General features: G+C 46.1%; 5 protein-coding genes and 1 long non-coding RNA gene across 9 annotated transcripts in view; 3 read left to right on the forward strand and 3 right to left on the reverse strand.

Annotated features, from left to right (window-relative positions):
* The first annotated feature begins 39994 nt into the window (after positions 1–39994).
* Positions 39995–72304, forward strand: Dync1li1 (dynein cytoplasmic 1 light intermediate chain 1). Its single transcript, XM_034484192.1, has 13 exons — positions 39995–40293; positions 40471–40544; positions 54418–54534; positions 55190–55420; positions 58438–58607; positions 62433–62526; positions 63356–63491; positions 63856–63967; positions 66159–66218; positions 67704–67748; positions 68393–68513; positions 69745–69897; positions 71412–72304. Exons 1-13 carry the CDS (start codon positions 40148–40150, stop codon positions 71522–71524), a joined length of 1572 nt encoding a protein of 523 aa, XP_034340083.1. The 5' UTR covers positions 39995–40147; the 3' UTR covers positions 71525–72304.
* Positions 72305–82146: 9842 nt separating this feature from the next.
* Cmtm6 (CKLF like MARVEL transmembrane domain containing 6) lies at positions 82147–99588 on the forward strand. Its single transcript, XM_034484235.2, has 4 exons — positions 82147–82347; positions 86877–87053; positions 89200–89298; positions 96764–99588. Exons 1-4 carry the CDS (start codon positions 82210–82212, stop codon positions 96899–96901), a joined length of 552 nt encoding a protein of 183 aa, XP_034340126.1. The 5' UTR covers positions 82147–82209; the 3' UTR covers positions 96902–99588.
* A 7953-nt stretch (positions 99589–107541) lies between these two features.
* On the reverse strand, positions 107542–132760 carry Cmtm7 (CKLF like MARVEL transmembrane domain containing 7). Its single transcript, XM_034484555.2, has 5 exons — positions 132374–132760; positions 114162–114335; positions 112902–113000; positions 109565–109646; positions 107542–108048 (listed from the first exon to the last, which is right to left on the reverse strand). The coding sequence occupies exons 1-5, from the start codon at positions 132509–132511 to the stop codon at positions 108035–108037; spliced, it is 507 nt and encodes a 168-aa protein (XP_034340446.1). The 5' UTR covers positions 132512–132760; the 3' UTR covers positions 107542–108034.
* Positions 132761–140415: 7655 nt separating this feature from the next.
* Cmtm8 (CKLF like MARVEL transmembrane domain containing 8) lies at positions 140416–198278 on the reverse strand. 3 transcript variants are annotated; one of them, XM_076918023.1, is made up of 5 exons: positions 198260–198278; positions 197745–198106; positions 149101–149274; positions 141723–141926; positions 140416–140801 (listed from the first exon to the last, which is right to left on the reverse strand). In XM_076918023.1, the coding sequence occupies exons 2-5, from the start codon at positions 197889–197891 to the stop codon at positions 140718–140720; spliced, it is 609 nt and encodes a 202-aa protein (XP_076774138.1). In that variant the 5' UTR covers positions 197892–198106; positions 198260–198278; the 3' UTR covers positions 140416–140717. The 3 variants fall into 3 exon arrangements, with proteins under 3 accessions (XP_076774138.1, XP_076774137.1, XP_034340186.1); XM_076918022.1 differs by lacking the exon at positions 198260–198278 and having other exon boundaries at positions 197745–198157; XM_034484295.2 differs by lacking the exon at positions 198260–198278 and having other exon boundaries at positions 141723–141839; positions 197745–198146.
* Positions 198279–247900: 49622 nt separating this feature from the next.
* On the reverse strand, positions 247901–282107 carry Gpd1l (glycerol-3-phosphate dehydrogenase 1 like). The gene is made up of 8 exons (XM_034483852.1): positions 281816–282107; positions 269255–269432; positions 266280–266420; positions 263677–263815; positions 260417–260529; positions 252876–253109; positions 251747–251853; positions 247901–250548 (listed from the first exon to the last, which is right to left on the reverse strand). The coding sequence occupies exons 1-8, from the start codon at positions 281860–281862 to the stop codon at positions 250452–250454; spliced, it is 1056 nt and encodes a 351-aa protein (XP_034339743.1). The 5' UTR covers positions 281863–282107; the 3' UTR covers positions 247901–250451.
* A 5689-nt stretch (positions 282108–287796) lies between these two features.
* LOC143435332 (uncharacterized) overlaps positions 287797–288358 on the forward strand; it is a 7706-nt gene continuing 7144 nt past the window's right edge. For both annotated transcript variants that reach the window (XR_013105540.1, XR_013105541.1), the window contains exon 1: positions 287797–288056. This is a non-coding gene — a long non-coding RNA (uncharacterized LOC143435332). The remainder of the gene's footprint in view (positions 288057–288358) is intronic.

Genomic DNA, 288358 nt, shown 5'->3' on the forward strand with positions numbered 1-288358 from the left:
GTGAACCACTGAGCCATCTCTCCAGGGAACTGTGTTCTTGTGGACAGATGGATATGCGGAGGGTGTTTGGAGGACAAAGGGGTTCGGTTTCATTGTGCTAACCCGGGAGAGCTTCCCAAGGCTGTTCGTTCAGTCATGCTGGCATCTGGAGACATTCTCTCTCTCCTGGGATGGGAAAGCACACTTACCACAAGAGCATCTGCAAGGCAGAAGAGAGGAAATCGGAGAGTGGCATTTTTGGGTCTCCTGGTCTGCTCTAGGAAAGAGAACCAGAGAATTCTGTAGAAACACTCAGAGGTCTTGCTCTTTCAGAGAGCCTGAACTCAGCTCTCTGCACCCTTCGTGGGCAGCGCACATGCTCCTGTAACCCCAGCTCCAGGGTTTCTGATGCCCTCTTCTGGCCACCTTGGGTATCTGCATACATGTGTCACGCACACACAGACACAAACAGAGACGCAAAAAATAAAATAAAATAAAATAAAAAATAAATAAATCTTAAACCGGGCGGTGGTGATGCACGCCTTTAATCCCAGCACTTGGGAGGCAGAGGCAGGCGGATTTCTAAGTTCGAGGCCAGCCTGGTCTACAGAGGGAGTTCCAAGACAGCCAGGGCTACACAGAGAAACCCTGTCTCAAAAAATACAAGGGAAAAAAAAGAAAGAAAAAAGGAAGGAAGGAATGAGCTTGTTCAGTATTATCAGCCCTGGTTTCCCCCCACCTGCTTCCTGGCTAATGAGGTGATGTGCTTAATATATGCTTAAGTGAAGCTTTCGTTTATCAAGTTTAGAAGTGGGTTATAGGTTTAAAAGTCAGACAGCTTCAAGGCGGGGGTGAAAAATAAAGCCCTCACCCAATAATGTGTTAGAGAAAATTTAATATAGTTCTAAGTGTGTAAGAAATTGATGTTTTTAGTTGGGGTGCTTTTTGATGCCCTTTCCCCACTGGCAACGTCTGTGGTGCTGGGTAAGCTTGATTCCCTACTTGAGGGAACTTCTAAACCCCATGGACATGTCTGTGAGCGAGTTTCCAGACTGGGTTCATTGAGATGGGAAGACTCACCCTGTCTGTGGACGGCAGCACTCCCTGGGCTGGGGTCCTTGGATAAATAAAAAGGGAAAAGCAAGCTGAGCATCACTGTCCCTCTATTTCTGCTCTCTGAGTGTGGATGCCACGTGACCAGCTGCCTCGTGCTCCTCTGGCCACCAAGCCTTCTTAGTCATGGCGTGTTGTATCTTCAAACTGTGAGCCACAATGAAGTCTTCTTTCCTTAAGCAGCGTTCTTCAGTTTGTTTGCTTATTTCAGCAATAAGAAAAGTGACGAACACACTGGGAGACATTCTTTGTTGTCGCAACGGTGTGGGTGGAATTTCTGTAGGGGTGGTTCTAGCTGGCTTATAAAACGCAGGCCACACCCCTTTGGTTTCCTGGACAACACAAATTATCCAGCCTAAAACATAGGTGGCTTTGAAACTTGAGAACTCCTGGGATAGAAGACCTGGAGAGATGCACTAGTTTAAAAAAAAAAAAAGGAAGCTCTAAGATTAAAACAGCTGCAGACAGTAACTTCCCTTCACAACAGTGACCAGATAGGCTATTCCTTTGTGGAATGCTTGGGGCAGTAGCTTGGCAGGAGCAGAAACAGGCTGGAGAGGAGAAGCAGCTGTCCAGGGTAGAGAGTAGGAAGGAGAAGCATCCTGGGTTATCCTTCGTGCAACTTGCCCAACTCCTACCCCAATCCCCATTGGCTGAACTCCTTAGGCTCATAATTAAGGTCCAGGAAGCCTGGCTTGCGGTAGCCCAATGAAATACGTAATTTGAGCCCAGAAGGGCAAAGCAGGAAATGTGTTTAACAGCAAACAAGCAAATACCCACCATTTTCATCATAGAAGATGAAGGTGAAAATGAATCCAGGGCTGGGCTAGTGAGATAGCTTAGGGAGTAAAGTCACTTGCTGAGCAAGCCTGACAATCCAAATTTGATCTCCAGAACCCATCTAAGGTGAAGGAGTGCCAGCAGCCTGCTCAGGCTGGGGAATGGGCTGAAGTGGAACACAGCGACGGACCAAGGCTAAGGACTAACTGTGGAGAGCTCTTGGTGCCGCTTCAAAGATAGTGGCAAGAATATTTATATTGGGCTAAGACAAGGAAGTAGGCTCAGGCGAGAATTTGACTTTGGTCTAGGACAAGGCTCAAGATGAATATAGCGGAGGAATGTATTCTTTATATCTTGATCGTCTCCGTAAGTCCCAGAATATGGTCCTCATGGGACCTTTCTATATGCCTTGATTCTTAACTACTTTGTTTATGCCTTGGAAATGGCCTTATTCTTTGTGTGTACCTAGAATGATATAAAAACAGACTGGAAAAAATTAAACTGGCTTCAGCACTGGCTGAAGCCATACTGTAATGTTCTCCAATTGTCTTTTTCCTCTTTAATCCTTGCTCCCTTCCTGTTGACTGACCGACCTGGCTTGGTCAACTAATGATTCCTAGCCTTATATTACTATTTGTGCTTTAATAAGCACTGGTTTCTTTTCTCTCTTGCTCAAGGACCTCTCGCTGGCCAGGTGAGTGGCTTGGAATTCGTTAACCCTTTTAAACCAGAAAGAAAAATTGGAATTCATTAACTCTTTGTGAATCAATGCAGCCGTCCAGTGGCCATGGATGAACTGGGTTTACCTGAAAGAGGAGCTGGAAATGAAAAAGAGAGGGGGTGGGGGAGGGCAGGAGAAACACAAAGCCCAGACAAGGTTCTGATCAAGGATCCAAGGTTAATATTCAGCACTGTGTTTATACAGGGGAAGCCCAATGAACCCATCCTTTGTTTCAGCTGGATTAAGTTGCAAAGCAAGGTCCGCAGGCAGCCTCTTCTTCTAAGTTCCTGTGGGAAGTTGCATGTGCAGCCAGGGTGGATAACTCCACCTAAGGCATGTACAACCAAGGCAGGTGACTCCAGCAAGGTGGGTAAGGTCCACTGTGGCAAGTGTTCAAGGTCTGTTCAACCTGCTCAAGGCTGGGAAGGGACAAATCAGAGATAAAAAAGGAAAAGAATTAAAATCTTTTACACTGGCAATATCAACAGTCTGTCTGTCTGTCTGTCTGTCTGTCTGTCACACACACACATACACCACACACTCTGGTTGGGCCTAACCACCTGTCTCATCAACTCCACAAGACTTAATGCATAATTACACATACACACCTATATCTACACATGCATAGACACATTTGGTGGATGGAGCAAAAGCCCCCATGAGGAATTCCCGGTGAGCAATTGCCCACACAGAAAAAAAACTCACTCATTTTGGGTGAAAAAGAAGCTCCAACCTTTATTGCTCAGAAAAAGAGAAATCTTCTACCTTTTTATTGCTGGAAATTTAAAAAAAAAAAAAAAAGCCCCCTTCTTATTGTAGTTCTTGGTTCTTACAGCTTCTCAGAAGAACTGATCACATGGTGTTCTAAGAATGTTTACATTCCAGTTTACAGCAAGTTTAAGACACTAATCCACTAATCCAAGCCATGAATTGATAAGGAGTCACAGCAGAAATGTTTACATGTGCTTCCATTAAGACTAGGACCTAACTACATATTCATTATCTGTTACTGGCTCCATAAGTTCATTAAAAGTTTAAAACAATAGTTCTTATGTACAAGTTAGCATGGGTTTACCAAGAAACAAATTATCTGCCTTGTATTTCATTAGTTTTAAAGTTTTGTATAAATAAACTAGTCAATATTTTATTTTCTATCCTTGCACCTATAATAAATTTTCCATTCCCAGCTTATGACATTCAGTCACCAGTGATCTCATAGCTAATCTAAAAGGAGTGTTTTTTTTTTATCATAAATTTGTTCCAAGCCTACTTTCTTATCCTAGTATGATTAGCCAGTGACACATAAAGGTTCACAGAGCCCTATTTGCAGCTTTTAGAGGGCTGGAAATGACTTGTATAAATTTAGGACTTCTATAAAATCATTATCAGGAACTATGAAATTATCAATTTGTCTACACAGTGTTGCTACATGAGAGTACGGCCTCGTTGATATTCAGAAAATCTGCCCAATAGAGTGAAGTAATGAAGCGGTAGGACTAATCCCTCTACTGTCCCCAGCTGAGCAAGTTCCTCAATACCCACCCAAATGCTCTGAATTCTCGCATGAAGGATACACACATGTAACCTTCTATTTTAATATGCCTTAAACAGTGCAATGGTTGGACCACTCTCAAACTTCCACATAGCTCAAGCCTGATACTCTTGAACTATTACTTACTAAAATTTATATTCCATCTTCGTTACCCAGACCGAATGGGGGAAGGGGCTCCTGGGGCCACTCTTCCCCAACTTTTATGTGGCTGGTTCTCTGCATGTCTTCCACAGCTCTTGAGCCTGCATCTTATTCATTTTTTGGAATGGAGATTCTAAATCCTTCTTCTTCCCTGGGTTCCCTTGCCCAGGAAATCTAAAGTCCTGCCTCTGTATCCTTGCCCAGGCATTGGCTGCTGGCAACTTTATTTACCAATTAGAGCCAACTAAGAGCAGGAACCCAAGGTGTCTTACATGCAGATGTTCGAATTCCCATGTAATTTGGGAACCCAATTAACATAAGCAATAAATCAAAGCTACAACAGAGTAATGGCCAGAATCATTAGACTATGTGACAGTGACAGGAAATGGATCTCATTAGCAAGAAGCAATCCTGGGATGAAATTTCTGAAGGCCCTGCCAATCAGAGCTTACCCATCGCAGCCATGCAAAGAGGTGGGCCATCTCCAGACAACTTGCTTGCACGTTTTTAGCCTTTCTTACATGGCTCCTGACAAAGGAGAGAACAGACTCTATAAAGTTTATTCATTTTCCTTTTATAAACCATCCAGTCTTGTGTCCCTTAACGATGGAGATATATTCTGAGAAATGTCGTTGTTAGGTGATTTGCCATTGTGTGATAGCATTGACTATCCTCACATGACTATCTAGATGGTAGCCACTTCACCTGGGCTAAAGAATATATAGTCTATTGCTCATAGCTACATACCAAGTGAACAGTGACTTACTGAAAATGGCAGGCAGTTATAACACAGTGGTTAGGGTTTGTGGCTCTGAACACGTTTAGATGTAGAAAGGTAGTGTAAGGAGCTGGGGAAATGGCTCAATGGTTAAGAGTACTGACTGCTCTTCCAAAAGACTGGGTTCAATCCCCAGCACCCACATGCAACTCCTGTTCCAGAAGATCCTCTGAGGGAACTGTATGCACACGGTGCACATACATATACACAATCAAAACACCTGTCCACACAAACCTTTAAAGAAAAAGTCACAATAAAAATAGTAGTCTATGTGACTCTCTGTCCTATTATAATCTCAAGGGACTAGTGCCATATCTGTAGTCAGCTGATGACTAGAATGTCATTATGAGGTGTGTGACTATTTAATATTGATCTTAAGCAATGAATAACATCACTTATTTATGTTATAAATGTGGCTAGTCAAAATTACAGCCATCTTCTAATACAACTTTTCGCTTTTCCTGGAGTTAATAGTAGCTACCTTCGGGAGCTAGAAAGGTGAGCCATCATTTAAGAACACTGCTTACTTTTCTTCTAGGAAACCTGAATTCAGTTCCCAGCACCACACTGGTCAACTTACAATTGCCTGTAACTCTAGTTCCAGGGGTATCTACTGCCCTCTTCTGGATGCTTTTATACTTGCAGTCACTTATCCCACACAAATACATACACATATACAAAGTTAAAATAAAACAGCTTCATCTACTTCAATTTTTGTGTATTCACTACTAATTACTCCCAAACTGTTCACCAGATCTATATAACTTATTTCATATTATTTTTTATGGTAGGTTTCTTCAAATGCATTAGAAAGTCTACAGTTTTTTCCCCCCAGTGATCTCCTTCCTGAAACTCTTTCTCCTTTAGCCTCTTTGCTTTGAAAACATCCATAATTTTCCATGTATTTTTCCTTTAGGGAAAGCTTAAGGCTGGAGGTGTAGCTCAGTGGTCAGTTCATATGCTTTTCTAGCATATGAACAGTTTATGGGTTTGATTCTTAGCATAGGGGGAAAAAGAAGTTAATTTAATTCTGTTGGTATCTTTCTATTAATGACATGATTTTTCCCCCAATGAGATACTCGTGCAATAAATGGTCAATCTCTTTCATAAACTGTGTCACACAGTTGGTAGTAGTCCCCCAGTGCTCATAGTCTTGACAGGGAAAATACTGGACTTAATAAATCTATCCCCCAGCTATTATAAGTACTGCCTGTTAATGGACCACAGGTTTTATTTTTGTTTTCAATGTGAATTTGTGTTTTGCTTGCATGTTTGTCTGAGGGTATTGGATCTTCTGGAACTGGAGCCACAGACACTTGGGAGCTGCCATGTAGGTGCTGGGAATAAAACTCCACTCCTCTGAGAGAGCTGCTGGTGCTCTGAACCACTGAGCCATCTCTCTAGCCCTAATGGCCCACAGGCCCACCCTTCTCTGGAGAATTGCTTTTGGTCAGTGAGAGCCATATTACCTAGTAACCCATGGCCGCACCTTCAACATGTCTCCATGGTGCGAATCCCTGCTTCAGTTTGGCCTCCTGGGAGCCCACTCTAAGATAGTTATTACTATGGGACACTTTTGCCTTCTTAGGTCTCATCATTCTCCCTTCATAGGGGCAGCAGCTGCTTTATTGGGACCACTCCATCCATTATGTACTGTTTTCATATGACTGTAAATCCAGGGGCTTATTCTTCAGTTATGGATGCCAAAGGGACCCCTCTCTTCTACTCACCTTTTCTTCTGTGAGAAGTAGTTTCAGGCATAGGATCTCATCTCAGTCATTCTCCTAATCCTACACTAGCTCCAAGGTCTCAAGTAGCACAGGATGGCCTTGAATTTGTTGTGTAGCCCAGGATGGCCTTGAACAAAAACAACAATTTCGTCCTCCTCCCCTTTCTCTTCTTCCTCTTCCTTCTCCTCCTCTTCTTCCTCCTCTTTCTCTCCCTCCTCCCCCTGCTCATCCAAAATGTCACAGGAGTGTTGGGGATCCCACCCAGGCTCTGTATGCTGCCCATATGTGTGGGAGAATTACTGAAACATTAATTTCTGATCTAGTAAGAACATCCTATGTACCTTCAAGGATGTTGTGGTGGTTTGAATAGGTTTGTGACCAAGCCAGCTCAGTCAGTCCACCAGGTCTCAAGGGAGGGAGTGAGGATTGAAAAGAAAAAGACAATTAGATAACACTCTAACATGACTCCAGCCAGTGCTGAAGCTAAAGAGGGTTTATTTTTCTCCAGTCTGCTTTCATACCATTCTAAGTACACGTGAAGAATAAGGTCAGTTCTAGGTCAAGGAACAAACACAATAAACAAAAATAGCCAAGGAACAAGCAGGCAAGAAACAAAGTCCCGTGGTATTCAGGGACTTATTAAGATAATCAAGATCTTAAGTCTACTTCCTTGTCCTAGCTCAAAGTCAAATTCTTGTCTGATCCTACTTCAGTGTCCCGGCCCAATGTCAAATTCTCTCCACAGGTTTGGCCCTCACAGTGCTCAAACTCTTGGCCCATGGGGAGTGGCACTATTGGGGGTGTGGCCTTGTTGGAGGAAGTATGTCACTGTGTAGGTGGGCTTTGAGATTTCCTAAGCTTAAGCACAAACCAGTGTGGAATTTCAGTCTCCTGGCTACCTGCAGAAGACAGAGTCCTTCTGGCTGCCTTCAGATTAAGCTATAGAACTCTCAGCTCCTTCTCCAGCCTTATGTCTATCTGCACACTGTCATGCTTCCTGCCATGATGATAATGGATTGAACCTCTGAAACTGTAAGCCAGCTCTAAAGAAATGTTTGCCTTTTAAAGAATTGGTCATAGTATCTCTTCACACCAGTAGAACCTTAACTAAGACAGATATTTAATCCCAAAGGGCACAGCTCGCTAAGCTGCAGCTTCCTTTGGTTGCCTCCTCTCTAATTCCTTGTCTACCTGGCATGACTTGAAGTTGAAAGAGTCATAAATTATGTGTCTAGTTAAGGTGTCTGTATGTGGAATGGAAACACATGTGGGGTAGGTGACAAAATCTGGCCTTCCAATCATGGTGAGGTAGCGCCTACTTGGACAGCTCTTTGTCCCTGTGAAGAAGACAGAGGCTCTCTGGCCTCTGCGAAGGACTGTGAGGGAACCTGGGTGGCACTCTCAGTCAGTGGTTTTTCTTAGGAAGTCTATGTCTGGCTGAAGCTCAAAATACACACCTCCACCTGAAACACCTTTCAGCTCGGTTTGCTTTATTCTCCTCTCCTCCTCTCCCCTCCCCCTTTCCCTGCCCCTCTTCCTTTTTTGAGACAAAGTCTCAGGTAGCCCAGGCTGTGGTTTTGAGAATGTTATTGAACTCCTGTGCCTCCTTGCTTCTCCCTCTCGAGTGCTGGGACCGCAGGCATGAACCACCACACCTGTGTCTGTGGTGCCGGGATCAAGTGCAAGCATCACTCCGCCAGCAGAGCACAGCCAGCTCTCCTTTCTTCTATGGTCCTACAACAGTCCTGCATATGGACAGTTCAACTGCACAAAGATATCTTCTTGAAGGAAAGCCTTTCTTCTGAGTGAAAGGTTATTTCTCCCAAAACTGTCCAGGGACAAACTGGATCGAAGGGATAGAAAATGAACTCAACAGGAAAAAAAAAAAAAAAAAAAAAAAAAACCAAACCAAAATAGGCACGTGTGATTCCAGAGGATCTAAAAAGCAAGTTTCTGGCCTGCGTTGCCAGGCAACTGTCTCTCTGAGGATACTGTCTGTGGTTTTGATTTTTACAGAATAGTCAGGTGTCTGAATTCCTGACAAAAGATGTCCTAGGATAATGAGGAATTCATCATCTTTGTGACCACAGCAAAGCAGGAAGCACTCTTGCTTCCTAGTGTGCTTCTCTGAAGACGCCCAGAGGTGAAATTGTGTCCAAAAGCAACTCAAGGAGAAAAGAGTGTTTCACCTTACAACTCCTAGGTCACAATCTATCATCTTCCTCTAGGTCACTGGGGAAGTCAGGGCAGGAACTCAAGTCTTGGGGCTGAAGCAGAGGCCACACAGGACTGCTGCCTACTGATTTGCTCAGCCATGGTTTTCTTACACAGCCCAGTCCTACCTGCCTAGGGATGGCACTCCTCCCACCCAGAGTGGCCTGAGCCTTCCTCCATCAACAAAGAAGAGATGCCACGGTACACAGACAGAGGCTGATCCTGTGAAAATGATTTTTCAGGTGAGGGTCGCTCTTCTCAGGCTATATGAAGCTGACAGCTGAAGTTAGCTCTATTGTATTGGTGCATACACGTGCCTCTCACACATGTGCCTCTCACACATGTGCCTCTCACACATGTGCCTCTGTTGGTTTTGTTTCCTGGTTGTTGTTTCTCTCATGATAACTTTGTTTCACATCTTCAGAGCAGCTAGGTTCATCCTCTGTCTGTTCTTCCAAGCAAAGGGGCAACACAGGGAACTTAGTGCTTATGAAACTCTGTGTGTGTGTGAGTGTGTGTGGGTGAGTGTACAGTATGTGTGAGAATAGTGTGTGTTGTGTGTGTATGTGACTGTGAGTGTGCAAGAGAGTGTGTGAAAGAATGTGAGTGTGGGGCATGAGTGTGTGTGTGAGAGAATGTGTATGAGTATGTGGTATATATCTGTGTATGTGGTGTGTGTGAGTGTGAAAGTGTCTGTTCTGCACTGTACCCCAGAAACAACTCTTATAATACTTCTGCCTGCTCAGCCATCTTACTCCTTACATCTAACTTTTTAAAAAAGAATATAAGTACACGGTCTCTGTCCTCAGACACACCAGAAGAGGGCATTGGATCCCATTACAGATGGTTGTGAGCCACCATGTGGTTGCTGGGAATTGAACTCAGGACCTCTGGAAGAGCAGCCGGTGTTCTTAACCACTGAGCCATCTCTCCAGCCCATCTTACTTTTGTTTTAAGATTTATTCTGTCTTTTTAATGATGTATATATGTGTGTGGGGTGGGTATGTGCACATGTGTGCAGGTGCCTGTAGAGGCCAGAGGTGCTGGAGTTATAGGCAGTTGTGAGCTGTCCAGTATGGGAGCCAGATGTGGGTCCTCTGCAAAAGCAGCACACGCTCTTAACTGCTGAGCTGGCTCTCCAGCACTGCCTTACTTAGTATTTATCTTTTAGTTTTTGAAGGAGGACTTTCAGTGAAAGAGGAGCTTCCTATTTTGACTAGACTATGAGCCCCAGGGATCTTTCTGTCTGTGCTTGTCAGTTCTGGAGTGACAGATCCATACCACTGTGCTCAGCTTTTAAGTGGGCTCTGGGGATCCGAACTCAGGTCCTCATGCTTGCAGTTCACCTACTGAGTCATTTCCCCAAACCCAAAATGCTTGACTACTAAAGGAACAATCACTTTTATTCATAACTTGCTAGGCTAGAAATCTATACTGCCCCCAAAGTCCCCCCCACAGTGTGTATATGCCCCACATGTATATAGGTGCCCTCATAGTCCAAAAACTTAGAACTGGAGTTACAGGGAAGTTGTGAGCTATTTGATGCCAATGCTAGGAACCGAACTTGGGTCCTTAGGAGAAGCAGTAAATATATGCTCTTGACCATTCAGATAATTCTCCAGCCCCTGAAAACCCCCATTCAAAAAAACAGCAGCAGGGCCATGCTCGGTGGTGTGCACATGTAGCTTCTGTCACTCGGAAAGATAAACCAGTGGGGCTACTTGATCCCATGAATTTAAGGCCTTCCTGAGCCACAAAATGAGATCCTTGGTCAGAAATAAACCAACCAACAAACCAAAACAACCACAAAGGCAAACCCAGCAGGGGGAAGAAGGAAGGAGACATTCTAAAATTATATTAATTTACTTGTGCATGGGGAAACAGACATGGATGGGTACACATGTGTTGGTCAGGTATGGTGGTCAAATGTGGAAGTCTGTGGTCCCCAGGATCGGGATCATACTGGTTATTAGACTTGGAGGCACTTGACTTTCCCCACAGAGCCATTGAGGGGGGCCTTGCTGGTGTTTATAGAAGCAAAGGAATGAAACCGTGCAGCAGTGAGGAGGAGAACTCTGTGTAGCTTTACTTCATCAACCTGGATCAAGACTCTGTGGAGTCTGCTGCCAGGGCATTTATTGTCAACATATTTAAACCCAGTATAATTTTGGAAAACGTTTCCCTGGCGTAATATAATCGTGGTGCACAAGGAAGCATAATTACATCAAAACTCAATTCAGGGTTCATGTCATTTATCCCAAGAAAATGGGTTCTAGCAATCGACGATGACCTGTACTAGTCTGAGGGCCCTAAGGAAGGGTCTAGCCTAGTCTCAGTCATACAGCTAGCATGGAGGTCATCTGGGTTATTAGTCACCCTTGGTCCTGGTTGTGGAAGCTTGGGGAACCCCTGGCTCTAGGGGTCATTTAGATTCCTAGCTACCTCCAGTCCTGGTTGTAGGAGCTTCATATGGTCTGGCCCAATGGATAACACAGATCAACAGGTTGTTAATTGCTTCCAATTTACAACCCTCTGGAATCCAGTCCTTTGAGAGGACACTCCTGTGCGCTTAACATCCTGTTTTTTTTTTTTTTTTTTTTTTTTTTTCTTCTTCTGGAGATGTGTGGGTGCAAGGGCCTCTGTGCTGTACTCCTAACACGCCATCCTGAAAGGTCACTCAAAAGAAGCCCTTCCAACGCATTGGCTGACAAGCAGCGAGGCAACTGCCTCACACCTGAACAGGACAAGGTAATGCTAAATATTAACACATAAGAAGATTAGCAGATTGAGGGAGGATTCTCACTCACTGGGTTAAAGGCCATTTGCTTACAAATCTCTTGAGTGCCGGGGGAGCCTCTGTCCATGAGGAAGTGGGAGCTACAAGGTAGGAGGCCTAGAGGAATAGCTGCTCTTTCTGTGAGCTCTGAGGGAGGAAGCTGAAGCTGATTTTCTCATCTGCGGGGTCAGAATCAAAGAAAATAAAAAAAATAAATTAATTAATTAAAAAAAAATAGAATCAGATTTCTAATGTAGGACTTGAAGAAAACTTTTTCTTCTCTTCTTGTGTGTGCATGTAGTGTATGTGTATGTGCGAGAGAGAGTCTGTGACTGTGTGCACATTAGGAGTCCAGCAGAGGACATCAGGTGTCCTGCTCTGTGCTCTACTGTACTTTGCTTTATTCCTAGAAACAGGGTACCTGCGGCTTGACTGGCCACCAGAAAGCCTCCACTGACCCTTCTGATTCTGGTCACCCCACAGGACAGGCGTGCACCACCACACTGAGCTTTCTATTTTTATAGCCTTTTAAAAAAATGTATGTGCATGGTTAGTTTGCCTGTGCATATCTGTGCACCACGTGCACTGCTATGCTCATCCAATATGGCCGCCTGAGGCCACGGACCAACTGGGTCCACCTGAAAGGGAGGCTGGAAATGAAGAAAGGGATGGAAGGGCAAGAGAAACATGAAGCCGAGTGTCCAGAGCCCAGTATGTTATCTATTGTGAGCAGGTTGTGATAAGGTTTTAGGGTCCCCATGGGGAGAGGAGCCACAGGTCCTCTCCACTCAGGAATCGTATACAGGATTGACTGTGAGATGGTCAGTTCCCCGAGAGGGGAGAGAGTACACCAGAAACAGAGGTTTGATATATAAATGCTCTTTAATAATGCACAGCAAACAATATATTATCACCAATGCCAAAGCTATTATAACAACGAGGTATTGCCACATTTCCTATACATTGCCTCTATCAATATCAATACAATAAACACAAATAGCAAGTTTCTAATTACCAAAGAAGTAAACATAGCAGTAAGTACATTATTATTCATGAGTTATTCAACCTGAGTCCTTATGACTGTAGTTTTCAGCAGCTCAGGCCCAGAGAGTGTTTGACCACAAAGTTAGAGGCTTCCATCTCTCAGCTGTCTCCTTCATGCTAGGGTACAGAGTGCTCGGTCTCTCGGCTGCAGAGGAGGCCTGAACGGAGGATCATGCTAGCCAGTCATGGCTGCCAGTGTGATGACGTGCTCCGGCCAAGGGCTCCTTTTTTATGCTTGAATTAGGGTTACTTCTGAAGTACACAGCAGATAACCAGATGTGTCTGGTTATCTGTGGGGTTACGACTTCATTACAGCTGGTTATCACATAATGTTTTCAAAACAACTTTTGATTATCAAAACAACTTCTGGTTATCACAGCACTTCAAAACAACTTCACTTCAAACTTGTTTTCTTTCCTATTACAAATATGGAGTTGGTCCTGTTAAGGGACTGCTCCTTACACCGAGACAAAGTTTCTGATCAAGGCTCGAAGTTTCAGCTCTTCTAATTTAAAGAGAAAGCCCACCAAACCCCTTCTTGTTTCAGCCGGAGATGGGTGGGGAAATCTATCCTTTGTCAAAGCCGGAGATGTCTCAAGGCAAACTCAGAGGGCAGTTTATTCTTCTAAGTTCCTGTAGCAGGTTGTATGTGCAGCCAAGGTGGGTAACTCCACCTAGGTCCAATTATTTGGTCTATTGTGGTAAACAAAGTCTTTCAGGCCCGCTCAAGGCTGGGAGTAGGGCACAATCCAACACCAAAAGTGGGTGTCAGATCCCCTGCGCCTAAGTAACAGATGGTTGTGAGCCACCATGTGGGTGCTGGAAATCAAACCTGGATTCTTTGGAAGAATAGTCAGTGCTTTTAACTGCTGCACCATCTCTACAGTCCCCCCTCTGCTGGGCTTTATCTCTGGTGCTTAGATCCAAATGTGGGTCACAAGCATCAGTAACCGACTCTCTTGTCTACTGAGCTGTCTGCCCAGCCCCAGAACTCTTTTTGCTGTTGTTATTGCTGTTTGCTTTGAATGAGTAAACTGGCCTCATGTTTACTATGTGGCTGGGAATGACCTTGAACTTCTGATTTTCTGGTTCCCGCCATCTGTTTCCCAAGTGCTGGGATTATGGGTGTGTACTACCACACCCGGCATGGCCTCTCTCCTACCTGAGACAGAGGGGGTGCTGTTTGTGCGGGCAGGACTTATTCAACCAGCCCTTGCTTTATTCAGGAAAGGTTGGCAGCCAGTTCTTATGTTGTGTCTTCTTTGATGTGTCCCTGTTTCTTTCCTGGTGTGACTTTATTACAGATCCGTCCAAAAATTCAATTCAGCCTGCCTCCTATACATCTTAAATCCATGACTTTTGAGACTTTGGCCAACTGAATTGAACAGATCGATGTCTTTAAAATTCTTGAGCCTTGGGTTTTTTTTTTTGTTTGTTTGTTTGTTTTTTGTTGTTGTTGTTTTGTTTTTTTAAAGATCCAAGGTATGATTATTTATTTGTTATTCCTAAAAGGCTTATTTATTTATTTATTTATTTATTTTGTTTTTCGAGACAGGGTTTCTCTGTGTAGCCATGGCATGGCTGTCCTGAAACGCACTCTATAAACGAGACTGGCCTCGAACTCAGGCTGGCCTACCTCTGCCTCCCAAGTGCTGGGATTAGCAAAAGGCTTATTTTTGACTGGACTCAGCTCTCAGCGAGTTCAGACTACACCTCTTGGCAACCTGTTCCTGTAGAGCCTTGTTTTCTTGAGAGGCCTTGTAGCTCCCGGAACATGCTGATGCATGGAATATATCCCTACCACGAGACAGAAGGTAGACTGCTGGCTTTGAGGAAACATGTGGAGAGGCTGCAAGCTAACAGCTAGCCATAGGCCTCAGCTCATCCTAGCCTCTTGGGAGCTAGTGAGTCTGTTAGTGGATTGTAGTTGCATAAGTAGCTCCAAAGAGACCAGGAAGACCACACAGCTGAATCCAGCTAGTCCAGAAATGAGAAATAACAAAGCACTGCATAGGTGTAGTGCGTGTGCATAGACCCACCCTTCCACCCCGCGCACATGCGCACAGGAGCCAGAAGCCTGCAACAGGTGTAGTCCTCCAACACTCTGGACCTATTATTCCTTTGAGACAAAATCTCTCCCCGAACCCGGGACTCATGTTTTCTTAGCTAGGCTAGAAGCCCACAGGCCCCAGTGATTCTCCTTTCTCTGCCCACCTCAGACAGGGGCCACACAGGATGCTGGGCTTGTTGCCTGGGTACTGGGATCTGAACTCATGTGCTCATAATTGCACAACAAGCCTCCTATGGCTGAGCCTTCTCGTCAGCCTCTACAGCACTGTTGTTTTAGGCTGTGGCCCTCTGCAGTGGCTTGCTGTGCAGGCATGTGTAGGAAACTCGGCCTTCTCCAGTTTGTTTCTGTCTGGGTTGCCACCGCGCCGTGTGGGTAAAGTAGGGTGTAGAAACGTAAGGGGTGCAGAATTTTGAAAATAGAAATTCCTTTAGCTCATTCCCTCTGATCTCCCTAATCCTCTGCCGCAGCCAGCCATCGCTGAGCCCGGCATCTCCAGTGAGGTAGACTGTTGGCGACCTGACCTGACATTCTCTTTCCCCGTCGTTGCACTGCTCTGATTTTAGCAATCTCCCTGACAAAGGCAGGCTATTTCTGAGCCTCTTTTGTAATGAGAAAGTATAATGGGCTTTAAACGGAAGCATTCTGTGAGATTTGCCAGAAAGACTCCCTAAGTGGAGTTGACTTATGAAAGGGTTTCTTTCTTGTCTGTCCTTTCCTCCACTAGAAAGTACATGTATTGATTGGAGCTGTAGTCATTACCTTGCACCATGAGGTAATTAATGGCGAGAAGTATGTACTAAGAATAGCAGGACTGAATGAGAAGACTGAAGGGCTGGATGGTTCAGTGGTTAAGAGCCCTGACTGCTTTCCCAGAGGACCTGCTCCTCTCCCACCTCCCAACACCCACAATGGCTCACAAACACCTGTAATTCCAGTTCCAGAGGATGTGATGGGCTCAGTGGACATTGCATGTATGTGGTACATAGATATAGATCTAAATACAGGCCAAACACCCATACACACAAAATAAAAATAAATAAATCACAACAAGCCTTAAAAAGAGAAAGAAAGAAAAACAGCTCATTGGAATGACCATTTAGCTGTGCATTGTCTAACTCGGACAGCAGATGCCCTCACTGATGTGCCTGTGTGCCTTTAAAAAAAAGATTTATTTACGTATATAAGTGCTCTATTTACACATGTACACCTACATACCAAAAGAGGGTATCGGAACTCACTATAGATGGTTGTGAACCACCCATGTGGTTGGCGAGAATTGAATTCAGGACCAATAGGAAGAATACTCAGTGTTCTTAATCCCTGAGCCATCTCTCCAACCTCTATGTCAGTAAGCTTTAACGTTTACATCAGTTTGTGTTTCCGACTCTGGTTTTTTATAAGGAGGTTGTCCCGCAATTACTCTTCATTTTTCCTTTTTTTGTTTGTTTGTTTGTTTTTTCGAAACAGGGTTTTTCTGTGTAGCCCTGGCTGTCCTGGGACTCACTCTGTAGACCAGGCTGGCCTCGAACTCAGAAATCCACCTGCCTCTGCCTCCCAAGTGCTGGGATTAAAGGCATGCACCATCACCGCCCGGCCCACAGTTACTCTTCAAAGGCCCCATAGTCTTCAGTTGGTGTTAAGGTTGGTTTATAAAATGTAGTGTTGCCAGAGCCAGGTGTTGATGACACAGGCAGCACTCAGAGGGGGAGAGACAGATGAAATCTCTGTGAGTCTGAGGCCAGCCTGGTCTACAGAGAGCTCCAGGACAGCTAAAGCTACACACAGAGCAACTCTGTCTCAAACAAAGGAGCTCACAGGTGAAGTAGAAACTTGAGGGTCTTTGGAAAGTTGGTTGGATGGCGTTTTGCTGGGGCAAACGCATGAAGGAATGGTTCATTAAAGTGGACAAAGGTGTGAAAGGCTCAGGCAGACTCCTGAAGGAATGTTTCACTGAAGCAGACAGACATGGGAGAGAGGATGTTCTGCTAAAGCAAGCACGTGAAAGGACACGTGATGAAGGATTCTTTGCTAACGACACGCATGTATCCGTCTGCCTTACATAGCATAGTTGAGCTGCATTTGTTGAGAAACTTGCCAAAAGGCTTCTGATGGTGAGCTGCAGTTTCTTGTTGCTTCTGTGGACTTGGGCTGATTGGCAGAGTGATGTCAGCTGAGACAGACTTACATACTGAGGCAAGACAAGTCCATGAAGGACATGCAATGTTCGGAGGGATATACACAGGACTCAACTAACAGCGAAAGCGACTGAGCTAGGCTTGCTTATAGAGCTATCTGTGCAACGTTTGTGGGTCTCCCATCTTTACTGATCTTCGAGTCCCTGAGAGAGGCACAGCCGAGAACTTGTCCTGGTGTTCCCTCCGGGTCCCTCCTGCGGACTTGAGCCGAGGCTGAGGTCTGGCTGACTTTGCTAGGTCACTGCTATTGCTATCCTGACTCTACTGAACTGGACTGCTGGTGTATCTGTGAAATGCTTTCGAGTGGACCAAGCTGCCGCTGCCTGTTAACTTGTGAACTGAACTGCCGTTGTTCAGACAACACAGATGGGAGTTGCCCCAAAGAACCTTTCTAAACAGGTCCGCTTCCCCCATATCTTTTCTTTTCTGGTGGGTTGAAGGCTACAAGGGAAGTTAAAACATTTAAAACCATCATTAAAAATAAGGTTTGAAAAATTAAAGTTACATACAGGTACATAGGTGGAGCCACACTGGAGGAAGTAGAGCTCTAAGAGACTGGTCTTGAGATGGATAGCCTCCCACCGGTCCATCTCTGTTCATCTGTCCTTGGAATGTGAACCAGCCATGTGAGGTCCCTTCTGTCACAGACTTGTATGGTTGCCCCAACTCCAGATTCTGAAGTAAGGATTTGATTGGTAGGCGAGGGTGAGTGCGTGTTAATGAGCACTGGAAGTGAAATGGGGAGAAAAGACAGCGAAGGCAGGATTGTGGAGGAACAGACTCCTGCTTTAGGCAGGTGGGGCTGGAAATGACAGAACAAGGAAACAGGAACTTTTTTTTTTTTTTTTTTTTTGAGGCAGAATTTCTCTGTGTAGCCCTGGCTGTCCTGGAACTCACTAGACCAGGCTGGCCTCGAACTCAGAAATCTGCCTGCCTCTGCCTCCCAAGTGCTGGGATTAAAGGCATGCGCCACCACCACCCAGCAGAAACAGGAACATTTTGACCCCAGCTCCCACTGGTCGTGGTTGCTGGGGGCTCTCCTTGCCTGGCCTGGTTTGCCCTCCAGGACGGATACACCTGAACAAGCCTGCAATCAGAGCTGGTCTCGCTTCAGTGGTCTATTGGGAGCCATGTGTGCTCAGGAAACATGAGCACAGCTATGACAAGATCTGCAGAATACACCCCAGACCTGGGAGGTCTAGCCTTCTACAAACAAGGAAGGACTAGGTGCTTTTTTATGGTTTGTCTCTGCTCAGCCCAGGGAGTGGCACTATGAGAAGGCGTGGCCTTGTTGGAGTAGGTGTGTCACTGTGGGTTTGGGCTATAAGACCCTCATCCTAGCTTCCTGGAAGCCAATATTCTGCTAGCAGCCTTCAGATAAAGATGTAGAACTCTCAGCTCCTTCTGCACTATGTCTGCCTGGATGCTGTCATGTTTCTGCCTTGATGATAATGGACTGAACCTGTAAGCCAGCCCCAATTAAATGTACTTTATAAGACTTGCATGGGTCATGGTGTCTGTTCACAGCAGTAAAACTCTAACTAAGACAGTGTTCTTGTCTTATTCATCCTGGCGTAGTGTGTGTGTGTGTGTGTGTGTGTGTGTGTGTGTGTGTGTTGCACATGTATGTGCATGTGTGGAGGCCAGGGGTCAGCCTCAACTATTGTTCCTTAGGGGTCATCAACCTTGTCTTTTAAAGATTTACCTTTATGATTTTAAACTAGGGGTGTGTGTGTGTGTGTGTGTGTGTGTGTGTGATATGTGCATATCAGTGCAAGTGCCTGAAGAGAATGACAGATTCTACAGCTGAAGTGACACAATATGTGAGTCACCTGAACTTACATGGGTGAGTTACATGGGTGCTGAAACCTGAACTCAGTCCACCGTATAAGAGTAGCACTCTTAACTATGGAGCCATCTCTCCAGCCTTGCTGACTGTTTTTTTAGACAGGCCCTCTCACTAGCCCATTCAGCTAGACAGCTAGCCCCAAGGATCTGTGAGATCAAAATTTGAAAGCAGCATTGTAACAATAACAAAAATTCATGGTCAACAAAGACCACCAACAATTTGTTAAATATAGTCATAATAATAAAATATTAAGTCCCTCCAGGGGCAGGGTGACCAAAAATGAAAAGGTATGCAAGGACGTGCCCAGACAAGTCCAAACAAGCCCAAGTGAGTAGTGAGCTATCTGGTGTTTACTTTTCTCTCCCCCTTTCTGAGAAGTCCAAGGTTTCATGGTCAAAAGTAACTAGTCATCCTGCCAGCTCACAAGTAGCCACTTCTGCAAGTTGCTGATGTTTGAAATATCCAATCATATGTAACCACGCCAAATTTTCCCGCTCTCTCCAACCCCTACCCATAAATATCCCAAGTTTCCTGGGTTCTGGGTCGGCTCCTCTATCTCCTGCGTGAGATAGAGGACCCAAGGACCCTCGTCATTAAACCTCCTCTGCAATTGCATCAAGAAGGTCTCTTATGTGTCCCTGGGGGCATGCAGGTCCGGACTTGAGTGAGGGTTCCCTTTCGGGAGTCTTTTAGATCCACCTGTGTCTGCCTCCTAGTGCTGGGGTTACAACATACAGTGCCTGCCACCTCCATATTTTGTCACATGTGTTTGGGGACCTGAACTGAATGAAGTCTTCCTCACTGCAGCCCTGCCCAAGGTGTTACTAAGTCTCTAAGCAGCAGACTGGGATCCTCCTGAACATTGATATTGGCTCCTAGACACTCCTTCAAACCTCATGGTTCGTCCCAACATAGGAAAAGACAGTCTATTTTACCAGGCAAGGTCAGCTGATGAGGAAAGAGTTGGCTTTTGGGCTCCTGAGAACCAGAAGAACACAGCTGGCTGGCTGGCCATCTGGCATGTCCCTTTTCTGTGTTATGATGCCATTGAGTTTCTAAAAACAACCTAGGCCTGGAATCTGAGGGCCTGGCCAAGTCTGGACTAGAGGCTCTGCTCTTAGAGAGGTTTGTTCAGGGTTGACACGGGTGTGCAGGACAAGTAGCGGAGAACTGCCAAAAATGACAAATGACTTAGTGCCTTTGCCATCCTGTTTCTTTATCTGAAAACAAGGAGAGTGTTAAGGGCGCTGTCTAGGGCGTTTGCAAGCTTGGGGGTTCTAGGACTGAATGTTTCTGGCCTGGCCTGTACTTTCCAGTTGAGGAAAGTCATCCTGTGTGACAGACTTTTTCTTTTTTGACATAGGGTCTCATGTAGCCGAGGATGATCTTGAACTCCTGGTCTTCCTGATTCCACCTCCCAAATGCTAGGATTATACACATGTGTTACTATGTCCAGTTTATTTGATGCTGGGAATCAAACCAAGGGCTTTGTGTATGCACACTTCCAACTGAACTACATTCCCAGCCCAGAGGTTCCAGATGTTTGAACTCACTATCTTATATGAGTGTGTGTGTGTGTATACACGTACGTATATACATACATACATATATGGTATATGTATATATTGCATATGTGTGTGGGGTGGATATGCTCTGTGTAATTATGTGTAGAGTTGCAAGAAGTAGATGTTGGGATGTTGCAGCCATGTATTCCTCAATGGCTTTTCCACTTTGTGTTTTGAGATAGAGTCTTTCACTGCACCTAGAGACAGACCGGCTGGCCAGAAAGCCCCTAGAATACTTCTGTCCTTACCTCCCAGTGGTGTGGTGAGAGACACATGTGACTATGCCTGGCTTTTAAGTAGATGATAGTATTGATTGATGTCAGTTTTGGTGCCTCAGTAGAGAGAAAAGCTCACCAAGATGCTAAGCCTTCATTTTCTGAAGGACTAGAGGGTTCACCTTTCTTGAAAAGACTGGTCCCCAGCTAGCTCACGCCAGTTACTTTATTCAAACGTTATACAAAGTTAACTGGGGCTGTGAAAGGTTTCAGCTGCCAAAGTTATCTTGCCCTTGCTGCCTCTGAGAGAAGACAACCCACACAAATCTCAGTCCCTTTTGACCATGGCTAGCCATAATCAAAAGTAAGAACTCCAGATTTGCCAGGAGTGTCTTAGGACCAAGGTTGGTGCAAGCTCTCACATAGCACCAAGTGCAGGTTCTCTAGAGAGACAACATTTCTTCAAGGTTCAAATAGTCTCAAAACAATTTCTCAGCTTCTACTGATTGACCCAAATACAGCAAAGGCTTTGCTGAAACATTTCCCTTAAAGCCAGACACAAAGGCTTTACTATACATCTCACTACATGGTAGAGATTAAACTCAGGGCCTCATGCTTGCCCAGCAAGCACTTTACCCAATGTGCTAGTTTTTGTCAACTTGACACAACTAGAGTTATTGGGGGAGAAAGAACTTAACTGAGAAAATACCTCTATCAGTTTATTCTGTAGGTAAGTTTGGGGGATGTTTTCTTTTAGTGGTTGATGTTGGAGGGCCCAGCCCATTGTGGGCAGTATCACCCATGGACAATGTTCCTGGGTTTTACAAGCCATGGAGAACAAGCCAGTAAACAAGGTACCTCCATGATCTCTGCTTTAATCCTTGCCATGACTTCCCTTCATGATGGACATGTAGCCAAATAAACCTTTTCTTCCCAAGTTGCTTTTAGCCAGTGTTTTATCACAGCCATAGAAATGAATTTGGAACAACCACTGAGACAACCTGTCAGCCTGGATTCACCATCTTTTGACCCTGTAATCCCATAAGTGAACACTTCAGTGTTGAGTGATATACAAAAAAGGCTTTAGCCACAGTCATAGACACTCAAAGAAAAGTAGCCAAATGACTTATGGTACAACCAGGTGCCAGAGTGGAACTGAAATGACAGAAATATTTCAAAGAACTTTTTTCTTTGTGGTGCTAGGGAATCAAACCCAGAGCCTTGTTCATATTAGGCAAACACTTCATCACTGAGTCTCATCCCCTGCCCAGAGAATTTACAGAACCATATAAACTCTATATGATTCATGGAAAATAGGACATAAGGCAGTACATGTAGAATAATCCTAGCTGGTTCCAATAGATGATTATATTACATACGATCTGGAGCCAGGCATGGTAGTATTGTCACCCCAGAACTTGGGAGGTCAAGGTAGGAAGGTCAGGAGTTCAAGGTCATCCATAGCCATATAGAGAGTTCAAGGCTGACTTAGATTACACAGGATCCTGTCTCAAAAAAAAAATGAAAATTAAATTTAAAAAAAGATCTGAAATTTATTTGTATATTTTATTTATGCATTGATAACATATGGCAAAGCAAATTGTATTCTCCATTCTTTACATTTATTTATTTATTTATTTATTTATTTATTTATTTAATGGGTCTTATGATATAGCCCTGGATGGCCTGGAACTTACTATGTAGACCAGGCTGGGCTCAAACTTTCAAGAGTCTCTCTGCTTCTGCCTACTGAGTGTTGGAATTACAGGTGTGAGCTACCACACCTGGCTTTTCATATTTCCTAAGTGTTCTATAGTTACCAAAAAGACATACAGTTTTTTATAGTCAAAAAAACAAGAAAAGTGTTTTTGTCTCTTCAGAGGAAGTGTGAAAACAGTGTCCACTTGGGCTTCTGGTAGAGGCCTCCCGAGGGCACCAGGGGCTGCACTGTCACCTCCCACTCTCTGGGTTTAATTGGCATGGCCAGAGGGAGTCAGCATCACCCCTTCATTGTTTGCTGAGACACTGGAGTCAGAGCTTTTGACTTGCAGATTCTGCCTGCTCAGTTTTCAGGGGAGTTTCCACCCTGCCATCTGTTCAGACTTGCTTCCTCTATAGCGGAAAGGCTGACGTCATTTATTCTTAGCATGGAGTTGGGGAGATGGGAACCACACAAGAGAATGTTGCCATTTATGGTTGTTTGAATAAGAATGATCCTCAGAGGCTCTTAGTTTGGATAGTTGGTCCCCAGCTGGTGGAACTATTTGGGAAGGATGAAAAGACAGGGCCATGTTGAAAGAGGAGGAGGAAGAAGAAGAGGAGGTGTGTCACTGGGAGTAGGCTTTGAAGTTTCAAAGGACCACATTATTCCCAGTTAGCTCTCTCTGCCTCATGGTTGAGTTTCAAGCTGTGAGCTCTCAGCTATGGCTCAAGCACTTGCCTGCCTGCCTACTGATGGACTCTAACTCTCTAAAACTGTAAACACATTCTTTTATGAGAGGCCTTAGTCACAGTATCTTACCAGAGCAATAGAAAAGTAACTAAGGGGCTGGAGAAATGACACAGAGGATCTGAGTTCAATTCCCAGCACCCACATGGTGGCTCATAACCATCTTTAATGACATCTGGTGCCCTCTTCTGGTCTTCAGGCACACATGCATGAGACTGCTATATACAAAATAAAGAAATAAATCTTAAAAAAAAAAAGAAAGAAAGAAAAGTAACTAAGACACCATTACAAGTCACTTTTTCCCCATAGTCCACAGTAATAGCCATTTCTGCTAAAGTCAACTAAACCTTGTAAGGCAACAGTGGATTTCAGAAGATTCTACCTCAGGGGCTGGAGAGACAACTCAGCGGCTACATGGGACCTCCTCTCTGAGCGCCTGCATTTATGGGTAAATGCCTATAATTAAAGATGAAGTAAATATTCAAAAAGATTCAAAAGACTATCATATTTTTATATACACACAATAAATAAGTATAAAAAGGTTTTTTTTTAAGCTATGTATTCCTAAATAAAAGTATATGGTATGGAAGCCACATATGGTGGCACACACCTGTAAATCTCAACATTTGGTCAGTCGAGGCAGGAGGATTAAATGCCATTCTCAGTTATGTATTGAATCTGAGGCAAGCCTAGGTTACACAAAACTATCCCAGAATACCAAACAGGAAGAGGCTGTGAAATGCCTCAGTAAGTAAAGGTTCTTCCCAACAAGCCTGATGAAGTGAGTTTGATTCCTGGAACTGTCCCCCAAAAGTTGTCCTCTGACCACTTTGACATACATTATGTTCTCTCTCTCTCTCTCTCTCTCTCTAGAGAGAGAGAGAGAGAGAAAAGAAAAAAGTTAAAATAAGAGTTTAGCAGTTCAGCTCAGTTGGAGGACACAGGAAGGCTTAGGCTGTTCCCAGCACTTCAGGAAATTGGCAGCCTGGAGCATATTTGCAATCCTAGCACTCACAGGCAGAGGCAGAAGGACCAGAAGTTCAAGGCTACCCTTAGCTACACCGTGAGGGAGGGAAGCCAGTGTAGGATACGTGAAACCCTATCTCAAAAACAAAACAAAACAGATATAGTAGAGTCGGGGCTATTAATTTTATCTTCATAAATAAAGGCCACCAAGCAGGAAGACGCCCTAAGCCCAGCGGTTTAACTCTCTTCACACTTACTATGCTCAGCACCAGTTAAAACCTGCGTAGAAGTGATGAGGGAACCCTTCCTAGTTCTTACAGACAGACAATTGCTCTGGCTACAGGATGGAATAGAAAACCCCCTAGTTTCCCCAGAGGGCTGGGGACCCTCCCCCTCCCCCCCCCCCCCCCCCCCCCCCCCCGCCTTTCCCCACTCCACCCCCCGGCCAGTCTAGCAAGAGCTTTTTATATTTCAGTGCCCTACAAATAACCCCCTGACTCGGGAATGGGTCGGAAGCTGCAGTGGCCGTACGTCCACCTCCGGAGCAGCTCATCGGGAGCCCTGAAGAAAAGGGATTATGCAATGATTTGTTGTTTTGCTTGGGCAAGGCGGGAGATGAGCTTTCAGCGGAGTGACCCAGGGAGGGGCTGAGGATAATACAGAGGAGAGGACGTCAGCGAAGGTGTGCGCTCGAATAAACAATGGATTAACAGCAGGCTACACAGAATCCCTGGTCAGTCAGGCCACGGTGAGACAATAGAAAGTTAAAATGGAAGGATACAGGATGAACAGATTGAGGCATCTCATTACCGCGTGAGGACCACAGTAAATTAAATTGTTGTGCTGGCTGGTTTTTGTTGATTTGTCAACTTGACACAAGCCAGGCTCATCTGGGAAGAGAGCATGTCATTGACAAAACACCTCCATCATAGTGGCCTGTGGGAGAGCCCAGAACACTGGAAGGAGTGCCACCCTGGGCAGGTGGTCCTGGGTGGTATGAGAGAGCAGGTTGAGCAAGCCATAGGAAACAAGCCAGTAAGCAGTGTTCTTCAACGAGCTCAGTTTTAGTTCCTGTCCTGACATCTCTCAATGAAAGCCAAACAAATCCTTCCCTCCATAGGTTGGTTTTGGTCCGTTTTATCACAGCAATAGAAAGCAAACTAGACAATCATATTGTAAGATCAGGTGAGATGGCTAAATGGGTAAAAGATGCTTGCTTGCTGCAAAAGCCTGAGAGTCTTAAATTCAATCCCTGGAACCGGAAGTTTAAGGAACACCAAAGCCAGATGCTGGGCTGTGGGCACCTGTAATCACAGCACTCCTTCGGGGGGATGGGAGGAGGTGAGAAGCTCCTGGAAGCTTACAATCCCCATAGTTATGTATGAAGCAGACAGGATTTTCACCCTAGTTCCACCTATCATTTGCTGGTCTAGTTTCCAGAGATTATCTGAGTCTTTGAGTATTTCCAGAGCTAATTCATGAAGCTTATCTAATACGATATGAAGAATCTGAGAGGCCTATGGTGCCTGGCATACAGTTAATTCCTGAAGTATTCGTTTTCTTTTATTCTAGATTCAAGAAAAGACACTGAACTCTATCTCCAATTTTACCTTGGAGTCCAGTAGCTCAATATGGGTACACAAGCATGAAGGCCAACAAAAGGTTCTCACCTTGGACAGATGCTCAAGGAACCATCTCCTACTGAACTATATCCCTAATCTACTTTGCCGGGTTTTTTTTTGCTCTGGGAGGGGTCATACTGCTTTCCTGTGTTGGCCTTGAAGTCATTCTGTAAACCAGACAGGCCTGGAAACTTGGGTACATCTCTTATGTCTGATCTTACCTTGAATGCAAACTGACCACACAAGGGGGGTTATCAGAGGCTGCCGAAGGAGGCTTTCCTTCAGCGTTTGAAGTGGGGTGTGAGGCCAATGTGGATTAGGTGCAACATTAAGAATACATGGTGTGTATGTATTCTATGTAGGGATGTACGAATCAGACCAGTGTGCATGAAAACACAAAAGATCTTTGGGGGAATTTCCTGTCCTTAAAGTTCAGGAGAGACAGTTTAGACCCACTTCCCAAGCCTGGGCGGCTGCACTTCCTCATGCTTTCTTGCAAGTTCACTCCGGTAATAATGAGGACCCTTCAATTCTGATTGCTAGAGCTGATAGTTAACCTGGCAGACTCTGCAGTGGCCTGGGGGAGGGGCTCTGGGCATGGCTGTGGGGGAGTATCTTGAAGACCAACTGTGGGTGGCATCAATTCCTGGCTGGGATCCTGGATTGTAAACATGGAGAAAGGCGCATCAGCATGCATCTACCCCTCTCTGGGCCTGACTGCAGATGTGGCATGACCAGATGCTTCAAGTTCCCTGTCCTTTTGGCTTTCCCACAGAGATGGACTATGCTCTTAAACCTGAGCCAGAACAAACCGCTTTCCCATAAGCTGCTTTTGTTGGATTTATTTTATTTATTTATTTACCACAGTGATAAGAAAAGAAACTAACAAGTTTTGTGTTTGTGGTTCCCTCCACCATATGAACCATATTCACTGCAAGCTCCAGACCAGACAGGAAGCCAGGCTACACAGTCAGACCTTGTTTCAAATAAATAAATAGATAGATAGATAGATAGATAGATAGATGATAGATAGATAGATAGATAGATAGATAGATAGATAGATAGATAGTTGGGAGCCGACTTTTAGCAGAAAGCGGCTAGAAAGCAGCTATCAGCTTTGCAGCCATCTCAAGCCATATACCCTGACATGAGACTTGGTTTTCAACAGCTTACAACAGCTGGGCACACTCTGATCTTGTTTTGCTGTTTAGTGGCCCCAGCTGCAAGGTGCACGTGGTATCCACACCTGCAAGGCGAACGGTGCACGTGCTATCCACGCTATCCACACCTGTAAGGCACGTGGTATCCATGCACCTACAAGGCACGTGACAAAGTGTATAAATACCCTGGACTTCCCTTCAGAGAGGGAGACAATAAGAGAGAAGGGAGACATGAAGAGAGACAATAAAGGAGACTTGAGACTTGATCACACACCCTGTCTTGTCTCCATTCTTCGAGTCTCTTGCTAGGCCCTGACCTGAGGACCAGAGCAACAGAGCAGTCTGCCACATTTTGGTCTGCAACACAGTAGCTCCAAAGCGTGGGTCAGTGTGGGCCGCAACATAAAATAAAACAATAAACTCAACAGTTGCTGTGTAATCCCAAGGCTTAGGGCACCTACATAGGAAAATCGACAGTAGAGTTTAAGGTCACCCTGTAAAACACACTGAATTTTAGGCCAGCCTGGGCTACATGGTAAGCTCCTGTAACCCAAGCAAAGCAGACCCACAAAGCCTATTTCTTTCTGCTTAGAGTGTTGGCTTGTGGTCCAGCTGTATAGCTATCTATCAGAAAGTGTATTAGAGGTAAAAATTCAATTGCTGTCCTACTATCGGCCCTTTTGAGTCGGAGTTTGGGTTTTAAGAAGGTTCCAAGGGTGTGTGCTAAATAGTTATTGTCAACTTGACACATTTGGGAAGAAGGAACCTCAACAGAGGAATTTCCCACATCCGATTAGCCCGTGGCCATGTCTGTGAGAGATTGTCTTGATTGCTATTTGACGCGGGAGGGCCCCGGTCCACTGTGGGCAGCACCATCCTGTGCGGGTGGCCCTGGGATTCATGAGGCAGTGGAGCGTGAGCTGATGAGTGACCCAGTGCAGTGGAGAATAGTTAATCATCTTTGAGCTCCCAGTGGGTGATTGAGCTTCTAGCCACCTGCCAGAGTTCTGTGGATTAGAGAATGAAAACACACACACACACACACACACACACACACACACACACACACTTTATATTTTAATATACCTAACTAGCACAATGCTGGGCTTTTCCAACCCCCTTGCTGCCACCCCCGCTAGCACACACTCCCCTCCGGTATTCCTGACTTAACACTTTCTAGATCTATATTTTATTTTTGCTGCCCTGTTTCCTTCTGGGCAGCCCTCCCATGAGGCCGATTTCCCTTTGCATCTTTATTGCTGGATGATTTCTCTCCTGCAGCTCTTAAATCAGATCTCTCTGCTTCTGCTTCATGGTGATTCTGTTCCTTCTCTGCTTTTTTTTTTTTTTTTGCTTGGGAATCCTAAAAGTCCCACCTCTTTCACCCTACCCAGACATTGTTGGTTGGCTATTGATTAATCAAAACCAATTAGGGACAGGGACCTTTAGCATCTGGACATCCAGATTCCCATGTGATTTGGGGAGCTGAATCACGACAAAGCATTAGAACCAATCCCCAACAATCCAGTTTATGAGCCAGTAAACACCATGTCTCCATGGTCTCTGCTTCAGTTCCTGCGTTATAGGCTGTGACCGGGAAGTACAACATCCTTTTGTAAATTGCTTCTGGTTACAGTGTTCATCACAGTAATAGAAAAGCAAAGTGAAACAATGTGCCCACTTGAGCCGTCCAAACATTAAGAAACTGCTCTATAAGGCAGCTTTATGAATGTATCTTAAATAAGAATAACCAGGGCTGGGCTATGGCTCAGTTGGTAGAGTGCTTGCCTCACCTGCAGGAGGTCCAGAGTTCAGACCCAGGTCCTATATAAAACAGGCATGGCAGACTGTATCTGTAATCCTGGCATTCTGGAAGTAAAGGGAGGAGGATCTGATGTTCAGTTCTGTCCTCTGCTCCACAGTTTGAGGCCAGCCTGGGCTACATGATTCCATTTTTATCTTGTGTGTATGCACATGTTCATATATGTACACACGTGTGTATGTAGGTACACATGTGTGTACATGAGTGTGAAAGTCAGAGGCTTACATGGGGCACTTTCCTCACTTGTGGTCCACCTGTTTGGACACAGACTCTCTCACTGAATGTATTTTGTACATAAGAGTTCCCAAGAGGGCAACTCTCTCATACCCTTCCCACATGGTAGTTTTGTAAATACAGGGTATAAGAGATTCTAATTCCAGACTTACTTTGCTAAGAGTGAAAGAGTCATAATTAGCTTTAGACTAAACTAAATCAGTACGAATATGACATCACCTACAGCTACAAATGGTAAAAAAGAACAGATTTCATTTTTTTCCCATTATGCCTAACACAGAACCTCTAAAGTAAAAAGACTTAACTAATATCCCCTGTAACCCAAATCAGCAGCCCTCCAGCTACAGAACTCTGAACAGAAATCTCTTCCTTTAGGAAGCAGAAATGGTAGCAGAATATTAGCTCTGGGGATTTAAGAAGCGACGTTAAAATGTCACCACTTAAGTGAGCGGAGCATGTAGCTCGACTGTCAGAGTCCTCACCCCCAGCTCCTCATAAAGCCTGGTATAATGGTTCTCCCTGCAACCCTGTCACTGGTGATGCTGAGGCAGGAAGACTGCTGTAAAATTTGAAGCCGGCTTGTACTATGTAGTGAGCTATAGGCCAGCCAGAGTTACAGAGGGGAGTCCTATCTCAAAAGAGCAAAAGTTGCGTGGGAATGTGATGGTTTCTATGGATTATCAACCTGACAAGACCTAGAACCACCTAGGCTAGCCTCTGCCTGGGCTTGTCTGTGAGGGGTTCCCTAGGTGAGGCTAGCCTCTGCCTGGGCTTGTCTGTGAGGGGTTCCCTAGGTTAGGCTAGCCTCTGGACATGATTATAAAGAATTAGTGGTTTTTTTAATTTTGTTTTTGTTTGTTTGTTTAACAGGGTATCTCTATGTAGTCCTAAAACATGATGTGTAGAGTAGGCTGGCTTTAAACTCAAGAGTTCTTGTCCCAGTCTCCTGAGTGTTGAGATTCAAGGTATATGCCCAGCCAATGAAGAATTCTCTTGATTAAGTTATCCAAGGTGGGAAGGCCCACCCTAAAAGTGGGCAGCTGGGGGGTCTGACTTGCTAAGAAGGAGGAAGGCAGCTGGAGGGCAGTATGTGTTTCTCCCTGCTTCCTGGCCATGGATGCAGTGTGACCAGCTGCCTCAGGCTTCACAAAGGACTGTTCCCTGGAGCTCAGAGCCAAAAGAAATCTTCTCTCAAGTTGTGCTTGTGCCAGGGTATTTCATCAGAGCAGCAGGAAAGGAACTAATACAGTGAATTCCAGTACACTAAAGGGACAGTTCTCTTTCTGCTGTTTCCTGAGGGGGTAGGGAATCTCTCTCTCTCTTCTCTCTCTCTCTTCTCTCTCTCTCTCTCTCTCTCTCTCTCTCTCTCTCTCTCTCTCATCTCTCTCTCTCTCTCCTCTCTCTCTCTCTCTCTCTCTCACACACACACGAGAAGGAGAGAGAGTCTAAGTCTGTGACTTAGAGAGTCTAGTAAGATAAATAGATGATAGACAGATAGATGATAGGTAGATGGTAGTTAGATAGAGTGTGTGTATGTGTGTGTGTGTGTGTGTCTGTATATGTCTGTGACAAAGAGAGTTTAACGAGATAAATAGATCATAGATAGATGATAGGTAGTTAGATAGATAGATTAATTGAGTCTCATGTAGCCCAGGTTGGCCTCTGTCTCTTGGCTCACTTTGCCTCCACCTTCTGAGTGCTGGGATTGTAGGTGTGTAAGATTGTATTTTGACTTTTTCTTCTCTGGCATTTCAGCCCTTCTTTGTACCAAGATTTGAAGCTGAATTGATGGTCCACCTGGCAACAGTCACTGAGGGGTTGAGGAGATGGCTCAGTGGGTGGGTGGGAGTGCTTGCTCTGCAAACAGGAGAACTTAAGTTCAGTTCAAATCCCCAGCAATCACATAAAAAGCTGGGCATGGCTGCATGTGCCTGCAGTCCTATCATTGCTGAGGTACACACAGACAGATCCCAAAAGCTTGCTGGCTAGCCACTCTAACCCAGACAATGATCTTCCAGTTTAGTGAGAGACCCTGTCTCAAAGGAATAATGTGGAGAGCCATGCCTCCTCTGGCCTCTGCATGAGTGCTATTGAGTGCACACAGCTATACACTTAGGTGCACACACCAAGACACCATACACAGGCACACTCATAGTCGAGGAAAGGAAAGATGTTAGATCTGTAATTAGTGAGGGAAGGATCAGGAAAACGAAGCAAGTATCCATCACTGCCCTCGTTCTGAAGAGCCACTTATCATAGGATAAGGGAAACAAGCAGGTTGAGACCGTGGTCTGAGGGGTGCCTGGTGGGTCTTCTCAGGAGGATGTAAGGGAGATTTTCACTCTGGCATTATTGCTTTTTCTCAAACACTGGAGATGTTAGGTGTTGGGGGAAGAGCTGGAGACAGGAAGAGAGGTTCAGTATTGTGTAGGTGATGGGCTGTTTAAATTCTGAGGTCTCTTCCACATCATTTTATTAAGTTGCCTACACAATCAAACCATAAGAGCCCTTTGCTTGCTTCTGGTTTTTTTGTTTGTTTGTTTGTTTTGGCTTTGTGGAACTTTAATACCAACAGTGGCTTGCCAGCATTTGGCACAGTGGGTAAGGCAAGCCTTATCTGGCAGCCTGTAAGAGCTGGTACAGCTTGAGCAGTTCGAGTTTCCAAACCCAGAGGGAGAAATCTCCACAGGGAGAGGAAGTGGCTCTCTGTTCTCCCAATCACGGACCTCCAGAAGGTGCCCTCCCAGTTGGATCAAATCTTGGCAGAGTTCTTGTGTCAAAATGTCCAACCATGTCCTCAGGGAAACTGAGGGGTAGGCAGAAGATGCTGACAAAGACAGAAGAAAGAAAAATAAGCAGAGGAGACAGACAGGTGGGGGAGGAGGTACTGACTCTCCTCTGGCTAGCACTCCATTTTCCTGGGATTTAGCTAACTAGAAACCAAAGAAACCAGAAAGCAGAGCCATCTGGAGTGCATCTGAGGTGGTCCCGTAGATCCTGAACACATCCCAAGTCTACCAGGACACTATTCTGATCAGCCCCAGGAAGCCCAGAGCTCTCCAAAGTAAATCAGTATTTATATAATCCAGAATAGAAAGTGTGAAACACATTCTTCAAGGGTTTATAGTTTTTCTTTCTTTCTTTTTTCTTGGATATTTTATTTACATTTCAAATGCCATCCCCTTTCCCCATTTCCCCTCCCTAGAAAACCCCTATCCCATACCCCCTTCTCCTTTTTGCTTTTATACAATTTTTTTAATGTCAACCAAAAACTTTATAAGTTTGGTAATGCTCACTATCAATCAGAAGTGTAACCTAATACCCAATCTAGATATACCAACTATCTTTGACTGGTGGAGATATGTGAATATCCACCTCTATGTCTGGCCCCCCCTCTCTTTTTCTCTCTCATCACCTAGCTCCTCCTCTCCTTCTCCTCCTCCTCTCCTTACTCCTCCTCTCCTTACTCCTCCCACCTTAGCTCCTCCTACATATCACCCTTCCTGTTTAAATAAAACTTTTCTCTCAAAATACAGTTAGAGCATAACTATACTAATTTATATCAGTAAGGTGCAAGGGGTTTATAGCTTTAAGTTATTATTATTATTTTTTGAGACAGGTCTCACTATGTAGCCCTGCCCACCCTGGAACTTGCTATGTATACTATGTATACAATGTATACTGGCCTGGCCTTGGACTTCCAGCATTGTGTCTGCCTCTGCCTCCCTAATGGAAGAGCTAGAGCAAAGCCTCAAAACAAAGTGATAGAGCATTTTAAAGGGATAGCAGAAGGGCTGGCAAGGTTCAGCAGGGGAAATCTAGGCAGAGACTGGGTGGACAGTGGAGGTCAGCTTCTATATGACCTTAGAGATCATTAGGCTTCTACTCTGATTAAAATTAGGAGTCACAGGGGCAATGAGATGAATGTCAGTACAGTGCTTGCCAAGTGACCTTAATTCCCAGCACCCACAAAAAAAGCCAGACATGGTGGCAGCATACCTGTGTCCCAGTGCTGGTAGGTGGAGACTTACCGACTACTCAGTCTAGCCAACTGGTGAGCTTCAAGTTCACTGAAAGACCCTGTCTCAACCAATAAAGAGCAACTGAGGAAAAGATCAGATATTGGCTTCTGGTCTCCACACATAGGTGTAAGTTTCACTTTTTCAAAACTCTACTTTTAATGATAGTTTGTAAATGTTTTAACCTCCCTTATAGCACACCACCCACCAGAGGTAGTGGAAAAGAAAGGATTCGGGGGAAGTAAACCTATTTAGAAATGGTTCTTTGGAGCAACTCCTGTCTGTGTTGTCTGGAAATCAGCAGTTTAGTTCACAGGTCAGCATCGGCAGCTCGATGCACTCTCAAGCACTTCTCAGACACACCAGCAGTCCAGTTCAGTAGTGTCAGGATAGCAAACACAAATCAGCAGCAGTGCCACTACCCAGCAGAGTCAGCCAGGCCTCGGCCTCCGCTCGAGTCAGCAAGAGGGACCAGGAGGGAACGTCAAGAGAATTCTCAGCTTGCCTCTCTCAGGGAAGTGAAAATCAGAGAAGATTCAAGACCCACAAGCATTGCACAGTTAGCTGTATAAGCAAGCCTAGCTCAGCCTCCGTCACTGTCCATCGAGTCCTATTTATACCTTCCAAACATGAAGTGTCCTCCACAGGTCTTGCCTCAGCAGTGCATCTGTCTCAGCTGACATCTCACTCTGCCAATCAGCCCAAGTCCACAGAAACAGCAAGAAACTGCAGCTCACAACCACAAGTTTTTTGGTGTGTTTCTCTCCATGGAGTCTTGACAAATGAAGCTCAACTACACAGTGTAAGGTGGACCAATATTTGTGTGCTGTTAGCAAAGAATCCTTCATCACATGTCCTTTCACATGCTTAACATCCTTTCAGCAGAACATCCTTTTTTCTGTGTCTGCTTCAGCAAAATGTTCGTTCAGGAGTCTGCCTTAGCTTTTCACACGTGTCCACTTCAGCAAAATGTTCCTTTATGTGTGTGCCCCAGCAAAACACCATCCAACCGACTTTCCAAAAAACCCTTAAGTTTCTACTTCCCATAGTACATACACGTGCACCACACAGGTGTACATGTGCGAACATATCTGCATACATGCACACAAAATCAAAAATAAAGATGAATCGCTGTAGTATTTTGGGCAAAAAAACCTGACAGTCTGTATAATGTCAAAAGGTCATATTATTGTGTTATTTTCAAGCAAGTTCTCCAGACGAGGCTGCCCTTGAACTCCCTATGCCAATGAGGAGGATCCCGAACTTCTAATCATCCTTCATCTAACTCTAGAGTGCTGGAGTTACAGGCGAACAAGACCAGACTGATGCAATGCAGTGGGTCAAACCCAGAGCCTCCTGCGTACTAAGCAAGTGTTTTACCAACTAAGCTACATCCCCATCTGAAGATCATTTTAGATGCCATGTTGAAGGCCTTTTACAGTAATTAATTTGTAGTAATTAAGACAAGAGATTAGAAGTGGTCCATACCAATACCTGAGAGGTAGAGACAGGAAGATCAGGAGTTCAAGGGTAGCCTTGGCTACATAGTATATCATAGATATGAGGCTAGCCTGTGCTACATGAGACCCTGTCTCAAAAACCACTACCAACAAAACACCCCTTCATTCATACTCATACAGACAACTATAACTAAACTCCATGGGTAACAACAACAACAAAAAAAAAAAACAGTAAAGGAGACAGGAGAGTAGGTCGTGACTTGTTGGAAGGGGCATTTCAGCAGGAGAGGGAAAGAATCAAAAAGGGGAAGAGAGGAGAAAGCAACTAAATCTCATGATATACACGTATGAGATCAAATAACTAAATAGATTACGGCTCAGCCAAGGGGCCATCCGTAGACGGGTCATAAGTTGCACTGTGGGTTGTCAAAATGGCTCTGGTGAAAGTGCTTGCTGTATGAACCCATGTAAAGGTAGAAGGAGGGAACCAAAGTTGTTCTCTGATCTCCACATAGGTACAGTGTGCACGCACACACACACAAATAAAAGAAGTTGCACTGTGGGTATACAACAGGATTCCTCACAGTTTCAAGTTTCAGTTTGAGGTTTGAGAGAAATGGAGAAGTTTCAAACGACTTAGGTTTGGGGCCTGAGCAACAAAGGGTTTCTCTGTAATGGAGAAGTGGGTAATGAAGCTTCTGTGGGAGACGGCTAGTTCTGTTTGGGGTATGTTGAGTTTGAAATGCCTAGTAAACGTCTGCACAGAGACGTGAGGTGGGCAGGTGGGTGGATTAGTGTGAGTTGCAGAAGACGCTCTAGGCTGGAGAGAGAAGTCTACAAGTCTGTATCATATGTAGACATCCTTTGGTGTCTGTATGGTGTGAATAGGGATTGGTCCCAGTGACCAAGCCAGCTCAGTCAGTCAACCGGGACTCAAGGGAGGGAGTGAGGATTGAAAAAAAAAAAAAAAAAGGACAATTAGACAAGACTATAACATGACTCCAGTCAGAGTCAGTGCTGAGGCTGAAGCAGGTTTGTTTTTTTTTTCCAGTCTACTTTTATATCATTCTAGGTACGAACAAAGAATATGGTCAGTCCCAAGGCATAAACAAAGTAGTCAAGGAACAAACAAGGCATAAACAAAGGTCCCATGGTTACTGTATTCAGGGTCTTAACAAGACCCATCAAGATACAAAGAACACATTTCCTCAGCTGCATTCTTCTTGAGCCTATTTCCTAGTCCTAGCCCAATGTCAAATTCTTGCCAAATTTCTAGAGCTCTCCACATCCCAGAACCCCATGAACACCACCCATCATCTGATAATGCCAAAGTCCCTCATACAAATGGTGCCCTGTTTGCATATAACCTGATCTGGTCCGTCCGTCCGGGTCAGTCAATAGGGTCTAGCATGAGAGACAGTGGGGATGGAGACAAGACAGAGGGTCTGATCAAGTCCAGTTTATTGAAAGGAAATCCTAGGTATTTATAGGCACATCCAGGGGAACACAGCTGAAGACTCTTTACCACATGCGCCTTGTAGCTGGGGGCACTAAACAGCAAAACAAGATATGTGGGAAAAACAAGATATTTATCAGAGTGTGCTCAGCTGTTGTGGGTTGTTGAAAAACAAGTCTCTTGTCAGGGTATATGGCCTGAGATGGCTGCAAAGCTGATAGCTGCTTTCTGCTAGGAGTCGGCTTGAACAACAACCCATGCATATCCTCGTGCATATCCTCTTATATACTTTTTTCCCTCTCTCTCTTTTAGACAGAGCCTTGCTCCTGCTGTCCGTGGCCTTCCTCTTTGCCTGTCTCAGCCCTCCTGGGGCGAGGATTGCAGACGTGTGCCACTCTATCCAGCCCATGTTCTTTAAATCTCAACTTCTTCAATTGTGGGTTGTAATGTACAAGGTGTTTCATAACTGGATTGGGGTTATGAAAACTTTGGCAACAGTAAAAGGGTTTTGAATAGACAACTGCAGATTAATAAAGAATCAAATGCGAAATGAAACCAAGGCGTTTCTCGCCCGACTCACCTGTGCTGCACTGCAGGACTTCACCCCAGTTGTGGTTCTGAGCACACGTGTGTAATTTGCATGGTGTAGGCTGCTCTACCATGCAAAGGTAATGGATGCGACCTGAAACACCTCAGCTTAAATCCGAGGCTATTTTACATCATAAACAAAATTTTCTGATCTTATAGAAACATAACAGACTCATTACTGAACAAAAGACTTTTAATATAATTTTCCTGCCACTATTCCTCAGCATGTAAATATCAAACTACTTCATCTTTGGATAGTAATGTGTTAAACTGTTTGATTTTTAATAAGTTGATAATTTAAAAGAAAAGTCACTAAATGGCAGCTTAAGATGGCTCAGTGGGTGAGAGCACAAACTGTTCTTGCACAGGATGTGAGTTTGGTTGCCAGCACCCCTATGGCTACTCACAAAAGCCTGTGGCTTCAGTTTCAGGTGAGCTAATTCGGTCTTCTGGCCTCCAAGGTTACCTGCACGCACATGACTCAGATATACTCTAATAAGTGCATGTGCACACACACAGGTGCATGCCTATGCGTGCACACATGCAATCTTTTTTTTTTTTTTTTTAATCATTAAGTAAGGGGCGGGAGAGATGACACATCAGTTAAGAGAACTGGCTGGTCTTTCTTTGGTACCAAGCATGATTTCCAGTACCCACATGCTGGCTTACAAGCATGTAACTCCCCATCCTAGGTGGTCCAACATCTTGTACCACTCATGTGGTGTAGATACATGCATTTAGCAAACATTTAAAAAAATAAAATCTTAAAAAAACAGATGAAGACAGAAAATCACCCTACATAGAAAGCAGCCTGGCACATGGTAGACGTTTATAAGGAATTGTTTTAATCAGGTATCTTAAAAGAAGAATGCTATACATCAATAGTACAAAAAAGTCACAGGAATACAACACCCCCACCTTTTAATTTTCTGTTTGGAAGTGGGGTCACATGTAGCCCAGGCTACCCTTGAATTGACTGTGTATCTGAGGATGACCTTGAACTTCCCATACTCCTGCCTCCACGTCCCAAATGCTGGGATTATAGGCCTATCCCACTACACTTGGTGTATTAGTCATTGGGGATCGAACTCAGGGATTCATGCATCGGGGACAGACAGACACTCTACCAACTGAGCCAAGTCCCCAGCCCCACAGGAATACAACTTTGACCTCAGTTTAAATCTTTAATTAGCTATCTGAAGGTCTGACACTGTTATAAAAGTAAACACTTTTCAGACCAAGCAAACCTGATATGGAAACCACAACTCTGTGTATAAATGAAACTGAGCAAATGCACAGAGGAAAGAAGATGACTGAAGCAATAAACAGAACAGAAAGCGAACCACTGCTCAGAGGGGCCACAGCTCTTGGAGCTTTCCTTTGTAGCTGTAACGAGGGAGGCCATCATGGGAAACCTAGGGTGCATGGGAAATCTCTAGGTCCTTTCCTAATCATAATGACAGGAAGTTATCATGACCACCTTTAGTAGGGGTTGGCCAGACATGGTTGGAAAGGTTAAGGCAATCATTCATAATAATTAAGTAGATAAGGTAGTTTCCCCTGTAACGACCTCTTGAAAGCTCAGTGGCTCAAGGTTGTCAGCATTCACACAGAGTTAGAGCCACCTTTAACTATGTGAGTCTCTCATATCAGTAAAGTGGACTGGAGAGATGGCTCTGTAGGTAAAGGGCTTGCAGCTTGAGGGCCTGAGTGAAGAAGCCTAGAATCCATGTAAAGTCAGACAAGCAGTGTTTCTACATCAAGTGGGAAGCAAAGCAGAAGAATCCTTGGATGCTCCGGGATCAACTAGTGTGGTCTATGCAGTGACAAACCACAAGTGAACCAACCACAAGAGACCCCACCTCAAACAAAGTGGAAGGTGGGGACTGACACCCAACAACGTTTTCTTGAGAATGCACACACATGCATAAACACACAGATACATACACAGACATATTGACACACACACACACATACAAATACATGCATAAACACCCACACATGTATAAACACAATGACACACACATGCATAAACACACAGACACACAGATACACACGGACATATACACAAACACACATGCATAAACACACAAACATACAGACACACAGAGATTAACAGGGCTGCAGATATAGCTCAGCAATTAAGAGCACTTGCTCCTCTTCCAGAGGTCCTAGATTCAATTCCCAGCACCCACATGGCAGCTCTCAAGCCCAGGTCCAGGGAATTGATGCCCCCTTCGGGCCTCCCCTGGCCCCAGGGCATAAGAATGTATGTGGTGCACAGACAAACATCCAAGCAATATACCCATATACATAAAAAAATAAATACATCTTTACAAAAAGATGTAAAAATAAAAGCACTAATTAACATGCGCTGAGCATGTTATAATTTTCTGGGCACACCTATAAATCGTTTATGTGAATCATCCCATTTAATCTTCCTTTTATCCCCACCTTACAGATAGAAACCTGAAATCCAGAGAGGGTAAGTCAAGCGCCTGAACTCAGATTAACAGTGGACAGAACCTAGTAAATGCAGTGACCTGTAGCAAATGCAGCACGTGCTTGTGGATTTTCTTGCTAACATAGCAGCATCCTTCAGGTCACGTGAGCGAGTTATCTTCAAATATGGAAAAAAATGTTCAAAAGCTAGACTATCTTCAGCAAGTGTTCTTACGGGGTATGTGATAGCCTTAAATCCATCGATTCTTTCTGGGAACGGGCCTCAGATATTCCAATATATTTGGCTAATAAAATTCTAGTAGAGAATTATCTGGGGTCTAGCTTAGGTTCTTTGTGCTTGTGCATTAATCAATTAATCATGGTGACGGAGAGATGACTTCTGTAGGGGGTCTTTGCAGATATCACAGGGGACATCTCACACATCAGACCAGGGGCGGGAATAGTGATGTGCACCAGGTAACCTGCCTCAGCACTTAGGACCCGTAGGCAGGAAGATCAGTAAAAAGTCTAGCCTGGGCTACATGAGATTCCCACCAGAAACCAAACCAAACCAAACCAAACCACAAACCCATCAAGAACATTAATTGTACAAGTATTGCCAACATTTATGTCAGGCAGCCGCATAGAATCTGGAAGAACCGGCTCCAGATGTGGGTCCACCTTGAGGTACTCATCGTCCTTTTAGAATGCTAAGGGGAAAAGACCAGAAATCCAGGAACAGGATAGTTAAGGCAGCGGACCCCGCTTGGCTCGACTGGAGGATGGGCAGCACAGGAGATCCACGCGGATACCCACGCTGGTCCCAGGCCACCGCCCCACTGAAGGGTGGGATGCTGCGCCGCTCACCTGACTTGCCCTGCCCGCCAGGCTGCTGCAGCCGGGATGTCGGGTGGTGCGGGCAGCGTTACAGCTTGGAGACACAGTGAAAACCAGCATTACCACAGTGCATGCATGTAACCAGTCCACGCATGCGCGGCCCGGCCTGCCGCGCATGCGCAGCAGCGCCCCGCTCCTCCGACCACCCCACCCCCAGGCCCCGCCCCCGGGCTTGGTCCCCGCCCCCGCAGGCGCGGTCAGCTCCGGAGCCCCGAACGTCCATATCCGGGTTCCCTCCGCTGCTGCCGCCGCCGCCGCCTCCGCTTCGCTCTCCTAGCCCTGTCAGGAGTGGTGTGATTCCCGACCAAGATGGCGGCCGTGGGGCGAGTCGGCTCGTTCGGATCATCTCCACCCGGGCTAGCCTCGACTTACGCCAGCGGACCCCTAGCCAACGAGCTAGCATCGGGCAGCGGCGGCCCCGCGGCGGGCGACGATGAGGACGGGCAGAACCTTTGGTAAGGACCGCACCCCTCTCCGGTCTCCCGCGGGTTATCTCCTCGCCAGGGCGGACGCCTCTGGGATCCGGGAGCCCCGCGGGAGCTGGGAGCCGGGCGGGGCCTCCCGGGAGCTGGGCCCCGCGGTTCTCGTCCTCGGTCGGGCCCGGCCTCAGCCTGCGCCTTGCTCCCCGTTAGGTCCTGCATCCTCAGCGAAGTCTCCACGCGCTCGCGCTCCAAGCTCCCGACCGGGAAGAACGTGCTGCTGCTGGGTAAGTGATCTCCGCTGTGGCCCGGGTGCACGGTCACATCCGTTCGCCCACTGCCTTTGTGCGGACAGTCGGGCCCCGCTGCGCCCCGCCTCCCGGCTTGCGGCTGACAGCTGGGGGGACAAGGGGTCCTCGGTCCTTCCGGCCCGGACCCTCCGGTCTTTTATCCTCCCTGGGATGTGGGGTGGCTCTGTCATCTCCTCTGGGAGAGACAGAATGAACATAACACCCGAGGGAATCCCAGTGGTCTGGGATTCTACCTAGAAAAACGGGGACAGGTTTTTCTGACAGAGATTGGTAGCATGAGGGCTCTCGGTGAGAGCTCCAGCGCAAATGCATCCCATCAATATTTAATAGCTGACTCTTTTGTGTAATTGACAGGAGCCAGAGACTGGGTCGTGATGCGTGTTATTTGAATCAGCGTTCTCCCGTTCTCCCAGTGCTGGGTGCTCGGGTTGCAGTTGCCTTTTTAACTGTCACCTAATAACTCTGAAATTTGTAAAGGGCAGTAGAACAGTGTTCTCATTTAGTTCCTTCAGCCGAATGGCTAGAATAAGGGAGACATGTCTCTCCCTCTTCTCTTGGGTATTTTTTTTATCTACTGGCTGCAAAGTAGGGATAAAGGACCAAGGAACAATAAACAAACCTGGTTTCACATTTTTGCAAGTCTTTTAAGCTCCAGGAGGAATTCCAACCCCCACCTTTTCTTTTTACATGCAGGATATTGTCGTGTATAATAGGATGACAGTAATATTTTAAAACTTGAAAGTGGGTGTTTCAAGACTTCAGACTCTTGATTTTAGCTAAAAGGCTGAGAAGCTGTGTCTGTAGAGTTTTAGTTAAGTGTGTCTAAGAATTGCTACCTGAGATGCCTCACAGGTGACAGTGAATGAATAGGTAGGAAGAAATGACTCATTTTCTATGAAAACCCCCCCCCCCCCATTACTACAAATGCCTGTGCTGTGGTAAGCTGTGGTCAACCTCGTTGAAAAACCAGCATTGTGCCTTGCCTGTCTTTTCCCGTGATTGAAAGCACCACGTGCAGATAGTCAGGACTGAATAAAGGCCCCTGTCAAGTACAAACCATGCGATCTTAAGCAAGTCTACTGGTGTCCGTAAACCTCCGTTCATTCATCTTTCAAATGAGAGTTATGGAAAAACAGTCCTACCTCCTGGACTTGTGGGAGGGTCAGATGGTACACTGTAAAGCCAGGCAGCAGAGACTCCTGTGATGGATGGACTTGCTTGAATGAGAAAGCATCCTGGGAAGTCTTTAACAAGTGAATTAGGACGAGCAGTTGAGTTGCTGCTCTGCCTGCTGCTTGAATTGCCCCGTGCCCAGTAAGCCTGTCTTCCTCCTTAAAAACAAGAAAGAATGACCGCCTAAATAAGTGGTATTGATGGGGCAGAGATAAAACAGGGCCCCAAAGCAACAAAACAAAAACCAGTTCCAGGGAATGTTTGTAATTACTACTGTAGATAGATTACTAATGTAGTCAGATTGTGTATGGTAAAGTGAACTAAGACTGAATGACCCCCTTGAAGTGGATTCTGTTTTAATTACTCTGTTGAATAGATTTCTTTACGAATCTCAACAGTAAAAATTGGCAGTCTTACCTCTGGTGTTTTCTGACTCCTTCTGACATTGGGTCAGTCTATAAGACTTGGTGTACAGAGGCCCCACACTCCTAGGCTAGATTTTCTTTCGATGAACTTATACTTCAGAAAGCTCCATCTGGTGTCATTATATAAGTTTGAAGTCTCATGTTTTTCTTTCATGTACTCTTAGGGTTTTTCTGAGCCCTTTTCAGGTCTGAAAAAGGCTAATCATTCATTTTTTAAAATACTGTTTATGCAAATGCAGTTACTTTCTCAAACTTCCTTTAAAGATTGCTTGGAGGCATTTAATTGTCAGGTATTATAACATTGTTCAGTCTGTGGTGGTAGAAGAAAGAACTACACAGTGAGTAGTACAGTTGTCTTTGTTATGAGTTTTAGAGTATCAAGCTAGGGAGATGCTTGACTCCAGTATATCACTCAGGAATGATGGTGGTGTTTTGGAGTCTATACTCAAAGAAAAGAAAACAAGTCTGAGCCCATTAATAAGACTTTGAATTTCAGAAATAGCCTAGAAAGGATGATACAGGCCTTTGTCTGAATGCCTTACATATCCACCCTGTGTATCCACATATCACAATTTAACACTTACTTTGCTACTTCAACTGTCCTCCAAGTAGGATAAAACACACAGGCTTGTTGGGGGTGGGGATTGTGGGGGTGGTTATACACACACACACACACACACACACACATACACACACACGCACACACACGCAATTGCCCACAGAGGTCAAAGGTGTCAGATTCCCCTGGAGCTGGGTTTACAGGCGGTTGCAAATTGTTTACAACTACCTAATGTGGATGCTGTGAATCAAATTCAGGTCCCTAGGAATAACAGTATGTTAGCAGCGTGTTAACCACTGAGCCATCTCTCACATTTTCATACACATCTCATCGGTGGTTCTATCGTGCCCGGTTTAGAGGATAGATGATAGCACTAATTTAAAGATGAGGTGGTGGCATTTTATATAGTTAAGTAGGTTCTCCGAAGTCATGTTGTTAAGGGTCCTGTGTGGTGTGGCCCTAGTATAGCTTTCCAACTGGATTGAAGTCCCTTCAAGGTCGACAATGCCATATACAAAACTCTTACTAATCAATGCTTATTTTTGATCCAAAATACCAGTAATTATTTAAAGAAAAAAAATCTGGTCTTAATCCAGTACCCAAGAGGCTAAAGCATGAAGAGCACACATTCAGGTGCTGTATAGGGAGACCTCGTCTTTCAAAAGAAGCTGATGCGTTCGTGCTATCCCGTCATTTGGGAGACTCAAGCAGGAGGATGAGGAATGCAAAGCCATTCCCGGTTACATATGAAGACAACAACAACAGCAAACAAGAGCAAGGAAAGATGGTTGAGCAATTAAGAGCACTGGCTGTTCTTGCAGAGGGCCCAGGTTCAGTTCCCAGGACCCACATGGTAGCTCACAACCATCTGTAACTCCAGTTCCAGGGGATCTTCTGGTCTCATCAGGCATACAAGTGGGGCACTTACACATGTGCAGGCTAAACATTCATAAACATAAAGAAAAAAACTCCTAAAAAAAAAAAAAAAAACAGGAAAAGAAGAAAATTCAAGTGCCTGTTGGGCTTTGGGATATGACTACTGAGGGTGTGACTGGCCATGACACTTGTGCCTAAGCAGTCATTTAATCTGCCTAGGCCTGGCTCATAGTGAAGTGCGGGAAAACTGTGACAGTACTCAGTCATTTTACCTACATCTGTATCTTTCTCCTTTCTTAGTGGGGGGTAGGTAATAGGGACTGAATCTGGAGCCTCATGTAGAATAGGCCCACGTTCTTAACACTGAGGTACATCCTGAGGCCCTGAAACTATTTTTTGAGGAACAGGGAGTAAAGATCACCAGGGTTCCATGAGTCTAGGAAACATGTTTTCTGGTGTAATTGTGATGAGATTATGATGCCAGTTAAAATAATACAAAGAACATCTCTCATCTATAGTACTGAGTTGAGGATTAGCATAAAGTTAGACGTTTATTATATATTACTACTAAAGAAACCAATTATAATGTTATGAAGATCAGACAACATGTTGGTATCTTGAAATAGGGTCAGAAAAGTTTTCTGTAGAGTATCAGATACTAGGTAATACACACTTTGTGGGTTGTGTAGTTAGTTATCTTGTAACTCTTAGTTCTGCTCTTTAGTCCCCAGACAGCCACAGGTAATTCATGAATGAATGAAACAGCAGTGTTTGAATAAAACTTTGTTTACAGAAACAGGCAACAGGCTAGCTTTGGTCTGTGACCTGTAATTGCTGGATTCTCCCTTTTTGCAGGCCCTTTGTGGCCATTAGCTTTAACTCTAAGCAAAGATGACAGTTAGTGGAGGTTTCCTTGAGTGGTTTACAGTGTTGGCACAGTAGATGCTCAGTGAGTACGTGTTACATGAATGATGAATTGACTCTCGATAGAGCTGGATAGAGATGTAAGAGTCAAGAGGAGTGGGCACGTTTCCCCCAATGCCACTGTCAAGAACAGAAAGCAGAGCTCCAAGAGTGACAGCTACAGGCTGGTAGAATGAATGAAGTCCAGTGAAAGAGAATGCAGCAGAAGCACTGTGAAAGTTAGAGAGTAGCCTGTGCGGCCACAGACTTCCCAGTAGGAGGTAGAGCAAGCAGATCAGGAATCAGTCATCCTCATTACATAGAGTTAGAGTTCAGCCTGGGCTACATGAGACTTGTCTTTAAAAAGCTTGAAAAACAGAAAGAACAGGAGATGCCAAACAGAAGAGTCCTGAATTAGGAAAAACAAAAGAGTAGATAGCACATGGTGCCTTGTTAGCAAATGGGTGAGCTGGGCAAGCCTATCACTGTGAGGTCAGGACAGTGGCTCAGCAAGTCACCTCTTCATTTCCTCATCAGGTTTTAGAATTATACTGTGTACAGTCATCCACGGAAAACTGGGTTGAGATTCCCTTCCTGCCCTCCAGAAGCTTATAAGGTCCTCCTGGGAGTACACAGCGTAACAGTCAGATGAAGGGTCGGTGTGAAGCCGGCCATGAAAGACTGTTGCTGCAAGTGCAGTGGGTAGACTTTGGTGGGGAGAGAGAGAACACCTGCTGAGGAAGGCGGAGGCACCACAGACAGGGACAGAGTCCACCTAGGCCAGGCAGCTGTGAGGAGACACTCTTCCTGTCTGGACACCACCTCCTGACCTATAAATGGAGACAATTCATACTTCCTGGTATAAAAACAACCAGAAGACATTATGTCTAAAGCCCTTTAAGGCTGGAGGTCACTAACTTAAAATTAGTATATATTTTATGCTAGAGAAAGAAAAAAATATTTAAAAAATGAAGCCAACTGTCAATTGTGTTGTACACATCTTTAATCCCAGCACTTGGGAGGCAGAGGCAGGTGGATCTCTGTAAGTTTGAGGCCAGCCTGGTCTATAGAGTGGGTTCCAGAATAGCCAGAGCAACATAGTAAGACATTGTTTCAAAACAAACGACTACCATAACTCTATTACCTAAAGTATTTCCATGCCTCTTTAAAACTTTTCCATTTGTATTTGCTTTTTATATAAAACACAAAACAAACAGAAGATGTATCCTGGGCTTGGGGTACAACTCAGGAGAGTGTTTGTCTGGGTTCAGCTCTCAGCATTGCAAACTGTGGGTGATGCACACACATGATTTCCAGCACTCAGAGGCTCCAGTAGGGAAGTCAGATAGATGTTCAAGGTCATCTTTGGCTAACATAGATGGGCTCTGTGAGACTTTGTCTCAAAATGAAAGCAAGGGGCTGAAGAGATGGTTCAGTGAGCACTTTATTAAGTATACTGGCTGCTCTTCCATAGGGCCCTAGTTCAATTCCATGTAACCACATTTGTCTTACAACCATTTGCAACTCCAGACCTAGGGGATTCTACACCTTCTCCTGTCATCTGTGAATATTGCACTGACATACATTCAGGCAAAACAGCAATTCATATAAAATAATTAAAATTTAAAAATAAAATAAAAATAAAAATAAGACTTATCATTTATAGCTTTACATCATAAAAAATAAAACTTTTACACTTTATTTATTTATTTATTTATTTATTTTTCCCCTTCCCTTCTCCCTCATGCTCTGGCTCCACTTGCTCCGGCCCAAAAGTTTTTTATTTATTTCATTATATGTAAGTACACTGTAGCTGTCTTCAGACACCCGATAAGAGGGCATCAGATCTCATTACAGATGGTTGTGAGCCACCATGTGGTTGCTGGAATTTGAACTCATGACCTCCAGAAGACCAGTCAGTGCTCTTAACTGCTGAGCCATCTCTCCAGCCCAACTTTTTACACTTTATAGTCAGATTATTTTACTTCGTGTACTATGCTTCATTTCATGTAACAAGGTTTTTATCCATGTCAGGAGATGTGATTTTATATATTTTTTAAAATATTTTTCTTGCTGAGTTCAGTGGCACATGCCTTTAATCCAGCACTCTGGAGAGAGAGGCAGGTGGATTGCTGTGAGTTTGAGGTCAGCCTGGTCTACATAATGAGCTTCAGGCCAGCCAGAGCAGCATAGTGGGGTCTTACTGCAAAAAAAAACCAAACAAACAAAATACCCCAAGTATATATGAATATTTATGATTATATAAATATATATATTTATTTAATATCTGTAATTTATAGAATTATTTATATTCATTGCTCATGTAGTACTTAGATATGTATTACTATATTATGTTATAGAGTGAGGATAACTTGGTTAGATATGCATTACTATATGTATGTTACAGAGTGAGGATAACTTGGTTAGATATGCATTACTGTATGTATGTTATAGAGTGAGGATAACTTGGTTAGATATGCATTACTATATGTATGTTACAGAGTGAGGATAACTTGGTTAGATATGCATTACTGTATGTATGTTATAGAGTGAGGATAACTTGGTTAGATATGTATTACTATATGTATGTTATAGAGTGAGGATAACTTGGTTGAGCTAGTTTTCTTCTTCCACCTTTTTTTTTTAGTTTGAAAATTGACAACTTTTTTGTTATTCTCAATAGGCATTACATCACAGGAGATTTTGTGTTACATATTTGTGATCTGAGCATTCTGTAGCTGGGGGTTAGTTTGAGAGCAGCCTGTGATATAAGAGAGTTCTGCGTGTGATTGGGCTCCAGAGCAAGATGTTCTCACAACAGCCAGAGCAGTGGATACATGCTTAGGATGGTGGGCGCGGTCAGAAATAGATGATGGCACTTTAGGCCGTTTCTACAAGACATTTTCTAACCTGACTAGAAAGAGGTATTTGTTCCAGATACTAGTGATTGATTAAATAAAGTCCTCATGTTGGCGTATGCTGACTTATTTGCATGCAGATACTAGTGATTAAATAAAGTCCTCATGTTGGCGTATGCTGACTTATTTGCATGTCTTTATGACAGCCAAAGGTCTAGCAGAATACTGTGCACAAACATGTAAAGTCAAAACTGATGCTGATAAAGCTGCAACTTAGGAGCCGACACATGGGAAACCCTGCCACCTGTAGGATCCAGAGATCAAACTCACATTGTTGGGCTTGTTTGGCAAGCAGTTTATATCCTGCGTCTTGCCAGCCTAGCTTTTTCTTTTCTAATTGGATAATAGTATATTTGGCTGTATCATAATTATAGTTGGTTACAGGTCGTTATTGTTACGTCTTATTTTCTATGTATCCAGTATTATCTTTGGGATCAATTCCTATGAGTAGAATTGCTAAGTAGCACATACCCTAGCTGTTGATAAAGAGTTCAGTGAGACTTTGCCCTCCAGAACAGAGGAGCGTTGACAGCCATTGGGATCAGCATTTCCTGGCATTAGTGTTTATTGAATCAAACTGATTTTTAATTCCCTTTTAATCAGTCTGTGGGACTTGGAATTATAACTGAGAATAAGTTCTAAAGTTCTCATGTAATGGGGATTGCTAAGTGATGGGGGTTATCCTGTGTTGTGTCAGTTCCTTGTGCTGAGATTTTCCCAGGTGATAAGTCATTTTTGCTGTTTTGCAGACAGGGTCTTTACAGTTTCATGTGGATTCAAGATTGGCTTTGTCTTTTTGCTCTGCAGATAGTCCTGGATGTTTCTGAGCATTTAGTCTGAACAGGCATGTGTGAAGGTTTGCTCAGGGCACTGAGTTCAAGTCCCATTCTAGCCTGCCAAGGAGAGAGATGCCCACTGAGAGATGGGGGCAGATCAAAAGCCCCCATCTCTCTGGATTCTCCACATAATCAATAGAGGATGAAATGGAAGATCTGAGGTTCTTGAGGCTGGGTGTGGTGTTGCACACCAGCACTTGGGATGCAGAGACAGGTGGATCTCTGTGAGTTCAAGGTCAGCCTGGTTACATAGGGAGATCCAGGACAATCAGGACTCTATAGAGAGACCCTGTTTCAAAAACAAAATAAAAAGCCTCTCATGGCTTTTGTCACTAGAACATGCTAGTTTATGTTATACAGGGTCAAGATGACAGGTTGGGGATTTTTTCTCAACAGTTTGTCATGATGGACATCCTGATTGATCGGGGGTGGGGGGGGTGGGGGGGTGGATATGCCAGACAAAGCTCCGCAGAGAAGGTGTGTAGCTCCAAACCTATGCAAGCAGGAGTACAGTGTCTTAGCAAAAGGCAGGATGGGCGTGGGGTACGGGGAGAAGAATGCACAGTACTGTTTAATTTGATCCATTGTAATGAGTGATGGGGGAGCTGATCCAGGCACAAGGTGGTGGTGTGGCTTTGTGTTGAAGAGCACTGGCAGAGTTTAGGTTGCTCTGAGTTTCGGACAGTACTGCTCCCTTTGTATCCTGTGAGCTGATGCACATTAACTATGTGAATCCTCCGACAGTGCCTTGGCGTTCATGGTAGCAGTTCTAGCACCTGCTGTCTGTGACTTCTCACTTTGATGGGCTTCAGGATGCTCTTCTAAAGTGCTGCTGCTGGTCTCACAGAGGAGTTTGATTTCTAACCTGTCACAGATCCAGTGAATGATAATAGGAACAGAATTTCAGTCCACTACTGTGGAAATGGGATCTGGTCTCCATGTGGAAGTTACCTGATGTGTCCAGGTTCATACAGCTGCTGATGTATGTCACAGTTAGAGATCATATCTGAATCTTCACATTCTTTATCTGTAAATTGACATTACAAAGTATATTGCCAGGGTGGTGGTGGTGCACTCTTTTAGTCCCAGCAATCAGGAGGCAAAGGCAGGCAGATCTCTGTGAGTTCAAGGCCAGCCTGGTCTACAGGGTATATTCCAGGACAACCAGGGCTAGTTACACATAGAAACTCTGTCTTGAAAAACAAAAACAACAAAACAAAACAAAAAAAAAGCCATCGAAGTATCCTAATGTGGGCCGGTGAGTCAGCTCAGTAAGGCTCCTGTTGCCTAGGTTGATGACCTGAGTTAGATCCTTGGCATCTACATGGTGGATGGAGAGAACTAAACCCTTCAAATTGTTCTCTGACACCACATATGCACCATTGCAAAGGCCTCCCTCACCCTATACTATGTATACATATACACACACATATAAAACTTTTTATATATTATATATATATATAGATTTATGTGTTATATTGTTTATAGTGTGTGTGTAGGTTTTTAAATAAGATTTATTTCTTTATTTTAAGCATATGGGTACACCATCATTACTCTCTTCAGACACACCAGAAGAGGGCACCAGACCCCATTATAGATGGTTGTGAGCCACCACGTGGTTGCTGGGAATTGAACTCAGGACCTCTGGAAGAGCAGTCGGTGTTCTTAACCAGTGAGCCATCTCTCCAGCCCCCAGGTTTTTCTTGTTACTACATGACCTTGTTGAATTAGAGATCTTCTTTCAGAGACCACCAGCATACACGTGTCCTTATACACGCCTGGTGATTTTGTGGATTTTTATGATCACTTTGGTTTTTAAATTTGAGCTAAGGAATGAGACTTGATAGCAGTGGTTGCTTTAGAGAAAACTAAAGTTCTCTTAAGTGCTTGGTCTTGTGAGTGGCTTATTTGAGCAGAGAATCGAGAGATGACTTGGAATACAGGCTTTACTGTAGTCTGCAACAGTGACCAGCAAGCCTTTGCTCATTCGCTGGTCAGACCTGGGCACTTCCCATGCCCTTGGGCTCTTGAAAATCTCCAAACTTGGCTGGGGCAAAGCAGTTTCCGACTGACATTCAGGTGAATTTGAATGACCAACAAGCTAAGAATGTCTTCTGTTAAAGAGCTGCTGGGGAGGGGCAGTGAGATGGCTCAGTATGTGAAAGTGCCTGCTGCCCTGCTAGCTCAGTGTAGACTGCTTGCCTACTTAGAGTCTATGAGGTCATGTGATTAATTCCCAATGCTAGAAAAAAAAGTGAAAGCATATTCTCTTGGTTTTTGTTTTTTCAAGACATAGTTAATCTGAGTGGCCCAGCCTGTCCTGGAACTCACTCTGTGCACCAGGTTGGCCTCAAACTCAGAGAGATCCACCTGCCTCTGCCTCCCTGAGTGCTGGGATTAAAGGTGTGATCCACCACTGCCCAGCTTCCTACACTTGAACTTAAGAGTCTGGCTTCTGGCTTCTGGCTTCTGCCACATAATCTTTCTGAACTATCTAAACTGCTGGTGGCTCTCCATTGTCATAAGGACAGTTTAAAGTTCTTAGCCTGGGATGCTGGCCTCAAGTTTGTCCCCTAGGTCTACTTCCTTCATAGCCCAAGCTAGCCTCAAACTTGGGATCCTACCTCAGATCGCAGAGTGTTGTTGGGACTGTAGGCTGTGCCACCATGCCAAGTGTTTGTTTGTCCTTGTTAGAAGGACACTTCTTTTGCCTGGGTTTTTGCACTCACTTTCTCTTCCTGAAATGATTAACTCCTGGTGGTTAATTAATCCTGCAAGGCAAAGGCCTGAAGTATTGCCTCTGTTGCAAAGCTGTCTGACTTGGGTATTACTAGACTCCTTTTTCCTTAGGACAGTGACTGTGGCAGGTGGGTTTTGTATTTCTAGTGTACGGTTTATATGCAGGTGCAGCTCTCTTAAGCATTTTCATAGTTCTTCTAACAGGGTGATTAAAATGATTTTTAGTGTGAGAATCTGCTCCAGCCTCCTGGGGTGATGGGTAGAAATTCTCTTCCTTAAAGTTCTCAAGCAGTTACAAAGATATAAGTTAAACGACACAATGCTATATAGAGCTAAGAGAATTCACATTGCAAGACCAATACAGCAAACAGTTTTGCCATATTGGACTGTGCAATGGTTAGCTTTATTTCCAGCTTAGGCATGATGGGTTATCATGGGAATTACTGTTATTATCATAGATATTACTGTTTTTAACCTAATCTGTTGTTTTGATGGCTAGTTTAATAGCATACATACAGATAGTGCAGAGTACTCATTTACTTGCCACATTCCTTTTCCTAATTAGGTGAGATTATACACGCTTGCCGTGCACAGTATACTGTGTGGGACATACGCGCCTTGGGCAATGCTTGTCATGGAGTATGTTGCCAGTCTTGTAATAAGAAGCCTCAGCATGCTCTGGGCAGTGCCCCCCACCCCCACCCCATGCTGCTGCATGTGTTAGGCAGCCCCCTCACAGTCCCCACACTACATGGTGCTTCTTGCAGTGCAGGAGAGCTCTTTGTACCCCTTTCCTTTCTGCCTGAGACTGTGACCTTTGTGCCTCTGCCTCACCGGCTCCCAGATCCTGGGAACCAGCACTTCCCACTCTATCTGTGAGCTCAGCTTCTGGCTCTGTCTAGATGGGGGGGTATTTGTGGTATTCGTCTTTTGTGCCTGGCTTATCTCACTTAACATTGTGTCCTCTGAGTTCAGCCCTGTTTTCACAAATGCCAGAATTTCTTCTATGACTTTGTAGTAATCTGCTGTGTATCTGTTCTATTTTTTTGAGACAGGGTCTCTTGTAGCCTAAGCTCATTTCAGACTCATAAAGTTGATGCTGGCTTCCAACTCATAATCTTCCTGCTTTCCAAGTTGTAAATGCTATGATTATGGATATGCACTACCATGCCTGGTTTTTTAAAAAAGATTTATTTATTTTATGTATGTATTTTATGTATATGAGTACACTGTAGCTGTCTTCAGACACCCCATAAGAGGGCATCAGATCCCGTTACAGATGGTTGTGAGCCACCATGTATGTGCTGAAACTTGAACTCAGGACTCTGCAAGCACAGTTGGTGCTCTTAACTGCTAAGCCATCTCTCTAGCCCTACCATGTCTAGTTTTACTAAATTTTCTTTATCCATTAATCTGATTCTGACTCTTGAGTTGGGTTTCATACCTTGGCATTGTGGTTATATAATGCTGCAATGAACAACAGAGTGCAAATACCTTCTCAACATATGAATTATATGTAATTCATATATATATGAATTACATATAATGTCAAACTTCTGGTGCATATTTATGGTTATTAGTGCTCATAATGAAGTATTAGAAATGATTTGTGAAAATAACTAGTCTTCCACTATGAAATATGGTAGTGAGTCTTGTGAGGTACCTTCTTTTTTGGGACTAGGAGGTTTGAGGTTTTTATAGTATATATAGTAGCCTGGCTTTGAATTAGCCATGTAGCTCAGGTTAGCCTCAAACTCTCAATCCATTGCCTCATTCTACTAAATGCTGGGATTACAGGTGTGCCTCACCACTTCTGGTGTGTGATGGTTAGTTTTTTTCTCAGCTTGATACAAGCTAGAGTCATCTAATAAAGAGGGAACTTTGAAAAAAAAGTCTCTCATGCACTTGGCATGTACCATTCCCACTGGCACGAGGCCTGCAGCTGGTGCACAGAGATATGTGCAGGCAAAGTACTTTTTTTTGTTTGTTTGTTTGTTTCTTTGTTTTGTTTTGATTTTTTTTGAGACAGGGTTTCTCTGTGTAGCCCTGGCTGTCCTGGAACTCACTCGGTAGACCAGGCTGGCCTCGAACTCAGAAATCCGCCTGCCTCTGCCTCCCAAGTGCAGGCAAAGTACTTTTACACACACACACACACCCAAAAATATAATGAAGAAAAATATTGAGACAAGATCTCCTGTAGTTTAGATTGGTTTCAGACTCAATTTGTAGCTGAGGCTAACTTTGAACTCCTGAACCTTCTGCCTCTACTTACTAAGTACAGGATTACAGACATGCTTCTTCATACCAGTTTATGTTGTGCCAGAGGGGAACCCATGGCTTTGTATATGTTAGGCAAGACTGCCAACTAAGTTACATCCCATTTCTTAAACTTTTCTTATCTGCTAGGTTTAAATCACACACTTCCTTGCCATTAAATATTTTTAAGACTATTTCTTACTTTTGTCTGTTCCATATTTCTTCTCTTCTTTTCTTTTGCCCAACTTACTGTCCTATGTCTCACAGTCAGTAATGGTTCTGCTGAGGACCCCAGTTCCCTGTCCCAATAAGTCCAGTAAGCCATGTACTCTCCACAGTGTGGGTGTGACTCAGATCAGGCCAATGGGAGTCGTTCCCAGGTCACAGGAGTGGTCACATTCTCGGAAGTCCCAGCCGAGGACAGATTTTAAGTTAGAGACCAACCTGGGCTACACACTGAGACCTTTTTGAGAAAAGAAGGAATGGAGAGTACTGGAAAATGGCTCAGTGGTTTAGAGAACATCTGCTCTTGCTGAGAATCTGCGTTTGGTTCCCAGTACCCATGTTGGGTGGCTCACAACAATGTGTAATTCCATGTCCAGAAGTCAGATTCTCTGACCTCCACAGACACCTGCACTCATGAGCACCCCGCCCCCCCCCACTCACTCATACACGTAATTTTTAAAGTAAATATTTTTTAAAAACCCAAAAAGAGAATGGTGGCTCTGTTATCATCCTTGCCCTCTGAGATTGCGGTATACTTTGTAAGCTTGCCTGTACTCTGCTCTTTAAACAAACAAAAGTATCTCTATATAGATGAAATTCTTTAGACTGAAGGCTAAGAGGGAGCCCTTTGCTCTTTACAGAGGAATCTCGGCTGCTGTAAATGTGGCACTTCCTGAAGCCATGGCATTCTACTTTGTCAGTCTGTTTCGTGGAAGACAGCATTTATAGCAGGATAGACAAGCTTTAACAAGATAGCAGCAACACTGGGAGAAGGGAGTCTGCTATGGAGTCTGAGTCCTCAGTGGTGCAGCTGCCCAGCAGTCTTCTGTTGGATTACTGCTGTGGCTGACACAGTGAGCTGGCCGTCACATGGTGCCACAAAGTGTCTATGATCCACACTAAAATTAAAACTGACTTTTTAAACATGTATGTATGTAGGTGAAGACGGAGCCGGGAAAACAAGCCTCATAAGAAGAATTCAGGGGATAGAGGAGTACAAGAAGGGACGAGGACTGGAGTATCTGTACTTAAATGTGCACGATGAAGACAGGGACGGTGAGTGTGGCCTCCTCAAGTCAACTTGGAGGGACTCTGCTGTTCCCACCACAGTTGGGTTTTGTCCAGTTTGTCATTGCTCAGCAGGAGTTCTAGGATGTCACTTGGGTCAGTGACCAGTTATGTATAGACATGCTTCTGTTGGTGTGAAGTCTGGTTTCAGATAGTATGGTTTTAAGCATGTTAGTGTATTTATATATGGGATGTTAGCCTTAAGAAACCATCTCAGTTTTGAAGTTCACTTTCCTGTGTGTGGTAATTGTTTTGCCCACTTTCTCTCCTCCCTTCCCTCATTTTCTTATCTGTAATTGTAATTGTCCCCATGGTTGTTCTCACTTGCTCAGCCCTGTTTTCTGCTGTAGGACACTGTCCTTTCTAAGTGTGTAAATTCTTGAGTATGTACAGCTTTGTCTGTTGAAACTATAAACATGATAGTTTCTGTCTTGGCCTTGATTAAGGAGTAGGAAAAAGGGAGGAGGCTCTCATCCTGTAGTTGCCTGTTATATCATGTCAAGCCCCTCTGAACTGTCACACTTGACCCTAAGAGTAGAGCTTCATCACTGCCAACAGATAGCTCTTGTGAATAATTAAATGACTTAATAGTGCTGTTAAAAGAAACTGTGGATTTGTTTTTGTTTTTTGTTTTCTTTTGTAGATCAAACAAGATGTAATGTATGGATCTTAGATGGAGATCTATACCACAAAGGGCTACTCAAGTTCTCACTGGATGCCCTTTCTCTGAGGGACACTCTGGTCATGTTAGTCGTTGATATGTCAAAGCCTTGGACTGCTTTGGATTCCTTACAGAAATGGGCAAGTGTGGTGAGAGAACACGTTGACAAGCTGAAAATCCCCCCTGAAGAGATGAAGGAAATGGAGCAGAAGTGTAAGTGGCTAGAAAATGCTAATGCGGGCTCCCATTGAGATATCTTAGCAGACTATAAAAACCAGGCATGCTAATTCGGGCTTCTATTGAGATATCTTAGCTGACTATAAAAACCAGGCATGCTAATTCGGGCTTCTATTGAGATATCTTAGCTGACTATAAAAGCCATTCCAATTGTTTTCTCTATAAACAAGATTCAGTGAAGGAAATGCAATATGACTACCATTTTGAAATTTGATTTGAATGATATATAGAATTTTAATATTTAATATTAAATCCTTTGGTAAAAGTATGTTTTACTCTTTTCAAATGACTATGTGTCTTTCTTTTGAAAGGTTGTTTTTACTGGTAAAAATGTGAGCCCTCCTTCAGTTTATCACTCCCAGCATTTTTGTGACTGGTAGCTTATCAACTTTGTTAATATGAAATGCGCATGAAAAGATCTTAAGATGTTTTATTATTTACAGAGTTCATTAGAGTGGAGGTGACTTTGCCTATGCAGTCATTTTCCCTCCTCCCCTCAGTCCATGCTGTGCTAGAACCATTGCTCTATGCTCTGGTTCACAATCTTGTGTGTGTTGTATATGAACTGTTATGTTAAATATATGTTTGTTTGTTTGTTTGTTTGTTTGTTTTTGGAACAATGTCTCCCTTTGTACCTTAGGCTGGACTCAATTCTTCTCCCTTTCCCTCCATGAGGAGATTGCAGGCATGCCACCACACTTGACTTTCTTAAAAGATTTTAACCTATAGTTTCCTGTCATTGATGATCACTGTCTGTGGAGTTGTTTCTCTTCCCAACACCTCCAGTCCATGGTTGTATTAGAATCATGTATGTTTCTGCTTTACTCTTGTATGTATTATGTATGAGTTTGTGTGGGTGTGCCCATATAGATAGATAGATCCCATTTATTTATTGATTGATTGATATACTTATTTTATTTATTTATTTTGTTTTTTTGAGACAGAGTTTCTCTGTATAGCCTTGGCTGTCCTGGAACTCGCTCTGTAGATCAGGCTGGCCTCAAACTCATAGAGATTTACCTGTCTCTGCCTCCTGAGTGCTGGGATTAAAGGCATATGCCACCACTACCGCCTGGTGACCCCTTTATTTTTAATTTTGTGTATATGTTGTAAGAAATGTTCACATGTGAGTGCAGGAGCTTACAGAGTCCAAAGAGGACTTTGGATCCCTGGAGCTAAATTTACACTGTAGAGAATCTCTTATAAGCATCTCATATCAATTGAAAAACCTATAGCCAATGACCTGGTGGGACACTGGCAGGAAGAGAAAGGATTCTGGGAAATAGTGAGAGGCAAGAGAGATTTGCCCCGGAAGGAGGAGGAGATGGAAGTAAACCATCAGGTAGCTGAACTCAGGATAGAATAAAGGGGACATTCGCCCAGGCAGATATGACAAGACAGACATGGTACCTGTGTCACATGGCAGAATGTAGATTAAAATAAACAGGTTATTTTAAGTTATGATCTAGTTAGAGAAGAACCTAGCAATATGGCCAAGGTATTTGTAAATACATTTGAGTCTTAATCTTATTTCTGGGGGCATGGGGCTGGGAGGAAGAAAGACCAAACTTCTATATTATACCAGTGTGAGCTGCCCTTGGTGCTGAAAATCAAATTTTGCCAAGAGCTGAGCCATCTTTCCAGCCTATCCACCTTGTATTTTGAGACAGAGTCTCTCACTGAACCCGGAGCTCACTTATTCAGCTGTAGCTGGCCAGTGAGCTGCAGACATCTGGTTGTCTCTGCATCAGTAGTGCTTGGATTACAGTACTTACAACTGGGCCTAGCTTTTATGTGAATGGTGGAGATATGAACTTGGGTTCTTGTGCTTGCCAATAAGTACTTTTCCAAGTTAGCTATCTCCCCAGCCCCTGGTAGAAACTCCTAACCAGAAAGGAATTGTGGACATACCTGATTAGGATCTGTATTCATGCAGAGCATGCTAGTTCACCTACAGTCCCAATACTCAGGAGGCTGAGTGAAGTGGATTCCAGGCCAGCCTGAACTACATAAGGAGAGCCTCTCACAAGAGAAAAAAGTCTGCAGCCGAGTGTGGTGGCTCTTGCCTATAATCTCAGCTCTCTGCAGGCTGAAGCCTGAGGAGTTAAGGACTGTCTGAACTACACCTGTCTCAGTTTATGCTAGGAATACAGGTGTAGTCTTACATGCTCAGTTAGCACTATGTTTTATTTCTTTTATTTTATGTGTATGGGTGTTTTGCATGCATGTCTGTCTGTATACTATGTATATTTAGTGCCCATGGAGACCAGAAGAGAGCATCAGGCTCCCTGGAACTGGAATTACAGATGATTGTTAGACACCATGTGGGTGCTGGGAATTAAACCCAGGTCCTCTGGAAAAGCAGCCATCTGTTTAGCCACAGGACTATGCTTAAGTTATGGATTCTTTTTCTTCTATGTTTAGTTTTATGTAATTCCTTCCTTTAAAGAAGAAGGGCCAAAGCTTCAGTTTGTGTGTGTATGTATTTGTGCATATGCAGTACACACATGTGGAGAGTCTGTCTATACACACTTAACACAATCATATTTTTTTACTTGTGTATGTGGATTCAGGTACAACTAAATGTGGAGGTTAGGAACATTTGCAGGAGTTAGTTCTCTCCTTCCATTTCGTGAGTCTCAGATATCAAACTCAGTCATCAGGCTTGGCATCAGGGACTTTTACCACTGAGCCATCTCCCTGGCTTCCAAAGTCCTATATAACTAACTAACTAACTAACTAACTAACTAACTAACCCTATTCAGAACCCCACTGTGTAGAGCCATCAGTGTGGAAACATCTATAAAATCAGTAATGTGTGCCCTGTCTTTGTATACTTTTCTTTTGTATACATAGCATTTCTAAAGTAATTCTTTGTTTCTTTTCCTATGTAAGATAGTATCTCAGCCCAGAAAAAATAAATTTAAATTGTAGCAGAGGTAAAGAAGGCTCACATAGTGCCATTTCTAAACCAAGTTTCCTTTGACTGGCAGTGATTAGAGACTTCCAAGAGTATGTGGAGCCCGGAGAAGACTTCCCAGCTTCCCCTCAGAGAAGAACCACAGCTGCACAGGAGGACAGAGATGACAGTGTTGTCCTGCCCCTGGGTGCGGACACACTCACACACAACCTGGGCCTACCAGTGCTTGTAGTCTGTACAAAGGTTAGTTTGTTTCCTGACTTTGCAACTTTTTTGGTTTTGGGGTGCTAGTTTTCTTAGATGACTTGTTTTCTTTTGAGACAGAGTCTTATGTGTCCACGGGCTATCATCTGTTTCACTTTCTTCATGCTCTGGTCTCTGGACAATGGAGCCACAAGCATGCACTACCACACTGATACAGTGTTTGGAGTCTGGAACAGTTTCTTTTAAAAAAAAAAAAAATAGTATTTCAAATACATTGTTCATGGTTGAACTTGATCTTCAGAATTTCAGTTAGACCTTACCGTTAGTTCCTTAGAAATCATTATAGATGATAAGATAGCTTATTGATTATTAGTATTTAGTTTATGTGTTTAAAATGTGTATAGTGTTGTGCTTTCCTGTATGTCTGTGCACCATGTGCATGCAGTACTCTCAGAGGCCAAAGGGGAATCAGGTCTCCTGGTACTGGAGTTGTAGGTGATTGTGAGCTGCCAGGTGGGTGCTGAGAACTGAACCTGGATCTTCTGGAAGGGCAGCCAGTGCTCTTACCTGCTGCACGATCTCTACAGCCCACAAAGGCTTAGAATTTTTATAAGTAAAATACCTTTTTGTTCTTTGTTTTTGTTCATTTCTTTTGTTTTGAGACAGGTCTCACTGTCTAACCTTGGCTGACCAGGAAGGAACTCTGCTTCCTCTGTCTCCAGTGCTGGGATTAAACACGTGTGTCACCGCTATGTGCAACTTAAAGTGAAATGCTTTTCAGCATTACCTTTTATTATACTAGTTCTTTTTCTATTTTTATCATTTTTGCTTTTGTTTTTTGAGGCAGGGTTTCTCTGTGTAGTCTCCTTGAATCCCTCTGCCTCCTAAGTGCTGGGATTAAAGGTGTCCACCATCACCACCTCCATCACCACCTCCATCACCACCTCCATCACCACCTCCATCACCACTACCATCACCACCAGCAGCTTATTGTACTTTTTATTTTAAAGCTAGACTTTTTTTTTCTTATTTATTTATTTTATGTACTTGTGAGCTCTATCTGCATATATGCTGCATGCCAGAAGTGAGCATCAGATCCTAGGATGGATGGTTGTGAGGCACCGTGTGGTTGTTTAGAATTAAACTTAGTACCTCTAAAAAAGTAGCTGACGGTGCTTTTAACTGCTGAGCCATCTCTCCAGCCCTTGTACTAATTTCTTAATGTTATAAGAGATAAGTATTTCCAGATGAATGCAACCCTTCCCCACTCCTGCACCCCAGGATGGGGATGAGCCTAGAGCCTTGTATATGTTAGGCAAGCATTTTAGGTAACACTGTGTCCATAGTCTACAGCTGACTTTTTTTTGTTTTGTTTTGTTTTTTGTTTTTTCAAGACAGGGTTTCTCTGTGTAGTCCTGGCTGTCCTGGAACTCACTCTGTAGACCAGGCTGGCCTTGAACTCAGAAATCCACCTGCCTCTGCCTCCCAAGTGCTGGGATTAAAGGCGTGTGCCACCACTGCCCAGCGCTGACTTTTAAACTCCTCATATCACCTGTTATATAACATTGATATGCCGTTATTAAGAACTTGTTATTTGTGTATTTATTAAAAAGTGCTGACAGAATCACTGTTTTCAGCATTCTGTTGGCTTTCTGGACATGGTAGTGCACACCTGAATCCAAGATTTCAGGAATCAGAAGGTCATGAGCTCCAGACCAGCCTGTGTTACATAGCTAGGCCTTATCTCATACTTAGAAAAGAAAGAAAAATTTCTCTAACTTAGTTCTTTTACTGAATATACTTTATAATGGAAAGATACTTCTTTTAAGACATAACTTACCTGCCAAAGCCCATTTTCTTTCCCCTTGGTACTAGGTAATGTGTTTTTAGTCCACTGTGGAATAGTTGAGAAAGTTTCAGAACAGAAACTGCTCTGTTCACTCCCCTGAAACACAGGGCCTTGGATAGGCTACATAGATGTTCTGCCTTGAGCCACATTCCTAGAACTAATATAAATATAACCCTAAAGGCCTAAAATTATTCCTGATCTTTATACTGTGGAAAAGGTGCATGTAACGAGATGAAGGTCCAAAGTATTTTCATCTTTGGGATAAAAATGATAAAAAGAAAAAATCTAAAGACCTGGCTTAAGTTTAAATTTTATAACTTATCATTAACTAAGGAGTGGGGTGGAAATTTTTAAACAAGTGGAAACTTGGTGTCTGCTTTTCTAGTAGTGATTTGGTGGGATGCAGCGTGAGGTCTTTCCTGTAGAATTTCACATATCTGGGGTCTGTGTGCACTTCAACCACTGCTTATCAGCAAGTTTGTCAAGATTTTAAAACCATAACTTGGTATAAAAAAACCCAATTCTGTATTTTAAAGGAAAAGCACTAAGTTTAAGGGGACCTGAGTCTTTAGCAAATGAATCATAGATTAATAAAATTTGATGGTGCATGTAGAAGACAGAGGCAGGCTATGAGTTCAAGGCCAGTCTGGTCTACACAATGAGTTCTAAAACAACCAGGGCTACTCAGAGAAGCCCTGTCCATGGTGTGGGAAGGAGAGTTAACTGAAGTTACTATCTGGACCTAACATGGAAAAAACAGTCTTCCTGAATCCCTGTGTTCAGTCTTAAAAGATGATGGTGGTGGTGGTGACATTTATTTTGCATGTGTGTGAGCTTTTCTATAGTAACTGTGGAAGTCAGAGGACAGTATGTGGGCAGTGGGTCTCTTCTCCACTCTTCAGGACCTGGGATAGAATACAGGATGTCAGGCTTCCTGGCAAGTGCCAGCTACTGAGCCACTTCACCACTGTCGTTCTTTAAGTTGTCACACTGCAGTCCCTTTGAGGACACACACTCTTGGGGCTTTAATACTTTTTGTTTTATTTCCTTTCCCTACATGTTCCCTGTACTTTCTAGCACTTACACACTAAAGCACACCTGGTGGTGTCTTAAGATTTTATGAAATACAGTGCTCCACCAAAGCCCAGCTCAGTTAACCTTTTTTATGGAGTGAGAGGATGCTGGGAATTAAACCCAGGAGCTCACACATACTCTACCACTGAGCTACATCCTCAGTCTCCTATTTAGGTGAAAAGCTCTAGTAAATGGCCATACCTCACCAAACAGTACCAGTCAGTCAGACGTACAGTGAAGTGTCTTTAATCATTTGAGATTTTGCTCAGTGCTTTATAAAATGGGCAAACAGATGTTCATGATTATACAGGAAGACTGTTCTATAATGTGTGTATAACAAATCTATATATGACATTTGACCTCAGACTAACGTTGCATAGAATAATTAACAGTATAAGTGCTTATCTTTTTATATTCTACATCTTCAATTTGGAAGGGTTGCAGTGAAAACTATTTGGATGTCATCGTGTTTGAATACTGCATTGTCCTTAGTGTGTCTCTGCAACAAGGCAGAATTCTCCTGCACATGTGCGGGGCCTTTGACAGCCAGCCTCACATTGTTACGGTGCAGCCAGGTGAAAGGAGAATTCCACCATGTTCTGTAGAGCTGACGTGAGTTAGATAACTTCAGCCATTGTAAGAGAGTAGTGCCTGAATGCCACCTGTGACCACTGGACATAACTCTGCCAGTCTTGATTCCTTCATGTTCTGAAAGTGTCTAGAGCATTGTGGCCAGACTGACTGTGACCCAGAGGCCAGCACTGTCAAGGATGTCTGCTGATATTGCAGGTCCTGCTCGTCTGTTAGCATAATGTCCTGGTGATTTGTGGTGTTCTCCTGTCAACAGTTGAAGTGTTTGGTTGTTTACAGCATACTATTGGACTGCAGTGTTTAAATTAAAGCTGCTGTAATACCATCCGATGATTGCTTTATCTCCGCAGTGTGATGCCATTAGTGTACTGGAGAAAGAGCATGACTACAGAGATGAACACTTCGATTTTATCCAGTCACACATCCGCAAGTTCTGTTTACAGTGTATCCTTTAACAGAGTGCCCTACCAAGCAAAACGGTTAGGATGGACTTAAAGAAAGTCTGTGAACATGATTCCACCTTTCCCTTTCTGCCAGGTCACTCACACGTGGTGACTGAACTGCTCTGTTGGAAACATGGGAGATGGAGATGGGGTTAAATAGGAGAAATCAGATTTATTCAAGGCCAGTTCTGAAGAGATTTTTCTCTCTCAAGTTTTCATCTTGGGAGAAGCGCTCAGAAGCACAAAGGGCTTTTATGGGACACATGAGGCATCCAGTGAGAGAACGAGCAAGAAGCCCCAGACTGAATGGAGGCTGGCTTGCTTTTGTCTGGAGTTTTGGTATATGTGTTTCTTTAAGAGAAAGACTGTGTGGCCACAGTCTAGCCTAGAACCTCCTGCTTCTGCCTGCAAATATTGGTATTGTACCTGTACACTGAGCTCTGGGTAGGATTTTTTCAGAGTGGCTCTGGCTGTTCTGAAACTTGCTCTGTAGACCAGGCTGTCTCCAACTCAGAGATCCATCCGTTTCTGCCTTCCACATCCTGGAATTAAAGGCATGTGCCACCACTGCCCGGCTGAGATTCTTTTTTTGAGATGTACATGTACCACAGACTAGCCTCAAACTTTCATCTACCTGAAGATGACTTTGAACTTGTGATCCTCCTGTTTCTCCTGCCTGAGTGCTGGGCAGGTCAGAACTTCTTGCTAACTATATCATCATATTAGATACCCAGGACATTTCCTCCTAAGCACTGTGCATATGTATATGCATGTTACTCTGAAAATGCGGTTTATGAATTTCATACTGTTTTCCTTAATGAGCTGGTTAGATGGTGCAGCGCTGATTTACACTTCAGTGAAAGAGAACAAGAACATAGACTTAGTTTATAAATACATCGTCCAGAAGCTGTATGGGTTCCCGTACAAGATCCCTGCGGTGGTGGTGGAAAAGGACGCAGTGTTCATGTACGTGTGCTCAAAGTGCAGTTCGTCCTGCACTATTGCTCAGTCTCTGGGTTCACCCTTGAGATGGGACTGGAGGCCTGGGCCATGGGGATAGTTTGTTGCTTGGCTGTTACAGTATATGATGACCAAATATAGAATGTGAACTTGATTTGACACTCTTTCTGGGAGGGGCTGGTAGAATGCTTTCCTAGCATGCATGAAGTCCTGTGTTGGATCCCTGGGGTTGTCACTCAGTGGTAGAACACCCCACTGCATGCACAGAGCCCTAGTGCTGTGCTCCCTCAACTCCCCAAAAATGATCTGTGGGTTAAACGCAAAAGTGATGGTGTAAATGTCTGATAGTTTTATGTGCATTTCTCTCCAGTCCAGCAGGGTGGGATAATGATAAGAAAATAGGAATATTACATGAAAATTTTCAAACTTTGAAAGTAGAAGATAATTTTGAAGACATCATAACCAAACCTCCTGTCCGAAAGGTAAATCTTAAAACGGCCTTGATATCTGGACGTAAGCTGAGAGGAGGGGAGTCTGGGATGTTGAGGGAACAGGGAGAAGACTTCTTTGCATCAGAATGGTTGCTGAGTAGCTCACACATGCACCTGTCCCAGCAAATGCCACTACAGTCGCCTGGTGTTGGGCTTGCACATTTATCTTTGCAGACACTAGCACCGAATCCATTTTGGAAACCACAGCTTGGTATGAGTGAGCATGGAGATCTTGGGCAGTTAGAGTGGATGGAAGCTGTGGACTTCAGAGCCGAGAAAGCATTGCCACAGGAATTTTCTCCTTTCTACCATTGAGCCTTATCGTGGATCTTGACCACAGTCACTGTCACCCGTATTGACTCATAGTATCTAAAACATTCTCATTTTGCTTTAGTTTTGACTAAGGTTTTAGGACTATTAGAAGGTTCTTATGTGTGCATCATGACCGTATTTAGCTGTATATACATAATGTTCAGTAGATGCATACAGATAGAGATTTTCTGAAAGTGACATGAGTATTTACATGTAATCTTCCTCAGAGACTTAGCCCAGCATTTTTGGAAAGAATAATCCTGATATAGTGTATATCATGAACCTTGTTGAATTGAAGTGTTTACACTGCAGTTATCGATCTTTTTTTTTAAAGATTTATTTATTTATTATGTATACAATGCTCTGTCTGCATATATGCCTGCATACCAGAAAAGGGCACCAGCTCTCATTATAGATGGTTATGAGCCACCATGTAGTTACTAGGAATTGAACTCAGGATCTCTGGGAGAGCAGACGGTGCTCTTAACCTCTGAGCCATCTCTCCAGCCCATGGCATCTGTCTTCTGTGTGTTAGTGGTTGTTAGTGGTGAGAAAAGCAAGCTCACAGACAAGTGACTCAGTGTGCTAGTTTGGTTTAGATAGCTATAAAAGAGGAAAGCATACAAAAATGTTCCCCTTTTTATTTGTGTAGGCTTGTGTGTTGGTGTTAGTGTTGGTGTTGGTGTTGGTGTTGGTGTTGGTGTTAGTGTTAGTGTATGTACACAGGAACACAGTTGCCTATAGAGGTCAGGAGAGGGCATTGGATCACTTGGAGCTGGAGTTACAGTGAGTTGTGAGCTATACGACGTAGGTGTTGGAAACCAAACTCAGGTCCTTTGCAAGATTGGTGCACATTCATAACTGCTTAGCCACCTCTCCAGCACCCCATTCTTAGCCAGCAAGATGAAGCTTCACGGTGCCCTTTTCTTCAGTCATTACACTGTTTAGGTACAAAGTGCCAGCTAGGAAGGAGGAGGCTATAGGTACAATAATAAGCTGATCCAGAGCGGGCCTGCTGGTACAGACCTGTAACCCCAGCTCTTTGGAAGCACAGTTGGGAGGATTGTCACATGTTTGAGGTCAGACTGATCTGCATACTGAGTTCAAAGCCAGCCTGGACTGCAGAGTGAGACCCTATCTTACAACAGTAGCATGAGCTCTAATCCATAAGCCACCCATCAAGTGGTAATGAGTTTTCAGCTGTGGAAACAAGCAGGCTGTGGAGGTGAACGTTGGCTGAGGGCAGCTTTTATAGGAGTGGCCACTCTGACAGGAAGGGGAAGGTTCAGAGCCGGGCTATAGCTCAGTGATAAAGCTCGTAGTGCATGAGGTTCTGGATCTCATCCCCCATTCCATACACAAAAAGAAGAGACTTGTGAAGGTGGAGGATCTAAAAGTGTACATGCTCCAGTGAAGGAAGATCTAGAGAAGACAGACGCTGACAGAGCTGAGAGGTGGGCAGGCGCAGGAGGTGAGAGGCCGAGTTAAGACCCTGGGGGCTTTATCTAGGCTGCAGTGAGATGGGCACTGGTTGTGGAATTTGAACAGAGAAGTGATGTAATGTGACTTAACCTTTGAAAGACTCAACACCCCTGTAGGGGAAGTAAACAGATCACCCACTGAGATATTCCTGACTCATTTAGAACACCCCATTACTGGACACCAAATTGAATAGGCATGGCTGAAAGTCCTGTGGCTCTAGAGTTGAGCTGCTCAATAGAGTGATCATGAGTAGCTTTCAGTGTAAAGCTAACAAAATTACACAGCCACCCCAGGGCATCACTTGTGTATGTACTGGTAAAGTTCACGTTATTGCAGTTGTTAGCAAAATGTGTTCAGTGTACTCATGGCGTTCATCTTACTCTTTCAGTTTGTGCATGAGAAGGAGATCATGGCAGAAGATGACCAAGTGTTTCTTATGAAGCTACAGGTATGAAGCTACACTGGAGTAGTCCTAGTGGAGTTCCGATGCAAAGATGCTTTCATTCACCTTCAAGCCATATGTAGATTTATATAACTATCGTATACTTAAATTTTATTATGTATCTGTTTTACGTGTTTGAGGTGGGGGTTAATTATGCATGTGTGCCATAGCTCCTGTATTGTCAGAAGATTTGAGGGTTGGTCCTCCTGGGGATTGAACTCAGGTCATCAGGAGAGATGACAAATGTCTCTCTCTATCCCTTTAACCATCATGCCACATGGCTTTTGCCTTTTAAAACATTAAATCAATGATATTTTAGATTTAGTTTATGTATATGAATGTTTTGCCTGCATATATGTTTGTGTACCATGTGTATGCCCGGTGCCCAAAGAGGTCAGAAGAGAGCTGTAGGGTCTCCTAGAACTGGAGTTTGGATGGTTGTGAGCTCTGTATGAGTGCTGGGAATTGAACACAGATCTGGAAGAGCAAGCAGTGCTTCTAACTGCTGAGCCTTCTCTCCAGTCCCTAATTCATTTATTTTTTGACACAAGGTCTCACTGTATAGCCCTAACTGGCCTGGAACTCATTATGTAGACCAGGCCGGCCTGGAACTCACAGGGATGCACCTGCCTCTTTCTCCTGAGTGCCAGAGTTTACAAGTATGCATCACCATGCTTGGTCCATGGTTACTTTTTTTTGTTTGTTTGTTTGTTTTTTGTTTTTCAAGCCAGGGTTTCTCTGTGTAGCCCTGGCTGTCCTGGAACTCACCATGGTTACTTTTTAAGCTAATGTATACATATATGTAAAAATTAAGCTGTGGTTGGGTGGTGGTGGTGCATACCTTTAATCTCAATACTTGGGAGGCAGAGGCAGATGGATCTCTTCAGTTCAAGGCCAGCCTGGTTTACAGAGTGAGTTTCAGGACAGTCAGGGCTACACAGAGAATAGAATTAATTCAATTTTAATATTAAATTAAGTATTCATTTAAAAATTTTTTAGATTTATTTTTATGTATATGAATGTTTTGCCTGCATATATGTATGTGAACCACGTGTGTGCCTGGTACCCAAGGGGGTCAGAAGAGGGCTATAGGATCTCCTAGAACTGCAGTTTGTATGGTTGTGAGGTACCTACCAAATGGGTGCTGGGAATCAAACCCAGTCGTCTGGAAGAGCAACCAGTGCTCCTAACTGCTGTCTTGAAAACAAAATAAGAGTTAAGCTATGGGCCGGGCAGTGGTGGCGCACGCCTTTAATCCCAGCACTTGGGAGGCAGAGGCAGGCGGATTTCTGAGTTCGAGGCCAGCCTGGTCTACAAAGTGAGTTCCAGGACAGCCAAGGCTAACAGAGAAACTCTGTCTCGAAAAACCAAAAAAAAAACCAAAACAAAACAAAAAAACAAAAAAAACAAGAGTTAAGCTATATACATTTTCTTTAATAAGACAATAATGTAGACTATGAATGTCTAAACTATAATTTTTTTTTCCTCCAGTCTCTTTTAGCAAAGCAACCTCCAACTGCAGCTGGAAGGCCTGTGGTCAGTATTATATAGACTTTGACAAAACTGTTAATGTTCAATACATGCTGTTGCAGTTTTCTCTCTCTCTCTCTCTCTCTCTCTCACACACACACACACACACACACACACGTGCGCGCGCTTCAGTATAAACTTCATGCAATTGGTCTTCTAGAATTGTGAGATGTTTTAGAGAATCTGTACTCCTTTTTAGAACATTGAAATCATGTAAAGCTCTCCTCAGTCTTTACTTTATGCCAGTCCCTGTACAGGCCGAGTGTGTGTGTGTGTGTGTGTGAGCTTTTACAAACCCTCAGGACAGTCTTGCAAAGCAGTGCTGTTACAGAGCAGCTCTGCCTGGAGCTGGGAAGTGGGGGTTTGGGAGGACACGACTTCCTGGGATTGTAGAGCTGGACCAGCTCTGGACCAAGTTTGTGCCCAGAGCTCCACCTCCTTACCCAGTGCAGCACTGCTTCCCTCCAGTGCAGTAATTGGAGTCTGAATGGGATGGGCCTGTGTGTTCTCTAGTGTGAGGGCAGGAAAGGCAGTACTCACCAGTGGGCTGTGGTGTAAAGCCCATTAGAGGAGGTGGGGTGTTAGTGGAGTGTTTGAATGTTATGAGGGTTTTAATTATTAGTATTTTTGCTTTTCTCATTTTTACCTAGGATGCATCACCAAGAGTCCCTGGAGGCTCCCCTCGAACACCAAACAGATCTGTGTCATCCAATGTTGCCAGCGTGTCCCCCATCCCTGCTGGATCCAAAAAAATTGATCCAAACATGAAAGGTAGAGCTCTGTCCCTTGGGGAAAACGGTACAGTGTATTTTATATTGAACACACTTGTCTGCAATCCATTTAAATGTTCTCCTGTACTGCTCCATACTCTGTAAGCTTTGTTCATAGATAGGAGATTGGAGCTCAGAATCAGGCTGTAAACACGAGTGTCTTCTCAGAACATCACAGCTCATGGGGACGCTCTCAGCAGTCTCCTGTGAGAAACCACTGGAGAAAGTCATTTTGATAGTCAGTCTAGGTTAGTAAATGGTTTAGCTGGTAAAGGTACTTGCCATCAAGCTGAGTTCAATCTCTAGAACATGGTAGCAGGAGACAACCAATCCTGTAGGTTGTCCTATAAAACACACACACACACACACATACACACACACACACACAGAATAAATGTAAAAAAAAAAAAATGTATTATGAAGCTGTTTTAAAAGGGAGAGGTGCCCTGGTCTACAGAGTGAGTTCCAGGACAGCCAAGGCTACACAGAGAAACTCTGTCTCGAAAAACCAAGAAGAAAAAGAAAAGGAAGAGGTGTATTAGCATCTATGTAAAATACTTTTGGCCCAGGGCTGACGAGATGGCTCAGTGGTTAAGAACAATGGCTGCTCTTCCACAGAAACCTAGTTCAGTTCCCAGTGTCTACGTGGCAGCTCACAACTGTCTGTAACTCCAGTTCCAGAGGATCTGCCAGCCTCGTAAGCAGAGCACAAGTGCACAGAAACATAAATAAATCTCAAAAAAACAAAAGAGAGCACTGGATGCTCAGCCAACTGTTACTCCACTTCCAGGGGATCTGAGGCCTCTTCTGACCTCTGTAGGCTCCTACACACACACACACACACACACACACACACACACACACACACACACACACACACCCCAACATAAATAAAATAAAAAATACTGTTGGCCCTTTAGGCTGGCAAGATGTTTTATCCAGTAAAGTGCTTGTTGCCGGAGCCCAGCACTGAGTGCAGTCCCACACACGCACAGTGGGAGGAGAGACCCAGCACCATAGTGTCTGCTGACCTCCACACGTGCAGTGTGGCGCCACCTCACTCCCACCCATGTGCTCACACACATCGTTCACATACACAACACTAATAAACAAGAATAGAAAACCATCCTTGTGAGTGCTTTGTGTAGGAGGTGATGAAAGTGTGAGTAGCTTGTAATAACTTATGGGAAAATGGAATTTTTGTTCTAAAGGGCTTTTTGTTTCTTTTGTAGCTGGAGCAACCAGTGAAGGGGTCCTGGCGAATTTCTTCAACAGTCTGTTGAGTAAGAAGACTGGCTCTCCTGGAGGCCCCGGGGTCGGCGGCAGTCCTGGAGGAGGGGCTGCAGGTGCAAGCACCAGTTTGCCACCGTCTGCCAAAAAGTCAGGTAGAGCTGCCAGCAGGGCATATTGTCCACAAGTCACCTCACTGAGTGTGGTGGAGTCACATGTGCCTTTAGAAACTGTCAAAGGATCTGATTTCAGGTCATGCTTAACTTTCCATGCCTTCCAAGTCTCTGGACCACTAACCTGCCCTCTATCTGGGGTTGCCAGACTAGGCATGCATACAGAACTCCAGTCTTAGCAGTATGTCTTGTTTTCTGTGTTTCTGAGGTTCCTTCTTGTACTAACCTGTGTTGGAACTTCTTTTTTTCATGGCTCAATAATACTCCATTATGTGGATAAGCCACATTTGATTTGGCTTTTCATGTGTGGGGGTTTTTTTTGTTTTTGTTTTTCTGTTTGTTTGTTTGATTTTTCTCTGTGTTACCCTGGCTGTCCTAGACCTAGCTCTGTATTCCAGGCTGGCTTTGAACTCATGGGCATGTACCACCACTGCCTATATATATATAAATAAATATATATATTTTTTAATTAGTTGGGGCAATATTTGAGGTTAGAGTTCCTGGGTCATACTCTATATTAAATTTGTGTGAGGAAGTCAGAAGACAATGTTTTGATTTCAGTTTTCTTCTACCTTGTGGGTCCCAGGGATCAAACTCGGGTCATCAGACTTGGTGGCAAGTGCCTTTAGCTGCTGAGCTGTCCCACAGCCCCTATAATTAAAGATTAGAGAATGGCCAGAGTTTCAGGGAGTTGGGCCATGTTGCTCTTCTTCAGGTTAGGAGGGCTCTGGGTCGCCTGTCCTTTCTGTACTCTTCTCATTTGGAGGTAGCTCTCATGTCTCCTTCCAGATCCGCAGGTCTCCTGTTTGCTGTTGGTTGCTCACTGCTTTATGCCCTAAAATAGAAAGAAACAACAAAACCCACATATGAGGCTAAGCAATAGGTACCCTGCACGTCCTCAGTTCAAAACAAGGACCTGGTTTTTGTTTGTTTGTCTTTTCTAAAGGTGTATTTATTTTATGAGTACACTGTAGCTGTCTTCAGACACATCAGAATCTCATTACATATCATTCTGAGCCACCATGTGGTTGCTGGGAATTGAACTCAGGATCTCTGGCAGAGCATTCAGTGCTCTTAACTACTGAGCCATCTCTCCAGCCCCCAAGGACCTGTATTTTTAAGGATGTTTATATAATTTAGTAGGCTACATAAAGTTTTTTATTGTTTTATTGTTTGTTTGTTTGTTTGTTTTTGAGAAAGGGCCTCAAACTTAGGATATAGCCAGGGTTAGCTGTGATGTTAATGGCAGTCTTTCTCTCTCAGCCTCCTGGGTGCTGGGATTATGGGCAGGGTGCTGCATGGCTGTTGTTTTCACTTTTCTTCACCTGTCAAGACAGGGTCCTGATATGTAGCCTGCTTGACCTTGAGCTCAGCAGTCCTCTGCCTGACCCACCACGGGCAGCCTCTGTAGGAAGTATACAGTCAGTGAAAGCATTGGCTAGTGCTTTGGACAGGACTGTCTAATTCTTGTTCTTTCTTCTGGAAATGCACTCTAGGCCAGAAACCTGTGCTCTCAGATGTTCACGCGGAACTAGACAGAATCACACGGAAACCTGCTTCCGTTTCTCCTACAACACCTCCATCTCCCACGGAAGGAGAAGCCTCCTGAAGATACCAAACAAAGCCATCTGTCCATTCTTCTGGGTAATGACAGCCTGCCTCTGCCCTTTCCTTCCAAGTTGGAATTATGATGGGACTGGAAGCTTTTACAGACAAAGTTTATGTCCTTTTTTTTTTCTTTGTGACCGCCCGTTTTTAAAAGAGGAGCTACACAGAAGACAGACAGTTTTACGTTATGTAGAGTAACTGTTTGCATTGGCATTCTGCAAAAGGAAGAAATTTTGATTTTGGAAAAAAAAAAACTCAAACTGTTTAAGACTGCAGTAGAACTAGGTGATCCTGTTCCCTGGGCTGTATAAGCCATGCAGGAGCATTTAGGGAAGGGCAGAAAAATATGTAATTTTGGCAGTTGATTGACTCAGAAGTCTAAACTTGTTTTAGGTAAGACTATTCCAATCATTTTTAAAAATACCATGTTTTTCTGAAGAAGACTGGTCAGTTGTCAGATTTTGCACACCAACCAACAGCTGTGTGGTGACACCTGAGGTGTGCTGAGAAACTCTCACAGTCGTGCACTCCGTGATCCCGTACACCACCATCAAATGGACCAGAACCATTGGCCAAGATGCTCCTTTAATCAAGAAGAAAGCAAGCACACTGCCTGAGGGCGAGAGCTGCCGAGGTTATGAACATGGAAAGAGAGAACCGGCTTTGCAGTTGTCTATACATATATATATGTATATGTATATATATGGCTCTGCCTTAATATACTCCTTTTTTGTTCATGACTTTCAACTGTAATCAGTTAATAAAGTATTTATTCTCTGCATTCAGGGTCAAATAACGTGTTGCCTTTTCTTATATTCCAGTTTGACTTGTCGCAAAGGAGTGGAATTTGTTAGTAATTTGAAATGTTTGACTTGGGACTACTAAGCATTCTTCCTCAGGCAGATACGCAGTGAAATTCACTTACAAGTTTTCTTAATTTGGGAGTTCTTGATCACTCCCTTCTTCCATGGGTATGGAAAATTACAGTTGGCTTTTCCTTTGTTTTGTTGTTTTTTTGAGACAGGATGCCATATATCTCATGCCCACCTTTAATTCACTGTGTAGTTTAATTTTTCCCACCACCCCTTCAGGTTTCTTTAGGTTTTTTTTTGTTTGTTTGTTTGCTTGTTTGTTTTTGAGCTAGTCTCATGTAGCCAAGGCTGGCCTTAAACTCCTGATCCTTCTGCCTCTACTCCCACTACTGGGATTCTGGATGTGGACCATTGGACCTGGTATTCTGTGATACTAAATACTGAACGCAGGGCTTTGTGCCTGTTAAACAAGCACTCTATCCACTGAGCTACCTCCCAGCCAGGACAGTTTCTATATCAGCATTCCTATGAATAAAAATAGAATCTTAAAAAAACAAAACAAAACAAAAAAAAACAACCAAAACTCTACTTTGTGTGTGTTTATGTGTAGGCACACACATGTCTTGGAATATGTGCGTGTTTGGAGGTCAGAGGACAACTTGTACAGTTGGTTCTGTCCTTCTGCCATGCGGGGCCTGGCATGAGACTCGGTTGTCAGGTTGCCCAAGGAGCTATCTTGCCAGCTCTGTAGACTCTCATTTAATGGTATAGCTGGGAACTAAAGTATGACTACCATGTCACATCCAGAAGATACCCTTTCAGAGTCCTACCCAGTGTCTACATTATCTCTGCCCCCTCTTAACGTGATGCTCTCTGAGCTGGAGGAGCAGCTGTTGATATAGATGCCCCATAGAGGGCTAACAGGTACCAGTCACTTACTCTTACAAAGGAACCGTTCCTTACTGCACACAGAAGCTTCTCTGACCAAGGATGAGCCCAACACAGACCTACAGGCATAAGTAAGTAGACACCTGACTAGCAGAACAGTAGATTCCTCACTAGAGCGTGATCCCCTGGCCCTGGGGCTTTTGGCCCTTTACAGAAACAGGCATTGGTGTCCTCTTGTGGAGTAGGGACTCAAATTCAATCTGGAAGTGGTTGGTTACTTCTGGAACAGTCATACTACTGGGACATTAGTTGGTACATCTTACCTAACATTGTTTTAGTCTTGGATGGTTTTTGAACCATATCCCACTATGTAGCCCAGCTTGGCCTAGAATTTGAGCTTGTCCTGCTTAAGCCTCCCAGATACTGGGCTTACACACATACAGCATTCCCGTTTCTACCCCAAATTAGAAGCTATTTTTAAAGTACTGCCCTAGAGTAGTGAATAGGTAAAAACAAATGTGACCAGTTCTGCCTTTTTGATGAACTTAGTTTCCAGTGCCTGTTTTAGTGCCTGTTTAATAAGGTGATTTTTTTTCTATTGAAGTTCACCTTACAAAAAAACAAAACAAAACCAAAAAAACCAAAAAAAAAAAAAAAACCCTGCTAATTTGGCCTATTAGACAGGTCAGGTGGATTTGTCTTATAAATCTGGAATATCCCCCATAGACTCAAGACTTGAATACTTGTTCTCCCTGGTGGTGGTGGTGTGGAACCTTAGAAGGCGGTTCCTGGTTGAAGACAGTAGGTCATGGGACATGTACTTTTGAAGGGCTCATCTTGTCCCCCAGCTCTCTGTCACCTCCTTGTCTACCATGAGTTGAGCCTTTCTACCCCATCATGCATTGCCTGCCATGATATTCTACCTCACCATGAATAAACCCAACAGCAAGGGAGGCAAAGACCGCTCCTGAGCTAAGTAAGCCCTCGTGCTGTGGTGCCAAGGAGATGGCTCTGGGCTAGAGAGCTAAGAGCACACTGGCTGCTCTTCCAGAGGTCCACAGTTTGATTCTCAGCAACCACACAGTGGCTCACAACCATCTGTAATGGGATCTGATGTCCTCTTCTGTCATGCAAACATACATGCAAATAAGCACTCAGGTGCATAAAAGTTAAATCTTAAAAGAGAGAACTACTTCAGAGGAGCATGCTCACTTGGGAAGCTGCATGACTGCTCTGTAGACAAGACACTCGATTGTGAGAATTCTGGGAAGGAAAAGTACCTTATCTCATTATAGGAGTTTTTCCACTTTTTTTTTTTTTTTTTTTTTGAGACCGGGTTTCTCTGTAAAGCCCTGGCTGTCCAGAAACTAACTCTGTAGACCAGGCTGGCCTCCAACTCAGAAATCCACCTGCCTCTGCCTCCCAAGTGCTGGGATTAAAGGTGTGCACTACCACTGCCTGGCTTCTTTTTTTTTTTTTTTTTTTTTTTTTTTTTTTTTTTTTTAAGACAGAATTTCTGTGTAACAGCCCTGGAACTAGCTCTGTAGACAAGACTAGTTTTGAACTCACAAAGATCTGTTTGCCTCTGACTCCCAAATGCTGAGATTAAAAGCACATGCCACCACCGCTCAGCCTGATGTTTCCTACTTTAAAGGCCTCCAAGCCCAAGGACCAGAGTTTAATCCCTGGGATCCATGTAGTGGGGAAAGAAAACAGACATTTAGCGTATCCTCTGATTTCCACACATGCTCTGTAGTAGTGTACCACTGTGTAACATACGTAATTTAAAAAAATCAATAAAAAGATAAAACGCTTAGCTGGACAATGGTGGTGCACGCTTTTAGTCCCAGTACTTGAGAGGCAGAGGCAGGAGTTCAAGGCCAGCCTGGTCTACAGAGTGAGTTCCAGGACAGCCACAGCTACACAGAAAAGACCTGTCCCCAAAACAACAAAAAATGCTTAAGCTGTTTTCAAAGGTATTTTGTCAGTGATGGAAGGTGACATCACAGTCTCTTTTCCTGCTTTATAGAGTGTTTGAGACAGTGTTTCACTCTGTAACTCAGTTTGCTGTCTTAGAACTCACTCTGGCCCAGACTAGCCTAAACTCTCTGTCTTTCCACCTCAGCCTTTCCGGTGTTAGGCCAGCAGGTAGGAAACACCATAGCTGGCTTTTCTGTTGGAAACACTTTGCAAATATTCGAATGTAAAACCTCTATGCAGTAGCATTATCTTCTCACTAGCACTTTACATCTGGACTGTGTGTGGTGGCCCACAGCTGTAATCCGAGCTCTTGGAAACCTGGGCAAGATCTCTGAGTTTGAGGCTAGTCTGATCCACACAGCAAGTCCCAGATTAGCCAGGGATACATAGTAAGATCTTGTTTCAAGCAAAACAAAACAAAACTTTAAAATCTGTTTAGCTTTATGATGCTACTTGACACTTTATAATTTGATGTTAACTGCTGGAAATACATAAATGCACAAGTGAATGATTTGTTTCTGGGTAGGGAAAAACTCTCTGTATTTAGGGGAAAAATGAAAAACATTTTATTTGACCTAAAAGAAAAAAGACATTAAAGCTGGACTTGGTGCATGCATGTCCACTACTGGGAAGACTTAGGCAGAAGTCTGGCCTAGGCAATCTAGTGAGACTCACCTTGAAAGTAAATGGGCTGGAGACATTCAGTTCAGGAAAAATATGTGTAGCATATAGCTTATACTCAGTACTGAGCTGAAGTGTAGGAATCATTGTTAAAATCTAGACCAGAAAGGATTCTGCAATTTTAGCAATAGAGGGTTTAAATTTTTATTGTAAGTATTATTATTCGGGCAGTTATATGAGTGCCACAGCATGTGAAGGGCAGAGGACAGTGTTCAGGATTTGCTTCTCTATGACTGGAAGGATCTGGGAATCAAACTCAAGTAATCAGGTTTGTGTGGCAAATGCCTTTATCCATAGAGACATCTCATTGGCCCTGGAATTTTGCTTTAAAACTAGGTTGTTTCTGGGTTTGGGTATTGATGAGACAAGGTTTCATGTAGCCCAAAACTCTCTTCTCCAACTTGCTGTGAGCAAAGAATGACCTTGAACTCCTGATCCTTCTGCCTCTACCTCCCAAGTGCTGGGTTTACAGATGTGCCACCACTGTCTGCTCATTTTTTTTTTTTTCAGCAGATACAAATACAGAAGAGTGTATGGTACCATTATAGGATTTGAAATACCACAAAATGACTACATATAACCAGCACCATGATAAGAGAACATTTCCACACAGAAGCTTCTAATGTACCTCTCAGCCAGCGTGTGTGCTCTCTTACACCAATGAGCACACATTTCTGTATCTGTCTCTTTCTAGTAGAGAAACACAAGAAAAGTGTCTGAAGAGAGATGGCCCAGTGGTTTTGAGCACTGACTGTTCTTTTTCTTTCTTTCTTTCTTTTTTTCTTTTTGGTTTTTCGAGACAGGGTTTCTCTGTGTAGCCCTGGCTGTCCTGGAACTCACTCTGTAGACCAAGCTGGCCTCAAACTCGGAAGTCCGCCTGCCTCTGCCTCCCAAGTGCTGGGATTAAAGGCGTGCGCCACCACTGCCTGGCTGCACTTACTGTTCTTACAGAGGACCTGAGTTTGGTTCCCAGCACCCTACATTGGGCAGCTAACAACCACCTATAATTCTAGTTCCAGAAACCTGCTGCCCTCTACTGGCCTCTATGGGTACCTGCATGCACATGGTTCACCTGCATGCATATGCATAAATAAAAACTAATCTTAAAAAGAAACACAAGGAAGAATGCCAGGAACTAACTCTACCACCTGTGGAAGAGGGCTGGGCAGGAAGGCAGCAGAAAGAGATATTCTGATTTACACTTTCCCTTTTGGTGCAGCTACTCCCTTCCCCCCCTTTTTGGAGTTGAGGGTATCTTAGGGTTTCCATTGCTGTAAAGAGACACCATGACCAAGGCCATGCTTATAAAAGACAACATTTAATTGGGGCTGGCTTACCGGTTCAGAGGTTCAGTCCATTATCATCATGGCAGGGTGACATGATGCAGGAGGAGTTGAGAGTTCTACATCTTGATCTATCAGCATCCAGAAGACTGCATGTCTCGGGCTGCTAGGAAGAGGGTCTCAAAGGCCACGCCCACAGTGACACACTTCCTCCAACAAGGCCACACCTACTCCAACAAGGCCATACCTCCTAGCAGTGCTGCTCCCCCAGCCAAGCATATTCAAACCACCATAGGAGTGTATGTGGGACAGGGTCTCTCTGTGTAAACCAGGCTGGCCTCATAGTCACAGAAATCCGCTCATCTCTGCCTTCTGACTGCTATGATTAAATTAAGGTTGTCCACCACCTGGTCAGTGTCACTTTGTTTTTTCTGTTCTGAAACAGGGTGTCATGTGGTTCCAGTTGATCACGGTGGACCTGAGGATGACTTTGAAAGCCTCCTGCCTCTACCTCCCAAATACTTGCATTACAGGTGTGTACCATATCTGGCCTAGCTTCTGCTTGGTTATATGAGTGTTTTGCAGTGGGATGTGTATGTATGATGTGTGCAAACATTTCTGTATGGGTAGTTATGCATGTACTATAGCATTCACATAGAGGTCAGAGTTGCTGTAACTCCAGGCATTGGTCTTCACCTGACATAGTGGTTGAGATAGGGCTGTCCTGTTCACTACCTTAGCTGACCCATGAGTTTATGGCTTGCCTATCTCTACCTCCTGTCTTTCAGAAGCAGTAGGTTGGGAATTCAGATATACAGGCCACTTCGTCTTTCTGGCTTTTATGTAGGGCTGGGCATCAGAACTCACCTGGTCAGGTTTATACAAGTACATTATTTATTTTAATGCATATGGGTGTTTAGCCCACACATACATCTGTGCATCACTTCTGTGCCTGGTGTCCTCAGGGGCCAGAGGAGGGCATTCGACCTCCTGGAACTGGAATTACAAGTGGTTGTGAAGCGCCATGTGGGGACTGAGATCAGAACCTGGGAGGAAGAGTCAGTGTTCATAACCATTGAGACCTCTCTGCAGCTCCTAAGAACTAAATGCAATCGGTAGGTAAAAAAAGAAAAGAAAAGAAAAGAAAAGAAAAGAAAAGAAAAGAAAAGAAAAGAAAAGAAAAGAAAAGAAAAGAAAAGAAAAGAAACAAACCCCCACCAAGCATAGTTTTCTGTTAATGGTTATAAAATAGTTCCCAAGCTCCCTCTAATCCAAACTCCACAGTCTGGACCCCACCCTCTTCCATCCCCATGTAACTAAAAGCTTCTCCACTCTAAGTGGTCAAATTGTTTTGCACTAAAGCACTTACAGGAGGCCCCTCAGCATTTTTTTTTCTCTAATGCCCGCTGGACATCGCTCTGCCTAGTGAGGGCCAGGCCTTTGCTCTTTGTCGCCCTCTGCTGGTGGAAATGGAACATACCGATTGGGAGTGTAGTTTGAGCTTTGCTAAATTCCTCTGCCTTCATGGCTGCACCCTTTAGACAGGTTTGCCGGGAGCTGGGGGAGAGGGGGGGGCGGGGGGGGGGGGGGGGGGGGTGGTTTCCTCCTGTATCCATTTTGTGGAAGAAACCTCTGCCATTCCCAACACTGTTTCTTGTGTTCTTGGTTGCTCTTATCTCCCACTCTGATGTTTAAGCTGGGGGCCTCCTCATACATTCAACACAAATACGGTGGTGTTCAGAGGCAGCTTTCCCCACCACCCATTTACGAAGGGGTCCTTTTATCTGCAAGTGTGTGTTCTCCACTGTACAGTCAGTTCAAGGACCCTGTAAACCCACCATGAATTTAAAATAGCAAACTTGTAATTACAATTTATTTATTCTTATCAATGTGTATGGGTGTGGGTGTGCCATGATGACTGTGCATATGGAGGACAGAGGACAACTTTCAGGAGACACTTCTCTACTTCCGCCGTGGGTCCCAAAGATCCAACTCAGGTCTACGAGCTTGTGAGGCAAACACCTTTACTGGCTGAGCTATCTTGCTGGTCTAAATTGTTTTTTATTTTATTTTTTTTGGAGGCAGAGCTTCATGTAGTCTAGACTGTCTTCAAACTCACTTTCTAGGTAGCCAAAGCTAATCTCGAACTTCTGGTCCTCCTGCCTCCACCTCCAAGCTGCTGAGATTAAAGCTGTCTGCCATCACACCAGGTTTTATGCCTGGCTGGGGCTCCATACACATGCATGCCAGGCAAGACTTTGGCAACTGTCGTAGTTAGGGTTTTACCGCTGTGAACAGACACCATGACCAAGGCAACTCTTATAAAGGACAACATTTAACTGGGGTTGGTTTACAGGTTCAGAGGCTCAGTCCATAATCATCAGGGCAGGAACATGGCAGAATCCAGGCAGACATGATGCTGGAGAAGGAGCTGAGAGTTCTACATCTTCATCTGAAGGCTGCTAGCAAAATACTGGCTTCCAGGCAGTTAGGATGAGGGTCTTAAAGTCCACGCTCGCAGCGACACTTCCTCCAACAAGCCACACCTCCTCCAACAAGGCCACACCTCCTCCAACAAGGCCACACCTTCTCCAATACGGCCACACCTCCTTCCACAAGGCCACACCCACTCTAACAGGGCCACACCTTCTGCTAGTGCCATCCCTTGGGCGGAGCATGTACAAACAAACCATCACAGCAACTGACATACATCTCCAGCTCTTAGTATTGTAGGTCAGCATACAAAGCATGGTTTCCATCCTGGCATTTCACACATGTCTCATCGTACTTGGATCTTATTTATGTCCCACCCCTTCAGCTGGTTCCCACTCTTGCCTCTGTTTGCAATTCTTCTTTCCTGTGCTCCATTGCTTCCAGTCTCATCTCCCTGAGCGGCTCCCTTTCATGAGTTCCTTTCTAGTTTCATGATATGCAAACACCTCATGTAAACACACACACACACACACACACACACACACACACACACACTAAACTAGATTAAATTTATCCTGGGATTGGAGAGATGGCTCAGTAGTTAAGAGTACTTGATGCTCTTGCAGAGGACGCAGGTTTGATTGCCACACCTACATGGCAGCTCACAACCACCTGTAACACCAGTTCCAGGGAACCCAATGCCCTCTTCTGACCTCTGTAGGCAGCAGGGATTTACATGGTATACAGCTATACATGTAGGCAAACATAAATTTAAAGTTAAAAATTTTATTTTGACTTTGTATATTTGTGCAGGGGTGTGTGTGTGTGTGTGTGTGTGTGTGAGCTAGAGACACAGAGAGAGCGAGACAGACAGAGAGAAACAAATCAGAGACAGATACACAAAGAGAGTGCATATATGCATATGTCACGAGGGGCCATAAAAGGACACTGGATACCCTGGAACTGGTGGTTGTAAGCCACCCTACGTCGGTGCTGGACCCAAACTCAGATTTTATTAAAGAGCAGAAATTGCTTTTAACCACTGAGCCATCTCTCCAGCCCCATAAATATAATTTTAAAATCTAGGATCTGCATAGGAGAGGCCATATGGCCTTCGTCTTTTGAATTTGCCGTATTTCCCTTAACAGTAATACTCTATTGCAGTCATTTTCCTGCAGGTTTCACGGTTTCACAAAACAACAACAACAAACGAGTAAAATCTCACTAAACGTTCTGCATTTCTTTTGCCGACTCACCAGTTGGTGGGCATGGTCAATATTTCCATGTCATTTATCAGTATCTGATCTGACACTCTGATTAATCTTTTTGTTAATTGTCCTTTGGAATTTTCATTAATCTGCCTCCTGTCCCGCCAGAAAGGATTTTGTGTCTCTGGTTGGCACGGGGCAGTAAACTTAATACCCAGATCTGGTTTTCAGTTGTACTAGAAACATCCAATGATATTGAAAAAATAAGAGCTGGGAAGACAGCTTAGCTGGTAAAGTGCTTGCGGTCATTGGTGACATGAGTTCAATCCCTGGAACCCGTACAAAAAAGACCCAAGTAGTGGTCTGTGCTTGTAACCGCGGAGCTGGCAAGGTGGGACGCCGATTTCTAGGTTTTCACAGCTTTTTTAGCCTCGCCTATCTGGTAAGCTAGTCTCAGTGAGAGACTCTACCCTCAAAACAAGGTAGATGCTGCCTGAGGTTGACTTCTGACCTCCACACTTGCATCCATGTAAGCCTGCAACAATACACGAATGCAAGTCCCCTCCATGAAAAGATGGAAGATAGTGGGACGTGAAAAATAAGTCAAATCTCCGCTGGAGGAGGTTAGGGGTGCGGCTCAACAGGGTGGTGGTGGGGGGCGGTTAGTATACAGAAGGACCTGAGTTTGATCTCTAGCACCTTTTAAAAACAAAACAGGCTGAGGGAGGAGGGGCGCATGCTTGTAATCTCAGCACTTCAGAGATAGAGGCAGGAGGATTGTCACTAGTTCCAGGTACATAGTTCTAGGCTAGTCTGGGCATGTGAAACCTTGGTTTTCTTTCTTTTATTTTTAAATCAGACCGAAATGAAACTAAAAGACACAAGTCAAGTCAGGGCGGAGAGGTGGCTCAGTAGGTAAAGGCGCCGGACACTAAACTTGAAAACGAATTCAATCCTCAGGAAGAAATGAGAATAGTTTTTTTGATCTCAGCACGACGCTACTCCCTAGATAGACAGACAGACAGATAGATAGCTGGATGGATGATAAATAAATAAATAGATTAAATATATAGATAAATAGATTAATAATCAAAGTGTAATTTAAAAAGCCCCAAACCGAAAAAGCTGAAGTCCACCGAAAGCCCGAAACTGTCAAGAGTTAACCAGAGAGCAGGAAAGGCAGAGGGGGCGTGTTGAACTAGGAACGCAGCGAAGCATGGAGGCGTGGCAAGGGGGCGTGGCAAACGGAGGGGAATTCTATCGTTGGGGCGCAGCAGGCGAGGAGGCGTGGCGAGGTGTGAGGAGGGCGGAGTTGACCGGAAGCGTGGGCGGAGTCCCAGGAAGTGACGCCCCCTACAGCTCGGCGAAGACTTTAGCAGGGTGAGCGAGTCTTTGCGGGCGATGGAGAACGGAGCGGTGTACAGTCCCACCACCGAGGCGGCCCCAGGCCCTGGCAGGGGCGCGCGCAGCGGCCTGGCCGCCTACTTCTTCCTGGGCCGGCTCCCTTGGTATCGGCGCATCCTCAAGGGCTTGCAGCTGGTGAGCCAACGGCGGCGGAGGACGAGAGGGCGCCGGGACGGGGCCCGGGACCTGTGGGCTGGGGTGGATGCCTCGAGGCTGCCGCTTGGCCTCCTCGTTCGTTTCCACATCCCAGTTCCTTCCCTTCCTACCAGGGAAGGAGGCGTTGCCATCCGCCTCCTACCCTTGGCCCAGCCTCAGCCACCTAAACCTCCTTCTCTCAGCTAAAATTCTTTCAATTATCGCCCTGAGTGCTTGTGTTTTAGACAACGAAGTGCTTTCTGTTTATCTTTTCTGGCTTTTGCGGTTTTCCGGATGCTGGTCCATTAGGGCAGTTTAACTTGTCGGACAGTTTGTGTATGTGTTTAACTTGCACAGTGAGTTTGAGGCAGAGAAGAGTCGAAAGGGCATCTTTCTGCTTCATGTGTGCGGGTGAGAGAACTAGATTACGGCATGCTTCTCTTTATTTTTTGGCTGTTAGGTGCCTTAAGTTTAGGCGTGAAACTATAGACATCGTTGGTATTTAAATTATAATCTGTTTGATACTCCTGCTGTGTCTCAGGGTCATGATTCAGCTGCCGATGGGTATTAAGGTTTTTCAAGAAGACACTTTTAGGAAAACCAAATTGTCTAGGATGTTTATGGGTTTGTTTAGTTTTTTTGAGACATGCTAAAAGAGGCCCACTGGTTTCCTTGGGAAGATTTAAAGTTCTCAAAGTCAGAGCTTATGTTCTTATGTCTCAAGTCAGAACTTATGTTCTTGGAACTCAGTTGACCTAGTTTCTTTCCTGAAGTAGAAAACCAGCAGTTAGAAAACTGGCGCCGCCTTTTTAGTTGCCAGCTTGGGGAGCTTGGGGATGAGGAGGAAATCGTTTGGAGACAAATGATAAAGTGGCGTGTGCAACAGTAGAGGACCCCCCCACACACACACACATCCTCCTAGGATGTCTGCAGTAGGCACCTTTAGATTCCTAGGCACCTGGGTTCCCCCTGCTTTTACTTGTTTGCAGAACCTGTTCCTTTTACCCAGATGGGTGTGGTTTTGTCCCCACCTCTCCATCTCTCCTTCTTTTCCTTCTCCCTCTCTCCCCTTTCCACTCCTTCTCTCCCACTCTTTTTTCACAGGGTCTCAAGTCGTCCAACTTGACTTCAGACTCTCTAATATGTTGTAGAGGAAGAACTTGAACTTCTGATACTCCTACCTCCACCTCTCAGTGCTGGGATTACAGGTGTGCTCCACCATGCGGTTTATGTGGTGCAGAGAATTGAACCCAGGGCCTTGTGCATGCTAGGCAAGCACTCTACCAACTGAGCTATAGCAACAGCTCCAGATTCTCTTCTTTCTGCGCTTCCCCTGCTCAGTCCTGACTATTTTCTAGAGACCAGCTGTGCTTCTCTGGAGTAAACACATGTTTCTAATGGAACCTTTTAAATAGGGAAGTTTCTGTATGACGGAAACAGTCCCTGTGCTCCAGGGAAATCATCTCTGTTGGTCTTCTGCGTGGATATGCAGAACACAATCTCTTATTTTTAGTTACTTTTATTTTTTTTTTCTAATAAGAAATGCTAACGCCAGAGTAAAAATTCTCATTATTATAGTTCAGCAGGCCTTAGCTCTGTATTTTCAGAATAGGACACAATCAGAAGTTGTGCTGGTATTTTGCAGTTGGACCACAGAGATCAGGTTTGCCTTGAAAAGGTTGTTAGCTGCTCTGTATTTGCTGTCATGGGAAGAGAACAAAGCACTCTGTTTCTGGGAAATTTATTTGTTACAGGGAACTCGTCATATTAAAGCATGCTTTGTTTAAACACGTTTCTCTCCACATACCCCCATCCTCCAGGCTAGCTGTCTTGGAACTTACTCTGTAGACCAGGCTTGCCTGAAACTCAGAGTTCTGCCTGCCTCTGCCTCCCAAGTGCCGGGATTAAAGGCTTGTGCCACCACCATTAGCCCACTTTTTCATTTTTATGGTTGTCTTTTTGTTCCTGTTTTTCTGTTTTTAATACTTACTTATTAACAATAAAAATATACTACAGGGTTAATCAAAAAAGTCCCAAGGAAGTTACAGATGAGGTTGATAAAGTATTCGTCCAGGCCGAGGGATGTAGGCAAGACTTATACGCATGCCGTTCTTTGGCTGATTTAAAGTCTAATAGAATTGCAGAGCTCTGATAAGAAAACGAGGGTGTGGAGACACCAGAATCAGCAGAGGAGGCACAGTGTGTTAACAAGGAGCCTTCAAACGGTGGGGAATGTATTCAGAGTGTTTCTATGTGATTTGCTATTTTGGGACCATGAATCTTAGCAGGTTTTCTAAGATTGCAAAGAGAAAAGAAACCTGTTGTGAAGCAGTAGACTTGGGAGAGTGGTGGGGGTGGGGCTGGGTCACCTCTAGGCTCTTTCTACCCTTAGATCTCCCAGGCTGCTTGGGACTGGCTCTTAACAAGCTAAATGCCAAGGGGCACAGGGTGAACCTGCAAACAGGAGATTCCGATAAAAGCGTAAAACCCGTCTCGTATTGGACCAGTGCTACCGTACCTGTCACATATGACCTGCATCTTGTCAAAGGCTTGTCCTAAAGACCTGTCTCACCGTCTCATACCTTTCCAGAATGGAGCAGTAAATAAGTTGAAACAGTTTTGTAAGAAATGGTAAATTTTATGCAACTAGACTTTTGGTTTATTGTGTCTGTAGATTTACCCGTATGTTTCTATTTCATTTTTTTGTTTGTTTGTTTGTTTTAAATACTTGGTGGTGGAATTTATTCTAGTTTTAATTTTAAGTGGACCAGTCTATGATTTAAGTTTTAACTTAGATTTGTTATATGTGTTTGTATGGATGTGTATGGACGACTCAGCTGCCGAGACTGGATTTTTTTTTTCCTTTGTACAATTATCTGGAGATGGATCAGGGCTGGACACTCTGTACTTGAGCTGCCTCTGGCTGTTGAAGGGCATCTGCTTTGTTTCTGGTTTGGGGCTGTATGAATAAAGTCATCTTGAAGTCCCTGCACTGGCTCTTTCTTAAGTGGGTCTTCATTTCTCTGGAGTACCCGACAGTGCTTAGCTTTGGAAGAAGCTCCTAATTTTTCTAATACTTGTTGACATTTGTAATCAAAGCGTGGGTGAATGTACTGTGCACGAGGAAATACAACTCTTGATTTTCATTTTTCTTTTCTTTCCCAAGCTACTCTGTTGCTTGTTTGTTTTCCAGGGCTGGGAACTGAATCAGAGGCTCCCGAATGCCAGGCATGTATCCTACCCCTGAGTTACATTCCTAGTTCCTAGTGTTGTGTTTTGTAGCCCAGGCTGGCCTGGGCCTCCAGTTTATCCTACTGCCTCAGCGTCCTGGGCACTCTGGTCTGCTGTGTTGATTTTTTTTTTTTTTTTTTGTAGCAGTTGTATGCCTCTCCAGTCCTCACTGGGGTGAGGTGGAATTTCCCTTTGGCCTTTGACTTTGGGCATCAGTCCCTTTGATGGTCCAGGTACTCAGGAGACTCCCTATGCCTTCATGAGCTGCTCTCGTGAACACTCTTTTCCCACTTCCTAAAAAGTTAAACTCCTGAGCGCCAACTCCTCCCTGTACAGAGGTGCTCCCTGCCTGTCTCTGGTCCTCCCAGCAGAGGGTTTCTGCTAGGGTGGTAGAATGTGCTGAGTGCTCTCATCTCGGACTTCCCATCCCGTGACCTCATCCACTGCACCCTTGACTGGTTGCTCACACCTGACGCTGCTTTTCTGGTCTACCGCCTTCTCACCACACCCCCCTTCCTCAAGTACAGAGTTCTCTAACTCTCTGCCAGACTGGAGTTTTCTTGCAGTGTCACCGATATCACTGTCAGCTGTTTCATAGTGCGGTCTAATGCAGGTGCCCCAGTGTTTTTAACCTGAGTGGCGGTAGCACGCTTGCTGCCTTCTTCCGATGGGCACGCTTGCTGTCTTATACCCTTAGGGCTGCTGTTTCTCATTGCTGGCATCTCCCCTTTGCAGGGTGCTCTTGACCTCTTACTTGACCTCTTACTTGGCTGCCCCCCAGTGTCTGTGTGCAGCCACATTTCCCTTGACCTCTAGACTAATCCCACCATGTGCCTCCAACTCTCCCTCTGCCCAACTTTCCTACTGACTCCAGTACAGCAGCTAAGAACAAGTAGCTATGCATAATGGCAGTCAGGTTTCTCCCCTTCTGGAAGTCCTTTCTTCCCGTGGGCTGTTAGAACACTCTCATTTCTGAGTCCCAGCCTTTGACACACAGTAGTTAACTGGGTGTATCCCTTCAAGGCAAGCAGACTCTTAAGTTCTATTTACCAAGTTTTTTCACTAATCTTGTTTGCCCCAGTCTTTACTTTATAAATATTTTAGCAAACAAATAGTGGGTTTAATTTTGTTTTAGAAGGTGGATGTCCCACAGTGTTGGCAAAGACTGGCTGGGAACTCTTGATCCTCCTGCTTCAGCCTCCCAAGTGTCTGTCTGGGTTTATAGGCACAGCCTGCGTATAGGTTTTGGATGTCATGGGTCATCTCACCCACTGAGGTCAAATGGTTTCCATCCGTAGCTGCTGTCTCTCCTGGCCTTCATCTGTGAAGAGGTGGTGTCCGAGTGTGGCTTGTGTGGAGGCCTGTACTTCTTCGAATTTGTGAGCTGTAGCGCCTTTCTCCTGAGCCTCCTCCTGCTGATTGTGTACTGCACACCAGTGCATGACAGAGTTGATACTGGAAAAGTCAAGTCGTCGGTAAGTGGGGAAAACACCGCCCCCTGCTTCTGCCTCCCATGTGCTGGGATTAATGATGTGCACCACCATGCCTGGCGCTTTCATTTAATTATATATAGAGAGTTATATTTAGGTAAATAAAGAATGTCTTTGTTGGGTCATTGTTCCAATGTACCCCAGGCTGGGGGTTGTGGCTCAATTGGACCTTAACACTTACATCAGAGTTAAGGACAGGAATGGCCACTCACCTGTTATCCCAGTGTTCTGGAGACAGAGATAGGACTAGCCAAGTCAGTGAGCTCTGTGTTGCATGAAAGAGCATCTGGGAAGATGCTGACAATTTACTTTCTCTTCATCAGACATGTACACACATGCAAACATACAAACACATAAAGATAAAAGTATATTTTATTTATCTAGGCCTAGTCCTGGAAACTACTAGCCTCTGCACAGTCTTATCTAGGCCTAGAATGTTTTCAGCCTCTAGGACTTGCTGCTGAATAAGCTCAACCTTTCTAGTTCTTTCTGAACTCTATTGGCTGGTTTAACTCAGCTGTTCTGGCTCTGACACCTCACCAAGCTGACTGATTCAGTCTGGCTTCTTCTGGTTTCTGACTGAATTGCTCTGCTTGGCCTCATACTAACTTTGTCAACATGTTCTATTTTTTTTTTTTTTTTTTTTCTGGCTCCTTCTCATTCTCTGGATCATTCTGTCTTCACCTGTGTCTACCTTGTTCTTTCTCTGAGGTAAAACTGATACACACCCCCACCTGCGGCTCTGTCTTGAGTAGCTTCCCTTTCTTTTCTCTTCTCATGAGAGTTGGGCATATCCTATTCTGTCAAGTCTTTCTCTGATTCATCACTTTGTCTGCCTGTCAATTAGACATCACTTTCCAACGTGGGTGATTCCTTCTACAAACTAACTTTACCTTCATTGTTTGGGATTAAAGGTGTGTGCTAATGGTGTGTCTATATTCTAGCCAGAGTAACAATGTTGCTTGATTAAAATCCCTCTGCAATATACTTGTAAACAAACAAACAAAATCCACCCCAAACCTACTGAGTTATAGTTCAGCTGGGAGAACATTTGCTTGGTTTGCACTGAAGCCCTGGACCTTATGAATTGGTGTGGTTTTACATGCCTGTAATTTCAGAAGTCCGGTGCTACAGAGAATTTACTCCACAGAGCTGTCCTCTGGCCTTCACACACAAGCAGTGACACTTGTGACCCCATGCCAACAAGGAGAAACAAACAAGAAGTTGCATAATTAGGAAGTTACATAGCTGGTATCTGAACTGTGGTAGTCTGACTTTACAAGCTATGTTTATTGAACATTGCATCTTCTAAAAAAATTTTATTTTGTATGCTGACAATTTTTGTTTGTCTGCATGTTTTTGTATATTCTCTGTGCATGCCAGGTACCCTTGGTGTCTAGAAGAGGGTGTCAAATCTCCTGAAACTGGAGTTAGAGATGATTGTGAACCACTCTGTGGGTGCTGGGAATTGAACCCTGGTCCTCTGGAAGAGCAGCAAGTGCTCTTAACTGTTGAGACGTCTCTCTGTCTCTCTGTAGCCCTGGTAGTGAATTTTTCTATCTCAAGATGTTTGTTCTGAGTAGGCATGGTAATCCCAGTACCCATAGAGGCATGAATATCAGAAGCTCCTGGCCAGTCTGGGCTATGTAAGAACCTGTGAGCAATAAACACAAACCCACCAAACAGCAGTCATCTCAGGGGCCATGTTTGCCAAGCATTCCTGAGTTCATAGGTTCACTTCCCAGGAGCCGGAAGCACAAAGACAGAGACGAACAAACAAGCAAACAAACAAAACGGATTCAAAAGCAAAAATGGGCTGGATGTGGTGTTGCATGTCTGTAATCCCAGCACTTGGAGGCAGAGGCAGGTGCTTGGGTCTCAGTGAGTTCTAGGCCAGCCTGGTCCACATACTCAGTTCCAGACCAGCCAGGGCTACATGGTGAGACCCTGTCTCAAAAAGAAAAGATTTGTAATATACTATTACATGCAGCCTAAAGTAGATAGTGTTACTTGAATGCAGGCTTATTGAAGAGGTTATTTTAAGTTTGGGTTGCACCAAGAATATGTAAGTCATAAATGTTAAACTGTGTCTGCTGCTCTGACCCTGTTTGCCCTTGTTCCCCGTGTGTAGGATTTTTACATCACCCTGGGAACAGGGTGTGTGTTTCTGCTGGCATCTATTATTTTTGTCTCTACCCACTCTGGGACCTCAGCCGAAATTGCTGCAATTGTAAGTACTTTGCTTTTTTAGCCTTATTTGTGTTTCCTTAGAGAGAGAGAGTTTAGAAAGTTCTTAATAAAGTATATTAATAATTATTACTTATTTGTTTATATTGATGAATGTGTGTTTGTGAGGGGTGCGCACCTGTGTGCTGTGATCTGTGTGGATGAGAAATGCTCTTTCTGCCGGGCGGTGGTGGCGCATGCCTTTAATCCCAGCACTTGGGAGGCAGAGGCAGGTGGATTTCTGAGTTCGAGGCCAGCCTGGTCTACAGAGTGAGTTCCAGGACAGCCCGGGCTACACAGAGAAACCCTGTCTCGAAAAACAAAACAAAACAAGAAGAGAGATGCTGTTTGTGTTGGTCCTGCCTTCCTACCTTATTTGAGGTGGTCTCACTGCCGTGTAGCCTGGCCAGCTACCCATAGCTCCTACCCTCCTTGCTGAGATAGGCTGTCCCTGTGCAGCTCTGGCTGGCCCTGGCACTCACCAGGACAGTGTTGGGGTTAGAGGGATGAGCCATCTTACCTGGCCCACTAGCTTCTTGGAATCTCCTGTTTCTACTTCCCATTTCCTGTAGGTGTTCCAGGGTTACAGATGCTTTTGACACTGTCTGACTTCTTACACAAGTTCCGGGATGTGATCTCAGGTCTTCAGGCTTGCATGCCAAACAAACACTTACCCACTGAGCCATCTCCCCAGCCCGAGAGTAGTTGTTCTTCTACTTTTAAATATAAAGGTAGACAGACCTAGAAGACCAACAAATACTAGTCTTAGGAACCTAGGAGCCTGTCTGGAATTTGGCCTAGTTTTGTTAAAGTTTTCTTTTTGCTGCATATAAACAAGTGGCCAGCTGGCCTTTGTCACCTTTGTCAGTGTCCACATGTCTCTGCCCTTTAGTACTGCTCTGAGTACAGAGAAATTGCAGAGAAAGGGCTTGCAGGGTTAGCCAGCAACTGTGACAGTGTTTGAGTGAGCCTGTCTGTACATAGCTGTAACTTTGGTTACTTAGTGTAGTTTTTGGTTTGTCTCTTTTTCTTATTTTCTTTCTTTTTTTTTCTGCCCCCTCTCCCTCCTTCTGTTCCTTTGCTGCAGTACAGGGCTTGAAGTTAGGACCTCATGCATGCTAGGCAAGTACTCTACGCCTGAGCTATAGCCCTAAGGTTATTTCTTGGATTTCGGGATAGAGTCTTGCTCTGTAGTCTAGGCTAGCCCTGAACTTAATATTTATTGTAAGCTGATCTCAAACTCAGAAGTCTCTTGCCTCAGCGTCCTGGGTGCTGGGACTCCAGACATGTCCTGCAGTCTTGAGTGGTCTTTAACAGGCTGTTCCTGTCCTCAGAACCTGATCGAGGGTTTGTGCTGGCAGGGGTGGCTCTTGAGGAAGTAAGGGCATTTTTCACCTCTACGTGGAATACATGGAATCAATCTTTTTTTTTTTTTTTTTTTGAGACAGGGTTTCTCTCTGTATCCCTGGCTGTCCTGGAACTCACTCTGTAGACCAGGCTGGCCTCAAACTCAGAGATCTGCCTGCCTCTGCCTCCCAAGTGCTGGGATTAAAGATGTGCGCCACCATGCACAAGCAAGCATTCTTTTTTTATTTTTTTATTTTTTTTAAGATTTATTTATTTATGCAATGGGTACTTTGTTTCCATGTATGTCTGCACACCAGAAGATGGCATCAAACAGGTATGAGCTGTCATGTGGGTGCTGAGAATTGAACTCAGAACCTTTGGAAGATCAGTGAGTACTCTTAACCACCGGGTTATCTATCTCTCCAGCCCATCAATCACTCTTAAAGCTAGTTCTGTGACAGTTCCTCTCTGGTAGAGGAGTCTGACTAGTTCTCTCCCTTTTTCTTCTTCACTGCCCTATCCACCCATCCCCGCCCCCTACAGAAAGGAAAACGGGCTTGCCTGTCCCAAACCTTGCAGCAGTGTACGTGGAGTTCCTTTGAGACAACAAAGGGGCAGTTGAGTGAAGAGCCAGCTTTTATTTGAATCCTTTGGGCCAAGTGTTGTTTTTTTGTTTTGTTTTTGTTTTATTTGGTTTTTGAGACAGAGTTTCTCTATGTAGGGCAGAGGACAATGTTGGTGTTTGTTTGTTTTTTAATATTTAAAAAAAAATCTGTGTCTCTGTGTGGTTGTGTGCATGTGTGTGCAGGTGCCCTCAGGCCAGAGGTGTCCAACCCCCTGGGAGCCAGGGGTCCAGAAGGTTGTCAGCCTCATAACATGGGTGCTGAGAACTGAACTTGGGTCCTCTGCAAGAACAGTGTATCCTCTTAACCCCTGAGCCCTCTCTGTAGCCCGCAGCCTTGTTTTTTGAGACAAGGCCTCTCACCAGCCTGGATATTGCCAAGTAGGCTAGACTAGCTGGCCAGCAAGTCCTGGGGATCTGTCTTTCTGTGCCTCTTCAAGACTGAGATTACAAATACGTATCATAACATCTAGCTTTAGAAAACACTTTTTTTTTTTTTCACCATAACACACACGTGGCAGTAAGAAGACGTGGGAGTCATTCATACTTAGACCTAGAGCAGCAAGCACCTTTAACCATCAAGCCATCTTGCTGGCCTCCTTTTTTATGTTTAGTTCATTTGTTTTTCAAGACAAGGTTTCTTTCTCTCTGTAGCTCTGGCTGTCCTAGAACTCGCTCTGTAGACCAGAAGTGGCCTCAAACTCAGAGATTTGCCTGCATCTGTCTCCCAAGTACTGACATTAAAGGCTTGCACCAGTAGTTGCTAGCCCTCTTGTAAAAACGTAGGGTTGAGATTGAATTTGGGTGTTCATGCTTGACAGTTAAGAAAGCCACCGACTGAGCTATCGCCTTAGCTCCAAAACTCCATTTTAATATAGAGCAATACTGTACTGTTTATAAGCTCAAAGATGGAAAGACGGCTCGGCATTTAGAGCCTTTGCTGCTCCCGCAGAAGACCCAGGTTCAGTGCCCACGTGGCAGCTCAAAGTTATCCATAATATTAGTTCCAGGGGATCCAGCTCCTTATAGCACCAGGTACCCAGATAGATATCCATGCAGACAAAACACTCGGACCCTGGAAGAAAAAGAAATAAAATCTTTAAAAAGAAAGCATTGGAAGAGTTGCAGATGGTGCTGTACTGGTCTGATTTATAAGGGGATAGATAGATGGATGCAGTCAGGCCGCAGAACAGACTCCACTGGGGGAAGTGCATACTTTAGGCTGGCTGTGCTGGGATGTCCCAGTGAGCTCCGAGTACAGTGGGTGAGATAAGTCCTGTGTTCTTTAGGGTAGAACAGAGGAAAGAAGAAGCCAGAGACTGCAAGAGGTGGTGACAGTCCTGGAAGTGCAGGCTAGGTGTGACATGTCTTCATTCCTAGCATTTGGAAGATTGAGTTTGAGGCCGGCTACCTGGGAAGCCATCCATCCCTCTCCCCCACTCCTCCTCCCCCTCCCCCCTCTACACACACACACACACACACACACACACACACACACAACGCAAAGTCAAGGAGGAGCCAGGCTGAGGTTGGGAGAGACTTGGTGCTGCTTTCTTCCTGTTTTGGCCTTCACTTCCTCAAGGGGTTTGCTGTGAGGAGGCCAAGTATGAAGCATGGTCTTTTGTCTCTTGACAGAATTCTCCGAATGTTTGGGTCATATGTTAGAATAACACAATGAGGAAGTGATTAAGGAAGAGGAAGTAGGTAGTGGCATCAAGTCCCTGTGTCACCACAGCTGACAAGTGACTGGAGGGTGTTAGTTAGCCAAGCAGTGTTTAAAAATGGAGGTTTGTTCTGATCTGAAGAGCTTCATCTGTCTTCACCTAATGTAGGTACACATCATGCTTCCCACATCTGTGGGTCAGTGAAACCATCTCTCCTAACCATGTATTTAATACCATCTTGTGGGATCTAATTTTCTATCTACTGACCCGAGTTTGATTATTGATACCCCACAGACTCCTGCATACACATTAGGTTTTCTTTTTTTTGGGGGGGGGGGGGGTTCAAGACAGGGTTTCTCTGTGTAGCCCTGGCTGTCCTGGAACTCACTCTGTAGACCAGGCTGGCCTCGAACTCAGAAATCCGCCTGCCTCTGCCTCCCAAGCACTGGGATTAAAGGCGTGCGCCACCACCGCCTGGCCATTATAATGTTATAATGTTATAATAGACAGAGGCTGAGCCATTTCAGGGAGTAATGCTGCCCCCACTATAGGGACTTGGAGACTTGACTTTGAATCTACTGAAGAGACAGGGGACAGGGGATTGCCTTCCACTAATGAGTTGGGGTTGCTTTAATGTGGCTCTGATGGAGGACTGTGGGACTTGTAGGAACTTAGATAAGAAGTAAGACTGTACCTGAAGGCCCGTTTGGTAGGGCTGCAGTAAAGCAGCAGGTCCAAGAGCCAGCTTTCCAGCCTTTTTGTGTAGAAAGATACAGTGTTACAGGACATGACCTTGGGGGGTGGGATAGGAGGTTGAGATGTGGCCCTGGTGTCAGTCCTGCTCTTGTTATGGACAGGGGCTAGAGTTGAGACATTCTGAGAGAATAGGATGCGTTGATGTCTGTGGATAATAGGATGGTAAGGACAGGAACCTTCTTAATGGCTGGACGGATTTCTCATCTTCAGGCAGCCATTAAAAGACACAGGTGGCTTTGATTATCCCTGGCAGTCTGATGACCAGCTATCTATCCTCTAGCTAGCTGGAGATAAGAGGTAGATATTTGGTCCAGGGGTTGGGGGGACTAGTAGGACTGTCTTACTTATACAGTGAGGGATCTAGATGTCCTACCCTGGTGCCCACTTGAAAGGCTTGTCTGGTAAAGCAGAGGGGAATGTGGACCGCTGCAGAAGTATTGTGGTAGACGGACCTTACAGTAGGACTTGGATTGCAAGTCTGAGGCCTCCTGTCAGAATAGCAGTGTTGGAACCAGAGAGAGTCTCCTCAGGTGGACACGGCAGAAGTAAGAGAAGCACCTCGTCAGTGGGGACCTTCAGGCCCAACACAGAGTAAAGAAGGGTGGGTGCAGGTTGTGAGTAGGCCAAAGTTACAAGGATAGAGAGAACACAGCTTCATCCAGGAAAGTACATGAAGTTCCCTTGTACTCAGCTGCAATGTCAAGGAACCATTGTGGTCAATGTGGTTTGTCACCAGGGCTCAGGAGAAGGTGTTTGCAGGAATTCTTTCCTGTGTTACAGAGGCAGGTGGGGCTGTGGGAGGAAAGGCCTCATCTGGTTGATACTTTAAGAGCAGCTTGAGGTCCCCAGGAGGTCAGAGGGCTGTGGAGTGACTTTGAGAGCTGTGCCTCAAGGATGGAGTCTCGGTTTAACAGAGGATGTGTTGTTTTGTGGTCTGTGAACCTGCTTTAACCTGGAAAACTGAACTCAAGAGCTAAGACCCAATAATTCAACAGTAGTTGGGATGAGAAGGGCTAAGAAGTCCCTGAGCTCGGAGGCTAGAGGGCTTAGCAGTGAGGATTTTTAAGTAGACTTTATTCCTCAGGTGCATGGGGACAGATGTTGAGTCAGAGGAAAGCTTTGGTGGAGGGTTGTTAGCAGTGTGCCTTAGGAGATGTGAGGTTGTGAGAGAGTTGGGGAAGGGGGAGCTAGCTAAAGCCAGGAGCATTCCACATGTGAGCATTCCACACGTGAGTCTGAGAGGCTTTAGGGTGCTGAATTCGAGCAGTGCGTCTGTACATGATGCTGGAGACCTGTATACTGCATGTGTGACTTTCAGGTCCCACTTCAGATATGTGGGCGGGGCCACTGGTGTTTGTATGGAGGCAGGAAGGCCCAATCTGGGCACTACTTTGATAAGATATCCATTAATGCATCAGCTCCTTGGATGTGTGTGGGAGCTCTTCTGCCCAGTCAGAAGGGATCAGGACCAGTGTTTGGTCTTGAGTACACTTTGCTGTCTTCAGACACACCAGAAGAGAACATCAGATCCCATGGTTTTGAGCCACCATGTGGTTGCTGGGAATTGAACTCAGGACCTCTGGAAGAGCAGTCAGTGCTCTTAACTGCTGAGCCATCTCTCCAACCCCAGTGTTCAGTCTTTTTAATAGACGCCATTTGGATACTGACCTGCCAGTCTGGGCCAGAGGGTTGTTCTCTTGGAGCCACCCCTTCCTGCTTTCCCATATCCTTGAAGGTTACACACTCTCCTCTCCTCCCCTGCCACACAAGAATCAGAGACAGCTTGACTCTAAGCACGTACTATGGACTGTTGTTCACCCATATGGCATAGAACGTTCCCCTTTAAACCTATAGGGAGGCACCCACACCCTGCCTTGTGGGACTGCAGTCTTGTCAGAGGCCCTACATGCTGGCTTTTTATGGCATTCATAACCCTTGTAATAAGTCCCTCTCGTGTCCCTTTGGACTTTACAGAGACCTCTCCTGTGGACCCCTCTTGGCTGCTTTTCTTTTTCTTTGGGAGTGGGTTAAAAAACAAAGCAACTAGAAAGGAAGAGATGTAGGCGTGGCCTGAAGTCCAGCCTTCATGTCAGTCCTATGATTCCCAAGGCTAATTAATAGGAATCTCTGTTGTCTCTGTAGTGAAGGGTAGGTGCTGACTGAGGTGGAGGCAGCCCACAACAGCTAGGATTAGAGTCTTCCCAGTGATGGTGACCTCTTGGTGGTTCAAGACCCTCTCTTCTGCCACATGGAAAGTGTGTTTGGAGTCAGCTTATCTGTCGTGCTCCAGTTTCAGCTGGGAAGCAGGTGTGTGAGAGCTGCTTTGATATAGACAGGTTCTTTAATAAGCCCAGCAGGGACTAGTCTCCAAATCCCAACTGGAAGTCAGTTGGGAATGGAGGGACTTCCTTTTGTGAGTTTCCAGTGAAGGCGATGCGTGGCCATCCTACAGGGAGTCCATGGCTTGGGTTTGTCAGGCAGGAGAGATGGGAGCCGTGGACTTCTAGTAGCTATGGAGAATGGGGCCGTGGACTTCTAGTAGCTATGGAACTGGGGGGCAGGGGTGCTAGATCTCTCTCCTGCCCGCCATCTCCTGCACCTGACACTGGCGCCAACTCTGCAGCTCTGTGCTCTGTCCCTAGTGCCGCCCAGCAGAAGACCTGGCATCTGTGCTCTGTGGGACGTACAGAGGCAGCTGTTGTTCTAGGAACTTTCCTTTGTCACTTCCTTTCCTCTCTGGATAGCTTTTAAATTCTGGTAAAGAATAGTAAGCGTGGGGCTGGAGGGATGGCTCTTGCTGCTCTTCCAGAGGACCAGAGTTCGGTTCCCAGCTCCCACGTCAGGTGGCTCTATTCCACTTCCAGGGGATCCTGTAGTCTCTTTAGGCCTCCAAAAGAACCCACACACGACATTCCCACAGACAAGCACATACACAGAAGTATAACTAAAGCAGATTTTATATTTCAGTAGTTACAAGGTGGAACTGATCAGCCATCACTCCTGGATGTGAACTCTCAGGCTGAATAGGACACACGTTGTAACTCACACTTCCTCGTATAACTCCTCTGTTTCTTCCTTAGGTGTTTGGCTTCACAGCAAGCTTAATGTTCCTACTGGACTTCGTTGTCATGCTGTGTGAGAAGCTGCGGGAGAACCCACTGAGAAAGCCCGAGAACAACGCCAGGGCCGAAGCCCTCACCGAACCACTGAATGCTTAAAGACGTGGAGCGGGGGCTGTGGACCCAAAGAGAGGCTCCCTCCTTGTGACCTGTGTCATTTGTGCACCTTTTGGAGAGAAGGGAAGGGGCAGGAGAACGGCTTCGCAGCGCTGGGCTGGGTGGCAGCCCCAGCAGTAAGCTGAGAGGGCTTTTAATAACTGTTGGAGCCTGTCTCAAGTGGAGGAGGTTTTGTTGCTTGTTTGTTTTGTTTTCAGAGATGAAGACTGCTGTCTATTTAATTGAATGTCTATCATTTTGCTTCAGGATGCCCCTCACCAGGCTTAGCTTCCAGACCTTGCCTTCTCCGTCCTTTCAGGAACTGGTTAATTTCTGTTCTGTTGCTGGAGATTTAATTTGTGTTTGAGATGCTGGTGTAGGCTTCTTTCCTTAATGTTATGATCCTCTACTGTATCTTGCTCAGCCTTACACTTGTGTGCTAACCTTTTAAAGCAATTATTCTTAATTCCTTCTGAGCCATGCATTGCTTAACAGAAAACCTGTGGGCTGGTGCTGTTTATGTGTATGAAAGAAACAGTATCATCAGCCTTTGGTGGCTTTTACATTGCACTTTGGTTGTTGAGATTAAGTTTAGAAGTAAACGAGGTTTGTTATGGAACACAGGGAAGTAAGGAAACCGATAGTCTATCTAAAGACCAAAGAGAGAAGAGACCGTCCCGCACAGCGGGTGTAATCACACAGATAGGCCTTGACCACTCAGACATGTGAAGGGTTGGTGCTGTGCAGACAAACAGAGTTGATGACATCAGACTGGAGACTGTGGGTCTCCCTCTGGGCAGATGGTTGTTTCTGCTCCAGTGAACACAGCTCTGCATGCTTCTCTTCAGAGGCCTATGCTGGGCGCTCTCTCCAACTGGGATGCCTCCTTTCTGAACTTTCTCCAGAATGGACCCATGCAGTGTACTGTCTGAAGGCCAGCACTCACTCTTATTCTCCATTCTCCTCCCATTGTCAGCCATCCCCAGGCCATCCAGAGTTGTGTCCCTTCTCATCACCAAGAGTCTGAGGCAGGAGTATCAGGTTTGTGTCCCCACAGGCCTCTGCCTGGGTTTCTCTCCAGGGGAGGTGTCCTGAGGAATTGAATCCCAGAAACCCTGCTAGTGAGCACTGCTGGTGGTATAGGGAAGCTGCAGACTTCCTGAGACTTTGGAAGGATTGCTTGTTGCTGGAAGGCTATCTTAGAGCCACTGGGCAGCCTTCTGATTAAGGGGCCCATTCTTCCCTTCTTCCTAGAGTTTGACAGAGACTCAGGAATATCAAGGCCTTCTGTGAGCTGGCGAAGGTTTCCCAGGCCGGGGTCTCTCTCTGAAGTGGTGCGATCATGTTCTAAGGATTCACTGTAAAGTCCCCTCCTTTCCAGGGTCTTGTCTGCCGTTGTGTGTGGAGGATGGTTTCAGTTTCTTGAGTCAGCCGGTTGCAGTTCTTGGAAGTGGATAAATCTGGGCACACAGCTTCTGCTCTGTTCCTTCCTCACTGTGTGATCTGCCGGCCTCACGGTTTACGTGCTGGTGATGTCACCACCGCCACTTTGGAGATCATGAAAGTAATCATGGATGTTGCCTTACTGGGCATGCTATCACAGAGAGGGGACAGTAGGCTCTTGAAACCAAGAATAGAAAAATTCAAAAGTAACCAGTTTATTGTAAACAATTGTAGAGTTTTATATCAAGCTGTGCTGTAGTCACTGTAAATGTCATTTAGACCTATTGAGAATTAACAGCAAATCAGGGCTATGTTAGTGTTACCAACTATTAGTCTGTTGACTGTTACTATAACAAAATACCTGAGACAATCAACTTAAAAAGAGGAAGGGTTGGGGAAAGGGTTAATCTTGGCTTACAGTTTTGGAGGCATCGGCCCTTGGTCAGACCTGTTGTTTTAGACAGCAGAACATCAGGGGAGTTTGTGGTAGAGCTGGAAGCAAGGAAAGAAGGGTGGTGACTTAAGGTCCCGAAGTCTCTTAAGGGCACGCCCTCACTGACCTAAGACCTCATAGGCCCCACCTCTAAAGGTTTCCAACCTCAATGGTGACATCCTGGAGAACTCGTTTCTAACTCGCAGTCCTTTGGGGACATTGCATCTCAGTGGTAGGCACCTCTCTGCCTGTGTTTGGCTTGTTCATGATTGACAGACACACTCTGACCTGCTCCACACATGCTCAGCATCGAGTTGTCCCACAGCTGAGGGCTCTGCCTCGGCTACTTCAGGCTTTTCTTTTAGGAAGATCATTTGGTCACCTGTGTCTGTGGCCACTCTTAGAACTTTCTCTTTGGGGCAACCTGTGACTGACTGGCGTCTGCATTCTGTGGAGGGAGCTGGTATTAAAGACTAGCACCAAGCCCCCTCCAGAAGAACTGGGACCAGAGACCATCAGCACAGAAAGGACAATGTCTTTTTTAGTAGCTGTGGCAGACTTGAGTTGCTGTAATTTATACAAATTGTTTAGAATGGTTTTTAATACATAGAAGGGAAATACACTTACTGCACAAGTCTTTTATAATTACTATACTTAAATTATGCTTTATGTGGGGACCGGGAAATGTATTTTTACATTGCTTATATCTGATCACTTTTGTATTTGTTGATTTAAAGCCTGTGGGTCTTTTTTTTTTTTTATCACTCTTAATATCAACTTTTATAATCTTTTAAAATAAATCCTCTTAATTCCAGCGTTTATGCCTTCACAGTTGTTCATTACATAGATAAGCCCCTCATTTGAGGGGGTTAGCTGTCCCTGTGGCTATACATGTACTATACATGGGCTGTCTTCCGAGAGGTGGAATACGTATTTAAACATCACGTTTGCTGGCTGTGACAGCACATGAGTCTCTGATGCCATCACTTAGGGCTGAAGCAGGAAGGTCACCAGCTTAAAGCCAACCTGGCTTACATAGTAGTGAAAATATTCTTAGAGCCAGCTGTGGTACAGGCAGATCTCTGTACGTTTAAGGTCAACCTGGGCTACATAGTGAGTTCCAGGTCAGCCAAATAAATGAAAACAAAAACACTTTGAGGGAATGACATGGCGTGAGTTGTATAAGAATATTACACGCTGGCAGGGCGGTGGTGGCGCACGCCTTTAATCCCAGCACTTGGGAGGCAGAGGCAGGCGGATTTCTGAGTTCGAGGCCAGCCTGGTCTACAGAGTGAGTTAAAATATATATATATATATATATATATATATATATATATCGCACACTGGATAGCTTTAAATCCCCTCCTTCCCCTTCTTTTCTCTTCCTTTTACCCCTCCCCTCTTCTTTCCCTTCTGTTGAGAGACAGGGTCTTACGTAGCCCAGGCTGCCTTCAAACTCACTCTGTAGATGAGGGTGACATCGAACTCCTGTCCCTTCTGTCTTTGCGTCCCAAATTCTGGGATCATAGCTGTACATCACCTCCACCTAAATAATTGAAAGAATCAAGTTTGGAGCTCTGCCTCACACTGTAGATAGACATCTGTTTGGGACAGCTCGATGGCTGGACAGTGGGAGGTAAAGCCAGGACGTTCTGCTGACGCCAGAACTATTTGTGGAGTTTGTAAAATTCCTGCCTCCAGTCCCTAGCGAATAACAGGATCTTTATAGTCATCAGGAATTCACTGGGGTTTGTACATTCTTCAGGGTTTTTATTTGTTTGTTTGTTTGTTGTTGATAATGAACATTGTATCAATATGCAGCCAGCCTGCAAAGAGCAGAAAACTTAATGCAGCCTCCCAAACAGTAAGGAATTCACTGTAGGTCTGGAAAGGCACCTGGCTGGGCAGCCTGTGGCCTAATCCATGCACTTGTGAGGCTGGGGCAGGGGGATCCCTTCTGCCCACCTTTCTGCTGGGACTTCTGTCGGAAGAGTTGAGACTTTACACTCACAGGATTGCCCAGAGGTGAGAAGGGGTTGTTGATTCTCCAGAGTCTCTAGATGGTCCTTTTCTGTGAGCCTTTAGTGGGTTTGACTCATTTTACAGGTGAGCTCAAGGTTGCACTGACTGATTAATGCACTGTGACTAGATTAACATAATACAGACCCCCACCCCCACACCAGTGTGAAAATACCTGGATTTAAAGTTGTCCTCTACCTAACAAAGTTGGTTTTGCTAACAGAGGAAAGGGATCAACTTGTGACATGATCGACGACATGTAAAATTGGGGATGCACTGGTAAAAACCAGCCCCCTACACCAGGCAGTGGTGGCGCACACCATTGATCCCAGCACTTGGGAGGCAGAGGAAGCCTGGTTTAGATCGAGTTCTAGCTCAGCCAGGGCTACACAGAGAAACTGTCTTGAAGTGCCCCCACAAAAAAGCCCAACCAACCCCCAGTTTATAAGGCACTTATGGTCTGGGTGATGGTCCAGTCAGTGCTTGCAAAGACTTAAGTTTAAATCCCAGAACCTACCTAGAGCTGGGTGTGGTTGCACATGTAGCCATGGGGAAGCAGAGATAGGTGGACCCTGGGGTTTTCTTATCAGCCAGTGTAGCCTGCTTGGTGAGCTTCGAGGCTAGTGAGACCTCAGCTCAAAGAAAAGTAGGTGGCTCCCAAGAAACACTGGTTTCTTCTGATCTACACACCCATGTACATATGCATGTTCACACACGTGTACTGCACACACAAACGTGTGTGTGTGTGTGTGTGTGTGTGTGTGTGTGAACACAGTTGTAGTCCTGGCTGCCCTGAGATGTCTATTTTCTATAAGTAATGTGCACCACAGAAACTTTTTAATAAAGGCAGCTATAAAAGGCAGTAAGGATTCTCATTACCCCAACTTATTTTTAACCTTCATGTATGTCTGTGTATGTGCATGTTACAGTGCCTATTAGAGGTCAGACTTGTGGGAGGCAGGGCTCTCTGTCCACCACGTGGGAGACCCAGGATCCAACTCAGCAAATGCCTCTGCTGAACACAGTCACTAGCCCTTTAAAAATTTTTGTGTGGGGTTGACAAGTGTTTATGGACGCTTTCTGCTCTTCCAGAAGTCCTGAGTTCAATTCCCAGAAACCACATGGTGGGTCACAATCATCTGTAATGGGATCTGATGCCCTCTTCTGGCATGCAAGTGTACATGCAGATAGAGCACTCATACATAAAATAAAATCTTCAAATAATTTTTGTGTGTATATACAGTCCTTGACATTTTTGTGTTTGACTACCTTTTTCTTTCTTTACATCCCTTCTCTCTCTCTCTCTCTCTCTCTCTCTCTCTCTCTCTCTCTCTCTCTCTCTCTCTCTCTCTCTCTCTCTCTCTCTCTCTCTCTCTGCAGGATCTTGTATACCCCAAGCTAGCCTGAAGTGAGCTCACTAAGTATCAGAATTAACTTGAACTTCTGATCCTTCTGCTTCCACCTCCCACTGTTAGAATTATAGACCTGTATCCTACCTCCCACATGGTGGCTCACAACTGTCTGTCACTCCAGTTCCAGGGGATTTGACACCCTAATCTGGCCTCTGCAGGTACCATGCATGTGTGTTTGCACACATGATGCAAGCAAAACACACACATAGAAACAATATTTTAAAAATAAGAAAAAGACAGGAGAAGCCAACATGGTGGTGTACACTTATAATCCCAGATTGAGAGGCCGAGACAGGAGGATCATTATGAGTTCAAGGTCAGCATCCTATGATACGTAGTGAGTTCCAGGGCAGCCTGGGGTACAGAGATACAGAGTGAAACCCTATCTTTTTCTCTTTTTTGAGACAGAGTTTGTCTGTACAGCCCTGGCTGTCCTGGAACTCACTTTGTAGACCAGACTGGTATTGAACTCCTCTGTCTCCCGGGTGTTGGGATTAAAGACCTGTGCCATTATCTCCACTGAGAGCCTATCTTTAATTAAAAATAAAGGATGTGGGAGAGAAGGTGTAGTTTGAGACCAGTAGAGTGACAGGCAAACGAAACCACCACGGCAGCACAGGGAAGTCCCCCACTGACATATGAACTCCCACCATTCATACGCTCTAGGGTAGAACTAATGTAAGACAAGAAACTATGTGGTGATTGGTGGTTCCGGAAGTGATGGTGGGAAGGGAAAGATGGGAGGGGAAGGCATCCATGTGATGGCTAATCTTGGTTGTCTCCTCAGCCACAACTGCAATCAACTAAACCCCAAGTATCTGGACATGCCTGTGTCCTCTGTAAGCCACTCTAATCAATCGTGTGTGTGTGTGTGTGTGTGTGTGTGTGTGTGTGTGTGTGTGAGAGAGAGAGAGAGAGAGACAGAGAGAGAGAGAGAGAGACAGACAGAGAGAGACAGAGAGAGACAGAGACAGAGACAGAAACAGACAGAGAGGGGGGCATATCTCTGGAGAATCCTAATACAAGGTGAAGGCTATTTTCTTGATTCTGCATAGTAAAAAGCTAATTTGAAGGAAGGAGGGGGAGGGATAGGAGAGTGAAAGAAGCCAGGCGTGGACCAGTGGTTATCCTGTGTCCTAAATTGAGGACTATGACTAATCCGCACGTCCTCATAAGAGTGTGCACCTCTACAGGCTGAACCTCAGCCCTTGCTCTGGCGGGGCAGGGGCTGCAGTGCGTCCATTTGGCCGCCAGGGGGCGCGCGCTGCACGAGTAGGCGCAAGTCCTTGGCCTCCATCTAAGGTGGAGTTTCGTTTCTGCATCTGAGAAGCAGAGCGGGGCTGGGAGAGGCTGCTGCAGGCATGACCAGCTGAGGCAGGGGAGGGAGGCTTCCTCCTGGCTGCTAGAGGAAACAGCTGGCAGCCCTGCGGGCCTCAGCAGGACTTCCCCGCTTTACCCCAGAACTGCCAGGACACGCGCGGGGTCACTCTCCAGTGGGCGAGCCGGCCGCGCCTGCTCCCAGACTGGGTTTGTTTGGTTTCAGCTTCGTTTCTAGGTTTCTTTGGCAACGTTTCCAGATTGGGAGATGCTTAGCTAGAAGGCCCAGATTTCCAATTTTCTGGGTCACTGGGGCAGCTGGCAGCAGTGAGCAGCTGGCAGGTGGCAACCCTGGGCCAGCTGCCACCTCCGAAGCGAAGCGCCCAGCAGGCAGGGTCTGTCCCAGCTTAGAGAACCCTGACTAATCTGGACAGCGCTCCTCCTCTGGTGGTACCCAATAGGTTCCTTTTTTTTGGGGGGGGGTGAAAATTTATGTGTAGAGTACTTTTTATTTTTTCAGTTTTTTTTTTTTTTTAAGATACATAGGAAGACAGTAAAATCTTAGGGAACCCACCAACTGTCCCCAACTTCCCAGGAGGCAGCGATGGTTTTCTGAGTGAAAGCCTCTTGGAGTTGGCCTCTCTTGTTGTCCACTTGGTAATCAGTGTAAGCCTAGTGGCATCTCTCATACCGTTTTCTTACAAACTTTTTTAAAAAAATGCTAAACTATTATTATTATTATTTTGGTATTTTGGTCTCTCTGTGTAACAGTCCTGGCTGTCCTGGAACTCACATTTTTGGGATCGTGGTAGCGTACACTTTTAATACCAGCACTCAGGAGGCAGAGGCAGGTGGATCTCAGAGTTCAAGGCTAGCCTGGTCTAAAGAGCTAGTTCCAAAACAGCCAAGGCTACAGAGAAACCCTGTCTGGAAAAAAAACAAAACCAAAACAACAAAAGATACCTTAAAAATGATTTTTACATTTTTAATAATTTTTTTTGAGACATGGTCTCCCTATGTGTAGCTATGCTAGCTTCAAACTTACCATCTTCCTGCCTCAGCCTCCAGAATGCAGGAGTTACACCACACCCGCCTTTGTTTTTGTTTTTGGTAAAGGTTGGTCCATCCTGGCCTGACCTTGGTTGAACTCCTAATCCTCCTGTCTCCACTTCTGCCTTGTTAGGATTTTTTTTTTTTTTTTTTTTTTTTTTTTGGTTTTTCGAGACAGGGTTTCTCTGTGTAGCCCTGGCTGTCCTGGAACTTACTCTGTAGACCAGGCTGTCTTCGAACTCAGAAATCCACCTGCCTCTGCCTCCCAAGTGCTGGGATTAAAGACGTGCTCCACCACCACCCGGCTACCTTGTTAGGATTATGGATGTACCACCATGTCTTCTTCACCAAGGGGATTCTTTTTGCATGCTGAATGAACACTCTACTAAGTGAACTAAATTTATTTTTTAATAGTAAGAAGGAGGAGGAGGAGGAGAAGAAGAAGAAAGGAAGAAGGAAAGAAAGCAAAGAAACAATCTTTTCAATCTAGTTCATTCATGAAAATCTATTATATAAACAGGGAATAGGCACAGATATCCACAACTAACACAACTAGCATTTACTTATTGTAAGGTTGTTTGATAAAAACAGAGGGATCTGTGATTCACACTCATAATCCCAGCATCTGGAACAGGGAGGCAGGAAGATCAGGAGTTCAAGGCCAGCCTGGGATATAGGGACCCAGCCTCTTAATAGAAAAATAGAAAGCGAGAAACCACATAGGTTTTTCCTGGGGAGCTGCCTTGTGCACAGAGGTGGCTGCAGCCGTGTCCTCTTCTGTTCCTGTGCAGACTTCCACAGCCATTCTCACTGTGGTACAGGGAGGCCACGCTGAGGCCGGCAGCCCTCGAAGCCTGTACAGGGCGGGATACCCACAGTGAGGTTTGCACCTTTGCTATTTGCTCTGAGTGGCCGCCCTGTATAACTGGAAGGTGACAACGCTGCACTTCTCTCTCGGTGAGACTTTTCATTTTATGTGTGTGAGTGCTTTCCTGCAGACTGTACATTCCTGCAGTGTCTGCTGAGGTCTGAGGAGGGCATTAGATTCCCCTGAAGAAACTGAGTTACCGAGTTACCGTTGGTTGTATGTGGGGAAAAAAATCTGGGGGGGGGGGGGAAGGGGGGAGAGTCAGGCGGCGGGCTTCCCACCCCGCTGCTGAGGGTCCCACATTCACGCAGCTGTGGGTGGGCGGGCCAGCGGCTACATCGGCAAGGATCCAGGGTTCCAAAAGCTGGAAACCTGGCTTCGAGACCAGGCGACACGTGGAATCCGGTTTTCCAAAGCTTTATTGTTTATGGCATGTTGAGTGGGTATAGATGGTATGCGCTTCCCCCCCGCCCCCCAAAAGCCAGGGGAGCCTGACTTTTATAGGGAGGGGAAAAGGGGAGGGAATAACTTAATTAGCTACGCCCCTGGCCTTTAGATAAGTCATTAATATTTAAATCTCTGGAGGTGGAGACCTCTACCTGTGCTACGTGATTGAAGGTTGCAGGTTAAATGGAGTTACCTCGTCCAAGGCCCAACAGTTGTAAGTCACCATGTGTATTCTGGGAATGGAGCCAAGTCTGCCGAAGCAGTAAATACTCTTAAACACTGATCTGTCTCTCTAGCCCTGGTTAACACATACTTCATACATGGACTGCCTGTGTGCAGCCCTGTTAACACATACTTCATACATGGACTGCGTGTCTGTAGTCCCACAATTCCTCCTTATGTTAACAGGACATGAGTTAGCCATGTCCAAAAGAGGGAGGTGGTGGGTTGAGCACAGGCCAGAAGACCCTTCTCACCTTTGATCAACGCTCATGGGGGAACCTGGTGGACTCTGCTGTCCTGTTCAGGCTCAGGAGAGAGCCAAGCTTGGTGTCAAGCCCCAGCATGGTCAATTTCCTGTCCTTCTGGCTTCCTTCTTGGGTCTTGCAGGCCACACAGCTAATATGTCCAAGGTTGGTGGCTTCCCAAAGGGCCTCAAAGCCAGTTTCCAGAACCTCTCTGAGCCCCACGGAGCTCACACTTATAGCAGAGCTGCTACCCACAGCCTCTCTGTATTTCATTTCCCACTCCAGGACCCAGTCAGGCCCAGGGACTCTGCTGGCTACACTGGAGGATAGAGGTGGCCCAGTTATGGCCTCCTGTTTTAGACCCTGGGGCTGCTGGCCACAGCACAGATGGCCACTACAACATACTTAGCTTACTCTGTCACTATTGACTTCCCCTCGGCTTCCCTACCACGTGCAATGAATGCCTCCCATTGCTTTAAGAGTACTAACTTCCCCACCCCCCAAGTCTCAGGGTTTCTCTATGTAGCCCTGGCTGCCCTAGAACTCATTCTGTAGACCAGACTGGCCCTGACCTCACAGATCTGCTTGCCTCTGCCTCTGAGTGCCGGGATCAAAGGTGTGTACCACCACGTCTGGCTTCACCAGATTCTAAGTATCCTGTCTGGTGCTCACAGAGTCCCAGTGTACTCCTGAAAATTACCCCAGATCCCACTTCCTAACTGGAAGGGAATTGAAGATCCAGGATATAAAAAGTAAAGCTGGATGTGGTGACACACAGCTAGAATCTCAGAACTTGAAAGGTGGAGGTTGGAGGATCAGGAGGTCAGAGGTCACTTTTGCCTACAAAGCAAGTTCAAGGCCAACCCAGACTACATAAGATTCTAGTAAAATGGGAAGGTGTGTGTGACTGGAGATTTTGGCTTAGGTTGGGAGAGTAGTTGCCTAATATGTATGAAGCCCTGGGTTCCATCCCCAGCACCACACAAAACTGGGCGTCCTAGCACACACCTGTACTTGGGAAGTAGAAGCAAGAGGCTGAGGAGTTCAAGGTCATCCTCAGCTACATAGTATAGTTTGAAGCCAGCCTAGGAGGGAGAAAGGGAGATGGGCATTGAGCCACCAGTCCATACTCAAACTGTCATAGCAAGGCCTAGTGTTACAGACAGCTCACTCAATAAGAAAGCCTGTTGCAATTGACATTTTATTAAAAACCATGTACCTCTCTCACACACATACACACACAGTGACAAAGGCAGAGATGGGGGGCAGAAGAGACAGGATGGCCACATAGTGTTTCTTCTGGCTCCTCGCTTAGAACAGAGACTCTTCAAGACCAGACTGGTAGGCCAGATAAACTAGGGTCTGCTGCCTCTGTGGGGACTCTAGGTGGGCTCTGTCCTGAGGGTGTAAAGAAAGGCGTGTCTATGCAGGCAGATCCAGAAGTCTCTCCACTGTGCGCAGCATAGTCCGTGGTACCTGAGTGGTGCTAAAAGCCCAGAAAAGAGCAATGTTCTCTGCAGCAAACTGTGGAAGGCGGCTTGATGCCCAGGAACCCAGTGTCCTGGCAGAGCAGGGAAGGCACAGGCCTTGTCACCTGAACAGTCCATAGCCATTCTCCGGGTCCTGGGGCAAGCCTACATCCTGCAGGTCCTTTGGAGGGGACCAGAGGCTACGGCCTCATCAGGCAGATGCATCTTGAGAGAGAAATGGAGAGTTAGGTTACCTCGCTGGGAATAGAACTCACTCAGAAGCCATGGGCTCCAAATTGTGTGTGTGGTGGGGATTGTCTGTGTGTGCCTGTGTGGTTTTGCTTGACAGGATTGTAAAGTACATACTCTGAATGCCTTGAACTGAGGGTCTGCCCGCTTCAGCCTCCCACAGCTAAGATCGTAAGCATGTGCCATAAACCCCATGCTTTTGCAGGTTTTAAAGAACACAGCATGCTTACTATGGTGGTGCGCACTTGTAGACCTAAAGTTTGAGAAGCCGAGGCAAAAAAAAAAAAAAAACCAAAAACAAAACCAAAACAAAACCTGCCACAAGTTCAAAGCCAGTCTGAGCTATGCAGGTAGACACTGGCCAATCCACACCCATCCCCCAAGAGAACTTAAAGATAAAAATCAAGGATGTGTATCAGGATCAACTTGTGAGGGCATTCATTATAGCAGTATTTAGTAACAAAACATTAAGCAAAACCAAAACCCTAAAACTGGGTAGGATCCCATCCCTGAAAAATAAGATAAAGAGAGAATTCTAATGTCTGACACATGATGAAGTAGAGGGGAGAGAAAGAGGCAGGTGTGGTCCTGTGCTTTGAGGCAGGGTTTCACTTTGTAGCCCTGGGACAAGCCATGTAGACTAGGCTAGCCTCAAACTCACAGAGATCCACCAGCCTCTGCTTCCCATGTGCTAGGATTAAAGGTGTGCGTCACCATACCCTTCCCTGGTTTTCTTTTCTTTCTTAATTTTTAAAAAAAGATTTATTTATTTAATGTATGTTAGTACACTGTCACTCTCTTCAGACACACCAGGAGAGGGCATCAGATCCCTTTATAGATGGTTGTGAGCCACCATGTGGTTGCTGGAAATTGAACTCAGGACCTCTGGAAGAGCAACCAGTTGCTCTTAACTGCTGAGCCGTCTCTCCAGCCCCTACCCCTATCCCCCAGTTTATATAAGCACGTTTTCATGTGTGTGTGCGTGTGCGTGTGAGTGTGTGTGTGTGTGTTTTCCCCCAGAGAGGAAGCACTGGGAAGAGGTCTCCAGGTACAGTTTCTGAGTGCTGGACTTGCTGCCACACAGGTCATCCTCAGGCGCCTGCCGCAAGAAGTCTGTAGCTTCAAATGTACCCTGGGCTTCATGAGACTTTGCTTAAGAATAAAAAGCAAAACATCGAAAACTTGGCCTACATTTTGTAAGAGTTCTGATTTTTATTACTGTCGTAGAAAGCTTATTTCAAGAAATGCTTGTCTAGTCCCAGCACGTGGGAGGTAGAAGGAGAAGGAGCAAACACTGGAAGTCACGCTCGGTCATACAGAGTGTCCCAGGGTATTTCCCTGGGTATTTTGAGATGGGTAGGAGGGCAGGGTCCTTAGGTCCCACCCTTCCTCCTTCTGTACCCTGGTCTCTCATGCCACTCCGGCACCTGCTGCTGAGCCAAGGACAAGCCCTCCACCTCATGGGTCCTGCATTCTGATGATTCAAGCTTACCTGATGACTGGGTTATGCAGGTGATCTTGTAGGACAGCCACAAGCCCGCCAGGCAGAGGAAGCTGGCCAGGAACCCAAAGATCTGCAGCGGGAGAGGAAAGGAAGCTCACAGCCACAGGGCCATGTCTTTGATTTTCTTCTCTGTTCCAGGAAGGAGCCATGTGACCAGGCCACCTAGTCCCCTAGTTTCGAAGGGGATGTTGAGAGAAATCCAGCCTCCGGTGCAATGGTCAGGCCCAGCAGCCAGGTGTCTGGATCTCTGGCATTGTCCTTATCACTACAGGTGACTCTAAGGCCTAGGCTTGAGTTTATATTTACAGCCTAACTGGAGCCAAGCCACCGACTGGGTCTTGATGATCCAGGACCAATAAAATTGTGAAAGTTGGCCGGGGAGTGGTGGCGCACGCCTTTAATCCCAGCACTTGGGAGGCAGAGGCAGGTGGATTTCTGAGTTCGAGGCCAGCCTGGTCTACCGAGTGAGTTCCAGGACAGCCAAGGCTATACAGAGAAACCCTGTCTCAAAAAACCAAAAAATAAAAAATAAAAAAATAAAAAAATAAAAATAAAAATTGGAAACTTCAGAAGATTGATTATAAGGCTAGCATTGCTAGGTCTTATTGGTCTTCTTGTCTCTGTCAGCTTTCTAGCCATGTAAGAGCCAAGAACTGAGGCCTCATTCAGCTTTATGTGTGTGTGTATTTAAATGGTAACATAGTAAAAACTAAGTTGAAGCCATGTTCCTACCCTAACCAGGGTCCATCTAGTGACAGGCTTCTCAAAGATGGTTGAGGGAGAATAATCATGCCTCCGGTGTCTTGGGAGTCATGAGACTAGTGGTCATGTACCCTCCTTGTGACAGAAGTGGTTGAGTAACTACATACCTGCCAGATTTCTAAGCCTTCGGGCAGCTGACTCCGTGAACTTACAACTCCCCAAGGCAAGGATGTACCCTGCCTCACCCTTCCCATTTCACAGCTAAACCAGGACAGGGACAGGAAGCTATCTCCTTTGCTTAAGACCCCAGAGCACAACAGGGCCATGTACAGGGCCTGACCCTGGGCAGTGGACTCCAGGACTCATGCTCTGGTAGATGGTGGCCCAGGTGCCCTCACAAAGGCCTCGGGTCACCATGATACCACTAGTGTTAACACTGGATAGGTGTGACTCAGGAGCAGACAGACTAAGTGTAGATTTCCAGTGAAGTTTGGTATTCTTTTCAGGGCCAGCTACTGGTTTATAGGTTCTCGGCTGTCCCCAGCAACCCACATCCCAAAGCCTTTTCTTTGGTTGTCTTTGTACAGATTGTCTGAGCTACACCATTAGCCGATTAGAACCAGACCTAGCCTCCCATTGTCTGTTCTGCCCAATTAGCCCAGTCCCCAACTGTCTGCGCTGCACAACCGAACAGCTCATCATTACATCCGTGCAGAATGCTAGTCTGGACCACAGTGCCTTGTTTGTTTGCTAATTGTCACATGGGTCCTGTCATGAACAGGGACCTCATTTTCTGTTGTTTTTCTGGCTTCCCTGTGGTGTGATGCATTTTAGCTGCTGGAGCTCAGGATCTTGGGCTGCTGACACAGTTTATGTGCGACCTGATTATGAAACCCAGTGGAAATCTCTTCATGTGTGCCCTGAAACACATTATGTGGTGGGAGGGTGGGGGCAGATATGTGTGTGTGTGTGTGTGTGTGTGTGTGTGTGTGTGTGTATTCCTGGACTCTTCTCCCAGCATGCACCGTTGGCAGGCAGGTGACAACCTGCAGGTGTCAGTCACCTGTGTCCTCAGAGGTCACATGGAGCATAAGGGGCTCTGTGGGTGGTGCATTGGGCCAGCATTGTTTACAGGCTTGGTCATCCCTCTGCAGTGATGCTGGGTCCCCACACTGTAGACCTTCAGAGCAGACAGTCTGAGGGAAATTCCAGGAAACCCAATGAGAGTCTGGAGATTTCTGGTGAGATTTGTAAGTGAAACTCACACAGTCCTTGAAACTAATTTGAAAGTCTTAGGTCAGTGAGTAGAACACTTGCCTAGCATGCACCCCCATGCCCTGGGTTCTATCCCCAGTACCACATAAACCTCATGAGGTGCTGTGTGCCTGAGATCCTAGTACCTGGGGAACTGCAGTCAGAAGAATCTCAAGTTAAAGGTCATCCTTGGCTACTTACTAAGTTGGAGGCTAGCCTGAACCACAAGAGACTGGGCCTTAATACAAACACACACAAAAAAATCTTGCCTGCGTGTCTGTAGCAAATCAGTACTGGACTAACGGCCACTCAGATATAGTTACCAAAATCATAACCAGAGCAGAGAGTCTGTCTGAGGGAAACTCCAGGGGCATAAATCATAAATCACAAGAATCTATGGACCTTTTAAAAATGTTTCAACTCTGTGTCCATACACGTACATGTATACACCTACTTGGAATGTAGGCATGGACACCCATACCCTTGCTAGCTGTACATGGTTGTTGGTGGGATCACTGGGATCATTTTTACCTCTGAAAGGGATAAGGGTGCCCCTTTCTAGGTCTGAATGCTGTTAAAACTAAAGATGGAGTCTGGGATGAAGCTCGGCTGGTGGGTAGAGTACATGCCAACCACGGAATCAGTTCTCAGCACTTCGTAAAACTGGGCATGGATGGAACACACCTGTAATCCCAGAACTGGGGACATTGAGGCTGGAGGAGCAGAAGTGCAGAAGTTCAAGGTTATCCTCAGCTACATAAAGAATTTGAGGTCAGCCTAAGCTACATAAAATTATTTTTTTTTTTTTTTTTTTTTTTTGAATCTGAGCAGGGTGGTGCATTCCTATAACCCAAACACTCAGAAGGAGGCAGAAGGGAGGTGGATACATGAGGACCTCTGTAAGTGTAAGGCCAGCCTGGGCTACATAGTACATTCTAGGCCAGCCTGGGCTACCCAGTAGGACCCCCCCCCCCCAAGAAAAAAAAAAGAGACAAATGATTCATGGCAGATATCACTAATTGATCAGGGCACCTTCCCTCTAGAAGCAAAAGAGACTCCCAAATACTTGTCTGCAGTGAAAAGTCAGCCATGAGTAGAGACTCAGAGTAGGCAAGGGGACTGGGACCCTTTCACCCCGACTTAAGCACAGGTCCAGACTACTATAGCTGTTTGAGGTGATCAACAGCGCTTGAGTCTGCTTTCCTGGACTCTCTAATGTGAGTCCAAATGTCAGGTTCTTTAGAGAGAGAAGCTGGCAGGATTGAGGTAGGCACGAGTTCTGAGAGACTCCCAAATCAACCCCTTCCCTGGCTCCCCTCAGGAAGACAGGACCATCTGAAATCTGAATTGGTCGCTAAAAACATCTTACCGCTCCGGCTATCAGACCACTCAGGTTGTAACTCTTGGAGGCTATCACTATGGAGGCGATGAGGAGAAGCAGCGTGCCGATTACATAGTGCAGAAGTTCCTGGAGGCCGGGGTGAGAAAAGAGAAGGCTTGGATGGAGCAAGCGCTCACTCTGCTGTGACAGACGGAGGCAGCCCTCCCTGGGAACTCTTGGGCCAGAGGAGCTGTGTATGTCCCACAGGCAAGCAGCGTAGAAGGCTGGGCCAGGAGGAGCCACACAGGAGAAACAGGATGCTGGGCAAACAAATGGAAGGAAACAGAGAAAGGCTTCTCGGATGAGCAGAGCTCCTCACTGAGAACTGCCTGGTTCCTGAGATTGGTTTGTAGAGTTTTTCCTCTGGTCCTATGTTTAATCCAGTATAAACTGAAACAGAACAGAACAAACAACTACAGAATACCCTGAAAAGCTAAAAAGCGAGAAACCACCAAGTCTAACACCCTTAGAAAATAAAATAAAAGCACTCAACAGATTAGTCTCTCAATCTGATGAGGGATATCTATAAAAATGTATACCCAGCCTCATATTCAACATGAAAGATACAATGCTTCCCTTCAGTGCTCACAGGAAAAAAAGGCTGTGACACCTGCTCTTGCCACTTTCTATTCAGTGTCTGACCACTCTGTTTGGCTAATTCCGTATAAGGCAAGGCAATCAGATGGAAGGCATGTAGATTAGCCAGGAAGAAGAGAGCCGTCGGTATTTGCAGATGATACAATCTGGTAGATCTCTGTTAGAACTGACGGAGGCCCTTTATGCTCAGATAGAAATCAAAGCCCAAAATTAAGTATATTTGCTAGGTGTGGTAGCACACACACACACGAACTGAGTTCAAGGCCAGCCTGGTTTACATAGTAAGACACTGTCTTTGAAACAGTCTCTGCCAGTGCGTGTCAGTCACCAGGTGTCACCATCCAACTCTCCCAACAGTGTACCCAGGGACGGAAATCATCACCAACCTCACCTGCTCCTCCCTGTAAGCTTTGCCCTCCTACGCCGCACACACAGCAGATAAATGCTGAGAGGAGCCCCGTGTCTCTGGCACTGGGAAGGGAGTTTGAGAATCCCTCAGGAGGCAGGCAGAGATGTCTATCAAGCACTGGAGAGTCAGGGGCGAAGCAGCCAAGACGGCTGGAGACGTGGGATGGGCAGACAGGAAGAAACAAGTGGCCGTGTCCCACCCAGTTCCTGCATTCCGACAGTGGGGCCAGGCCTCGCTCTTACCGACAGGGGCCAGCTGATGCAGGTGAGCACGCGGTAGACCCGGAAGAGGTGGACCAGATAAAACATGAGGATCATTATCAGGTCGCACATGGTGACGACTTCGAAGAAGCTGTGGGCGCCATAGTCGATCGTGAGAGAGCTTCGCACACAGATGAAGGCAATCAGCAGGGTGACCTGGGGCAGATACGGGATGATGGTACATGACGGCTTCAGAGTGCAAAGACAGCGACTCATCCATTGTCCTGACCAGTGAGTGGACACTGAGTTGTCATTGACTGTCGTGTGGCATACATGATCCAGCTGAAGCACTGAAGAACTAACTCTGCCTGGTTAGACAAAAGTCATCCTTTGTTTCATATAGGGAAACTGAGGCACGCAGAGTTACTAATTAGTCCAACTAGTCCATCTTGTAGGCAGTAAGATATTTAAATCAGTGTTCATGCACATGTGCATTTGTGTGTATGTATGTGCGTGTGTGTATGCATTACGTGTGTGTGTGTGTGTGTGTGTACTCATGTGTGAAGGCCAGAGGTTGACATTTCATGTCCTCCAAGACAGGATCTCTCACTGAACTTAAAACTCCCAATTCATTCATGGAGACTGGCTGGCAGTAAGTCCCAGGGTTTACTTTTGGCCAGCTTTTTTACACAGGTTCCAGGGATCCAAACTCAGGCCCCTCTGCTTGCCTGGTAAGCACTTGACTGAAGGAGCCATCTCCTCAGCCCTTGCTCTGCTGCGTGAGCCCTTCTTCAGGAAAAGCGTACTCCAAGAGAATCTAACTTTCTCAGTGTGGACCAACTAACTCCCTAGCCCAGGAATAGGCACTTTTAAGGGGTTTATTATGTGTGGATGTATGTGTGTGCAGGTTATCTGAGGACCCAAGGGCATCGGATCCCTTGGAGCTGGAGTTCCTGGTGATTGTGAGACACCTGACATGAGGCTGACATGAGCCACCCATGACTTAGGTTGTCTGATAGGGTAGTCAGTGCTCGTAACTGCCGAGCACTCTCTCCAGCCCTGGAAGAGGCACTTTAAAAACAGGTCCTGGTCTATGGTGGTGCATGACTTTAATCTTTTAACTCAGGAGGCAGACAGATCTCTACAAGTTCAAGGCCAGCTGGATCTACATAGCAAATTCCAAGCCAGTGACATCCTGTCTCTCAAAAATAAAATAAAATAAAATAAAATAAAATAAAATAAAAGCAATAATTACGCGCGCGCACACACACACACACACACACACACACACACACCATACTTGGCATGTTTTGAAAGTAATGCATGAGTTGTTCTCGGTTTTGTGTTTTAACTCTTCAAAAAAGCTGAACTCTTTCAAAGGACAGTGATGGGTACATGTCAGAAGACACCTGCACCTGCCTTAAAATGTCTCCTGGCCAGAGACGCCACTGGGACGGGCTTAGCTGAACTGCAGCTGATGCCACAGAAAACCTTTGTCCTGAGGGTGACATGGCATCTCTGTGTAGGGGACCATCCGAGAACAGCTTGGGAAATCCCCTCCTCTAAGTCACAGCCCTGGGTGGGTGAGAGTCCTGAGCTACCTACTGTCTGGAGGCCAGGCCTGTACAGCTAAGCTCTGCTGCAGGCAAATGACAGCCACTGGTGACATTCAGGAGCAGCAGGAAGACATGTCAGCCTCCAGCATCCTCTAGACTCTCGTGGATGCGTCCATAGGAGAAGTGGGGTCTGGTACCAAATACTCAACACCTTGCACTTCATAACATTAAATGCGACCTCTCCTTGGGCTAGTGAGATGGTTCAGTGGATAAAGGTGACTGCTGCCAAGCCTGACGACCTGAGTTCAGTCCCTACATGGTAGAAGGAGAGAACCAATTCCCCTGAGGCTGACCTCTGGCCTCCACATGCATGCACACGCATGTATCGCATGTGCACACCACATACATACATAATGGATAAGTAAAGAACCACGGAGGAAGGCTGGTCTTCATGAGTTTGCTCTAATTGCAGTTCACTTCACTTTGCTGCTTTTCCCTTGAGACAAAGGTCTCGTGTAGCCCAGGCTGTCCTGGAACTCACTAAGTAGCCAAGGGTGATCTTGAACTTCTGATCCTCCTGCCTTCACTTCACAGAGCGCTGCAATTACAGGCGTGCACCACCATGCCTGTTTTATGCAGTGCTAGGGACGGAACCCAGGACTTGTTGCATGCTAGCTAAACACTCTGTAGGCTGAGTTCCATCCCCAGCTGCCCCACACTACCATCCTGTGGGATCTAGGATGAGATCTCTGGGATAGTGCAAAGCCATTCCAATTACCCTACTAAAGGCTGCCCAGCTCAGGGGACATCAGCCATCCCTGGCTCAGCAGCTCAGGCTCATGACATGCAGAGCTGTCTCTTGAGAGCCCTGTCCAGCCAGCAGTAAGTACTTACTGGGCGTCATCAGGATTTATAACTATTCGTTACACACCAGAGCTAATTGATACGTTGGTTTTCGGAACTAGCTTAGCTTCAAGGCCAGCCTACCCTTGCTTTTAGGATAGCAACAAGAACACATTTATTGGAGAATTATTCATTGACTATTCATGACATCCCCAGTTCCAATCTTTGTCATCCTTGACATAAGATTACATTGAAGCTAAGCATGGTGGCCTATGCCCTTAATCTCAGCATAGGCAGAGGCAGAAGGATTGCTTCAAGTTCAAGGTCAGTCAATGCTACAGAGTGAGCCAAACCAAACCAAACCAACCAACGAAACAATCAAAAACCATGCAGGAGCTGGGGAGTAGCTTGGTTGGCAAGTGCTTGCTAGTGTTCACAAGACCCTAGGTTCAATCCTCAACACCTCATAAGACCAGGCATGGTGGTACAAGCTTAGTTCCAGCCCTGGGGAGGTGGAGGAGAGATGTCATGGTTACTGAGTTAGAAACCAGCCTGAGACTCCATCTCAAAAACAATCAGCCAATGAGATGCACTTGTGTGCAGGCCTGATGATGGACGTCTCCTCCAGAACCTGTGGAAGATGTGAAAAAAAAGAGAACTGACTGCACATGCTTGTCTTCTGACCTCCCAAACGTGAGCTGTGATCTGCCCATGCACACACATCATACTTTATATATATTACACACACACACACACACACACACACACACACACACACACACACACACACGCACGATAATGATAACATTTCAAAAACCAAGCCGGGCGGTGGTGGCGCAGGCCTTTAATCCCAGCACTTGGGAGGCAGAGGCAGGTGGATTTCTGAGTTCGAGGCCAGCCTGGTCTACAGAGTGAGTTCCAGGACAGCCAGGGCTACACAGAGAAACCCGGTCTCAAAAAAACAAAACAAAATAACAGCAACAACAACAACAAAAACAGCATTTCAAAAACCAAACACCAAAAGGGCCACGCTGGCTTTCATTTTGTCAGGGAGCTTTCTCAGGAAGCTTGGACAAGCTGCACACAGCGCAGTGGCTGGTGCTTTGGCAGATAAATCCTTAGAGCATCTGAGAGGCTAGTCAGTCGCCATAAGCTGCCTGGCATCCAGCCTTGGGCAAGTGCCAGAAGTGTGTGCTGGCTGAGTCCCACAGTGAGGCTGCAGGGATGCCTTGATTAAAAAACCCAAGCAGCCTGGAGCCAAGTCTGTGCTAGCTGAGGAGAGGAAATTGTCCGGGATGAAAAATGACCAAGCAAGTACACGAGAACCATGACAGGCCCGTGGCCCTGGTAACAGATGGAAAGTCACTACTGTCACAAGTGTGATCACCCACCGTGGGGACCAGAGGAGGAGCAGGAAGGGAGCAGGGCTCTGAGGCTGCCTGAAGACAGGTAAGAACACTGGAAGCTGAAGTGGGTGGGGGCCTGGCAAGAGGTTTTAGAGGCTGGAGTTTGATTGCCAGGTCCCACATAGAGAGAATCATTCCTATAACAGCCAGTGTGTGTGTGTTGGAGAGATACAGATGTGGCAAGAGCAGCAACCCCCCCCCACCCCCACCCAAGGCCTTCAGGTGTTTTCAGGGACTCCTGCAAGGTGATGTAGGAAGCCCGTTGGGTACACAAATGCGATTCCATGTGACTGGCCACAACAGCACCTCCCCACCCCCACCCCCTCAGATTCCTCAGAATTTTTACAACAGTTTCAAATTGAGTCCAGATTCTCCCACAGACCAAACACACCAATGAAATCAACTCAGGCCTCCCCACCTCAACCCTGCAGGCAGCCTTGTACATCTGCAGGCTGCTTCCTCTCTGCCTCTAGCTTGTGAAGGCCTGATCAGAAGCAGGAAGCCAGTTAGGTCCCCTTACAGGAAAGCAAGAGAGTTTGGGATCTGAGGATTGTTACAGCACTGTGCCCAGGCACAGTGGAAGGTGGCCCTCCTTGCCCCTTGTCTGGCTTCTCGCTGGTGAGTCCTGTGGAAACAAAGGTCTCTCTTCAGTGAGGTCCCTACCCCCCTTGGCTTCTACTTTATTAAAAATAACCTGGGAAGGCTGACCCTGGCTAGCCACCCATGCCTCCCTTCACCAGCCTGCAGGGTCACTCTAAGGCTGCTTGGTTGTTCTCAAAGCCTCTGGGGGAAAAAAAAAAAACCAAAGAAGGCTTTTCAGTCTCCACAGGCGGCCTTGCCCCTGGCAGGGGAAGCCCTGGGAGGAAGTGGGGTGGTCAATACCTCAATACCGCTTGCACTCATCCACCTAAAACTGCACATCTCAGGTGAACCAGACACAAGCCAGCAGTCCTCAGGGTGACAGTTGCCAGAGAGCCCCATAAAAGGGCCAGTTTCGGTTGTCATGAACCTTGCTACCAGGAAAAATGGCTTCCTTCTAACCCCCCACCCCACCCCCTCTGCCCATACAAGGCAGCACTGAGAACACAGGTTAAAAACTTTTTTTTTTTTTTAAATCAAAGCACATTAGGGGAAAAGGATAATTCTCGGAATGGACTGTTCATATGCAAATATCTCAGAAGGGATGGCTGTAAGCTACGGAAGATGCTGGCCCTCAATAGCATGTGAGCACATCAGACCCTTACCACAGAAGAAATGGGAATGCAGGGCATCTTGGGAATGAACGGCTGGTTTAATAGTTCCAAATGATTTGAACTGACACACCAGAGAAACAGACACAAGGGGCAGGAGGCTGAAGTTCCGGTCAACTGACGCAGAAAAAACAGACGCAGCAAAATTTCAATATCCAGCCATGATAAGAAACAAAGCAAAAAAACCCTCTCCGTAAGCTAGGATCTAAGGGACTACCCTAAGTTGGTAACTGTGGTACAATCCACAGCTACCTGTGAGCTTGGTGGTGAGGAACTGGGGGCGTGAAGGTGCTGAGGGAAAGATGTCCTCTCTCACTGCCCATAACCGATGTGCAGCTTGAAGCCGTAGTAAGGTAAGAAACAGGAAAGAGGGATGAAAGACTGAAAAGGAAACCACACCGTTTTATTATAAACAACACGCTCATGTCGACAGAGAATCCAGCAGAACTCAAAAGGAAGGTTCTGGAATGAATCCATGAGTTAGTTCCTCGATGGTGCAGGTGGCAGAGTTTAACTCACAAGAGCTACCGTATTCCTTCTTATACGTGAGCAACAAAAAAAAATATGAATTTACACACTAAAAGCAAGGACCACTTCTAACAGCAGCAACTGTTTACTGAAAACGCGGCATTGTCGGTAAGTGATTTTCCCCAGAACGGATAAGCCAGTTCAACAGAGCTTGAGTCAAGACCCAGCAATACAGAATTTTGGGAGGGTGGGATGGGGTGGTGGGGGTAGATATTGTCAAACTGAGTCTAAAATTTACATAGGAAGGCAAAGAAGGGATAATCAAAACAGTTTTACAGACGAATATCATCCAGTTTGAAGGCTGACTGCAAAGACAATGGTAACTAAGACATTGTCGATTGGGCTGAAGGAGAGACACATGAGTGTTCACTGAAGAGAGGAGAAGAGAGGAGAGGAGAGGAGAGGAGAGGAGAGGAGAGGAGAGGAGAGGAGAGGAGAGGAGAGGAGAGGAGAGGAGAGGAGAGGACTCCCCTGGACCACAGTTAACTGATGTTTGGTTGGACAGAAGTACAGTGAGAGGCTGAGGAGCCGGCTCAGTCAGAGAAGTGCCTGACTTCCACAAAGACCTGAGATCAGTCCACAGCATCCATGCACACCCGTGATCCCAGTGCGGACGAGGTGGGAGCCCAGCCAGTCAGTCTAGCAGAATTAGTGAGATCCAAGCACACTCAAAAGACCTGACCCCAGAAAATAATACGATGGGCTGCCGGTAATGGTTGCACGCCTTTAACCCCAACACTGGGGGTGGGGGTGGGGGGTGGGCAGAGGCAGACAGATCTCTGTGAGTTTAAGGCTATCCTGGTCTACACAGAGAGTTTGAGGCTAGCCAAGGCTACATAGTTGAGAGCCTGTCTTAAACTAATCAGGTGGAGAGAGATGGGAGACATTTCTATTGACCTCTTCTGTAAGAGATGCTACAATAAAAGAGAAGTAAGTGAGAAAGACTGGGCAGAGAATGTAGGTCAGTCGGCACAAAGCCCCAGGTCCAGGTTCCGTCTTCATTGCCTTATAAACCAAGTGTGACGGTACACACCTCTAATCCAAGAAGCTTCTAGATTGAAGAAGAAAGAAACCTGACTACTCTCATCCAATAATGAGATCACATGTGAGAGCTACATAACCCTGGGGCCCCAGAGCAGAAAGACGTTAGTGGGTTGTGGTGAAGCCTGGATAAGATAAGACTCTCAGGTAACATCACAGTGTTTCTGACTTCCTGTTAGTGACAGGACTATCTGTAACTCGCTCTCAACTGGTTTGAAGAGAAAATAGTTACCCTGGCTAGCTCTGCCTCCCTTCTCTTGTAGACGCAGGCTAGGATAACAGATGTGTGCACCTGGGTCTGGATTTCACATGGGTTCTGAGGATCAGAACTTGTCTCCAGTCAAGTGCTCTTATCCACTGAGTCAGCTCCCAGGCCTATAGCTCATTTTTAAAAAATTTACTTATTTTATGTATGTGAGTACACAGTAGCTGTCTTCGGACACACCAGAAGAGGGCATCAGATCCCATTCCAGATGGTTGTGAGTCACCATGTGGGTGCTGGGGACTGAGCTCAGGACCTCCGGGAACTGCTCTCTGGCGTTTTCTTTCTTCTTGGGTTCTCAGCAGCCATCTCAAGGTACAGCAAAAGCCATAAGGTACTCTTAGATGGCTGAGAAATAACTGCCATTCAGAGGGGCTGAGAGGCTGGCCAGAGCCGCTTGGCAGGCTTATTCCTGGAAACGAGGGAAGTCCGCCCCGAAGGAGAGCATATTAGTGCAAAGGGTTGACACTGTTCATAATCTGGCCGCACTGCAAGTATTTGAGGAGCTGGAGGAGTCTCTCATAGCTTCTATAACAAAAGATCCCCAAGCAGATGTCTAGTCTCTTGTAGTTCTGGAAGCCAGCAATAGGAAATCTGATCCCTAAGCAGAAACAAAGATGGCGGAACCTTGTTCTCTGTGGACTCCAGCCCAAGATTCTTTTCCTCCTTCAGCTCTTGTGGCGCCAGGGCTCCCAGTTATGCTCACACACACACACACACACACACACACACACACACACACACACACTTCCTCTTCTTCTTTTTCCCTTACACTGAGTTTAATTAGGGCTACTTCCCGAATCACGGGCAACTTACCAGGGGCTACATCACTGAGGGAAAAAAATCTCTCTTTTCCCCCTTTAAGAAATCAGATCTGAGGGCTCATTTTCAAAGATGCCTCAGAGCAGCTGAGGTCCTACAAATGAACAGCAAACACCAGGCCCCAGTCTAGCTATTCCTTCCCACCAAACTCAGCTAAATTATCCCACCCCCATCCAAACTAGAAGTTTAGAGTGGAAAATTACAGCTAAGCTCGCCTGCTGAAGTGAGAGAAGCCACTGCGTGTCTCAGAACAGCTGTCACCACTGAGGGCGGCCATCAGGGCACGTGTGCTGTCTTAATTACTTCTCTAATTTTTAAAATTTATTGTATTCATGTGAATGCTTTCTCTGCATGCATGTCTGTGCACCACACGCATACCTGGTGCCTGAGGAGGCGGCGAGCCTCCGTGTGGGTGCTGGGAATTGAACTTGGCTCCTTTGCAAGAACAACAGGAGCTCTTTATCACTGAGCCAATCCTTCAGCCCAGTTACTTTTTTATTGCTGTGAGGGGGACACCAAGATAAAAACAACTTATAAAAGAAAGCGTTTAACTGAGGGTGTGCTTGCAGTTTTGGAGGGTGAGTCTATGACCATCATGGCTGGAAGCATGACAGCAGACAGGCAGGCATGGCGCTGGGGCAGTAGTTGAGACCCTACATGGGGAGACAACCACAAGGCACAGATCGAGCCAAGTGGAATGTTGTGGGCTTCTGAAACCTTAAAGGCCACCCCTAGTGACACGCCTCCTCCAACAAGGCCACACCCCTAATCCTACCCCAACAGCTCTATCAACTGGGGGGCACTGAACCTTCAAATATATGAACTTACAGAGGTTATTCTCATTAAGACTACCACATGTGTCTTGCCCCAGATTTCTTTTCTCTACCCAAAGTGTCACCCAGTGAACAGGAAACCCTGACCAAGAAGCCTTGGAAAACCAGTGTCACCCCTGGGGATGTCGGCACAAGGTGGGGAGGAAGAAGGATGGGATTTTGAGTCCCAGGCCAGCTGTGGCAACACAGTAAGACCTTTCCTCAAAAGCAAAACCAGCACTGCACTACAGACATGTGTGTCTGGCCCAGCTAATTTCCCAACTGAAACAGCGGGAGGTACGGGGACAGTCCCCCACTCTGGCAATCACACACTGTACTCCAGGACACATTGGTCAATGGTTATGTCCTCAGGTTGTCACAAGGAGTTAAAAATGACATAGCGAAGGGGATGGGGAGGGGCTCAGTTGGCTCAGTATGCGCTTGTTGCATAGGCCTGAGGACCAGAGTTTGATCCTCAGCACGCATATAAAGAAGCCAGTACTGGGGCTGGAGAGATGGCTCAAGAGATGGTTAAGAGCACCGACTGCTCTTCTAGAGTCCTGAGTTCAATTCCCAGCAACCACATGGTGGCTCACAACCATCTGTAATGTGACCTGATGCCCTCTTCTGGTGTGTCTGAAGACAGCAATGGTGAATACATAAAATAATAAAAAAAATAAAAATAAAAAAATAAAATAAAATGGGGCTGGAGAGATGGCTCTGTGGTTAATAGCACTGAATGTTCTTCCTGAGGTCCTGAATTCAATTCCCAGTAACCACATGGTGGCTCACAACCATCTGTAATGGAGCTGATGCCCTCTTCTGGTGTGTGTCTGAAGACAGCTACAGTACACTTGTATAAATAATAATAAATAAATAATATTTTAAAAAAATTTTTTTAAAATAAAAATAAAAAGCTTTTGGAAAAAAAAAAAGAAAAGAAGAAGCCAGTACTGGCCACCCATACTTGTCACCCCAGTGCTGGGGAGGTGGGGCAGATTCCTGGGGCTCACTTGGCAGGTGAGCCCCAGGTTCAGACAGAGAAGCTGTTGTAAAAGGTGAACAGTGGCTGGGCAGTGGCAGCACATGCACTCGGGAGGCAGAGGCAGAGGCAGGCAGATCTCTAAGTTCGAGGCCAGCCTGGTGTACAGAGTGAGTTCTAGGACAGCCAGGGCTACACAGAGAAACCCTGTCTCCAATATAAACGAACAAACAACAGTGACTAAGGACATCTGAGGTTTCTTATATACATATGCATACATATGCACCTTGCCAGTACACACACACACACACACAGAGAGAGAGAGAGAGAGAGAGAGAGAGAGAGAGAGAGAGAAAGAGAGATTCAGTTATTGCTATTACTATAACATTGTTGAAACAGGAAAGGCTGTTGAAATAATTTTCTTCCTCATCGATTTTATTTTTCACTCAGTAAATATTGATCCACAACCCTCCTGCTCTTATTTTAAATTGGAGTTGGGACACACACACCCCAAAAAACCCAGTGCAGCTCTTTCAGAGGACAGCAAAATGTAACAAATGTAACATGGGAAGTCATGAGGGCATCTGTACCTGGAGCTTTGGGTCCAGAGGGACACTAGGGAAGACAGCAGACAAGCCAAGATCACAGAGACATGCAGCAGGTGTGTATATGCACAGAGAATCAGATTTCACCAGACCTGTCCAACCTGTGGCCAGTGGGATGCATGTGCCCCAGGTTAGCTATGAACATGGCTTGACACAAACTATTAACTTAAAACATTTAGATGATGGGGTGTGTGTGTGTGCGAGAGAGAGAGAGAGAGAGAGAGAGAGAGAGAGAGAGAGAGAGAGAGACTCAATTGTGCAGTTCTCTGGTGCAGCCCTTCACCTCCGAGACAGGATGGACTTACAAATGATGCCCCATCCCCCTATCCTAGGCCATCCGCCAGTGCCAGGAAGTTCACCCTCACTCAAGATGCACTTACAGAAGACTGTGTCTCCCTGGGGACCCCAAGGATGTGTCTATCCCGATGGGCAGGCCTGGTCACCACACACAAGAGCTGCAGGCTTGACGAGAAAAAGTGCCTTGGTTGGCCCTGGCCAGGTTCACGTGCAGAGGCAGAATTCATAGGCTTTGTTTTTGTTTTTAATGTGGGCAACGTCATAGTTATCTCAGTTTTTGTTTACCCAAAAGAAAGGGGAAAAGGAAACCTAACCAGCCAGGGAGATGGAGAGATGGCTCAGTGGTTAAGAACACTCACTGCTCTTCCAGAGGACTTGTGTTTGGATCCAAGCATCCATAGGACAGCCCACGACAGCCTGTAGCATGTAACTCCAGTTCCAGGGGATCTTAGGTCCTGTGGCGGTGCACATAAACTCACACAGGCACTCACACATACACATACGTAAAAATAAAACAAATCTAAAAAGACTCACACAGCCAGGGCCTCGGTTGGTAAAGCGCCTGCCTGCGAGACAAACAGCACCCACCACTCTCTTATGCTTGTGATCTTGCACTCTGGAGGTGGAGGAAAGGATGGTCAAATGGTCAAGCTTATATTTAGGTACATAGCAAGCCTGAGGCTGAGATACATGAAACCCTGTCTCACAAACAAAAACAAAAACAAAAAAAAAAAAAAACTTAGGTTCTGGACTCCGACTTGGCTCAAATCCAAGTGTCTCAGTCATGGCTTCCAGGCCGTGGATGGATGATGTAGCTCCTCTGCCTCACGACTACTCATCCATAAACCAGGGCATGGGACACAACCTCCTAAGGCACGGAGCATTAGGAAGGAAACAGGAGAAAGCAGCCAGCACCCAGCTCAGTGGCCCTTCAGCTCATCCTTAGTTTAGCGGCCATGTTTCTACAGTGAAGCAGGGAAAGCTTTGTTTGTTTGTTTTTGCTTCTTCATAAGCAGGATGGGGAGTTGCAGCTCCAGGGAGGTGGGAATGAAAGCCCAGAGATCCTGTTACAGGTTCTCAGCATTCCTGCTTCCTGTCTTCCCATCCATCCCCGTGGGAAGAAAGGGCTTCTCCCTTCTCGTGGCTGTCCTTTCAGAGCACCAGAAAGTGCTTACCCGCAGGACTCAGCCTTGCTGACTGCCAGCATGAGCCAGGGGACCTGCTGTCTGATAGAGGCCGGACCTCTGCAGCTACAGATACCCCACAAGGAGTGGTGTGGGGTGAGCAGGCATGTTCTGTCACTTCTGGAAGTCCCTCAGGCTCCCAGCTGGGTCCAGGCTCTCAAGAAGCCAGAATGCCTTCCCTGGCCTGTAAGAGAGAGATGCAGGGAGTGTAGCCAGTGAGGAGCCAGTCTGGTGACAGGGCAAAGCAGAGGCTGGCAGGTCAGAGGGGGAAGCCAGGGCGGAGGTTGGCCAGCAGCACAGGCGGTAGGCAGATGGCAGGGAAGAAACAGATGCATTGCCACTGGGCCAGGCAGGAAATCAGGGCAGGGAGAGACAGAGAGAGGCCTTCTCTAACTGAATCTGAAGAACTACATAGTTCCTCAGGTGCCACTCCCAGCATAGCCAGGAGGGCCTTGGAGGTCTCTGGGACCCACTAGATGGCTTAAAAACAAAACAAAACAAAAAACAAAACCTTTGAGCATATTGGCACCCTAGGGGTCCAACCATTGGCACCATAGGGGACCCCACACCCTTTCTGCTATGCAGCTCTGTAGCCTGGTGCCCCCTCTTCTTGGTTTGCAGGTAGTGTTAGCTCACCTCTGGCCAGTGATTCTCAGCACAGCATCAGCTGGTTCTTCTAGGGGACATAAAGTCTCCTACTTGTGGAGCTCTGCCTTCTAGAACTTTCCATTCATCATTGACATTAATTGAATATAGGAACATTTCAAAGCATGACTGACTAGCCAGTTGCTGCTTCTTTTCCAGAATGCCAGGCACCAAATCCACGATTAAAATTATGATTACTATTCTACTTTGTACCTTGAAATTTTTGGCTAAAAATGGGTAGCCATTAATATGTAGACACTGAAAGTCTCCAGGCTAAAAGTTCAGACCAGGTTTAGATGTGTGTGTGTGCGCACACACACACACACACACACACACACACACACACACACACACACGAGCTCATGAGGATACACACACTCACACAAAATAAATGAAAGAAAATTTAAAAGTTCAGTAAAGTCTAGGCATGGTGGTGTTGCCTTTAATCCCAGTACTCAGGAGACAGGGCCAGGCAGATCTCTGTTGAGTTTGAAGCCAGTCTAGAAAATTGTTCAATGCTACCCAGTTCTGAAGGGCACAAAGTTCTTGGTTTCTCTCTCTGCAGAAGGCAGGCAACATGTATCCAATGAGCCATTGGCACATGTGTTCAACACGGCTTCTCTACGACTTCTCTACGAGGAAGGGCACTCCAAACAGGCCTGGAAGCCAGTGAACTTGAAGGTGAGGCGGGGGAGAGGCTGTAACATGAATCACAATGCTTACATGCCTGGCTGCAAACCACAGTAGAAAAAAAAAAAAACAAACAAAAAAAAAAACAAAACTGCAGCTGGGCCTGCAGGGCATCCTGTCATCTCATCACTCTGGAGGTGTAGGCAGGAGGATCATGAGTTCAAGTTCACCCTCAGCTGTGTAGTGAGTTTGAGGCTGCCTTGAAGGGGGCAGGGGCCAAGAGGTGGTGGAGTTGTTAGAGGACTTGCCTCGCACTCCATCAAGGACTTGATTTAAACTCCCATGGCTCAAGTAAAAATACAGGCATAGTGACAAGCACGTGTAATCCCAACGCCACCAGGGAGGTGGGCCAGTCCTCTAATTTAATCGGCACGCTATAGAGCCCAGTGTGGGATCCTGGATCAGAAACCAAGGTTGGACAGCTAAGGACAGCTTCTAATGACACTGGAATCTGACTTCTGGTCTCCATATACAGGGATGGGAACACACACACACACACACACACACACACACACACACACACACGAACGCACGCGCGCTCCTGCACACATAAACACCCAGGAACAGACATACACAGACAAACACTCCACGAAGATTTAAAAGCCACACAACAAGTTACATTCGGTAAGCCAGAAAGGAGCCAGCACCTAGTTTTGTTATATAAAACACCAAAACTATACACTGTATGTATCTTCTACAAAATCCTAAGAAGCTCCTCTTATTACTAATGTTAAAGGAGAGAGAATGCGAGAGTACTTTCTTCCTTGTGCTTTGGATGGTGTGTACAACGAACAAATCACTCTTATTACGAAGAATAAAACACACACAACAGACAGATGTGAGCTGCCAGATGTGGGTGCTGGGAATCCAACCCGAGACCTCAGGAAGAGCAGCCAGTGCTCTTAACCACCAAACCATCTCTCCAGCCTTGTTATCAATTTTTAAAATTTGCTTTAGCCTTCAGCAGAAAGTAGCTTCCTGTCCTTGGGTCAGGAGTGAGTTGGGGTGTGTGTGTGAAGAACCTCAGCAATGCATTTCTTTGCTGCCTTTTAGTCTCTGTATTTCTGGAGGTGGAAAACGAGGTCACACTTAGATGAGGTCTGAGAAGACTTTTAACTACTATTATGACAAAAGATTTGAGGATTCTACCCTATATTTATTTATTTTGCTTTTTGAGACAGTCTCACTATGTAGCCTTGGCTGGCCAGGAGCTTGCTATATAGACCAGGCTGGTCTTGGAATTTTAAGATCCACAGACTAGAAGCACTAACGTTCAAGGTCTGTAAACCCCAGGCCTCCTTCCCTTTAGGCAGAGCCTGTTTTAGTCCAGACTGGTCTTGGACTCTGTGGCCATGTATGATCTTGAACTTCTGATCCTCCTGCCTCCACTTCCTGGGTACCTAGGATTACAGGTCTGCACACCACTCCTAGTTCAGAGGACCACAAAGCTGTCCTCTGATCCATACACCCAACTGTCCCCTTTCCAGCTCTGGTCCCATGAAGGACACCCAGGTGATACCAGAAGACTGGCCCATCAGCTTACAGTCTGTGAAGCTGGGCAGGCTGTGAGTGTCCCTGAAATACAGCCCTGCTTCTCATACCTGGAGACTGTCCAAAGTGTTCTTTGACTCCCAAAACTGCCTCTGTAAGGTTTTTGTTTTGTTTTTTTTTTCTTTTAATGGCTGAGTCTTAACTCCCATCTCAAGTGTGAACTCCAGCGGCTTTTAGTACGTCTCAACGGTTGTCTAACCATCAACCACAACTTTTAACCGTTTCAGTCACCACCCTGAACCTCGCACCCATCAACAGTTGCTTCCAACTTCCTTCCGCCAGTGCCCCAGCAGCCACTGATTTTCGTCTATGTCTATGAATATGCTTATTTTTAATACTTCATCTGACCAGAGTCATAGAACATAATCTTTTGGTGAGTGGTTTTCCCCCTCCCACCTGGCACAATGTCTCCAAAGCTCACATACACTGCCGTAACTCAGTGTCCTTCCCCATTTTTTTTCTGTATAACTCATCAAATGTAGCACTTTTTGTTTCTGTATTAATTCATGCACCGTTTGGTGGGTTGTCTGTGGTTTCTAGTTTCTGGCTATTGTGAAAAATGAAAATGAATATGTATGTGTACATACATTTTCGCTTCTCCTAGGTTAGCACGAGTACTGGTCGTGTGTTTGTGTGTTTCTGTGTATGTGTGGTGTGTGTGCATGTGTGATGTGTGTATGTGTGTGTGGTGTGTTATGTGTGTGTATTGTGTTATGTGTGGTGTGTGTGTATGTGTGCGAGTGTGTGCATGTGGTGTATGTGTGGTATGTGGTGTGTGTATGTGTGGTGTGTATGTATGGTATATGTATGTGTGTGGGTGTGTTACGTGTGGTATGTGTGTGTGTTATGTGTGGTGTGTGTGAGGTATGTATGTGTGTGGTGTGTATATGTGTGTTGTATGTAGTATGTGTGTGGTATGTGTGTGTATATGTGTGTATGTGTGTGTGGTGTGTGTTATGTGTGGTATGTGTCTGTGTGGTGTATATATATGTGGTATGTGTATGTGTGGTATGTGTATATATGGTATGTGTGTGTGTGTGTGTGTGTGGCACAGCTCCTAAGCTACTGCACACTGTCCCTACAGTGGCTGCATGGTTTCAGGCTCCCAACTTTATCGTCCCAGAGTTCCAGCCTCTTTACTCCTTCTGCCCTCAAGCCACTTGTCATCTGTCTTGTTGATTATCATCAACGTCATGTGTGTGACCTCGCCTCACCACGGTTTTGATTTCTCTGGATTGTTAGCAAATTCAGACTCTGTTCTGTTCACACATCCCCAGAATTATGTGTTCTGGGGATGCAAGGTGCAGATACCTGTGAAAACCAGACTTGGGCTGCTGCCACCGGCTGTGTGGTGTTAGGTGCTCACGTTGTCTTAAGGCAGTTTCCTTACTAGTCAAAGACAGGACTCTCTCCATTCCTTAAAAACAGGCAGTGAAGTGACATAGTCACGGGGTAGAGTATGCAGTTCCCTGTGCACTAATGAGAGCAATACACACTTAAAAAAAAAAAAAAAGAGCCAGGAGAGACAGCACAGGCCTTTAATCCCAGCATTCAGGAAAGCTGAGGCAGGTGGACCTCTGAGTTCAAGGCCAGGCTGGTCTACAGAGGTGTTTCAGAACAGACAGATAGAGAAACCCTGCCTGGATAAAATCAAACAAATAAGCAAAGAGATGCCTCAAAGTCAAGAACAGAGATCAAGTCACTGCCTGCTGAGGAAGATGGGGGATGGAGCAGAGCTGCAGAAGTCACGCCTGCAGAGAAGACACACCAAGCACCAGGACTCACACCAGACTAACAAGCCCAGATAGTGTTCAGTGCCTGCCTCTCTCTCTCTCTCTCTCTCTCTCTCTCTCTCTCTCTCTCTCTCTCTCTCTCTCTCTCTCTCTCTCTCTCTCTCTCTCTCTCTCTCTCCAGGTCCCATGTAGCTCAGGCTGGCCTGGAGTTAAGTAGAGGAGAATGAGGAGAATGACTTTGAACCTGAGTCTCTTGCCTCTACCCTCTGAGTTCTGAGATTAAAGGCAGAACCCACCACCATACCCAGTCTTCTGGGGGTGCTGGCAACCGAGCACAGGGCTCCACGAATTCTGACCCAGCACTCTACCAATGGAGTGGCCTTGGCCGTTTTTTGTTTGTTTGTTTGTTTGTTTGTTTGTTTTTCAAGACAGGGTTTCTCTGTGTAGCCCTGGCTGTCCTGGAACTCACTCTGTAGACCAGGCTGGCCTCGAACTCAGAAATCCACCTGCCTCTGTCTCCCAAGTGCTGGGATTAAAGGCAGCCTTTCTAGTTCTTAAATTAACATGTTGAAAAATCTCTTGGTCAGAACATGCTAAAAACACTTCACAGGAAACCCAGAACCAGAAGTCTGTATGTCACTGAGCCATGAGCAAATTGGGATAGTGGCCCGGAGGGACGCCCACAGCGTCCTGATCCGGATAAGCTGAGGATTCTAGCAGTGAAGACCCCAGTCAGAACTGCGGGACAGAGCAGGAGCCAGCCAGGACCAAGCAGGCAGCCTCACTCCTGGGACTTGGCCATCTAGCTGCAGGGAAGGTAGGAGACTCCCAGACGGGGCTTTAAGAGGAGCATGCAGAGAGGCAGCAGGCACATGAAGTCACTGTTAAAAGCTATGCTCACTGATTTTGGACAAGCTCTAACACTGTCATCCAAAACACACACTATCCCCATTCCTCAAACTCACGGACCAGCATTAATGCTTCTCAACTCCATTAATTCCGTGCACCCAAACCACAGGCCAGCAAAGGCATTTCACTTAAGGATCAAGGTAGAGGCTTCTGATCCAAATCTCTGCGGCAGACCTGACTCCGCCAGGGCTTACAGTCTCTCTGACTCCAACCATCCTTTAAAGATCAAAGACGTGGTCTCTCCGGCTTTTATCTGGCTGATCAAAGCCCTTAGCCTGGGTCCCAAACACCATCCACTCAAACCCAAGACTGCTCAGCACCACGCCTTTTTAGTTCCTTATTAAAACTGCCTGTGTCTCATCTTGGTCCATTTAGGCACCCTTCTCAAGAGAGGCGGGAACTTCTTCCCCCTTTCGAAAGGCAGGGAATGCCAGCCACCTTTCTACACTCTAGGCATCCAAAATAACGGTTATAGAAGGCACAAAGCTCTGGCCCTGTACCAGCCCCTGGGGGCTGCTCCAGCTTAGCTGGCAGGTCCCAGCTTCCGGGTCCGTGACCTTGCACCGGGGTCCCCACGCTTCTGTCCCGGCAGCTTTCCACAAAACCACCACTCCCCTCTCCACCCGTGAGGAGTAGGGAACTCAAACTGTCCAGCCCAGTTTCAAAACACACCAGACAAACAGAAAAGGTATTGTGGACGAGACGTTTTCAAAGAAAAAGAAGTTGAAAAACAAAAACAAGAGGGAAAAGAGATGGGTGGGTAAAGAGCGAACAGGATCAGGCCTCGTAACTTCTGGTCGGGCCAGAAGCTTTTGTGCACTAACAACCAGCCCCTCACGCGGCCTGGGGATGGCAGGGGATAACGGGAGACTCTCCCTCCCCTGCCGGGGTGCGAGACGCGTGGCCTGGAGAAGAGGAAGGAAGACGAGGAGGAACTCGCACCCGGGGTTTCGGTGGGGAAGCGAGCTGGGCCCCGTAGGGCGGCAGCTGGAGAGGCGAGGGGGGCCAGGGATCCTGCTGGCTGTTCCGGGAACTTTCTATGGGACATTGAGGGCATCAAAGGGGTGCGCGGTGCTCCCAGGGTTCAGGCCAGGTGCAGCCCCGTGTACCCGTCCCCAGGCCACTCCACTTCTCTTACCATCTGTGCCACTTTGAGCAGGGCGCCCTGGGTGAGCGGGTACACCGGGTCCAGCAGTCCCTCCGAGGGCTGGCCTGGCCCGGGCGAGCCGCTGCTGCTGCTGCACGTGGTCCGGATGAGCCCCGATCCATGCGACATCGCGCGACCCAGTCCCGGCCGCCTAGGAGGCCCCGGGACCTCTGGCCGGTAAAGCTGGGACGGGACGGGGCGGAGCCTCAGGGGCGGGACCCACGGATCCTTCTTCCCAACTGCGGCGGTTCCCGGAGAGGACTCGGGAGCAGATGCCCCGCAAGCCCCTGCCCTCCAGACACGCGGAAGTTGGACTGGCGTGGGCAGGAAACCGGACGCCTGGGGCCCTGGCCTCTCCCAGGAGCGCGCCGCCCAGGTCACAGCTGGTGACGAGCCTCCAGGGATTTTTTTTTTTTTGGGTGTGTGGGTGCGGCTGCCGCTAGGTACTGACACTAGTAGGGGGAAATGCCCCAGCATACCGCGCTGCGCTGTTAATTTCTGCGTGTGTGTGTGTGTGTGTGTGTGTGCGCAGGAGCACACACCTGTGCTACCATCACCTACAGCAGTAAGGCCCATCACTTCAGGACTTTCCTCCCCCACCCTCCCTCTATTCTGCTTTCTTTCTTATTTGTTTTTTTTTTTTTTTTTTCTTCTCTTTTTTAAACATACTCTCTTTTGCCAGAGTGTTAGCACTTATTTTTAATCCCAGCACTGGGGAGGCAGAAGCAGGAGGATATCTGTGAGTTCAAGGTCAATCTGGTCTATACCTTGAGCTACAGGACAGCCAGGACTACACAGAGCGACCCTGTCTCAAAAACAAGCCAAAAAAAAACCCAAAACAAACAAACAAACAAAAAACCAAGCTAGGCTCTGTGTACCCCTGGCTAGCCTGAAACTCCTGTATAAACCCAGCTAACATCAAACTTGCAGGTATCCTCCTGCCTCTGCTTCTCCGGTGCTGAAATGAAAGGTGTCTACCATACTCAACTGAGGTTTTCCTTCTATATGACTCTAGGCTGTGTCAAGTCGACAGTTAAAGCTAACCAGGACACTGCCCTCAACATCGTGGTACATCTTTTTAATTGTGTGTGTGTGTGTGTGTGTGTGTGTGTGTACAGAGGCCAGTGGAGAATGTCCAGTGTCCTGCTCTGTCACTCTCTGCCTGCCTTACTCTGCAGTGCAGAAAGACTCATCTTTCTCAGGACTGAGAAAATGTCTGGTAAAAAGCAACCTAAGAGAAGAAGGGATTATTTTGGCTCATGGTAGAATGTTTTATTATTTTCTTTTTAAAATTTATTTATTTTATGTATATGAGTACACTGTTGTTGATGTCTTCAGACACACCAGAAGAGGATATCAGATCCCATTACAGATGGTTGTGAGACACCATGTGGTTGCTGGGAATTGAACTCAGGGCCTCTCTGGAAGACCAGTCGGTTCTCTTAACCGATGAGCCATCTCTCCAGCCCCCTGTTTTCTTTTTCTGGTCTGTTATTGGACCTGGGGTGAATAGAAGTTTGTTTGAGGCTCAGTGTCAGAAGCCAAACAACACAGGCTTAGTCCTAATTCATGCTCCCGCCCACACACAGGGTTTCTCTGTGTAGCCCTGGCTGTTCTGAAACTCACTCTGTAAACCAGGCTGGCCTTGAACTCACAGATCTGTCTGCATCTGCCTCCCCAGTGCTGGGATTAAAGGCGTGCATCATCACTGTATAAGAGTTTTTAAAAAATAGACTTTTTGATTATTTAATTAGCTAATTTATTTTATGTGTATGGGTGTTCTGCTCGTATGCCATGTGTGCCATGTGTGTGTCAGGTGCTTGCAGAGGCCAGAAGGACATTATTGTAACCAATGAGTCAAGACCGAGGAAAACTTTTTTTTTTTTTTGATATACAACAAGGTTAAAATGACTGGAGATCAGACTATATATTTTGCTAATGTACTCAGCCAAAGTGGTTACCCCTATAACACCAGAAATCCCACAATCTCCTCTTCTCTCGTGCATTCCAAATACCTACTTTTACATATGTCCCAACTTAATAGCATCATACATATCATATGTATCCAACCTTTCTTGTCCATTACAGCTTCCTGCTTACAGGTAGGTCACTTCTGGTTGTTTTCTTTGTGTACTTGCTGCTTTTGAGACAGGGTCTCACGAAATATCCTTGGCTGTCCTGGAACTTGGTAGGGAGACCATGCTGGCCTTGAACTCACAGAGATCCACTTGCCTCTGCCCCTCGAGTGCTGAGGTTAAAGGTGTGCTGTATGTTGTTTATTTTAAAGCTAGCAGATTCATGGTTGTGCAGGCCAGCTTGGCTGTGAGCAATTTTCTACTCTCAACTTCTAGTTTGGGCAGGAGAGGGTGGGTGGGTAACTAAGCAGAGTTTGGGTTGGAGGTGATAGCCAGACCTGCAGGGGCCTAATTTTAAAAAATATTTATTTTAATTTATTATTATTATTTGGTAGCAGGACCTAAGCTGGCTCCAGGTACCTTTGAAAATGAACGGTTAGATTTCATTTCTAACAGGGCTCATCAAGCAGGTTAGACTGGGCAGCAAGTCTCAGGGATTCTCTTGTCTCTGTCCCCACGGTGCTGGGATTGCAGGCCTTGCTGCCTCACCCAGCTTTCTGTGTGAGTGCAAGGATCAGAACTCAGGTCCTCGGGCTTGTGCAGGAAGCACTTTTATCAGCTGAGCCATCTCTTTAGCATGAGTTCTTTCTAGGTTAGCACTTCCTGAGTGCACATCCGTGTGCATTGTGCCCACACCCACACCCACACCCACACGTGTTTACATCTCAGCATTGTGTTATTTTCTTTGACTTTCCCCACTACATTTCAGCAAAGCCCATTCTCCCACAAAATGCCATTTTTTCCATTAAAATCAAATTAATTGTCTTGGGGACGGGGAGAGACTGACTTCGAACTGGTTTTCACCTGAATGGCTTTTCAGTGCTTCATACAGAGATACATTTCGCATTTAGAATCCTTTTCTGTGCTAATACCCTGAAGGGATTTTTCCTGTGAAGGGAGTAATTTAAAAACCTGAAAATGAATTATTGCAATTGAACATTTCATCTCTCGACTTTCTTACACTTTTCGAATACTAGCCAAATATTTATCATTAGGAGACCGGATTGGAAATAGTAACGTCGAGAGATGAAATGCCCCAAGCATTTTATTGATTTGCCCGGAGTAGGTAAACACATTAAATTAGAAACTTGCCCAGTTCCATCTCAGAGGCCAGGAAAGTCTGAGGTGGACTCAGACGTTCAGCACAGATTGTGGGAGAGATGGTTTTTAGGTAAGTATACAAAGTAACCAGTTTCATTTTGTGTTACTCTTATTTATTTGTGTGTGTGTATGTGTGTGTGTGTGTGTGTGTGTGTGTGCCCCACAGTGAGCTCAGAGGACAATTTATGGGAGTCAGGTCTTTCCTTTCACTATGCGAGTTCTGGGGACCAACCTCAGGTCATCAGGTTTAGTGGCATCTGTACTGGTAGAGCCATCTTGCCAGCCTACCATGGAATCTTTACAAATAACTGCTAGCACACTTTGTTTTGCTTGCTTCCTCCCTTCTTTTCTTTTCTTTTCTTTTCTTTTCTTTTCTTTTCTTTTCTTTTTTTTTTCAAACAGGGCTAACTAGGTAGTTCTGGCTGGTTGGCAGTCACTATATAGACCAAGATGGACTCAAGCACGCCAGCCCATCCTATATCCTGGCATTAAAAGTATACAGCACTATGCTTGGTTTTTTTTTTTTTTTGTTTTTTTTTTTTTTTTGTTGTTGTTGTTGTTTGTTTGTTTGTTTGTTCTGTTTTTTTCAAGACAGGGTTTCTCTGTGTAGCCCTGGCTGTCCTGGAACTCACTCTGTAGACCAGTCTGGCCTTGAACTCAGAAATCTGCCTGTCTCTGCCTCCCAAGTGCTGGGATTAAAGGCCTGTACCACCACTTCCCGGCCGACATGGTTTTTTAAAACAAGAAAAAAAAAAATCAAATCTAATTCAAAAACAAAAAGAACCCCACCCCTAAGTGCAGCTCTCATTTTAAAAAGAATTAGAAATAGTTTATTTTGTGAAAGGGTTCCTATTGTCTCTGGAGGCCCAACACCAAACTCTCAGCACAAAGGAGATTTATTTGCCCCAAAGACAGGAGATAGAGTACAAGGAAGAAAACAAGGGAGAGAGGAAGGGGTATTTGTCCCAGATGCCGGCCTCTGGGTAGAGCCAGACCTTGGTAGTCAGCCTCAGGAGGAAGTAGTCAAATAGGGGAATAGTAGACTAGCTTTAGGAATGTAATCTAACTTTTTTTTTTTTTTTTAAACCCAGGCAGAGGGAATGGGGGAAGGGCAAGACTTGCCAGAACCATGCTTTCCATGCTCAAGCTGGCTAGAGTTCTTTCATTCTGGAGCCAAATTTGAGTGACCATAGATGGCCCTGGAACACAGTTTAGGTTAACCCAAACTCTGTGTTTCCTGTGAAAGCAGCTCTATAGCTTTACAGAAGAGTCATAAGTCAAGGCAAGCTTAAAACGGATCGGAGGCAGCTCTAGCAGGATGGTGGAAGTTTCCACAGGCCTCCCGTGCTGTCAGATGACATTCTTAGCTTTTGGGTCCTGGAAGCCTGTGATCTGCTAAGTTAGAAGATTCCAGAGATTTCCAGTTTATTACTCAAAGGTTGTTAAGTTGCTAACCAGACACAGAGGAATTGCCGTGGGGACGGGGCAGGGGCCGGGACAGGCATTCCAACCCCCCTCCCCCCACTGCAGTCCTAATCTGTCAATCAGCTGTTGCAGACACAAGCTTCATTCCAGGAATTCTTGTTAACACTGGCTGTCTGGACTCATTTTGTTGTCCAAAAGTGCAAATTTGGAGATGATTCACCAGAAAAGTCTCGATATATATATTTTTAAAATGTATTTATTTTATGTATATGAGTACACTGTTGCTATCTTCAGACACAGGAGAAAAGGGCATCCAATCCCATTACAGATGGTTGTGGGCCACCATGTGGTTGCTGGGAATTGAACTCATGAAGAGCAGTCAGTGCTCTCAACCGCTGAGCCCCTCTGAAACACCTCTTTAAGCTACTATTTCTTTGGCCTTTTATGGAGCCTTGACTGCAGTATAAAGGGTTTAACAAAATCCAGTGGGTATACGGAAGGCATCCTTGCTTTGTTGAATGAGAGAGGACAGAGAAATAACGCACAACACTGTTTTAATTAATTTATTTTTGTTTTTGATGACCTGGGAATGAAATACAGTGAGATTACCGAAACTTTCTGTTTTTCTTATTGTTTTGAAATTGGGTCTGGTTTTGTAGCCCTGATAGACCAGAAACTCTTATGTAGACCAAACTTGACTTGAACTCAGAGAACCACCTGCCTCTGCCTCAGGGCTTAAAGCTTGTATCACCAGGGCTGGTGTCCAGGTCACCATTCTATCGCTGTGAGGAGACACCATGACCATGGCAACTCTCCTTAGAGAAAGCATTTAATTAGGGCTGGCTTAGAGTTTCAAAGGGGCAGTCTAGTATCATCAATGGTAGTTACACAGGCAGCCCTGGCATTGGAGAAGGAACTGAGAGTTCTGTGTCTGGAACCCCAGGCAGCAGGAAGAGAACCATTGGGCCTGGCTTGGGCTTTTGAAACCTTAAAGACCATCCCCCAGTGACACACTTTCTTAACAAGGCCACACCTCCTAATCCCTCCCAAGTAGTGCCACTCCTGGAACTAACCATTCAAAGATGTGAGCCTATAGTGGCCATTCTTACTCAGACCAGCAGACCTGGCTTCTTGGGGGTTGGAGGGGGGACAGTCTTGTAGTTGACTAGCTGTCATGGTGGTGAGGAAGGGACTGTGGGAGGTGAATATATTCACCCTTTAGACCAGCATTTCTCAACCTTCCTAATGTTGCCGCAACTCTTTAATACAGTTCCTTCTGTTGTAATGACTCCCAATTATAGAACTATTTCATTGATATTTCATAATTGTAGTTTCGCTACTGTTACGAAATTGTAAGGTAAATATCTGTGTTTTCTGATGTTCTTAGGTGACCCATATGAAGGGGTCATCTGACCTCCAAAGGGATCTCAACCTATAGATTGAGAACGGCTGCTTTAGGCCATGTGGGCAGTGAATGCATTCACCACTGAGACCAGTATAGTAAGCAACACTGATTGGGTATACTGCCAGGAGCAGCAGGCTAGGCAGTAACATGAGAACTCCCCACAGCTTTATTCTATTATTCCAAGTGGCAGGCTGACTGGGGGATGCCATGGAGAACCAGAGAAGCCAGAGAACAAACCCAAGTGCACCAATGAAAGAATCAGCACCTTACAGGGACCAGGAAAGGCCCTAGAAGCCAGTGGGACATCATACTGAAAAAGCACGTCTTCAGCCCTGCACATGACTTCAAGCCCACTAAGGTTTCTGTGGTTTATCTTTTTTTGTTTTTTTAAAAACAGAGTTGGAAGGTTACCCCAAGATATCTGCTGTAGCAGCAGAAACTGTCCCGCCTAAAAACACTTCCTGTTGATGCATCTGCTTGGTTCATCTGAGTTCTCCCTCCATCTGATAAGAGCTTCGGAGGGAGGGGGGATGGGATGGGGGTTTCTGGGTTGGGGGGAAGTGGGGAAAGGGGATAAGATCTGAAATGCAAATAAAATATCCAATAAAAAATAATTAAAAAAAAAAGAGCTGTGGAAGATGTCACTGTTGCAGTCTTGATAATGATTTGAGATGTGGAGATATTTTGGCACACACATCTCTGGGGTCAGCAAGAAGATTGTGTGTGTGTGTGTGTGTGTGTGTGTGTACTCACATGCACTCCAGAGAATAGCCTAAAATACAGTTCCTTATTCTTACAAGTCAGGGTCTGACTGGCCTGGAACTCCACAAGTAGGCGCACTGGTTGACCAGAACCCCCAGGAGTCTGCCATTCTTTGCCTCACTAGTGCTGGGATTATAACACACTACCAGGGCTGGAGAGATGGCTCAGCCGTTAAAGGCTAGGCTCACAACCAAAATATAATAGAACTACCAAGCCTGACTTTTTTTTTCAGGGATGGGTTGATGTAGCCTCAGGCTGACCTTGAACTCCTGTTCAAGGAGTTCCAGCTTCTAGCTGGGGGTCACACCTGTGCACTATCATTCCGGGTGCTGAACTTGGGGCATCTGAAGTACTCATTCTAAGCATTTTTGGTTTTGATGTGGGTTCTGGAAATCAAAACCAGGTCCTCTACTGGTGGGATAACTGAGCTATCTTCTCAGCCCTCAGCTAAATAATTTAAAGGTGCCTGTACCTATTGGTCCTTTTAATGGCTACTTATTTACTTTAATGTGTTCTAGATGGAACTAGCCCCTGCCCTGGCAGTACCTTTTTACAGGAGCCCATTGCTGAGCCCAAGGCCACGCCTCATTTGATGACCCTAGGGTATGAGCTAGCATGTGAGAGTTGCTGGCACTGTGGTTCTCAGATCAGAAGAGATGGGCCTCTCCTGCCACCCTGTCCTGGTGACTAAGGGCAAGTGTTTTCTGACAAATATGGCTGCCTGTGAGCCAGAGAGCTTTTCCTAGTACCCAGGTTCTGGGTGTGCCCCTTATCAGTCACACTCAACATTAGGTGAGGCATTGCCCCATTTAATCTGGTATCTGCAAGGTTAGCTTTGGAGAGCTATCAGCAGGTAAGAGCCACACACTGCTCTTGCAGGGGACCCAAGCTCAAAGCTGTCTAAACATTAGTGATTTGTTGTCCTGTGCGTGAGCGTGTGAGCACACACACACACACACACACACACAATTAAAAATCAAAATAAATCTTTACGATGAAAAGTTAGCTTTGGGCCAGTGAGATGGATCAGTGGGCAAAGACAGGATCCTGAAGCCAAGCTTGAAGCCCTGAATTTTATACCCGGGACCTGTAGGGTAGAAGGCGAGAACTCACTCCTGCAAGTTCTCCCATGACTCAATACGTGCACTGTGGAACACATCTGAAACAAACGTAATTTCAAATGTTAGCTGAACAAACTCCACAGGTTCTTAACACTTAGCAATTTATTTATACATTGCGTAAGAAAATAAAGCCTAGGAAGGAATCAGGAGCCCTCAAGGCTCACGAGAAGCCATAGCACTCCTGAAGTAAATATCCAGCTTAATTGTAACAAGACACTGGGAGCTAATTTAACTAAGACATAAAAACATTAGTTAAATACATACAATTCTGGGGCAATATACATTATAGCTACAATTGGTTTTTTGTTTTGTTTTGTTTTGTTTGTTTTTAAAACACTGGGATTCGTCCTGGTGTGTCTTCTTCTCCATGATCTGAGGAGGGAGAGTCACTGTGCGGTCCTGGATCTCCAGGCTATGAAACTGAAGTATGTGTTTCCAGCATAGCAGATGGTGACCAGGAAGGCAAAGAACTGCGGAGAATGAAGTTCGGGAGAGACAGGGCTTCAGCACATGGCCTGATTAGCAAACGGCTGTTTCCTTCCACTGTGTCTGGTGCTGAAACTGCCCTGGACTCCATCCCGGGTTCCATCTCTAAACCTACATTACTGCTTCAATAGCATTTTTCTTTAAAATTCACCACCACCACCACCATCATCATGTATGTGGTGGTCAGAGAACAACCTGTGGGAATCAGCTCTTTCTTTTTACCAAGTAGGTCCCTAGGATCAAACTCAGGTCATCAGGTGTGGTAGTGAACACCAGTACCTACTGGATCATCCCTCCCTGTTTCCTTTTCAGGTGTGTACTGGCCCCGAGTTTCTGGGACAGGTTTGAGGGCTCCTGAGGGAGTTCACTGAGGGGTCATGATGGAGCTGTGGGCACTTAATCTAGTTCAAGTAACCTTAGACAGGGCTCAGCCTCTGGTGTCAGCCACCAGCTCTTAGACTGGAGGTGAGCCAGCCACTGGGGTACACACCCAGCCGTGTTTTTTTTTTTTTTTTTTTTTGTTTGTTTGTTTGTTTATGAATCTCAAATCTCAATTTGCACATCTCTGTGAGGAGGAGTTGGGCGGGGTTCAGCTGCAGGAAGGGGAGGTTGTCATTGTTAAAGATTCACTCTGCCCTACAAGGGTCCTAACTGTATGCTACACCTTCAGCCATCACTCTCCTCAGCTGGCATAGTCTGGCTCATTCTTGCTGTATGCTACCCCAAGTCTAGCCTATACGTTTTAATGCCTTGTTGGCTATCAACCAGTCGATGGCAGTATTGTTGCTGTTGCAAATGGTCTTTGTATCTTGCAGGTAACATGACCACCTCCCTCCCAGATCCCGAACAGGCCTTGGGAGGAAGTCTCAGGAGGATGTGGGTGGTGTTTGGGAGGACTCGCTCACCGAGGAGGCTGCCCAGCTGTTGAAGTTGTAACCTTCCTTCTCCGGGGAGACAGAAGATGCGTCCACGATGGCAGCTGAGAGGTACAAGACGAAGGCACTGCTGTTAAAGCACAGGCCCTGCGAAGAGGGGCAGACGGTTGAGGGAAGGGGCCTCACAACAGGCGGGAACCGTACCCTGGTGTGTGAAGGGAACCAAGTGGACAGCTAGGGAAGACCAAGAGGAGAGCATGTCACTGCAGCTCCAGCCCAGGATGCCATCTGCCCCGAAAGGCCTCCAGACTGCACACTGTCCCTTTAACCATCCCTCCTCCTCTGCTGGCTCTGGGTCCCCAGATCCTGTGAACCTCAGCATGGTGACCCTGGTACAGGGAGGGAGACTGCAGGAGGGGATGGATGTGCAGTGTCATCTACTCCACCAGAGCTCCATGTCTGACACACATTCTCTGCTATAGACCTTCTCCTGGGCTTCTAATTCCAGGGGAGGCACAGTTAGTGAAAGCTACTTAATGTAGGCATGTATGATGTATGTATGTATGCATGCATGCACACATGCACGTTTTGGAGATAGGCATGTAGTATAGGCTGACCTTGAACTTCTGACCCTCCTACCTTTATCTCCTTAGTGCTGTGGTGCCAGGCATGAGTCACCACCAGCTTTTCATAGCTACTTCTTAAAATGGGAGAGGATAGATAGATAGACAGATAAACGCAGATATGCAGATAACATCAGAGTCCTCTCTGGGAGCTGCTGTTACCTTGGCTTTCCCTAATTTTTTTTCCTCTTTAATAACGGAGATTTGAAAAACCAAATGGGTTAAGTAATTTTCAGCTACTTTTAAACTCTAGGACACCATATTCTGAATATTCTTGGGAGGAGGGAATAGTTAGAGGGAAGCCAACAGCCACTCAAGTAAAAAGAGAGGCACATCCCAGGGGAGGGGCCACCATGCCTGACACCTCAGGAAATCAGAGACAAAGGAACAGAGTGAGGAGCAGGGAGGAAGCAGTCTCCTCTGCCCAGGAAAAAAAAGGTGCACAGAATTTTCCAGACAAAGACTCAGACATCCCGAGATGAGCTGCAACCCCTGTTCCCACCTCAGCCTTCTGTGTACACTGGCCCTGGGCTACAGCAATGAGCCCTCTAAGACTATAGATTTCTCAGGGTTAGCACCAGGGTGCTGGTTACTCTAAATCATGTCAGTTATGGTCAACTGGTCTTCGAATATGAAAAAGCTCAAGAGTTCAGAAAGGAAACCTGGGAAGCATGGTGAAGTTCTTGTACTCAGGACAGGATGCCAGGCACCAGGGAGATACACCCTGCACTCTGGCTCAGTCTATACAATGGGGCATTCTGCCAGGTGAATCATGTGCACAGCCATGGTGTCTACCTTGGACTTGTCTATGTCAATGTGACTGAGAAAGTCCTCAAGATGTAAGACAACGCTGGTGTGAACATCACCTAGACAAGTCTCCGTTGACTTCCTCAGAATCTTCTTCACCTGTCATGTCTGTGGACCTATTACAAGTTTACGGGCAACCACAAGAATCTTTCTTATGATTTGTTAGGTAATGGACGGTATTCCACAAGTCAGTCTGAATCAGTCTTTTAAGAAGGAAACTAAACACAGAGGATCCATGTACAAGAGCCAGGTAGACATTTTGTCAGTGAGTAAAATCTCTTCCTTTTGTCTGGGATTCTTCCCAATAAGGCCAGTGCCATTACCAGGGAGGGCAATAAGGAGTGGCCACTCCATTTCTGCCTTGGACAAGTCAGAAAGGACTTTTTTTGTCTGGGAACTTGAACCCATGTAAGACATGGCTATATGGCATTTTACAGAGATGGGATGGTTCTCAAGTGAGCCACTGAAAGTTTACATTCAACAGAAATAGTTCAATTTGCCAGGCAGTGGTGGCACACACCTTTAATCCCAGCACTTGGGAGGCAGAGGCAGATGGATTTCTGGGTTCGAGGCTAGCCTGGTCTACAGAGTGAGTTCCAGGACAGCCAGGGCTACACAGAGGAAACCCTGTCTTGAAAAACCAACCAACCAACCAACCAACCAACCAAACAAACAAACAAAACAAAAAACCCCTCAATTTTATAAGTTGCAAACAAAGATGCACACTATGTATTTAGTATGTGCGGCTTAATAAATTGCCTTTAGTTATTCAAGCTGGGGGGGGGGAGGGGAGGGGCTGGGTCCCATTTTCCTGGATGGTTCCTGTGACTGTTGGTTTTGTGTCCAGGGACTTAGAGAGGGTCATATACCTTCATCATTTGTCAAATGACATACTTCCCACCTTTAACAAAAAATGATCTAGGGCCAAGCATGGTGGTGCATGCCTTCAATCCCAGCACCTGGGAGGCAGAGGCAGAGAGGCAGGCAGAGAGGCAAAGAGGCAGAGAGGCAGAGAGGCAGAGAGGCAGAGAGGCAGAGAGAGAGAGGTAAAGAGAGAGAGAGGCAGAGTGGCAGAGTGGCAGAGTGGCAGAGTGGCAGAGTGGCAGAGAGGCAGAGAGGCAGAGAGGCAGAGAGGCAGAGAGGCAGAGAGGCAGAGAGAGGCAGAGAGAGAGGCAGAGAGGCAGAGGCAGGTGGATCTGTGAGTTTGAGACTCATCTACACAGTGGGTTCCAGGACAGCTAGGGCTAAACAGTGAGACCTTGTCTCAAACAAAACACACACACACACACACACACACACACACACACACACACACACACACACGTCACCTAAAAACATTAAAAGGAAATAAAATTTATTCAAATGGTAACTAAACAGATTCCAATCTGGACAGAACAACATTAAGAAAAAAGAGGATGTCCTAGCTAGGATGTAGCTCAGTCGGTGGGATGCTTGCCTGGCATGCGTGCAGTCATGGCTTCTATCCCTAGCACTGGATAGCCCAGGTGTCACGGTGCATGCCTGTGATCCCAGCACTCTGGAGGTGAGGGTAGGGAGAAGTTCAAGGTCATAGTTAGAGACCAGCCTAGGCTATGAGACCTGGTCTCAAACAAACAAACAAACAAACTCCAAACAACAAAACAAAGAAACCAGCTTCTCAGAGGTTAAACCAACAAAACGGATGGTTACGGAGGTAAAGCCGGAGAAGCATGGGTCCCACAGCATCATGCTGCCCTGCTGCTGAGAATAAATGCCTGGACCCAGGTGCAGCTCAGAATGGCTAGACCCTCCATCTCCTGTTCTCCACATCTCTCTGTGCTACAGATCTGAGCTTCAGAGAACACAGAATCTTAACAAAGGTGGCCAGCTGCTCTTTGTAGCGAGACGAGGAAGGAAGGAGGCCAGAGTTCCCTCCTGAAATTCCATCCTGCTTCGCTCTGAAAGCACTCTGTATTCTCTGGGATAAAGGTGCACACAGATAAAAGCTTGGCTGGCTTGCCACTCTTTGTTCAGCCTCCAGCCTGTGTGACTGGGGCCCTCAATTTAAGGACTATCTATTTCTGACAGGAGAATGCCCGTTCCGTGTCCTAGCAGGTTGCTATGGGCCAGAACTAGACACCAATTTCCGATGACTCTGTAAGAAGTGACTGAGAACAGCTTCCAATGCTGGGGGGGGGGGGGCAGTTTACTCCCGACTGGGGAGGTCATCACCCTCTCAAGTGACGCAGTCTCTACCAGGTGGAGTGTTTTAGGAAGTCCCATGTCAGGGGCTGGAGAGATGGCTAAGCAGCTAAGAGCTCTTCCAGAGAACCAGGGTTGGGTTCCCAGCTCCCACACGACAGCTCACAACCACTTGTAATTCTAGTCTCAGAGGATTTGATGCCTCTCCTGATGTTTCTGAGCTCCTGCATGCACATGTATAAAATAAGCATATACGAAACAAACAAACAAACAAACAAACAAACAAACAAACAAACAGCTTCTTGTAGCCAAAGACACTAACCAAAGATCAAGTGATACAGTCAGAGTCAGACTTAAGCTCTCTCTCTGTCTCTCTCTGTCTCTCTCTGGCTCTCTCTCTCTCTGTGTGTGTGTGTGTGTGTGTGTGTGTGTGTGTGTGTGTGTGTGTAGGTTAAAGGACAACATTCAGGAGTTTGTTTTTTTTTCTATGTGCAACACAGAGAGTAAACTCAGGCTGCCAGGTTTGGTGGCAAATACCTTTACCTGCTGCTGAGCCGTCTTGTCACCTACTGCAGCTTTTTCCATGGGTGCTAGAGATTGGACACAGGCCCTCGAGCTTGTGTGGGAAGCTCTTTGTCAACTGAACCATCTGGGCCCCAACCTAAGCAAGCTTTTCCTCCTCCTCCTCTTCCTCCCCCTCTTCTTTTACTTTTTACTTTTATTTAATGTGTGAGTGTTTGCCTGAATATAATATGTCCACGTATCATGTATATGCAGTGCCCTGGGAGGCCAGAAGAGGACATCAGAGATCGCCTACACCTGGACTTAGACCTCTTTGAGCTGTCGTCATGTGGGTGTTGTTAGGAATTGAGTGTTGGTCCTCTGCAAAGAGCAGCAAATGCTTTTAACCACTGAGCCCCCAGATTTAAACTTTAAACTGGTCTGATGATACTCGGTTACGCACAGTACTTCCTAGATCAAGAATTTTGAATCACATTATTCATTTTGTGCATGTGCTTGTGTGCGTGAATGGTCAGAGGAGAACTGGGACTTGGCGCTGCCATCCCACCGTGTGGGTTCCAGGGATCAAACCCTGAGCATCAGTCTTTGGAGGCAAGCACCTCTCACTGCTGAGCCATCTAGTCAGCCCTAGTATTCAAGCCTCCCTCTGTAGCCCAGGCCAGCCTGGAACTGGAGGCCATCCTGCCTCAGTCTCCTGGACGTGGGGATCATGGGTAAGAACTGATTCTCTACTTCCTTTATACTTCTGAAGACAAAAAGGCCCCCTAGAGGCCACCTCAGACAAGTCCTATAGATAACAGCAGGTCTGCAGGCAGTAAGCCCCTGAACAGTTCTCCTTGAGACATGTGACCCAGAATAAGTAACTTGAGAGTTCGTTCCTCTGTCACGGAATGAGCTGAAGCAGTCAGAGCCAGTCTGGCTGCCTCCTTCCAGTCTGGGAACACTGTTCACCTCCAGGGTCTTTCTGTTCTCTGTGGGGCTAGAAGGTATCCCTGGGCATAGATGCATCCCAGCTAAGGAGATCAAGAACTCTCCTGGTAGCCGGGCGGTGGTGGCGCACGCCTTTAATCCCAGCACTTGGGAGGCAGAGGTAGGTGGATTTCTGAGTTCGAGGCCAGCCTGTTCTACAGAGTGAGTTCCAGGACAGCCAGGGCTACACAGAGAAACACTGTCTCGAAAAACTAAAAAAAAAAAGAACTCTCCTGGTGTCAAAGGCATGAGCTAGGGGCTGGGTACATCATGTTCTCTTTTATAGTGGGAGCCATATTGGAGCATAAGGCTCACCTAGGGGCAGGTGGCTGGGAAAGGTCTAGTGAGGGAGAAGCAGGCCCCAGCCCTGGTGGCTGCTGAGAGGGAGGAAGGAAGGATGTGGGAGACAGAGCTGGCTAGCCTGCAGGCATTCCCTTCCTCTCCTACAACGTCTCCAGCTTTGGCCAGCAAGGGTTAACAAAGTCTCAGCTACCAGAAGGGACAATTTCTTTCCTTTCCTTTATATGAATTCATTAATTTTTATTTTGACATTAAGTCTCATGTAGCCCAGGCTGGCCTCTAACTCTTTATTTATCTGAGAATCCTTTAGTCTTCACCTCCTGAGGGCTGGGATTACAGGTGCGCACTACAGGAAGTTTATATGGTGTTGGGGATCAGACCCAGGGCTTCATGCACAGCAGGCAAAGACTCTACCCACTAAGCTACACGGCCAGCCCCACCTTGCTCACTTTATTGTCCTCTTCCCTCCTGGGTTGTCACAGCTACTATTATACTAAAGAATCAGTTATTTTGAATCCATCATCCAAATGAGTCTGCCCTTCCCAGTGTCCTTGGGGAATCAGGTCACTGACTCCCAGGGCCACCTGTGTGCTCCTGGATGGGCACAAGCACCTTGCCTGGGATCATTTTCCAGATACAGACCCAGATACAGATGCCTGAAAATGCCAATGGAGAATCTTCACTTTGGGCTATAGGAAAACAATCACAAGTTAAGAGAGGTGTGTGTGTGTGTGCATCAAGCTAGTGTGTGTGTGTTAGTTGGAAACAAACATCGTAAACCAGTATGTCTTTTGAGTTCTGTTTTATACATGTGTATATGTGGTACCACTTTAAAAGAAATTTATTATTATTTTAAGATAACCTTGAACTCACTATTTGGCCAGCTTGGACTCAAATTTGAGATCTTCTTGCCTCAGTTTCCCAAGTTCTGAAATTGCTAGAATTTTAGGCATGTGCCACCCTATCTATGTTTCTGTCTGTATGTCTGTGTGTCTGAAAGGCCTCATATATTGCAGCTGGCCTCCAACTCCATATGTAGCTGAAAGCGATCTTGACTTTCTGATCCTCCTGCCTCTACTTCCCAATGCTGACATTATAGATGTGAACCATCATGCCTCTTTATGTGGTGCTGAGTATTGAACCCAGGGCTCTGTGCATGCCAGGTAAGCACTCTCCCGACTGATATGGCCACTTCCAATTCCCTATACAGATTACACACAGTACAAGGCAGGCTCTTGCCAGAAGACTATGTGATCACCATGGTCTATCCTGTGTATAGCATGCTCTCTGGAGGCAGGACAAAAATCCAACCCCCTTAACTATTCTTTGTTTCCAAGTAGGAAGACACTCTCTTTATTTTATCTGTGTTTCTGTGGTGCTGGAGTTTAAATACAAGACCATGAACATGGCAGGTGGGTGCTCGGCCATGGCTACACTCTGGGACCCATCTACCACACTGTGTGTTTTCTTTTTTTTTTCTTTTTTCTTTTTTTTTTTTGGTTTTTAGAGACAGGGTTTCTCTGTGTAGTCTTGGCTATTCTGGAACTCACTCTGTAGACGAGGCTGGCCTCGAACTCAGAAATCCGCCTGCCTCTGCCTCCCAAGTGCTGGGATTAAAGGCTTGCGCCACCACTGCCCAGCACATGTTTGTTTTAAAAGCCCCTGTCAGGATCCCTTTTCTTTAGTCATGCACACAAAACTGTGATAGAGTTGGGAGGAAGGAATTCAGGAGACACCGGTGCCCTGACATACCTGTTTGCAGGTGGCACTGTGAATTGTGACAGAACTCAGTTTCCCTTGACTGGGTTTGTCTGGGAACCTGTTCGTTCCGAGGTGTGCTGGCTTTACACTCAGGCCAAAGGGGAAGCAGGGACCATATACTGCTGTTGGCTTCTCCAGCACGGGCCTGCCCCACGTGAGCAGAGGTGACCCCCCAAATCCACAAGAAGACACCTCCTGTCCCACTTCATGGCCCTGGGCAGGTGCCGCCCCTGAGGTATCCTTACCACTGTGGTCCAGGGCACCTGGGGAATCCTGGTGTAAGTCATGGTGATGTAGACAATGAGGAAGAAGACGGTGAGGACCCAGTAAAAGACAGCTACAAACATTACCCAGCCAAAAGCAGGGACTCGGAAATACTCAGTGCCAGCGATGAGCGTCCACACCAGCAGTCCCAAGACCTGCAAAGTAGCAGAGGTGGTGCAGAGACAGTGGGGAGGAAAGAAAGAGAGTGGAACACAGAGAAAGTCATTAGTCAAAGTGCCCATTACAACTTGTTGTACGTGTTGCACAAGTGCGCACACCCATGTGCACCCACCCGCAAATGCACGCTCATGTGGACATATCCCCCAATATACATAATAAAAATAAATAAATCTTCCAAACAAGTCCTTCCCTTACATTACATCTCTAAGCTCTGCAGCAGTGGGCATGTGCATCACATCCCAGGAGGCAGCCCCCAGAATCCGTGGGGCTTCGGCTGTGTGGTGCTGTGTCACTCAGGCTAGCCTCCCCCTTCTCTTCTGTACAGGGTGGCTTTCTTTGTGCTAAACAAAGCAGTTTGGCCTACTGGCCTCTCACATCACAGCCTGGATCATTTTAGACAGAGATAGATTAGAAAAGAAAGCAGGGACGGCAGCCAGTCCCTATCTACTGTGATGTTTTAAATGGCCAATTCGGAGAGCACGCTTTTTTGTCACTGAGTGCATTCTGGGAAATTCTGCGGTGAAGTTGCTATGTTACAGAGGTCAATCAGAGCCATCTCAGTTAGCAATGTGTTCCCTGAGCACCTACTCTCAATCGTGCATGGTGCCGGGCATTCAGGTCACAGATAGGAGAGGCACTGCATCATTAAACCTGTCATGTGTTAGACACACTATTCAGGTATGATTCAATATAGTTGACCAACGATGACTGTGACTATGACATAGCTCATGGCCTGAATCAATTATTGATGGTGGTGATGATGATGATGGTGTCGGCGGTGTGTGTTGCACCAGCTATTACTCAGGTTGTCAGATTTGCGAGACAGGTACTTTATTAGTGGAGCCACTACCCCCTGCTCACACGACCCGTCTCATGAAGACGACAGACTTTCCCTTGCCCATTGCCTGTGATTTCATGCTTAGGAGACAGCCTCCTGCATGAAGCCCAAAATAGTCACTTTCACAGAAAATGTCTGACAGCTCCTGCTTCATACCCCACACGTTCTGCTTCAGAAAATATGTACACATGCACACATGCATGCACACATGCATGCCCACACATAGGGTTTTGTTTCTGACATATTTTTCCCCAAACAAATCAGGTTATTAATACATGATGCTGGAGACTGTAAGAGAAAGAAAGGTGCTTTTCCTTCTGGAAACCACATTGATTCTAACCTGCTGCCTCCCCACACCTGCTCAGTGTTCCCCTTCAGACTCAGGGACTCTCTTCCAGTCAGCCATTCATCTCTACTGACTCTCAGGGTCTGTCAGCAGGCACGGTGACTACCTCCATGTATCCACTAGGGGGCACCTTCACACTGCTGATGGATGACCAGGCCAGCAGAACCAGGACAGACCAGAGGACTCTGCATAGGTTGGTGTTAGAATATGTCTAATGACTGACTTTAAGCAGGATTAGGCAGCCCCTGTGACCTGTCACCGTGGACACAGCTGCTTTTGAATTCTCCGAGCTCCTGTAAGGAACCCCGAAAGACTCACTGGCTCACTAAAGCAGATCTGGATGTGGTCTGTTGTCTGCGCCCGATCTCTGGTGAGTGTATCCCCTCGACAAAACATGACCAAATGCTCTGCACAATCTGCAGATTGGCAGTAAGGGCTCTCAGAGTCCTTGGCAGTAAAAGCGGAGGGTCAGGGACCTGTGCCTGTAATTAGCACCATGATGCTCAGGAGAATGAAGTGCTACAGAGAAGTTGGCACACTTTGGTTGCGGCTGTGTGGTGAACGTCGTGGGCTTTGAGTCCCAGGGCTTTGAGTCCTATACAGTCTCTGTTCCAACTATTCATTTTGCTACTGTAGTGTGGCCAGGTTCCACAGGAACTTTATTTACAAACAGGGGCAGGCTAGATTTGGCTGGCAGGCTGCAATTACCCAGGCTCTCCAGTGTGTGGTCCCAGGCCGGGAGGTCCAGCGCCAGCTAAGAACACAGACATGCAGGCTCCATCTAGACCTGTCAGTCAGCAGTGCTGGGAAGAGGCAGGGCAAGGGGGTCACAACCCCCATACTCAGGCAGCTCCAGGGACTGGCCCCTCCCTCATTGCCCCCCCCCCCTTCTTCTTCCCTCCTCCTTTTTTTCCTTTCTCCTTTCCCATAGAGTGTTCCACGTATCAGGGGCTTAAGTGTGTGATCTAACTTAAGACGGTCACTGACTTAAGGCACTGACTCAGAGTTTCTATTGCTACTGAAAAACCATGCTATGAAAAAAAAACCATGACCAGAAAGCAAGTTGAAGAGGAAAGGGTTAATTGGACATATCCATCCACATTGTCATCCATCATGAAAGGAAGTCAGGACAGAAATTAGGACAGGGCAAGAACCTGGAAGCTGATGCAGAGGCCATGGAGGAGGAGTGATGCTTACTGGTTTGCTCCCATGACTTGCTCAGTCTGCTCTCTTAGAGAACCCAGGACCACCAGCCCAGGGATGGAACCACCCATAACGGGCTCAGCCCTCTCATCAATCACTAATTTAAAAAATGCCCTACAGACTTGCTCACAGCCTGATTTTATGGAGGCATGTTCTCGACGGGTTCCCTCCTCTCAGATGACTTTAGTTTGTGTCAAGCTGACATAAAACTAGTGTCCAGCACGGACACTAATGACCCAGCTCTGAGCTCTCGGACCTCGCAAAGAACACGCATCATCACAATGAGTGTTGTCAATCAATGAGGAATGTTCTGCTCCCATCTGCTCACCAAAGGGCAAGGCATCAGACAAAACAGAAAGTCTGCACGAACAAAGGATCCTGTGGTGACAACTCTGCCCTGATTTCCGATGCTCCAAGGCTGGCTCTGAGTGTTAGACTTGGGAGAAGCGTTTTGATGCCAACCTGACTCTTGGTTCTAGCTGATTCAGCATTTTCCCCTCTGTGAGTGGTGTTTTCTTCTCCGACCTTCCCTGAGCCTCTGAATAACGTGTTTTTTTTTTTTTTTCCCCTTAAAAGGGAGGGAGAGAGGGAAGGAGGGAGAGAGGAAACATACATGTCTTTATTATTATTTGTTTGTTTTATGTATATGAGTACACCATTGCTCTCTTCAGACACACCAGAAGAGGGCATCAGACCCCATTGCAGATGGTTGGAGTCACCATGTGGTTGCTGGGAACTGAACTCAGGATCTCTGGAGGAGCAACCAGTGCTCTTAACCGCTGAGCCATCTCTCCAGCCCTGAATAAAGTGTTTTAGCAACAACAACAACAACAACAGAGAAGGTGAGGGAAAAGGAAAGGGTTAAAGGAAGAAAGAGATACAAGCTCATAGAAGGACAGAGAGGGCTGAGGATGTGGCTCAACTGGTAGAGTGCATCTCTAGCCAAGGTGTGAAGTCCAAGGTCCCTCACTCCACATAAAACACATGTGGTGGGCACATCTGTAACTCTAGTTACATTAGGAAGTGGAGGCAGGAGGATAAGAAGCCCTCAGCTTGGGGCTGAAGAAATGGCTCCGTGGTTAAGAGCACGTTTTGAGCTTTCAGAGGACCTGAGTTCAATTCCCGGTGCCCACATTGACAGCAACAGCCTGCCGCTCCAGGGCAATTCGAAACCTCTGGCCTTCAAAGGTACTTGTACTCATAAACATATGAGAGCACATACACCCACATACATACACATATACATATGCCCACACACAGACACACATACTCATATACATATATATCCACACACATAGACATACACACACACATATGTATATATATCTACACACACACACACACACAGACACACACACATATGTATATATATCTACACACACACACAGACACACACACATATATGTATATATATCTACACACACACATAGACACCTAATTTGAAGGAAGAAAGAAACTCAAGTAAAACAACACAGAACAGCCTCTCCCGTCCCGTGGAGAGCCAGTGCTTGCTTCATTAGACCCTGTGGGAGAGGTCATTAATCTGGGTTCTTTGAGACAGGATAGAGGTCTTTTCCCACAATCTTTATGGGCTCTTGGGGAGGCTAACTGGGGAAGCAAGGGGCGGAGGATGACTGGAGTGCCTGACCATCAGTGGTCCCCAAAGCCACCCGGAGCCAGTGGTGTCCAAGTTCAGTGTTTCATGCTCAAGGACATCACCGAAAGCAGGGCAGGGCAGGGCAGGGCAGGGACAGAAGAACATGGATTCATTAAGGAAGAAAAGTAAGAAAGAACTCTTGAGAGCGGGCTGGCCTCCGAGCATAGGTCTGAGATCTTTCTGCCCCAGAGCCTTTCAGTTGTATTCACAGGTCCTCATCTCTAGATCCCACATGAATTTCAAGGTGTTTTTTGTCATTGTTGTTGTTGTTTATTTCTGCAAAATGTGGCATTGAAACTATCTGTGCGAGGGACTGGATTGCACTGAACACACAGACAATTTCCTTCCAAATGATATGTTTTAAAAGACATGAATGATGTAGCTTCTCAATCTAGGCGGAGCTCACCATTTGAAGAAAGCCTTTTCTTCCTCCCTAAAAGATGTTATCACGTTGCTTCTAATTAAAACAAACTTGCAAGACCACAGGGAAGAGAGAGATTCACAAGAGAATACAGAGAATCCGCTTGGGTGTCTAATGGCTTTATGATCTTGTCTCTGAGCAAGCTTTAACCTCCTTCCCAAGATTTCATCTATAGACAGCACATCTGTGTCTATTCATTCTAGCCGCCGAGAGTGAGGGTCAGGAAGGTTAGCAGACACCAAGACAACCAGTGACCTTGCGCCAGGCCAAAGCATACATGCAACACAATACAGCCTTCTTTCCTTGACAGGGTGCGGTGTCGCCTGGGAGATGAGGCGAGGGGAAAACTAAAGCAGCCGCCGCGCAGCCCGTGAAGGGTCAAGGAAGCAGGTTCATGGTGAGACACGCTGATGTTCGTGCAGGGAAGCCACAGATGATTCTGTGGGGAGAAACTGCATTCCAGGCACCCACAGTGAGGAAGTCAGCAACGCCTGGGCTGGCAGTAGGAGATGAGGGGAAGAGAGTGGTTGGGGCCAGCTCTGTGCAGGGATTCTAGGCTTACTTGCTGAGCAGGCAGAGATGGGGCTAGAGGTATTTTTGGAAATGTATCCTGGCTGCAGCATGTCGTAGTCGGCACATCTTTAAAATCGGAAAGTTGGGCATAGTGGTTGATGCACACCTTCTTATCTCAGCGCTTGGGAGTCAGAGAGGCAGGCAGGACTCTGAGTTTAAGGCTAGCCTCGTCCACAAAATGAATTCCAGGCCAGCCAGGACTACACAGTCAGACCTTGCCTCAAAAACAAACTATCAAAATACCAATCAACCCAAAACTAAACAAAAACTGCCCATAAAAATAAAATAACCACAGCAAAACAACACTGCCCCCCCAAACCAAGAACAAACAAACAAACAAAAATCAAAACCCATTTCTTGGCAATGTCTGGGTAGGGAGGAGCATTCATTCATGGAATCAAATAGGCGGGGTCCTTGGAAGGATGAATTCCCATATGACATGGTCTTAGAGGCCAGAGAAGACGCCCTGCCAGCCGGCTTCCACGCTAATCCTGGCTGGCTTGCCTGCCTTTCCGAGATGGTTCCAAGCCAGTCGTTCTGAGCTGGCCATGTCACAGTCTTGTCAGGGAACCCATTCTGATTGGAATCACTGACTGCCTTAGCTACAAGGAGAGGGTCCACATCTGTCTGCTTGGTGGCTGTGCTGGCTCTCTTTACATCAACTTGATACAAGCTGGCGCCATCTCAGGAGGAAACCTCAATTGAGAAACTGACTTCGTACAATCAGGATGTAGGCAAGCCTGTAAGCCATTTTCTTAACTACTGATTGCTCTGAAATTTCCCAGCCTGTGGTGGGTGGGGCTGGTGTTCCCAGAAGCTACAAGAAAGCAGTCTGAGCAAGCCATAAGGAGCAAGCCAGCAAGCAGCACCCCTTCATAACCTCTGCATCAGCTCTTGCCTCCAGGTAACTGCCTGGCTTGAGTTCCTATCTTGGCTTCTCTCGGTGGACTGTGACTCAGGATATGTCAACCACACACACACACACACACACACACACACACACACACACACAATCAAAACAAAAAATCCCTTCCTCATCACAGAGAGTAACTGTAACGAAGACAGTGTCTTAAATGGCCAGCCTGGCATGTCAGTCAGACACTGACTCCTCGGGACTCCCTCAGTGACAAGAAGGAATATGTCTGGGGTGGTGAGTTAGGGAAGAAATTAAGTAAGGTGGGGAAATAATTTGGTACTTCCATAGAGAAAATCAAACCCATATATACATACAGAGTAGGATTCTATCTCCAAAAGAAAAAAAAAAAAAAAGTCAAACTCAGAAATACTATTGGGGAGAAGATAGTTCATAGGGATATAAAAAAATAAACGTTTTTAACGTGGGCAGCCTCTGGCTTCCGGCTCACACCAGTCATGAGACAATGAGCTCACTAGGGGGTCTGTGATGGCTTGGATGAAAAGCTCTGTGACCCAGTGCAGAAACCGCCTTGTTCATTTAGATACCTACAGTGACATTTGCCTTCGTTAAGTGGTTTTTCTTTTCTTTTCTTTCTTTTTTATTTTTAAAAGTCCTCTCCTCTATTCTAGAAACAGATGAGGCGGCTTTTTTTTCTGAAGAACAGAGGACTGTGGTGGATTTCAAAGCCAGCCAATAAAACACATCTATTATTCGGCTACATTTCCAAGGTACTTTTGGGTCTGTTTCTCAATTTAAACCTGCCTGTAATGACCCACCAGGGTGGTCACAGACCAGTGTCCCCTGTGAAAGTTGGGAAGAGACCCTGCTGCCAAATGAGCTAAACACATAGACAGTTGTGCAACCCCCAACACGCTACTTTGGTGTATGGATTATTCTAAGTTTAAAGTACACCCATGAAGAATAGCGGATGCAAGAACGGACGGCTCAAGGCTTCCTTTGTTCTCAAAAATATGGTGGAGAAGATATTTATGGGATTCCCGCCCTGAGTCACAAGGACAGTAACATTTTCATGGCCAGAGGAGGAGCATTGAAGTCTGGAGTCTGCACAAGTAAAACTTGTTAAAAGATTTTCTTCCCAGTTTGGAGAGATGGCTCAGTGGTTAAAAGCACTGGCTGCTCTTCCAGAAGTTCTGAGTTCAATTCCCAGCAACCATCTATAATGTGATCTGGTGTCCTCTTCTGGTGTGTCTGACAGTGTACTCATACATAAAATAAATAAATAAATAAATAAATAAATAAATAAAATCTTTTTAAAAAAGATTTCTTCCATTCTTTAAAGTATTTCCATCCATGATGGGGACTCTCCACCAGGAAGGGAACATTGCTTCTTCTTCTTCTTCTTTTTTTTTTTTTTTTTTTTTTTTTTTTCGAGACAGGGTTTCTCTGTTAGCCTTGGCTGTCCTGGAACTCACTCTGTAGACCAGGCTGGCCTCAAACTCAGAAATCTATCTGCCTCTGCCTCCCAAGTGCTGGGATTAAAGGCGTGTGCCACCACTGCCCCGGCTGGAAACATTGCTTCTTAGCAGAACATGCCTGTGAGTTTGCCTCCTTCCCACACACAAGACTCCAAGGAGTTATTTCCACCAATGGACTCAACCCCCATGTGTATCCACACTCATCATATACATACACGGTGTATACATGCACAACACATGTGCTCTCTGCTGGTTGTGTGTTCTCATTTCCTTCCCACACAGTCTTCTCACTGTGTGGGAAGTCTTCTCTATTCACACAGGCTGGCATGTGACCCTCTTCCAGGTCCTGAGGTTGTTTGAACAGTGCCTCTGGTTTCCCTGGGAACTAGGCTGGTCCAGCTGTTTCAGCAGCGTGAAATCACCCCGACCTGAGTGTTATTTTTAAACCCTGCTTGTTGAGTCATGTCAATAGAAGGGCCTGTCATTAGCCAATACCAGCACTGTTTGCGAAGAGCGAAGCAATCACCCACATGGGAAAAGTCCAGGAAGGGAAAGCCCTTGGCATTGGACCAAGAAGTACACCAGTGCTTTACATGTCAAACAAGGGGTAGAGTGGGGCGGATATTATCTGCCACAGAACAGCTGTCATCCCAAATGAGGGACCGGAAGCAGATCACAGGATCAGGGATGGCCACTACCAGTCCGTGGGGGAACTGGAGAGATGGTATCACGTGAGGCCACAGGGAATGACAATAAAAGCACATGTCAATGACAACAAATGAGTCTTCTTTGAGGCATCATCTACTATGAGGCAAATCAAACCCTACTCCAAAGCACTCTGGGGCTGGAGAGATGGTTCAGCTGTTAAGAGTGCTTGCTCCTCCTACAGAGGGCCTAGGCTTGACTCTCAGCACCTACTGGGTAACAACCATCTGTAATTCTGGCTAAGGGATCTGATGCTCTCCTCTGGCTTCCAGGGGCACTGCACACACGTGGTATACAGACACACATACAGTCAAAAACACACAGGTAAAAAAAAAAATTGAATCCTTTTAATAAATTTCTTTCTGTTAAGTGTGGTGGCGCATACCTTTAATCCCAGCACTCAGGAGGCAGAGGCAGGCAGAGCTATGTGAGTTCAAGGCCAGCCTGGTCTACAGAGTGAGTTCTGGTACAGTCAGGGCTACATAAAGAGACTCCGTGTTTATTTTTCTTCCTCTCTTTCTCCCTCCTTGACTCCCTGTTTCCTTGGGGGTGAGATGCCGTTTTAACTAGGCTGGCCTTGAACTCCTCAGCTGAAGCCATTCTGTTTGAGTGTTCTAAATAACTGGGGACATAGCTGTGCCCCACTGCCAACCGTCCCCTAGCTCAAACCTTACATTTCTCAAATGGCAGCTTTCTGGAGATAAAATCCCATACCACAAATTCATCCATTAAGGAATTAATAGCTCTTAGTGTATTCATGGAGTCGTGTCACAACAATCAGCTGTAGAACACTGTCTTCATTGTACAGGAAGCCTTTAACCCAGGCCGCAGAGGGCTCAGCGGTGAAACACTTGCTGTGTAAATAGCCCAACAACCTGAGCTCAATTCCTGGGATCCCAGGTAAAGATGGAAAGGAGAGAACATATTCCATAAAACCTTCTTCGCTTCATATTCCCACAGTGGTGCTCCAGACACCCCCATCACTTCACACCCCTCCCCGATAAACACAGGATTTTTTTTCTTTAAATAAAGAAAATTTTTGAACAGTTGCTTCTCATGCTCTCTCACCTTCACCATCCTCAGTCCCGGTAACCACTGACCTACTGTCTTTAATAGTCTTTATGATCTCTCTGTGCTGTGTGGTCTGGAGAATGGTCTGTGGTAGACACGTGTTGTGTTTGAATGACTGAACTGATTATGTATACAGCAAGTCAAAATAAAAGAATAAATATTGATAGATGGATGGATGGGCAGAGAGACGGACGGACAGGAAGGGGACATCATCAAATCAGGGGCTTACCAAATATCCATCAGAAATGGACTGACCAAACACCTTTAAGACAGCCAGCTGGGGGCTGGAGAGATGGTTCAGCATTTTTATGTTGGCTCACAACCATCAGTAACTCTGACATCTTTTTCGACCTCTGAGGACCCAAGCACATGTGTGGTGTGCACAGACGTACATTAGATACACACATAGCAAGATAGCAGCCGAGAGATGACATCATTAATTCAGAGGTTCACAATATCCAGCAGAAACTGGCTCAGGGAGTTCCCAATTGAGCCTCCTGTCTGTGGCTGACCTTCCCCTGACTGACCTTCCCAGCTTCTAGTTTACATCCTAGAATCAGGCACTTTTATATCATGGGCTAAACATAGTAACTTCTGTTGGAAGTGGCTTCCCTTTCTCCTGTTCAAGTATATGATGTTTTTACTCTTGGACTGTTTTGCTGTTCTTTCCCTGTTACAGAGTTGGAAGAAGGGAATCTCCAGACCTTGGTGGACACTTTAAAGACAAACATGCTTGAGTCTAAAACAGGGTGGTGGGGCAGCAGCACTTCCCTGGGCCAGCTTTTCAGTAATCTCGAACAACACACAATGACGATGAACCAATATAGTATAATTATAATATTCCATATGAACAGAACCATGCAATGTGTATGACCTTTTGTATTCAGGTCTTTGTCACAAAGGTTTAGCCATGTTGTGGCATGCATTAATATTGATTCATTTGTATGCACACTATGTGCACACAATGTAGAGGCCAGTTGGGGGGGGGGGTCTTCCTTCACCACTCCCCAACTTATTCCTTTGAGTCAGGGTCTCTCTCCGAATCTAACCATTTAGCTTGGTTGGCTGGTGAACAAGCTTCCGGGATCTATCCCCACCTCCACCCATCTCTGGTCTCATAGGGTAGAGGCATTTCTGAGGTTCCCTCTCCTATAAGCCCTACAAGGACTTGGCTCTCAAGGTTAATTTTTACTGGCCATAACCCTCCAGTGCTTTTTATGTTAAGTATCCTGGTGTCCGCTGACAACCAACCAAGAGCTGTTTTGACAGCTCCGACAGGCCCCTTCACAGCAGCACTAGATGGCAAAGCAAGCTGATTCATTGCTGGCTTTTTTTTTTTTTTTCATTAAACCCTCATTAGCCTTTTAAATAGAACATGGAACTGGGAAGCTAGAGATAAAATCGTTAGCTACAAATTCACAGGATGAAGTCACTTGACTTTCAGTTAACAGACTCGGGCTTTAGGGCGAGCAAGATGGTGGAAGTGGGGACTCTTCAAGGTTCAAGAGGGAAAGCACAGTGACTTCCTCTGAGGAAGTGGGAGGAAAGAGGAGAGGGTGTGAGGGGTGAGAGGTTGTCAGGCTTAGCCGCAAGTGTCTTTTCCTGCTGAGCCATCGCACGCCCAGTATGGAGACCCTTTCTAAGAACAAGGAGAGAATCCTCATTTCTTTCTGACTGCTTTGGAGCATGCCTGATTGGCCACCGTCTCTCTCCTGGTTTCTGTTGGTGATCCCGTCACCAGCTACTGTGAACAGCCCTGCCAAATGCCACCATGCATGGCCAAGCCCCCTTGTCTGTATCCAGGTTCTCCTTGGGGGTCAAAAGTGACAAGTATTTATGTTCCTGGTAGATGTGAGGATGTGAGCAATTACCTGACCCGACGAACTCAGTTTGGATCCCCCAAGCTCAAAAGGAGGGAGGTCAAGTCAAGGGTCTTCTGAAGCTCACAGGCCAGCTGGCGTGGTACACCAAGTGGTGAACAAGACAGACCTTGTTATGAATAAAGTGACAGGCTAGGACTGATACTTGAGGTTGTCCCCAGTACCCACAAGTGTCATGGAGTACACACACACACACACACACACACACACACACACACACGACTTATTTTGGTTTACCCGCCACCACATATACCTGCTTTTATTTATTTCTTTTAGACAGATCTCACTATGTAGCCTAGACTCTCACTGAGTTTTCTCTGCTCCTATTTGGGTAGTTAAGGGTCTGATTCCTGCAAGCTTCTGACAACCTTCCAAGTTCTGAGAAAGCTGTCGCCTGTCTTTTTGCAATTTCCCAGACAATCTCAGGTTGTTTCAAGGAAAGTTGAGTTTCTTAAAATAGATCTCATTCTCTAAATGCATTTAAACCCTGAGAGCTCTTTGATGTGTACGTACGGGCTGGCCCCCATGGTCCTTCGTGGAGTATTCCACGTTTGCCTTCCGCTCACTGTCGTGATGCTCACTTGCTAATGATGGCCTTGTGCTTTCCCTCTCCCTTCCTGGTGCTGGGGTTACAGGTGTGCACCTCCACATCCGGTCTGTACAAAGCTGGGTAATCAAATCTAGGACTTCATGCATGCTAAGCAAGCATCCTACCAATGGGGCTACATCCCCAGTCCCATAAAAGCCATTGTGAACTTGCAGGCTGTATTAAAACCATGCAAGTGGCCTTGTCAGCAGACCCTGATGCTCTCCACAGTGAACCCGAGTAGCCGATGGACCAGTCCTGACTTAGCATGTGTACTCTCGGGTCTGGCTCTTCTGACTCATCATAGCATCTGACACCTGGAGGTAGGGTTTTGGGCTTAGTCATTTACATTGTTCTGTGCCTGTTCATTAAACAGGTGGAGCTGCTACTGTTAGCTTATCGACTCGCTCATAGATAAGCCCCACTGTTTACATTTCTTTATCATAATCTTAATTGTTAAGAGAGTAAACAAGGTCTGGCTGGGTATGGTGGTGCTGGCCTGCAACCCTAGTTACTCAGGAGGTTGAAACAGGGGAAATCACAGGTTTGGGGCTTATCTGGGCCACGAAGTAAATTCAAGGCCAGCGTGAGTGAGTTAGTGAGACTCTGTCTCAAATTAGAAAGTAAGACAAAGGGGGCTGGCTGGAGAGATGGCTCGGTGTTTAAGAGCACTGGTCGCTCTTCCAGAGGACCAGGATGAGATTCCTAACATCCTCACTGAGCTTCACAAGCGTCCATTTCAGTCCCTCCTCTGACTTCTGAGAGCATCAGGCATGCATGTGGCGCACAAATAGACATCCACACAAGCAAAACATTTATACAGATTTTTAAAATCGGTATAAACAGGAGACCAGTTGGTCGAGGGCATCAGGCACGCATGGAGCCCTGGGTTCAATTCTCCAGTCCGTCCACAATAATGGAACGTAACCCAAAACTGAAGCACGAAGACCCTTCCTTCAGGATTCACTTTCTGTCAGGATATTTTGTCATGGCCAGACGTTTCATGGGGCAAAGCCACGGGAGTTAGCTGATCACTTTGCTTCAATCCTGTGATATCTACCACGTCTGATTTCTTTTGGGGATCAGAAAGGGCACCACCATTTTCTTTTCTGAGTCTCATGAATCTCAGGCTGGTCTGAATCTCAGTGTTTAGCCAAAGATGGCCTTTAAATTTATATTGTCTTGCCTCCACTTCGAGGGTGTTGGGCTCTGTGCATACTAGACAATCACTCTACCAAACGAGCTATACCCCAGAACCCAAAATATTTTTTTAAAGACTTATTTATTTATATTTTTTATTTTTTTGAGACAGGGTTTCTCTGTGAAGCCCTGGCTGTCCTGGAACTCACTCTGTAGACCAGGCTGGCCTCGAACTCAGAAATCCGCCCGCCTCTGTCTCCCAAGTGCTGGGATTAAAGGCGTGTGCCACCACTGCCCGGCGACTTATGTTTTCCCTGCATGTATGCCTGCATGCCAGAAGAGGGCACAGATCTCCCTCTAAATGGTCGTGAATTCACTTATGGGAATTGAATTCAGGACCTCTGGAAGAACAGCCGGCACTCTTAACCTCTGAGCCATCTCTCCAGTCCCTCCAAATTCATTATTTGAAAGAATGGTTCAGTAGTTAAGAGTGGGTGTTTCAGACAGATAGATACAGTTAATAAACAGATAGATAGCCAAAATAAAAAAAACTGTGCTACACAAAGCTACCCTTTAAAGACAGCTTTGTAGAAATATTTAATACACTTGAAATAAATACATTTGCAGTTATGGGATATCCTCCTCCTCCTCCTCCTCCCCCTCCTCCCCCTCCTCCCCCTTCTCCTCCAGTAGTAATGCGGGATTTAGATGGTCAACATTTATCCTCCTGGGCATGGTAGTTTTTATCCACTAGCCCAAAACCAATGTATTGATTCTTTGCTTTGTGGGGAAGATTAAACATATGAGTCACTTCAGTTTCCATGTGCTAGCCCAACGATTTTCTTTCCCTCAGAAGCTTCCTGGAAGCCTGTTATTTACCAAGTTCCAATGTGTCTCCCCGAGTCAATGGTATGAGCTGCTGACTTGACTCTGTAGAGACTTTATCTAGCGAGCCGCTGAAGTGGAGTCCCCTGGTCTGTACTGTTAGCTGCAGCTTGAAAGCCAACATGTAACCAAGCCAGAAGAATCCTTCCTCCTCATCCCATGTGTGCCACTGGGCAAACAGCAGGCCTGGTAAACAATCCCAAGCAGCCCTTCTGCAATTGTTTCTGGCTACTGACTCCAGACAAGTATTTGCCTTGGGGGCTTTGTATAGAAAGGCAAACCGGCTTCCTTTGTTCATATAGCGAGTGGAACTATCTAGCAACACCGAGTACTCCTCACACATTCCTTGCAAACCTGTAAAGAAGCCACAGTGAGGGTCTACAGAGATCTGACCGGACACATTGTTTCCTTTATGCTTCTTCTCTCCCCAGCCCTCCTCCACCCAGAGAGCAACAGGAAGCCTAGACGATCATCAGTGGATGCTGGGTCCTTGGGGGAAAAGCTATAAAGAAAAGTCACTCATGGGAGCAGCTTGGTAGGCAGAGTGCTGGCCCTCTCAAGAGGACTGAGTTTGATCCCCAGCAACTACACAAGCATTTGGATGTGGTGGGGTTCATTTAAAAAAAAAAAAAAACTGAGGTGGGGTGAATAGCTCCTGGGGAACAACACTTGAGGAAGTTGTCTTCTGGCCTCCACATGTACTAATGTGTGTGTGTGTGCATAGGACTATGGAGTCCTATGTACTAATGTATATGGGTGTGTGTGTGTGCATAGGACTCCATAGTCTTTCACAAGTCCCTGTCACAAGGCTCTGTGACCCAGTTTGCAACACTAGTTTGGGATAATCTGTTATGTGATGCCACCAGAAACACAGTGCAGGACATCCTATAGTTTTGCTAAGATGAATAAGCCTCATCACAGTCTCTCGGAAAATATCTTGAATTATTTCTCTATCTGGTAAAGTCTTTTGCCTGAAGGGATCGAGATGATTCAAGACACAAGGCATAGGAGTTGATTCAGCCTCAGACTTAGAAGGCTGAGAAGAAAAATGTGAAGGGCTGTGGGTACCTGAGTGATGCTAGCTCCTTCAGTGAGCTGAAGGCATTGCAGTCGCTTCACAGAGCACTGACTTCTTCATGTTGTCCACCGACTTCCAAAGCCATGCCTAGGCTACACACACACACACACACACACACACACACACACACACATGCGCGCGCACAAATAGATGTAAACAAATCCATAAAAATTTAAAATAATCTGCATATTCACAGAAAGGGATAGAGAGCATGAAACTGGTAAATGTAAAAGAAGACCAGATGTGGGGGAGCAAGCCGCTGATCCCAGCACTCAGGAAACAGAGGAAGGGAACCAGACCAGGCCAATCAGACCCAATCAGGCAGGTTCCAGGCCAGCCTGGGCTACCTAGGGAGTCTCTGTCTCCAACAAAACAATTACATAAAGGACTTTGTATTGTTGTTTCCATTTTCTCAAGGGTTGCTTAGATTTTCAAAGTTAACATTGGTGACCTGGGAGCTTAGCTCCGGTGGCAGAGGACTTACCTCACAGGTGGCCTGCAAAGCCAAAACACAGCTGACCGAAACTGAAGTTGAGGGAGACCGAACAACTAACTAAATACAGATTTGCTGCTGTGGAAATCTAATTAAACCAGAAGGCTCAGAAATGTATCACCTTGGGGGAACAAAGAGTAAGACCCAAATAAATACCATTTTCTGTCTCAAATCTGAAGCTCAGTCCTTAGCTATATTTGGACACAGGAACAAAACTGAAACTCGTGGCCCTGACCCGACACATGTCAACTCTCTTGTCACACCATGCTGATGCCAAAGTCTGGCTGAACCAAGGATCACATGCTAAGTGAGCCCTATGCACATATTAAAGAGAATTTTACAACTTGTTAGCATACTGCTCTCAAGAGAATACTGAAAAAAATCTCACCAGGAGGGGTCTCCACTCCCCAGGAAGCCATTACTACCAGCCACGCCAAACCAGAGGACAGGAGGGTCTGTGAGTTTGAGGTCAGCCTGGTCTACATAGTGCTGGGATTAAAGCATGAGCTGATATGAGGCCCAGGTTGGCCTCAGTTCTTACTTTTCTTGCCTCAGCTTCCCAAGGGCCTACACTTGGCTAGGACACCTTTCATTTAATTAACAGAGGTTGACTGGAGGGCATGCTTAGATAAGGTCTCCCTAGACAGGGACCAGAGGCTCACTAAAAGAAAAAAAAAAATTTTTTGAGACAGGGTTTCTCTGTGTAGCCCTGACTGTCCTGGAACTATCTCTGTAGACCAGGCTGACCTCAAATTTACAGATCTGCCTGCCTCTGCCTCCTGAGTTCTGGGATTAAAGGCACATGCCACCACTGCCTGGCTTCAAAAAAAAATTTTTTTTTTGAAAACTGAAAATATTTCAGAAAAAAACTTAGATTTTAAAAAAGATTTGTTTACTTTATGTATATGAATACACTGTCACAGGCTTCAGACACACCAGAAGAGGACATCGGATCCCATTACAGATGGTTGTGAGCTACAATGTATGTAGTTGCTGGGAATTGAACTCAGGACCTCTGGAAGATTAGTCAGTGTTCTTAACTGCTGAGCCATCTCTCCATGTGATGTGATTTTTCATGTGTGTTTTGTTTTATAATTTTAAAATATTTATTCTTGCTTTATACATATGGATGTCTGACCTGCACTCATGTCTGTGCACCTCATTCATGTGCCCTGAGGCTGTTACAGACGGTTGTGAGCTGCCACGTGGGTGCTGGGAACTGAACCAGGGTCCTCTGGAAGGACAGCCAGTGCTCTTATCTGTGGAGCCATCTCTCCTGTTCCAGCATCTCTGCTTTAGATCCTTATATACTTATATAACCGTTTCAGTTAGATTACAGAACTTGGGCTGGAATTCTGTGAGCTGTTAGTCACCATGTAACCTGCTGGAGGAGTCAATCCTCCTGCATCACCTCCCAACCTGCTGGAGGAGACAAGCCTCCCTCATCACCTCCGCCCTCAAATTTCTTGTCAGTCAGTGTTATTTGATGTTTTCAAAAATAAAGTCTCACTCTGAGGCTTGGCCCGACCTCTAACTCTACGTAAATGAGGCTGGCTTTGAACTCCTGATCCTCTTGTCTCTCCCTTCCAAGAGCCTGAGTTATAGGTGTGTGCACCATCACACTGAGTCCAGACATTAATTCCCAAGGCATTTTCCAAATCCTTCCCCTACACAAACTGTATCATCTCACATATGATTTTTATTTTTAACTGCCAAGTGCCCCTGAGGTGTAAGGGCTCCCCCCGACCCCTTAACTACCACAAGCTAACAATCAAGTCCTCCAGGAAGATGAGGGCACAGCAGAAGAAACGCTATTTTATTTTTTTTTCTTCAAAGTTTGTGCTATGAGGTCACTGCAGTGATTCCAACAGGCAGGCCAGCCAGAATGCTCACACCAGAGGTGAAAGGGGCTGCTGCCCACTGCACATCCTCTGTGGGAGGCTCTCACTGTGTCTACAAGGTCACAGAAGCTGATTCAATGATGACGACGGCCTGGTCAGAAAGGGTAAGGATGGGGCCTGGGGAGAAGGCTCAGTGGGAAGAGTGGAACTAGGTTCAAATCCCAAGCAACCACATCAAAAGCCAGCTGTGGCTGTGGGCAAGCCTTTAGCTCCAGCACTGAGGCTGGGGAAGAGGACTCAAAGTAATAAAGGGAACAGTGGTATGGTGGTACACTTGTCACCCTGTCTGGCCTCCATAGATGGACACATACTTACACAGGCATGCACACACTCATAAAATAAGGGAAATTGCTTGATTTTACTTTAAAGGTGGGGTTCAGTTTTCTGAGAATCATTTACCTTCATCTATCTTAGGAAGGTTTGTCTTCCTTGATCAGTGTTTTGCTCATAAATCGTCCAGAAAAAGCACAAACACACGAGGCAGGAGCTGTGAGGGAAAACTGTGTTTAGGACCACTTATTAAAATAATTAAGAGTATGGACAATTGGGGAGGAGGGCTCTGGTGCCCTCTACTGGTCAGGCTAAGTATTGTCATCCTCTGACCCACCTGACCTTGCTTTGTTTGCTGTTGTCCTTCTCAACAAAACCTGAGTAACAAGGGCAGGAGGCCCCACCCCGATCCCTCTGGCTCTGGTAAGAATACCAGCATTTACGCAGGCACCAGAGAATGCCAGAGGTCAGCACTCAAACAGCCTTTGAGGCTGGCAGGCAAGTTTTGACCAGAAGCAAAGACTGTCAAGGCACTGGAAAAAAGAAGCCCAAACCTAATACAGGAAATGGGTTCCAGATGATTTTGTCCCAGTGGACAAAGCCACACCCAGCTTTCTGTACTGTGACAACTATCTGAGATCATGGGACTGTGGGGAGGCGAGACATCAGGGCAGATGTACACACATGAAGAAAAACATTCACCTGAAAGCTGGGAGTCAAAACAGAGAGGAAGAGGGGAGCAAGCAGGCTTCCACAATCCACTGGGCCACCAATGACCTAAAGATTTCCTGCATGCCCCACTTCTAAAGGGTTTAACCACCCCCCAACAGAGCTAATCTGAGGACTGTACAGTTATAACATAGTTCTATGGGGGACACTTAAGATCTAAATTACAGGGGCTGGAGAGTTGACTCAGCGGTTAAGAATACTTGTTGCTCTGGCAGAGGAGCTGGGTTCGATTCCCAACACCCACATGGCTGCCCGCAACCATCTATAACTCCAGTCCCAGGAGACACAATGCTCTCTTTTACCTCTGCGGCCACCAGACATACCTGCAAGTAGACACCCACACACAGAAAATTGTCCGATAAGTAAAACTGAAACAAACAAACCCCCAAGATCTAAATTACCACGTCGGTATGCGTGGCTTGTTCTACGCATTGACTACGCATATGCGATGTTCGTGGTCACTACTGACATACCACTAGGCCAGAGACACAGACGGGCTTACTCTTAGAAAGGCTGAGCAGTCAGCATAACTCAGGGAAGTAAAATTGGCCAACATGACAGACTACTGGAGAAGTCTGATGGGAGGAGGGACTTCCTGTCTGTTATTTGAAGCACAGAAGAAGGGTACATGGTCCAGAGAGAACAGGAGACCCACATAAAAACAAAATATATTTTGACATATTATTTTCATATATTAAATAGTTTGTGAATAACATACACACACACACACACACACATATATATATCCTGTGCATAGGCTATAAATGAAAAGGACGGGTGTATAGGCTGTTTTTTTTTTTTTTTTTTTTCCATTATAGGAAGGGCTGAAAATGAAACCAGAAGGGCCACGTGTTCTTCTATTTACATAAAGGATTTCTCAACTGGAAGTGACTTTGCCCCCACTGGAGCCTTTGGCAATGCCTGGACATGTTTCTTACTGTCATGACTCAAGTTGGGGGTGTGTTACTGACATCTGATAGGCGGAGTTCAGGAATACTGTTAGGTGCCCCACAACATACAAGAAAGCCTCATCCGGGGCTTACCCAGCCCAGCACACAGATGACTCAATAAGCCCTCTCATATCATGTATATGACGCAGGGTTGATAGAAGGGGGTAGTTACCAAGAGTCTTTATCATGCTTTGGCCATTTGACAGGTGACACATTAACTAGTCAAGGCCTATTTGAAAACTGAGTTTAATTTGGAAAGACACACACACACACACAGTGGTAATGTGGAAGACAGGTGAGTGTCTCTAGTAGACTTCAGGTTCCTGTGCTGTGACTGTAGAACCTCACCATGTGTTCCTCTCTTGGCTCCTTTTCCTGATCTGGGCACATGTAGGCATGAGCTAGAATCAGGGACAAACTTTGACAGTCTATTTCAGTATTACTCAATCATGATTACTTCATGGGCCTAGTTAAAGTCAAAACAACTCATTTGTATTGTTTTGAGTTAGGCTCTCTCTGGGTAGCCCTGGCTGGCCTGGAACTTGATATGTAGACAAGGCTGGCCTCAGATTCACAGATACTCTCCTGCCTCTGCCTCTGGAGTACTGGGATTAAAGGCGTGTGCCACCACATTTGGTTCAAAACAATTCTTAAAGCAGCCCACAGTATGGCTGAGTTTTGGAACATCCGGAAGAAAGAGTCTAAAAGTAGGGGACCAGGAAGGTGGCTCAGTGGGCAAAGTGCTTGTTCTTATAAGCACAGGGATCTGGGTTGGATCCCTAGCACCCACATAAGAAAGTTGGGTGCAGCCTCAGGTGCCTGCACCTCAGCATCAGGGCGCAGAGACAGGCGGACCCTGGGGATGGAACTCCCTGACCAGCAAGCTGAAACAAAATGGCGACCTCCAAGTTCAATGAAGAGATCCTATCTCAAGAAATAAAGTAGGTCAGCTGCCACACACGAGAAGATATTTAAAAAGCTGAGAAGGATGACAGTGGGAGAAGGAGGGCACAAGGGAAGAATGGGGGTGAAAATGACTAAACTCTACTCACTAAATGTATGAAACTGTCAGACAAAAAAAAAAAAAAAAAAAAAACCGGGGAAAAAAAAAGGCAGAAAAGTAATGGAGAAGATATCCCTGTGTTAACCTCTGACCCTCACAAGTAAATAAATACACACACTCACACACAGACATTCAAACACGCACATACATGCACATACATGCACTCAAACACACAATCACCACACAAACACACACTCACACATTCAAACACACACATACACTCAAACACACACAGTCGCATACATAAACACACACACACACAGTCATTCAAACACACACACATACACTCACTCAGTTGTACACACAAATGCACAATAACAAACATACACTCATTCTCTCTCTCTCTCTCTCTCTCACACACACACACACACACACACACACACACACACACACACACACGGCTATATGGAGATTGCTTGTGACAGAAAAAAAAAGTCTCATCAAAATTTCAAATTAGACACAAAACCATAAGCCAATGAAATTCAAACCAACAGTTTACTTATTTTTATGATGTGAAACCGTTACCTACAACTGGACGACGGTAGTAGTAACAGCCAGGGAGATTCTTTTAGGTTTATCTAAACAATGTCCATGTCATTTGACAACCCCTGGACAATGATTTGGCTTATGTCATTCTCCCACTGCTAACACAGCTGCTGCTAGCCCTTTCTGGTCTGTGGCATGACTGACCTTACCTGTGGGCCTAGCTGGGGACTTAGATAATCAGTCTTTGTTCCAAAGTCATGAGCGTGGCAAAGCACTACAACTCACCACCAAGGTGACTGTAAACACAAACACAGGTGTCTGCTCCAAAATAATGGCAGGCAGTATGCAGGCAAATTCAAACAGCCAGAATTTGCTTACAGCATTAGATTAATACAAGAAGTTTGTTGTTAATAATTCCTGAAAATGAAAGCATGGGCCATAGAGTGGGAAACACCAGCAAGGTTTGCTGTCTCTGAACACTCGCCTTTCAGCACCTCAGCTGGAAGCACTTCACATTTAACCTATCCAAAGCAACCTATCCCACCTACACACACACACACACACACACACACACACACACACACACACACACATACACACACACCATGTATTTGCATACAGAACTGTCAGAACTTGGACTGTATTTTTTTAAATCTGTTTGTCTGTTTCTTTTGTTTTGTGGGGACAGGGTTTCTTTGTGTAGCCCTGGCTGTCCTGGAACTCACTCTGTAGATCAGGCTGACCTTGAAATTACAGAGATCCACTTGCCTCTGCCCCCTGAGTGCTGGGATTAAAGCTGTGTGCCACCACCATCCAGCTGGAGTGTAATTATTTTAAATTGGTTTATTTGACAGAGAATAGACATCTGTTCTTACATAGTTTTAGTGAGTTAGCAGGATAGGGTGTGATATCACTCCTATGGAGGGCCGGAGGGCAACTTGCTAAGATTCGGTCCTGTCCTTCCACCTTGTAGGTTTGGGGATAGAACTCAGATCAACAGACTTGGCAGTGAGCACTGTGACCTCCTGAGCCATTTCCCGGGACTGGAACTGACTTATTTACAGTATTAGCAATCTCCATCTGGGCCCAGCACTTATCATCTGCTCATTTACAATGTTGTATTTTAATGACATTTCAATGGTGTTCCATAAACATCATAGATACTGTAGGTTTCTTTCTTTCTTTCTTTCTTTTTTTTTTTTTTTTGGTTTTTCGAGACAGGGTTTCTCTGGCTGTCCTAGAACTCACTCTGTAGACCAGGCTGGCCTCGAACTCAGAAATCCGCCTGCCTCTGCCTCCCAAGTGCTGGGATTAAAGGCATTTGCCACCACCGATACCGTAGGTTTCTAAATTTATATTTTGAAATAGCTTATCACTTATGTTCAGAATTGGAATTGGCTTATGATTTATTTCTTAAAGTGTGTGTGTGTGCACACATGTGTGTATTTGTGTCAGTGCCCACATGTGGTGGCTTGAATAAGAATGGCCCCCATAGGCTCATATATTTGATGCTTGGTCTGTAGTTGGTGGTACTGCTTCAGAAGGATTGGGAGGCGTGGCCTGATTGGAGGAGGTGTGTCACTGGGGATGAGCTTTGGGGTTTCAAGAGCCCAAAAGTCATTCCCAGTGTCTCCCCTCTCTGCCCCCTGATGTGGTTAGATGTAAGCTCTCAGCTCCTGCTCCAGTGCCACGTCTGCCTGCCTGCCTGCCTGCCACCATGCTCTCCACCGTCATAGCCATAATAGCCACAGACTCTAACTCCCTAGAACTGTGAGCTCCAAGAAATGTTTTCTTCCATAAGGTAGCGTCTCTTCACAGCAATAGAAAAGTAACTAAGATTCCATGGAAGCCACAAGGGCATTGGATCAAGCGTAAGATGCAGGTGGTTGGGACCTGCCAGACAGCCTCCTGACAGTGCTGAGTGCTTAGTCCCTCTACCATATAGCTTACATCTCTTTTCAGGATGGTGTTTGCAATCCTGTGGCTCTCTAAAATCTCCCACTCACTGCTCATCTGGGGGAAACGCTACCAGTTCTCCTTTGCGGCTCTCAAGTAGAAGAAGGAACTCAGTCTCAACCTTGGGGTCCGATGGTACACGCAGTGTTGAGTACACATAGTCTTCAGGAAAATTTTAAGAAGTTAGGACGTTTTAGTTCATCAGTGAGTTCAATTTAAAAAAAAAAAATCAAACTTTAGATTTAGTATTTTTCAGGAGAAAAAAATCAGAACTACTGCCTGGGGTAGGGGGCATCGTTTCTCCACTGCCACGCCAGGTGGTCCATGGGCGATGCCCTGGTTAGAATATGGAGGGTGCAGCTTCTGGCTCACTTGTCACTGCTCCTCAGTCATGTATGCTCCCGGGGTGATCTCGTGAACGATGCTGTAAAAGACATTTTAAGAGATAAGCCAGGACTTCAGCCTTTCTCGTTCTTGACTTCACCTTCAGAGCACCACCGAGTCTCAGAGTCTTGCTTTCTTCATCCTGAAATGAACAGACATCCCAACCCGGGGCTAGTCTGTATTTTAGTATTTGATTCAAATTTGATAAACCACTGGTATCTAAGGTGTCTCAAGAAATGCTGGCTATGTTTGCATTTAGTTCCCCTCATGAATGAATGTCAGGTCCTCCGTTCTGCTGTAAAAGTAAGCTCAGGAGCAAGGACTTGTCACGTGTTTGCAGAGTCCTGGATACAGAGATGGTGGAATGCACACTCAGATGACCTGGGGTTGGACTCCAGTCTAGCTATGTGCCATCTGTCAGGTGATTCAATCTTCTGGAACCTTCGTTTTATGGCTCACAATAAAATACACCAAGAAAATAGTATATAGCACATGAACTAAGATTTTATTATTTCCTATAAAGCTGTAGATAAATCATTCATTCCATGTCCAATGTTAAGCACAAAAATCCCACTTTGGATAGGGGTCACTTGGGAAACCATGTTTCTCGGGTTCTTGGTGGTCACATCTATAATCTTATGAGAAGTCTCCAAGCAAGTAAGGTGTGTGTGTGTGTGTGTGTGTAGGTTCTGATGTGTGCATGTGAGTATGGAGGGCAGGGGTCAATGGCAGGTGTCAACTTAAGTCTATTTCCAACATATATATATATATATATATATATATATATATATATATATGTGATTTTACTACCCTACTTTCTCCAATACACAAATCATCTAAAATACTGCCAAGGTTAGAGCTCCTGGGAGCCCTGCCTCCTCTGGGTTTTTTGAGATTGAGTGCAGAGGTGAAGCCCAGGCTCTGCAAAGTGCTTAGGCACAGACGGGAAGGCCATCTTATGTTTTTGAGACAAGGTCTCTCACTGAATCTGAAGCATTTAGCCCCACTGGCTGTGTAGGAAGCCCTGTGCACCTTCCTTTCCTCTCCGTCCGACTGGTGGGGCCACAGGCATGTGACGCTGTGCTATGCTTGTTTAAGTGAATTCTGGGGAACTGGGCTTGGGTCTCCATGCTTTCACAGAAAGCACTTTACCGACCAAACCATCTCCCCAGCATTCCACGCCTTCTTCACAAACAAGAGCAGGAACTAGTATCTCTCCTGATATCTCTCCTGATGTTTTTAAAAAAATGATTTAAAAAAAAATTTTTTTTAATTATGTGTGTTTATACAGATGCCCGTGGCTCTGGCTGCCGGTGGAACTGCAGTTACTGCTAATTTTGAGTTACCCCACATGAGTGCTGGGAACCAAACCTGGGTCTTCTGCAAGAGCCGTACATGTTCTTACCCAAGTCATCTCTCCAGCCTCATCGTTACCATGGCCTTGATTGCTCCTGTCCATACATAAGGTTGGGGAGTGTGGAAAGCGGTGTGCATTTCAATTTATTTCAACTCTATTCATCTTGTCAATGCTGAGGTGTATTTCTGTATTCTACCAGTTTATTTCCAGGACCTGGATGTTTTGTTTGTTTGTTTGTTTTTTAAGAATTATTTATTTATTTATGTATTCATTTATTTTTTGTTTTTTTGAGACAGGGTTTCTCTGTGTAGCCCTGGCTGTCCTGGAACTCACTCTGTAGACCAGGCTGGCCTCGAACTCAGAAATCTGCCTGCCTCTGCCTCCCAAGTGCTGGGAAGAATTATTTATTTATTTTATGTATGTGAGTACACTATAGCTGTCTCCAGATACACCAGAAGAAAGCATCAGATCCCATTCCAGATGGTTGTGAGCCACCATGTGGGTGCTGGGAACTTAACTCAGGACCTCTGGAAGAGCTATCAGTGCTCTTAAACGCTGAGCCATCTTTCCAGCCCTCACCCCACCATGTTTTAATGTAACCATATGCTGAATTAGTGTCCGTGTACACACATGTACTTGCAGACATGCACGCACACACACACATGTTGGCTAGGTGTCACATACTTTTATATCTAGCTTTATCTTGGTCCTCAAAACAATCCCCTAAGGTACAGGGGTTGGTACTAATGACTTAGGGAATGTGGCATATACCTGCTACCCCACAACAAAGCAGAGGGCATTAGTAATGTGTCCCTGCTGCATAATACTCCACTTCTAGTTGGAAGACAAGCATTTCCAGGGCCCGAGAGTCCTGCTAGGCCTACAGCTCCAGAGCCTGGATTTACCTGGCCTCTGATTTTGACGGGTTTACCTAGGGAACGTTCCATAGTAAGGAGGCTGGGGCTGAGACTATTGTGTTAGGTCTTGTGTTAGTCAGACATTCACGTTGTGAAAACAGAAACAATGTAAGAGATGGAAGGTTTGCAACCTTCCAAAAGTTTCCATCCACCATGATGGAGCAGGTGTGAGGAGCAGGGTTTGTAACACAGGGGCCTGGAAGCCAAGAGGGAGCACAAACTTGTCAGCTCCATCCTGCCCCTTTACTCTGGCTGGGTGCTGCTGTGTGCATTCAAGGTAGACCCTCCCCCTTAGCTAATCCTCTCTGGAAACACCTTCACAAACACTCTCTGTCCACTAGGAGCTTCTCCATCTAATCAAGTTAATCAATATCGCTGTTGCAGAGAAGCTCAACAGAGACCGGCCGTCTCCACCAGAAATAAAGCCTGAGCTACAAAGCTTCGTACAGTAAATCCAGGCATGGAGGTGGGAGTCGGGTGGGGGCAGGGGCAAACCCAGTAGGTAAAGATGCCTGAGTTTGATCCCTGAGATCCTAAATTGTCTCCTGACTCTCCTCCACATGCTTACACACACACACACACACACACACACACACACACACACACACAGAGAGAGAGAGAGAGAGAGAGAGAGAGAGAGAGAGAGAGAGAATAATTATAACTTAAAAATTGGTCTTAAAAGAAAAATCCCAGCCGGGCGGTGGTGGCACACGCCTTTAATCCCAGCACTTGGGAGGCAGAGGCAGGCAGATTTCTGAGTTCAAGGCCAGCCTGGTCTACAGAGTGAGTTCCAGGACAGCCAAGGCTACTCAGAGAAACCCTGTCTCGAAAAACCAAAAAAAAAAGAAAAGAAAAATCCCACAGGGTTTACTTAGCCCTCAGAGGTGGCTTCTTCCCAGCCCATTGAGAAAACCAGTGTGCCAATCCACGTGTAGTAGAACTAACCTGTCTACCAGGGATCCATTGTTCCTCCTTATTCATGTGCTCCAGCCCCAGTGATCTACTGGAACCATGGATCAGCAAGGAACATAACTCACAGATTATGTCAGTCAGAGATTAACAGTAACTATGTTAGTTACTTGTTTCATCTCTGTGGCCAAACGCCTGACAAGACCAACTCCCTGGGAGAAGGTGTTACTGTAGCTGACAGTTTTATGATGGAGTTGAGTCTGTGGCTGAGGTTCTGGCCTGGGTGTGGGAGACAGTATCTTGGCATATCACTGGGTGGACGAGAAGCAGAAAACTAAATGGAAGCAGGCCAGGCTATACCTCAAGCCCACCTCACACCACTGACCTACTTCAGCCAGCCAAGACTCACCTCTGCAAGGGTCTACAACCTCCCAAACCACGGCCCACAACTGACGTGTTAAACACTTGAGTCTACTGAGAAACATTTGACATTCAAATCATTACACTAACCAATAATAAAACCAAACACCTAGAGTGGTAGACTCTAGTAAAAGGCATTCAAATGCCTCTCAGAATGTCCTGCTCACTATGGTTGACTGCTTGTAACTGAAAGAACACAAAAGAAAGCTGAGGACAAAGGGGGACCACAGTGCCTGGCTTCTAAAGTGCTTGTGTGACCAAAAGCGTGGAGAACAAGCTTGTGCCAATTGGTACTGCCTGGAACCACTGGTGGCCCAGATCTGTCTTAGTTGTTAAATGAAATTTTATTCATTTGTTTGTTTTTGACACAGGGTCTCATTGAGTAGCACTGGCTGGCTTCAAACTGGACAAGTAGCTGAAGATGACCTTGGGTTCCTGATTTCCCTGCCTCTGCCTCTCAAATGTTGGGATTAAAGGTATGTGTGCCACCTTGCCTGGCTCATTTTTTTTAACTTTAGAGATTTAAAATGTTTACATGTTAACTTGTCAGAAGTTTTCATAATTAAGTGATTCACATTGTAACAGCTGTTTTCAAGCCACGATGCAGAAGTGAGCCAACAGTTAGTACAGACCACACACCTATAATCTTCTGGTCTCTGTGCATACAAATAATAACAACCCCCCCACACACCCCCAAAAGTAAAAGTGTTGTGTGCTATGCTGGCAGCAGCATCAAATATCTTAGTTTCTGTCACATCTCCTGACTGGATGGTTTTTGCTGAACTTGACAATCTCTTTTTTTTTTTTTTTTTTTTTTTTTTTTTTTTTTTTTGGTTTTTCGAGACAGGGTTTCTCTGTGTAGCCCTGGCTGTCCTGGAACTCACTCTGTAGACCAGGCTGGCCTCGAACTCAGAAATCCGCCTGCCTCTGCCTCCCAAGTGCTGGGATTATAGGCGTGCGCCACCACCGCCCGGCTTGAACTTGACAATCTCATGATGTTTTCCTCACAAACCTAGCTGCATTAGGCTGTATTACATATACCTATGTCATCTAGGTCTCTGTAGCATCATCTGTGAAGTTCTTGACATGATAAAAACGGTGAGATAATGCGTTTCCGAAAACACATCCCTGTTGGGATGTGATGTGTATCTACACACAGCTGTAGTCACGGTAAGTATTAAGAGATTAAAAAAAAAAAAAAAAAAAAAAGTCACCATTCAGCAGTAATGACATGGGACCAGCTCCAGCTCTGCAGCCCATCCTATGTTCAGCCTTACAAAAGCCTCCCTTTTTATTTTACTTTTAGCTGTGTGTATACAAGGGCTGGGGTTTAGTTGTGCATGAGTGCAGGTATCTGAGGAGGTCATAGGTCAGATCTTCTGGAGTCAGAAGCACTTGTGAAACCACCTCTCATGGGTGTTGGGAACTCAACTCAGATCCTCTGCAAGAGCCATCAATACATGTCCTTAACCACTGAGCCATCTCTCCAGTCCCCCAAATTAATTATGGACTTATTAAAAGTTGCAAAAATAGTATATAGAGAGATCTACACCAACCACCGAGCTCCTCCTAACAGCAGTATCTTATTTTTTTTAATTAATTTATTTTATGTATATAAGTACATTGTTGCTATCTTCAGACACACCAAAAGAGGGAATTGGATCCTATCACATATAGTTGTGAGCCACCATGTGGGTGCTGGGAATTGAACTCAGGGCCTCTGAAAGAGCTATCAGTGCTTTTAACCTCTGAGCCATCTCTTCAGTCCCCAGCAATATCTTATATAACTGGTACTTTAGGTCCAAACCAGAGGGCAGATATGGGAACAGTCTTAAGTCATCCCCAGACCTCAGGTATATCTCACCATTCACGCATGTACATATTATTATTATTATTATTATTATTATTATTATTATTATTATTAATTTGCTGTTGTTTAAGACAGGGTTTCACTGTGTATGTCAGGCTGGCTTCAATCTCTCAATCCTCCTGCCTCAGCTGACCAAGTGCTGAGATTACAGCCTGAGTGGCCACACTGACTTGTATATTTACAAAAAGAGAAAAGGAAAAGCTACCTCCATTACTAGCTTTCTTTTTTTTAATTCATTAATATATTTTTATTTATACAATTACACTGTAGCTGTCTTCAGACAGATACTAGAAGAGGGCATCAGACCCCATTGCAGATGGTTGTGAACCACCATGTGGTTGCTGAGAATTGAACTCATGACTTTTGGAAGAGCAGTCAGTGCTCTTAACCACTGAGTCATCTCTCCAGCCCCCATTACTAGCTTTCTTAAGAACAAGGCACAAGACACTGTTGGCTCTTTCTGCTCTAATGGCCCAGACACCAGAGAGCTCCCAAAATAGTGACAGGAAAAAACAAAACTCTCCCTCAGACAATTGACAGGCCTTTTCCTTTTTGGCATAGGGAATTCACTCAACCAAATATTTTTACTTCCAGGCCCTGTAGAATGAAGACAGATAAACACAAAGTTATATACTCTGGGTCTGCGCTTTACAAATGAGGTTTCACAGGAGAGACATAGAAGTCACCCCAAGCTAACTATACTTTCTAGTCATGAACAGATAAGAGTTATATGTGGTGTGTATGCTTGTGGTCCCAACTTCCTAGTGAGGCAAGAAACCTGCGAGATCAAGGGCAGCCTGGGCTACACAGGGAGAGCCTATCTCAAACAAACCAATGCATAGAGATAGCCAAAGGAAAGAGTTAAAATCCAGTGGGGTACTCAGGTCCCCACCTTATTTATCTATCAATCACTACCGTTCAGTCTACCTGATACCTTAATTCTCAAACTGGTGTGTGTGTGTGTGTGTGTGTGTGAGAGAGAGAGAGAGAGAGAGAGTAGGTGATGATCAGGGACAGAGACAAAGAGAAAAACATTTCATCTTTTGCTTTCATTGACCATCCTAGATTTCTTTTTTTAATAATGACTTTATTATGATACTATAATACATGGTCTTTCTTTTTTTGTTGTTAAGAATTATTTATTTTATGTATGTGAATACACTGTTGCTGTCTTCAGACACATCAGAAGAGGGCATCGGATCCCATTCCAGATGGTTGTGAGCCACCATGTGGTTGCTGGGAATTGAACTCAGGACCTTTGAAAGAGCTAACTAGTGCTCTTAACCACTGAGCCATCCCTCCAGCCCCTATCCTAGATTTCTATGTCAACCTCTCACTTCCCTCTCTCTCCTCTGTTATGACAACTCTATTCAGCAACCCAACAATCCTCTCTCTCTCTCTCTCTCTCTCTCTCTCTCTCTCTCTCAGAACAAAACAAAACAAAAAACCAGGGTCTCATGTAGGTAGCCCGGTTGGTCTTGAAATCTCTGTGTACCCAAGAACAATGTCAAAGTCTTGACCCTTTTTCTTTGACCTACTAAATGTTGGGATTACAGGACTCCAATATCATACCTAGCCAGTTTAAAGGGCACACACACACACACAAACGAGCACGTGCACATATGCACACAGAGTTAAGAGGGATGGGTGTTTTTGCCTGCACAATAATAAATTTGTACGCCGGGCAGTAGTGGCGCACGCCTTTAATCCCAGCACTTGGGAGGCAGAGGAGGCAGGCGGATTTCTGAGTTCGAGGCCAGCCTGGTCTACAGAGTGAGTTCCAGGACAGCCAGGGCTACACAGAGAAACCCTGTCTCGAAAAACCAGAAATAAATAAATAAATAAATAAATAAATAAATAAATAAATAAATTTGTGCGCCACTTGTGTGCCTAGTGCCTTGGAAGACCAGAAGAGGGCACTAGATCCTCTGGAACTGGAGTTACAGCTGGTTGTGAAACACTACGTGGGTTCTAGGATGTAACCTGGGTTCTCTGCAACACTCACTCTTAGCAGCTGAACTGTCTCTCCAGCCAACCCCAAGGGAACTATTTTCAAGGGTGGCCACCAGAAGAATTCCAGGGAAAACAGAGCTTGGAGTCAAACTGAACTCAGCGTCCGCCATGATAAGGTTGCAGGAAATCGATGGAGTCCGACTGGTAGATGCAGGAGTAAGGGGTTTCCCCTTGCAAAGGTAAGGGTGGCAGGAGGATGAACCCCTCCCCCCACAGAAACAGCTGAGGTCGCTGAGTCAAGACGGGACTCCACCTGGGTTCATAAGGGCCTGGTTTAGACCCCTCTGCTTCTTCAGGTTGTCACCATGCCACTATAAGGACTTTCCTTTAAGCCTCAGAGTGATCTCTGTGAGACGGGAGGAGGGAGTCTCCAGAAGCAGTTGCCACAGGTCTTTGTGTGTTTCACCTCCTCTCCAGTGAACATAGAGAATTTACCTCACATCAAAGAAAGGATGACCGAGGCGTGGGGAGTCTTCTGCCTCCAGGAGAAGAAACAGCCATGTGACCAAACCAAGTCTGTCAGGATGTCTTCCTTAACTTGGTTACCACGAAGAAAAAAATAAACTCATTTGCCAGGTATGGTGGTATACGCCTTTAATCCCAGCACTGGGGAGGCAGAGACAGGCAGATCTCTGTGAATTTGAGGTCAGTCTGGACTACAGAGTGAGTGTTCCAGGCCAGTCAGGAATATACATGAGATTCTGTCCCAAACAAACAAACAGCCCCATCTCAGAAAAAAACAAACAAACCCTCAAATTCTAACTATACAGGTATTGAGATATTGTGTAGCATCTGCTACCACCACAAAGGTAACTTCCTGAGAGATCTGGCCCTCCATAATAAACTGCCCCCGCCATGGCTAACCCCCTACCATGACGAACCCAGCCTCATGTAATGTGTGTGGTTTATCAGCCTCCTTTTTGATCTTACTTAAGCCAGTGTGGTCAAATTTCCATCATCTTCCACTACCTCACTGTGGAGAGTTAAAAAGAACATTGGCAACAGTTTCAAGTACTGAGCAAATGGTACTGATCACTAGTGTGCTAGGTACAAAGAGCTGTGCCAGGCAGGGTAACTACAGAGGGAAGAGAGGAAAAACCAAGCAGTCTCTGGTGGCACCCAAGAAGCCCTGGGTCAGCTCCCCAGCACCTCTGACCTAGTCGGCACCCACCTGCCCCAGGCCACAGCAATTTGACTGTCAAAAGAGAAAAACAGGTTTCAGCCTGGTCTAGGCCACTTATGGCCTCAGTTTCGACACATGATGCTTGCCCAACTATCTGTTAAAAGTTCAGAGGGCATGTCCTTCCAGTATCCAAAATAATTACTACAGGCTCGGCATTGTGCGTCTGTTCAGTTTTCCGAGGGAAATCTAAATCTCCTGATAGCTTATTTTTACATAGTAGCAAAGAATTCAACTGAAGCAGAGCCATGTGCTTGGGACAAAGGACACGGTATCTGTCTACTCTGGTCACCCTCAAAGGCAGCCACCAGAGTTGTCAGTCCATTTCCTAGAGAACAGAATCAGCAGAATTCTGTTCTCTACCTCCTCTTCCAGTTCTTAAAAAATATTGTTATTATATTATTATTCTGAAGGAATGTTTTTATGTAGCAAAGGATGACCTTGAACCCCGAGGCCCTCTGCCTCTGTGTCGGAGCTGCACCACCCTGCTAGGCTTCTGGCAGCCTAAGGAACCCAGTGCAATTCGCATGCTAGAGAAACCCTCAGCCAACTGCACTGCATCCCAGCACACCCCTGCCTTCTTTTCAAGATTAAACAATTCTCTCTAACCACAGGGATGGAAACCAGCACCATGGAAACGCTAGCTACCTATTCAGTAAGTAAATAAATAAATAACTAATGCCAGCAGGTGAAAAGGTTGCTCACAGTTTCTTAAGGGAGCCGGACTAAGTGAGTTCACCTAGACCAGCGGCTCCTCCAAATGGGAGGAAAAAAGAGAGGATGCAGGAGACTTGACCTCCAGCACCCACTGTGTAGGAATGGTGAGATGGATCAGGTACCAGAAACTGACCTGAGTGGATTGAGAGATGGCTCAGCCGTTTAGAGCATTTTTCCGGCTCTTCTTAGGGAAAGTGCAGTTCCCGGCACCCACATCAGACAGTTTGCAACTGCCTGTAACTTCAGCTCCAAAAATTTGACAGTCTTCTGACCTCCATGGGCACTCAAACACATGTGGCACACACAGATAAATAAAATATAAAGCTTGAAATGTATTGGCTTCTTGTAAACATTAGAACCAGGCAATAGCCATGCGAGGGCAGGAGGTACCTGATAGAAGCTCACTGAAATTAACAAGGCTTTGGGGGTGCTGAGATTTTGAGACAGTGAGGTTCATATCACTTAGGTAACATCACCTAAGTGATATGAATCCCCACAAAGGGCTTCAAAATATCTTTAAGAAGGAAGGGGATGACATGGATTTGTTGAGTAGCTGGCCTCAGGAGGAGATGAGGCAAACAGGAACCAACAGCGTGCCTGGCGTGCCCAGCGTGCCCAGCGTGTCCAGTGGAACTGGGCTCCGAAGCACACACCTGCAATCTCAGCAGTTGGAGGCTGAGGCAGAAAAGTCAGGAGTTCAAAGTCACCATTGGCATCACACTTAGCTCATCACTCAGGGTCAGCTTGGGCTTCCCAAGACCCCCTTTCAAACAAACACCTCAAGACCAAAATGAAACACTAAATAGAAACAGTGGCTGAGTCTTTTCCATAGAAGGATCAATAATCCAAATCGAAGGCTAAATAAATAACCCCCCTGTTTGACATATCGTAGTCAGGCTGCTGTTGTTTACAAAGACAAAGGAAAAGAAAAAGAAAAAAAGAAAAGTGAAGGCGTTAAACCAGAAAGAAATTCTGGTTTACAACTAACCACCAACTTGGCTATCAGCCACCAAACCAGGAAGACAGAAGACACCTTCCACGCTCTAACAACACACTGTCAATCTAGAGTTGTGTGGCCTGAGTAATTATCTCCCAAGAATGAGGAAGAAAAAGATTTTCAGGAAACTGAGACAGCTGAGGGGTCTGAGACAGAGGTAAAAAAACACTGAGCAGAAAGCAGCTCCATGAGTTTGTTCAACTGCTGAGGGCACACAGAGAGGATAATGCTTCCCAGAAGTAAGAAAGGGGATTTAACAGAAATGTGTTAGGTAAGAAAGGTTCTTTCCAGGTTCAACAGAGATAAGGTCTCAGGTGAGATCTCTATCCTTTAGTAACAGGGGCCACTTGTGGGGGGTGGGGTGGGATAAGAGGGGATGAGGGGGGGAGAACGGGGAGGAGGGGGCTCTGATAACCAGTGCAACAGGAAATACTTTACATTTATAGTTTAGAGGGGAAGGGGTTCTGGTCTCAGAGAGGAGGGATCTCTGAGATCCCTTAGCAGATCAGTGAAGTGTAAAGCCATATTCAGCTGGCCATGATGGCACACTAGGGAAGCTGAGGAAGGAGGAGCTGTGAGTTCGAGGCCAACCTGGTTCACATTTTGAGTTGTAGGACAGCCAGGGGCCCACAGTGAGACCCTTGTTTGGTTGTTTGTTGTTAGAAGAAAGGAAGAAAGAGAGAAAGAAAGAAAGAAAGAAAGAAAGAAAGAAAGAAAGAAAGAAGCCTCATTGTTCACTGTTCCTTAAGCTGTTAAATCCTAGAAGTTGTTTTCATAGGCCAGGATTTGAAGCGTGGCCTGTCTGCTTCACAGGGGCAGCCTCCTGTCAGTTACTAGACCCCTATGACTTAGGGTGTCATCCAAGTTACAGTACTGAGGTCTTCATTTTGTTTAGGAGTCAGGTGAGCAGGTCAGCCATAGAGAAGGAACCAGTCATGGCACATTCATAAAATCGAATAAAAAATATGACAGAGCTGTAGACAGCTGCATGCTATCAATAAAATTATTATTATTATTATTATTATTATTATTATTATTATTATTATTACTATTATTATTTGAGACAGAGTCTCACTATGTAGCTTTGGCTGACCTAGAATTTACTATGTAGACTAGGCTAGCCTTGAACTGACAGAGATTCACCTGCCTCTTATCTTGTTTTTTGAGACAGTGTCTCACTGGCCTGGAGACCACAGGGATCCACCTATCTGCCTCCCACACCTATACTCACACCGCTATACCCAACTTTTGACATGGGTACTGGGGATCTGAACTTGGGTCCTCAAACTTGCTCAGTAAGCATTTAACTAAACTCTCTTCTCAGTCCATACCCGTGATCTTGAATTTCAGAACCTGGAAATTAAGATTCTGCCCTTCTCTATCTTGTACCTTACTGACCCAAATTGGTATAGTTATGCTCTAATTGTATTTTAAGAGAAAAGTTTTATTTTAACAGGAAGGGTGGTATGTAGGAGAAGCTAAGGTGGGAGGAGTAAGGAGAGGAAGAGGAAGAGAGGAGGAGCTAGGTGACAAGAGGGAAAGGGGACATGATGGAGGCGGATGTGGATGTTCGCATGTCAAAGATAGTTGGTGTATCTAGGTTGGGTATTGGGTTACACTTCTGATTGTATGGGCATCTTGTTATTGAGCATTACCAAACTTATAAAACCTTTGATTAACATTAAAAAAAAAATAGTATAAAAGCAAAAAGGAGAATCGGGGATGGGATAGGGGTTTTCTAGGGAGGGGAAATGGGGAAAGGGAATGGCATCTGAAATGTAAATAAAATATCCAATAAAGATTTTCACATCTCAAAAAAAAAAGATTCTGCCCTTCATAAGTTAAACGTCTTAGGTATTCAGTCACAGAAGCACACAATCCCAAAACTAAGTTGATATATGGTTGGCTGTCTTAATATTCTTTAAGTTGTACATGGTCTTTTTTTTTAAAAAAAAAAAAAAAAAAAAAAAAAAACCTTTATTTTCCTAGCCATGGTGGAATATTCCTTTAATCTCAGCACTCAGGAGACAGTAGCAGGTAGACCTCTGTGAGTTCCAGGCCAGCAAGGGCTACATACATAGTGAGACTGTCTCAAATTAAATAAATAAATAATAAGAATGACAACCAAGAGAACCAACCAACCAAAGACCAAAACCACGAATCAAAACTTAAAAAAAAAAGATTGTTATTGTTTATGTCTGTGTAGAATTAATGTGTGTGCACACACATGCCTCACTACTTACGGACATCAGGGGACAATTTTGTGGTCACGTCCTTTCTGATATGGTTGTGAGATATCAGATGTGGGTGCTGGGAGTGAGCCCTCTGGAAGAGCACCGGACACTCCTAACTGAAGAACCGTCTCTCCAGACCCTCCATCCACTTTGTAGCGGCTTCTAGGGGTTGAAAGGTCAATAGACTTGGGCAGTGTGCTTGCCAGTTTTATATCAACTCGACACAAGCTATAGTTATTTGAGAAGAGGGATCCTCAATTAAGAAAAGGCCTCCACAAGATAGGCTGTAGGCAAGTCTGTAGGACATTTTCTTAATTAGTGATTGATGGGGAGGGCCCCACCCATTGTGGGTGGAGCCATCACTGGGTGGACAAGCAGACTGAGCAAGCCATGTGAAGCAAGCTAGTAAGCAACACTCCTCCATGGCCTCCGTATCAGCCCCTCAAGGTTCCTGACCTGCTTGAGTCCCTGTCCTGACTTCTTTCAATGATGAACTGTGATGTGGACTTATAAACCCAACAAACCCCTTTCTCCCCAAGTTGCTTTGGTCATGGTGTTCATCATAGCAACAGTAACCCTAAGACAGGCAGTATCTTCTTTCCCTGCTGAGACACCCTACAGGCCCACATATACATACACACACATAAACATGCATATATACATACATACATACATTACATATATGTGTGTATATGTGTAATATTTATACATTTATGTATATATTACACACATATATACATATATACACACATATACATAATATATATAGGTTTCAATGCTTTATGACTTGCCAGTTGTTAAATGGGTAAGTGAAGGAGTCAAATATTATATAAATCCAGAACTTGGGAGGTGGAGGAGGGAACATCAGGTGTCTAAGGCCAGTCTATGCTGCCTGAGATCAGGAAGGTTGAAGGCAAGGAGGAACCTTGCTCTGAGAGCCTGAGAAGACACCACCCTATTTCTCATTTGCACAAGTCCAGAAAATTACCCACGACAGCCAATCCCCAGTGCTTTTGAAAGTGGAGAACAGAGAACACACGTGGTAACTCCCACCTGAGCTGCTTCCCGGACACCATTTATGTCTGTCAGCCTTACAAAACCATCTAACCTAACCCTTGTCTCCCACCTTTATTAGTTCAATGTAACCACATAATAGAGTTAAAAAAACAACCCCCCCCCCAATCCAGCACTAGCTTCCCAGGCAGTGGGAAATTAGCTCATGATGGGGTGGGGGTGGGGAAGAAACCACTGGAAGTCCTATCAGACTTAAAAACCTTCAGATCTAAGTTCCTGGGAGGGGGCGAATATGTGCCATCTGTACACATATGTTTTCAAGGATGGGCACTGAGGCCAGAGGGGTACTCTCGCCTTTATTCCCTGAGACAAGATCTTTCACTGAACATGTAGCTAGGCTGGTGGCCAGCATGCCTCCTGTCTCTCTCCTCACCCTTAACCCTGCAGCTTGGGGTTACAGGAGTCAGCTTCTTATGTAGACACTGAGGATTTGAACTCTGATCTTCATGTTTGCACAGCAAGCTCTCTGAGTCACTAAACCATCCCCACACACCCCAGGAGACCATTCGGGATAGCTATTCTAGAGCTCCACAGACTTCTCCAACTCTAAGGGAACGCTTGGCCTTGTGAGATGAAAGATACGGCTCACAGACTGGAGGTAAACCTGGAATCAAGAGCTGATAAGACCAACATTTCCCCTAGCTGTGGTTTCACTGATGGCCACCCAAGAGCTACCTCTGAAGGGTCTGCCTCTAGGAGCCCCTTCAAGCCTGCTCAAAACTAGGATTTCCAAGTGAGATTTATTCTCTACAGAGATCTCTGGCGTTGATAGGAATTTAGTGGTGTAGCCTTTACAGCTTCAATGTAAAGAGTCTGTGCTGCCACCAGCTGTTTCTGGAAACAAGGCAGATTTTAAAAACATACAGGTCTCTTTCTCCTCTGAACTATTTTCCCTATAAGGAGGAACCTCTTACAATTAGGTTTTCGATATGGGAAGGCAGTGCAGGTGAGATAAGGAACGAGGTTGGGGATTGGTCTGTTTCTCTCCACAGGTCATAAGCTCAGACCTCTGGAAAAAAATCAACCATCCCGTGGCTTTTCAGGCATTCTTTAACTCAAGCCTTCTAGTAATGGAAGTTGATACGATCTTTCTTTCCACTGTGGCTTTAAAGCTGCACCATTCACAACGTAGCCAAATCATCCCATTAATCTTTTACAGAGTCTAAATAAACTGAGCATGGTAAACACACAGGTCTCCCGGTTTCTTACTGTAGGCTTGCTTGCTTATTTTATTTTTATTTATTTATTTATTTATGTTTTGTTGTTGCTGTTTTGGGTTTGTTTGTTTGAGACAGGGTTTCTCTGTATAGTCCTGAAACTCACTCTATAGACCAGGCTCAGAGATCCACCTGCCTCTGCCTCCTGAGTGTACCATGACTGCTGGGCTCCTACTGTAGCTTTTAACCTTTAAGATTCTTTAATGCTGTGACCCTGCTAGGTGTGGAGGTGTTAAATATTAGCGCTTGGGAGGTGAGGCAGGAAGATGAACAAGTGAAGCCTGGGCTACACAGGGAGACTTCATTGAAGAAGAAGAAGGAGGAGGAAGAGGAGGAGGAAGAAGAGGAGGAGGGAGAGGGAGAGGAGGAGGAAGAGGAGGGTGGGGCTGGAGAGATGGTTCAGTAGTTAAGACCACTGGCTGATCTTCCAAAGGACAAGGGTTCAATTCCCAACACCCACGTGGTAGCTTAAAACTGTCTGTAACTCCAGCTCCAGGAGAACTGACACCCTCACACCAATGCACATAAGATAAACTAATTAAACCCCAAAGAAGAGCTGGAGGTATAACCCAGTTGGTAGGTTGCTTGCTTAGCATGCTGGGATTCAAACCCCAGCACCGTGTGAGTGTGGCGGTACATGTCTGTAATCCCAGTACTCAGAGTTGGATCATCCTTGGCCACATAGTGGGTTGAGGACATCCTGGGACAAGGGGCACTGTCTCTAATAAACAAACAAACAAATATATAGCCCACCACTAAACACAGTTCATATGAGAGATGCTGAATCTATGATGAGGCAGGCGACTTGTCCACAAGTGGTGCAGGGACCACTGGACAGCTGTATGTAAAAAAACTGAAGTGAAATCTTTACCTCATACTATATTTAAAAAAAAATAAATCAAAACAAATCACAGACATAAATTTAAAATCTAAAAGTATAAAACTAACGGGAAACATACACAGGGGTGGATGTCTATGAGTTAATTAGGCTTTCCTGGAAATGACAAAACACACATACAAGAAGAACAACTGCAGTCTGGAGATGCGGCTCCCGGCTAACAGTATCGGCTGCTCTTTTAGCAGACTCAGATTATGTTCCCAGCACTCACTAGGTGGCTCAAACAACCTGTATTTCCAGTTCCAAGGGATCTGACACCCTTTTCTGGATTCTGCAGGCACCATGCATACACATGGTACACACACACACACACGTACAAGCAGGCACACACTCACACACATAAGATAAAAATAAATAATTCTATAAGAATTAAAAAAAAAAACCTGGACTTTATCACATAACATGTGCATGAAAAAAAAAAAAAAAAAACCCACAAGAAAAGTGAAAGAAAAAAAAAATCACCTCAACCTGGAAGAAAAGTTTTCAAGGAGGCGTGGATCTGTTGAGGAATTTACCACAGAGTATGGGAAAAATGGTAAAGATAAAAAGCAAACTAGGCCCCGGGGGAATAGTCAGTCAGTAAAACCCTTGCTTTGCAAGCACAAGAACTTAGATTTAGGAAGGGAAAAAAGGCCTCCATTGGTAATACTTGCTTGTAATCCCAGAGCTGGGGAGGCAGAGACAGGAGGATCCCTGGGCTTGAGTGGTCAGCCAGGCTAGCCTGTTGTGCAAGGTTCAAACCAAAGGGAGACCCTGTCTCAAAACAAGGTGGACATTAAAATTGTCCTCTGGGGGCTGGGAGATGGCTCAGCGGTTAAGAACACTGACTGCTCTTCCAGAGGTCCTGAGTTTAATTCCCAGCAACCACATGGTGGCTCACAACCATCTGTAATGGGATCGGATGCCCTCTTCTGGTGTGTCTGAAGACAGCTACAGTGTACTCATATACATAAAATAAATAAATAAATCTAAAAAAAATTATTTAAGAAAAAAGGTTCCCAGTAGCATTATATTATATTCACGATGGTCAAAATACAGAAGCAACTCAAATGTCTGCCGGCTGGTGAACAGATAAACAAAATCTTGAATACAATGAGACAGAACAGCACTTGACCACGAAAATAGTAAAATGCTCACACACTCTACAGAGTGAGTGTGTCTTTTGATTTCAGTTGGTGTCGTGTGTGTATGTGTGTGTGTGTGTGTGTGTATGTGTGTGTTATGCATATATGTGCCATGTACACATGCAGAAGCCAGAGGTTGACTTCAGGTGTCTTCCTCTATGGCATTATACCCTAATTTTTTTTTTTTTTGAGACAGGGTCTCTCATTAGACCCGGAGCTCATCAATGGGCCAGTAAGCCTAGTGATCCCCTTGTCTCTGCCCCCTAGCGCTGGCGTTGCAGGTACATGCCACCTCACCCAGCTTTTTCTGTGGGTGCTGGCGATCTGAACTCAGATTCTCATGCTTGTGCCACAAGCATCTTACGGACTGCACGGATGACTCTTGGAATCGAGGTGCTAAGTGACAGCCATCCAAGAATAAGGACCATGAGAACTCCATTTACCTGTAACATGCAGAGCAGGCAAATCCACAAAGGCAGAAGGTAGGTTAGTGATTTCCCCTTAGGCAGACGAATGGGAAGAATGGGGCGTGCCTGCTACCAGGTGCAATCTCTTTAATAAAGTGAAGTTCTAATTAGCTAATGGGGATAGTTTGCCCAAACCTATCATCATCTATGATCCTCTGAATTGTACCTTACAAAAGGTCGACTTTATAAGTGAGTCATATCTCAATAAAGCTAGGAATTCGCACCTGGTACTGTAAACCTGGTCATAATGGCTAGGGTGGACACAGTCCCTGGGGCTGAGTCTACTATTGTTACTATGCTAAATGGACACGCTACTGTTCTTTAGCTCTAAGTGGGACATCTGCACCATCCTGTCCAAGGCTCAGGGAACAGCAGAAGAGGGAGCAGAAGGATGTAAGAGCCACAGACAGGGAAGAGAGCTGCAAAATGCTGTATCCTGGATGTGACGTGGCTGTGGTACCTACAACCCCACAGCAGCTGTGCTTACTTGCTTTCCGACAATCCAAGACCCAGCCCATTATCATCCATCATAGCTCAGGCCCCACCCCTCCTTAAGGAGCCATAGGTAGTTAATAGTTGCTGGGGAGGGGAATCCCTTTCCTTAATGGTGTAGCCCCTGCTAAGCTTCCCTTGCTCAAGTAAATAAGCCCTTACTCATACTCACACAGGCACCCCTTATGAAGGGCATGCACCTCCATGCCCTCCCCCTTTAAAATTAATTTTAACTACACCAAGAGTAAAATGATCCAGAGAGAGAGAGAAAGAGAGAGAGAGATTCTTTTTTGTTTGCTTGATTTTTTTTTGTTTGTTTGTTTTTCAAAAAAAAAAAAAAAAAAAAAAAAAAAAAACACAGAGTTTCTCTGTATAAGCCTGTCAGTCCCGGAACTCACTCTATAGACCAGACTAACCTCGAACTCAGAGATCTATTTGCCTCTACCTGACAAGTGCTGGGATTAAAGACGTGTGTGTGCCATAAGCACCTGGCCAGAGAGATTCATTTAGCTTAAAGGATGTTTGTTAAGATGTCATTCAAAGAAGAAAACAAACACATACGCAATCGTAGAAGTCTGGCTGCTTCTGGGGTACCGTGTGGTCATTAGGAATGCAGTAAAGAGGCCTCGAGTGTTGGTTCAGTGGTTAAGAGCACTGGCTGCCCTTGCATCCACATGGCAGGCACCTCACAGCTGTCTATAACTCTGTATCTACCTCTTTTGGCTTCTCAGGCATCAGGCACACCTGTGGTGGCCAAATAGGCATGCTGGCAAAACACCTGCACACATAAAATAATAAAATAAATATTTTTTTTAAAAGACAAAAGCAAGTTGGTCAGGGAGGCATATAATAAATAATACTTATACATTATGTAAATTCATATAATAAAGGATGCTTTAAACGATGGAATTTTAAAAAATCATATAATAAAAAGTGCTTTAATGCCTGAGTAAGGGTGTCACACACGGTGGTGTACTCCTTTAGTCCCAAAACTCCTGAGGCAGACACACATAGGTGATTCTCTTCTATTTCTAGCTAGCCTGATCTACATAGTGAGTTTCAGTGTTGCCAGGGCTACATGATGAGACCCTGTCTCACAAAATCAGACCAAAAAAAAAGTGGGAGGAATAAGAAATATGTGAATGAAGAAAAGAAAGAAAAAGAGAAAGGGGATGGGGAGGGAGCAAATATGGTCAGAGTACATCATATAAAATGCGAAAAGAATATAATTTTAAAATGTAGCAGGTTGGGGAGCTGGCTTAGTGGTTAAGAGCACTTGCTACTGTGGCAGAGGACCAGAGTTCAGGTCCCAGCACCCACTGTGGGTGGCTCACAACTGTCTCCAGCAGTAACTCCAGCTCCAGGACAGCTGATACCTCTCTGGCTTGTGAGGGCACCTGGGCCCATGTGCACAAGCCCATTCACAGACACAGGTGTGAATATAACTAAAAATAAAATAATCTTTAGAAAAAATGGGGCTAATCACTTATGGGAAAAGTTATTCAGTGTCAGCAAAAAACAGAGCGTGTGCTGGCTTTGGGAACCCATATAGTAAAACTGGGCAGATACAGAGTATACCATGGCCCCTGGGCAAAGGTGACGTGAAGATTCACCCGCTTTCTCCTTTTAATTAAGTTGAGTTTCCCAGCCCATGCAATGGAAGCTGCTGCCTACACTTGGGGTGAGGTCTCCCATCACAGTTAACCCAATCGAGAAGTCCCCTCCTGCGAGTCCCACACCCAGAGCCTTGTTCCTAGGTGATTAGAGAGTGTCAAGTGGACAATCCATATCCACCGTAGCCACAGCAAGAAGTTGATTATGTTTTTAAAAATTATGGATAAGTATCACATAACTCAAGAAATTCCAGAACAGTGTACCCTAAAAGGTAAATTAATGGTTCACCAAAAGTTCTGACAGTGAACTCAGAGCAGGTCTTTGTGCTGGAATTGTCCCACCCATTTCAAGGCATTTCTAGCCTGCACAGGGCATTAGCCAAGCAGTAGAACCCCTGCCTTACGACAATTATCACTTTACAATGCTCCCCACTTTAGATGCAGAAGGGCACCACCCCTGTGTGTGTGCCCTTGGGGGTGGGAGGAGATAATTCATCTTTTCAAAGTTTCTTTTTCCATGCCGGGCAGTGGTGGCGCACGCCTTTAATCCCAGCACTTGGGAGGCAGAGGCAGATGGATTTCTGAGTTCGAGGTCAGCCTGGTCTACAGAGTGAGTTCCAGGACAGCCAGGGCTACACAGAGAAACCCTGTCTCGAAAAACCAAAAAAAAAAAAGTTTCTTTTTCCTCACTGGCTTTTTCTTTTCCTCTAAAGATTTCTGTGAAATGGAGACAAGCCCTGCTCCCCCAACTCTTTTGAAAAGGGGCTGAAGAAGATGGTGATTTAGATGCCAGCCCTCAGTCCACCCAATCCGTGTTGCCTCAGCTGAATTTGCTTGTGACAGTTAAGTAAATAAAAGGGGACTTAACATCATTACATGGATGCAAACTTCATTTGAAAGTCCCCAATAACAGGAAGGATTCAATTAGCCCAGATTGTTGCAATCACTTTGATTCTGTTTCAAGTGCTTGTAATAGTTACAAGATTGCAGCGTCGTCCAATTCACAGGTCAAGTACTGGGCTGTTACTAGCTTGTAATGAAACTGTAAAAGGAAAGAAACTCCTATAATTTGGTTTCAACATAGAGTTACCATGGCACAGTCTTTTTTTTTTTTTCGAGACAGGGTTTCTCTGTGTAGTCCTGGCTGTCCTGGAACTCACTCTGTAGACCAGGCTGGCCTCGAACTCAGAAATCTGCCTGCCTCTGCCTCCCAAGTGCTAGGATTAAAGGCGTGCGCCACCACGGCCCGGCTCATGGCACAGTCTTAAGTATTGGTAGGCTGAGCTACAGGCACTCCCTCTGACTCCGGCAGGCAATTAATTTTTTTTTTTTTTTTTTTTTTTTTTTTTTTTTTTTTTTTTTTTTTTTTGAGACAGGGTTTCTCTGTATAGCCTTGGCTGTCCTGGAACTCACTCGGTAGACCAGGCTGGCCTCGAACTCAGAAATCCGCCTGCCTCTGCCTCCCAAGTGCTGGGATTAAAGGCGTGCGCCACCACTGCCCGGCCCGGCAGGCAATTATTTAATTTCTTTAAGATTCAAACAGAAGTCATTTCTTCCAATGAAAGTAGCGAGGGCAGGCAAATATGTCTTAAGGAATAGGCTGTCAGAAGTCAGAAACACATCCACGCTCCTCTGTCTGCAGATATCACCAAACTTTATGATATTCAAGAAATGGCCCATTATAAGCTGTATCTTGATCCAGATGCTAACTCTCTCTCTCTCTCTCTTGCTCTCTTTTTTTTTTTTTTTTTTTTTTTTTGTTTTTTTTTTTTTTTTGTTTTTGTTTTTTTTTTTTTTGTTTTCGAGACAGGGTTTCTCTGTGTAGTCTTGGCTGTCCTGGAACTCACTCTGTAGACCAGGCTGGCCTCAAACTCAGAAATCCGCCTGCCTCTGCCTCCCAAGTGCTGGGATTAAAGGCCTGTGCCACCACTGCCCGGCCACTCCCTAATAGTGCCACTCCCTGGGTCAAACTTATTCAAATAACCAAAGCATCCATGCAAATAAGGGCTGGAGAGATGGCTCAGTGCTCTTGCTGAGCAGTACTGAGGATTGGGAGTTTGGGTCCCAACATCTATAAAGTAATAAGCTGGCAATGTGGGCACACACACCTGTAACCCAAGCTGGGAGGACACAGAGACAGGAGGATCACTGGCTTCTAGCATAGCTGAGAAAATGCAAGCTCCTAGAATCAGGGAGAGACCCTGCTGCAAACAAATAGGGGAGAATGACAGAGGACACACAAGACCTCTTCTCTCTCTCTCTCTCTCTCTCACACACACACACACACACACACTACGCCCACACCAATAAGTAAACTAAAAAATGTGTAAACAGCAAGCCACATGTAATAAAGAAAAAAGTATAAGAGGAGTTTTTGTTTTTTAAGTGGAAAGACAAGCTGGAGAGATGGCTCATCAGTTAAGAGCATTGGCTGTCCTTGCAGAGGTCCCAAGTTCAATTCCCAGGAACCACATGGTGGCTCACAACCTTCTGTAATGGGATCCGATGCCTTCTTCTGGTGTGTCTGAAGACAGTGACAATGTACTCACATACATAAAACAAATAAATCTTTTTAAAAAAATGCTTTAAACTGGAAAGACTAGAACAATAAACCAATTTTTAAAGAATTTTAAATTACGTTTTCCTTATTAGAGAACACACCAGGTACTCAATGTGCAGGAAGAAAAGATCCTCACACGAAGCCATGTCACTATGACAATTATACAGAGAAAGCGCATCCTAATGGGATGGGGGAGATGCATTGAAATTAACTTTTTATTTTGAGAAGGAAAGGATCTCACACAGCACAGGCTAGCCTGGAACTTGTTATGTAACCAAGGATGACTTTGAACTCCTGACTCTCCTGCCTCTACTTCCAAGTTACCTGATGGCTCAGCTGTGAGGTGTTTGCCAAGTCATAGGTCAACTGGCACTGGTCTGAACCAAGTCTAAACCTGATGGCTATCATGGAAGACAGGCAGGGCTGAACTTCTGTGGTCCATGTATTGCTAGTCTATTGCTGCAATTAAGCACATGACCAAAGCAACTCATAGAAGAGTTTATTTGGACTTATGGCTCCAGAAGGTTAGGCCCCATAATGGCAGAGCTAAGGTGTGGTGACAGAGGCAGGAAGTTTGAGGCCTCACATCTTAAACCTCAAGCAGAAACAGAAAGGGCCGCATTGGAAATGGCCCCAGGCTAAAGCTCACCTCCAGTGCTTCCTGCAACAAGGCCACACCTCCTAAGACACCCTCAACAGAGCGATTTAGTTGGGGACCAAGTTTTCAAATATCAGAGACAATGAGGGACATCCTATTCAAACCATCACAGTCTAAGAAAGCCAAGGCTTCATCTTTTGGAGTGAAAGGCAATGCATAGTGTCTAAGATCAGCAACCAACTCAAAGAGACAGTACCATAAACATGTTACTCAGAGACAGCAAGGTAGCTCAGCAGTAGAGGTGCTGGCTGGTAAGGTCCTTCAATCTCAGGAACCAACGCAGTGCTGAGAACTGATTCCCTCATATTGACCTCTAACCTCCACTCTCATTCCTGCCAGATAAATAAACAGGATAAAATGAAAATATGATTCAGAGCTCTAAGAGATCTGAACACAGCTACCACTAGTTATGGAGACAGAGTGAGAAATTTGCGTTTTCCTGCCTGTAACATTATTTGGCTATCTATCATCTATCTATCTATCTATCTATCTATCATCTATCTATCTATCTATCTTGGTGTTTTGGGGACAGGGCTTTTCTGTGTGGCTCTGCCTATCTTGGAACTCACTCTGTAGACTAGACAGACCTTGAACTCACAGAGATCCACCTGCCTTTGCCTCCCAAGTGCTGGGATTAAAAGTGTGTGCCACCACTGCCCATCTCAAACACTGTTATCTCTGTCTGACAAAGGTGGGTAGAGATTGGGGATAAAGTGTCTGCTGCATAAAAGTCCTGATGTTGGATTCCCTAGCATCCATCTAAAAATCTGGGTATGGTGGTACATACCTATAATGCCAGTGTTCGGGGTTTGAGACAAGTAGATCCCAGAGGCTCAGTTAAATGCCCAGGTTCAGTGAGAGATTGTATCTCAGAAAATAAGGTGGAGGCCTGTTAAGATGGCTCCACGGATAAAGGCGTTTGCTACCAATTCTGACAACATCCTTCAAATCCCAGGGAAAACTTGGTGGAAGGACAGAATAGACCGCCATACGTTGTCCTCTGACTGCCACAGGTCAGGTCCCCCTCCCAAATAAAGTAGGGAAATATGAAGACATCCGAATGTCACCCTCCGGCATCCACACCTGGAGAAGCATAGCCACACAAGCCCAGGCACACACATACACCAAAACCAAAAACTGTACCGAGAGTTCACTGCAGCCTACAGACCCATGCCAACCCACCGACAGTAGTTTGCCTTAGTGGTGGGATGAAGGGCCCTTTGCAGTTCTTTTGCTTTAGTATTTTCTGAAGGTATGTAACAGAGAGAAGGGAGCAGCAAACCAGACAACACAAAGCAGTAGTGGTCCGAGCCACGCCACAGAAGCCCCAACTCAGTCACTTGATGAGCGTCTATTTGCTTTACTGAAGCAGGAGAACCTGCCAACTCCCTCACTCACCCAGCAAATATTTGTTGAGCTCTTTAACGGCAGGCCAGGCCTTGCACTGTGACTGTAATACTTAGGGCTACTTAATAGGGCTGCAGATACCCTAGGGGCTGGCTGGGCCAACCACTTTGGAGATGAGCTAAGCCAACACTTTCCCAACTTTTTATGGAAGCTGATTGGGTGGGTCTGGGGTGGATCTGTGTGCCTTGAGCCAGTAAGCTCCTGGAATCTACACAGGGGCTGCTGAAGGGTTCTCAGAGGGGTCCATGCACGTCTCGGCCACCGTACACCACGATCTCCCTCCATCCTTTAGCTTTCACACGGACTGGATTTCAGTTTCACAAATGTTTCCTCGGGTCCGAGACGCAACAGAAGGGGGGACTCCTATCAGACTGTGGGAGTCGACGCTCCTTAGCAAGCCAGAGCAGAGAGCAAGAAGAGGGAGGACGTGGGTTTGAATCTCAGCTCCGCCAACACAAGTAAACTTCCGTCCCCTCTCTGAGCCTCAGTTTCCGTGCGTGTAAAACAAGCTTACTTGCAACCACCTTCACGGGAGAACGCTTCAGGGACTACACATGCTCAGAAGTTTCTTCAGGGTTGACACCCTGGCATAGGGCGAAGACAGTAGATAGTGGCTGCCACAAGTAGTCAACAGAACTCCAGGCGGAAGGCCTGGCTTCCCAGGAACAGCGTGTACAAGCCCTGCCTCCCTCCCAGGCACGTACCCAGCCCCCACCAGGATGTGCTTGGTCCGTACAGCGGCCCTCAAGGTCTCAAAGAGGCTGAGATTCTCAGATTTATTCAGGGAAATGTTCTTGATTCATGTCAATTTGACTACAGGGAGATAATTACGAAAAAGTTCTCTCCTTTATAACGTATAATAGGAAAACTTCTAGAAATGGGGGTGCGGCTCAGTGATAAGAGCATCCGACTGGCACGTGAAGCTCTGAGTTCCAGCCCGGCGCTTTGGAAGGGTCGGTTTGATAAAAAGCTTTGTTTTTAGGGACCCATGCACGTGGAGATCAGGTAAGGTGTAGGCCCTAGGTATTCCCGACACCCATGATCAATAAACGCCCACCAAAGTATCCGGTTCTCGGGGAAAGACCACCATCCTTGAATGAAAACAGCAAGCTGAGATGCCTCCCACAACAGACATCCTGAGGGTCACGACACCGGTCCCCAAGAGAGTCTCAGGTGAAAGAACCTGGATGTGAGTTTTGTACTTTACAAAGAAGTCGAAGCTGAGCTCAGAAGTGTTCCCGGAGCCCGCGGGAAGACCGGAGCCAGCTCGGTGGGCGGAGCTGGAGGCGCGCGAGCTAGCCGAGTCCACCTGCCTCCCTCTGCCCGGCCCAGCCCGGCCCGGCCAGACACTTACGATCTCGGCCACGATCAGGAGCCCCGGCGGGGTGCGGAGGAACTCTCGGTCGTAGGCGAAGCTGCTGCTGGTGGTGGAGAAGTTCTCCGCGAAGGAGCTGGTAGTGGTGGTGACCGTGTGCGAGCGCGCGCGCTGCTGCTCTTCCATCGTCGCGCCGGGAGCTGGCCCGGGTCCTCGGGGACCCTACCCCCACCCAATGAGTTCCCTGGGCTCAGGATCGCGGGCCAGGGAATCGCGGCTGATGGGAGGCGGGCAAACCCGGGTGATCTCCAGAGTGCGGTCCGCGAGTGTCCCCCACACGTCGTCGCGCGTACTCCGGGTCTGCTCGGGGACCCGGGAGCGGGATCGCTGGCGATCGGTAGCTGCAGACGGCGGGGGAGGGGAGAAGAGGGGAGGGGCGTAGACAGGGCGGGTGAGGGCGGGCACTCCAGGACCTCCCCTCGGGGGCGCCGCCGCGCGGCCACAGCACCTGTCTCCCGGGGACTGAGCGCTCTCAGGGGTGCAGGGACGCGCACCGGATCGCTAAGGGTGAGCGGCACCTCCTGGTCACACTCCTTCTAGCTCGGGCCACGATCAGGCTCCTCCCACCTAGGGCCACCAGACTTGGACCAGCTTCCTCCCACCTGGCCGGACTGGCAGCAGGGCCTCTTAAGGAAACTCAGGCCTCTAGGGACGTGGCGGCTCCGAGACTCAGACAACCAGGCGGATGGGGGAGGGAGGCTAGAATTGTGACCCAACCAGACCTTAGACTTTAGACAGGGGGATCGATGCGAGGCCGCTTGGACAGCGCTCACCCACTCCGCTGCAGCCGCCACCAAAGCCAGGCGCTGTTTCCTGCCGGTCCTGTCCGGAACAATTTGAGGAACTAACTTAAATTGCCGGGAGTAAGAGCGAGATTCTTCCAGGCGCTCTCCACAACTCTGGCGGGGACTGACTAGCTGGAGCATGGAGAGGAAGATGGAAGGTGGGAAGATGTTCGGGTTCTTGGTCAAGATGTATCATTATGACGGATCTCATTAGTCTTGAAGGAGGAAAAAAAATGTTTCAAACTTGAAAGGAATCGTCTGTGCAAAATGATGTTTATGAAAAGCTAGTTGTGCTTGCTAGGGTCAGGGAGGAGGGGGTGGACATCTCATTGCATGGGCAGCTGTGTGCCAGTCAGGTGAGTGTTGTACTGAACCCTGGGTTCTTGTGTAATTAGCATGAAGTTACTGGACCTCAGTGGTACCACCCGTGTTTCAAGACAGGATTTGATGGACGATGGACATCTGGCCAAAATGATGTGCCTGTCCCCCTCCTGTTTTGTGAAGAGTGGCAACAGACAATTAATCTGAACCCACCAGGTGGGTTTTGATTCAAAGGGAAGGCATATCAGATTTTTTTTTTGTTTTTTTTTTTTGTTTTTTTTTTTTTTTGTTTTTGTTTTTCGAGACAGGGTTTCTCTGTGTAGTCCTGGCTGTCCTGGAACTCACTCTGTAGACCAGGCTGGCCTGGAACTCAGAAATCCACCTGCCTCTGCCTCCCAAGTGCTGGGATTAAAGGCGTGCGCCACCACCGCCCGGCCATATCAGATTTTCAAGGTTGTCAGAAGGTGTATCCTATTGATGGATCCGAAAAGAAAGCACAAATAGCAAGCTAATGGAAGGAGTTAGTTTATGGGAGACGATGGTTCACACCTTCAATCTCAGTACCCTGGAGGCAGAGGCAGGCAGATCTCTGAGTTTGAGGTCAGCCTGATCTACCGAGTGAGTTCCAAGACAGCCAGGGCTACACAGAGAAACCACTGATTTGAGAAAAACAAACAAACAAACAAAAAAACAAAAAAAAAAACCCAAAACAACAACAAAACAAAAAAACATATTTTAAAACCTGTCTCAAATAATAGTCTGTGCTACATAGTGAGCTAAGCCTGGATACAGAGACCCTATCTCAAAATAAATGGTTCGAGGTCATATTGTGCTCTATAGAGGGGTTGAGGCCGGGCTGGGCTACATAGTGAGACCCAGTCTCCCCTCCCACCCACAATGAAAAAAAATTTTTTTCTTGAGGCACCACCTACCTGCCACCACCTGACATCAAGTCTGGCATGGACCACCACACTTTTACTTGCTTATATTTCTGTGCATGGTAGTGTCAGATCCCCTGGAACTTGGGTCACAGACCTTCTGTTCCTGTGGTTGCTGGGTATTGAACACACATCCTCTGGAAGAGCAACCAGTGCTCTTAACCACTGAGCTACCTCTCCAGCCTCAGGGATTCAAGTTTTAGACCCCGCTGTAGACCGAACCCCTGAGGACAGAGCAGGAAACTGTATGGGAATGAGCCTCCAAAAATCCAAGCATTCAGAGAAATTGCTAATCAGGTTTGGGAGTGAGAGACACAGGCGTCTGGAGGAGCCTAGGGCAACACGTGCAACACATACCCAATACTGGAGACACAAGTTTCAGCAACTCTATTCATAATACAAAGGGCACTCCCTTTCTGAGACCCTTGGGGCAGGATGGCTTTCAGAATTCTGGCTTTTCCTTTACTTTGGGGAGGTAGGCTAAGTGGCTGGAGAGGTGGCCTGGGCACTAAGAGCCAGACTGCTCTTACAGAAGAGTTGGGTTCCCAACACTAGTACCAGTGGATCCAATACCCTCTTCTGATTCCTGGGGGACCTGCACCTCACATACACTCACAAAGACACAGACATGTACATAAAGATAAATCTTTAAAAAGTAAAATAAATGTATATGCCATTTTCTTTGTGTGTGTGTGTGTGTGTGTGCATGTATGGGGGGTGTGAGTGTGTGTGTGCATATACATGGGGGGTGAATGTGTGTGTGCATAAATGTGGGAGTGAATGTGTGTGTGCATATATATGGAGGGTGAATGTGCATGTGCATATACATGGGGGTGTATGTGTGCATATATGTGGGGGGTGAATGAATATATGGGGGGTAGGGGTGAGTGTGTGAGAGTGAGTGCATGTGTATGAGCCCAGAGGAGGACATTCAGTGTTGTATTCTGTCACTGTTTTATTCCCTTGAGACATGGTCTCCCACTGATCCTGGAGGTAGGCTGGCATCCAGCAAACCCCAGTGATCTCCCTGTATCCACCTCTGATGGCGCTGGAGTTAAAGACAAGTTTGTGGCCAGACCTGGCTTTTTATATGAATGCTGGGGGTTTGAACTCAGGTCCTCAGGCTTGTGCAGCAAGTCCTCGTCTCCACCAACCACCTCCCCAGCTCCAACAGATGCACATACAGTGTAGAACCTTGGACAAAGTCCCAATCAATTGTACTAATTTTCTGTAGTGGGAATATGTACGTGTTGGGATTGTCTATAATAGTATAACAACGATTCTGAACACCAGGAGCTTCAAATCACCATTTTATTTGCCCAGGAAGCTTTTGGTTATGAGTTGCAGCTAGGCTCGGCAGGCAGGTCTTCAGCTCCATGGGGGGTTGGAGACATGCTCTCATCTGGAAACTGGCTGGGCTAGTTCATTGAGAAGGTGTCCCTCCCACAGATGCTACACTCACTGGGCTTGCTTTTCTATGAAACTGGACTCTCTTGCAGCATGGTGGGCTCTGCGGTTGCTGACTACTAAGAGGGGGCAAGAGTGATACAGTACTTACTTTTCTTGTTGCCTCAAGTCCCTGACAACGGCAACTTAAAAAGGGAGGGCTCACTGTGGTTCAGAGTTTGAGAAGGATACAGTTGCCATAACAGGAGAGGTCTGTTGGCAGGAGCATGTTGCAGCCACACTGTATCCACAGGCAGGAAGCAGAGAGAGGAATGTGTATGATACTCAGTTGGCATTCTCCATTTCATTCTGTCCAAGTGTCTGTGGTACTCTTCCGCCCATGTTCACAGAGAGTCTTCTCAGTTTCATGAATGCTCCCTTCCCCACTCTTCCTCAGACACACCTGGGTGTGTCTCCTAGGTGACTCTAAATCCAATAAAGTTGACCTGAAGATGAACTATCACAAGCAGAGACTTCAGGCCCAGACCCTCAAGATACATAGCATCTTCAAAGCAAAACAAAAGACACAGACAACGTACTCTACCGGCAAAGGCCAGCCACATCCGAACAGGAAAAACAAACATCATCTTTGCATGGAAAGATACTCACAGAGTTTTATGTTCATCCAACCTACCAAGGAAACAAAGAAAGGCAATAAATAGCACCAGTCGGGTTCAGTTAGATTTCTCACCGACTACACTTTCCTGCGAACTTAAGAGACTGGTCCCTGGGACAGCCAAGGCTATACAGAGAAACCCTGTCTCAAAAAACCAAAAAAAAAAAAAAAAAAAAAAAAAGGAAAAGAAAAGAAAAGAAAAGAAACTGGAAGAAACTGGTCCCTGAGGACTTTGTGTTGAACACAACTTAGAGCAGAGATCTGTAGGAATGAAACACATGCTTTGGCAGCCCCACCCCAAATATGAATACAAAGTTAAAACAGCCGCGTGTGTGTGTGTGTGTGTGTGTGTGTGTGTGTGTGTGTGTGTGCGCGCGCGCGCGCACGCGGGGGGAGGCGGGGGGGGGGGTGTCACATTCTCAATCCCACTCAGGAAGTAGAGGCAGGCAGACTGATACTGAGTTCCAGAGTATGGGGCTGGAGAGATGGCTTAGCGGTTAAGAGCACTGACTGCTCTTCCAGAGGTCCTGAGTTCAATGCCCAGCAACCACATGGTGGCTCATGACCATCCGTAATGGGATCTGATTCCCTCTTCTGGTGTGTCTGAAGACAGCTACAGTGTACTCATATACATAAAAAATAAATAAATCTTAAAAAAAAAAAGTGAGAGAGAGACAGAGTTCCAGAGTAGCCTAGTCTTCATAGCTACACACTAAGTTTCAGGCCAGCCCAAACTACACAGTGAGTTCCTGTCTCAAACAAAACAAAACTTCTAACTTCATCTGGGGCTGGAGAGATAACTTAGTTTAAAACATTTTGACCCTCAACATCCATATCAGATGGCTCATATGGGGGGGGGGGGTTGATGCTTCTGGTCTCCAATGCACCAGAATGCACTCACCTGAACACCACCCCCCACCAACATACATAATTAAAAAATAAAACAAATCTATCTAAAATTTAAAAATTTTTAAATTAAAACAAAAGACAAGCTATTATACCAGGCTCCAGTCATCCTCACTGGCACACGTGCCAGGTGATCTGGCCAAGAGTGGGATCCCAGATTTGCTCACAGGGGATGTACAGCAAAGTTCTGGCTGCAGGGCCATATTACCCAGTAAGCAAATAAGACAGGGCCCTCTCATCATGGGGTTCAGGGTGCCTAGAAGTTAAGAGTAATTTAAATAATTTAGTGGATAATTTGTGGCTTCTGCCTGCTATCTAAGAAAAGACGGTGGCACAGTCTCATTTATAAGGTTGTCTTCATAGGGTCACTTATCAATTATTTTTTTTGAATTATTTCATTACTTTTAAATTAAATATGGCTAGTTCAGGCGAGAAACATCAATGGATGTTAGAATTCATGGGTATAAGTAGGATTTAAAAAAGACCATTTACATCATCCCAAAGACTCTCCCAGTCAATGCTATTTCTCCTCCTTGAATTTCATAACTTTGCAGGAGAGAAGCCCACGAAACTCAGGGGACATTGTGTGCCTCTCGATATAATGCACTAAGCAGAATCTGACTCCCTCAGGTGGTGTTCCCCTCCAAATGTGCACTGGGTGTCATCTCGGGGAAAGAGCAGACAAAAGCTGAGAGTGGTGTTACACACTCTAGTCCCCGAGTTGGAGAGGTGCAGGCAGACACTCACGCTCACCGGCTGGCCAGTCTAGTCCACTTGGGTGAGTTCCGGGATGGTGAGAGATCCTGTCTCACCATTTTATGCACAGTGATCTGAGCTGGGGTGGGTTGGGGATGGAAAGATGGCTCCATGGGTAAAAGAACATGATTCTCTTCTGCTCTTGCAGAGGACCCAGGTTTGATTCTCAGCACCCACATGAAGGCTCACAACCACCTGTACATCTAGTCCCAGGGGGTCCAACTCCCTCTTCTGTCCTCCACCGACCCTTGAACATATATGATGTACATAAACTCATGCAGGCAAGCATACATATTCATAAATAAAACAAAAGTAAAGTCTTCTTTAATGATTTGATTTTATCTGTATTTTATGTGTATTGGTGTTTCGTATGTCTGAATGAGGGTGTTGGATCCTCTGGACCTGGGAGTTGCAGTTGTGGGCTGCCATGTGGGTGCTGAGAATTGAGCCTGGGTCCTCTGGATGAGCAGCCAGTGCTCTTAACTGCTGAGCCACCTCTCTCCAACCTGAAAAATAAATCAGTGTGAGGGATGGCACATGAGGAACGATATCCAAAGTTGATTTATGGCCTCTGTATGCACACACACACACACACACACACACACACATACACACACACACACACACACAGATATATCTGCAAAAGAAATGAAGCTGGTATGTCAGAGAAACATCTGTACTCCAATGCTTCTTGCTGCACCATTCACAACAGCTAAGAGCTGAAGACAACCTAAGTGCCATTACCAGATTAAAGGAAAATGTGCCATATGTTCACAATGGGACGTCATCCCACAGAAAAGGAAGTGAAATTCTATCATTTGCAATTGCATTGGTGGCACTGGAGGTTCACGACATAAGTCAGATACAGAAAGACAAACGCTGCATCGTCTCAATGTGGGAGCCAAACAGTGGATCTCATGCAAGCTGAGAAAGTAACAGTTGCTACCAAAGCTGGAGAAGTGGATGGGGAGGGGTGGAGAGAAGATGGCTGTGGGGCACAGCTGGCTAGGAGGAGCAATGCCTGAAGCTCTGAAGCATGGGAACTATCGCCGACAACAGTTATCTATATTCAAGGAGCTAGGAGAGAGAATTTTTTTTTTTTTTTTGGATTTTTTCCCATCAAAGAGGTAACAACAGTCAAGGGGATATATAATGGTCACCTTGATCTGGTCACTGCACATCATATTTGTGTATTGAAATGTCACACTGTAATACATAAACATTTATAATTACTATGTGTTGGTTAAAAATAAAAATATAGTTTTAAATTTTTCCTGAGGTTGTAGCTATAGCTTAAGGTACTGGGTTTAATTCCCAGCACTATAAAAATCAAGCAAACAAACAAATATATAAATAAACTTAAAATCTCATTAAGGTCTTAGTCACAAGAAGAAGATGGACTTCTCAAAGTTTGATCGTTTTTTGTTTTTGTTTGGTTTTGTTTAAGAAAACAACAAACAAAGAAACAAACAAACAAACACAAGAATCTCCCTGTGTAGTCCTGGCTAGCCTAAAACTCCTTATGTAGACCAGACTGGTCTTGACCTCATAAAGATCCACCTGCCCCTGCCTCTAAGATTAAGCTGTGGCTACCATGCCTAGCTTTCTCTAAAGTCCTTATCTGCATTCAGAGCCTCAAAATGTATTTACCTAAGATGTGGCATTTACTACTACAATACACAGTTTGGAAAATAAGACACAGCCTGTTCGCTGAAGGAGCATGTCGTCAAGAGGGAGATGCAACAGGGATGAGTGATACCCCATTAGGCTTCGAATGGGCCAGAGATTGAGCAAGGATGGGTGGTACCCACTAGGCTACAAATGGGCCAGGGACAACTTTGTCCAGGAGGTGGGTACCAAGATCAGCCTGGGCTAGGGCACACATTTTCTTCCGGGAGCAAATATTTACATTGCTTTCAAGGGTTGTTCAGATTCAACTAAGCAAAGAATGACGGGCTAGATGAGGAAATTATAGAAGAGACGGAGTCGGGCAGACAGGAAGCTCTAGACTAGTGTGCTTTGCTGATACAGCTAGAGGGAAATGCCTCCCTTGTGGAAATTAGGGAGCCCTTCCTCCTTCTCTTCCTCTTCAGTAAACGTCTGTCCTATGGGTAAACATTCTACTGGTAGTGATAGGGAAGGCGATTTGGGATGAGACTCAATGACGGAGCGCTGGCCTATCGTGTGGAAGGCCTAGGTTCAATTCCCAGCCCTGGGCATGATATCAAATACCTGTAATCCCGTCATTTAGGAGGCAGCAGAGACAGGAGGACAGAGAGGCAGACCATCCTAGGCTACGCACAAAGACTCTGCATGCCCCACACAGCGTAGCCACAGGTTATAATCTTTTTAGGGGCTACAATGCTTTAAGTCTTTTTTTTTTCTTTTTTCTTTCTTTTTTTTTTTTCTTTTTTTCTTTTTTTTGGTTTTTCAGACAGGGTTTCTCTGTATAGCCCTGGCTGTCCTGGAACTCACTCTGTAGACCAGGCTGGCTTCGAACTCAGAAATCCGCCTGCCTCTGCCTCCCAAGTGCTGGGATTAAGCTTTAAGTCTTTCTTATTCTGCACACTTGCCACTTCTGTTCAGCAGCTATTGACACAAGCCAGCAGAAAGTTAAACTAGGTAAACACATACATGATATATACATGTCCAGTACCTATCGACATGTAGTGTCATGTATCGACATGACATGTCATGTCATGTATCGACATGTGGAGGGAGGGTACTGGCTAGTTTCTCCCACCCGGAGGCTTAGAACTTCCTCATGCCTGGTTACCAGGAAATAATGGAAGCGTATTGAGGGAAGGTCAAGTTTAATCAAACAAGGAGTCAGGTCAGATACAAAAAGATGGTGACCCCTGGGTGAACCATGTCTCCCAATGAGGTCCAAGTGAGAAAGACCTTAGTTTCTAGAAACAGGCCAGTTAACTTGGCAAGAACTGCAGGAGAAGCTCCATATAGCGGGGCGGGGCGTTCAAGAGGATGCAGCCGGAAGTAACCCAGAATGTAGCCGGAAGTTCAAGTTTGCAGGCCTGAAGGTGTAGGAAGCACCACAGACACAAACAGGATCGCCACGGAGTGCAGCCGAAGTTCCACAGAACGAAACCATAAGCCCTGTCGAATAAAGCTGGAAGGCTTAAAACACCGCACGCTTGTTGCTAGGGCCTACCTTGCTGATGCCAGAGGACCCGTCTTGAAAGCCCTGTTAGTGGCACTGCCAAGTCTAAGTTCTTCTGGGAGGAAGGACTTGGATCAAAGCTCAACTGGCGGTCCTGATGTCAACACCTTTCGCTCATTAGTGTTCATTAGGCGCCCACGTTTGAATTCCTGTCTGAGGTGCTGGGTGAGCAGAAGGACCTGCCCTCGGAATGCTGGCCACACCCAAGGAAGGGTCGAGATGTGTCTACAGTGCGGTCGGAAACTCACTAAACGTTGGACGGGAGAATTAGAAATAGCAATTATATCCATCAAGTGCCTCACCTGAAGGCTCTAGCCAAAGGAACTTTCAAAACAAGCAATTTCCAGAGTGGCTCTTTGCTTACCAAGGACTTCTGCTTTGAGAAGAATTTATTGGAGAGTCCTGCATCCTGGGCACCAACAAATATTTAGACGTTTGTTTATAGACAATGAACTGTTTGCAAAGAGGTGATGAACCCCCCGGAATTTAGAGGTGGCTAGGGTCCTTATTCATTAAGGAACAAACAAGACACCAAAGTACATTTATGCGCTCCTGAAGAGTTCCTGGCAAGTAGCAGGTAAATTGTGTTATAGGATTGTTCTACAGTTCCTGTTGCCCGTGTGTTTGTAAAGTCAAAAGCGCGCGCCCAACGTGTGCGTGCGTGCGTGCGTGCATGTGTATGTTGTACACATGCGTGTGACGTGCAGGGACAGCCTTGGGTGTTACTCCTCAGATGCTTTCTGGCTGCTGTTTGAGACAGCATCTCAACTTTGCTGAGATGGTTAAGCAAAGCCTGTCAGCTAGCCAGTGAGCTTCTAAGGATCCATCTGTCCCATCTTGGGAGGTCAGGTACATGCTACCACATCTGGCTTTTTACCTGGGCCTGAGCATCAGAACACAGGGCTTCACACTTGCCTGGCAAGTGCTTTACTGACGGAGCCATCTCCCCAACTCTCCACCTTTTAAAAACCTCCTTTTGCTTAAAGGCACACCAACTGTTCCTTTGGTCCATAGACTCCATATGGCTGCTTTGGGGGTGGGGATAGGCTCTGGACCTGACTGGTAAGGCCCTGCCCTGGTTGCCTGTGCTGAAATGATGGCATTAGGTTAATTACTGGGTGACGATCAGTTGAGTTCATCCCTTTCTCTGACCTGGAGGATGTGTAACCAGAGGAACCAGTTAGATTCCCCAGCACAGTCAGGGGTCAGACACAGAGCAGGGTAACCCCTTGATTGTAGCTAGACAAATGCTTATAGTGTCTTGTCTCTGGGGAAAAGGTGGGACTGGCAGAGAAGAGATGATGCAGACGGTGCCACTGTGATTGGCAGATGGTGATCATTCAGCAAGATGTGGGGAGAGGCCAGGATGCGGAGCAACAGTGCTTTCTGCCGAAGCCACAGGGCTGTGGTGTCTCTGAATGCTTTGCTGGATATTTATTGAGGCAGAGGTTTACACGTCTGTTTTTGTTTACCCCCCTCGTTAGAAATGGTTCACTCCATAACGCAAGGAGCGTGGGTACATTGTATGCGGCTAAGTAGGCAGGATCTTTGGGGTAACCTTATTTCCTGAATGCAGCAAAGTCCTAGTTTTCTCCTGGTCCCTCCTCCTTCAAGAACGGATTTTTTTTTTTTTTTTTTTTTTTTTTTTTTTTTGTCAGGGTCTTGTGTAGCCCAGACAGCTTCCAATTCACTATGCTGTAGAGGGTGACCTCAAATTTCTGATCCCCCTGCCTCTGTTTCCTGAGTGCTGAGACAGGGTAGGTGGGAAAGGAAACACCTCTTCACATCGTTTTATCTAAGCCTGAGAGAAATTCTGCAAAGTGGGTGTGGTCAACCTGTATCTGTAGTGAGGCATCTGAGACTCAGTGGATCAGTCAGTCTCCTAAGGTTGCATCACTGCCTAGGTGGATGGACTGGATTTCAGCACCTTACCTGAGGTCTCTTTTTCACAGTTCTGCGGTGATGCCTCCTGTAGAGGGTGATTCATCCATGAGAGGCATTTCTACAACATCTGTGTCATGATTCACAGCCCTTTTATTAGTTGTTCTCCTGAGCATTCTGGCCAGCGTGGTACTCCTCGTTCCATCCCATAGACAAGAAAAGAAGTAATTATGCTTCCATGCTCCCAAAGTCAGCACACTGCTCCACCAAGAAGGTGTAGAAACTCAAGGCTGCCGATTCCTCTGCAAAACGAACCAGTCTGCAGCTTTCTTCAAACTTGAGAAACAAAGACAAAACCCAAGCTTGCTCTTTACATGAATTTTACGAGATAACAGGGAAGGCTTTGAGTTCCTGGGGACACAGAATGCTTTGTGTGCTGGCTTCCAGAGGATTTTTTCCTCATCAGCCTGACTCAGAACTCCTTATGTAGTTCGTAGTTCATGATGACCTTGAACTCTTTTTTTTTTTTTTTTTTTTTTGAGACAGGGTTTCTTTGTGTAGTCCTGGCTGTCCTGGAACTCACTCTGTAAACCAGGCTGGCCTCGAACTCAGAAATCTGCCTGCCTCTGGACCTTGAACTCCTAATCCTCCTCTCTCTACCTCACAAGTGCTGGGAACTCAGTATGTGCCATAATACCTGGTTTGTGTGGGGCCTGGGGAGCAAACCCAGGGCCTCTAATTGAGCTAGTCTTTAGCCCCTGGGTTGGCTTTTTAAACGTATGTAGACATTCCAGGTTGCAGGTGACAGTCACATGAGGATCCCAGCCTGTAAGTAGGCCCCCATCTAGAGACATACAGCAAGTTCTCTTCAGTCTGCCACTTATAACCTTAGTGGGAAAGACTGGAACACCCCAGTTCTCTCTTCCCAGAAGGAGTCCAACTTTCTCTCTGATCTCTGAGGGACATGATAGCCAACAGTATTTTACTACCTGTTTTCCTGGGTTGATGAAAACAGCTAGACTGGGCTAGAGCTTGCATCTTAGGCCTCGTTTTTCTGAGAGAGTATCCAGTGGTTTGCCATTGGTCCTCTGTCTGTCCCTCACCTACCAGCAATGGCTAGTGCTATGAACTGGGGGAGAGAGAGCAAGGACAGATGTCTTAGGACTGGGGTTCTCAACCCTAGGCGATGCAGGTGAGCATCCCCTGAGGCACTTCAGAGCTCCCCAAGTCCAAGGCAGCACCCATATACTTGTTATTTTTTATTATTATTATTTTTTATTTCTTACTTGTTATTTTAAAAGTTTTATTTAGTTTATCTTGGTGTGGTGACTTGTGTCTTTAATCCCAGCACTCAGGAGGCAAAGGCAGGCCGAGCTCTGTGAGATCAAGGTTAGCCTGGTCTACATAGTGATTTCTATTGCAGCCAGGACACACACACACACACACACACACACACACACACACACACACACTTCCAGATATCTCTAGTGAGATCAAAGTCTTTTTTCATTATTTCTTATTATATGTATATGAGTGTTTTGCCTGCATGTGTGGTGTGTGAGTGAGAGTTCCAGTACACTTGTGTGTTTGTGTGTGCACATACATGTGTGTACATGTGGAGGCCAGAGAACAACATTGGCTGTTGTTCCTCAGGTACCATTTACCTCGTCTTCCCTCACTGGCCTAGAGCTCACCAAGTAGACTGGGCTGTCTGGTCAGTGAACCCCAGGAGCTCCCTGGCACAGGGTTATAGGCTCTGGACACCATGTCTAGGAGTCAAACTCAGGTCCTCATGCATGCAAGGCAAACACTTTACCAACTGAGCTATTGTGAAGGGTTTTTTTCTTCTTATTTTTTAAATTATTGTGCCAGACAGAGGTGGTGTATGCCTTTAATCCTAGCATTTGGGAGGCAGCGGACATCAGATCTCTGAGTTCAAGGCCAGCCTGGCCTATAGAGGGAGTTCCAGGACAGCCAGGGCTACACAGAGAAACCCTGTCTAAGGATTTGGGTTCAATTCTCAGCACCCCCACGGCCGCTCCCAAGTGTTTCTAACTTTAGTTCTAGGGGATTTGACATCCTCACACATAAATACATGTAGGCAAAACATAGAAAGTAAAAATAAATTTTAAAAAGTACTGTTAGGGTGTGTACATGTTTGAGAGAGTGAGCGAGCAAGAGAGAGAAAGAGAGAGAGAGAGAGAAAGAAAGAGAGAGAGAGAGAGAGAGAGAGAGATGACAGAAGTATTTGAGGATGCCATAGCAGGTGTGTGGAGATCAGAGGACAACTTTGTGGAAAGGGTTCTCTATGCCCACCTTTTGTGGTGTCCAGAGGTCACCAGGTTTGTATGACAAGCACCTTCACCCTCTGTGCCATCCCTCCAGCCCCCAAGAGCCTTTTCTCCAATAAGCAGGCAGCTCCCACTTTCAGAGACGAGCTTAATTGGTGTGGAGTGTAATTAGGAAAGTGGGCCTTTGAGGAGCTCCCAAGGTGACTGTGATAGAAGCATTTGAACGCCCTGGCACGAAGGGCTATCCCTCCATCATTCCCACCCAATGCCTCTATTTCCCACCTCCCAACCCTTTCTGCTAAACCAGGAGAGTCAATACTGAAAAGCCCAGTTCTGTGCAGCTGGTGGACTCCTAGTGAATTCCGAGAAAGCAATTACACTCTTGTACAGTTTGATTTACGTTTAAGGAAGGTAAATAGCTCCAGGCAAAATTACAACCTAAAGACTCTTCTGGAATCTTCACAGGAATGACTATGCGTCTTTCCGTGCCCCTTCGGAGCCCTGCTCCTAGAGATGGGGGATGCACCTTCTCTCTTCCCAACCACTTTTCCAAGCAGAGGAAAACCAGGGTTTGTGATTCTGGCCTTGGTGCCCATTTGTTATTGATTCGATGTCTCAACCCACAGAGGTTTTCGATTTTGTTTAAGTCCCGGCTTCTGGGCTGCTTAGTTGCACTTTGCCGCACCTTGTGAGCCAGTGAGCTGCAAGGCACTCTCCAGCTGTGTAGCCATCCAGAGACCGGGCTCCCATTCTCTCCCTGGATAGCAGCAGAGGAAACAATTAAAGACTATTGTGGTACTGTGGGACAGTCGTCCTTTGGGACAGACAGACAGCCCTGCTGGGGGAGGAGGTGCTTCAAAATTAGCTTTCTATGAAGAGGCTCAAAGAAGCTCTGCCCCCCCCCCCCCCCCGTGTCTGTCGTCACTCGTCACTCGGGGCCTGGCTTTCCACTCACCTCCCCACCTCCCTCCCTTTTCTTTTTCAGAGAAAGAATCCTATTCTGGCCTGTGGCAGATGTTGAGAGTGAACACCAGAGCGGTTACTTTCTAGGTGGCAGGCATTCCCAGGCATCAGGGACTGTGGAGCTGAGGTTGTGTCCTTGAGAGGAGACAGACCTGAGCCAGGATTTGTCATCCCCTCCACCGGCTCCTGCTGAGCTATGGTCTGAGGTTGAGGGAAGAGTGCACTTATGGAGAGATGGGTTGATACACACTGAGGATGCACTTCTACCCCAGAAGGCCTCGATGGGAGGAGGAGTTAGAGCCTGTCTCTTGCTTCACATCTGGGTCCAGATGGGATCACGGCAGTAAGGATGCCCTCACCTCCCTTCGCCATTTTGGTTGATAGGAATGGAGATCCATCTCAATGTTTAATGACATATGTTTTCGCCAAAGGAAAAGTTTTAGGCTGAATATATACATTTTCCTTTGTTGATGTTTTGTTGCTTGTGAGCCTGTCACCTGGATCACCTTTCCTCCCTGATCTTTGCAAAACTTACTCATACTGTCAAACCCAATTGAAGCCTCAGTTCTCTGTGAATCCTGCCTAATAAAAGTTAGTCTTGGGCTGGGTGTGTATGGGTGAAGCTAAGTCCAGATGTCTGTCACCCACGAGAGCTCAGGCATAGCCTGGACATCTGCAACCCCAGTGCTCTGGTGACTGGAGACAGGAGGACCTAGGGGAAAGGCCAAGGTCTGGGTTCAGTGAGAGTCCTGTCTCAGTGAGACTGATGGAAAATGTTGCCTGTCATCTCTGGCCTCCATACATACACACGCATGTGCACATATACCACATACACACACACACACACACACCAGTTCTGAAATCCTTTAAACTACCATTACAATGGGCACAGTGCTTTAGTTTTGAAATTATCATACTAGGATTGGGCTTTGATCCTCCTCCTCTGCCCCTCAGGTTTGTTTTTTGTTTTTATTTTTGTTTTTGTTTTTTTCTTATAGGGTATCTCCATGTAACCCTGGCTGTCCTGGAACTCTGTAGACCAGGCCAGCCTTGAACTTAGAGATCTGCCTGCCTCTGCCTTCTGAGTGCTGGGATTAAAGCCGAGCCACTATGCCATGGTGGTGATCTTTTTATGTACTGAGTGCTTATGGACAACATCCCCGTTCCTGTAGGAACTAGTTCAAGACTTTACACGGAGCTGGCACCCAGGATATAGGCACAAGTGCGTGAGTGGTTGTGTGAATGCGCTAACCAGTGACCATAAAATGACAAGTAAAACCAAAACACCATTGTTTTCACCTCAAAGGGAAGAAAAGGGAGCTTATCCTGGAGCCAGTATGAGAGACCAAGGCCCAGGAATACAGAACTAGGTTACATCAAAGGAGTTTCACAGGGTTTTAGTAGAAAGATGCTAGATCTGACACACAGATAGGCAAGGAAAGGCTCTTTGGCTGGGGGGAGGAGGCCTGTGATAGCCTAAGAGAAATCATGATTAGGTTTCCAGAGCCTGTAACATTCCAAACCCAGCATTCATTGAACAGTTAATCCATCAGCCTCAGCACACACGGCTTCTCCATAAGAATTTCCTCTCACAATACCAGCTAGTTACCAAATAGAGGCTTGTATCAGTATTCATCCAATTGACCAAGTCTTCCTAGCTTTTATTGAATGGGTTTTATCCAGACAGGGTCTCATGTAGCCCAGGCTAACCTCAAACTCACTACGAGTAGGGAATGCCCTTGAACTTATTCTGTTCCTCCTGTCTCTGCCTCCAGAGTGCTAGGGTCACAGGTGTGTGCCACTACATCTGCTTTGTGTTGTGCAGGGGATCAAACCCAGGCCTTGTGCATGCCAGGCAACCCATCTACCAGTGGAGCAGCAGCCCAGACTGGTTTTCTGGTTTTGATATTGGCCATGTAAAGCAGGAGTCTGACCGAGCTTGGGTTCTGGGGACCTGGGAATCCGCAGACATCGTGTGTGCGGAGCTATGCACGTGTAAGCTTTGATCTGAGGGGAGGGTCAACGTGTTTACCAAATGGAAGACCTTATGCTTCTGGGCTCAGAACTTTCTGATGCTCTTCCCTCAATCCCTTCCCAAGCCGCACGGCTTCGTTTGTTCCAACCCCGAGACTCTCTCTTTGGGGCCTTTGCCCTTGCAGAGCTGCTTGCTTAGCTTTTGTCTCCCAGACCTCCATTCAGAGACCTACAGAGTCCCTCCCAGATCTGTGCAGAGGCAGACATGTCCAAGTCCTTCCCCTGCCATCCTCGATGCCTGTGGCACCCTTTCCTCCTCATTCCCTTATATCTTGACAGCTGTTGCTGGGTACCACCAGGTTCTTATCGCTCCTTTGGTGTGGGAGGGATTTTGTGTGTGTTTGCCTCAGCATCCAGTACAGTATTCAGTGTGCAACAGGCACAGTAGTTAAAAACCACTGCAGAATAACCTGAGTCAGAGTTCGCTGAAAAATCAGAAGACAGCAGAGACCTTCCATAGAGACAGAGGCAGACAGAACTCTGTGAATCTGAGGCCAGCCTGGTCTATGTAGTAAGTTCCAGGCTAGCCGAAATTACAGAGTTAAGACTGTGTCTCAAAAACAAAACAAAACCAAGCCACCAACAGAGAGCAATAATCTTGGAGCCAGGAATGCAGCTCGGCTGATGGAATGGTTTCTAGTGTGCACAAAGCCCCGGGTTCCATCTCCTCCCTTCCCCAGACAGACGTGGTGACTCACTCTTGTTTTCCCAGAGGCAGGAGGATGCAAAGCTTAAGGCTGTCTGCCAGTAGTCAGTTCAAGCCAGCCTGTGTTCCATGAGACTGCCTCTAGAAGGGGAGTAATCTCGGAAGCAGCTTTCTGGGGATAACAGGACCCGGGAGGCAGGGTCTGCTGGAGCTTTCTGCTTCTTCATCCTGGTTTCTTCCTCTGCCCACAGGAGAAGCCCACGGCAGGAGAAAGAGCAGAGAACTATTCTACGGCCTTCCTGTCAACTGGGCAGAGCTGGGTGAGTTTTCTGTCTCAGAAATCAGAATGATTGTCATGAGGATCACAGGACACACAGGTGTGTGTCACACTACTGTTGCTGTACAGCAAGCTGGGCAACATGCAGCGACCGAAAACAAGCTCTGTTGTGTCAGACTTTGTGGGCTGGGAGGTTGAGCAGGACTTGGCCACGTGGTTCGTCTGACCCTTGGGATGTGGGCTAAGGTTGCTCAGTGGGAGATGGATTGGTCTGAAGGATCCAGGATGCTAGCACCCTTGTTTGGTGCAGTGGTTGGGGGTGGCTGGAAGACTGGCTATAGTTTGACATTGGAACAGGCTGGGGAATTGGAACCTCCTGGGGGAGCTGGGTTCATATATAGTGGGGCTGGCTGGCTTACCACACAGGGACTAATCTAAGACAGCTAAGCAGAAGCAATTTAGTGTTTTCTGTGTGAGCCTGGGAAGTCATGTGACAGGAGCCATTAGGTCAGCCCAGAGTCGAAAGGAGAGGAATTAGAGTCTCTGGCTGTGGCAGTACTGGGGACAAACTGTGTCAGTGGTTTAACCCAGCTGTGTCCCTGGTCCTAGATCCCAACTGTTTTCTTTTTAAATCTTTGTGTGTGAGCGTTCATGTGTCGGGGTTTGGTCGTGGGTGTGTGAGTACCAGGATGCGTATGTGGGGATCAGCCCTCACCTTCCACCTTGCTTGCTGCTGCATGGACCAGCTTTGGTAGCTTCTTCCATCTTTGCCTCTCTTCTTACCATAGCAGATGTGGAATTGCAGGTGAGGATGACCACATCCGGCTTTATATAGAGTCTGGGGATTTGAACTCAGGTCTTCATGCTTGCGAGGCAAACACTTTACTTACTCCCCAGTTTTAGATCCTAATTTAGCTCCTTATGGAGGAGTGATAATATCAAAGTGTGGAGGGGGAGAGGGTGACGATGATACTGAGGGCATCTTTAGAAGCATGGACCATTCTGAAGTGAGTAAAGCTGCCATTCCTGTCTTAGGTGCTGTCTCTTAAGGGTTTTTATTACCTTTCAATAGCACAAAGCTGAGGGCTAGCCTTGAACACTCAGGCCTTTGGGGGCCAAACAAAGTCCAAAGGTAGGAGCCACGCTGGGTGATTCTTTTTACTGAGTCCAATGTCCCAACATCTCAGTCTAAGTTCCAGCAGTAAATAAATGTGGCTTCAGGTGCAGCCCTAGGAGGGAGTGCAGGTGGTAATCATGTCCCCAGTGCTACCTGCATTCCTGTGGGGATCTGGTAACACTTTACCATCAAAGGTGCACAGGACCCCAAACTTCTAAATCCAAGGAAATCGAAGGTCAATTTTGTGGAGAATCATTTTGGGAAGAAGCAGCTTTCAATGTGGTTTGGTCTCTGCGTCACAGTCCAGGTTTGGCTGCTGGAGAGAGCTCAGGGCTGAAGTGCTATCTTTGTGGCTTAAGGCAAGCTACATGGGTGCCTGGTCTGCCTTCGTTTCCTCAGCTGTAGAGGGGGGTGGGAGAACCTGGCTGGTTGTCACCTGTGAGGGCACCCATTTCTAAAGGACTATGCAAGGCTCGTGTGCCGAGTTAGTTTTTAGGTCATTCCCAATGAAATGGTGTCTAAGCAGAGTGCTGCTTAGGATAAGCTTGTTCTTCTCTCTGATGGTGGTTTTGGAATATGGGTACGTATTCTTCGAGACCCCTGCCATCCAGACTAGAAGTCTAGGGCTTCTTGTGTGTGCTGTACCTTGAACACGTGGAGGAGCGAAGCTGTGTGGTGAAAGGCGGGACACCTCCTGCAGTCCTGACTGCACTGCTCCAGCCTGAAGCTCCATGCTGCTGTGGAGTTAGACTGCCTGAGGAACCCAAACTACACCAAGAGGCTGCGCAGGCTCTCCATTACCGCAGACAGCACACCAGAGGAAGTCTCTCTATTGGGAGGAGAGGTATCAGCTCAGGGTGTCAGTCCCTGCCTGCTTGGTCTCATTGCTTTAGGGCCTGGTGAGACATCCGCTGTGGGAGTGGGTGGTGAGCAATACTGCCCTTGTCATTGTGGCTGGGAAGCACAAAGACAATGAGCCGGTGTCCCTAGTCATCTTTTGAAGATGTAACACCAGGGACTTAAGACCTCTCAACCACCGAGTTCTACTTTTTCTCCTTTCCTCACCTCATCTCGCCTTGCCTCGCTTCACCTCCCCTCCTCTCTCCTCTCCTCTTCTCTCTTCCCCTCCATTCCTCTACCCTCTCCTTTCTTCCTTCCTTCTTTCCTTTCTTTTTTCCTTCCTTCCTTCCTTCCTTCCTTCCTTCCTTCCTTCCTTCCTTTCTGTCTCTTCCTCCATCCCTCTCCCCCTTTCCCCTTTCCTTCTTTCTCTTTCTTTCCTTCTTTCTTTCTTTCTTTCTTTCTTTCTTTCTTTCTTTCTTTCTTTTTCTCTCTCCCATTCCCTTCTTTCTTTGGAGACAGGATCTCTGAATGTCTCCGCCTGTCCTGTAAGTGGCTATGTAGACCAGACTGGCCTCCAACTCACAGAGATCTACCTGCTTCTGTCTTCCAAGTGCTGGCACTAAAGGTATATACCACCCAGCTGCTCAAGTACTGGGCTTGTAAACTGTTGGATAGGAATTTTCTCAGGTATAAAACATTCTGCTGGGCAGTGGTGGTGCACTTTTAATCCCAGCACTTGGGAGGCAGAGGCAGGCAGATTTCTGAGTTCGAGGCCAGCCTGGTCTACAGAGTGAGTTCCAGGACAGCCAGGACTACACAGAGAAACCCTGTCTCGAAAAACAAAAAACAAAAAAACAAAAAACAAAACAACAACAAAAAAACCAGAAACAAAAACAAAAAAAAACCATTCTATCTTGGGAAGAAGCTGGAGATAAGACATTTTATCTGTTAGGGAAGCTCCTTTAAACTGAGGCAATAAACAAGTCAGTAGCTTCAGAAGTCCCTGAAACTGACCAGATTTGCTAGGATGCACCAAGCATATATAAATAGTAAGTACCACTGAGAGAAATAAGCTGCCTAGAGGAGGCTCAAACCAGATTAGCTGCCTGAAAGAGATAGTCTTCAGCCTGTTGAGTGGCCTGTAGATTGTACAGTGAGCTCCGGTGTTCCAGATCTCATAAATTGTCACCAAGCTGAGGTGGGCTGTGGTGGTACAGCTGTCTTTGAATCATTTCTGCTCCTGTAACTCCTCACCCATACTTCTTTAAGGAACCCCAATAAAGATCCCCAGTTCACTAAGCTGGACTTTGGTGGTACCCTTATTTTAGTCTGCCACTGTAGAGGGCGTTTCTGATGCTAAGGTCCTCTTCCCCAATTGGTTCCTGATTGATCAATAAAGAGCCCAACGACCAATGACTGAGGACTGGGCAGGTCACTTAGAGTTGCTCAGGAGGGCACAGGGAGAATTGGGAGAATGGGGGAAGAGAAAAGAGGCAGTAGCAGCAGGAGATAAAGCCACCCAGCCATGTGAGTTTTTGGTTGGAGTGGTCAATGGCCAGTCTATCCGATCATGCCTGGGGTGGCAGGGGAGGTTTAGGAGTGCGCAGTCACTGAGTTAGCAAAGGCATTTTAAGATTAACCTGTGTGTGTGTGTGTGTGTGTGTGTGTGTGTGTGTGTGTGTGTGTTTATCTGTGGATCCAAGGGAATCTGGGCAGGGCTGGTAGCTTGGTCCACCCAGAGCTTAAATCAGGATAGCAAAAACTACATGCTACATGCCACAGGCTCCTTGTCTGTAGCAAGTAGACATTTGTTTATGTCTCACCAAGAATAGTGTCATATAACATAAGCATACACTACCACACCTGGCTTTAGGCCAACCTCTTAAATGTTTCTATTACCATCCATGAACACAAAGCTTAGGATCAAACCATTCACAAGTTTTTGGAAGCCGATCACAATGTAGAGGAAGCGGAGGCCATGTGCAGACACTCTGGTTGCTTCTTCTAGGCAAGCCCCATAAGATCTCAGTACAAATTTAGATGTGAGTGAGAGTGTGGCTTCAGAGTATCTGAGACCACCCAGACAGGTCTTTCCAGCTGAAACTCAGGTTGTACAGAGCAAAGGTGGGGCAGCCATGTGGTACGGTGTCCAAATCCCTGAGCACACTGACCCAGTGTTTGTTCACACCACCAGTTTTTCATTCTCCAGACTTTTTTTATTAACATGTTGCATATAGCCGGGCGGTGGTGGTGCACGCCTTTAATCCCAGCACTTGGGAGGCAGAGGCAGGAAGATTTCTGAGTTCGAGGCCAGCCTGGTCTACAGAGTGAGTTCCAGGTCAGCCAAGGCTATACAGAGAAACCCTGTCTCGAAAAACCAAAAAAAAAAAAAAAACAAAAAAAAAAAAAAAACACCATGTTGCATATACATAAATGTATATATTTTAAGCAAAACTGGAATAATGTCATACTTTATATATGTAAGACAGTACATAACTGTCTTCATTAGAGTTTTACTGCTGTGAACAGACACCATGACCAAGGCAATTCTTATAAGGATAACATTTAATTGGGACTGGCTTACAGGTTCAGAGGTGCAGTCCATTATTGTCAAGGTGGGAACATGGCAGCATCCAGGCAGGCATGGTGCAGAAAGAGCTGAGTGTTCTAAATCTTCATCTGAAGGCTGCTAGTGGAAGACAAACTTCCAGACAGCTAGGATGAGGGTCTTAGAGCGTACCCCCACTTAGTGCCACACCCACTCCAACAGGGCCACACCTACTCCAACAGGGCCACACCTACTCCAACAGGGCCACGCCTACTCCAACAGGGCCACACCTTCTAATATTGCTGCTCCCTAGGTCGAGCATAGACAAACCATCACAATAACTATGATTTTTATCATCCTGTTGGTGAATACATGTTATATTGTTTTAAAATTGAATTAAGTTATTCTGTGATATGATGTTTTGAGGGGTTTCGAGAGGGCCCCTGAAAATCAATCGTGGGGAAAGGAACTTGCTGCCAAACTCAACTACCTGGGTTTGATCTCTGGGACTCAGGAGTCCATTTCTGCAAGTTGCCCTTTCTCCTCAGCCTGAGTAGCGTGACTTGTATACTCACACACAGACGTACACACAGACACACAGAGATGTACACACAGACACACAGAGATGTACACACAGACACTCTTAATTTTAGAACACATCTTTTTAGGATCTGGAGAGACAGGGCTTTGGGGTTAAAAACACATACTAATTAAGTTAGGTGTGATGGCACACGCCTTTGATCCCAGTGCTGCAGCAGAAGAAAGGAAGGCAGACCTCTGAGTTCGAGGCCAACCTGGTCCTCAGAGTGAGTTCCAGAACAGTCAGGGCCATGAAAAGAGACCCTATCTCAAAAGATGGGGGTAGGAGGGGAGATATTTATAGAAACTATTTCACAGGTTCTTCTAGAACAATCCTTGCCTTTTGGCCTGGAAATATCTAAGAGTAAAGCTGAAGGTGGCTTGTATGCTATAGCAAGGTGTACGTCTCCATATACCTTATGCTGTTCATTGTCAGGGAGAAGGAGAAATAGGCTCACTAGTCACATGGATCTTTAGAGGGGAAACTATCTGTAAAGATTATTTATTCTCTAAGCCAGACAAGCATGTATAATTATCTCCTATGTGGAGATTAAGTTTTTAATAGTCTTGGAAATGGCAGTGGGTTAAGAAAGAGATTTGGACTGAAGTTTTTTCAATAATTACCCATTAGAGCTGGCTTATTAACTTTTGGTATTAAGTGAATACATCTATAATACACTTGTTCCAAGAACAAATTATCTTGAATCTTCTTTGTGTACCCTAGTGCCAATTACAACCTTCAGAAGTTGTACTGGACAACCTTGTCCTTCAGTAAGCCAGACCTGGGGACATGCCTGGAATCTAGCACTCAGGAGATGGAGGCAGGGGGATTCCATTTGAGGTCAATGTGAATACATAGGAGATTCTGTTCCATCCACCCTCACACCCCAAAGAGAGTTTTTATGTAGTGGTCATTTTAACAACTGTTCTTTACCTGCTAAAAATGTAGTTGATGTGTGTGTGTGCATGCTTGTGTGTGTCCAACACCTACCTTCAGAGGTCAGAGGACAACTTGTAAGACTCAGTTCTCTCCTTTACCAGAGTGGGTTCTGGAGATCAAATTCAGGTCCCAGGCGTGGTAGCAGCTCCTTTAGCTGCTGAGCCATCTTGATGAGCCCTGGCATGTGATATTTAAATGAAGTTTTTTTTTTTTTTTTAATTTTTGGTTTTGGTTTTTTTGAGACAGGGTTTCTCTGTATAGCCTTGGCTGTCCTGGAACTCACTCTGTAGACCAGGCTGGCCTCAAACTCAGAAATCCGCCTGCCTCTGCCTCCCAAGTGCTGGGATTAAAGGCGTGAGCCACCACTGCCTGGCTTAAATGAAGTTTTTAACACAAGGGATCTGAACTAATTAGTTTTTATTTCGGCTACTTTATTTCTCAGCCAGTTTTTCCCTGTTTGTTCCTGTGACACATCCTATAAGCTAATGTTGGAGGCAGGCATGCGCTGAGTCTATGTGTTTAGGCTAGGTGTCAGCAATAAACAAAGACCTTCCTGATTCCCAAAGTGCTCCTGCCTGGAGGATAAATTATGTGGGCGCCTAATTATTATGTAAGTCACACAGGTTCTGCATGCCACCCTCCTGAGTGGGTTGTTTCCCTAAGGAATGAAGTCCTGTGAATTTCTTTCTTTCCTTTCTTTCTCCTCCTCTTCCTTCTCCTACTCTTTTTACCTCTTCCTTCCTCCTCTTCCTTCTCCTCTTCCTTCTTCATCATCATCATCATCTCTATGTCCTCATGTCCATAGGCAGCCAACAAATGAAAGACACTACGTGCCATGAGATGTATTGGATAAGCCCAAGGTCTCTGTATAGAGCTCCACATGGCCTGGAGCTTACTATGTAGCCCAGGCTGACACCAGACTTTCAGAGATTCTCTTTTATCTGGGACTGTAGGCCTGCATCACACTGAGTAGGGCTGGTCTTATTATCATGCTAGCCGCAGTGGGGTATTGAAGCTACTGGCTAAAGCAGTGACTGGGTTGAATGTATGGCAGAAGACATACATGTGACTTTCACTGAAGTCCTTGGCATGGCTGAGTGATAATCGGTTTACTGTAAACAGGAAAACATTGAGCAAGTGGCCCTGACTCAAAGCTCAGGATTGTCTCAGAGCCTGCAAGTACCTGGCCTCACTTTCCTGATCAGAGCGGGTGCTTGCAGACCCGAGGCCGCCCAGTCATACTGTGATACCGTGTGCTGGAAATGGGGAATTACTTATGCCCTGTGAATGATGAACTTGATCTTTAGAACATAACCATGGTGCTTTGTGGAATTAGAGTAACTAATTTTTATGTTAAAGTGTCAAACCCTTGGGAAAAAAGGATGGCAGTGCCGTTCACTCTAATATGGTGCCAGCCACTTCTATGTATTGTGGTAGTAGAAACAGTGGTTTGGGTTTATAAACGTATTCCCATGCTGAAATTATTCCCAAATAAGAAGCCTTAGATCTGCAGGCAACAGAATAAGATTCCTCACTGACAGTAAAGGACAATCAGGAATATTTCCTTGTGTAATAGGCATCTCTTAACAGTTTAAGGAAATGTTGCTATGAACACTTTTGCCCTCAAACTCAAAGAAGCAGTATAACTCTTACATGGCATCCCATAAGTAAAAGACACAAAAAGCCTGAAATTCAAGGGTTGCCTTGGCTGCATGAGACCCTGTCTCAAACCAAAGCAAACAAAAAACTGTACAAACAGTCAAATTTACTTCTTCTCTTTTCTAGTCCCAAGAATTATTCACAGCCAGGAGATGTACAGCTTAGTAGAGTGCTTGCCAGGCACACACAAAGCTTGAGTTTCGGGCTGCAGCACTAACTGTGTACAGAGCTGCGTGCGTGCCTGTGATTCCAGGACTGGGGAGTTGGAGGTGGGAAGATCATGAGTTCAAGACCATGTTCAGAGGAAACAGTGAGGCCAGCCTGAGCTACATAGTTTCAAAAAAAAAAAAAAAAAAAAACCTCCATCTTAAAAAAATTAAAGAGGATTTTACAAAAGAATGACTTAATAGTCTAGATGAATGTATTTTGCTCGTGTATGTAAAACACAAAGGTACTTTCATTTTCTCATTTGTGGTATATAAATCACCTCCAGTCATAACACGTTGGTCCAAAGCTTTGGCTTGTTTGTTTTGTTTTTTGTTGTTGTGTTTTTAAGACAGAGTCTCATTATATGGCTAGAAATCACTAAGCAGATCAGGCTGCATATAAACCCATATGCATTGCCTTTTTCTGCTTCTGAGTGCTAAGATTAAAGGAGAATAGCATTGTACCTGGTCAGCCAGCTGTCTGTCCCTCCCTCCCTCCCTCCCTCCCTCCCTCCTTCCCTCCCTCCTTCTCTCCCTTCCTTCTTCCCTTTTTCCCTCCCTCCCTCCCTTCTTTATTTCCTTTCTTCTTAATAACATTTGTAAACTTGGGCTTTTCCTCCCACGCCCCAGATCCTGACTAACGACTTGGAGGCTTAGTATTTATGAATAAGTTTCTAGATCTTTGTGATGGTTTGTCTCTGCTCAGCCCAGGGGGTGGCACTGTTAGATGGTGTGGCCCTGTTGGAGTAGGTGTGTCGCTGTGGGTGTGGGCTTTAAGACGCTCATCCTAGCTGCCTGGAAGCCAGTATTCTGCTAGCAGCCTTCAGATGAAGATTTAGAATTCTTAGCTTCTTCTGCACCATGTCTGCCTGGATGCTACCATGTTCCCGCCTTGATGATAATGGACTGAACCTCTAAACCTGTAAGCCAGCCCCAATTAAATGTTGTTCACAGCAGTAAAACCCTAAGATAGCCATTAAGCTAGGCTCGTTCCCTGACTAGCTCATAACTTGTATTAACCCATTTGTACTGTTCTGTGCCTACCATGTGACTTGTTACCTGTCCTCAGTTTCACATGTCAGACCTCCTCCAAGTCTGGGGAGAATCTTCTCACACTTGACGGTTTCCCAGAGTTCCCACCCCCTCTGTCCCCCATGGATGTCCCACCTTTTAATTCTGCCTCAGCTTACTGGCCATCAGCTTTTTGTTGACAGCGGATGCCTCCACACAGTACACAGAGATTATCCCTACAAGTTTTCCCTCTAGGTTTTCTGTTTTAAATTTTTATTAGGTTTGTTCATTTATTCATTATGTGTGTATGAATGCACACATATCCCACGGTGTGTAAACCAAAGGACAGCTTTCAGGGTTAGTTTTCTCTTTCTGCCACTTGGGTCCCAGGGATACAATCCAGATGGTCAGGCTTAGGAGAAAGTGTCTTCTCCTTCTGGGGCATCTCACTAGCTTCTTTTACACTTTTAATTTTAAAATGATGATGGTCTCAAAAGAAGTTATAAAAAGATCTATGAAGGCTAGGGCTCCTGAACCCCGCAGTTACACTGACATACTGCATCATGTGACCCAAACCGGGAAACTGAAGCTATCGGTTAGTTCTTTTTTTTTTTTTTTTTGTTTGTGTGCTTTGTTTTACTTTGCTTGACTTTCTCTGAATAGTCTTGGCTGTCCTGGAACTAGCTCTGTAGACCAGGCTGGCCTAGAACTCACAGAGATCCACTTGCCTCCACCTCCCAAATGCTGAGATTAAAGGTGTGCGCCACCACCGCCTGGCAGTATCACTTCAGAACAGTATGTCATTTGTAGCGATCCTGCTATAAATATGATTATGACTAAGAATTCTTTGTATACAAGTGAAAGTAGTCTATAAAGTGTCTGCATAATAGAAGGACCTATGAACACTGAGTGTGAGGGTGTACACATATGTGAGTGTGCACTTGTGCAAACATGGTGTCTTTCTTTAGGAGCCATCACCTTGTTTCTTAAGACAGGCTCACTCACCAGCCTGGCACTCACCAAGTAGGTGAGGCTGGCTGGCGGTACAGCTGCAGCCCCAGAGGTCCACCTATCTCTGCCTCCCTAGCCTGGGATGTCAAACACATACTGCCACACCCAGCCTTTTTTTTTTTTTTTTTTTTTTTAAACCTAGGTCTGGGGATCAATCTCAGGCCCTTATGCTTGAATGACAAGCACTTTACCAACCGGTCTAACTCCAGAGCCCATGAACTTTATGTACCCACCTGACACCACAGCGAAAGCTTGAGTAGATGTTAAGCCAAAGCATTTGGTGAGCCCGTGTTGGTTTGTGTGCAGTGCCATCCTAGTTTAAATCAGAAGAATTTAGAGTAGCGAGTGGTATTGACAGTATTGACATGTAAATCACATATGTACTTAGTGGTAATAAGATTGGAAATAAGATTTTTCTTTAAGGTATGATTTAAATTTGTCATCTCTCTCAGAACATTGCTTCCAATGGCAGCCAGTGGCATCCTTAGCACTCATAAGAACGCATATGCCAGTATTCTAGCACAAACATAAAAGCCTACCTTCAGGGCTGTATTTACATCAGCTCCCGAAAATACTATGTTCTAATTTATGTAGGGATTATCTTCACCTCAAACATCATGCCCTTCTCTCCTGTTACAGGTAGCAAAATCAAAGCAAATAAACATGATAACGTGTCTGTTTCCAAAACAGTTTTCTAGTTATTAAAAATGGGCATTGGGGCTTGGGAAATATGATTACAGTATATCTTTATAAACCACTGTTACCAGAGACATGTATCAAAACCTTCACAAAGTCAAACTCTTTATGAGGGATGGGAGAGATGGCCCCCTGAGTAAGAATGCTTGCTATGTAAGTGTGAGGGCTGGAGGTTCAGATTCTCCTGCTCCAATAAGGAGTGTGGCCATGTGCGCTCCTGTAACACCCTGGGGGAGCTGTGGGGACAGGAGCACTGTTTGGGCTCACAGGCCACCCACCTAGCTCCAGGTTTAGTGAGAGGCCTGGTCTCCCGAGAGTGCTGCAGAGTGACAGAGCAGTACGCCTGATGCCTCCTCTGGTTCGTGTGGGACCATGTATCACACACTATACAAACACACAGTGTCTTTAAGATTTTTTAAAGACAATGTATTCAGGAAACATTTTCTGCACTTCATCTGGTAGTCAAGGGTAGTCCTGGACAATAGGTTTGCAGTGCTTGATTAGACTTCGTTTGTTGTTTGTTTAATAGAGAGTCTCCTATAGCCCAGGTTGGCCTCAGCCTTCCTATGTAGCTGAGGCTGGCCTGAAACTTCTGATCTTTCCGTCTAGGATCAAGCAGTGTGCCACCACATGGAGTGTAATGGTTAATGTTGGTTATCGACTTGACAGGATCTAGAGTCACCAAGGAGACAAGTCTCCGTGAGGGAGTTTCTAGATTAGATTAATTAGGGGGAGAAGATCCACCCAAACTGCAGGCAGTACCTTCCTATAGGCATGTGAGAGACTGGTGACTCATCAAAAAGCTGGCTTTCTTCTTAAATGGAATTAAACAGACTAAGCCTCTGAAACCATAAGCAAGCCCCCAATTAAATGCTTTCTTTTCTAAGAGTTGCTGTGGTCATGGTTCTCTTTATAGGAACAGAACAGTGACAAAAGACAAATAGATGCTGAGCAGTCTGTCTGTCTGTCTATCTATCTATCTGTCTGTCTGTCTGTCTGTCTGTCTATCTATCTATCTATCTATCAATCAATCTGAGACAAGGTCTGAAGATGTAGTCCTACTGACTGTACTCATAATGTAGATCAGGCTGGCCTGAAACTCATGGAAATCTGCCTGTTTCTGCCTCCCAAACGCTGGTATTAAGGTGTCTACCAATATGCCCTGATATACTTGGTTTTTCAAAGTGTTGATCCGACAAAATTAGACATGGTGACTGTCACTGCATCATTTTTGAATATGGGGCGAGGGTAGCCTTATGCATTTGGAAATGAAGGGTCTAGAAGTTAGTGTAACGTGCCAGGGCCTGAGGATGTCAGCCAGCTGCCTTCCTCCTTATTAATGACTGTGAAGGTCCATTGGTAGACAGGATTGTTTGGACTAGCTGGACAACAGCCTGTAAGCCATTCTAATAAGTCCTCCTTCTGTCTATATAGAGATTGATTCCAGCAGTTCTGTTCCTGGAGAGAACCCTGACTAAGACAGTGACTGTCAGTGTGAGTGGGTAGCACGTGACAGATGGAAGATGGAAGGGACACCCCCTTCCTCAGCTCCAAAGACAAGGGAGCACAGACCAGAGCGTGTATGTGGTGTTCCCCATTGTCCAATAAGTATCATTTGGGTGGGTATTGCTACACAGAGCCTCTTAGAACACGCTGGCCTACAGCACAGCAGTTCCTTAGGATGCTCTTGGCACTGCAGCTTGGGCAGGTTTGGGAGGACAGGGGCAGCTCTTATCCCTGCTCCACATCGTATGAGCTGGGAGCCAGCAAGGACTAGAAAGCTGCTTCTGGGGTGAGGTTGTAAAGAAGTTGATTTTAAAGAAGACGTTGTGAGTGAGGGGGCAGTTCAGTCGACACAGTGCTTGCTTTGTAAGCACAGAGACCCAGGTTCCATCCTCAGGAACACCCAGGTGTCCTGGAATTCAAGTACTGGGAAGCCACAGTCCAGCAGATGCTTGGAGCTTGCTGGTCAGTGTGCCTACCCAGCTTGAGGTGTTCCAGGCCAATGAGAAACCCTGTCTCCAAAAAGAAGTGGAACACCACTCAAGGTTGACCTCCGGCTTCCAAGGACACAGATGCACTCACATACCCCCCCACATACACACGAACATATGCCCACGAAACAAAGAAAAGTGAAACAGAGAAGAGCCTCGGGGTAGTTCTGAGAAGTGAGCAGAGTGAGGAAACTCCAGGGAGCTGGAACACTGCTCTCTGCCATAGGAAGGAGCTAGAATGGCGGCCTGCTCCAGAGGCCTGGCTGCTCTTCCCATACTCTGCCTGCTGCCTGCTAAATAAGCTCCCTGCTTGCTCCCTGAGGCAGGAAGACCTTGTTTGACTTTATAGATCCGACTGGACTTTACAGCTAGCCAGTAAACGTGGAAGTAGTAGGGATTTGTATTAAGAAACAAGCCCAGCAGGTTTAGCAGTAAGGAGTTCTTTGTGGAGACTGCCCTGGGAAGGCATTCAGTGGCCAGCTTTCTCATGCTCAACAGCTGCTACCAGCCCTGTGTGCTTCTCCCAACAACTCCATCCAACACTGCTTTCTGATTTCAAATGGCAGTGTTAGCCTTAAAACCATTTGAGACCACCTGAATAAAATGGAGGTTTGCAGACCATATGTTTAAGACCTTCCGTTATCTGGATCAGATGACTATTACAGCCATCATTGTCCTTGTCAGCATAAGCTGCAAGAAATGGGATTTAAAATCATCAGCCTGGTAGGAGAGCTGAGAAGGTGAAGACGCTTGCTGCCATGTCTGCCATGTGTGCCATGTCTGGCCATCTGAATTTGATCCCTGAGGCCCACTGGAGAATGGGCTCCTTTTAGTTGTCTTCTGACTTTTACATGTGTGCCTTAGAAACACACACACACACACACACACACACACACACACACACCATAAATAAATAAATGTAAGAAAATGGAACAAAAGCATAGAAGCTGGAGAGATGGCTCAGCAGTTAAAAGCACTTGCTGTTCTTGCAGAGGACCTACGTTCAGTTCCCAGTACCCATATAGAGGCTTAAAACTGCCTGTAACTCCAGTCCCAGGAGATATGATGCCCATGATCACTAGGCATGAACATGATTTGCATACACATACATATACATATGTACACACACATATATGTATATGCTGGCAAAACACTCATGCACATAAAATCTAAAAATAAGACAAACAGTAAAACAATATTTTTTCATAAGAAAGCCAGTCCTGTTTTAAACACTCATTTATTCAGTTGACACATAACCTTCTACCATGTCAGCCCCAGGAATGGAACCGACAATGTCAGGATCGGTGGCAAGCGCCTTTACCCACGAGTCATCTCAACTGCCTGAAATAGTTTCCTAAATTCTGTTTCTCTTTGTTTGTCTTCTCGACAAGCTCTTCCTACACAGACCTGGCTGTCTTTGAATTCTCAATCCTCCTGCCTCAGCTCCCCGAGTGCTTCCCAGTACTTACAGTGTGCATTAGCTTGCACGGCTTAGACATTCCCCGTTACTTTTATTTTCTCCTGTGGTGGTCTTGTAGGTAATGTCGCCCCCCAATTTTTTCCTGTCTAGTACCTTTCTGTATATGAGAAAGCCCCAAAGGATTATCTTAGGGAACATGAAATTTACCAGTCGATACAGGTATACTAACCCCCATCAAGTTTGCAGGAACATTTTGTGGGAAACCATTTCCTGCCATTGTCTTCTGTCTCCGCAAAGCTATTTCCATGAGGAGTACTCACATGAGACCCAGCCTCACCTTCCTCTCACCCCTGTGTGCCCTTCTGGGCACTGGACCAAGAAGCATGATCCTTCTGGTAACCCGCCCTCAGGCTGTCTTAAGGTCTTCCCTCACATTTAGCTCCAGCTGTCTGTCACCTTCCTTAATCATCGCAGGACCCGCCCACTCCCAGCCTGCCAGCCCTCTGCTGGGTAGACCAGCATTCAGGATAGATAGTGGAATGGCGGTGACTGGAGGTTGGGTGGTCAGTGAAGCTGAAGGGACAATAAGAGGCGTGTCAGTGAGGTATGAGTAAGAACACGTGCTGTTGCATGGTGGGTGCCTATGTAGAAAACAACGTATACCATCCATTCTTTTTACAATGCATTTCCTTTATGTGCATGGGTGTATGATCTGCGTGCACCTCTGCGCACTAGATGCCTACCTGGTGCCCATGGAGGCCAGAAGAGGATCAGATCCCCTGGAACTACAATTATAGAAGGTTGTGAACTGACATGTGGATGCTGGGAATGAACCCAGGTCATCTAGAAGACTAGCCAGGCTCTTAACTACTGAGCCATCTCTCCAGCCCTGTATTGTCTATTTCAAGAAGGCTGGAAAATGTAGGTATTATCATACATTCTTGTAAGACCAGCAAATGGAAGCTGGAGGCAGGAGGATTAGGAGTTCAAGTCTATCCTTACATCTTCAGTTATACAATATGTTCAAGACCAGCCCTAGCTATATTTTACTCTGTCTTAAACAACAACAATAACAAAAATCAGAGGGAAGGGACATCTAAATGGCTCAGTGAGAAATGGTGCTTGCTGCCAGGTCTTGTAACCTGAGTTCAATGTTCTGGATTCACAAGTGCCCACCTCTGCCTATGCAAATATAACACAAACACATACATTCAGAGTGTATTTGTATATATGTGTGTGTGTGTGTGTGTGTGTGTGTGTGTATACACATACATATATGTGTATATGTATATATATGTATATATGTATACATATACACACAGTATATATACTCACACACACTATTATAGTATATACAAAATATACTGTATATATCCTATATATACACATACAGCATACATACAGTATATACAGCATATACAGTGTATACTATACACACATATAGTATATACACACACTATTATAGTATATACAAAATAGGCTGTATATATCCTATATATACACATACAGCATACATACAGTATATACAGCATATACAGTGTATACTATACACACATGTATCTATTCTGGAGGGAGTTGAGGGTTGGGGTACATACTACAACATGCATTTGGAGGTGAGAGGCCAACTTGTAGGAGTTTGTTCTCTCCTTCTACCATGTGGGTCCTGCCCCAGTATATCATCATGCTCCAGTGGCAAATGTTTATCCACCAACCCGTCTTCTTAGCCCAGTTCCTCAGGAGCTGTCCTGCTTGTTTTGAAACAGGCTCTCTCATTCTGCTTGGAGCTTGAACCCCAGGGATCCAACTGTCTCTGTCTTCCTAGCAGGAGACTAAAGCACACATGCCATGTCCAACTTTTTTTTTAAATGTTTAATAGTATGACAGATATGTAGTGATTCCTCCTGTCTGAGTGAGTGTGTGTGTTTGTGTGTGTTAGGCACATATATGTATGTACGTGCTTGTGTGGAGGCTGAAGATAACATTGGCTGGTGTTCCTCAGACACCATCCACCTTATTATGACAGGTTTTCTCCTTGTCATAACTCACCAAGTAGGCTAAGCTGGCTGGTCAGTGAACCCCAAGGCTCTGTCCTTCTTCCTAAGTTCTAGGGTTGTAGGTAAGTGCCACCACATCTGGTATAAATTTTGCTATTGTCCAAATCAAGTTTTGGCTTTTCAAACGGTTTTTGACATTAAGTAGAACTAGTCTGGCTACAGTTACATTAATTTATAATTACACATGTGCACACATGCGCGCACACACACCTTACAACAATGCGTGCACACCTACCCAGACCCCTTGTAAGGAAGACTGCCTGAACTACCACAGGTATGAGTTTTCACCCTTCAGGAAGAGAAATCAGGTCCTTTGAATACACAACTTAATTTCAGTGATGTAAAAAAAAAAAAAAAGTCTCACTGTGAGAACAAATTTGTTTGAGGTCAACAAAGACATAAATCATTTTGTTTGTAACTTTGCAGCCTAGGATAGTCAGGATTCTATTTTTATGTCCTTTGTTGAGAGAATCAGGTAACAGGAAAACAAATCCTACTGTGATCACATATCAGCAGACAGTGAGGCCGTCTACCACAGACACCAAATTCCTCCTTGGGCCTGAAGGGAGTCAGAAATCTCTTCTCAACAAGGGCAACTTCTGGTTCAGACAGCAGCTAACAGAACAGAACTCTGAAACACACCAGAGGCCTGGGGTGGGATGGCATCCAGTGAAAGAAAGAAAGAAAGAAAGAAAGAAAGAAAGAAAGAAAGAAAGAAAGAAAGAAAGAAAGAAAGGAAGGAAGGAAGGAAGAAAGAGTGGGTTGGTTGGTTCTTGCTGGGCAGGAGCATATCTTAGTTGGTAGAGTGCTTGCCCAAAATGTATGAAGCCCTGGGTTTGATCCCCAGCTCTGAATAAACCAGACAACATGGCAATAGGACCAAATAGGGTAGGGTCGGGTAGGATCGGGTCTAGTCCGGTCGGGTAGAGTGGAGTCAAATAGTAGAGAATAGTTCTTGCTAGTACTGTGGGCCTGAGGAGTGTGCTCCTGTAACTGTGTGTGAGTTACACACATCATGACAAGCATTATGCATTCCTGTACACTCTCACTGGCCCATACCTCCTGCCCAATGTGTTTGTAGTAGGTGGGTTGGCCAGGTAAAATTCTGAATCCAAATATCTTGATGCCCTATCTATCTATCTATCTATCTATCTATCTATCTATCATCTATCTATACCAAGATAGGGTTTCTCTGTATAACAGCCCTGACTGTCTTGGAACTTTCTCTGTGGACCAGGCTGGCCTGAAGCTCATAGAGATCTGCCTGTCTCTGCCTCTGAATGCTGAGATTAAAGGTGTGCACCTCCACTGGCTAAAGATTTATCCTGTTGCTTGAACGAAAGGCCCTTCATGCCTCCCAGGAAGTTTATGGGTCTCTCACACACAGTTGTCAAGGAAGTAGATTTGGTTCAGCGGCTTGGCAAGCAGACAGTCTGGAAATACTGAGAGGTTTTCTGCTGTGTGTCTGTTGGTTATCAACAAATGGACAAGTTCTCTAAGCTTGAGAAATGGTGCTGATCCTGACTGGATGCTACTCTGGATACAAAGCTATCTTGAAGAACATCAGCGATAGATGGCACCTCAGACTATCCCTGTAACAGAGTTCTGGTGGCCAGAATTGTCCGCTATCCTGCATAATAACAGCTGCCATGGCCAGGGCAATCATGGAGAGGTCAAAGTTAATCTCTTTTATGAAAGTTATAATCTCCTCATGGAACTTGAACAAAACTGTCCCCAATAGAGGTGTCCTTAGAGACCCAGCTCTGATGTGCAAGGCCTGATGGGACCCCGTCTTAGTCACTGTTCTGTTGCTGTGAGGACACACACACACACACACACACACACACACACACACACAATCATTTAATTGGGGATTTGTTAGTTTAGTCCACAATCATCATGGCAGGAGTGTGGTGGCTCACATGTCTTTGTAACAGTAGCTGAGACTTACGTCCTGATCCAGTGGCCCAGAAAGGGAGAGATGACACTAGGCCTGACTTGGGCTTTTGAAACCTCAAAGCTAGCCTTCATAGTGACACACCTCCTCCAACAAGACCACACCCACTCCAACAAGGCCACACCCACTCCAACAAGGCCACACCTTCTAATCCTTCTCAAGTAGTGCCACTCTCAAACATAAGCATTCAAACATATGAGCCTATGAGGGCCATTCTTATCCAGACCACCATAGAGGCCAAGGTCAAGTTTGAGATACAACCAGACAGGGGAAAACAAGTGACTCTTCCCGAAGATTCACTTTTAGATGGTTTGTTTGTTTGTTTGTTTCTATCATTAAAAAGAAGAAGGAAAAACAGGAGGTGGCAAGGAGAGAAGAAGAAATTGCTGAGAGACATCAAACATGAGTCTGTCAGCCTAGCACTCCCCACTACATGTGTGCTGTAGAGAAACACTCCCAGAGCCTTGAGCACACACGGAGAAGAACACTGGTGCTTCATCCTACATAGAAGAGGGCTTGGGAACAACCTATGTGTCTGGTGCCAAGACAGGTCCCGGGAGTCTTGGGGCAGCCAGAAGCTGTGGATTAAAGGCAGGTAATAATCTGGACAGATCATGAAAACAGACTTTAAATCATGTTATACTCCTTAGGTCACAAGACCAGAAGCCATAGCAACCCCAGAGAACCAAAGTGCTTCCCGTACAGCTATAAGTTGGATGATGGTTACATGCATCTTGCCTACATACATACATTAAACAGTTCTCTAAATTCTATAGGGTGAGTTTATATTTAAGGAGATTCTGTACTGCAGGGAGTACTGACGGGGAGATGTATGGAAGGGGGACAGAAAAGGAGATGAAGAGGTGGCAGAAGGTTGACCCAATAGAATAAAACGATAATCTAGGCATGGTAGCACGTGGGTTTAATCCAGCACTCAGGAGGCAGAGGCAGGCAGGACTCTGAGTTTGAAGCCAGCCCAGTTTATGTATCTACCTAGCCAGGGCTGTAGAGAGAAACTGTTTCAAAAGAAAACAAAAGTGATAGGGGAGATGGCTCAACAGCTATGTAAGAAGTTGGGCAAGGCTGTACACGTATGTCTGAACCCCAGTACTGGAGGGAGGAACTTGCTGTCTGTCATCCTAGCCCCAGGTTCAGAAGATATTCAGTAAGACAGAATTCTGTCTCAAAGGAATAAAGTGAGGGATACAATACAGTAGGACACCACATGTTCCCTTCTGTCCTCTGCACGCATGTACAGGTGCTGTTTAATTATTTTATTTTATTTTATTTAGATTTTTATTTACTTTTTATTTATATGAGTACACTGCAGCTGTCTTCAGACCCACACTAGAAGAGTGCATCGGATCCCATTACAGATGGTTGTGAGCCATCATGTGGTTGCTGGGAATTGAACTCAGGACCTCTGGCAGAGCAGTCAGTGCTCTTAACCGTTGAGCCATTTCTCTAGCCCTACCTTTTTTTTTTTTTTTTTTTTTTTTTTTTTTGAGACAGGGTTTCTCTGTATAGCCCTGGCTGTCCTGGAACTCACTCTGCAGACTAAGCTGGCCTCGAACTCAGAAATCCTCCTGCCTCTGCCTCCCAAGTGCTGGGATTAAAGGTGTGTGCCACCACCGCCCAGCTGTTTGATTTCATTCATGAGAACTCTCCATAGTATGCGTATCCATAGCTGTAGAGGGGAGTGGTGTGTGTGTGTCTGTGTAGTGTGTGAATGCGTGGTATGTATGTGTGTGTATGGTGTATGTGAGAGTGTGAGTGTGTGTTATGTGTGTAAGTGTGTATTATGTGTGTGTGAGTGGTGTGTGTGTGTGTGTGATGTGGTGTGGTGTGTGTATAGTATATGTGAAAGTGAGTGTGTATGTGTTATGTGTGTGTGTGTGTGTGTGTGTGTGTGAGTGTGATATGTGTATATGTGATATGTGGTATGTATGTGTGTGTGAGAGAGAGAGACAGAGTGTGTGTGTGTGTGTGTGTTACTGTAGGGTAACTGCCCCCTGTTGCCTGAAAGGATGGATTTCCCTTGGGCACTATGGGACTTTGAGGCCAAGCAGGTGAACAAGCTGTCTTGTTCATGTTTGCTGATGAATGTGGCAGTCAGGTCTCTGCCAAGGTCTCTTCTGACTCAGATTCTTTGAGGTTTGTGGAAAAGACAAACAACACTGCACACTCAAAACCCAGAACAAGAAAAGCCTGTTTTTCTTTCCCTGCCTGGTAACTGATATTCCCTGGGCAAGCTGGCTGCCTACACCTGCTGGCCATTCCCAGGACGTCCAGCCAGCAAGCAGCAGGTGACCCTGCCTGTGAGAAGAAAGAGTGCACAAGTTGTCTCGAAAGTAAAAGTCCTCCTCATTCCCAAACCCTAAACCAATGACTGTAGGGGAGAGACCCAGCTGTAAAAACAAAAACCTGCTAGGTGACCCAGATTCGTGCACAGGTGTGAGAGCTACCACTGTGGCTCAAGGACTGCCTCCCCTCCCCCACACCCCTCAAGTTTGTGCCAGCTCCTCCTCCGGCTGATTGGACCATTGTGAGAAAAAGGAGCCAAGCAGGAGACAGCCACTCCTGGGGAGGCTGAGGATTGGCTGGACAAGTTACACTGTTGTCCAGGCCAGTGGTGGGAGGAGCAGAGGCTGAGGGGGGAAAGGATGAAGGAATACTGAGGAGACAGAGCCAAGACGGTTTGCAGACCGCTGCCCATCCTCCTTACATTCTAGATCTAACTCAAATCCTATGCTTTATTCGAGTATTTATTTTGTTTCATTCTTAAAATGTGGTCGCCTGTAGCCCAGGCTGTATTCCAACTTGCTCTAAGTTTGCATCTCAGTAACTAAGGATAACCTGGAACTCCTCCTTTTTCTGCCTCCACATCCTTAGAGCTGCGTAGACCAGGCTGACCTCAGACTTACAGCCCCTACCTCTTGAGTGCTGGAATTAAAGCTGTGTGCCCCCATGCCTAGCCTTCATAACTATTATTTATTTACTTTATTTTATTATCATTACTTTTTTTTTTTTTTTTTTAAGAAAAAGGGGGATAGAGAGATGTCTCAACAATTAAGAGCCTGGCTGCTCTTCCACAGGACCCAGGTTCAATTCCTAACACCCACATGGTAACTCACCACTGTCTGTAATTTCAGTTCCAGGGGTACAGTGTTCTCTTTTGGCCTACACAGGTACTATGTGCATGTGATGCAAGGATACGCATTTATAAAACAGTCATACACATAAAAAAACCAAATAAAATCTCAATTAATGAAAATAAAAAGAAGCTGGGTGTGGTGCCACACACCTTTACTCCCTGTACTTGGGAGGCTGAGGCTGGTGGATCTCCATGAGTTTAAGGCAAGCCTGGTCTACATAGTGAGTGCCAGGATAGCCAGGGCTACATAGAAAAACCCTGTCACAAAATAATAATAATAATAATAATAATAATAATAATAATAATAATAATATGATGATGATGATGATAGAAGGAAGCCTGGCATGGTGGTACATTTTAGAATTTAGGAGTCAGGGACAGGCAGATCTCTGAGTTCATGGCTAGTCTGCTGTATCTAGCAAGTTTCAGGACAGCCAGAACTATACAGAGAAACCCTGTCTCAAAACAGTAAACAAACAAATACACAAATAGAAGGAAAGAAAACCATCGGTTGCCCCTGTAACCGTCATGGGACTATGGCACCCGTAGGCACATCTTGCCTGACAGTTCAGTGTTGTAGCACACAGATTCCCACTGTGATCATCCAAGACAGATACACCTTGATTTCTCAATGCCTTGCACCCAAAGTGTGTGGTGTCTTTAGCAATAGGGTCTTACCACCTGGTTCTGGGAGGCACCCAGAGCAATGGCAGTAGTCTGTATTCTTTTGGGGGCCTCTGGAGGCTCCCTTCAACAACTCACAGGGAGATATCACACACTTGGCACCATGGCTTCTGGGAACAGCATCATCCTCCCTGTGGGACACTTCTCTTTAATGCCTCTAAAAAGTGTGCATAAATTACCTAATATATATACAATTTATATGCATATATATGTATAACACACACAGACACACATATATAATTTGTTTGTTTGAGGCAGGGTCTCCCTGTGTAGTCCTGGCTGGCCTGGAACTTACAGGGAACTGCCTGTTTCTCTCTTTCATGCACAGTGGTTGAAGGTATGCATCACCAAGCCAGGTCAAATTATATATTTTTAAGTTATATCACAGAGTAGTGGGTTTCTTTTCTTTTTGGTTTTTTGGTTTTTTGAGACAGGGTTTCTCTGTGTAGTTCTGGCTGTCCTGGAACTCACTTTGTAGACAAGGCTGGCCTTGAACTCAGAAATCTGCCTGCCTCTGCCTCCCAAGTGCTGGGAGAGTAGTGGGTTTCAATAAAGCTTTTAATATATCTTTTCTTTTGGCTGATTCTCTTTGCTGCTCCTCTTTTTCTGTTCCCACCCCCATCCCTGCTCGACTTCCCACCGTCCTCATCTCCCTAGACCACCCCCCCCTCTACTCTCACACATAGCTGTTCCACCCTCCCCATCCCTTTAAGGCCTAGCCCCCTCCCTGGTATTCTTTTGTTGTTGTTGTTGTTGGAGGAACACTGAATATTTTCTGGCAGCTGCGTTATGTTCTGCCAGCAGGGCACAACAGTTTTAATTCTTTCATATCTTCACAAACATTTGTTATTACAGTTTTTTATATTTGTTTATTTCTTTAATTCCATTTCTTTTTTTTTTCTTTTTTCTTTTTTTCTTTTTTTTTATTTTTTTTTTTTTTTTTTTTTTGGTTTTTTTCGAGACAGGGTTTCTCTGTATAGCCCTGGCTGTCCTGGAACTCACTCTGTAGACCAGGCTGGCCTCGAACTCAGAGATCCACCTGCCTCTGCCTCCCAAGTGCTGGGATTAAAGTCGTGCGCCACCACCGCCCAGCTATTTTTTTAATTCCAATTTGAGCATGTGAATATACGTGTGTAGGAGCACGCATGTCCCAATTGACATGTGAAGGGTCAGAGGACAGTTTGTGGGAGTTGGTTGTCCCCTTCCGTCATGTAGTTCCTGGGGATTGATCATCAGGCTGGACAGCAAGCACCTTTGCCCACTGAGCCATCTCACTGGCCCCATTTTGAATTTTTGAAACACACTCTCACACTGCCAGTCTAGTCTGGAACTCACTATGTAGCCCAGGCTGGCCTCAAGCTCATGCCTTGCCTCCTGCCTCAGCCTCCCAAGTGCTGTGATTACAAGCACGAGCCACCTTGCCCATTAATACAGGTTTTAGAGAAAACAGACAAACCCCTTCTAATGGGTGTGATGTGGTATTTTACTGTAATTTTGACTTATGCTTCTCGTAGTGTTGTGTATCTTCTCTTGTGTTTCCTGGTCATCCTTATGTCTTTAGAGAAACATGTTTCAAGTATTTGTTCATTTATAACCTGAGCGGGTTTGTTTTTTGTTACCAGATTGTGAGAGTTCTTTATATATATCAGGTATAATCTTATTTTAAGGTATTTTTTTAAGAAGATATATTTACTTTATGTATGAGTGCTATATCTGCATGTATACCTGCATGCCAGAAGAGGGCATCAGATCCCCATCATGGTAGTGAGCCACTATGTGGTTGCTGGGAACAGAACTTAGGTCCTCTGGAAGAGCAGCTGGTGCTTTTTTAACCACTGAGCCATCTTTCCAGCCCCAGGTATAATCTTTTAACAGTTGTATGTTTTGAAAATATTTTTGGATTAGGCGTGGTAGCATGCACCTTTAATTCCAGGACTGAGAAAGCTGTGGCAGGAGAATTTGAGGCCAGCCTGGGGTATATAAGTTCTAGGCCAGACAGGTTTATAGAGTGAGATATTGTTTTAAAAACCAACCAACCAACCAACCAACCAACCAAACAAACAAACAAACAAAAAACCCAAAAAAAACAAAACCAAGCAACCAGCCAGCCAGAACAAAGCAAAGCAGGGGCTGGAAAGATGGCTCAGGTCTAAGAGTGCTGGTTGTTCTTCCAGAAGAGCCAGCCTTAATTTCCAGCACCCATGTGGTGGCTCATAACTGTCTGTAACTCCAGTTCCTGGGGATCCAGTGCCCTCTTCTGGCCTGCATGAATACTGGGTACATAGTACACAAACATACATGCAAGCAAAACACCCATGCACATAAAAAAATAGACTAATTAAAAATACCTATAAAGGGCTAGAGAGATGGCTCAGTGGTTAGGAGAACTGGCTCTTCTTCCAGAGGTCCTGAGTTCAGTTTCCAGCAACCACATGGTGGCTCACAGCCATCTGTAGTAGGATCCGACACCCTCTTCTGGTGTGTTCGAGAACCACAATGTACTCACATACCTAAAATAAATAAATCTTAAAAAAAAAAAAAAAAAAACAAAAAAACAACCAAGCAAGCAAAATCATGAAAAAATACCTATAAAATCGAACAGAGCAAAAAGACACATATAAAAAGAAATGAACTTTCTGTCTACATAGCAGTCTTGGGCTTCACCATCTCCTGCCTCCTTTAAATTCTGCACAAGAGGAAAACAGACACTCTGAGTCTCTAGGTCCCTAAGTAAAGAATCTGGAGCAGTTTCTGCATATCAGCCTCTGGCTTTAAGGACTGTGCTGTCTGAAGCCGGCCACACCCTGAGCACAGAGGGTCACTCTATAGGAGGACTGCTGGCCTTAAAGGCTTCAGCACTGTGCCATGACTTCAGTCACCTCAGGCATTCTGTGGCATTTGGCTTTAATGACCTGGTGTGTTTTTAATTTGATGAGCAATCCATTTCAAAGCTCTCATTTTTTACTAGTAAGAAACTCTCCCATTTCGAACTGCTATTAGCTTTGAACCTCCAATTCACTGACAATTAAATTCAAATTAAAATATCAATCTGGGCATGGTGGCACATGTCTTTATCTTAGCACTTGGGAGGCAGAGGCAGGCAGATCTCTGTGAGTTCAAGTCCAGCCTGGTCTACATAGTGAGTTCCAGAACAGCCAATGCTATGTAGAGAGACCTTGTCTCAAAAACAAAACCAACCAACCAACCAACCAACCAACCAACCAACCAACCAACCAAAAATAAAACAAAAAAATTTAAGATACCACTTTCTTTCTTTCTTTCTTTCTTTTTTTTTTTTTTCAAGACAGGGTTTCTCTGTGTAGCCTTGGCTGTCCTGGAACTCACTTGGTAGACCAGGCTGGCCTCGAACTCAGAAATCCGCCTGCCTCTGCCTCCCAAGTGCTGGGATTAAATTCAAGCGCCACCACAGCCCGGCAAGATACCACTTTCATTTATTAATCGGGCAATATGTTGTTTTCCAGCATAGTTCTGTGTTAGGTATATGGGCAGGAAGCAGGTTGCTTGCATTTGACTGGTAAGAATTTGGTCATATTTATTGAATGCTTTAAAAATGCACTCTTGAGAGTCTGGAGAGATGGCTCAGAGGTTAAAAGCACTGAGGCCCTAAGTTCAGTTTCCAGCAACCACATGGTGGCTCATAACCATCTATAAAGAGATCTGGTGTCCTCTTCTGGCCTGCAGGCATACATGCAGGCAGAATGTTGTATACATAATAAATAAATCTTTAAAAAAAATACACCCTTGAGATATGGTCAGAAGATAAGAGCAGATGTTGTTCTTGCTGAGGACCAGGGTTCAGTTCCCAGCACCCACATGGTGGTTCACAGCCATTTATACCTTCAGTTCCAGGGACTGACAACCCCTGTGACCTCCTCCAGCACACACACACAGTGCATTATGTACTTGCAGGAAAATGCTTACACACATAAAATGAAACAAATAAATCTAAAAATAGTTTTAAATTTTTAATGGAAGCAGTCAGGAGGCAGAGGCAGGGGGCTCACTGGGAGTTTGAGGCCAGCCTGGTCTATAGGGCGAGTTTCAGGATAGCAGAGAAACCCTGCTCGAAAAACCATTATATAGAGACATATCAGACTGGAGAGATGGCTCAGCAGTTAAAAGCACTGGCTGCTCTCCAGAGGCTCTAGGTTCAATGGCAAACACATACACATAAAATGAAAATAAATAAATCAAAACTGTGTGTGCACAAGGGTGTGTGTGCACACTCCCACCCCTGCCTTAAGGTGGATATGGTATTTTGTCCTGTAATTCCAGCATCCTTGGGTATATAGAGATTTCAAGGCCAGCCTAGGCGACATCAAACTCTGCTTCTGTTGTTTTTAAAAGGAGTAAGAAGGGTGTTGAATTGAGTTGGCATAGGAGATGGGAAAGAGGGGAAAGGGAAAGACAGATGGATAGACAGACAGGCTGACACAGAAACCTAGAATGGTCAAATGAACTAAAGACGAAAGACCCCATCACACACACAGAGTCTATTGTTTAAGAAAGTGCTATGGTAGAAACCATCCCCGCAGTCAGCTCTCTGAACGCCAAAACTGCCAGGAGCAAGCCCTTTAGTGAGCATGTTTGCTGTGGTTGATGAAAACTAAGGGTCATACCCAGTCCTTGTCAGCTGAGTCCACACCGCAACATGCAGTTTGTAGAGATATCAGAGCTCTTCCAAAAGCTGAGTTCAGTTGTCTGAAATGGGAAGCAAGCTTGCTGCAGAAGGAAGGCTTCTGTGGAAACATCACAGGCCTCGGTGTGTGGACTCCTACCTGTAGGAGGTAGGGACATCAGATGAGGGAACTTTATTAGAGTTTTAATTCTGCAGAATAGACTGGTTTAAAGCCATTAAAAAGGAGGGTAGAGGAGCAGGCAAGGACTGGTGGCAGGGGCCGGCAGTCTGTTATTTGTACAAGGCATGAGCAAGCACGCTCACATGGGTCAGACCTGGGATGTGATCAGAAGACAGAGGGCAGCGCCTTAAGCAAAAGCGTTTATTATTGTTTGTTTGTTTTGAGACAGGATCTCCTGTAGCCCCTCCCTCTCAATTGTTGACATTACTCCATGACACCTGGGTTTATGAAGTGTTGGGGATGGGACCAGGGCTTCATGCTTGGTAGGTACAGTTCACCAACTAGGCTACATCCCAGGCCCAGGCAAGAGTCTTCAGCAGAAGTTAAAAGCAGGGGCTGGGAGATGGTCGAGGGTAAAGTACTTTCTGAGCAAGCATGAGGACCTGAGGGCAGAGCCCCAGCATGGGAGTAGGGACCTTTGTGGTGGTTGTACCTACATTCCTAGTCCAGAGAGGTAGGCACTCATGGGCCTGCCAGTCTAGCCAATCAGCGAGCTTCAGGTTCAGTAAGACGCCAGGGCTCAATAACTAGAGGCGGAGATGGCTCAGCAGGTCAGAGCAGTTGCCACATAAACCTGACAGCCCAACATGGAAGGAGAGGACCGACTCCTAAACATCTTCCAAACACACACAAAAAACATCATACATGCACGTGGTGATGATGATGATGATAATAATAAATTAGATGATAAATAAGGTACAGAGAGGTAGAGGAAGACACTGACCTTAACCTCTGCCCCCTCAGGCACACAGACAGGCATTTGCATAAATACAGATACACACAGTTGACTGGGATGCCTACCAATGAGAAGGCCTGGATGGCTGCCACTGGTCAGAGCTCAGCCCCCCGGAGAGGGCTGTGAGCTGCCCTGCAACTGAGGGTCTTTCCCTTACATGGAGTTGCCTATCTTGATTTGCTCAAAACCTGCTTGAGGCGATAGGAACAGACCCCAGATTGAGGAGTCAGCAGTGCCACAGCACTGGAGGATTAACACTTGGTGTCTGAAAAATAAAGCTGGGCGCCTTGGCCCCGTAAGAGAGATCTAGATCAAGTGAGTGGCCCAGTCAACAGGCGCTGCTGCCAGGAACCCGAGAGGCTATAGGACACCAGAGCGTGCCTTCCCTGGTGTGGATTTCAGTGCCCTCTGGGCCTTTGATTCTTCGTGATCACTGGTTCTCGAAGTCAGGGGGACTCAGCTGAGCTTTAGAGGTGTCTTGGAATATCACAGCCAGAAAGTGTGGCTTAATCCAGTAAGGATGGCATGCAAAAACCAAATATGTCCCCCTTCAATTTATTTTATTTATTTGTTATTTTTTAAGTTTTAAATTAGTTCATGTATGTTTTGTCTCAGTGTATGTCACGTGACACTTGCACACAGAAACCCGGAACTGCAGTCAAGACAATAGTGAACCATCAAGTGGGTGCAGGAGATAAACTTGGTAGATGAAGAAGTGGGCGAAGAGCAGAGAGCAGAGAATGGGTGCCACAGGCTTCTGTGACTCCAAGAAGAGTCCTGATCCATTATACACAGTGGATCTGACATGGCTCCCTGAATACGGCTGAGACAACACAAAATACCCAAGGCCAGGGCTGTGGCTGCTTCCCCTGTCTTCATGGAAATCTCCACGGGGGTGTGGGGGGGATTGGCCCCCTCCCTACAGGTTCATGGGTAGGCTCATGGACCAGCGAGTCAGATTCTGCTAAACACAGATTGCACCCCGATTTGCCCTTGAATACATGAACATACCCTAACAGGCTAAAAAGCTCTATTAAAGCTCTTGTAAATAAACAAAGTTAGATCTGCACTCTGATGCTGGTCTCCAGAGTCTGAATCCCAGGTATCGTAGTGAACTCGGTCTCCTTTTACCCCTCCGCTTCCTGGTCCCTGCTCCCACATCCCTCATGGGAAGAAGTGACAGAGAGGGTTGTGGGACTCTCACTAGAGGATTCAGCTACAACTCCCAATTAGTTGTATGAAATTCTGCCCTCATTGCACATGACCTCAGGGTCTCAGGAGGTCCTAAAGTATCCAGGCTAATCTCTCCAGCCACAGGGAGACATCATCACCCTGGGTACAAACCTTCTAACAAGGCTGCTTTAGGTCATCCACATTACTGCACAGAGCCTCCCACTGTTCTAAGAGTAAACCTGAGAAACTCACTGGTTCCCCAGAAAGGGGACCACATCGCACACATACCCCAGCCTATTCCCACCCCTCAAGAAGTCTGGCAACTGATGGGAAGGGCGGGAAATAGATTGACAGACAGCCCATGACTGCAATCCTTCCCTTAGTGGAGATATACTCAGTCTGGGGGTTATTTAAAGAGACAAACTGGGGAATCTAAGACATTTGTTCTTATTGTGTGTGATCTATTGGCAGGAACAGGGAAGTTGTTTTGGGTGAACACTGCTACACGTAGTACCTCACAGAGCACATATGTGAGCTAGAGACTGAAAATAAAGCAACAGCAGCAGCAGCAGCAACAACAAACCCCCAAAACAAAAAACAAAAATCCTAGCATGTCTTCAGCAAGCTGCTTGTCCAAGGCCCCAGCTGTATTTTCTTGGAAACGCAGGCCTATTTGTCAACGGAACTCCAAGCACCCATTCACCAGCAGAGCACAGGGTGGGAAGGCAGAAGAGTACCGTCCCGCTCTGGCCCCTTACTAAAGGTCTTTTATTTCATGCTTATGATAGTCACAGCCCAGGCTGGTCTCGAACATGCTCTACACCGCAGAGAAACTTTTATTTCTACTTGTGTGCAAGTCTGTGGAGGTCAGAGGATAATTTGAGTAGGTGGGTTCTGGGACTTAAACTCAGGTCATTGTGACCTTACCCACTGAGCAGTCTTTCACCTTGACCTTGAATTTCTGTCCCTCTTGATGGGATTACAGGCACACACTAGCGAGCCTGGCTTATGTGGTTCTGAGGATGAAATCCAGGGCTGAGCTGCGTCCTCAGCTTGGGTTTTTGAGGCTGTATCTAGCCATGTAGCCCAGGTTGCCATCTAGCTGTGTAGCCTAGGTTACTCTCAAATTTGCACTGGTCTTTCTGCCTCAGTTTCCTGACTGCTGGGATTACAGGAATGCACCACACCCTGCTTGCCCTGCTTGGATAGTTAGCTTTGATAAACAAATTCTAGAGCCAGTGAATCAACACACAAGGACTAAATATTTTTTTTGTTTGTTTTTCTTTTTTTGAGACAGGGTTTTTCTGTGTAACAGCCTAGCTGTTCTGGAACTTGATCTATAGACAGTCTGGCCTCAAACTCACAGAGATCTGCCTGCCTCTGTCTCCTAAGTACCTACGGGATTAAAAGTGTGAGCCACCACGGTCCTGCATGATATTTAGTTTTAATTGCCAACTTGCCACAATCTAGAATCATCAGAGAGTCTCAGTGAAGAATTGATCAGGTTGGCCTGTGGGCATGTCTATAGATTATTTTAGTTGTGCTAATTGAGGCAAGAAGAGTTGCCCACTGAAGGTGGCACCATTCCCTATGCAGGGATTCTGAACTGTGCTCTCAGCTCTTTTTTTTTTTTTGGTTTTTCGAGACAGGGTTTCTCTGTATAGCCCTGGCTGTCCTGGAACTCACTCTGTAGACCAGGCTGGCCTCGAACTCAGAAATCCGCCTGCCTCTGCCTCCCAAGTGCTGGGATTAAAGGCGTGCGCCACCATCGCCCGGCGGTGCTCTCAGCTCTTGACTGTGGATGAAACATGACCAGTTCTCAGGTTTCTGCCACCATCACTCCTCTGCTCTAATGGACTGTAACCTGGAACTATGAATGGAAATAAATCCTTTCTCCCTTAAATTGCTTTTGTCAGGGTCTTTTATCATAGCAACAGAAAAGACTAAGGCATTGACTGACCATTGATCATGTTCACAAATTCTCCTAAGTGACTTTTGTATGGAGCAGTGTGTGTGTGTGTGTGTGTGTGTGTGTGTGTGTGTGTGTGTGTGTGTAATGGTGCTAAAACCCAGGTCTTCCAAGTGGACTGGGCCAGAGCTGTCTTGGAGATCAGTGGCCATTCTGGAACAGGTGTGAGCATTGGTTTCAGTCTGTGTATCTGGACTGCATATTGTAGACTAGACAGGAAACTTTGGCATAGCAGGCAGGGTCTTGGGTTGACTTCTGTAGTTCTGGGGACTGGTTGGAACAGGGTCTCAGCAGTAGAGTGTAGCTCAAAGCTTTTTGATCATTGGGGTGAGAACAGCATCTTCCTAGGTGGTATGGTGGTACTTGCCTATAATACTAGCATTTACAGAGGCTGAGGCAGGGGGATCTTTGACACATCCAGCTTGGCTCTAGGGACAGTTTTGACTGGGCAGCAAAGGAATGAAGAAATGACAGACAGATAGAAATAGTGGAGTGGGTTGGACTCAGCTCTCTGATGTGAACTTTAGTACCCCAGCTTAGCGCATTCTTATATAGAATCGAACAGAGTCAGGGTCATTGCATATGTCTGAACAAAGAGCCAGGGTTATTACACACAGATAAACAAGGAAATAGGGTTATTATATACAGTTGAACAAGGAGACAGGCTTAGCTAATCTCGGTAGTATGGATCTCTGTAGGGGAGCAGTCTTGGGCTGTAAACATCAGTAGGCTGATATGGTGGGCAGTTTCTACACACCATCAATATCCACATGTAGACCAGAAGGGAAGGAAGGCTCTGCTGTTTTCCCATGTGGCTTAGGCTGGGGTCCTGGACATAGCCAGCTCCTACCAATAGTATACATTCACTCAGGAGGATCTATTCAGCGCTTCCTCTGTTCCCCACAGATCATGAGTTTGAGGTCAGCCTGGGCTATAGAGTGAGATTTTGGCATGAAAAAGAAGTTGGACCTGTAATCCCAGCATCACAGGAAACTGAGGCAGGGTAAACAGGTCAAAGCCAGCCTGGTAACTTAGTGAACCCATCTCAGAAAAATCAGTTAAAAAAAAAATCAGTAGGAGAGGAGGGAGGAGGCTCAGAGAGTGAACTCAGTGGTGGAATATGTCTCCCAGGCACCACATACATGTAAGTGTAAGACCCACGACATCGGGGAGGTCTGGACATGCGCAAACAAAATAAGAAAATGATGTTTGAAGAGGCCCCACCTGCCTGGTGGAGGAGGAGAGGGTAGATTCGTTGGCCAGTTCTGGGAAGGAGGTTGTAATGACCTTGCTGTGGAAGTCAACAGAAACTAGGAACAGGCTTCTGGTCCCCATCTCCCCTCACACTTTGTCCCTCCTTCCTTCCTGGCTGGCTAGACTTTGCCCTTGCAAACCCTGCCACACTTTATCTCCGTTCCTTGAAACACAGGGGGGGGGGGGGGGGGAAGCTGACCTAAATGGATTTAAAAAATAAATAAAAAGGGACCAAACATGTAACTCAAGTGTTCGGGAGCCAGAGGGTACATGTTTCTATTTGAGGCTAGCCTGGTCTACATAGACCTTATATTAGGAGGGGAGGAGAAGAGGAGGGAGGGAGGGAGGGAGGAAGGAAGGAAAATAAGGGGCTATGGAGAAGTCTCTAAGACTTAAGCCTGACAACTTGAGTTCAATCCTTAGAACTCACAATGGAAGTGAGAGCAAGCTGGCTTCTGAAAAGGAGGAAGAGGAGAAAGAAGAGAGACAGGCATGGAGGTGAATGCCTGTACTCCTGACTGCCTGGGAGGGAGAGACAGGAGGATCAGCAGGTGGAAGCCACCTGCAGCCTTGTAGCAAGTTTGAGACTAGCCTGAGCTGAAACACTGACTCATAAGACCAAAGAGAGATCAGAGAGAGATGGCTCAGCAATTAAGAGCACTGGCTGTTCTCCCAGAGGACCTAGGTTTGAAACCATCTGTAACTCCAGTTCCAAGGGATCCATTCTAGCCTCTGTGGGCACCAGGCACACTCATAGTATACATACATACATGCAGGCCAAATACATCCAACAATAAAGTTGTAATGTAAAATACATGATTATTAAAATTCTGTATTTATTAATGCTGGAAATTAATGACAGCTATTCCTTATCCAATATTCCCCAGATAACCACAGAGACCTTTTAATATTTCAGCGCTTTAGCCCTTAGCTGGGCAGACTCTCAACTAGCTCATTTAAGTTAACCCAACCACCTAGCACCATCCAACCACAAAGTCCCATGGTCATGTCTAGCTCCTCTCATGCCTCCTTCTTCTTCCCAGATTTCCTTTCTCATTCCCAGTAAGTCCCACCTTCTACTTCCTGCCCGGCTAACTGACCATCTGATTTTTTACTAAAGCCAATCAAAGAATGCCTTAGGTAAGGCACAGCATACCCCAACATAAAATAATAATTTATAAAGACAAGAAAGGAAAAGAAAAGTGGGCTCCATGGTACAGGTTTGAAAGTTGTGTTTATTAAACCAAGCCTTTACACTATACATCCACCTACAGTCTGTAAACAAATACAGTACATGTGGAAGTAGGAGGCCAGCCAGTCAGAACTGGCTGAGAAACAATTCTGTTTAGACACAGCAATCTCACACAGCACCCTCCTTAGGCCAGCTGTGAAAACACCAGAAGGCAGGCTTAGCCTCAGGGGTGGATTTCCAGAGGTTTGTCCAAAACTGAGGTGGAGAGAGTAACAAGGCAAGAGTTTAGTTTTACATTCACAGGTGAAGTTTCTAATCTAGGTGTCCTTGATCCAATCACCACAAGAAACACCAATCAGCAGGTGGTTACAAGGTTACAAAAATAGCTAACGCAGAGTAACACCTCCGGCCATCAGAGCGCAAATGAGAAATTGACCTGTTTCCATCATGACTGGATTATGATAAGCACATCAGCTGACTTCAGGGGGATGTCAGTCAGTAAGGGTCATTCATGAGGGAAGGAAGGACCCAGAAGTACAAGGCCAGAGGAAGGGTGAATGTAATTGAGGATGCAAAACACAAAGGTTAACAATTCTGCACTGTGCTACTTTGTAGACACCACGGTAGCTTTCAGCCCTTTGGATATCTTAAAAAGTAACTCTTTGTTACATATGTACAGAGTTTAAAAAAAAAAAAAAACAAAACAGACTTACCAGGAGGCAAGAAAAAAACTGATTGACATCATTATGAAAACGGAAATATTCATCCTGCTGTGCGCGTTGGGTATGGGACTTTACAATGTTCCAAGTCTTCTTGGATAGTTTTAAAAATTCCCATAAAAATTTATTTTACAATCATTTTCAGTTATACAAGGGATGTAGATAAGGGCAGGGACTAACAAACCCAGGATGAGGGAGAGGAAGTAGAAACTCTCATAAGCTAAAAGCACAGGACAATGGCATCCACATGCTCTTCCCACCCCCTCGGGATGCCTGGTTTTTAAATAAAGATAAAATCATCTGTGTTCTAATTCTAGCATCCAGAGCACTCACTCCAGATAGTGTGCGTTTCAGTAAGTCGACATCAACTTGTCTGTGCCTGACCCTGTCTCCTGAAAATTTCCTCAGGGATTCAGAAAGGTCAGAAACTGCAAAACCCAGGCCACTCAGGAGACAGAGGCAAGAAGGTAACAAGTTCAAGGCCAGCCAAGGTTACATAGAACAAACTCTCACAGGAAGTTAGTCATCTTGATTCTCCGTGGAACATAAGGGTCACCAGTATTCTCTAGAAATGGTTAATATTCTAGTAAAAATCTCTCAGTCTAATGTGTTTGGGACTTTTTAGCTTAGCAGGTTCCGAGTATCCAGGCTCCCTCCCCCCTCTAGGAAAGTGTGAAGAGGCAGGCAACTGGAATGGCCAAACTCACCTGGCCATTCCAGGGTCCACCTGGGAGAGCCAGGAGACTCCAGGGCACTTGTCTCTTATAGAACATTGTTCGGCAAAGGCTGTAACTTCTCTAATCTAGTGGCTCTCAAACTGTAGTGAGCATCAAAGATGCATGGAAGGCAATGTTGAAACACAGGGGCTATTTTTGAGACCTGGGAACCACCCAGCTGGATGTCCCCTGGATTGGGGACATCACTTGGAGTGGTGACTTTCTGACTCTTTGCACATCCTAGCAGGTCCCATCCTGGAGGGATGGAGGGTTGTCCATGTCCCTGGGTGACCGAATACAGCTATGGCTTCTTACATGCATGAGAAGTGACAGTGGCCCTCTTGAAGATTCCATGAGCCTGAAGAGACACAGCTGTAGAAAGTCCCACCTAGCAAAGAGCATGATAAAATTGTACCCAGGAGGAAATGTCAGCTATTGCAGGGACATCTTCTTCCTCTGCCTTGCTGGGTCTGTAGAAAAGCCCATTCTAGCAGCGAGTAAAGAGGGAAGAGGAGAGAAATGTGGTATCTGTATCAAGAAGAAATGTGTACGTGGAGCATCTAATTAAAACACCTGATTGTTAAGCTGTCAATCCACAATCTAAGGAGCTCATGTTGCTGGCTCTGAGCTGCTGTTTAAAGTAAAGTGTGGTGGTCTTTAAACGCACATATATGCAGACCTTTTAAATGTTGGATAACTGTTTCAGAGGACAAAACAAACCACTTCCTCCCTTCACTCGTATATAAACCAGTCACAGCCATAAAATTTAGCTTGAGTTAGTTCTACTCTCACAAGCAGTCCTGTAGCGGAAATTTAAAATGTGATCATTAAAATAGACACCTGATTTGGGTTCAGAGAAACACTCACAGAATGAGAAAGGTGCACACTTGTGTACACACACACACACATACACACACTCACTCACACATATACTCACTCATGTGCGTGTGTGTCTGTAGCTGTTACCCGACACATCTTGGCCGGGGAAGTGCCTCTCCTGGCACAGAGACAAAGCTGTAACAATTTGTATGTGTTCCAATCAGAGTACAGTTCAGCAGGATATTGCTGCCAACCCCTGGTTTTCTGGTGGTCCTACAGTGGGCAAGGCAGAGCTGTTCCTGATGGCTGCATGACTTCCTTCAGATGTGCTCCGGGTGGCTCTGCAGGCAGGACAGCATCTGCGTGACAGGCTTGCCTTCATAGCAGATCTGATACACTGCAGTGAAGAGGGGAAACCTGGAGGAGTGGGAAGTGGGAAGAACATGTTAATTTGTGCACCGTGCCTCTTAGAGTGTGTTTGTCTGTGCATGCATGCGTGTGTGCCTGCCTATGTTGTAACAGGCCCACAGACAGTAGCATAACCAATGCCATGATTGAAGTATCATTCAGGCCAGCCCACAGTCTAACCTGCCAAAACAAGAACAAAGACCCAATCCTTCAAAGTCCATAGTTCTGACAAAGTCCCCAAATATATTAACCTTGCCTTTTGGCTTATGTAATTGCACTTCTGGCTAATTTTTCTTGCTAATGGAGGCGTATCAACCCAGGAACTGGTTTTTGTGCTTAAAGATCAGTCATGCTGAGAAAGGCTCAGGGCTGCACCAGGATCCTGAACTTCCTATGCTAGCTTCAAATTCTGGCAGCAGACTCCTGATCCTCCCAGCTCAGTCTGATGAGTGCTAAGGTTTAAGACAAGTGTTACCATGCATAGACCATCCTCCTTGCCCTTTTAAAAATACATGGTTTTACTATATAGCTAAGGTTGACTTTGAACTCTCTTTGTGCCTAACCTAGCCTCAAACTTGTAGCAATCCTCCTGACTCAGTTTCCCCAATGCTGGAATTCCAGGCATGAACCACCACACCCAGCTGACACTTGATATCTCTTCATAAGAACCAAAAGTAGCTGGGTGTGGTGGCACACACTTTAAATCCTAACAGTTGGGAGGCAGAAGCACTCAGATTTCTGTAAATTCAAGGCCACCCTGGTCTATATAGTGAGTATCAGGCCAGGGTTATGTCCTGAGGCCCTTTTTCAAAAGCAAAGCAACCACAAAGAACCAACCAGAACAAACTAGAACCTAGCAGGTGTGTCTACAGGACATTCCTGGACTTAAGACATTGAAGCTTTTTTTGTTGTTGTTACTGAATTGCAAGCATGAACCTTGTAGACGACAAGATCATGTCACAACATGAAAATGTTGGACATGGTCAACTAAAATTTCATATTCTATAGCATACTTCATCTATAGAATCAAGCTCTTCTCAATGAAGTTGAACTCGGTTTTGTGTATTGGTTTTGTGTATTTCCCGCCAGAGATGTCCATATCACTAAACAGATCCTGTCATGTCCTAAGTACCCTGGCCGGGCAGCTCCCCTCATCCGCCCACTGCGACTGCCCAAGGACCAGAAAACCGGACAGCAGGGGACTCACTTGTCCAGCAGCCCCTTCTGCTTGAGGATTCGGTACACCTCCGCCGACGTCTGAGGGCCCTGGAGCTTCTGCCCATTCAGTAGCTCCTTCTCCAGCTCCTCGATGGTCTGAGAAGCAAAGGACAAAGAAAAAGCATCCTCTTGAGAGTTGTTCCTTCTGAGAGAGGTGGAGGAGAGCTGAGATGATTGATGTCCGGGCTCCAGTCAAGGAAAGGATATTCGTGAGGAAACACGAAACCATGACACAGGCAAATGGGACTGGAAAATGTCAGGGTAAATGAAGTTACTTGGGCTCAGAAAGACAAAGAGTGAGTGATCTCTCATCTGAGGCTCTTCCCTCCTGTGTACGTGTGTATCTGCATGTGTGCATGCATGTATATGTGTATGTCTGCCTGCGTGTACGTGTGTGCATGTCTCTGCCCATATGGTATGCATGCATGGAGAGGTCAGAGGTTGATGCCACGTGTCTTCTCTGTCACCATCCTCCCTGAACCCAAAGCTCACTAACTTAACTAGGCTCACTGACCAGGAAGCTGCAGGGCATCCTTCAGTCTCACCCTTCCCAGCACTGACACTACAGGTTCATATGACTGCACCCAGTTCTTTTATATGGGTGCTGGTGATCTAATCCAACATGGTGGTCCTCACGTTTGTGTGGCTGAGCCATCTCCCCAGCCTCCTAGTGCCTAGTTTTCATGTCTGTGTATTTATGCTGGGGTGGTGTGGGAAGAGGCCAGAGACCAGAAAGGGGCCCCAGAGAAGGGCAGAGGGAGAAGGCATGTGATATAAAGATGGAGGGGGAATTCTAGCAATAGAAGGGTGCAATGAGAGAGGGGGTGGGGAGAGGGAAGCTGAGAGGCAGAAGAACTGGCGGGGGAGGGGGGAGAACCAGCCTAAATTAAGTATTATGAAAATGCTATTGCAAGCCTGTTACTTTGTATGCTAACTTATTAAAAGAAAGATAAGGGCATTTAAGGGACAGAGCAGTCAGGTGGGCACAGCCAGGGCAGACAGAACGGGTATCAACATTATAGGAAATTGATGCGGGGTCAGGCCTCATTCCCCCCAGTCTGAGGTCTCAGATGAAGAGAGTTTCAGTATCAAGTAGAGCAGGCTGGGGTTCAGGGTACCTTCCCGGTCCTGGCGAAGGCCTCTGCCACCCTGCGGTTCCGCCCTCCGTAGCAGGTGGTGATGAGGTCAGCCACCCCGCAGCTCTCCAAGAAGGTGGCCGTGGACACCTGGCCCTTACAGAAGATCTTGGCGAAAGCAATCATTTCCATGAGGCCCAGGCGGATGACGGCTGCCTTGGTGTTGTCCCCACAGCGGAGGCCGTCGCAGAAGCCAGCTCCCACTGCAACAATGTTCTGCAGAGACCACAAAGCAGGAGCTGACACCAGAGCACATGCAGCCCCGAAAGGGCCAGAACTGTGAGCAGCTTTTGTAAGGAGCACCAGCCTGAGAGTCAGGTCAGCTGACAGCACCCCTGGGGTGCACTCTCTCTGGACAAACTGTGTGCTAGGCTGGGCTTGGTGCCAACACCTTTAATTCTAGAATTCAGAAGGCAGAGACAGATGGATTGCTGCAAGTCTGAGGCCAGCTTGGTCTACACAGTGAGTTCTAGTTCTGTCAGAGCTACAAACCTCACCCCAAACAAGTACCAGCACCACCCCGTGCCCCCCACCCCACCGCCCTACAAGCACCACCAGCACATCATACCCACACTGAGAGTCACCCAGTCAGTGCAAAGTGACAGGAAGGAGTGTAAATCGGAATACTACAGCAGCTAGTAGGTCACTGTGAGCCTCTGGTTGGTGTCTGTCGTGTGGGCAATTCTCTTGGGCATGCTCTAGGAGCTGGCTTGCAGGGCCGTGAGGTAAGCATACATACAATCAGTCTCAGCCACTTGTTTTATTTAAATATCTCCAAAAATGAATATGCACGGGGCACCTGCTCTGTGCATTGCGTCCACTCTCCTAAGCACGGACAAATCAGATAGGTAACTCCTTTTCCACAGGGTATCGATAAGCTGGGATAGAGGATACCAACCTAAGGCTTGTGTCTGTCAGTCACATTCTAAGGGACCCAGTCCACACCACCTACTGATGGCAGATGACTCAAGTATCGCAGGCTGAATGACTGAGACGGCCTTTGTAGGCCACAGACCCAAGGCACTTTCTATCCTTGTGGAAAATGCTTGCCAGTTATAACAGGGACAAGAAAATATGTGCAAATGACAGTCCCCTTCTTTCTGAAGGTCCAACAGCCTGTTGGATTCTTCTGGAGGATACCTCAAATGATGCTGTCTGAACAGTGGGGTCAAAGACAAGGGGTGTAGCAAACATTTAATCTCAATCTGAAGTTTCTACCCCTCCTTTGTCTCTTCAGTTCCCAGACCCACCCCCCAAAATACAACTTTTATTTTTATAAAAGCCATATTCAACACTAGAGCTGTGCAGATATCCACCCTCTGTGCTATGAGAATCTATCCCCCTCCCCCAATAACCCCATTTTAGAATTTGCCATGTTCCTTCTAGGCCACCCCTCATGGCCATGTTTTCATGATTCACCTACCCCATGGCAGCTTCTTTCTCTTCTTGGCTCTTAGAACCCCAAGCCTGGGAACCCAAAACCCCACCCACGTCTCTTCTGCCCAACTATTGGCTGCCGACATCTTCATCTAGCCAATAGTTTTAAATTAAGGAGCAAGGTCACATTGTGCATTCAGAGTCTCTTGTCCCTGGGAGCAACCAGGCCTTGGGGGCCAGCATTCAGCATTAAAAAACATAGCAAGAACCAAACCTCAACGAAGGTGCTACATTCTGCTTGCAGGTCAAGACCTGTATCAGGGAACTGGCTAAAGAGTCTAGGAAGACCAAGGTTAGACCCGTGCTCAGGATGCTAAGCTGGGACACCCTGATGTTCCATATCTGTCCCACCCAATGCAATGGTGCCTCCTGGTCAAGTTCAGCTTGGATGAGCAGGCCAATGGTTCTCTTGAAGTCGTGTCAATGAACGGAGGCTTACAGGGGATTTGTGGCTAAATAATTGGGATTTTGAACCTCTCTGCTATCTCTTGGATGATGCCATGGTAAACCAATCCTAGGAATTGTCCATGACTGAATGGGGAGAACAGGCTCTTTCCTGCTTCAGGGGTTCCTGCAGATGAAGGTGGGGCTCCACCAGATCCTCTGCAGTCACGACTCTGAAGCCTGGGCTTACCCTCCTCCCCTGGTTGAGAGAAGGAAGAAGCAGACTCACCCTGAGGCTGTACCCACAGACATGATATGTGTGTGTGTGCGTGTGCGTGCATGTGCCCCATGGGTCACTGATCCAATGTCTAGGTTATAGAGGCTTCCTCACACCCTTGCACTTCTGTGTCATGGGGACATGCCTCCCTGGCTTCTAAGGGACAGTGGGGGACAAAGGGCAGGCGGAGAAGAACAATGCCGAGAGGAACAGCTAACCCAAGTCAGTGCTAGAGGTCTTGCCCAGTAGCTGCCCTGCTACAAAAAACGAAAAATAAATTTGCACCTCACAGAGTCTCACATGACAGCCCCTTTATCATGCACAGTGAAGGAGAAGGAAGCAGTGAGCAGCTGGCCAGGGAAACACCATGCCTATAGGCCCAGTGAGCAAAAGACACAGAGAAGCTTCCTCAGAGTCCAGGCAAGGGCTTTCTCACGGTAAGAGCTGCTCAACCACAAAGATTTGGCAGGAGTTCTCTGTCACCAGCTAAGCAGGGCAGCAGGAACAGGCCTCAAGCTCTGGCCTGGCGCTTCCAGGTGAGCACGAGGAGAAAAGGCAGACAAGCAAGAGGGCAGTGGCGGGCAGAGCTGGGATTCCTTCTCAGGACCCTGGGTCTGGACTACCTCAAAGCAACCATGTTACTAACTTCCCCACCGGGGGCGTGGGCAAATGAACTCTCTTCTGATAGGACCTTAAAGTAAAAACAGGAATCCAGGTAGAGCACGTTTGAATAGAAAGTCATTATCCCCCAGTTCAGGCAGATCTGCTGTAAACTAGCCACAGCTAAAACTGCTGTGGTTTGGGGAAGATAGGTGAGTTAAACGCTTCTCCCAGGTCCCAGCAGGGCCCAGAAGTAGCCTTCCACCTGGAGCAGGAATGTCTTCAACGGTGCCTTGAGCCAGGTGACAGGATAGTGACAGGGCTCAATTCTTCTACTCTTCCTCTCACAGGAAAATAGAAACTGCCAAAGGGACAGGGTGAACACCAGGAGGAGGGGCATCCACCCAGGACTGTGAAGCAGAGGTGGGGACAAAGAAAGGACACCTGGGTCACTTAATCTGGATTCCTATCTCCTTATTTGTGGGATGGGATACCATGGCCAGACTCAACAGTGAAAAGGCCCCATATCTCAGTTTTTGAAATCTCCAGTCCTGATTCAGGCTCAGGGAATGATGGATAGCCCCAGGGAAGGATAACGAGGGGCCCTCCGTACCTGCTCTGCCTCTGCCTGCCTTTCTCACACATTCTGTCCTGCCACAGGCACAAATCCAACCACAGGCCCTGCCAGGGGCACACCAACTCCTTTCTGGAACCATCCAACCAGAATCCTCTCACCCAGCACCTTTCATTCTAGAGTGGGATTTCACACCATCTCCCCACTGGTAACCCAAAATATCCAGTTGCTTCCAAACAGCTTTGTGCAGCTCATGGCTAATACTGGGCAATTAGGCGCTCACGACGTCCCCTGCTGTTGAGCAGTTATTACTTTAATAGATGACTATTAAAAGCCATAAAAATCTCACCCAACATGATGCCAAAGCCAGGACCATGTTGACTGTGGGAAGAGGCCTGCCAGCACAGAGCTGGAACAGGGTCCCCCACGCACAGAGATGCAGATACATGACGCCTGGCAGCCAAAGTCTTTAGCTGGTTCGAAGTTTTTAAATGTGCATTGTATTTTGTGACGGCACAGTGTTAAAGCTAAAAGCCGGCTTTTAATTCTGACTAGAAGATGTAGACTTCCTGAGGAACAGGGGTCAGGTACTCCTCTTCCTGTCCCTGTTTCCTTAGCAAACCTCACTGGAAACAGGCCGTCGGATGTCAGCTGCCTGGCTCCCTTCCCAGCTGCCCCAACTCCAGAAGCAGTTTTGGATTAAACAGGGAATTCACACTGAGAAGTCAAGGAGGTGGGGGTGGGGGGGAAGACTGGCTTCTCACTCCCTATGTAGCCAAGGATGACCTTGAACTTCTGATCCTCTGATCTTCCTGCTTCCGCCTGTCCAGTGCTGAATGGCAACTGTGCTCCGTCATGTCTTGCTGGGGATTGAACCCAGGGCTTCCTGCATGCTGAGCAAGCATTTTACCAAAGGAACTCTACATCACTACCAACCCCTCCTCCTTTTAAAAAATTAACTTTATTAAAGCCAGATGTGGTGGCATACAACTTTAATCCCAGTACTCTGGAGGCAGATCTCTGGGACAGCCAGGGCTACATTGAGAAACCTTGCCTCAAAAAAATACAAACAACAAAACATGACATTTATTTATGTAGTGTGTATATATTTAGTGTGCGTGCATACTACAGGATGTGTGCAGGTCAGAGGGTCACTAAGAGTTCCACCCCATGGATCACAGGGACTGAGGACACCAGACTTGGTGGGAGGCGGCTTTACCCAGAGCCATCTTACTGGCCCATCGTCCATTTTGCGCCCCCAAATACTCAGGGTCAATCAATCCTGACTCCTGGGAAGAGAGGTCATGGGAGTAGCTCTTGTAGCCAGCTTCCTCCCTCAGGAGAGGGACAAGTACAGAAACATTTCCTGTGACCTATCCTTAATTAAGATAGTGAGGGGACACTGCTTTGGGTCACACCTCTACATGAGACCCCAGAGACCAGTCTTACTGGAATGGGGCCATTCAGCAAGTGCGGCAACATCAGACTGACCATCAGGAAAAGCATCAGATCCCAAAGCTTCTCCCAGAAACAGAAGTCCATCCTGACAGAAAGTGCTAGGCAGCTTCGGTCAGTGTAGGCTACATAAAAAGTTGAAAGCCACTCTGGGCACTTTAGTTGGATGCTATTTCAAAATAAACCCTAAAAGGCTGGGGGTGTATCTCAGTGGCAGAGTGTCTGCCTTAGATTTGTGCAAGGCCCTGTATTCAGCAAAGGGAAGGAGGCTGGGGGTGTGGCTCAGTGAGTAGAGTGTTTGCCTGGCAGGCATGAAGACTGGGTTTGGGCCCAGCACCACATGAAGCAGACAAGATGGCACACGCCTGTAATTCTAGTACTTAGAAGGCAGAGGCAGGAGGATCAGAATATCACACCATCCTCAGCTACATATTGAGTTGGAGAACAGACAGGGCTACTTGATGTCCGATCTCAACCAATCAACCAATAAACCAACAAACCCCCCAAAACCAGTGACCCCCTAAGTAATCTGGATCAACTTTTCTCCATTGGTCTGTTTCCTTGTTTCTCTCCTTACTGAATCCTCAGATCTACCCCCCTGACAGGACATAGTTCTCCTTGGTAGATACAAGCTGCCTTTTGCACAGTTGGGGCTAGAGGCGGATTGACCAAGTAATTCAATTTGTTGTGATTTGTCTCCTGACAATCCCTGGTCACTGGCCAATCGAAACTGCTTCTTTTCACCCTGGGGAACAAAGATAAACTGTTCTTTGAAGAAACCTCATCAGCGGGAGACAACAATTCCACATAAAAAGGAACGGGGGGGGGGGGGGGGGGGGAGGAAACAGATTTCCACTCAAGATAACACCTGGATGAGGAAGGAGAAAGCATAGATGAGAGTCAGAGAAGCCAAACACAGAGGCTGCCAAGCCCTCATCTCCCAGAACAAGGCAGAGCTAGAGGGACAGCCCAGGGTCCGGAGCGCTGGCTGCTTTTGCAGAGGACCCAGGGTCCATTCCTGGCCTACGTGAAGCAGCTCACAACCCTCTGTACTCTAGTTTCAAGGTGTCCAATGTCCTCTTCTGGCCTCCCAGGGCACTGCACACATATGGTACACAGACAAGCAAGCTTTCGGGCACACACACATACACATAAAAATCAAATGGGGACTGGAGAGATGTCTCAGTGGACTTGAGTTTGACTCCCAGCACCTGCTCCAGGTGACTCACAACCACCTGAAACTAGGTCTAGAGGACCCAGTGCTGCCTCCTGGCTTCCGTGAGCATCTGCACACATGTGCCCATACTCAAGACTGACACACACGGATAAGAACAAAAATCTGAAGAATTATCAAATAAACTACAATTTGGGGCTAAAGAGATGATGACTAAGTGCTAAGAGATGCTGCCCTAATACAGGACCCGGGTTCAGTTCCCAGCACACACGACTGTAGCAGTGAGTTCGTGTTACACTGCTGCTTTGGATCCCGCACCAGCACACACCCACCCAGGAGCTACGTGGATTCTCAAATAGAAGACACACAGACACAGACACACAGACAGACAGACAGACAGACAGACAGACACACACACACACACACACACACACACACACACACACACACACACACACACGATCGCGCACACTCACATGCATGCCTTGGCTACCTCAAAGGCTGGACACTCCCCTGCTGTTGGGAGCCGACTTTAGTAGAAAGCGGCTAGATCAACTTTGCAGCCATCTGGAACCATATACCCTGATGAAAGACTTGGTTGTCAAAAGCCTATAACAGCTGAAGCACACTCTGATAAATATATTGTTTATCCCACATAGCTTGTTTTGCTGTTTAGTGACCTCAGCTGTATGGTGCACGTGGTAAAATGTTTTCACCTGTGTGCTCCTGCTTGTGTATATAAATACCTCAGAATTCCCTTCAATAGGGGAGACTTGAGAAAATAGAAGAGACTGAATCACACCCTGTCTTGTCTCCATTCTTGCCCCAAGAGCCACACTCTCTCTTGACCAGAGCACTTAGCAACAAAAGTGTTGAGGCAGAATGTGGGCCTCAACACCCTGCTACCCCAGAACCAATCAGGAAGTGGCCAGTGGGTAAGAACTACCCAGAATTTTTACATGGCTTAGCTTTATCGCCTGTAGCTCCTATGTCCATCCCATTGCTCATGGCGATCTCTCCTTCACCTCCTGTTCAAGGTCTGATGCTATCTTCTGACCTCTCTGGGGAACAAGCACGCATGTGGTGCACATATATACACGCAAGCAAAGCACACACACAAATAAGGATGATCTGAAAGCAAATTTTTAAAAAATCACAATTCACTGATATTTATAAATAAGAGAGAGCCTCCACCTAGGAAGGGGCAACCAGGCACCCAAGAACAAGGCTTGCTCTTTTCCTCAGGAGCCTATGTCAAGTGCACAGAGTGTGGCTGCAAAGATGGCCCAGTGGCAAAGCACCTGTCATGCAAGCCTGACAACTGAACTTAACCCCAGAACCCAGGTCAAACTGAACACAACAGGACAAAGCCATAACCAGGAGAGGGGTGATGAAAAAGAATCCCAGAAGGCTGCAGGCTAGCCTGGTGTACCTGAGGGTGATCGACCAAGGGACCCTATCTCAAAGTGGAAGTCAAAGGCATACCCTGGAGATGGGCCTTTGACGTCTGCACACACACCTTAACCAACACACACCAGGCAGTTGGAACACAGAGCCCACTCTCCTACGTCAGACTGCTAACATTGGTCTAGCCTCAGTACCTCCTCCCCTGGGTGTGATACCTTAAGAGCACCGCAAAGCTCCACGGTGTCCGCATCGTCTACCACCGTGATTCTGAAGTTGGGTGTCTGCAGGAGCTCCTTGAAGAGGAGGCCGTTCTGGATCACTTTGCTGCCTGTAGGAGAGCAAAAGATCAGTAATGTCCCCTGCGTCCACTTCTACACCAGAGGTTCCAATACACCGGTGGGGGCACCCGGAGGGGTTACAACAGTGAGGAAAGGCTTCGTTACAGGTTCTGGGTGCCACCTGGCTTTGGGGCTGGTAGACACCAGCGGTTTGTTAAGTGGGTGCATTTCAAAAGGTTCCACCTGGTAGTCACAGGACGTTAGAGCAGACACACAGGTGGCTAGTGCTCAGCTATAAAGATAGACCAAGATAATTGGGACCTGTAACCCCAACTCTCCACAGACTTCAATCAAGTCAGTCAGCCTTGTGGAATCTTTAACAGAGGTGTGATTATTATAGGGTAAACCTCAACCTCAGTTCAGATAGCAGAAACAGAACCCATGAGTATGTGGAGAGAACCAGCGCCTCAGAGTTGCTCTCTGGCCTCAACACTTGTGCTTGGCGCAACTCTACACAATAGTAGTTAATTTTGAAAAACAAAAAGAAAATTAAGCCGTACATTTTAAATTTATTAAACATGAAAAGGTTTAATAAACATTTAAAAGGAAACGGAATGTAAGATCCACGTGTTTTCGAGTGTGCTGTCCGAAGATGCTATAGACTTGTGTTGTCCACAGCCATGTCCCCTCCTCTGCAGCAGGCTGGGGTATGCTGGCTTTCATACACTCAGCTACTTTTATTCTTTTTGTGTGTGATTTGGATACCTTTGATTAAACAGTAGAAGTAGCCAGGTATGATGACACGCCTTTAATCCCAGCAGCCTGGAGGCAGAGGCAGGCAGACCCCTATGAATTGGAGGCCAGCCTGATCTATATAGCGAGACTCTGTCTCAAAAAATGAAATAAGCCAGATGTGATGGTTTGAGTATGCTTGGCCCAGGGAGTGGCACTGTGGCCCTATTGGAGTAGGTGTGTCACTGTGGGTGTGGGCTTTCAGACCCTCATCCTAGCTGCCTGCAAGCCAGTATTCTGCTAGCAGCCTTCAGATGAAGCCCAGCTCCTCCTGCATCATGCCCACCTGGATGCCATGCTCCTACCTTGATAATAGCGGACTGAACCTCTGAACCTGTAAGCCAGCCCCAATTAAATGTTGTCTTTTCTAAGAGTTGCCTTGGTCATGGTGTCTGTTCACAGCAACCAGACCAGAAGAAATCAGTGCTGGTGATGCATGTTGCATGTAACCACAGTATCTGTGAGGCTGAGACAAGAGTCCCAAGCTCTAGGTTAGCCTGGACTACACGGGGAAACTACTTTCAGAGATACCAGACACAACAATAGCAAGAAAGAGCAAAGCAAAGCCTTACCCATAATGCCTGACGTGAAATCTGCTGTGGCCGATGGGGTGCAGGTGGGTTAGGTGAACCCCACCCTGGGTTCTAACCTCGGAACTTTAAGATTTTCTAGATAAATCCTTCCCACCAGCCAACAGCAACTATCAGGACACCAGAAAGCCCCTGGGGACTCCAGCCCCAGGCTCTGCCTGTCTCCAGGTGGGAGGCCAGCTGTTCCCACCATTGCCTGCACATGCTGCCACCCGGGAGCTTTAAACACTCAAACCAGGCCATAGCCCAGACCTATTAAATCACAGCTCTGGAGTGGAACAGCGTGGCTAGTTTTTGAGGCTCCCCAGGTGATTCGGATAGCAGCCAAGTTTGTAGATCTTTGATTTAACCTCCTCCAGCTCCCTCCTGAGAAAAAAAACACTTGGCCCTCCCAGAATGGCTGAAAAGTTAAGTAAGAATCAGAAAGAAAACAGTCTTGGTGGGAACAGGACTTGGGTTCCATAATTACGAAGTCGGCTGATGTTTGCTGTGTGTGTGCGTGCGAGAGCGTGCGCTCACAGGAAAGAGTGTATACGAATGTGTGTGTGCTGTCTGTGCAAGGTGCTTACTTGTGTGTGTGGAGGTGGTCACAGATACCAACCTCCCTTCCTTATTATTTTTTATATCACATATACGTCAGGAACAATGGTAGATATCTATGTGTGAGGCCCTTGTAGGACTTCTGTGAATGAATATGGAATTATATTTGCTTTAAGAGAGTACTATGACCTAACACCAGTTTTGTAAAAATCAGGAGCACGAAAGGCACGTTCGCCACAAGGGGGCAGCAGATTCGCGAGGACAGCATTTCCATCTGGTGCTCTAAATTATGCCGACTTTCCCCTCCAGAGACAGACTTCCGACTTTACAGATGAACAGCAGCTGGTCCTTAGTGTCATCAACTCTGGAGAGCAGGAGGTGGGGATGTGGCTCAGTGGTAGAGCACTTAGCATGCCCAAGGCCCAGCATCGTCAAATAATAACGAGAGCTGAAAGCATGGCCTAGTGGTTGAACACTTACTGAGGACTGAGTTCAGTTCCTGAGAGCCATGTCAGGTGGTTTAAAACTGCCCCTAAATCCAGCTCCAGAGTTATCCTGCATCTCTGGCTTGTAGGGGCAGCTGCATTACGTATATACGCAATGTCTCCACTCTCCACGTACATATAGATACAATGAATCTGTGAAGTCAATACTGGGTGTCTTCCTCAGTAACTCTTCATCTTATTATTTTTACATTTGTTTTCTTTATTTATAAATGTATGCGGGCATTTTGCTTATGCCTGTCTGTGTACCATGTATGTACCTAGTGTCCATGGAGGCCAGTAAAGGGCATTGGATCCCCTGGAATTGAAGTTACAGGCATTTCTGAACCTCCATATAGATGCTGAGAATTAAACCTGGCTCTTTTACAAGGACAAGTGCTGAGCCATCTCTCCAGCATCTCCAGTGTTTTTAGAAGCAGGGTCTCTCATGGAACCCGCAGCTCACTGACTGGTAGGCTCGTTGTCCAGCAAACCCTTGGCATCCTCCAGTCGCCACCTCCCACCACTGGGATTACAGGCAACCGATGCTTCGCCAGCTTTTTCATGGGATCTAGGGATCTGAACTCAGGTCCTCATGCAGACACCACACCTACTGAACCATCTCCCCAGCGCCCCATGTAGCCAAGGCTGGCCTTGAATTCTCTATCCTCCGGACTCTGCTACCTTATAGGTAGGCCATGTGTGGCCCCCAGCCAGAGCAGGGAAGAACCACGTGGGGGCAGGAACGGCACCCCCTAAGAACCCAGCACTCCGGGGCCCTCTGCAGTCTCACCAATGGTGGTCTCACAGAACTTCTCTGCAGCAACCTCACTGGCGATGTTGGCCCCCATCAGCACGCTGATATCAATTCCCATCTTCTCTCGGATGATGTCGGAGATGAGCTTCAGCCCGTCGGGGCCCTCATCTATGCCCTAGAAGGATTCAGACGGGTCAGGGGGGGACTTGCAAATACAAGAGGAAGAGACAGTTGTTCTTTAAGTAATCTCAGCTGGACATGGTGGCTCGAGTCTGTGATCCCACCATACCTGTAATCCAGGAGGACTGCGTGGAGTTCAAGGCCAGCCTTGGCCACACAGAAAGTTGGAAGTCAGCCTGGGCTACAGAGTGAGATTCCCCATCAAGCACCAGAGGACAGAAGAAACAACTTGTTTTGGGTAAGATGACGTGGGGGAGGGGCACAGAGGTGCTTGAGCTCACTGATAAACACCAGGGAGACCAGGTGGGAGAGACATATAACCTGTTTCCATCCAGAAGGCTGGGAACAGATGTGGTTATTAGCCTGGCGACCTTTGTAATGTCTGTGGTGAAACACCAGAGCCTCTCCCACAGCCTTACCATGCTTGTTTTTCTCAATCTATAGAACCCATCTTTATAGAAGATGTCACAGGTGCTTTACAAAAAGTTTTGACAGTCAAGTCTTAGGCTTTGTTGTGCACATGGGATTGAGTTCATTATCACCAGGGAGGTTTTCTGTTTTTTTCTCCCCACCAAATTGTGTTGTGCTTAAGTATGCTGAAAATAAACCACTTGGGGTCAGACTCTCGAAGTTTGAACCATCACCAGCCACTGAGTCCTACTGAACCAGACTGCCTTACTCAGGTGGCCATGGTGTTTGCAGAGACCCCCCCCCCCAAGACTGTTACGGTTACTTTGCAGAATAGGAGCTCTGGCCTGGAAGGCCCTGAGAGCACATAGGCCCAGTGGCAACTTCCAGGGCTTTTGGTGGCTCCCACTGATAAGGAGCAGGTACTGGGATGGTGGGGCGGTCACAATTGCTATCATAAGCGACCCCCAAAGTCAGCTTCAGGCACCAAGACCCTAGTTTAGTTTTGTCCATTATTGGCAGTGAATAGTGGTTGGCATCTGTGAGGAGGGACAGCTATGCTGTCATTTGGCTCTGGCTGCATAAAGCATGGAGCCCACTATAAGCTGGTGCCACACCAGCTGGCTCATTCAGAATGTGACAAAGATTCTTTTCTCTAGGGCTGAGGAGATAGATCTGTGACACACACACACACTCACCACCACCACACTGCACACATACTAAAATAAATCTTGGCTAATCACTGCATTGGCTCCTCCTGTAAGGTGTGTGAGGGGGAGTCCTCTCTCCATGTTCCTCTTCTTCTCCACACCATTTTCCCATCTGACAGAACAGCCTTCCTGAATGTATTCACTGCCTCACACATTTTTCTTTTATTAAATTAATTTTTATTTATTACATAAGTGCTTTGCCTGTGGGTATGTTTGTCCACCATGTGTGTGCAGTTCCCAAGAAGGCCAGAAGAGGGCATCAGGTCCCCCCAGGAATTGGAGTTAAAGGCAGGAGCTAGGAAAGAACCTGTGTAGCCACTGAGCCACCTCTCCAGTACATCCCTCGACTCTTGATCATTTTATCACATGCAACTGTCCCACCATCATGTGATGCCAGTGTATCCATCTTTGAAAGTTGATAGATGGCACTCCAGTGCTCGTCTACACTGTTCTGGTGGGCGCCACCTAACCACGTTAGAAACTCACATACATGGACGCATGTATGTTGACCCTTCTCTGTTCCCTGATGCATGCTCTTCCAAAACGAAGTGTTCAGAATTCATTATTATGACAGACCCCACCACTAGCCGTGTGGTAAAGTTTGTGTGTGGACTTGTTTTTGGAAGTCTAGATGAAGAAAACATATACCTATAAGAATGCCTAGAAAATCAATTAAGTGAAGGGAAGAGACCTTTCAGTTGGAGATGAAAATGAGTAAAAAAAAAAAAAAAAAACAAACCCCGCATCCTTTCCAGGCATGGTACCAACCATCTCACCCACCGTGGATGGTTAATTTCAACTGTCACCTTGATTGGAGTAGTCACTGGTAATGCCCACCTGAGTGTCGGAGAAGATTAACTAAGAGAGAAAGGACCTGTCCTGAAAACAGTGGCACCATCTCCTGGGCCAGAGCCCCAGACTGAATAAGAAAGAAAAAGGCCAGGAATATAGCTCTGCGCTCAGTGCTTGCCAGGCGTGCACAAGGTGATCAGCCCCAACACCACAGCACAAAGCGAAACAATAAAAACGCAGCAAGCCAGACGATGCCGGATTTCAGTCTCTGCCTCATGGTCTGTCAGCCAGCAGCTACTTATGCTGCTGCCTCCAGGCAGCTGCCCACAGCCAGGCATGGCTGGTCTCCCTGGCCATAATGGACCATCTCATCTCAAACAGTGAGGCAAAATAAACCTCTTCCCACTGATGTTGTTTTCTGTCAGGTGTTTAGTCATGGCTGGTGAGGAAGGTGCCTGATACACCTTCTCAAGCAGAGGAAAGAGGGCATGAACTCAGGAGGAACCACGGTCCAGGGACCTGCCTAGACCACTCTGCATGTGTACTGACCTTGATGAGGGTGATCCCCAGGGCCTTCTTGGGCACCCTGCCTGTGATCTCGTCACAGATCTTGTGAATGAACTGGTGGGGGATGACGAACACCAGCAGGTCGGCATCCTGCACAGCTTCACTGAGATTTGGGACAGCGACCTGCAACAAAGTGGGGAGACAGATAACACCTGCAGAAATTCCATCAGTCTGTACCTTTGCCCCTTCAAAATACACACTGCCATGAGGTACCACCATTTTCACCCCTACTCTTTCTAGAAGGACCCTGACATGTCCTGTTAATCAATTATTTCTAAATTTTAAAAATTATGTCTTAATTTTATTGCTTTATTGGTATTGGGGTGTGTGTGTACGGGCATGCATGCAGCATGCATGTGGATGTCAGAGGGCAGCTTAGCTCTCTCCTTCTCTATGTAGGGCCTGGGGATCAAATTGAGGTCATCAGGCTTGTGTGAAGATGCCTTTAGCCACTGACCCGTCTCAGCTGCTCTACTGTTGCTCTTATTACTGCTTTTTGAGATAGGATTGCCCTTTACTGCCCAGGCTATCCTGGAAGTCACCATGTAGTCCATGCTGGCCTCAAACTCGCTACTTTTCTCTCTCAGCCTCTCTTTCATCCTGGATACCACGATGCTAAGGCAGAGGTCCAGGAGTCCAAGGTTATCTTTGGCCACACAGCAAGTTCGAGGCCAGCCCCGGCTACACAAGAGTGCCTCAGAAGGCCAAAAACCAAACCAAAACCCCACTCAAGTGTATGTGCGGATTTAACGAGAACGGTGTTATTTAAAAACCTGCCTGAGCTCAGCAGGCAAGGATGAGAGAGACAATGAGACCAATCCCAGAGGGAGCTGTGGTCAGTGGCTCCCATGTCACGCTGGGGCCAGCTGAAGTCAGAGTGCCACAGCAGAATAGCCTCTCTCCACCTGGCTGACCTCCAAACACGAGCTCCTGGTGAAGAGCAATAAAGCCAGGTCGGCCACTGCTCTAGCAAGGACAGGAAATAACTGCTGTCTTCTCCATTCAGGTCCATGAAAACCACACACTCAGACTTGCCAGCTTTTAGAGAGCCAGCGGAGAAACGGTGGTCACTGTCACAGAAGGTTCCTGAGTGGGGACCTCAGGCAAGGTGGGGCATGCAACAGTTTAGGTAGGATCCATGCAAAAGTAGACTTGGACTCTGAAGTCTCAGCCTCACTGACAGACAGACAGACAGACAGACAGACAGACATAGCAATGCTGGGCTGGAAATGGGGCTCGGTTGGTAGAGAACCTTCTCAGGCTGCATGAAGCCCTGAGGTAGATCCCCAAAACTGTAAACCAGGTGTAGTTGGATGGGGAGATGAGGGCAGGAAGATCAGGAGTTGAGTCATCCTCCACTACATACCAAATTCAGGCCACTCTGGAAAAGGTGGGACCCAGTGTCGAGGCATGCTAGAGAGACGGCTCAGCAGCTAAGAGCTGTCACTGCCCTTGCAGGGTTCAATTCCCAGCACCCACACGGTGGCTCCCAACCATCTGAAACTCCAGTTCTGGGGGATCCAACACCCTCTTGAGACCTCCATGGGCACCAGGCATGTATGTCATGCCCAGAGACACACACTCAGGCAAGACATCCTCATGTATAAAGATCACATTTTAAAAGTTTACTTGAAAGGAAAACTAGTTAAAATAAATAGTAAATAAATGAATAGATAACTAACTAGCTGGCGATCCTGTGTTGTATCCTCTCAGATTCCCAAGAAGACAGATGCTAAAACTGAGAAGCTGGGGAAAAGAGGGCTATAGAGCTGAGGGCTGTACATGTGTTGTGACCTTGGGGTTCCAGTCTCACAAACAGATGGCTTCTGGGAGCACTATCCGGAAGAGAGGTCACATAAATGTCCATTCCAGAGAGCAAATGTACATTTGGATGGAATCAAGGCTGAGGCATGAATAGAGCTGGCTTTACCTCCTGTCTACATCAGCCTGGGGAGGGAGGTGGTGAGTGCAGAGACCCCCCACACACACACATGTGAGCTTCCTCCTTTCCCCCTTCAGAGCACAGGCTCTTGCTTTTTAGAGCCACCTGGCAGATTCATGGTCCCCAGTATTAAGCTGCCTGACCCTGGTGCACAGATTTATAATCTCAGCTCCTTGGGGGGTGGGGGGGGTAGAGGCAGCAGGATCACAAGTTTAAGCCCTACCTAGGCAACCTAGGGAGATCGCATCTCAAAATAAAAAGGAAAAGCACCAGGGTAGGTACTCTTCGTGCCTAGCAAGTTAACAAGCAGAAAGCCAGAGTTCAAGGCATGGGGCAGACGGAGGGAGCAAGTTCCTTGTTACGGGCACAAAGAAAAGGACAGTGACCTCCTAGCTCCCCTGCCCCAGTGAGCAGGGCTGAAGCCCTGAGTTTGATTCTCCGCCCTGCAAGACCTAAAGCTATGGTAACTAATGCTTGGGAGGTAAGAGCAAGAAGACCCCAAAGTTTAGTGCCATGTATGCTTGAGGCCAGCCTGGGCTACGTGCAGGCCAGCCTGGGCTACATGCAGGCAACGCTGTCTTGTGGGTGGAGGTGGGAGGCCTAAAATTTCAAAAGACCTTCAGCTAACTGATGATAGGTGGGTGGAGAGGGCTCTAATCCAATATGGCTGTTGTCCTTGGAAGAGGCACTGATGAGGGCGGAGGGGTGGCTAGCTGGTTAAGAGAGCGACCAGAGTTTGGTTCCTAGCACAACCTCCGGTAACTCCAGCTCCCAGGTATCCACTGTCTGAACTCCAAGCACATGAACACACATTTTAAGAGGTAGTAACATAGTACCAACAGTATCCACAGAAGAAACACAGACCCTGTCTCAACGAACTAACCAACCTGAATCCAAGAAAATCATAGCCAGACAAAGGTTGCTTTACCACACCCAGGTCCTGGTGCCACTCAGAGGATCCCAGCCTGGAGACGGAGCCAGTGCCCCCTCCCTTTACCCCCCTGCCAAGTCTTACCACATTCTCTGGCAGCTTGTGTCCTGGGAGATATTTCACGTTTTCATGGTCGTTGTTGATAATGTCCGTCAGCTTTCTCCCATTCACAGTCTCCTCGAAGACCCACATCTTGACCGTGGAGGAGAACTTCTGCAGCTTCTTCACGTTGCTTCCGATGATTTTTGCAACAGCTGATCCCCTGGAATGAGGAGGGCAAAAAAAAACATAAACTCAACTGAGAAAAAAAAATGCAGAAGTCTCGCATTTCAATTCTGAGCCTGTGCAAGTCCACTCAGGGTGAGAGGCATCAGCCTCCAGCCGCTGTTTTTTTATAGGAAATGCTCCCCCACCCCCAACCTAGTCTGTTATGGGGAAATGGCATCATTTGGTACAAAGTTTAACGATTAAGCCAGGAGGCCGCCTTGCAGCTCATTCAGTCGTGGGCTCGGGTAGCGCGCACAAAGCCCTGGTGTGGGATCAGGTGTAGGAATATGGTAAAGAAAGTAGGCGCAGTAATTCCTCCCTGTAACTCTGGCATTTAGGAGGCTGAGGCAGAAGGATGCCGGTCACCGATACAAGTGGGTTCCAGAACAACCTGGATTGATTGAGTTGATTGAGACCCCATCTCAAACTCAAATAAGCAAAGGTGATGGAGAGTCCTCAAAATAACCCAAGGATTCCGGCATTTAAAAAGTATGAGTGAGGGCCGGGCGGTGGTGGCGCACCCCTTTAATCCCAGCACTTGGGAGGCAGAGGCAGGCGGATTTCTAAGTTCGAGGCTAGCTTGGTCTACAGAGTGAGTTCCAGGATAGCCAGGACCACACAGAGAAACCCTGTCTCGAACCCCCCCCCCAAAAAAAAAGTGAGTGTGTGTGTGTGTGTGTGTGTGAGAGAGAGAGAGAGAGAGAGAGACAGACAGACAGACAGACAGACAGGTGGTGGGCAGAGGCCTGGCTCAGTTTCTTGCTTTGGGGGAGGCTCCAGATAGGCTTTACCTGGGAAGGGACTGAGCAGCTTCCCAGGAAAGTCCATAGAACCAAATCCAGTCCAGAGTGTTTACGGAAGCATGAAATCCAATTCCTGACACGCAAACAAGAATTAAACGTAAGCCTTGGGCATCAAAAGGCACACTAAGTCCATCTACTCGGTGATGCTATGCAAATGAAATTTGTAATTCCAGTACTGGGAAGTGGAGCTGGTGAGGGAAATAAGGCACAGAGGTCATCCTTGGCTACATCCAGAGTTGGAGGCTAGCCTGGACTAGGAGAGACTTCTTTTGAAAAACAAAGTCTATATATACCTTTAATCCCAGCACTTGGGAGGCAGAGGCAGGCAGGTCTCTGAGTTCAAGGCCAGCCTGGTCTACAAAGGGAGTTCCAGAACAGCCAGGGCTACACAGAGGGGGTAGGGGGAAAGGACAAACAAAACCCAAAACCAAATGTGAGACAGAGGCAGGAGGACCTCTGTGAGGCCAAGGACAGCCAGAGCTACAGTGAGACCCTTTCTTCTCTCTCCCTCTTTCCCTCCTTCTCCCCTTTTTAGGTTTTTCAAGACAGGGTTTCTCTGTGTAGCCCTGGCTGGCCTTTGATTTCAGAGATCCACCTGCCTCTGCTTCCAGAGCCCTGGAAGTAAACTTGTGTGCCACCTCTGCTAGGCTGTGAGACCCTTTCTTCAAACAACAATGACAACCTCGATCCAATACTAAACAAAAAACTCAGCCAACCAAATAAACAAGTAAGGGCTGGAGAGACTGCTCAGTGGTTAGACCACTGGCTACTCTTGCAGAGGGCCCAGGCTCAATTCCCAGCAACCAAATATGGTGACGCACAAGTATTAGCAACTCCAGTGTCAGGGAATCTGTGACTCTGATGAGAGCTGAGGGTACCAGACTCACGTGTGGTGCAGACATGCATGCAGGGAAAACACTCATGTGTAAAATAAAGTAGGATATGGGTAGATTCTTGATATAAGGTCTTAGTCTTTATACTAGTCCACAGGAGAGACATTGTCATCACTGCACAGATGAAAAGAGAGGAAGCTAAGAAGGTACAGATGTGGCCCAGACACCCTGGGAGAACTAAGAGCCCAGATCTGTTTCCCAAGAACCTTGCCCATTTAATCCTTAAGTAGACCTGCACAAAAATAAATAAAATAAATAAAATTAATAATAAATAAATAAATAAAATAAAATAAAATAAATAAAATAAATAAAAATACAAGCACAGGCCCCAGGCTGTGGGAAGCCGCAGGTCTGTCTGTGCCCTCCCGGAGATCCGAGATCGGGATCCTGGGAAATGATGAAGGGTGATGCCAAGGATGGTGGTTGTTATGTGAAGCCTTTCATTCCCTGGGGAGATCTAAACAGCTGCTCCCCAGTGACAAACCAAAGCAGATTCTAGGGCTCAACCATGGGGGGGGGGGAGGGTTAGGGGGGGAGGTAATGAGTTTCCTGAGCTCATGAGTGAGGAGCTAATCACGGAGGCACAGTGACCCATCACCTCAGGTCTCACCCCAGCGTGAATGGTGAATGACAGACTGCCCACTGCTGACAGTCTCCCATTTGGTAAACCTTCCTTCCATCCTCTGAATATCGTCTTCTTGAGACCAGGGCAAATGGGATGGAACAGGAAAAGGCTCTTGGGAAACATCTGGGCTAGAACTCTGGCCTCCTGGTGCTCGCAGGATGTTGAGTGTGGGTGGGCGATGGCTCAGCAAGTAAAAGTGCTAATCACGCTAGCCTGGTGGCCAGAGCCTGACCCCCAGAACCGACAGTGAAAGGTGTCCTTTGACCTCCACATGTGTGTCATGGCACACCCTCTTTGGCATACTCACATGTGCAAGCGCACACATAAACACAGTAATAAATACATTTAAAAAAAACAATAAAATAACAAAACAAAACAAAAAGACCCCAAAGCTCTGTGCTTGATTTCTGGGACTGAAGAACCAGGTGGCTGGAGCAACCATCCAGTTGGTAGACATCTTACCTAAAATGTAAGAAGCCCTGGGTTTCATCCTCAATACCACTAAGTCAGGTACAGCAGCACACACACTTGCAACCCTAGCACTTGGGAGGCAGAAGGATGAGGAGTTCAAGGCCAGACTAACTGATGCCCTGTCTCAAAGAAAGCAGCAAGAAGGTTGGACTTGCAGAACATGAAGTGAAGGCAGCTAGGAAGTCAGGGCGTGCCAGCCCGAGGCTGGGCAGACGAGCATGGGTCTCACTTAACACATTTAACACTACCCATCTCAAGGCAGGGACTGAAGGGGTGGTTGGGGTTTTCCCAGTTGGAGGTAAGGACATCTGAGATCCTGGTGGAAAAGAACAATTCAGCTGGGCAGTGGTGGCACACACCTTTAATCTCAGCACTTGGGAGGCAGAGGCAGGCGGATTTGAGTTCGAGGCCAGCCTGGTCTACAGAAGGATTCCCCATCCTTCACCGGGTGTGAATCTAACAGGGCAGATCTTTGGCTTCAGTTTTTCATCTAACGGGAACTTATTACAGGGCGGGCCAGATGGCTCCAGGACCACCGTGTGCTGGAAGGAGAGAACTGATTCCTAAGCTGTTCTGACCTCCACTGAGGGATGTGTTCTCCTCCCCACCTTAAATAATTAAGTAAATGTAATTTAATGGTCAGAATGCTTAATGGCGGGCGGATTTCTGAGTTCAAGGCCAGCCTGGTCTACAGAGTGAGTTCCAGGACAGCCAGGGCTATACAGAGAAACCCTGTCTCGAAAAACCAAAAAAAAAAAAAAAAAAAAAAAATTATGTAAATATATAAAGGGGGTTATAGCACACTCTGGATCTACTACTGGGGCTCAGGGGATATAACTCGGGCCCTCCTACTTATATGGTAGGCACTTTTACCAACTGAGCCATGCCCCAGCCTCTTGCTCTCTCCTTTAACCAGGGAAGGGTGCAGAGAGAATGAGCACACGGCCAAGCTTTCTACGGTCTGAGCCCCTGCCCCTCCCAGGGCTGCTCTGAGCTGACGTTCACAGGGCAATGGGGGATGCTGGTGAGTTTTCTATTAAACAATGTCTAGCCTTCAGTCTAATTCAAAGCATCATGAATAATCCCATCTCGCCACCCAGGCAGAGCCATGATTAACACCGCGGCGTGTTGATTCTCTGCAGTTAAAGGGCCTTTTAAAGAAAGTACAATCGAGTGCCAGAGACTCAAATACAAATGTGAAAAGCGAAAGATCTTAAAACTAGACTCAACTCTGTGCGATGTTTATTTGATCTCTGTGTACAGAAGCTTTCCAAGTTTAAAACCAAAAGAGGGAACCGCAGAGACAGGGAATCAATGTGAGCACTTCACTTGAAGGACGGGGAGACGACAGGGCTTCTGGTGACTGCCGAGGACAGGGCTCACTATGCACCATGCAAGGGTACCCTCCACAAAAGGCAGCACGTGACTGGGGGTGTGGCTCAGTTGGTAGAGTTCACCCCATCAGGAAGTCCTAGTTCCAAACCCCAGCACAACATAACCTGGGCTTCTAGGCAACAAGTTGCTTTACCTGCTAAGCCTCTCCTCATTCCCTTTTCAGAGTATCATATATGGTCCAGGCTGCTCTCTAAGTCCTTGTGTAGCAGAGGACTTGAGGGTGAGCTTGAACCTCCCACTCGATAGGATCACAGGTTCCTGCCAGTCTCCTACTCACTGGACAAGTCCTCTACCAGTTGAGTGTCATCTATACACAGACTCTTAGCAGACACTCAGTGTCGAGAGAACAGAGACCCAGCTCTTGTAAGATACTTCCTATGGCTGCCTCAAGCCATCTGAAGACCCAGTGAAGGGCTGAGGAGATGGGAGACAGTTCATGGATGAAGAACTTGCCACACAGTGTGAGGACTGGAGTTCAGATCCCCAGTACCCAGCTAAAGCCAGGAAGGAGAGGTGACCACATGACACACCAGCTTCAGGATTCCACATACACACGTACACACATGCAAACATGCATAGACAGATGCACACCACACACACACACACACACACACACACACACACACACACATCCCCCATACACAGAGGAGGGAAAAATCCCCATGAATTACAGAGGTTCCCTTTAATCTTAAAGGAAGGAGGCTAGGGTTGTAGGACAGAATTCAGACTGTTAGGTCAGAGTTCTTGAAGAAATAAATACACTCTGGTTTTGTTGCTTTTATTGTTTGTTTTGTTGTTGTATTGTTGTTTTCGAGACAGGGTTTCTCTGTATAGCCCTGGCTGTCCTGGAACTCACTCTGTAGACCAGGCTGGCCTCGAACTCAGAAACCCCCCTGCCTCTGCCTCCCAAGTGTTGGGATTAAAGGCATGCACCACCACTGCCAGGCCATTTTGTTGCTCTTAACCCATGCAAACCGCTTCCTTTTTCTACAACTGGGGGAGCAGGTAGAAGCAGCCAAAGGATGGGAAGGAGAAGCTACTTTACCGTTAAGCTTGGCAGGAGGGGAAACGGGGGCCCAGTTCCTCATCCCACTGACACTAGCTGCAAGAAATTTGTTTCCATTAGTATGTTACGCTCCTGGGCATGATGCCATTGGATGCTAGTTAATTATAAACCAAGAGTTTGGGACAGGGCTAGGTTGGTGGAATGCATGCCTACCATAAACACAGGAAAAACTGAGTCCATAAACTGACACCATGTAGCATGTCTGTAATCCAGCACACACAGGAGAAAAGGCTGGAAGATCAGAGCCAGGCTCCTATACAGTGAGACACCGCCCAACCCCCGGAACACAAAAGACAACAAAACTCTGGGGCAGTGGCTCAGTCTGGTAATGTGCATACCTTGTAAACACAAGGATCTGAGTTTGAACCCCAAAACTCGCATGAAAAAGGCTGAGCATGGTAGAGGAGATGTGTAATCCCAGGGCTGGAGAGGTGGAGGCAGGGAGGTTCCTGGGGCTTGCTGGCCAGGCAGGCTGCACCTACTTGGTGAGCTATAGGCCCAGAACAAGTCAACAAACACACGGAGGAGAAAAACAGAAGCCATCAAGATGGTTCAGTAGGTGAAGGCACTTGGGGCCAAAGCCTGACTATCCGAGGTGGATCCCCAGAATTCACAAGGTGGAAGGAGAGAATCAATTGCCAAAAGTTATCTTCTGATGAACATTCATGAGTGCAGTGAGCATGCACATGCCCACACACTAAATATGTCAAAGTACATTTTTTATACCACACACATACACACACACACACACACACACACACACACACACACACACATATATGATCACATAAAGAGGCCTGCACAATGACAATACCATCTGACATCCTAAATTGGATGGGGACCTCTCACAAGTCCCACAAGGGCAATTAATGGCTGCCAAGAGGGGGAGGACCAGTCCTCTCCAGGCACACAAGAGCAACACCGAATGGACTTAGCCGGATATATATATATATATATATATATATATATATATATATATATATGTGTGTGTGTGTGTGTGTGTGTGTGTGTGTGTATCACACATTACACATAACAAAGAATGAACTCATGATGTTCAGAGTTGGGGGGGTACAGATGATATAAATACGGTGCTCACGGAGGAAATTCTCAAAAAATACTAAGGTGTAAGTAAAAATTTTAAACTAAAACACAACAAAGCTGAACACTGTTTTAAAAGACAACCAAGGACAGACTGACAGATGCATGCACACATACATTCACACAATGTAATTAAAAATATTAAGAGCCAATTGCCAACAAAGCCAGCTTCCCAGGTCCCCCAGCACCTTGGGAAGATCACTCAGGAACAGTGTAAAATACAGACCTCGGGGCACTGCAGAAGGGAACCACACCCCATCCTCCCATGCAAGTAGGGTAGGGCAGGAGCTTACCTAAGGAGCGGATGGGAGCTTGCCCCCAGGCCTCTTATCTCAGACCCCTGCTTTGCAGCAGCCCGTGGACAAATTGCATCTATAAATCCTTACTTGGAATTCCAAAGGTATCCTGAGGTAAGTCTGAAATTAGGGCGGGACAGGGGAGAGAGCATGGCATCCCAGACCTCAGTGTCAGCAGCCAGGACACTCAGTTCGACACCCTTGACCAGGGCCATCCTGAAGTCCCTTAACTGATCAGAGGAATCTGCCCAATATCAGCAGTTAAAGGTCATGTCCAAGTTGGGTATAGTGACTCATGCTTGTCACCCCCACAATTGGGGAGGCAGAGGCAGGAGGATCAACAAGAAATGGAAGCTTCTCTGGCCTACACAATACAGCCCTGAATGGCCTTGAACTCACAGATCTGCCTGCCCCTGCTTCCAGATGGCTTGGACCAAAGGCATGATATGTTTTGTTGTTTGGTTTTGGATGTTTTTTTAAAACAATGTTATGAAGTCCAGGCTGGCCTGGTAATCACTATGTAGACTATGTAGCCCAGGTTGGCTTCAAACTCTAGGCAGTCTCCCTACCTACATCTCTCCAGTGCTCGGATTATATATTTTACTATTATTTGTTTTTCTGTCGACCTCCTCTTCCTTTACTTTTTGCTGTACTGTAGGTAAAAGTAACTTTTATTCTCCTGTTGTCTAATTGTTGTCTGGGAAGCTTACTACATCTGTCTAACCCAGGGCTAGTTCTGGAAGCTTCTACCCTCCATACAATCTAATCTAGGCCTAGAACATTTTCAGTCTCAGAGACTTATTGCTGAATACACTCACCCCTTCCTAGTTCTTTCTGACTTCTCTCTGGCTGGATCAACTCAGCTGTTATGGTTCACACTCCTTCCCCAGCTGACTGATTCAATCTGACTTTTCTCTAAGCCTCTGAATTGCTCTACTTGGCCTCAAACTAACTCTGGCAATCTGTTCTAATCTTCTGGCTCCTTCTCATTCTCTGGATCTTTCTGTCTTTATCTGTATCTAGCTTGTTCTCTTCAACCTGTCTCTGTGAAACTCTCCCAGTAACACTGCCTCCTTCTCCCTCTCTGCTACTCAACTCTCCCTTTCAACTCCACTGTTCAGTCTCCAGGTACTCTACTGCATTCCTGTCCTGGACTCTCTTCTCCTGTCTGTCTGTCTCTCCCTTAAGTAGCTTCCCTTTCCTCTCTCTCCTTGAGAGTTGGGCAGATCCTATTCTGTCAAATCTTTGATTCATCCCTTTTTCTGCCCCTCAATTAGACATCACTTTCAAACATAGGTGCTTCCTTCTCCAAACTAACTTTATCTTCATTGTTTGGGATTAAAGCTGCATGCTAAGGGCGGGTCTGTATTCTAGCCAGAGGGATTAAAGGTGTGTGCTAAGGGCTGTGCCACACCCTAACAATAAACAGGTTAAAATACCAATTATCAATAAAAGTTCATGATCCTCCAGCCTCCACTACCCCTAGATGCTGGGACTACAAATGAGTATGCTATCATGGTGTGTGTATGTGTGTGTGTGTGTGTGTGTGTGTGTTCCAATGGATGTTCTGTCACCTCCCTGTTACCAGTCTAGATGACTCACTCCTCCAGCCCCCCAGTCCCCACATCCAGGACAAGGGTACCTTACCTAGCCTATCTTCACAGCCAGCAGTGTCAGGTGGCATGGGGGAAGACACTTGGGCCAGGGAGGTATGGCTACATCTTATAAGTGACTGCACCTCTATTTACACAAATACTCAAACTGCTGGTTGTAAAGATTGCTTGAGCAATATTTACATTCCTGTGGTTGAGGACCAGATTTGGACGGAAGGGCTGGCTCATGTTTGAAAATAAGAAAAGGCTGCAGTCCTTTCAGGGTGAAAATCTGCCCTTTTCTAAGGAGTGATCCACCAAGACTAGCTGCAGAGATGACCCTGGTGTGAGGAGTCTCGGGTCCATATGCTGCAGTGGGGAGCAGAGGCAGATCTCTGACTTCAAGTCTAGCCTGGTCTTCATAGTGAATCCTTGCCTCACAAAAACAAACCAGCAACCAACAAAACCCCCACATCGTGTGGCTTCCCTGTAATCTTAGCACTGGGGAAGAAGCAAAAAGATCAAAAGTTCAAAGTGGGGACTGGAGAAATGACTCAGGAGGTTAAGAACATTGCTAATCTTCCAAAGGACATAGGTTTGTTTTGTTTGTTTTTTGAGACAGGGTTTCTCTGTGTAGCCTTGGCTGTCCTGGCACTTACTCTGTAGACCAGGCTGGCCTCGAACTCAGCATAAATCTCTTTTTAAAAGTTATATAAATAAAACTTTACAGGATATATTTAAAAATAGTTCAAAGTCATCCTTTGTATTGAGTTCATGGCCTGCCTGGGCAATAAAAGACCCCTCAAGAAAAAAAAAAAGAGGGAAAAAAAAATCCACCCTGCTTAAAATGTAACAGGCAGGCTTGTGCCAGACCCCAGTTCTCAGTTTGTAAGTTTGAATCTTATCTTCTAAGCCCTTATTTATCTCACACCCTAGTCACTTAGCAGTAGAGACCGAGTCCTGTTCCTGAAAAGGGCAAGTCCCCCAAAGATCACGAGGGCACGGAACCCTGAGGAAAACAGCGCCCCCCAGAGGCAAACATTGGAGAATATACAATCCAGAACTGAACCCGCCATCTCCACCCTGATTATTTTTTTGAGGCAGGATTTCATTGTATTCTGGCTGGTCTAGAACTTACTATGTAGCCCAGGCTAGACTCTTAATTGTAGTGTACCTCCTGTCTCCGCTCCTCCTGTGCAGCAATTACAGACATGAGCCATTCTGCCCCCTTCTGGCCCCTCCTTGTTGTTTTCAGTCCCTGCAATCGGGAAGTTCTCGGGAAGCCGGGATCCTCTGTCTAGGACTGGAGTGACTCTGTATCCCAGGCGATGGCCTGAAGCCAACAACTGTCTGTCTGATCCCGTACTTTAACGGAGGCAGCCAGCCAGCCCAAACCTTCCAAACATTTCTCAATCGCTGTGCCACAGGCCAAGTTCTACTCACTCCCAGAGCCGGATCGGACCAAGAATGCAGCCAACTACATCAGAATGAAGATGCTTTGGGCTAGCAGCCAAGCCTCCATGAAAGGCCAGAGAAGGTCTCTTGACAGCCCTTGTTCCAGTTCAGTCTAGCATGGGAGAGCTGGGCCACTTCTGCCTGCACCTGACAGACTGGCAGAAGGGCTACCTTCTATGGAGCTGTACACAAGAGGGAAAGGCAGTCTGTGAGCCTAGCACCAGGGGGTTGGAGGTGCAAGGAGCTGGAGTTCAAAACCATCCTCAACTAGGTTGTCCAACCTGGGCTAAATGAGACCCTGACTCAAAACAACCAAGTGCGCTCAGTGAGTGCTTGTCCCGTGGCAGAGCCAGCAAGGCAGCTGACAGTTCTCTGCAGTGACCTTGGTGTCGTAAGTGGTAAAGCCAAGCTGAAGGTCTATGTGAAGCTCTGAGGACAGATAGGAGTCCTATTTAAGGGGGGCACAGAGCTTTCCGCTCTTGCCCCAAATAGCACACTAAAAGCACATAGTGGGGCGGCAGGTAAGAGTGCTTGCTACACAAGCACGATGACCTGAGTTGGATCCCCAGAGTTTACAGAAGGAGAGAACTCCCGGAAGTTGTCCTTGAACTTCTGCAGCAACTCTCACACACACAGAATAAAAAGTAAGAATAGACAGGTGAGGTGGCATGCGCCTTTAATCCCAGCACTCGGGAAGCAGAGGATGGCAGGTATCTGTGAGTTCAAGGCCAGCCTGGTCTACATAGCAAGCACCAAGACCCAGTCTCAAAAAACAGGCTGGAGCCTGGCAGTGGTGGTGCACTACTTTAATCCCAGCACTTGGGAGGCAGAGGCAGGGGGGATTTCTGAGTTCGAGGCCAGCCTGGTCTACAGAGTGAGTTCGGGACAGCCAGAGCTACACAGAGAAACCTGGTCTAAACAACAAACAAACAAACAAACAAACAAAAGGCTGGAGACATGGCTCAGTGGTTAACAGCACTTGTTGCTCTTACAGAGGGCCTCTTTTCCCAGCACCCGCATGGTGGTTCACAACCATCTGTAACTCAGCTCCAGGAAATCCTCTGCCCTGTTCTGACCTCTGCAGGCACCAGGCACACGTGAGCACTTATATATGCAGGCAAAACACTCATACAAATACAGATTATACAAATTGTAATAAAAATAAAAAGCATGACTTTGAATTCCTGATTCCCCTGCCTGCCCCCAAGGACTGGAGTTCCAGGCAGGTGTCACTACAACTCTTAGCATGGCAGTCTGGCCAGGAGTGGAGCTGCTTCCTAGGACAAGGCCCCAGGGCTTGATCTTTAGCAACAGAGTATATGTATTAACTTAGCAACAGAGTGGTTTTACATTAATTGAGTGTGGGTGATGCAGGGACTCTCCTCCGTGACAGAGCAGTCATTATATACTCAAGAGGCCCTGGGTTCAATCTCCATTACCAAAGGGGGGGGGGGGGGAAAGCTGGCCAATGTGGCCCTTGCATCGCCTTTAATAGCAGCAATCAGATCTCTGTGAGATCATTTGATCTATACAAGTACCAGGCCAGAGCTGAAGACCTGTCTCAAAAAAAAAAAAAAAAAAAAAAAATTAGCATGTGCCAGGCACCAGGTAAAGAACTGGGCCGGAGGGGAGAGCTTCCCGGGGACAGACAACTAAGGATGAGGCCAACGCAAGGGCAGAGGTCAGCAACAGGAGGCCAGGGAGAGGCCACCCGTCCAGCCGCAATGGAAAAGAACAGCCAGCTAAGGTTTCCTCCAAAAGTACTTTCAGAGCCAAGTCTTCAAAGACCAGTCAGGTGGCCCCCACAACTTCTGTGCAGTACCACTTCTAGAAGTCTGAGCCGTGTCGTGAGTCAGACCACAGGAAAACAGAAGGAGACAGGAACCAAGAGAGTGGCCCTCAACTGTTCCAACCCCATTCTCTGGGCCGCGGGAAAAGTCTGGAACACACCACAGTCTGCCTCTCCTTCTCACGGAGACCCTAACTTCTGTGTTAAGGATCACCAAGGCATGGAAACTACTGGAAGAAATTGAAAGCCCTCCAAGCAGTAAGCGCTTTTGCAAGTGAAGTCAAATCCCAGCCCAGTGGTGACACGAAGCTCTGCAAACACCTTTCCCTAAGACCCTCACGCTCTGGCAGCCAGGCCGGTGGAGACTTGGTCCCCCTTCTCTATACCACATTTGCATGACTGGGAACCACTCGCCACAGGAAGTGGAAACTGTCTCTTGTAGGACAGCACTGCCACAGGTAGCAAGGACCCTTTGCACGCTCTGTGCCTCGGTTTCCCCAACCCCAAAACTGCAGTAAGAACAACTGAGCCTCTGCAAATTCCTCCTCCGGGGTGATCCGCAGGAGAATGGAGAATGCCCTTGGGTTGTTTGTCAAGTACCGGGGCGTGACGAGCAGGTGGCAGTAACCGGGTTACCAGTGCGCGCAGACAGGTGCCCGCGGGCGCTGTGCACGCTGCCACTCGGGCCAGCTTGGCCAGGCACCTCGCGCGCCGGTGCCTCGGCGTGGCCTCTGTGCCTGCAGTGCCCAACCGGGATAGGCGATCGCAGGCCAGCCTCTCTGCCTATCCGCGGTGCCCTGGTGTCCAAGCTGAAGGAGCCGGGGAGCAGCCCTGGCCCGCCCGGAACCGAGGCTTCCTGGAGGCGGAGACGCACCGCCCACCCGCCACTGCTCACCAGTTTCCCGAGCCCACGATGCACACTTTCAGAGGCGCCGCTGCCATGGCCAAGCCGGATCGTTGCTGCACACAGCCTTCCTCGCAGGGCCAAGCCGGATCTCTGCTGCAAGCCGGATCGCTGCAACACACACTGTGCCTCCCAGGCCGGTTGCTCACCTCCGCTGGAACGGCCTAGTATAGCCGCTCCGGGCGAGCCCGCCCCGCCCTCCTATCCGCCAATGGCCACCGCCACCCCGCCTAGGCGCCTAGGGCCACAGCTGACAGCCGGGAGGACCCGCCCCACCACTCCCAAGAACCACTGCGCACGCCTGGTCCGGGCTAGTGGCCTGGTCAGCCTCCGGTGTCGCCCCACCCCTGCCCGAGGAATGTTGGGATGTGTAGTCCACCTCCCTGCGGGCTCCCTTTCAGTTCCATGCGCGCCACGTGCAGGCCAATGTTATTGCTCCGAGCTCCTGCTGCTGTGTGTCACTATCCCAGACAGAGCAAGCCCGACCCAACCTATAGAGGTGTCACCTATTCGCTGGGTGCGCAGGGACAGCTATCACTTAAGATTGGAGCCCAGACAGCCTAAGTAGTTGACTGTGAATTCACCCAGATTTGGGCTCGGAGCCTGCGCCTGCTTTAACAATGACTGTCAAATTCATATAAACACGACCGGTCCAGGCACCCATGAATTTCCTAGCGATCTTGGAGCTTTAATCGAATGTCTTCTTTTGCGCTTGATCTGGCAGTGTCTGCTCTACAAGTGTGGCCTCGTAGTTCAGTTGGTAGAGGACTAGATTGAACACAGAAAGTTCAATCCCCAGTGCCTGATGGCTCTGGCCTGTAATCACAGCACGTGGGCGACAGAGGGAGGAGAATCTGAAGTCCCAGGTTATCCTTGGCCGGGTAAAAATGGGAGAGCACCTTGTCACCTTGTCTCAAACATGCATCCATGCATTTCAGGATGAAAAACTTGTCTACACAGGGTCAAAACAGAAACTTGAACTGTCCCCTCATATCGGTACTCATAGGACAGGACATGCCCTGCCATAGCTTCACTGACCTCTGCTCACAAAATATCCATGCAAGCTGTTGTACTGCGGATGCGCTTGCCGAGGCCACAGAAAACAGTGATGGTGTTGTAATCTCAGTGTGCGGGAGGTAGAGACAGGGGGATCTGCGGTTCAAAGTCATCCTTAGCTACACAGTGAGTTTGAGGTCAACCTGGGTCACATGAGACCCTATCACAAGACAAAAGCAAGAATAGGGAGGTGAGCTAGTTTATCGAGGAAAGGTGTAACCCTAACAACTGTAACTGTATCAACCGGAGTCAGATCTCCAGAGCCCAAGGAGGAGGAAGAGAACCAGCTCCCAGCAGTTGCCCTCAGACCTTCCCTGTGCTGTTTCATATAAGCGCCGTCTGCCTTGTACAACATAACAACAGTAAGCAAAATCATTTTAATTAATTCGTTTGTTGAGACAGGGTCTCACAGTGTAGCCCTAGCTGATCTGAAACATGCTAAAGACCAGGCTGGCCTAGTATTCATTTTATGGCTTCAAACTCACAAGAGATCTCTGCCTGCCTCTGCCTCCCAAATGCTGGGATTAAAGGCAATTACCTGGATTGAATTAAATTCACTAAATTAATGCCTGGTTTAAAATAAATTTAATTTTAAAATAGAATAGGTTAAATAGAATTAATTTTAAAATAGAATAGGGCCGGGTGGTGGTGGCGCACGCCTTTAATCCCAGCACTTGGGAGGCAGAGACAGGCGGATTTCTGAGTTCGAGGCCAGCCTGGTCTACAGAGTGAGTTCCAGGACAGCCAGGACTAAACAGAGAAACCCTGTCTCGAAAAAAACAAAAAAAAAAAAAAAAAAAAAAAAAAAAAAAAAAAAAAAAAAAAAAATAGAATAGGTTAAATAGAAAAAAAAACCAAGTCAAACTCTGTGTGGTAATGTACACCTTTAATCCTCAAATGAGCAGGTCCCTGTGAGTTGGAGGCCATCCTGATCTGTATAGCCTGACTATACGGTGAGGCTCTGCCCTAAAAACAGGACAGAAAGAAGGAAGAAAGAAAGAAAAAGATGGAAGGAAGGAAAGGAAGGAAGAAAAGAAAAGAAAAATAGAACAGACTTAGAATTCTCAAACTGCTACATGTTAACCTTTAATCCTGTGTCTAGGCAACACCTCAAACCAATTACATCAGAGTCTCCAGGGATGAGGTGGGATGTAAGTTTAGAATTTTTAAAGTTCATAGGTGGTTACTTGTGGTACATAGAGACAGTAATCTCAGTGGCTGGGATGTGGAGGCAGGAAGGTCAGAGAGTCATAGCGGCTGCATAATGAGTTCCAGGCCTGACTGGGTTGGGGGGCCAGTACAGAAGACCCTATTCTGCCTCCCCCCAGCTCCAGTGGTTGAGAAAGGATCCCTTGGCAAGGTAGCCCTGCATTGAGAAGGGAAGGTTTCTGGGGAGCTGGAGAGTGGACCCACAAATAACTGAAACAGAACAGAGGCCATAGAGGAGGAGAGCTCCCCACTGGGTTCAGGGAGCTTCCCGAATAACAGTGGAAGCCAGCAACAAGTGGGCACCAGTGGTGACCTAAGTGACCATTTTCTAAGAGATGGAAAAGATTGTCCTGGAGAGGAGAAAGCACCCTGTGGGCTAGCCTCAGCCCTCTGTGTTGCTCACTTTGGTCTGCTTCCTTCTGAGTTCAGGAATGGGTGTGAGTTTAGCTTCCAGAAGGTGTTGATATAAAGACACAGCAAAGAAGGGAGATTGGCCACTGGGACTCAAACTGCACTCTTCATGAGGTCAGAATTATTAGAAAACATGACTCTTTCTCTCTTTCTTACTTTTTAAAATGGGGTTGGGATAACCCATTTTAAAAATGTGTGTGTGTGTGTGTGTGTGTGTGTATTAGACAGGAGTTCTACCACTTAGCTATGTAGCCATTTCTTTCTTATTTTGTGACAACCTCTTGATAAATCGCCTAGAGCCTTTGATATACAGCCCACTCTGACCTGGAATTCGTGACGCCTCTGTCTCTGCCTCCATGGTGTTAGGGTTACAGGCATGCACTACCACTCCAGGCTCTCAGCCCACCCTAAAGTATTTGCTTATTTTATTTTATTTTATTTTATTTTATTTTATTTTATTTGAGACAGGGTTTCTCTGTGTAGCCCTGGCTGTCCTGGAACTCACTCTGTAGACCAGGCTGGCCTCGAACTCAGAAATCCACCTGCCTCTGCCTCCCAAGTGCTGGGATTAAAGGCGTGCGCCACCACCACCCGGCTTGAAATATTTTATTTTGCAGGATAATCTACCTCCCTCCCTCCCTTTCTTCCTTCCTTCCTCCCTCCATTCCTTCTGTCTTTTACTATGCAGCTCTGGCTGGCCTGGAATTTACAGAGATGCTCCTCTCTCTGCTTCTGAGTTCTCAATGGCTGCTTCAAAACACACGACACCTAAGCATTGAAGGCTGGCCATGGATTTGGTTTCTCTCATCCAGGACTGCAAACTCGGTTTTGCAATGCTGGGAAAGGGTTGGGGGAGAAGGATAAATCAATAAAACTTTTTAAGAAAATTACGCTATTTAGAAATGGTGTGGTGGGAGTATAGAGGCCCTTACACGGTACAGGACCATCCTCTCAGCCAAATGCCTTGGGTCATTCAGCTGTGCTCACTGGCAAAGGAACATTCCAGGGGAACTTGACGACTGTTTATGTCCCTCATGGAGGCGGGAGGGTCTTGACATCCTCAATTCGGTTTCCAGTCACTCCCACCCTGTGTAAGCAGCACTGCCTAGCTAGCTGCTCAGGGTCTCAGGGAGGGGCTAAGGTGTATAGGCCACTTGTAGGGTGAGGGGCCCCACCTGTGCTGCTATGGGAAAATCATCGTCTCTGCTGGGGCACTGCCTTTTGTGAGGGTCACCCCCCCACTCTGTAAGGAAGCCCCCATAACCTCATGGGTTCACCAGAATGCACCATTGATGGGACCCTGCCTCTGTTTGACTTGGGACCATAGGCGGAGAGGTAGATGTTTATATCTCTCCCAGGAAAGGAATTTTGTCAACAGTTTGTGCCACAGTGCACACATGGAAGTCAGAGAACAACTTTCGAGAAGCAGTTTTTTCCTTCCGCCAGGTGGTTTGGGGGATTGAACCCAAGTTGTTATGCTTGGCGGCAAGCCCCCTTTCCCACTGAGCCATCTTCTCCACCCAACAAAACACAGTTACTGGCCCCTCGATGTTTTCAACAAGAAGTGACATATATCACTTCTGGAACTAGATGAAAAGGACCAGGCAGCGGAATGCTTAGCGCCCCAGGCATCCAGCCACAGTAAGGGTGCCCATTGCTCATGTCTGCAGTGTTCGGCACCATGCTGGTGTCAGTTATGAAGAGAATTAATCAGGAACCTGGCGTGGTAGTGCACAGCTGCCATCTCAACCCCGGGGAGGCTGAGTTTGAGTCCAGCCTGGATGATAAAGCAGGAGGAAGCTGGCTCAAAACACAAACTAAAATAAAAGCTGCCACTGTTATCTTGGCAGGCGGGTCCTAGAACTCCTAAGCTGGGCTCCCTGAGGTGGTGGAGATCTGGAAGGAAATAGGGTCTGAGTGGAGAGGCCTTGTAGATTGATTGCTTATCCTATAGAAAGAGACATCAAAGGCCTTGCTTTCTGCTAGTGTGTCTCCATGTGAGGACCTCACTGGAGAGTCCTCGCTAAGCTTCAGGACAGGCAAGTCTTGGACTCAGGCTAATCTTGAGCTATGAATGCTTAGTCTGTAGCTGTGTAATCAGCAGCTTGAGCTGACTGAAGAGGACTGGCCCCAAGCGATGATGCCTTTTCTTCACTACAAAACAGGTGGAATTAAAATCCCCTATCCAGAAAAATAAACATATGGCAGTTACAGTGGCTCAGTTGGTCTCGTAGCCCAGGCTGGCCTTAAATTCACTATGTAGCTGAGGATGACCTTGAACTTCTGACCATCTGTCTGATCCATCTTCAGAGCTAGGAGTAGAGGCTTGGTGGCTACAGGGAATAGAACTTCAGTCAAATGCTTGCATATCAAAGTTGCATCTACCTCCCAGTTCTTAGATCACAATCTTATCATGTTGTTGGTTTTGTTTTTTGTTTTTGTTTTTTTTTTTTTTTTTTTTCATAGTTCTTAATGAATTTCCAGGCAATTCAGAAGGTCATGTCCTCACTCAGGGTCAGGGTCAGGGTCAGAGACACAACTCAGACCCTATTCTCCAGATAGTCTTATAGTTTGCAATCCTTGATTTTCAAGATGATTACAAGGGAGGGGTCCATCCCCAGTGACCTTAAAGTTTGGTAATATTTAGATAGCTAGCATTCCACACAAGATTCAGGGTGGGTCTCAAGTGCCAAGCTTTTGGGGGCCAGGAAGACGGCTCAGCAGTTAGAGACACTTGCCGAGCAAGCCGGAGGATCCTAGTTTGATCCTCAGAACACACTCGAAGCTGGAAGGAGAGAACCACCTTCATTAAGTTGTACTCTGACCTCTCTGTGCATGTGCCTCGGCACCTTGTACATACACTTTGTACCAACACCATCACAATAACATTAAAAAAAAAAAAGTTTAAAAAGCATTATCTGATGAGTTTTGAATGTCATTTATTTAAACCTCCTAATGACACCAGGAACTATTTGAATAGTACTTCATCATTACAAAACAGCTAAAAAAAACCCAAAAACCCCAAACCCCCAGACCCCCAACAATTATCTTGGCTATGGATTGTGTCCTTGGCACAGGTTGTGGGTTTTCTGGCCCTAGATTTGAGGCACATGTGCCATCCACGTGTCTGACCCTCTCTGTGCTATTCCACACTAAGACACCCTCTTCCGTTATACTTCTTGTCATCAGGCATTTGGTCACAGCAACAAGGAAAGTAACCAACAAATGCAGGGTGACAACTATTCTGGACCTTTGGACATCTCAGTCGGTTCGAGCAGAGGCAGAGAGTTGGGAAATCAGGCTGGAGGAGGGAAAGTCAGTTGGAAGCGCCCAGTGTGGTGGTTATGCTACGAAGTATCTGCCAGACCAGAGAAGACTGCTTGGACACAGGTTTAAGCCAGTAGAAAGTCGTTATTACTATTGGATATCCCAGCGTAGTCCTGAGCCTTTCTCAGGGTGAGCTTTCAAGTACAAACGTCCATATTCCGGTTTCACATACTTCAGCTAACAAGATCAGTCAGCCAGAAGCAGAATTTCAGAAGCTAAAAAAAACAAGGTTAGTACATTTAGAGGCTTTCCCAGAACTCTATGGACTTGGATGGATCAGGCCTTTGTTTTGGTTTCAGCCGGTGGTGCTGTCTGGGTGCTGTGTTTTATGACCGGAAAGGTACTTTGATTATGGCGTCAGTTGTGCTAAGAGGTCTGGAGACTTGTCACACTTAGAGGAATTGATTGTGGTTTGGAGCTTTGTGTCTGCTGCCATTAGCTGCATAGTGGGGTTCTATGTTAAATGTGTATGTTTAATTATTATTATTGTATGCATGTACATGTGTATGTGTGTGTGTATACAGCAGTGTG

Source organism: Arvicanthis niloticus, chromosome 21 (genome assembly GCF_011762505.2).
Source record: "Arvicanthis niloticus isolate mArvNil1 chromosome 21, mArvNil1.pat.X, whole genome shotgun sequence".
Taxonomy (NCBI): domain Eukaryota; kingdom Metazoa; phylum Chordata; class Mammalia; order Rodentia; family Muridae; genus Arvicanthis; species Arvicanthis niloticus.

What these genes read in the sequence shown, in the direction of transcription:
- Dync1li1 (XM_034484192.1), top strand. Translation starts at nt 40,148, where the DNA reads ATGGCGGCCGTGGGGCGAGTCGGCTCGTTCGGATCATCTCCACCCGGG. An exon ending in GAAGAACGTGCTGCTGCTGG is followed by an intron (nt 40,545 to 54,417) that starts GTAAGTGATCTC and finishes GTATGTATGTAG; the next exon opens with GTGAAGACGGAGCCGGGAAA. An exon ending in TGTTTCTTATGAAGCTACAG is followed by an intron (nt 66,219 to 67,703) that starts GTATGAAGCTAC and finishes TTTTTCCTCCAG; the next exon opens with TCTCTTTTAGCAAAGCAACC.
- Cmtm6 (XM_034484235.2), top strand. Translation starts at nt 82,210, where the DNA reads ATGGAGAACGGAGCGGTGTACAGTCCCACCACCGAGGCGGCCCCAGGC. An exon ending in TCCTCAAGGGCTTGCAGCTG is followed by an intron (nt 82,348 to 86,876) that starts GTGAGCCAACGG and finishes TTCCATCCGTAG; the next exon opens with CTGCTGTCTCTCCTGGCCTT. An exon ending in CTGGAAAAGTCAAGTCGTCG is followed by an intron (nt 87,054 to 89,199) that starts GTAAGTGGGGAA and finishes CCCCGTGTGTAG; the next exon opens with GATTTTTACATCACCCTGGG.
- Cmtm7 (XM_034484555.2), bottom strand. Translation starts at nt 132,511, where the DNA reads ATGTCGCATGGATCGGGGCTCATCCGGACCACGTGCAGCAGCAGCAGC. An exon ending in GCATCAGCTGGCCCCTGTCG is followed by an intron (nt 113,001 to 114,161) that starts GTAAGAGCGAGG and finishes CCCGGCCTCCAG; the next exon opens with GAACTTCTGCACTATGTAAT. An exon ending in GTGGTCTGATAGCCGGAGCG is followed by an intron (nt 109,647 to 112,901) that starts GTAAGATGTTTT and finishes CTCCCGCTGCAG; the next exon opens with ATCTTTGGGTTCCTGGCCAG.
- Cmtm8 (XM_076918023.1), bottom strand. Translation starts at nt 197,891, where the DNA reads ATGGAAGAGCAGCAGCGCGCGCGCTCGCACACGGTCACCACCACTACC. An exon ending in TCCTGATCGTGGCCGAGATC is followed by an intron (nt 149,275 to 197,744) that starts GTAAGTGTCTGG and finishes GCTACTTTGCAG; the next exon opens with GTCTTGGGACTGCTGGTGTG. An exon ending in AGGTGCCCTGGACCACAGTG is followed by an intron (nt 141,927 to 149,100) that starts GTAAGGATACCT and finishes GGTCTTCCCTAG; the next exon opens with CTGTCCACTTGGTTCCCTTC.
- Gpd1l (XM_034483852.1), bottom strand. Translation starts at nt 281,862, where the DNA reads ATGGCAGCGGCGCCTCTGAAAGTGTGCATCGTGGGCTCGGGAAACTG. An exon ending in TGGGGATCACCCTCATCAAG is followed by an intron (nt 263,816 to 266,279) that starts GTCAGTACACAT and finishes GAATCCTTCTAG; the next exon opens with GGCATAGATGAGGGCCCCGA. An exon ending in CCTTCGCCAGGACCGGGAAG is followed by an intron (nt 251,854 to 252,875) that starts GTACCCTGAACC and finishes TTTGCTTCTCAG; the next exon opens with ACCATCGAGGAGCTGGAGAA.